At 43.6% G+C, this 233,890-nt stretch overlaps 1 protein-coding gene and 1 non-coding gene across 2 annotated transcripts; one reads left to right on the plus strand and one right to left on the minus strand.

Moving 5' to 3' along the window:
* Nucleotides 1-51,543: 51,543 nt before the first annotated feature.
* On the plus strand, nucleotides 51,544-211,547 carry Ror1 (receptor tyrosine kinase like orphan receptor 1). Its single transcript, XM_059255843.1, has 10 exons — nucleotides 51,544-51,582; nucleotides 61,449-61,500; nucleotides 63,982-64,053; nucleotides 99,233-99,520; nucleotides 100,091-100,121; nucleotides 178,181-178,308; nucleotides 180,175-180,492; nucleotides 182,264-182,509; nucleotides 194,944-195,155; nucleotides 207,540-211,547. The coding sequence occupies exons 1-10, from the start codon at nucleotides 51,544-51,546 to the stop codon at nucleotides 208,965-208,967; spliced, it is 2,814 nt and encodes a 937-aa protein (XP_059111826.1). The 3' UTR covers nucleotides 208,968-211,547.
* On the minus strand, nucleotides 187,728-187,834 carry LOC131905359 (U6 spliceosomal RNA). Its single transcript, XR_009377891.1, has one exon. It is a non-coding gene; the product is annotated as a U6 spliceosomal RNA (small nuclear RNA).
* Nucleotides 211,548-233,890: the final 22,343 nt, after the last annotated feature.

Below are 233,890 nucleotides of genomic sequence, written 5' to 3' on the forward strand. Positions count from 1 at the left end.
AGTAGATTTCTGTAACCGACAAACTTATAGAGTGAAAGAAAGAAAGAAAGAAAGAAAGAAAGAAAGAAAGAAAGAAAGAAAGAAAGGAAAAGAAAAAAGGAAGGCAGACAGACAGGGAGGGAGGGAGGGAGGAAGGGAGGAAGGAAGGAAGGGCAAGCAAGCCAGCTCAGAGATGGACCCAAACACCCAGCCTACTGAAGTGGCTGAAGGACACTTCTGATACACACATTTTCTAAGAGGCAAAATGATGGTTTTCTGGTTCTGCAGTGATTCACAAGCCCCATAGGAAAGCAGGAATTCATTCATTCAGTTATTTAAGTGACTGTGTGCCAGGCTAAGAATAGAAGTATCAGGTTATAACATTTTCTTCCATTAAAAAAAGAGAAGAAGAAAAAAAGAATGATTCTGTGGCTTGGGCAGGGATGGTACAAATTAAGCCCAGAACATTTTACTGTGCCAGAAAGTATGCAAACATAATCAGTAATGTCTAGAAGATATAGGAGCCAGCTTAAAAATAGCAAATCTTGAGCAATTTGTGTGATAAAGTATATAAGAACACACTGAATAAAATAGGGATCCATAAGTCTATTTTGTGGTGATAGATGAATAGATGGATGGATAGATGGATGGATGGATGGATGGTTAGATAGATAGATAAGATTAGTTTAGATTAAATCATGGATATATAGTAGATAGATGGTAGATAGATGATAGATACAAAGATGAATAGATAGATTAAATATGGTTAGATAGATAGATAGATAGATAGATAGATGATCATTACAAATAGGTAGTTAGATGGTGGATAGATGACAGTTACCAAGATGTTTTGATAGAAGATAGATGATTGAGTGGCAATAGATACTAGATAGGAAGATAGATAGTTAGATGGATAGTTAGAAAGATAATTGAGGGGGACTGCATCTTCATCATAATGTCATGGAAACATATTTATGAAGTAGTGGGCTTGGAAAGAGATTTTTTTGCAAGAATTATCAATGGCTATTAAATCTAGAGTAAGTGGGTTTAACAATGAGCAGGATAAATGGATTTATATTATCTCCCCTCATTGCTCATGGGTTGTGATGAAGAAAATGGTAACTAAGATAGTGGAGAAAATGTATAAGACCATGGCCAAGTGACCAGGTCAGTATCACCAAAAGGTAGATGGATGTCATGAGGCATCCAGATGTCCAGATGCAGGAATGTGGCAAGCCGAAGAGAGTGCAGCGTCACTTGTGTAGCATTCTGGCTGGAAATGAATAACCTGCATGTAATCACAGGAAATACCAGGTCAGTGCAAGCAAGGAACATTCTGTGTAATTACTGACCTACATTCATCACAGGCAACGCCGTGAAAATCAAAGGCCAGGGAACTGTTCCAAGTTAAAATAGACTAGAGCTACATGACCAATATATGCAGTCAGTGATTCCGGGCTGGGTTTTATGCTGGAGGGCGAAAAATGTAATGAAAGACATTACTGAAAAAATTGGAATATGGCCATGACAATAGATTTATACCAATATTAATTATACGTATATACTATAAAATATGGCATATATTAGTGCTGAAGCATTGAGGGGTGTGATGTATACAACTTAACTCTTCACTAGTTTAAGAAGTAAATGTCTGCACACATGAGGCAGCAGCTGTGGTGAAAATCGACACTGACAAATTTGGTTAACAAGGACTTCTCTGGACTGTTCTTGCAACTGTCCCATGCATTTGAAAGAATTTCAGTGTAAGTGGGTTTTTTGTTTGGTTCAGGTACCGGGGTAAGCACAGCTTAGCAATCTGCCTTCACTTAGCTCTCCTAACATTGGGCAAATCCTGAGAGGGTCTGGTCATTGGTTTTCTTGTCTTTCTAGTGGTGATAGCTGTAGCAGGAATCTTACAGAGTCTTATTAATAAAATCAAACCTGTGGCCAGTTATTGCGGTGAACACTGGAAGGTCAGAGAAACAGAACAAACCTCATCTGGTCAACTTCTCAGCTGATCCTGTTTCCTCAGACTGGAAGCTTCTGTGTCCTCATCCCAATGGCTCTCAGCTGAACTGCTGCTTGAAAGCCTGAAGCTTAACCAGCCAAAAGCTTCTAGTTCCTAGTCTTCACGCCTTACATACCTTTCTGCTCTCTGCCACCACTCCCTGGGATTAAAGGCTCGTTTTCTGGGATTAAAAGCGTGAGTCACCATGCCTGGCTGTATCCTTGAACAGATGGGTTTCTGCCTCTGGAATGCTAGGATTAAAGGCGTGTGCTACCACTGCCTACCCTAAGTATCTAATGGCTTTTCTGTTCTCTGACCCCAGATAGGTTCATTAGGGTACGCAATATTTTGGGGAACACAATAGCACCACAGATAGCCCCGGAGCTTTTTACAGGGATGCATGTGTGACAGGCTTCCTGCAGAGAACTGTAGACACAGTTAGTGACACTTCCCTCTAACCGTGTCCACACCTCGCAGACTTTGTATGGGTCTCCAGGCTCCAGCCCCTTCCCTAAGCAGCTGATCAAGCTTACAAAGGGTAAGATTCTGCTTCGGCCTCTGCTCACAGCTTTAGTAGTAACTGTCTGGTACACACCACGCTGTAGCCTTTCTAGCGTTTTCTAAAGATGTATTTTTATTTATGTGTGCACCTGTCTGTCTGTGCCACCCTTGTACAGGTGCCTATGGAGACCAGAAAGGGGCATCAGAGCCCCCGGAGCTAGAGTTATGGGTAATTGTGAGCCACCCACTTCAACATGGTGGTAGAAACTAAACAGCTAGCTATACTCTGAAGAGCAGTGAGTGCTCTTTTCTTTTTAATTTAAAATTGTTTTTTCATTTTACATACCAACCACAGTTCCCCCTACCTCCCCTTCTCCCTCTCCCCCCTCCACCTCCCCCCACCCACCCCCCATCCATTCCTCATAGGGGTAAGGCCTCCTTTGGAGAGTCAACACAGGCTGGCATAATAAGTTGGGGCAGGGCCAGATGAGTGGTGGGAACATGAAGGATCCAAATGGCCGAGTTGGGGGAGGGACAGAGAGGGAGAGCAATGAAAGAGACTTCTTGACAGAGGGAGCCATTATGGGGCCAGGCAGTGAGTGCTCTCAACTGCTGAGCCATCTCTCCAGCCCCTTCATAGTATTTTCTGTGACATGCATTGTGACAAAAACTTTACATCTATATGTACATTTAATCCTTACCCAAACCCTGTTAGGTAAGTATATCTGTCCTCAGTCTTGGTAAGGGTGGGGGCAACAGGGATGGCTGCTTCCAGAATTCCATGGATGCTACAATGGTGGACTATCATTGATATAAAATATTATAGTGTTTGCAAATAACCTATATTCCTATTCCCATGAACTTGAAATCATATCTAGGTGACTTATAATCTCTAACACAATGTAAGTGATATGAGAACAATTATTATGCAGGGAACAATGACAAGAAATAAGTCTATGCATATTTAGTGCAGACTTATTTTTTTCCATCAGCATTTCTAATCCTGAATTGTTTGATTCTGTGGCTACAGATCCCATGTAAATGGAGGGCGGACTATATGAATATGTTTACAGAGATGGAAACTGAGTGAGATGACTCAAGAGGGGATTCAGATACAGGCTGTCTACTCCTAGTTTGTGCTCTGAAACAAGAACCTTGGGTGCATCTGAAATCTACAGCCCCTGCACGCAGCATCCTCCTGGCCCAGCCTGGAACAGACCTGCTAAGTGTCTATACAGTGAATAACACAAGGGAGTGTTTCAGGATGTGATAGCGCTTTGGAACTGGATGGAGCTGGCTGAGCACTCACTTCAGCCCACCTTTTGTAGCTACACTCTGCTTTTCTGAGCCCCAGGTCTATGTTTGATACAATTAATCTTAGTAGAGATGAGAGAGGGGTCCTGATTCTCCTCCGTTGTCGTTCATTTTTGTCTATGCTTCTGAGCATTTTTCTGTAGGCAGTGTTCATTTTGCTTTTATTATGAGTGTTATGTGCCAGTATATTTTTAAAGATTGATCTACTTTAATTTTTTTGTGTATGAGTGTTTGCATATATGTATATGGACCATGTCTGTGCCTGGTCCTTATAGAAGGAGGAAGAGGCATCAGTCCTGGGAATTGGAGTTACAGATGATCATTGGCTACCATGTGGGAAATCCCAGGTCCTCTGCTAGGGTGTCACTACTGAGGATCTTCTCAGCCTCATGTGCATCATGATAGAGCTTATGAGCTTATTGCAGTTATTTGCTCTCTGATTCCATTTAGATTGGTTCCTTGAAGTCAATTGGCAACCTGTTTAAGAGTTTGTGTTTTTATTGACTGATGCGATCAATGGCCCTTAGAGAAGGACCATTGCTAACTCATATCACACTTTCGTGAGATTTAGAAAAAGACACCCTCTCTGGCCAGATGTAGAATTGCAGGAATGATGGCTGGTAAGTAGATATCTTTGGGTAAAGAAAAAGCCCTTTTCTTTGGAGGGCACAGTCTTCTGCTAGAGGCACAGCTTGGGACACAAGGCCACACTGCCCCAACTATTCCTTGCCACTGTGTACTTTGTGTAGTTCACTGAAGCAACTCTACCCATCAGCCATTTGGGACATGTTTGTAGAGTAGCAAAGTGACAGGTAATACTTCCTGTATTCCCATCTTGGACCCCTGTGGTGCCACCACTGAGCCAGGGAACTTTCCTTAGGCTGTTTGGGGGCTGTGGAATAGTCTCTGAGCAGCTTGATGGATGAGCCAGGGAGCAGGTGCTCAAACCTAGGACAGAGTAGGTGGGTTTAGCAGGCTCAAACCTAAGTGTGGACCCCTGGGCTCTGTAGCCTTCACTCTGAAAATAGCCATTGATATGGACACCTCTTTGACCTCCCCCTGTGGTCCCTAAGCATCCCCAGAGGCCACACTCTCTGGCCCAGGAAGCTTACCCGTTACATGCTGGCTTTAGCAACAGCACAGACACTGGGTGACAGCACTACTTCTACAGACTGGGTTTAGAGCCACGTGTCTAAGTGGCCCTCAGATGAGCTGGCCACAGAGAGAGAACCATGGCCGTGTCATCCGATCATAGGTAACCTCATTGCTACTTTTCTTTTACTTGTCATTTATAATAATCCTTTTCCAGTTAAAATAATTTTCCCTGAAGATTGCTAAGTGCTAAGTATTTGTTACAGAAGAGGTATTAAAGAATATAATAACCTTTCTCAGTCATAATTATTAGAGATACTTAAGTCTAATCTTTCAGTCTTTCTGTACACACACACACACACACACACACACACACACACACACACACACGGAAGCCTCACTTCCCTTTGCTCATTGTATTTTGGAACAGCTTGGAAGGTTCAAGATTATGTCAATTTGTGGAAATGATCAAGAGATCTGCAAACAGAAAGCATTATTCAACTGCTAGGGATAGAGGTGATATTATGCTCTGAGTTCCATAGGTATGTGCTTGTCACTCCTGAAATAAGCTTGCTGTAGTACGAGTCTTCCTCTGATGCCAAATGTGCAATCCACAAAGGACCCACATCCCAAGACATTGGCTGAACCCAGCGCATTATGTTCTATCTTTATGATGAAATACAGATTTCCTATTAAAAGGAAAATCTCTTCCTTTCAGAAGGTTGCAAAAGATGATACTTACAAAAAGGAGGGGGTGGGTGGGAGGCAGAATCCAGCTGGTTAAATTTAGGGCGCTGAAAGACGTCCAGTTGGCAGATAGTCCCTGGCCCCGGGCCCACAGCATTTTCATTTGATTGTGCACTGGATACATTTTCATTCATTTTAAGCCCATGCCTTTCAGGATTTTGTTCCTTGGAGTCAAGCAAACTAGTATCAATAGCTCTCTTGGCCCTCATCAAATGGCTTGATTTACTTAAGTGGTCTACTTTGCTATTCCTGTAAGGAGGGATGTATATTTGCTGATGCATTTCTGAGAATTTTCATGGAAAGGAATGCTGGGATTCTGACCATTTCTCTCCTTGGTAGCCTTTCTGAAGCTGGCAGATGTTGGATGAAGCAGTGAGCGCTGAGCCCGTAGTAGAAGCCACACAGGAGACCTGGCTCCACACCTACTTCTGACACTGACATAATGGGTACAGCTGTGGCCAAGTTTCCTAACTGCCTGGGCCCTTCCTTTCCTCACTTGAAAAACAGGGGTGATCATTTCTCCTCCACCTCGCTCCTGGAGATGCTGGATAAGGAATGACCTAATCGGCGGCTTCTAATGTCAGCTGCACATTGATATCATCTGGGGAGGTGGTGACAATACCTATGACTAGTCCCCAGTCTGACCAACACCACAGTCCATGGGCACAGAACCTGGACATGAATACACACAAGCACGCACACATGCACACACTTATGCACACACACCCTATGAGATTATGTTGTATGAGGAGGGCTAGAAATTGTTGAACGTCACAGGATATTTTGATGGGAGGCTTGAGAATTCAGTCATGAGAAAAGATTAAAACTGCCCATTTTGCGTGGTCCTTTCCATTATTTCCATTTCCATTATTATACAGTGTCACCGAGGAGCAGCAAGGCAATGAACTTCACATTTTTAGGTGGAAACCTAGAAACACCCTCATATTTCCAAGTACACTGAGTATCTGAGAATGCCCCACCCTGCATGTGTCCGTGGGCTAATGCTTTCCCTCTCTGTGATCCACTCACTTTAATTCCCTATTTTCTTTCTTGGTGCAGTTGTGTTTTAGATTAGTTTACATCACTGTTCTCCTTTCTATGCTGCTAGAGAGCCTTAGGATTGACCTCCTACTTTGCTAATGAGTTCTGACCTGTAGTTTGAAAGGATTGAACTAGAGGTGGTGTCTTTTTGAGAAGTACCCTCACCAGAACGTAATCAATTACTTATCCCTCACATCTCCAGGAGTCTGCTGACACATATGGTAGACACTGCCATCTCCAGAACATCTTCACTTTGTCACTCTCCTATGTCTTTACTTGCTGTGACAAACACAAGCAGCAAGGCTTCCTAGGTTCTAACCCATCTTTCCTCCCAATATGTTCTAACTGCCCCCAATCATAGATCTTATACACGGTCTCTTCTTTTCAGCATAGGATTTCTGCAACACACTTAATGCACACTATAATTGAATTATATACAGTGGATTAAAGACATTCCTTAGCAAAAGTACAGGAAGTTGTAGTTCCTACAGCACTATAGCAGTAACACCCTACCAGTGTTTACTCTACATCCTTGGCTTTGCAGAGATGGGAAAGAGATCTCTCCTATGTTCTGACCAGCTCCTCCTCTTCTAGGATGTCTGGACATCCCTGGGATATTGCGCTGTGAGAAGAAGGTTTTTATTGAGCTGTAAGCTAGTCCCAGCTTCTCTGTTTGTCCAGCATTGGCTGGCAGTTGCTTCCGTTCACTGGGATGTGGCTTTAGGCACGTGCTCAAGGCTCCTGGTTTGCTCTTCGGACACAATGTGTAACAGTCAAACTGATCCTTCTGTGCTGATTCCTTCTGCCCGAATCATTGCTATGAGGCTGAGAAGGTTTGGGGAAACTCGGCCAGGAAGAGAGTGTGTTCCTGGTGTCACTATGGAGAGTTCCTTCTGTGTTTCCTTCAATTTCTGTTTATCCTTTTTAGGGGGTCCTGCTTCATCTGTGGTATGTTCTCTTCAACTTTGACACTGTCACAAAACCAAATATGTATTCAGCTTTCTTGAAAAGGTTTTCCTTCATTGACCAATGAAAATTAAATGTATTTGTGATGTATAGCATAATGTTTTTATAGGTATACACATTGCAGAATAGCTAAATCAAATCTTCCATATAATATTTGATCATACCCTTGGGATTTTGTTATTTTTATTTAATTTCTAAGCAATCTTGTAAGAAAAATGATTATCATTTCCACTATTTAGATGATAGAGCAGAGGTTTGGATTAGCAAGGGTTTTCCCATGGCTACTGAACATCTGGGATTTGAACCTGGGTCTTCTGATTCTGAGTTAGGCTCCTCTCTTGGGCACTGACTGTGTATATCTATGACAGTCTTGATGATCCTTGCTTGGATAGCTTGGCAAAGAGGATGCCCTATGCCAGGCATGAGCCTTTCAAGGATTAACATGGGGCTACCATCACATACCCTCCCACCCAAGAAATTATCTGGGCTTTGCCAGACCAGTCAAATCCTAAAGCTGTACCCTTGGCACTTAGGCTTGCCTAAGACTAGCGTGACTGACCAACATACTAAATCTCCCCTAGTGGTGGAGACGGAGTCAGGCTGGGAAAAAGAGTCCTGTGGAAAAAATAGATCTACCTCTCCTGACTTATGCTCCTTGGGGATTGAGAGCATCCTCTCCCAGACGGCTGTCTCGGTTCCATGACGATAGGCATCCTGAGTAAATACTCTGATAGACTAAACACACGCTGCCCATGTTGGCTGGGGAGCAGCAGCCAGGGAATGGGCCCAATGTCGTCCCTGGTGCAGCAGCCTAGCTTGTTAGTCATCGCTGTCCCAGCAGGCTGGCCTGGACAGAGGTATTTCGCTTGGGGCTCATGCACTGCCCTCTATGCTAATGTGAACATTCTGAGAAATATGATTTCTATGCTGACCTCCATGCCCTGTTGTTACAGAGAATGCAGACAGAAAGCAATTCTTGAAATGGCAGAAAGAAATTGCATCTAATGGGGGGTACCTCTGCCAAGGAAAACACGCTTTAGCTTTAAAGCATTCCCACACAAACAGGGACATTTGAAAACTACTCCTGGATCTGCCTTGGAGTCTGAGCGCTTTTCCATGTCCTTTAGTGACCTATACCGCATGCACCAGCCAGCTCTGTGCAGACCCCCCACAGACTGTGGCAGAGGTAGGATGGCAGATGGGCGGTGACAGCTGAGACCTGTGTGAACTGGTCTCAGCTAGAGAAGCATCCAGGGGCCTGGGCAGGAAGATTTACAGTTGGGAGCAGATACCATATACTATAATGTCCCACTACCATCTGTCACACTGGAGAATGTGAGCCCCAGTTGGGTCTTGAACTCTTGGCCCTTCTGTTAGGTGATACCAGTGGCTAAGCAGCATGCCATCCACCCTTCAGAGGTTTGCATTAGGAGATACACAATCTGTCTTCTAAATGCTTGTGAACAGATTCTGCTTAGAGATAATAATACCATGCTGGTAACAATTGCAGTCATTATGTGTGTTTATAATGTGCCAGGAGTAAGTACTTTCCCTAAATTATCTCTGTCTGCCCCTCCCAGGAATACTGCAAGATGGGTTCTGTTATCTCCACTGGACAGGGAAAGTGGGAACACAGAATGTTAGATAATTTGTGAAAGCTCACACAAGCTACAATTAAGTCTCTCAGCCTGAACAAGATGACCCATTGAGATAACCACAAAAACAAAACAGGAAAGCATGATTTTATAATTATACTTACTTTAATCTCACCCTTTACATATTTTACTTATGTAAAATTTATATAATATGTGCTATAATGCTACAGACTATAGTCTGTGGTTTCTGAATAAGTAAATACACAACATAAAAGAAGCTTGTGGTCAAATATTTCTTATTGATAATACAAATTTGGGGAGTACTTTGAAGTTCAGTTTAAAGGAAAATCCCTTTTCCTAATGAGTAGCTAATATTAATAATACCATAGGAAATTTGATTACTTTAATATGTGTAAGACCCTTGAAGGTAGATAATTTTGTCTGCTTGTTCACCACCAGCTACCTGAACCAGGCTTCAATATAGAAGATGGTTAAGGTTTGGAACCTAGTTGGACACAGAGTCCTATAAGTAGAATGTGTTTTCCCCAAGTTCACAAGTGGAAACCCTAACAACCCAATCCTAATATGACAGTATTAGGTCATGGAGGAGTTTGGAGGTGACAGGGGACTGTGGAACCCGTACATGTCAGATTAGCCCATAAAGATGTCTCAGGAAGCCCCCTTGATCCTTTTCTCACCTTTCTGTGACTAAAAGTGTAGTTTCACCAGACCCTGACCCTGACCACACCTGAATAGTGTACTTCCTAGCCTCTAGATTGTGAGAAATGAGTTCCTGTTGTCCATAAGCCACAGAATCTGTCACAGTAGACAGTGAATAGCCATTTTGTTACTTGTGATGTATCCAATGACACAGCATGGTATGTTTAATGGTCATCCTTCATAAACAGTACAGTATTCAGTATGCTGGAAGGAATGGGCACGAATGCACACTGTCTTCCTCTTACCCGAGGAAGTGTCTCTAACTGACAGTAGGACCCAGTGCTTTCTTCAAGGAAAAACTGGGACTCAGGAGCCTGGAAGGGATAGAGAACTGTAAAAATAAATAAAATCAGGTCTAAATGTGGTATCACAAAGGAGTTTTTCCTGATTATCTGCTCATGGAAGGACGCTCTTCCATTTACGTACTCCACCTCTGTGTGGTTCTATCAAAAAGGCAGGTTTTGAGCCTGGCTGTGGGTAAATTAGGAGGAGAAACGTTACCAGAGCAGAAATGTTTGTTACCCAAACCCAGACTTGTTTTATTCTTCTGCTCATTTAAAAATACAGAAGCCGAGGCTTTGGGTGTCTGTACGGCTTGCCTGAACTCACACAATGGGTGTTTGGACAAGGCTGCTGTTCCTCCTTAGCCACATCCCTGCCCTGAGCTGGACATCACTCTCAAGATGTCTGTAATCTTAGCTGATGGTGGAATTCTTCCAGGTGCTAAGGGCATGGAGATTCACTCTCTCAGTGACCAGCCTGGTTCTCCTGAATTTGTACCAATTCCAGAAGTGCTTGAGTTTCTCAAAATGGCTAAGCTGGGGATTTATGGCCCATTGGGTTTTGTTGTTTATTTTGTTGTTGCTGTTTTCTTTTTTAACACACCTAGTTAGTTCAGCCAATGCCTAATGTGTGTAGAGTAAGGAAAAGAAAATTAGTTTCGTGGCTGGGCAGAACTAGGAAGAAGCATTTCACTTTTCATTAGACAGTGTATGTAAATTTGTACCTATTTCCCAAGTTGGTCCAGTTGTTTTCTCCCTTGTTCTATAAATGCCCTGAAGATCTCTCTCTTCCTTAGTAGTTGAGTTTCTTGGAGTCCCAGCCATTTCCAAACTTGACTGTATATCCGAATCCCGTGTTGGTTGAGACACTGAATGCCCTTGACAGCCTCTGATACGCAGATGAGCCTAACCCCAACTTCCACCTTCAGCAATCTCTGCATATGAATATGAGAGCAGTCAAGTTTCTGGAATCAGTGGGCTAGACTAGACGCCTTTGAAGGAGAGAGGGATATGTGTAAGTCAAACCTGCAAGGGTCAAACTATTTCAAAATAGTGAAGGAAGCAAAAATTGGCCTTAAAAGTTCATCACACTCTTGGGTCTACAGGGCATCACCAGTCATTATAGCAAAGCATGATGAAATGTATTGAAAAGCTTTCATGGGATGGTCTCCCTAAATTTACTAGAAAGTTCTAGTGTCTCCAAAATAACATGTCAAATAAATCCCTAAACCTCGCATCCTTTGTGAGAAGAGCTTTCTTCTAGGCATGTGGCTGAACTTTCTCTTCAGAAACCAGAGGAACTTAACGAAGGCCAGTATGATTCATTGTCTCTGGTCATTAGCCATAGAACCATCATGGCTTACTTTCCCAGAGGTTGTAGAGAAGCAAGCAAGAGGGGGCCAGTTAATTTACCAAGTTCCTTTGCCCCGATCCTATTTATCATCGGGGCTTTCACAGAGTGTAGGAGGTGGCTGCTGAGCCCTTTGTATTTCACTGCAAATCTTTTTTTAGCATGGCTATGTGACAAACATTGCTCCAGGCAGGCTGCACCATTAAACCAGACCAAGTCCTTATGAGCCGACATTCTTGTGGTAAAGACAGACAATAAACAAGTAAATGAAATACTAATAAAGAACATGTCAGTTCGTGATAAGTGATGTGAGGAACGTACCGAGTCATGGAGGGGACTTGTAGAGAATTCACCTCAGAGGTGAGAACAATTTGGACAGGCTCTTAGCTGGCAAGACAAGTGCCACCTGAAGAGGAGAGGGCGGAGTGGTTCTCAGAGGATTGAAAGGAAGAGAACATGAGCACAAGTGTTGGCCAGAGAACCAAGAGAATGATGATGTTCACTATGTTTTGGCACAGCCACCCCAGGGTCCTGGGAGCAGTCTAAGCTATTTTCTGTTGAGAAATTCTCTTTCTCAAAATCATACTTCACCCACCTACTGGCTCCTGGTTCTATGTGGGCAGGCCCTATAAAACCTCCATCTGCCCTGGGAATGATGTCCAAAGGCTCTGAGGAGAAACAAGCATGTTGTGTTTGAAGACGCTAAAGAAATAAAAGTGGACCGGTGGTCAACATGCTGTGTAGTCACTCATTTGCATTCATTTCTTGAGTATGATGTGCTCTTGTGAAGTGGATAATTCTCTGTCCTAATGGAACTTTTAGTCTGGAGGGGACAAAGAGAACAAATGCATGTAAAGTGCCAGGTGGCCATGGGGGACATGAGACAAGTGAGGGGGAGCGGTGTGGAGAGATACAGAGTCTGAGGGGGGAACCTGTATAGTTGCTCTTGTATAAAGAATAGACAGAGAAGTTCCTCTAGTTCTTGTGAGAACTGAGATCTGGAGGCTGATGCATAAGAAGAATATTCCAGACAGTAGAAATCAGAACTACTACTGGAGGGCTCAGGTTTCATTCTAAGAGTAATAAGCATACTCTTGAGAGCCAGTGCTTTAAAAGTCTAGGTGAACAAAATGCACTGGGTATCTAAGACCTCAGAGCTGACTTTGGTTTGGCCATGGAATGATCCACTAGAACCAGAACAATGCAGAAGAGAAAGAGCCACCGTAGGAGCAATAGATGGAATAGGGAAAGGCCACCTCTCTGTGAGTCATAGAAATGATGAGCTTTGCTTGGGCTGGAGTCCTCCTTGGAACACAGGACTAGGGATGAGGTTCCAAAGCCCAATTTGCCTAAGTCATGGAGAGCCTAGAAGGCAGGCCAGAGAAAGTTGATATTGATAAATATGAACTCTCAGGATCCATAAATCCAGTAGTAATCCAAAATTTCTCGAGATGGTCCAAAATGTCTCTCTGGTTGGAGAGAACAGTGATAAAGAGTGGCAGAGGATTTGTCATGGAACCAGACTGTGTATTTCCTCTGAAGTGCTTCATGGAGGGGTGATTGTAAAGATCTGAGCTCCTGTCCAAAGCTACATTGAATAGTGAAAAACTACACAGCATTTGCTTGAATGATGTTCTATTTAGATAAAGGATGAGAACAGTGAAATTTTGGGGGTTTAATCTTTAACTCTGAATTGGGAGAATGAAAATGACATAAGGAAACTGTGATTTAGAAATGTTGATAGAGTGAGTGTTGGGGAGACATTCACCCATCTATCCATCCATCCATTTGTCCATCTATCATTTCATCCAACTGTTTATTGAAGCTCCAAGGTGCTGCTTACATGCTATATGACCTTAGCAACATTTATTTGGTTACTTAGAATCTGTTAATAATGACAACACATGCCTTATTTGTGGTTGTGATAATATATGCTCATGCTCAAGCCAGTGTTTGGGACTTAGATGCTTAGTAAATGGGAACTCCTATTGAGTTTTGGTAAATAGGGGCACTATAAGCAGAAATCTGTTACCATGCACTACAGACGTGCCTCAATGAGTCCTTCTTCAGGGTGAAGGTAGGGTCTATATGAGAAAGAATAGGGTTTTTTTAAAGAGTGTTTACTAATATTCTTTCAAATTTTTTATTAGCATGCAAAGAATTAAATTTTGTTATTTTTTAAATAAAATTCATCTTTGTTGTTTTTCTTATCTCCCCTTTCCCCATACCCTTCCCTTCTTCGCATCCCTCCACTCCAACTAGCTTTCTGTGTACCTCCATGTCACATGTAACCTTTGGTCTCTTCTCCCTTCTCAACACCTCTTCTTCTCCTCTCATGGTCTCCTATCTACCACAGTCTAGAGGGGAAGGGATAGTTTGGGATCTTGATATTATGGGTAGGACTTGCAACCTGAAGAAGGTTGACTCAAAAGTAATAAGAAAGTTTTAAACACAGAGTGGGAGACTAGATTCTCTCCCTAAAATAGAGGGATATAGAAGGAAGAGTACTGGGGAATAAGTCTCGGTTTAAGTTGAAACCGTGGTAGTTGCCAAGTGGAAATAGCCCTCAGGTTTGTGGATGTAATGGACTTCAAGAGTGAGGTCTGGGCTAAGCACACAGCTTAATATAATCATGACCGCTATGGTATAGTAGAATATAAATTTTGTTGCCATAAAGATTCCAGACAGAAGTGACTTATATGAGGTGAGAACATAGGCTATAGAAAGGGCTTTTTAGACTCCTATTGTGTTACTCCACCTTACTAAATGTAAGTGAAGACAGGATGGTTTGTCACTATGTCTATATCTCACCCAGAAAAAAAGGAAATGGAGTAAAGAGAGATCACACTTGTCTCTTTCAAGATCAGACATGGGCATATGATCACACTTAGCTGCAAGAGAGGCTGGCCAGGGGTCTCCATTCTACGTTATGATTCTGTTATTTTGGAAGAAGAAGAGAGCTGGTATTCAGGCCTTCCAGTGGTCTTAGCCACCACAGAGTTGAGTAAAGGTCTGAGGCTGGGTGAAGCATGGGCAAAAATACTGTCACAGTGCTGGGATGGCTCAGTTGGTAAAGCAAATTTGAGAACATAAAAAGCCATGCAGGGTTGCAGGTCCTTGTAATCCCAGTTCTGGGGGAAGTGGAGATAGGTGGATCCCTGGGGCTTGCTGTCCAGAGGGAGACCTTATCTCAAAACAACAACAACACAATATAGAATAAAACCAAGGTTGACATCTGGCCTTTTCATACAGAACATGAACATGCATGTGATTATGAATACACACAGAATGGAACGGAAATGAGTGGAGTTAGGTAAGACTGTTAAGGCGGAGTAGGGGCCCAGGGAGTGAAGTCATACACAGAAGACACAGTTAAAGCAGGCTGATGATGGCTGTGCACCAGAGATATGGACAGATGGAGCAGAACCTCCAGAGTCCAAAAGACTCAACTCTGGTGACTAGAGACATGTGAGGGAGCAGGCACAGACTAGCTTGCAGAAGCCACGGGTGTGGGACAAGCAGAGGTGGTGAGCCTGGGTCACAATGGAAAGGGTTAGCAGACAGAAGGACCTCGGAAGAAGGCAGAACCCCGGGGCTGCCGGAATAAGTGAAATTTAGTTCACATGTCTGAAAGGATTTAATGACACTAATTTACTTTTTTTTTTTTTAATTGGAAAGAGGCTTTTAAAACAAAACAAAACAAAACCCTCTTAAGTAAAAGGAGTGGATCCTTCTTGGGAGTTAGCTAATGTGTGCATAAATTTTTTCTTTGGCAGTTTTTTTTTTTTAAATTCTCTCTTAGATAATCTTATCTCAATTTAGAATCAGAAATCTTATTTATAGCTTTTCTGGAGAGAATTATTTCAAGGGGGCAGATTCTTTGCCCTTTGGACTTACTTTCTTTTTAAAAGCAGATAAGTTATCCCTCCTTTTTTCTTAGGAAAGACAGTTGAAATATTAATTTAAAAACAATGATTGTATGCTGAAAGGGGACATAAATCAAAGCAGGCGGGATCCATTCAGCTGCCTCCTGTTTTATGGGCTTTTTCCCCTTTGTCTTGTGGAAGGACTCTGGAAACTCCAACTTCGTCTTCCCATGAGGATGAGATGGGAACTTATCCGCTTGCACCCCGCCTCTACCCCTGGTGCTGACCTAGGTGAGGGCTTGGCACTCAAGGCTTGGGGAAGCCTGCCAGCACACTTGGTTACAGGGGTCACTGCAGGAACCGTGGCACAGATGTTGTAATACACGTAGCCTCGTGCTGGACTTTGCCAACTTCCTCAGGGCAGCCTTAGATCTTGCAGTTGCCTTAGCTCATCCAAGATGAATGGGCACTGGGACGCTAAGCTAGTCAATGACTAAGCCTGGCTTTGAAGGGCATCTGACTCTGTAGCCCGTGTCTGTGTGCTTAGCCAATGATTATCCCTGCAAAGCTCTGGCCACGGAGCACTGTTTGGAGAGAAAGAGTAAGTGCTGTACCAGGGTACTATGGTGGTATTTTATTTGTACTGAAATGTGATTTTAATTGTATGTTAATAAATAAAGTTGCCCGGGGGTCAGAGCTATTAGAGCCATAGCAAGAGCATGGTGGTGGTGGCACACGCCTTTAATCCCAGCAGTTGGTAGACAGAGCCAGATAGATCTCTGTGTGTTCAAGGATACAGCCAACATTGGAGACACATGCCTTTAATCTCAATACCATAGAGGACCTGGAGGGCTGTACATACAGGCAGTGACGAAGCAGTCATGTGTTGGGTTTACAACCAATGAGAAGGCAGAAACAAACATTTAGGAAGACATAAATTTTTTTAGATAATATATACCCAATACACTGTTTCACTCTATTTCCTGGGGTAGATGATTTGTCCCTTTTCTTCAGTTGTCTCATTTGTCCAGTGTTCTTCAGATTCCTTAACCCATGATTTCCTTCTACTCTACAGCCTGACCCCATGGCTTGCACTGGCCACAGTGTCCTGCACTGGTACCTGGCCAGGGCACTGCAGCTTGGAGTTTGAAGGGAAAGGTGGGCCTCTTTAAGCCTCTTCTCACATCTGATCTGAGGAAAGGGCATCACCATTCTGTATCTGCCTGCAGACTGCCCAGGATGAGTTCCTGTATGGGCATGGAGTCCTTGCAGGGTATTTGGATCTTCTCAACGGATTTACAACCAGCATCCAAAAACACACATCTTATTCCTGAGGCACTCAGGGACTCACTGATAGAGACTCAGAGCTCCGCCCTCAGGAAACTGAAAAGTGAGCATCACCAGGGGCGGCCAAAACACAGTAGGCCCCGATTCCCCTTGGAGCTCCAGAATTGAATTTATACAGCAATAAGACTGAATGAGTTAACTTAAGTGAAGGGTTTGTTAGGATTCTCAATGTGGTAAGCTTCAGTAAGAGGGATTTGTTATTTACTATTTGATGAGCCTAAGGTGGCAGCCTGGCTTCAACCCTATCGTCTTCAGTCTTGCTCACATAGTGGACCTGAGGGGCCTGCCTAGTTTTCTTTTATTTATCTTGTGAATTGTTCATAATGACCCTGATGCGAGGTGTGTGTGTGTGTGTGTGTGTGTGTGTGTGTGTGTGTGTGTGTGTGTAAAAGGCTTGTGGAACCACCTCTTTTGAAAATCACATTGTTAAGACTTATTTTCAAATGTCGTAAAGCGATAGATGGCCGTGGTGAAAGAACTCGATGCTGATAGATGAGCATCAGGTAAGAAATAGATCTTCTTTCTCTTCACCCAATTCTCAGTTCCATTTTTTAAAATGGCGAAGTCATGCTTGGATACCCTCTCAAAACTTAAACATGATGCCTACACAGATGTAACGGACTTGCAAACATTGTCTCATGGGTGTTCTAAGAACATGGAATGTGGTTTTTATTAAGCCTCGCTCTTGTTGGGGTAAGCCAGTGGAGGCAGGAAGGAGTCCTGGACCTAGGCCCTGGCCTCTGAACCCCTGACAGGGTCTGGTGTCTATTAAAGGAGGCTGTGACTAGCAGGTCTGTAGGAAGCCTAGCGTTGGAAGCCTCACCCTGGTTATCTGCAGTGAAAAATGTGGCTAATGTCCACTGCCCCTCTCAGTTCCTTATTGTTTCCTGAAAAGGCTTGGTTGACCTGCTCATGGGACTGTCTTGTAGTTTTGTCAATGCCGGACTTTGTACATGGAATTCCCCTGTCCCTCACAAATTCTTCATGTTGCAAGCAGGTGTGGCTTCCTCCCTAACAGTTCTTACTTCAGTTTCTAGAATATCAGCCCAGTGTAGGGATGTAGATCCACGATGCCAGTGAGTTTCCCCTGCCCCACTCTCCCCCCCGCCCCGCCCCCCCCCCCCCCCCCCCCGCAACTCACATTTTCCCAAAGGCACAGAAGATGAGAATCTCTACCCATCCTTACATCCCATTCTGCTCTAGGCCCCCTGAGGGTCAAATGGCTGCTGGGCAAGAATTGGACAGCACACGGATTGCAGGTCTTCACTATACAAGTTTGTCTGTGAGTCCGACCATTCACCTGGTCATTCCTTCTCATTTGAGTGCAGTGTTTTGTGACTTACTTTCACGGGTGGTCAGTCCTTACTGGCCTTCCATCATAGGGCTTTGCAGAACACCTTAGACGTTCTCAGGGCTGTAATGAATTCTGTTGCAGCACTATTTCCAGTTTTCTTCGCTTGTTTTCTCACTGATGGACATAGATAGCTTATGGTTATGGTCATGGCTGGAAACCACCCCATATTCCCTGCGTGTATTTTCTTTCCTCTTCCATGCAAATTCCTTTGCTCATCAGCGAGCGTGCAAGCAAGTTAAGAACTTGGCCCTTCTAGTGGGTCTCCCCTTCGCTATTTAGTCCCCTCTTATACCTGTAAGTCTTCCTTGATGGTTTTTCCGGCAGAGACCTGGAGTTATAGTTTTAGGAGAAGGAACAGCAATAAGAGTAGGAAAATGTTCACATTGCCCAGGACATATTCTTTTTCTTTAAGTGCATACTCTGAGTCCCAAGGGAAAGACACACATTTTCGGAAAGAATTGGTATTTCTTCTAAACCCAAATCTAGTAGCTCCCACAATTTAATGTTTTACTCTCTTACACAGAAAAGGTTGGGATACAGGTAGCAGTGTGGGACTCTCCAGGGCATCTGTGAAATCTTTGGGCCGCTCTTGGCTTTCTGTTTTATCCGCATCCCGTGCACTTTCCACTCTCAGGATTACAAAAGTTGCATCTATCATGTGAGCATTTCAGGCACGGAAGAGTAGAGTGGTAAAGGACACATGAGGCATGTGGTACCTCCCCACCTGCCTTTGTACTGAGATCTATGGAACCCCAGATAGAATTTCCTTTATAGATTAATGGCCAGAGCGTGGGCACATGGCCACATTGGCTACACCTGGGCACAGTGTCACCCGGAATACGACTGAGGTGTGGCTAATAAATAATAAAATACAAGCCAATACAGAGTAGCCAGCTTCTCTGTCTCATGTGGTTTGACCTGTGGTTTGGATTCCTCGTTTCCCTGAGAGCTCACACATCTGGAACAGAACATGCTGCTCAGGACAGAATGTAAAATAGCTTGAGTGTATCTCTGTACCTCCCATCATCTGAGTTCCAGCCTCCTCCCTCCTAAGATTCTTGTAATTAATTCTTGATTCTGAGGGAACAGGAACCCCAGCATTGGGCCAGAATTTAGAAACACACTAAGTGCTCACAGTCTCTCATGCCCAGCCATTCCTTCAAAGCTTCCCTGTTTCAAGTGTCATCTTTGCTGGTCGTGATTCCCTAGGCAGGAAGTGGGAATTCCTAGCTGACCTCCTGCCCCAGTTTCTGTCGTCGTCGTCGTCATCGTCATTGTCTTTCCCTGTCCAGTCTGTCCCCTAGCTGGGATTAACCCCCTTCCTTGAATCCATCATGCCCTCAGGTCAGACGTCCTCATCTCTCTGCCTCGTTCACAGACCTGCCCCTGGCACAGAAAATCGCATTTGAGATGACACAGTCAACAAGAGCTTGCCCAGCAAGGCTTCTTCTGAGGCTGCAAAGTCCCATGATGCTCTGCTTGATGGTATTGATGCTAGCCTGTCTTCACCCACTAGACCTGGGTGGGCTGTTGGAGGGCAGGAAAGTGAGTTTCCCACTGGCCTCTTCCACCCAAAAGAAACCTTGCCACTCCTTGTTGGACGCATGAGGACAGAGGTCCCAGAAAACATTTCTCTGGTGGGGATAGTTTTAGGGGATGGAGGCTAGGCGCACTGTAATGAAGATATCCCCCGCCTTCCTCAGAGTGCAAAGCCTGCCTGCAGTCACTGTTATATTAAACTTCTCAATAGCAGCCGCTCCGTGGTCACAGCCATCAAGGGAGAAGGACCTAGTTTATGCAGCTGAAGGGTCTCTTGAGACACTGCCAGTCACTTGAATAAAACGCTGGGCTTTGTCTAATGGTTTATTTTCACATAGGAATAGGTCCTTGGCGCTAATCCTATTTGAGTCCTGCGCTCTGTGGAGCAGAAAGATGAGCCGGAGACCTCAGGTTTCATTTGTTGTTGAAGTTTGACCAGACATTTGGTGTAAGTGTGTGTCATGCATGACTTTGCTTAAGTAATTAACATTCCTGTCAAGGCTCGGTAAAGGGTCCTATGTTACAGGGTCCCTCCAAAGGCCGGGTTAAACCTTTGAACTCTCAGCCCGTCTCTTACTGCCAATTGCAATATGCTTAAGTTTCTTTAAAAAAAAAAAAATACAAAAAAAAAGAATTTGTTTTTCTGGGAGAAATATTTATTATTAAGAGAACTAACCTTAGAAAGTAAGGTGATTTAAAAATAAAAAGAGTAAGTACAGAATGATATGTAAGAATAATTGGGCAAGGAAATGTCTAAAAATACTTTTTAAGTTCAGAGAAGGGAAGAATGTGGGTAAATATGACAATAGTCTTCAAATATTTCGGCAACTGGCATGAGGGTAAACAAATCAACTTACCAAAGACTGAAGAGACATTTTCCTTCTCTTCTCTCTCCTTTTTCTTCCTCTCCTGTTGTTACTCATCTTCCATTTCCTGTGGCCTCCTTTCCTTCATTCCTCTTTTTTTAACTTTTCTGCTCAGCGCTGTTAAGAGCATAAGGTCGATGTATGTCAAAGATGAACCTCACTCACTAAGAGACATCCTCTTGAATGACTGAACGAAGGCGTGGATGTTATCACAAGGTGTTGTGCCAAGTGGTGGGAGTGTGGAGGCTGAGAAGCCGAGTCTAGAGGAGACGAGTCAGGAGTCTGTCCATCCGCTTGTGGAGGAGATTCAATTACAGCAGGTTGTACAGGAGCTTGAGAAAGTCGATATCTGCTGCTGGGAGGTGGTGGCCGTCAGAAAAGTATTCTAGGAGTTAGTGATGATTTAGCTGCATCTCAAGTAGTAATCAGGCATCAGTCAGATGAGGGAGTGGGGAAAGTGCCTTGAGTGGGACCAACTACGCAGAAAAGCCTGGAAGCTGGTGTCGAGGTACAGGCTGTGACCCCAAACTCTCTCTGTCCTGCCTGTGGGAAAGCTTGGAGCAGGAGGGATGGGAGATGATACTAGGGGACCTTGGAGGTAGAATGCACAACAATAGGTTTTACCTGGAGGGTTAGGACACTGGATGGGTTTTAAACAGGAGGGTGACTTTGGGAGGTATGTGGACAGTGGCTTTGAAGGGGAAGAGAAAACACTTTTCAGTAGATTAGATGAAGTGGCTGAGAGGATCAGACCGAAGCTGAAACTTGGGTATTTACGGTAGAGACTGGGTTTGAAGAGAGCTGGGATGTGGACTTAGTTGACTAGATAGAAGATGCTGCCATGTCCATTGGACTGTGGATTTTTTTAGTAACTGATACAATGTGCTGTCTTCTTATCTTACATCAGTATCTAGTACCTACCATGCTTTAATTTTTCAGTACCGATTGCTTAACGAGTGTTTATTTAATGAGTTATATAATTGTAGTAGCCTACACATCATAGTTTGTGGGAGCACTAGTTGTCATCCAATATCTGTTTCTCTTTTAGAAAAAGAACTCTGACTTGAAACTGATTACATTGCTTTCCAGATTTTAAAAAATGCATTTCCCAGTGTCCTCATAGAGATGTGGTGTCACTATGTGACTTAGTTGTTATCTGGAAGGTCAAGAAAGTCTTCTGCTGTCCCAGGCCCTCTTTCTGCTGTCTGGATTGCAAATGCTGGCATTTCTGTGGTGGGGGTGGGGGAGCAGATCCAGAGAAAGTCTTTCCCTTCTGACTGTGAAGCTGCCTATCAGTCCTAGATTGATTTGAGCAAGAAACACACTTCATTGAAGCTACTTCTTTAAAGTTTAATATTCTGGAGAAGTGCAGCTAAGGCTAATCCAAAAAGAAGTACCTAGAAATTGCCTTTATGTACACAATCTCCTTTGACATTAGTAACACTCCTGTGTACTGTTAAATCATCCATATCAGACAGGGAAAGAAGCTGAGACTCAGAAGAATTATTTAATTTCCTTACTCTAAGTGCTACTTGAGTTTCCTGACAGTTCAGCCCTCTTTTCTGCCAGGTGACAGCAAATGCCTGCTACACTGAGTCACCTGAACCAGGCTGTGTTCACATACTCGCTTTGAGTTGAGTTTCATGGTACCTGTTTAACATCTTATGGCTTCCTTGGTATAAGTAAACCAGTTTCATCTGTTGTCTCTATACATACACACACACACACACACACACACACACACACACACACACACACACAGCCGACCCTCTATGTCCATTAACTACCTGTGTCTAAAAAATGGAGTAGTCCTATGATTGCTGTGCTTGTACTTAAATACATAAATTATACTGTGACACCATTCTGCAATTTAATAATTATTTACATGGCATTTGTGTTGTCTTAGTAAGTATAGGTAACATAAAGATGATTTAAAGAGGAAGGATAGTCATAGGCCATTTGCAAAGATGTCACACTTTCTGCACATCTTTGGCTTATAGTATCCACAAAGGCTCCCTAGGATGCTGAAGACAAGTTGTACGTGTATAAATAGACAGTTGGGCATTGTGGTAATCCTGGCATTTGAAGGATAAGGCAGGAGGATTAAAAATTTGAGGCCAGTCTGGGCTACCCAGGAGTTCAAGGCAGACTCAAGCAACACAGCGAAACCCTTTCTTAGACAAAATAAACAACCTAACACAGCAGTCCTAACCTGGTTTGCTTCATCAGGTACTTGTGATAATCTTATGGAACTCTCTGGCTAAACCAAATTTAGGAGAAGTAAAGGCATCACACCCTGCCCCATAGGAGCTTGTATTGACTTTTCAGAGTTTCAGAAGAATTACCTTCTAATTACAATATGATGGTGTGCTAAAGCAAGCACAAATTCATTGGGCTATTCAGAGCAAGCCCATATGCCCTCAGCGATGGTGCCTTCTGATCATAAGCCTGTTTGTGTGGTGTCATTAACAGATGTGATATGATTTAGGTTTTTGTTCTATCTGTTAACTGGCACATCTGACCTGTTGTGTCTAAGCACCTCGCTATGGCCTTGTGGCATGACCTAAAGCTTCGGCAACTGTTGGAACCTTAAGGAGCTCATCCGTTGAAAACTGAAAGGGGCTTGTTAAAGGGTTCACTTAGACATTAACTTTCTCTGTGCCTTTTGCAATAGGTACAAGCAATAGACAATTCTAGCATTTACCACTTCTGCTTTTCAAACACTTTTAAATGTATAACATATAACAATGACTTTATTCTTTCAACTCTACAAAATAGGAGTTTATGTATTTTATAGACGAAGCTCCTGAAGTTTGAAGTTACAATCTTTACTTGAATTTAGCACTGTGTGTAGGAGTTTTGGGCTCAGATCCATCCAGCTCTATATGGCTCTAAAGCTCCCCATTGGGCTCTCCTGCTTCCTTGGGTAGTTTCTGATCTGTATACTCATAGCATGTTCCTACTGAGCCTTACAGTGGGATCAGACCACCTAGCTCTCTAGCACTCACTCATGGAAAGAATGGTGAGCACTGGTGGATTATTATGAATGGTGGATCCATGGCAAATGTTAGTAGTGATTGTAGCAAGATTTCTTGCCTTACTATTCATTATGAAAGCCTGACCTTAGCTTAAGCTTTTTTCCAACCAGCTCTTAAAACTTAATTAACCCGTGTTTTAAATCTATGTTCTGCCAGGTGGCTCGGTTACCTCTCCTCATATGGCAAGTATGACTTGCTTTGAGTCTGCTGGCAAAATTCATGCACCTAGATTCTTCCTCCTCTTCCTCTCTCCCCTGGAAATCCTACCTATCCTCTCCTGCCTAACTATTGGCTGTTAGGCTCTTTATTAAATCAATGATGGTAATACGTCTTCACACAGTGTACAAATATCCAACAAGTAATTTCTTACATTTAGTATTTTCTTGATATCACATTTGCTTGAGGAAATGGCCTATTTTGTTAACTTGAGAAAACCAACTGCAATTTGTATTATTTTCTTGGTAAAAAGAAAAAAACTCAATCTTCAATTTCCAAAATCAAACAATGGAAGTTGCTTTCAGAGCCTCTGAGAACCAGACATGCCCGGAGAGGCTTTTACTCCCCTTTGCGGTTTTTAGCTCATCCAGTCTAGTCCTTACCACTTTACTTCCTGGGTCTTGGGGCACAGGTTTGATGAGATCAGTATATATGAGGGACAGTCCCTTTTGCGAGACTATTGGGTTCCAGAGTAGTTGACCCAATAGCAAACTGATCTTGAGATCTTGAAGCAAGTTGAGTGATGGCAATTGAGGCAACCATGCTACAGAGGGTTTCGAGTCAGATTTAGAGTAGAACTTGTTATCTCCTACTGTGAGACTTGGGCAAGTCATCAAACTTTTCACAACCTCTTTAATACGGGATATGAGTGTCATTGACTGTTATGCTGGAGTGTGAATGCAGTACCCGCCACCAAATGCTAGACAACTGTCACTCACAATCCCTTGTATTTCTGTTCTTCGTACTCTACCATGCAGTGTCTCAGGTGTGATTAAAACTAGCGATCTCCTTCCTAAGTTGTCAGACAGGCAGACGGGCATGAAATAAACAGCAATCAGAGATGCTGCCCGACTGGTGCAGTTACCCAGAACTGTCAGAGCAACAGCTAGAATCCCCTTCGTTAAACGTAAATCGGTGCGTGTCGAGTCTGTACCACCAGGTCTATGTATGCTGCCCTCAGAAATGGTAGGGCATACCCAGCTCGGCATGTTGCCTTAGCCATCAGCATGGCTTTTAATGATAACAGCCTGTTGTATGCTGAAGCTTTAAATTTGCATAGGGATAAGAAGATGCCAAGGTCTATATAATTCTTACTGGGCAGTCTAGGAGAGGGAGTACAGGCTACGTCAGGTCTTCACCAAGCCAGCTAGGCTGAGGTGAAGTTTTAGACTCGAAGAAAATAAAAGCTGAATAAGTTTCTTAGGGTGTTATGTCTCCTGCAAAAGGTGACATTTGTCTCCAGGCTCAGCCAAGCAGGTCTAATCTAGAGCCTTCGGATTCTTTTTGACCTTGTTTGCCATTTCGGGATGACTTGGTTTTTGTTTTCTGTTTTCTTTTGGTCCTTGTTGCTGTTGTTCGGTTGCCCCTGAAAACATCTCAGTAGAGAAATTCAATGATGTTGTTTTGAGTTCCTCAAGTTTTCTCTTTCATTTCTTGCACTACCTATGGCAGGCTAATCTTAACTGGAAAGTGACCAAACATTGAACAGTGAGGCTGGAAGATTCTAACCACAGGTCAGTTTCACGGGCCAGATGCTGCTGCCTGCCAGAGAGCCCTTCACATCTGTTTTCTAATGACCTTTATTCTCAAATTATATGGTTGCTCTCTCCTTGGATTAGGTTACACCTCATCTGATTGGGTTCTCCAGATCTCTGTGAGATGTTACTTAGTTACATCAGGTTTTAGATTTTCTAAAATTAGATCTTAGAGGGACTTGCTGTTTAGGAGACGCTCAGCCTAAATGAATTGCTCTAATTAAAGGGCTTGGAATGGTGCTGGGTGCACAGTAAGCACCCAGCAAACGTAGCCATTCCAGTGGTGGTGATTATCCTGGCCTTTTGTGAAACTTGGTAGGTCAGCTCTATCCAACTGTGGAAATGAGTATTAGGTGTTCCCATTCCTTCTTGAGAAATGCTGTTATCAGAAGCCAGGCTGACAAAAGAGATGGTAGGTGACACATTGAAGACACTATCTTACAGGGGAAAATGGATAGGGTCCCTTGTACCTCCTGTCAGTCATCCATCCCTGGATCTCCATCTGCCTTATCGTACTCACTCACCATTTCCAGTGTTCCATTCAGTACCCGGCATGTGGGAGACTTTGTGTTAGCATTGAGCTGACCTAAAGTTATCTTCCCAACCTTCAATCTGCAGTTTATTACTTATGACACGTTACCACTAGAATCAGTGATAAAGTCAGCTTCATCGTGGCTCCTTCATTCATGATTGTAAAGGGTAGTGAGACTGTAGGATGTCCTGAGCCCTTGTGACATTTGGGTACCCGTAAACCTGCAGTGTGCTACAACATTTTATGTGCTGTCCTTGTTTTCTGTCTATTGTCCATTGAGGGAACCACAGCAGGAATGAGAGAGGGCAGAAACCTGGAAGCAGGAGCTGAAGCAGAGACCGCAGAGGAACGCTGTTTACTGGCTTGCTCTCCATAGCCAAAGATCACCTGCCAAGGGGTAGCAGTGGGATGGGCCCTTCCACGTCATCCATGAAACTACTCCACCCCAGATTTGCCTACAAATCAATCTGATGGAAGCACTTTCCCAGTTGGGATTCCGTCTTCCCAAATGACCCTGGCTTCTGTCAACTTGATTTTAGAAAAGTAACCAGCACCTGTGCAGGCATTCACATGAAAACAGAGTACAGAGCTCCACAAGGTATCCCGGAAAATACATTAGATGGAAGTAAGTTTAAGTAGCATCTCTTAGAAATGATACCTAAGTTCCTGATGGTTTCGTGTTGTACTTTATAGGCTTCAGAAATCAGTAGGGTTCTCAGGGGAGACTCCCTCTCCCCTCCTCTTCTCTCCCCATTGCTCTGTGTGTGTGTGTGTGTGTACACACACCCGAGTGCATGTGCACATGAGTACATGCATAGGTTAACATCTGTTTATAATTTACAGGTAAATGGCAAGAATATTTTCTATCATATCAAGGGAAGTAAAGTAGTTATTATATCTGACCTTGTGATTTGCTTTGAGATAGGGATATTTAAGACAGAGATTCACAATCTAACCCAAACTGTTCTTGAACTTGTGAACCTCCTGCCTCAGCTTCCTGAGTACTGAGATTGTAGGTATGCATGGCTATACATACCTGGCTCCCAGTAATTCACTTCGTGGAATCTGTTCTGGAGAAATGTTTGAGAATTTAGATAACAATTTGTGAATGATAAAGTTATTAGTAATGTGCTATTTATGGTGCCAGAAAATGAAATAAATGCAACATCAGCTATTTGAAAGTGCATATAGAAGTAGAGGAAATAACCCCAAATGATTGTGTATTTCTAGATGGTGAGATAATAAAATATTTTATTCTCTTGTTGACAGTTAAGGGATTTGGGAGTGGGCAACAAGTATTTTCATATGAGAAACTACATTTAAAATCTTAAACTTTACTTAAAGCAGATTTGTTCTACTGACTTATAGAAACATCAGCACTAATTTCTTTGTTGCACAGAAAATGTTATGCCAGAAGTGAGAGGAATCAGTGTATTCTCTCCCAGAGTTTGTTGACATACCTGCTTGTTCAGTGCTTGGCAGGAAGACCTGTTCTGAACAGTCCTAACTATGGACCCATTGAGATACGTGCTAGGATTCTTATCTGTGGCCCTGTGGTTTTTGTGGAAAAAGAGATAATTTCTTTGCAACTCATGTTTTCTTTTCCTTTCCTTTCCCATAGATTCCCTTGTCTCTCATGGTCGAATCTTCTCTTGAATTCTAGAATGTCACCTGGGATGTGCGGGATGTCATTAATGTCTCCTTAATGCCTGGGTATTACTAACAAGGTGATTTCTGATCTGTTCATCCTCAGGGTCTTCCTGAGCTACAAACTCATACAACCAGTTGTCAGCTAGATAGTTTTTTCCGGGGATCCTTATCAGCCATCTAAAACTCCCACCTAGTCCAAAATTGAGTTTTGTGTCACTCCTGCCCCCAAACCAACTGTCATTCCTATGCCGCTTGCCTCTGTAGACAGCTTGATGATTGCCCATTGTCTGAGCTAGGAATCACTGCTCCTACATTCCCTCTCCTGGAACATGCAACTGTATTGACTCCCCTCCTCCATGGACATGGTTTAGTTTGAACCCCGTCTATTCTCCATAACCTCTGTTTCTTTTTTTCCTAATCTTCCCTCCTAGGCTCTCTATTGCTACTACTAATTTCTCTCATTCCAATAAAAACCTGTTCCTGATTGAAATGGTGGGCCTGCCTGTCCTCTGTGTCGCAGCTCCTATCTGGATGCCCACTGTCCTCCAAGGACACCAAAGTCCCTTTCATCTCCTCCTACTGACTCCTGCAGTCTCAGTGTCTCCCCATTCCTTAAATCACGCTAAAGTACTCTCTTTATTTCCATGAGATATTCTGCTTCTTTTATGACCCTATAGTGACACATCTTCGTCTAAAATGTTCCTCTTTTCATCTTCCCTCCTCATCTCATTCATCATTTATCTGGACCATCTTTTTTCATACTTTAGATCGTGATTCATCTGTTACTTCCTCAGTGGATGTTTCTTGAACTCCCATGTCTAGGTTGAATAGTTTTTAACTATCAACTTGACATACTATAGAATCACTAAGTATCAACAGAGTACTTGCCTGGATCAGACTGGCCCATGGGCAGTCCGGGGACTGTCTTGGTGGCTGAGACTGGAAGACTCAGTTTGAATGGAGTGGTCCCTTTCCTAGGCTAAGCCTGAGGGTATCAGAGTAAAGGAAGCCAGCTGAGCACAGCAGCACTCAAGCAGGTATCATGGGTACAGTTGTTTCTTTCTGCCCTTGACTATGGATGTGGTCTGACAAACTGTCTCAAACCCCTGCCTCCGTGACCTCCCTGAAATGATGCCTGAACCTGGAATTATAAACCAAATAAACCCTCTGTCCCCTGTTGCCTTTGGTCAGTGCGTTTTAATCCCAGTGACAGAAATGAAATGGAAACAAACATCCCTCCTCTCTGCTTCCCTGACCTCCATCCTTCCCCGACCTCCATTCTACCTCATATTGCCTGGGCTGTTTTCCTGCACCTGAAGACCTTGTACTCAAGTAGGACAGAGCCCTTCACAGTTATGTTTCTAGAATTTAGAACAGTAAGAGATAGTTGTAGGTACTTAGTAAATAATGATGGAAAGGGATTTTTGTTTCTTTAGATTACATTAATTTGCCAGGAAGATAAGTTTGTAATAAGTAGTAATTGATGAATAATAATAATGAGTTATATTGTGGCTTTAGTCCTTCCTGGGACTGTAGTTGGACTTTTTCATCAGAACTGCCAGATCACAAATAATGACATGGAGACTTAATATTCTGAAAGCTCAGCTGATAGCTTAGGCTTGTTTCTAACTAGCTCTTATAACTTAACCCATTTCTATTAATTTATATTCTGTCTTGTAGCTTTATTACCTCATTTTCATAGTGGTCATCCTGCTCACCCTACACCTCATGGCATCTCTACCATTCTTTTCCCAGCCTCCTCTGTGTGTGAAAATCTTGCCTAGCTATTGGCCATTCTGCTCTTTGTTAAACCAATCAGAGAAACATATCTTCGCAGTATACAAAAAGATTATTCTACAACATGAGACCAAACACTGGATGTGACTCTTTCTTGGAAAGTTCTTCAACCTCACCTCCTGGTTGATCCCAGCTGGTCCCTCCTCTAATCTCTAGGCTCTGCCTGAATGTGCCAAAATTCTAAGGTCAGTCACATTTAAAAACCTAAAACCCTAATAAAAACAAGCAGGCCTGCCATGCAAGATTGTGGTCAGAAAAGGGGAGTGACCAAATAAGAATAATTTCACTGAGAAGTTTTTGCATGGAAACATCTTCTAACATCTTTACATGAATAAGTTTGTCCCAACAATGTTATAAGTTGAATATAATCATTCTTATCATCCACATGAGAAATCGGAGGTTCAGAGATGTGGCCAGCTTCTGGACTCAACAGACAATGGAAAACCAGCTTGGGGAGTCAGTCTAGTTTCACATACCCACTGCCTCACTTGATGGGCTGTAAAGAACATTTAACTCTAGCCTCATCTCCCCCCTCCTCCTCTTCCCCCTCCTCCTCTTCCTCCCACCTCCTCCTTTCCCCTCCTCTTCCCCCCTTCCTTAGACATTATCTTCCAGTTGCTCTAGGATCCATTCTAGTCTGATCTCGCCCTTATTTCTAGAGTAGATATTTATATTCTTCATGAAAGGCAGTCCAGTGATTTAAAAAGTGGCCTACAAATTCAGAACCTGCCCTTAAACCACAGCTCTGCCACTTACTTCGTATTTGACTCCAGGCAAGTTATTTCCCACACCTTCCCATCTACACAGTGTAGACAACGATACTGCTACATAACCACAGGCTGTTACATGGGGCTAACATGTGTGACACACTCAAAACAACGCTTGGCTGGAAACAAGCACCGTTGGCACCTGTATTTTTGCAATTCAAGATAATCCTATTAATATTTGCTCAATGCAATATTGCGGCGTTTTAAGTTCCAGGGTAACTAATAAAGGTGCTGTAGAAACCTACCAGTATTTTCAACTCATACAGACTTTAAATATGTATCCTATATAAAATATAACACAGGAAGATAGAAATAAATCACCCGCAAAACCTCACTTGAAAGCTGCTCATGAATCACGTAAAAGTGAGGCCAAGTTTAAAGATTGCTGCACAGATTGGGTTAAAGCCTTCCTTGTAAGCTCCTAATGAGGGGCTCTGGAAGGGCCGGTCTTGCAGTGTGTGTGGTCACTGGAATCAGGCACTTTATCTACCTGAAGCATGTGAGTAGGAGGAACTGATTCAGGCTCAGAGCAAGTCAGCAGATGATGAAGCCTTTGTTCTCAGATTCAGCCAGAGGCTGGGAGGAAACACACCCTGGCTTCTCCATCCCCAGCATCCATGGTTTTCTCTTCCACTTTTGCCGTTTGTTTTGCTTATAATTTTCTAGCCCATGTGTTAGTAGAACCTGACCATGTGTCTCAAGGACCCAGGTTACAAGGCATTTCCTTCTTGAAGTTGATTCTGAGTCCCTCAAGTGCCTACATCTTCCATCTTTGGGCTACGTTGACCTCTCATGTTTATCTTGGACCTTGTTAGTGTATTTACAGGGTGTTTGCCCTGACTCTGGCTCCCAAACACTACATATTTTCAGTCCATTCTTTCATTTGACCCTTAAGACAGTTTTGTGAGGCCAGTGTTCTCATATTCACTTCCCTGACAAGTAACCAAGGCTCAAGTGAAGTATGCCACAAGGCACAAAGCCACACCAGAGGGGCTGAGAGATGGCTTAGCAGGTAAGAGTACTGGGTTCATTTCCCAGTCCCCACATGGCGGCTCACAACCTTCTGTAATTCCAGTCCCAGGGGATCCAACGCCTCTTCTGATCTACTCAAGCACTGTATGAGAGGTGTACAGATAGACATTTAGGCAAAACACGTGTGTGTATGTGTGTGTGTGTGAACATATATTCTATTTTAAATAAATACTTACATACACACATATAAATGAAATCTCATAGGAAAATTAAAAAAACAAATCAAAGCCAAGGCAAATTCCAGTCCTGGAGCCTCCTGTCCTTCACCCCAGGCTTCCTCTCTGAAGTCAAGTGTCATATGCTGCTCTGTCTTGTATCTCTATATAGTGTCTAGGTACTTGGTTCTATATGTTTTTATATTCAGCTTCTTTAATGACCCAGCAAAATGGCCTGTCTCAGACACCAGCATTAAAATAACAGAGATGTCTAAAGGAGGAGTGCCTTCCTTAATAAGATAGGATGTGATAGAGCTCACAAACCCAGATGCCAGCAAGGGCAGGCAGCAACAGAAGAACAAGGAAGAAGATTGAGCCTGAGCCACTGAGGGGTGATGGAGCCTCTCTCTAATGGCTAAGCTCATGCTGTCCAGTGGGAGTGACCACCAGCTAACTACTTGTTGTTCGTTGCCGTGCTGGGATACAAGCTTGTATTATGGTTTTTTTCTTTCTTCAAGGAAAACAGAAAATTTGGGCTTACTTGTACTTGTACTGTTTCTTCATCATCAAGGTTGGCAGCTATTGGGGTTTAAAAAAAAAGACTGCAAAGTGAAAAAACATGTGGTCTGTGTGGTTACCGTGTGTCACCTTGAAAAGCTGCATGCCAAACTGAAAGGCAGCCCAAAGGTCCATACTTTCAAGGTAGGAAAGCCAGTACTATGGAGAGGTAAAGCCACTTTTCCTCCTCCTGCTTCTCATTAGCCAGGATATAGGTGTCACTGGCCAAGAGGCTGGCCTAACATGGCAGCTATCCCTGGGACACCTGCTGGCCCCATTGGCCCCATTTGCTTGCCCATCCTGCCAGAGATGACTAACCTGTGTCCTTCCCACAGTTCCCTGTTCTGGACTCTGCTCTCTAATTCAGATGGCCAGCTTCACCGCAGTGAGTTAGGATGTACAGAAGGCAGAAAGCCAATGTAGCCTTGGGGCTGTCCAGTATATTTATGTCTTTGCTGCCTTGGGAAGCTCTAGTCCTGACAAGGTGGTATCTGTGAGAGTGAAGTTCTGCCTTGGGGCCTCTTGCCAGGTCCTGGGGGAAGTTAGAGGTTAGGGAAGACTTTATCAAATTTTCTGTTTTCCTTGAAGAAAGAAAAAAGTCATAATACAAGCTTGTATCCCAGTATGGCAACAAACAACAAGTAGTTAGCTGGTGGTCACTCCCACTGGACAGCGTGAGCTTAGCCATTAGAGAGAGGCTCCATCACCCCTCAGTGGCTCAGAATTCTTCAGAAGCAGAATCCATGATGACCTCCTGGGAATTCTCTTCTTAGCTTCATGATTTAGTTACTACAAATAAATAGCAATAATGGCTGGTGAGTGTTGGGGGATATTTGATCCCACTGTGTGGAAAGGTGTCGATGTTTTACCTTGCCTGCCTAGGCACCTTCTGATTGGTTTAATAAAGAGTTGAATGGCCAATAGTTAGACAAAAGATGATAGGTGGGACTTCTGGAGAGAGATAGGAACTCAAGGAGAAATCTGAGAAAAAGGGAATTTGCCAGGGAGACACTGAAGGAGTTGGATATACAGTATGGAGGAGAGGTAATGAGCCATGTGGCAAAACATAGACTAATGTAAATGGGTTAATTTAAGTGATAAGAGCTAGTTGGGTACAAGCCTAAGCTAGGGCCAAACTTTCATAGTTATAGGAAGTCTTTGTGTCATTATTTAGGAGCTGGTGGTCCAAAGAAAGTCTGGCAACAGGTGACCACTATATGCTTGTATCAGAGTATCATATCTCTGGTATTGGGCCCTTGGTAGCTTGAGGTGTGATTTAAGAACTATCAGTACCAGGTTTGTTGGATGTTTTCAAGACTGTTAGTGCCTCTCCTTTCTTGGGCATGCCACCAAAGGTTCTGATGTCATTATGGATCACTGCCCCATCTTGGTACTCATTTAGATATATATGAACAAGCCATATCCAAAGTCTGGCTATCAAGTTCTTCCTGATGTCCAATTCCATATCTTTGACCTAGCACAGAAGTAGGTAAATTGTTACTCTGTGGCCTATGTGGTTAGATGAATATGAGCCACTCTCTCTCTGAGCCCTGGAGTAGCTCTGTATTTGTGCCAAGTGCATAGTAAACATTATGGCAGGTTTGTTTTCATATTCCAGTTCACTTCCACATTTTCCATGTCATCTGTGTCAATAAAGTTATTTTGTGCAGGGACTTACAGGCTCCAAATAGTCATTGCGGCTGCCTTTGGAAAGCTCCAGGGCCCAGTGGCCATGTTTCTATTAGTCATCTCACCATGTCCATCTTCATCAAGTTCAAAATAAGAATCACGTAGTGAATGCCCCTGCAGGACCAAGGTAAAGTTCCCTGATTACCAGAAGAAGATCTACATCTCAAAACCTGGGACTTCACCAAATTTAGTGCAGATGAGTTTAAAGACCTAGCTGCTAAGAAGTGGCTTATTCCCAATGGCTATGGGATCATCAGATATATCCCTAGTCATGATCCCCTGGACACACAGTAGAATTGTGAGGATCTTCACTGTGGCGAGTCAAACGTGTATGGCATCTGGAATGTTCTTTGTTTAAAAAATTACAGTGCAGTTTTACCGTTTCCCTCCATTCCTGTTCTTTCCTCTGACTACTCCCACCTTCCTACTGCCACACTCCCTCTCAAGTTCCAAGTCTCCTCTTGTTTAATTGTGTGTGTGTGTGTGTGTGTGTGTGTGTGTGTGTGTGTGTGTGTGCACATGTGCATAAATGTATAAATACAAGCCACTCTGTCTGTTCAGTGTTGCTTGAATGTATGTGATTTCAGAATTGACCACTTGATGTTAGATAATTATGAGGAAGATCTTCTTTGGGAGAAGACCCCTTCCTCTCTCAGAACGCCTTAGTTGCCTGGAGTTCTTTGCTTAGGGGTGGGGCCCAGTGAGAGTTTCCCCCTTCCATGTTAACATGTCTATTGGTAGAATCTCAGCAGATTCTGGTCATGTGATGAGGAAAGCGAAGTCCTTGATATTCTGGCTGCTATAATCCTCTTTTTGCAATGTGCCTGTGAGGTTCTGGCTGATTTCTCAAAGTGTGGGGTGACCATCAATCTTTCCAAAGGATATTTTGGGCACTACATGGATGAAAATTTTTTAAATTTCAAAGTTTTTTTGTTTGTTTAACTTTTATACAGCACTTGTGTGTTTCATTAACTCATAATTTTATGAGTTACATTGCTTAATAGCCAGATTCATTTAAATAAAAACAGTGAATCAACTTAGGAGAGAATAATAAAGAAATCTTAGTTCCAGAAATAAAAATTGTCAAGTGTCAGCAGCTGATATTTGGGGGAGCATTTAGATGGCTGAAGATTCTCTGAGCAGGGGCTGAAGATGAATTAACATGGAACTAAGTTCTCCCAGGCCCATCTGCCCTTGGGCACATATCTTTTTCTCTTAGTCTGAGTCTCACTCTCAGAAAAAAGTGAAAGTATTAAAAACCAGTTTTGTTGGGCTGTGGTAAAAGTCTTTTGAGAAACTATAAATGAAAAAGTGAGTTCTGAGTGGTCAGGAAATATTGTTGAATGTGAACATTATTGGAGTCTCCCTGAAACTTTAATTGAACATGCATGTTTCATGTGGACAATACATGATCTTCCCCTTGAATAGGTTAGAAATACGAGCTGCTATTTTCTCCTTCCTCTTTCTCCATTTACCAGATAATAGAGGGACAGCACACTGGATGGAGAGTGTGAATAGTTGGCTTCTAGTTTGAGTCTGTGCTACCTCCAAAGAGACAAACCATGCCTCAGTGTGCTCCAGTTTTTATAAGCTGGAAAGTGAGTTTGAACTAATAGATTTTCCATGGGTTTCCCAGCATTCTTTTTGCTCCAGGGCTATTTCCTCTTCCGTGTAACAAATGGAAGCTCCCAGGGCACATGTTTAATGTCACTTAGCTCTGTAGGTCAACTACTCTAGGGTCACCCAACTTACTGGTTCACTTTCAAGCCTTCATGTGGTGAGGCAAATGGATGCTGAAACTAAAGGACTAGCAGAAAAGAAAAAGAAAAATGGAAGATATTAGAACAGGAAATCTGGAGCCTCCTCAGCTAGAGACAGCTCCCACATGAATAAAGGTTGCTTCTATTTTTTAGCAGTGCCGAGCAGCTCACAGTGGAATCGCACCAACGTTAGACTGGAGATGGAGACATGACTAGTTGCATCTTTTTCTTCCTCTAATAGAAGTAGTGGTGACTCTGGATTCTTCAAGCCGATCTTCACTGTCTGCAAAATGAATTAATAGGTGAGATGGCATAGCTACCTGGTGGGTAGCTCTAGGGAGCCAGCTTTTTTCAGGTCCGCTCTTTCAGTCCAGCAGCTGTCCAGAAATGTTTTTCTCATGCTGGAAGTATAAAACAGAAAAATGGGATAGTGAAATTGCTGAACACACACGAAGTGGTGCCATAGTGTCCACACCCTGTGCCAAAGCAAATTTCTGAGCCTTATGTAATTTCTCCTTGGCTGTGAGGTCTCGTGATCTTGTCTGAGGTCGATGCAGTGGGCTCTGCCTTAGCCATACCCTGCCTAGCCCTCCCTTGGTGGGTGACATCTTGTAGGCATTAGGGACCCATGATTGTGATTGATGAGAGCAAATTGTATCACTTCAGCTCATATCCAGTGTCCGGTCATCTCCCCAAATTCATGCTGGGGGGATTGCTAAAACAGATAGTGTTTATTGGCAGCAGAATAAGTCACAAAGTTGCAAAGGCACATTCGTTCATTTGGAAAGTATTTGTGATCATTCCCTGGGCCAACAGCACTATGGGGAATTTTTTAAAAATGTATTTTATATGGTTTAAAAAATATATGGTAGGGCTTTTGCTCTTGAGGAATTTACAGCTCTTTGGTGCATCAGGGCGGGGAAGGGACATGTTTGCAAGTTGAAGAATCAGACAATGCAGCAGTAGTAGGAGTGTCAGGAGATAATGCCACGGAGGGTGACACATGGTAAGTGACAGTGCCTAATCTTTCCCCCTTCCTGATGGAGAAACTGAAAGGCAGACAGGAGGAGGAGACCAGCCAGGAGTGGGAAGATGGGAGGCTTGGATCTGAGGCCCTTTGTAAACTGTCTCTGTAATGCTTAGTTGTGACATTTGGGCTTTGAGGAAATTATAGATGTTAGAGGAGGAGAGGTGAGCCCTTAGAAATAAAGGAAGGAAGGAAGGAAGGAAGGAAGGAAGGAAGGAAGAGGGGGGAGAGAGAAAAAGGAAGGAAGGAAGGAAAAAAGAAAGAAAGAAAACGAAAAGAAGGAAGAGAAAGGAAGAAAGGAAAGGAAATGCCAGTATTACTTCAGGATAGAACCCCTGAGATGCAACAACTTGGCTTAGTAAATGAAATGCATGTATCTTGCCACTGAATGGCCATATTCTGAGATTAAATGGATGTATACGCTGTTAGGTTTGGATATGGACTATTCTTCATGGCCTCCTGTTTTGAGCACTCTGCCCCCTGCACATGGAACTAGTTTGAAGAAGTGATGAGTGATGATAACTTGTCCTGGTTCCTACCTGCTTACTTGGCTTCCTAGTCTGAGCCATGTGAGCAGGCACTTAACATACCACCACTGCCATGAACTGGGCCACTCCACCATACTGTCCTACTGTACTGGTTGATGTTCCTCTGAAATGATGAGCTAAAATAAAGTATTTCTCACTTAAACTGATTTTGTTGGATATTTTGGTCATAATGTCATAAAATGACTGTTATTAAGCTATGGTACTGTAAAATGGTCATTCGCTTCCACTATTTGAGAGAAATTTCTAGGATATGGAGAATATAGATCCTGTATCATCAGTGTCATCTTTTGTCATCTTTTTTCAACCATTTGGTTTATTGCCCATTATTACTAAAGGGAGCGGGGTACAAGGCACAAAGGGAGTAAGCTGCCACTCAGCAGCTTTGAAGAAGCTCTCTTTTCTGTCTTTCCTCATCATTAAACTGACCATATGAATTTTTCGTTACATGAAGCACTGTAATGGCATCCTCAGCTGTCTCCTGGGGTGCTTCATCTTGCTCTATCAGTCAGCTTTGTGTCACTATCACAAATTCTGAGGCAACTAGTGTCATACAGAGAAGTGAAATAAGCTCTCAGTTTTCATGGTCCAAGTCCAGTACCATGACTACCATTTGCTTGCGTCACAAGGTGTGGGCCCTGGGTGATAATTGCAGTATTGTACATAGAAGCAAGTGTTCACATCTTGAGCAGGAACCAGAGGAGACTGGGAAGCAGAAGTCTCATGGTCACCTTTTAGGGCGTACCCCACTGACCTAAGGACATTCCACTAGACTTTGCCTCTTAAAATTCCACAGCACCTTCCCCTTCCATCACCCTTGGGATCACACCATTATTTGGATTTTTAGAGTACACTCAAAAGTATGCCCCAAAGTGATCTCCATTATCAAAATTAATCACTGTGTGGTTCTGTTGCACCTTTCCCTGCTTCTGATGCTACTCTACTGTTTAGATCTGATTTTTTGCCCTCAGATCTTAAGAGTGCTAATGTTCAGACTTGCAAGATACTGCCATTGTCATTGATGATTGCTCTGTACAACTTTCATACATTCAGCACCTTAGGAATTGTCAATTGCTGCATTTTCATGTTACAGATGAGAGCACTGAAATCTGGAGGTGCTCCTTGTCCATTTATGGTGGGTGAATACAGATGTGGAGGTGCTCTTTGTCCATCTGTGGTGGGTGCATACAGATATGGAGATGCTCCTTCTCCATCTGTGGTGGGTACATACAGGTATGGAGGTGTTCTTTGTCCATCTGTGGTGGGTGCATACAGATATGAACATGTTCCTTGTTCATCTGTGGTAGGTGAATATAGATATGGAGGTGCTCTTTATCCATCTGTGGTGGGTGCATACAGATATGGAGGTGCTCCTTGTCCATCTGTGGTGGGTGCACACTAGAGCTCTTCTGGTTAGTAGCTCGCTAAAATTAGACACCTAGAATCTTGACTTAATCTTTTGATTTTGCATATAGAGAGAGGATACGGAAAACAAACAGTCAATCCATCATTTATAGAAAATTTTATTAGATATTTATTGAATGAGGTTTCAGAAAACTGTTTGTGAAGAGTTTCTCTTATTGGCCAAGTATTTCCTGTAATAAGTCATGTTGATGGAGGTAGTGACAGAATAAGGTGATGATATTAATGTAGACAGTGACTGTGTTGGATGGGTAGTTTTGGTTTCAAGAATAGTTGTGCTTTTATTGGGCACCAACTGTGTACCAGGTCATTTCTATACTTTTCTGCTGAAAGTTCAATATGACAAGGATAACATTAACTTCACAGATTATTGTGTCTGTAGTTTCCAAACCCAATGGCTGGTAAATAGTAGGTACTCTGTAGATAACTACAAAATGTTACAATGTTGATGGAACATTGGACTTCATCATTAAAAGTTGGTTTTTATTATATGATCTAGATATTTTTCTTGTTGTTATGTGAACCAGAAAAAAAAGTACATGGAGTACATTTGCATTAGTTCCTTTAGCATTGTGGGTGGTAGGTGGGAATCAAAAGATCTGGACAACCATGTGTATCAGTCAGGATTACACAGAAACCAATAGGATGTGTGTATGTAGTTGTGTTTGTGCATGGGTGTGTGTGTGTGTGTGTGTGTGTGTGTGTGTGTGTGTGTGTGTAGGTTATTGGTTCACATAGCTATGGGAGCTGGCAACTCTGAAATATTCAGAGTGGGCATCAGGCCAGAGACCAGGGAAGAGCAGTTTGAATTAAAATGAGTCTGCTGGCCGATGCCCCTCTTTCTTCTAGGGTGGCTAGTCCTTTGTTCTACTCAAGCCTTGAACTTATTGGATAAGGACCACCGACATGGTGGAATTGGTCTTCTCAACCTAAAATCCGTCCATTTCAATCTAATCCAAAAACATTCTCACAAAAACTTTTGAGCACTATGGGCCAGCCACATTGACATGGAAAATTAGCCACCACATGACACCTGAAAACTATATTGGTAAATTTTAGTGGATGATGATCCTGGGATTGTAGCATGAATTCTAATTGGTCTTAATAAAAACCTAGAGTCAGGGTGAAAGCAGAAAGATCAGAGAAGCAGAGCAGCCAGTCACTGGAAAGACTTCTTACCTCTACCAAATCCTCAGCCTGAAAGGGCCAAGCTCCTGTCTCCACCCCACCTTATTACTTCCTCTCTCTGCCCAGCCATATCACTTCTGTTTCCTCCTCCCAAGTGCTGGGATTAAAGGTGTGTGCCACCATTGCCTAGCCTCTAGTGGCTAGCTCCACATTCTGAGCTCCAGGCAAGTTTAATTTGTTGGAGCACAAACAAAATATTACCACATGGGATATTTAATCAAATAATTGTCCTAAGAGAAAAGGAAACGGTATGTTGAAAAGAATTCAGTGGGACATTTCAATGAAGGTGTTTCTTTCAATGGAGGACAATGTTGAGGAATGAGTAAGGGCAGAGAGAAGTACAAGGACTAGCAGCTGGCCTGAAGGATAAGGAGATAGAGTGAGGTGGTTGGAACCCAGTGGAACTAGAGCCACAGAAGAACATTCTAGTAGATGATAGAACCATAAAGAAATGAGCTTCCCACCAAATTCTTAGAGCAGGATGGAGGGAGAAGGAAGGGGAATAGAATATAGAATGTGATATATCCTTTTCAGCCTCTTGTTGGTGCTCACCATTGGGCAAACACAACCAATGCCAGTGCCCATGGAGTTGTGGGTGATTTGCTCCTAAAGATCAACCTTTTGGGCACAGAATGGGAAAAATAATGACCTAATGAGCTGGAAATGGTTAATTTAAAAAAATTAAGGCCAGTGTAAACAGAATGTGGCTGTTAGGGAGTAAAGTAGGTAGACCCAACACAATGTGAATGAAATTGAAGATAGAGTTCATCCTAACAAGAGGAAGTAGAAAAGGTTCTAAAACGCAAGCTCCCTCTACAAAGTAAACCATGCACACACACAGGGCAGCTGTGCCTATGTGTAGGAGAATCTAGGGACAAAAATCTGCATGTGGAACACTATAATGGCTGCTTGAAGCAGAGGACAGAGGACACGAATGGGGGGGTGCCATTTCATGGACCATAAAGTGGATGATAAATGTGCCATGAACAGAGGCCAGTGATTAGCTCAACTCTGCCACGAAAACCTAGCTTTTGAAACATAAGGATAAAACTTGGTCAGAGCTGAGTTTTCCATCATGTGAATGAGGGGGTCTTAAACCTGAAGGATTTGAGAACACTCCTCTGGCTTATGGAGAATATGAGAGATCCCATGAGGAAATGAGAAATCCAGGGATGGGGAATTCTTAATGTGAGCCTTCCTGGGGAGCCTGCGGCCAGCCCTGTACTTACTGAGATACTTGACTCATGGCAGTGTTTAAGACCTGTACCAGTTTCCTGCTCTTGCCTAATGGCAAGGGTAAAGCTCTAGATATTCATGTCCAGCCTTCAGAGATTGAGGACTTTGAGAGGAGTACCAATGACCTAATAATAACTAAGACTGGTCAAAGCCCCTAAGTGATATCATCTTGGGTCCTGGGAATGGTCAGAAAGGGACTCTGTCATCATCTCCTGGTCACTTCAGCTGGAATTAGAATTACAGGCTTATGCCATCAAGCCCAGCAGATAATGGGAATTAATTGGAGGAAAAAAATAGATACTTGTTTGAGTCATATAAATAATCCAGATTGGAAAAACCTTAACTGATGTAGTATAAATTATCATGATACTACCACTGCTTGAGCATGTGTATGCAAAACTAATAACTCCAAGATTCTAAACTTTCTGACCACTGACATGACTCCACATGTGTGAAGTCTTAACACTTAACCTCAAGTGGCATGTTATGGCTGAAATGCAGGTGCTCCAAAAATATTAGGTGAAATTGCCTCCAGGCTATGTGTGTAAGGTCTACGTGAAACAGACAGATTTCCTGTTTTCACCTGTATTCCATCCTCGCGATGATTCTGTGTATATTTGTTAGTAGTGCATTGTACAGTCTGAAGAAATCTGAGACACTTCTGGTCCCAAACTGGCCGCATCAGGAATTGTCATTCCACAATAGCAGAGGTGAAATCCACCCCTACCTTTTGTTCACTTGCTCTGATGGAGGCAGAGCCTGATGGTTCATGGCCATTGTGGCATTTCATCCTAGTGGTTTCCTTGTATTTTGCAGCCATAGAGACCCAAGTCATACATTTGAAGCAGCTCGCCCTAGAGTGGTGCTGAATGACGACCCAGGTCCACCAGCCTGTGTGTTAGCCAGCTCTCTGTCACCTTGACAAGATCCCCGAGATAAACAACTTCCCTGGAGGGAAGTTCATTTTGGTCACGGTTTCAGAGACTTTGCTCCACCGTCAGTCAGCTTCACTATATTTAGGTTTATAGCTCATGGTGCAGAATGTGGAGCAGAGCAGAGCTGCCCATCTTGTGGAGGCTGGGAAGCAGAAGGTCATAAGTGGGGTCCCGATATCCCCTTCAAAGGCCCACCCCTGATGGCGTCACTCCATTTCACTAGGTCCCACCTCCTAAAGGTTCCCATAATAGCATCACAGGCTAGTGAGGAAATGTTTGGCATGGGCCCTCTGGAACACTGAAGACCAGGCCTGATTGGCAGCCTGCCTCCGTCAGCTTCTCACAGATGATTTACTACAGTTCTGATGCCTTCAGTGTCCTGAGAGAAGCGGGGGTGGTGTGAAAGTTCAGAGAAGGTTGAGGTTCCCCAGGAAAGGCTAAGCGGCATCTCCCTATAGCCAAGTTGTTATATTTCCTTGCTTGGAGAGGGATCCTGGGCCATATTCTGAAAAGAACACTTGGTGAGAAGGGAGTTACAGCGTTCACATGCACCGGAAGTGGACTGTGCTAGAGAGTTGACGCCATTTCTTAAAGGCCAGTTGTCCTGCATCCCTTTGTCTAGACTCGGAGCCTCTTCTGGTCCACAGGAATTGAAAGACATGATGGCAGGCAAGGGCTGATTCCAGCCATCAGGGTTAGGCTTGTGTTGGAGAGCAAAGGTCCTCGGCATGGAAGGGGCGGGGGGGCTCCTTGGCCATGGGAGACTCATGCTGAGTTCCGTGCTCCAGTGCACCTAGCTGCCAGTTCGGTTTGGGTCACACACACCCGCCCTCCCTTCCTTTGAAAGCTGTGCCCTGAACAAAAGCAGACTTTGCCTGCTGCGGTCTAAGTATTTGGATCCCACTGCCACCTTTTGGATTTTCTCTTTGTAAAGAGATCTTGTCATAGTAGCAACTAAAACTAAACTATAAAATCAGCAATTAAAATGTGAGGCAAATAACAATACCAGTAACCAGTGGTAAACACCCTTTTAGTTGCTTGTCATGGATCATCCCCACTGATGCTCTGCAGAACCTAAATTATGGCCCTCCATTGGCCAATGAAGAAGACGAAGCTCGGAAAGGTTGAGAAAACTCAAGGTCACACAGCTAGAACAGTGGGGAGCAGGGAACAGAACCCTACTCTGTTTCCCTTCAAAGCTGCAGATTCCTTCTACTTGACCACATTGCCTATAAAACGGGGATGGTAACAGCAGTTGCGAGGCTGGCTTTGCAGGCCTGCGGCGAGGATCAAATGAGACAGTAATTGGGAAAGCACTTTAGAAATTGCAAAGCACTATATAAATATATGGTATTATTCTAATGTATCACTGGCCTACAAAAACACTGTGCAAGCATTGCATTTAAGAGAAGGCACACCAGCCCATTATTCAATAAGATAACACCACATGTGAGCCTTTTATCATTGAAAGAATGTTTATGAAGTCCACAAAACCCAAGCCATTAGGAAGGTTTTGTTTTCTGGGTAGGCTCAGCAAACTTGGAGCCAGCTCAAGAAGTCTTTAAACAGTCAGGAAGTTAAAATGAAGAGAAGCGTTTAGTGTCAGAGAATTAAATGCTCTTTCATGGACTCTGGGAGTTGAAAATATACAACTTTTGATAAGTTAGACGGTTCCTGGGAGAGTCTTTCAAGTGGTGAATGGGGATCCTGTTGGCACTAACAGGAGGTATAACAATGATGTCAAATGACGACAGTAGTTTTCAGCACAGGAAAGTGGGAGCATTGGCTGTCTGATCAGACTTCTGGATTTTTGGAACCTGAGTAAATGGCTAAATCCATCTTTCTGTGCCCTGGTTTTTTTATTGGCAAATAGAGATAAAAATAGCATCTACCCGATAAGGCATTTGTAGCGATCCACTGAGTCATTAGAACTGAGCCTGGCATATCACAAAGCTCTGGTCAAAGTTATTTTTCATGCTCTGGTTATGCTTTACACAGCATGCAAAATATCCCTGAGTGACACAAGAATTGAATGGTACTGCCCAACTCAGCTGAAATAATTCAGGGCCTTGCATGCGCAATGCAAGTGCTCCAAGCTCACGATGCATTTGTTGTGTGACTTTTCCTGTGGACATGTGAACAACTGTGGGCTCGCCTCAGATAGGGAACCAGCAGCAGACCAAAGCGAGGATTCCACCAAAGTCCAACTTCGTGAAGCCGTGAATTTACTGGGGTTGCTTCCAAGAGCACTGGCAAAGTGTTGGAGAGTCTCAGCCCACCCCCACCTCCTACCCTCACTCCCACACACCCTGTAGCTGTTTTCTGATTCTATTACCTTGAGTTACAGCTCTCTACAATGTGGGATACTGTTTGCTGCTGAACCTCATGAGCCTCCCTCCAGGAGGCAAAGCTTCCGTTCAGAGGCCATCTCTCCCTGACAGCTTTGTCTTCTCATCTTAGCAATAGAAGACTTGGTCACAGGTAGAGACACTGAAGTCCAGAGACTGTGTGATGATGTGAATTGTTCTCAAAATTTTCCTTTTCTTTACCTTTCCCCCAAACTCCTAAAACTCAGTGACTAATTACAGGTCCTCCATCCATGGATGTGCTACTGAAAATAGGGAGGATGTTCAGTGTCCAACACACTGCCACTCTACCAAGAGACAGGCTGCAAGGGGAGAGAGGCCCCTCGAAGCAATGCCTAGGACCACTGAGCCTGGCTTTCCACACCTTTCAGGGTTCTGGAACTCATCAATGATTACTCCACCTGATGGAAGTGCTTTGCATCAGCTTTTAAAGAAATAATCAGTGTGGCAGAGGAATGGCGCTGGCATTGCGCAATCCATCAGGGGTCCTGTCTGCAGCTGGGCTGATGTGGATGACATCACCTGCTCTGTGGTAGTAAAGCTTTCCTTAGCGCTCTGTTGCTCTGGAGAACAAATTCGAGTCCTTCAGGACCCATAGATTACAAGTGTGGCTTCCAAAGTCTCACAGATCCGGGTCCAAATCTGTCATTAAGTGACTGTGATTTTCAGTGGAAGTTAATTTCTCAGAACCACCGTTTCCATACTTACTAAATGATACTTCCTTGCTAGCCGCTGTAATGATCAAATAAGAAAGATGCAAATACGTGGCACCTGTAGCTCATAGAACCTAAGTACCAGAAAGTAATTATCTTCCTTTCGCTTAGCAAAGTGCATGTAACCCTTCCTAAACAGATTTCACCCTTCCTGTATACATGGGTATGCACATTTGCCTGTGTGTTCATGCCCTATAGTTCACAGAGACCACACTGGAGCATGTCATTTTCAGTTTGGGCACAGCAATGAGATCATTTATGCCATATTGCCTAACTTAATTAATGCTTGGGACAATATGAATGAAGGTGACAGAGTGGCAGATAAAGAGAGTGTTGGTAGTGTTTTCTTACAAGGCGCCACCAAATTTCCTTGGGAATCTCAGATTTGGAATTGGTCGTTCATTAACAGAGATATGGGCCTGCATCATGACTTCCCTAAATTAAATATTGGTCATCCGAACCCCAGCCAGACCCTGACCAGTCACATCTAGTGGCTAACCATTTGTGCATCCTTGGAGGTGTGCCACATGGAAGAGGATTAAATTGTATGCATAGTGATTGCTTTGGGGGCTCAGACAGAATTGTGCCCAGCTAATTCCATCAGGGTCCTAGTCCTGTAAATATGTGTGTGGAAGCCTCTGTTGGCTTCATGTTGACTTCTTTGTGTCAAACATAAGGTTCCTATAGGAGTTCCTGTGCAGAGAGCCCTTGGTGGGTCACACACCCTTGAAAAATTGGCTCAGGAATACACAAGAATGCACTATCTCCTGGAATGGCATTTAAGATCTTGCCTCAATATGCATTTTTCTTGTGATGTTTCTTTTGGTTCTTTTCCATGTGTTGGATAACTGAAAATGAATAGATACAAAGTAAGAAGTCTCTGGTTTGTATAGTAACACTATTTATCTGGCAGTGTTGGCTCTTTAAGTCTTTACTTAAGTGGATTTCCCAACAAACTAGAAATGCCAGACAGTCTGTTGTTGAACAGAAATCATTTTTGGTGGATTGCCCACAGGTCTCTGTCTTCCCTGACAGACCCTTTCTCACACTATTGCATGCTCACCACTGAGTTACTGAAGGTGTTGCCCGATAGGACCCACCAGGGTCTAGTGAACTCCGGAGCACCCTTCTGAGTAGGCCTGTCAAAACCTAAGGCATCCTGGCTTTGCCACTATTCTGTCAGAAACTTGTTAACCTAGCTGCCATATTTGAGCCCAGGAACTCATCCCAATGTCGAGAGCAACCTATCAGTCACTACTACTTGTGAGCTTTTTTTTTTTTAAAGGAGATTTTATAAGGCATTCAAAAGGATCCATTCAATAATTTTTTTCTTTCTGCCTGGCACTGAACTAAACGTGGACTTCTTTTCCTACACTACCCCTGCCCTTAGGATGCTGAATGTCTAGTTGGGGGAAATGTGTAGATAAAGTAAAGTTAGAAAGTAGTGTGAAGGGTACTACGGTGTTCTTCATATCTCATAGAAGAGAATGCTATCTGCTTAGAAGGCTAACAGAGAGAAAAAGAAGACTCCATTCTTTTTATCTCTTCCTGTAGGTCTTTCTGCAGTTCTCTTATTTCTACACAGAATAAACATGTATTCAGCACCAACTGTATTCTTTCACTCAGATGGCAGTAGAGGAGGAGTCAGGTCTGATGCTTCTTCTCATTTGAATATCAGAGAATGAAGTTGTGGAGGAGCTGAGGGAAGGAAATATGTATCCCAGTGAAGAGAATGAGAAAGGGCAGTGTGGCTAGAAGGTGAGCTATAACTCAACCTGGCTGGAAAGTGGGTCAGGCTGCAGAAATCCTTCAAGCTCTGCTGGTGAGTTAATGTTTCTCTCTTGTTAGAGATGCCATAGGATGTTCTCCCCAAGGGCAGCTTAGGGAAGTGCAGTCCTTACAGTGGGTGAATTGTGGCACCCAAAGCAGTCAGCCACAGAGGAACCCCAAAGTACACATGGAAAATGTAATGTAATTTCAGCTTCTCTCTCCACCCTTCCATTTTTGGGATCCTATCTCAGTTACCCAGAATCCATCAGCAGCCTTTCTAAGGTGTCTGCCTCTCTTCTTTCCCTTAAATTTATAGCAGTTTCAAGAAGTCAAAATGTGTAGTAAGTTCTAGAAGCTACCGGACTAGGGAATAACTGGTAGCTGCCACAGCCATATTTTCCCTGTGAAATGATGTCACTGATATTAACAGTTAAACTATGCCTCATGCCATAGTGGTTCTTTAGTCACACCCTGAGGGTTAAATGTGACCATGAATGTGGGTCAGGCCTATTCTCACGCCTGGTCCATGAGCACTGCATCTCACTGTTCCTAACTACGCTCATGCAAATCTGCTGGTGCCACCTGCAAACCAATCACACTGCTTCTTCGGGACTGTGTGCTCAGCTTCTCGCCTCTAGACTGCAGGCCCTCGACCTTGGCGACTCGGTGTCCTACTGTCTTTGAACTGAGGTTATTTCTACAGGTTGCTCTGAGTGCTAAGGCGGAGACACATGCGTTTTCAGAAAGCAGAAATCCAGCTTTTAATTTCTCACTGCATCTGAGCTGGGAAAAAACCCAAGGGTAGGGTTCACAGAGACCTTCAGTAGAATAGCATTCTCTTTGCGTTCTCAGTATTCCCTGGCCCCATTTGGCTACAGCCACTAGCACTGGATTCAGTTAGCTATTTACATTCCCCCATTTTTATATAAATTGTTCTATATTAGCATATATTTCACACTGTGACCCAGTGTTTTTCAGATCCTTTAAGCCGGGCTATTTGTGCATTAGTCAATGTCAACAGAAGTAAAATCTCAAATTGAGTGCAGACTGCAACCCTGCTCCATTGCCCACTCTGCCACGCTGAAATGGATCCCTTGTTCTAAGACCTGCTGTGAAATACACTCTATTTACATTAAGGAGACCTCTGTATATTTAAGGCATAATTGTTTCAGGGCCTTCATTAATTTTTGAACTGTGAGACCTAGACTGTCTTCTCTTGTATCTTTTCTGAAGCAGTGGAAGTTAGAAGCTTCAAAATAATAATAATAATATTAACAAATTGGTCCTCATTAAAGCAAGCTGGCGATGGTTTTCTGGTAGTGTGCTTTACAAACAATGAGAGAATCCTATTGTAAATCCCCTCCAGAACCCCCTTTTCTCAGTGGCCAGGCGGGGACAGTCCAGGATAAAAGGTAGTCTGTATTTGTATGGAAAAATAAAAAACTTGTTTTACTTCTGTAATTGATGAAGTGTTTATTCTGCCTTACAAACTTCGAGTTGGAAGTTCTCAGAGTTCATCTAATGGAGCCCCTATTCAGAATAATAGCCACCTCCTTGGGTCTCTGACAAACGGGCACTTCAAGCCATGTGAAGCTTACTCCCATGAGATTTGTGTGATCATACATGATATAAAATGACCATTTTAGCCATTCGGTGTACATAGTTTAATGGCATTCAATACATTTCACAGCTCTGTACAATCATTGTCACTGCCCATCCTACACACTTTTCATTGGCTAAAACTAAGTTCTGTATTGGTTTAAAAACTGCCAGCCCCACCCACACATCTCCTAGTGACCAGCACCCTCCCATATCCCCAGGTGACAAGTCCCAACCACTATATCTTCTGATAGCCAGTCCCCCACCACATCCCCTGATGACCAGTCCCCACCACCATATCCCCTGGTGACCAGTCCCTACTGCCACCTCTCCTGGTGACCAGTCCCTCCCACCACATATTCTGGTGACCAACCCCACATACACACATCCCCTAGTGGCCATTCCCCACATCACATCTCCTGGTGACAGCCTGGTGATCAGTCCCCCCACTACATGTCCTGGTGACCAGTAGTATGCCTTTAAAATATTAATTTTTATTTATACATATATTTATGTGTCTGTGTGTTTGCCTTGTTTTGGGGAAATCCTGCAGAGGCTAGAGGAGAGCATCAATCTCCTAGAGCTTGAGTGTGACTGGATGCTGGGAACCAAACTCCAGTCCTCTGGAAGAGCAGCAAGTGCTTTTAACCACTGAGCTATCTCCCGAGCCCCAAGTCTACTTGTTGATGTAATAAATTTGCCTGTTTGTGTACCTCAGATAATTGAGTCATACCATACTTGTCCTTCTGTGACTGACTGGCTTATTTCAGTTAGTGCACTGTCTATATGGTTCATTCTTGTTGGATCATGTTCTAGACTCCCATTTCTTTTTTAAGGCTGCATTACACCATACTATAGGAATATACCCATCTACTTTATTCATTTATCCATCAACATACGTTTAGGCTGCACCCACCCTTTGTCTATCATAAATGTCTCTGTGAGCATCGATATGCGTGTTTGAGTTCTTGTTTTCAATTTTCTAGAAGTATATCCCCCAAATTAATGATAGAAATAAAATTGTTGATTCATAGGGAAAGTATGGCTTTCAGTTTTGAATGGACCTGTTTTACTACTGTTTGTCAAGGTACTTCCACCGTTCTAATAACTGCTAGCTTTGTTCTTCACTTTCTACAGCCCTACCAAAGTGTGTCTCTGGGTTTTAAAAATGATTTTCTCGAAATAGTATCATATAGTTGTAAAAGTATACACTTCGGTTTTGAAACTTGGCTGTGCTTTATATTAGTTATTTGAATTTGAGTCAAATATTTTATCTTTCCAAGTCTCAGAGATGTTTTATCTGTTTATGTAAAGTGTGAGTAACAAAGAAGATGATACTAACTATATAATTAGAAAAATGGAATGAAAATTAGTATAAGATACTTTATTTAGTGTCTCAAAATAATAGGCTCTTGATGACTGTTTTGGGATTCTGGAGTCATTGGTTGGTCCATTGTTTTGGGACATTCTTGATTGTTGGGTTGTCTTCTTTTGGGTGAATTAAAATCGATGGGGCCAATGAGATGGCTCAGTGGGTGGAGGTGCTTGCCTCTCAGTGATGCAAGTCTGATGACCTGAACTTGATCCCCAGAACCCGCATAAAGATGGAAGGTGAGAACTGGCTCTGCAAAGCTGTCCTTTGACCTACACATGTACAGGATGGCAAATCCCTCACCCCACTGCATCATGCATAGTCACACATATTAGTAATAAATGTATATTAGTAATAATAATAATTTTTAAAAATGACTTTGGTGAAACTTCAATAATGGATAATGGTCTTCAATTCATCAGTCTTAATTTTGGACTTTTCTGAGTCACAAAATAAATAGCAGCTCCTTACACATGTCATCTGTCTGATATCAGCCCTCAGTCATTCATTAGTCTTCTTTTGCTTTGGTCAATGTTTCACTTATCCCAGGGTGGCCTAGAACTCTCTATGTAGCTGAGGATGACTTGCCCTCTTGATCCTTCTACCTCCTCTCCAAGTGCTAACAGTACATACAGGCATGTACCATCCTACCCAGCATATGCTGTTCCAGGGATCAAACATGGGGTTTTATGTGTGCTAGACAAGCACCATTGCCAGCTGAGTGATTAATGTGTCTGCCCAATACTTCATGAAATGATAGTATCTAGAGGTCGTCATGGTATCAGCCATTCTGGACCGTAGTGGGCCATGAGATTGAGTAACCAGAAATCCTACTGTCTCCATTCTGTTGGCCTTCTTCCCTATCAGAGGCACCAACAGGAAAGAATAGATGTGTGGATGTCAGTGAGACTTTTTAACAGACTCAGGGCCCATCGTGCCCTGTCTTTTATTCCTTTCCAATCTCTCTTTTTTCTTATGGCTAAGATTCTGCATGGCTCGCACACTCGCCTTTATTCAACTTGTAGCCTTTCATATTGTTCTCTCTTTTGTTTGCTATCTTTTGTTATCTCCTTAAGTGGGGCCAAGACTACCTGCTCCTGTGGACCTTCCTCGTGTCCACTGATGCCAAGTGGACACAAGGACTCTTCTTTGAAATAAAATTTGGTTGTAATTTTGGCACAGAACTGTCACGGGTCTCATAGAAGGTGCTGTCTGCAGTCTGAGCCTTTCCCATTGTTGAATGAACACCTAGAGACTTGCCCGGGAAGAGAGGTTGGGTGGGAGGGTATTTTGGCTGTAACTTTAAGGAGCAATTTGAACCTGAGTCTTCAAACATGAAAGTCCAGGGAGGGTCTTGTTCTACTCCACCTGGTCCTGTAATTCACTGACTCTCCAATGCCAAGTCAAATTGCAAGTTTCCACATTTGCCCTCAGGAGGGAAAATGGAGCACCTTGGAAATACCAGGGTTACCCCTAAAAGCTCCCAAGACTTCAGCTTGCTTTTAGTTACATGTCTAACTCACCTAAACTTTTTTTCTTTATGAGCTCTTTGACATCCGTGAAATGTTTCAATTTTACTATGAACCTTTTTACCCTTAAAATTAAAATCTCCAACCTGTTTTTTTTCCTGAGAAGGGAAGTTGTAACTTTGTCAAAGATGAAGTGTTCCAGCGGCCTTCTCTTCCCTCGCCTTAGCTGAGTGTTTGAAAATACACTTCCCTGACTGTTAGCCTCTCAGGCATATCACATGTTGACAGAGGGAAAGGAAAAAGCCAGATTCTCTTCCTGACTTTAAAAACAAAAGAGAAATGAAGGAGGGGCTCACTGTCTCGGCATTTTTTATATGAAGCGCTGTTAGCATTGAGAGACAGGTGAAAAGCGCGCACCTTTGGTTTTTTCTTAATTAATTAATTAATTAATTAATTTATTTATTTATTTATTTGTCCTGTAAAGGACTGTAGGACTCCCTTACAGTTGACATGGCCAAGCTTTGTGGCAAGGGCTTTTGTAACTTCTACTTTAACCACCAAGAATGATATTTATCTAGAGTTCATAGCCATTTGAGATATCGAACATGCAGAATGCTAACATTCAGGCCGTACTTGGCAAAGTGGTAACTAATTTACCAGTTTGCCACGTGTGTATATGGAATGAAGTCACACTCCCTTGGGATGAGGCCCCCAGCACAGACATTACAACAGTCTCCCCAAAGCATGGAGGTTATACTCTAAGACCCCTACCTAATGACCTGACATGAGTTGAACGGTGGCTGTCTTGTGACATCATGTTTCCATAATAGTAGCCTAGGGTTGCTTGAACACAGGTCCTGAAATATGGCAATAATCGGTCTGATAATCAAGATGGCTACTGAGAGTAAACAATTGGTAGTCTGTAGATAGCAGAGATATTCTTAATAACCAAGGTGGAAGGGGTGAGCTGGTGTGAATCTCTTCATACTAAATATGGTGTGCAGCTAAAAACTTACCAATTGGTCACTTTTAGAATTTTTCATTTAGTATTTTCAGATCATGGTTGACATAAGTAGTGTAGACCTCAAAAGACAAATTACTGTACCTGATGGTGTAGACAACCGGCCAATAACCAGGCAAAGCAAGAGGCAGGTCTTCTTCACCAGGGGACTCCCATGGTCGTCTATGGCTGAGGCTGGTATGCTTGTATGAACACGTGGCTTTTGGTCTGGCTCTTGGGGAAATTGGAAAACATTAGGACTAAATAATTTGAGTTTCTTTTAGTTGAAGAGTGATGTGTAGGAGTATGTTTGCAACAAAGAAGGCTGCTATTAAGTCTTCGAGGTGTTGCCAGTCAACACCTCCACAGGGTTGTTGAGAGGTGATGACCCATCTCCTTCCCTGCCCTTTTCACCTGGCTAACTGTGCCACTCGCGTTTTTAGACTTCAGTGTGGAAAACACGGTATGACAGTAGGAAGTGAGAACCAACTGGTAATGTCTGTTTGCTGTGTCCAAGTTTCCTGGCTTAGACTTTGACATTGTAACTTTCATAGAGAATCCTTTTGATAGTTTTGTCCTGTTTGTTTTGCAAACTTGAAAGAAAAAGCCCACATCCCACTTATACATAAAATGACGAGCATGAAGCAAACTTCAATGCAGTAGATTGATTATAACATGCACCTCTGTCAGGACATTTGTGCTGAAAGAGAGGAACCACATGAGCTCACCCTAATAGAATTTCTGGGACAATGTCACCAGAAACCTCACAGTGCAAGGAAAGAACCATGGGTTCAGGTCTCAGCGACATTTGTCAGAGCACTCTATAACTCTGGTTTTGTCATCCCTGATGGAGAAATTATAGTTTTGCTTTATGAGCTATAGTAGATGTAGGAACTGTATTACTCTGAGTGTTTTACTAATTTGTTTGATGACGTCCTTGCCTTCTCTTCTTCCTCATCCCCCTGTACATTATGCCAGGCCTGCTTTTTATATCTGTGAGCCATTGGGGTGGGGCCTGTATTTCTCTCCTGTACCATCTCAAGTTCACCAAATATTACATAGAAAGATTAAAATTCAGACACCAAGTGAACATCCAGTAGTTTCCCCAGTTCCCCCGGCTCCCTGGTGTGGGAGGCCGTATGTCAGTTTTGCATTCCTACTTATCCTTCAAAACTCAAGGCAAAAGCTAACATCCCTTGCCAACCTTGTTGGCCATGGCTGTTTCTTTCCTACATGCTCTGGTGAGGTATTCTCTAGTGTCCTATAACACATTGGCACAGAGACACCAACAACTCCTTTTATAGTCTCCCCATTTTACACATATAAAGTATATAACATTTTTATAAACTTTAAAAACGTACAATGAAAAGTAAATCTTCTTGCACCTGGCCTATTAACTGTCCCCCTTCTCAGATGTAGACATTGTTCTTAATTTTTGGATATCTCCCTTTATACCTATTTCATGAGGATGTAGATTTATATGTGTAAGAATGTAGACACATGTTACACATGAGTGTATATAACTCAAAAACCTAACCATACATAGCTTGGTTTTATAATTATTTTTTCTAGGCATGCTTTTTGTTTTTTTACCTAATGGTATATTTTGTGATTATTTCAACCAAGACATACAGACCTGCCCCTTGTTCTCTTGAGACCTTTGGATGGCTCTAATTATTCAGCAGGTCCTGCTGTTGGAGAAACAGGTGATTCCCACCCCTTTTCCCTTCCAGACAGCATCCTGCAGCCCTGTCAAGTGTCACTTCATCCGTGTTAGAGTGCACCTGCAGGCTGCATACCTGGAAGGGAAGCTGCTGCTCACACAGCAGGGCCTTTTATGTTTCCATAGAAACCACTAAGTTCAACTGATTCATACTCCTCCCATGCCCCAGTGTTTATTTCTTCATTGCCTTCTCAGGGCAGTGCATCATCAAACCAGTTTTATATTTCCAATCTGACTTGTGGGTGTTTGTGGGCCTATGTGCACACATATGTTCATGTGCCTGCAGAAGCACTGGATCCCAGGGGCTAGTTATAAGTGGTTGTGAGCCAAACATGTATGTGCTGGGACTTGAACTCCAGTCCTCAAGGAGATTAGCAAGTGTTCTTAACCATTGAGCCATCTCTCTGACTCTTCATATGGAAGTTCCAATATTTTGTATTTTTTTTATCAATGAGTGCAGCATGTCTGTGCATGTCTGAGGCCATTTCATCTTCTTTCCTACAGACTGTCAGCTCATTCCCATCGCCCACTTGTCTGTTGCTCCCTCTCATCTCTTCCAAAACCCTTGCCACTCCTTACCTACGATCTACCAGCTCATTCTCTTTGCCCACTTGTCTGCTGCGCTCTCTAATTTCCTTCTGCATGTTGCTGTGTAGAAAATCCTGTGCTCTGTGCTCTTGCAGTTAGTCCTCTGCCCTTTGAGCTTCCAGAATATTTTTCTCCTAGTTTACCGTATGTCGTGTTCAGGTTTTGTTTTGTCCTGTAGGATCCTTTTAATGTCCTCTCGTTTATCACCTTTCTTTCCGTGGTGTTTGGATACTGTGTCAAACTTAATTTCTCCCCACATCCTGAATGTACACCTGCTTGATGACAACAGGTTGGCAAAGGTGAGGACAGGCTATAGGTCTTGTGGGTAAAGTCTAAGCAAGTGGCTTGCTCCCAGTGGAACTCTGGTTGTGAAGTGAGGGACAGATAGAGACCCTCCTAAGGGGTTCTACCACCCACAGGAAATGCCCTCAACATTCTGGTCCTCTCTCACTGAAAATAGATGAGCATGTTCCAGAAGGGGAGGACATACTTCTGTCAGCATAGGAACTGTTGAAGTCACTCTCTTATCCACAGGAGATCAAGTTGCCCATCTTGTAGGTGATAGACATGAACAAACAGGCTTCCTCATCCATCATGTACATAGTAGCTCTGGCCATTCCCGTTCATGGCTGTTGACTAACAAGGTCCCTGAAATGCTGCTTGTGACAACTCTGTGGCAGGAAGAGCCTTCCCTTTTCAAAAACAAGTGACTCTTTGGCACATCTGAAGCATGGCCTTGCATGTTTGCTAAAAGTTCCCAAGCCTCCAGCTCCAGACCTAATGTGCATAACAGCCATGGTACAGCTGCCTTTCATTTCCAGTGCAAATAGCGATTTGCTTTTTGTTAGACCCCAAAATAGCCTGGGCAGATGCCTGGCCAATGGAAATGAAGAGTCAAACGTTGATTACATGGAGAGCCATCTTTCATCTCATGAGGATGTGATGTAAAGCCTGCTGACCAAGGAAATGGCCACGCCACCAAGTTTGACTAGATATTGCTGGTGGCTGAGTTCCATATTCGTACAAATAAGAAGATCCCTCTTCCCACATCATTGTTTGAGAGTCTGCCTTTGCCTCATATGTGACCACAGGAGTTCTCAACGCGTAGTCTTCCCGGACTGGGGTGACTTCCTGTCCCCAGATGTTCTCTCTAGCATTTGACATCATTGCCGGAGATGCTTCCCTTAGGCTTTTACTTTAGAACCTCAAACTTAGCTCGGAGCATGCGCAAGCACCTTAAGCCTGGTCTTTTTTGTTTGTTTGTCTTAAAGGGGAAAGACGAAGACTGAGAGTTTTTGAACTGTAACACCCAGTTCTATCCTGCCCTTTACAGTGTGCTCACCGATTCTCAGGGTTTCTAGCTTTAGACTACTTCCAGGCTTACTAAGCCTTATTGCCTTTATCTGTAAGTGATGGTTGCCCATAACTGTATCCACCCTTGATCCCGGCTTAGTTGCCCCTTGACAAAGTCTCTCCTCAAGTTCCTGTAGCCATTAATGAAACAACCTGCCCCAGCATGATTTCCTCACCATGCTAGATTCAAATCCCTCTGAAACCACCAGCCCAAATGTAAAAACAATACAACTGTGTCCCGGCTGGACATGAAGAAACCCAGACTCGGGCACAGACTTTGCCTAAGGTCAGTGTCACAGCCAACCACACTACCTTGGAGAAATAAATGCTTTGCCTGTCTGTGACATCTCCCAGAGGCTGGCCAGGCATGTGGAGTGCACAGGGATCATATCACTGTGCTTTTGGGACACATTTGCTGGCTGGTGACTTATTCCCAGCCTCAAGAAGCATATTATCTTAGTGACAAAACAGAACACTCAAAAACCTTCTGGTCACCTTACAAGTGCAAAGTGTCTCACTGGAGCAGGAGACAGAATGCTGTGCTGTTGCAAAGGATGTCCTGTGAGGGCTTCTGGCCTCACCTCGGGCTCTGCTTAACGTTTCCCTGTGTTTTATTCTCATTATTGATCTCCCTAGGCTTTCAATAAAGACTCAGTACAGGAAACCCAGTCCAGACTGATGAAACTTTGAAACTGGAACAATCTGAGGCAAATTAAGAATCTGAAAATTACCAGCTAGCCTGATATAACATGCCCAGGCTGATGCGGCTGGAGGAGAGCATTTACATCCTGCCTGGGGATGGCCACCCTCTTGAATTTACTTCTCAGATTAAAATGGATTTGCACTAATTCTAGGAACCCTCAATGCCATTCACTTAAATGTGATTTTCAGGGGCGGCCAGAAGGTACAAATTACCCTTTCAGTATATTTTTTCACCCCTGAAGTCTCCCCTGCTCCCACCACCACTTTTTTTTTCTCACACTTTGGAAAGTTCAGAGAATTAAATTGAGAATATAGAGTTTAAGGGAAGCAAACAACAAAGAAAGAAACACCCCTTAATTCTGAAGGGGCGTGAGAGCTCACGGCCAGTGCTGGAAGCAGCCGGGCTGAGGCAGAGCTGGGGAAGGGGAAGGCATGGCTATGTTCTGTGACAGCTGATGACATGTCAGGGGACCTCAGGCAAGCTTTCTGCCTAGCTCTGGGTTTCTTCAAATCTAATCAGATTGCGATAATCTTAGGCCTTGGGCCTTCCCACATGGAGCCATGAGTTAATAATGCCTGTTCTGTGAACTGACTTTCTTGAAAGGAAAAGTAAGACCTAAATACAAGGTACTTGTCTCACTCGAAGGTGCTTGGGATCTTAATAGCTGTCTCAATTGCATCCAAAGTGGACTTCTCTCTGGAAGTGCTCAAAGTGGCTGGGAGTCAAGGCTGAAAGGGGTTTTGTGTCTCTCGCCTTCTGGGCCTTAAGTAGGATTATGCTTGCTTTTAGGGTATGCCCAATTTGCCGTTCTAACAAAGGGCTCCACAAACAAATTGAGAGCCTGTGTAACTCAGAAAATGGTTAAGACAGTTCTGTTTTGCTCTTGACATGGTCACCCTAAAATCTATGTGTCAAAACTAATGGCCAAACAATTAGGGGGTCTTCAAATTGAGAATAGCATTTGGCTTTGAAAGACTCTCTAGAAGTACCAGTTTGTTTCTTGGTTAATAACCATGAATCTATCTCAATACTGAAGGAACTACCCAAATAATCTTCCAGTTCCCTTTCCCTCTGATTTTGAAATCACTTTGAAGTTCTCAATTCACTTGTTCATTTTCTTATTCACTTAGAATACAAATCAATATTTGAGCTTGTCACAAGAGTGGTTCATAAATGACCAGTGCTGGACTATGAAATATGTCAGACTCACCCAGTGAGATTCAAGGGTTGAGAAAGCACAGTCCAGTTATCTCTATTGGTTGACACACTCCCCACCTGGGTTTGGGAGTTGCTGAGTTGAACACCCTACGGCGGTGTCTGTGGTTAGTAAAAGTCTTTATCCACAGTCATCAGAGCTACTTTGCTCAAGGCTGACTCATCTGACCCATCTCCAGAGAGTCCCAAGAACAGTATGTGATCATTACAATTAGGCCCAGTTAACAAGTGAGGCACTAGGGACTGAAGCAACTCTTCCTCCGTCATGGCCAGGTTGTGGCAGAGCCAGAATGTGAACACGTTCAACTTAGAAACCAATCCCTTGTCTCCTGCTGCACTCACCTCGCAGTGACACTTCCTTGAGCTGTCTAAAGTCAGGGAGGGCCCAGAGGATGCCAGAGTCCTGATCCTTGCTCCCAAGATATTTATAGTCTAATCAGGATGAAGGGGAGAGCACTCATGGATGACCAGAGGGATGTAAAAGTGAGAGAAGAGTGTAAAGTAGAAAGGTTAGACACTTCCAGTGTTGGTTTTGTCTGTTCAGTAGTAAACTGAACATCACTGAGTCACCATGTTTATTTTGTTTTTCCTATTGAATTGCATGGTTGTTCCATTGTGAGTTAAGCTTCATGAAGTAGAACTATTCTGTTTGAGGCTCTAACATGAGAAAGATTTTATTGATGTCATGATGACATTTGTTCACAGAGGTGGAATTTTATGTTTTGAGATATACTCTTTGGAGTTAGGGAAATGGCTCAGTAGATAAAGCACTTGCCACGAAAGTATGAGGACTAGAGTCTCGGTCCCCAGAACCCATGTCAAAAAGCTGTGCAGGCATGGTGTCTCACTTGTAATCCTGGCTTTCAGGAGGAACCTGGGGACTCTTTGGGCAAGCCAGCTAGCTAGATGGTCTGAGTCAGCCAGCTTTGTGTTAGGCTGTGTTTACCCTGCTTCAGTAAGGAAAGCAGACAGTTATTTAGGGGGCCACCCAATGTCAAACTCTGACTTCCACATCCACATGCATACATTCCTACACATTTGCACCTCTACACACTTGCACCCACATACAAACCCACATATATGCATCCTTGCATGCCATGCATACAAACACGTGTGTTTATAATTTTACCATATGTAAGCTCAGTACCTGGGAGGCTGAGGTAGGAAGATAGTGACCTCAAGGTCATCCTCTACTACCTTGCAGTGCCCCATCTCCAAAATCAACACCAACAAAATGTTGTAGTGCTTGTGGCTCAGAATGCTAACCCACCAATTTAAGTCTTCCATGGTAAGACCCCCCAGCACCAATCCCTCAAAAAAAACCCACTTTTCTGTATTGTGTTTTATCACTGATCTCTACACAGGCAGATGAGAGCAGAAATCATCAGACTTTTCATAGTGTCATGCTGAATGAGCAATGGCTTTTCTGTCTCTTAGTGACTAAGTAGAAATGAAAAGGTAGAAGGGAGTGAAAGCTGAGAACTGACTGCACTGGTGTAAATGTGTTAGGTCAGCCTTCCAACCTCAGCAAGTGCTAACGTTGCTAGGGAGATGAAAGCACATAGGACTCCATGCTGGTTGAAAATCTACCAAGGGTAGATAACCTGGGACAGACTCTGTTTCTAACAGAAGGCTCTCTCAAGGGCCCAAGCTGTGCAGGTAAAGACAGATCTGTGCTAGGGACAGAGACGCCACTGATGACTGCCCTTCCTCTGGCAACAAGGGTCTCTGTAGGATGTGCTGGCTTCACTGGGTCTTTGCAGTTGTTTACTCCTAGCAAACCTTCAGAGAGGACATCCAGAAGATGGAGAGTGTACCATTCTAAAGACTGAAGTTGCCCTAAACCACAGGAGGCTAGGCAGCAGCATTTTGGGTCGGGACTCGCTCCTCTGAGATTCTGCTCACCCTTCCCTGCCACCGCCCCTCATGGCATTATTTCATTCTGTTTAAATTCATTATTTTCCTATGTCCACTTCAGACCATGAGCTCTGTGAAGCAAACACTGCCTTCAGTTTGTTCACTACTGCTGAGCTTGTCTGGGTCAGAGCTTAGTAAATATTTGTTGAATGGCTAGATGGATGGATAGGCATTGGATCAATGAACAAGTGAACTTAGAGGCATTAAACTCTGGGTGGGAAAAAAAAAAAGGCCTTTTCATTCCTTCTGATCATTCATCTTCCAAACAGCTACTATATGTACTGTGGGTTTAGGGAACAGTCAGTACAATTTAATTCCATCCCTTGTGTATAGGACTTAACCAAGGTCTCATTTATTTAGTAAAACTCAAGAATACATTGTCAGGCAGTGTTGGAACAGCAGTGCTAAAGACTGCCTTCCTGAATCTCTTACTCTTGTTTGAATGGCCAGTGGCCTGGCTATGTGTACTTCTACTATAAGATGGGCTGTAGCATATGAAATGGGGCTGTATGTGGGCCGGGCAAAGCAGAAAAAGAGATGGATAACACCATGGCTAAAGACAGAAGGATGGGGGAAAAGGAGGTGTGGCCAGGAGGCGCCTTCTAGGGGAAGAACATGGAATGGAAAGTCACATGATGACAGAAACCAAAGAGTGAGGTGTGTTGATGTTGTTAGACCTCGAGGTGTCTCCCGCAGCCAGGAGGAAGGGAAGTGGAGCCTCCGGAGAGAGAGAAGACCAGTTTCCGAGCAAGCGTTTTCCAGCATGCTTCTTTTCTTCCCACTCTGTCTTTGCCGGCTTGCTGTGACCAGAAACAAACTAATCTGTTGCTGTACCAAGCATCCATTCCTCACCTTGTGGCCTCAAGGGCTGGCGAGAGATGACTAACATTGCTTTACTCCCGTGAGCCTCTTCCTCGGGTGAGATCAACATTAGCCCATTTTGAAATTCCCTTGGAACTTTGCACTGTCCTCCAAGAGATCCTGCCTCCTCAGGAACAGGCTAGATGCTGTATTTTTGTCTTGAAGAAAATTGCTTTCCCCCTTTCCCGCTGCCCCCCAAAAATAGATAGGCTGATAACCAGGAAAAACCTAGAAGCCTCTCCCTGGAAAGCCTATTGGAGTTGTGGATAAGAAAGTTCACTGACTGCTTTCTGAGCACTAGCCTCAGGTACCATTGCCTTTCTAGTGCCCAGGCTCTCTCTTGGCTTTGAGTTGTCTTTCCAAGGCCCACCCCCTTGTTGTTTAGCATTCCCTTTCCCCCAGTGGGGTCTATATTCTTCCTTTGTGCTGTCTTATCGCCCTGTATCTATCTTACTACATGTTTAATCTTAGGACCAAATCCTATTTTTAAATGCCAGAACATATCCAATCGATTGACTTATTATCACTTCCTGCATCCAACTCTTTAAATCCCATTTCCCTTTGACTGAAATAACTAGCTAATGTAGCATAGAAACCTGCAAGTGTTTTTATAACCATTTTATTTGTATGAGATAGAAATGGAAAACCCCTGGATGCCAGAGGTGAATGGGTAAGCAATGTATATAACCTCATGCCATGGATTATTACTCATCAGTGAAAGAGAACAGACCATTGACACAGGCAACAGATTGGACGGATCTGAAGAGCATTGTGCTAAGTGAAACAAAAGCTGGTCACAAAGGGCCCCATGCTGCACAAATTTACTTCTATAATATTCTTGAAGCAACAGAGCCATAGAGATAGAGGAGATGAGTGTTTGCCGGAGGACAGGCATGGGGAGCAGGGAGTGGCTGTCACCCACTCTGGCTCCTTCTACCCTGACAGTTCCTTTGGCTATAGGACAGACTGCTATGGCTCACTGATAAAAAGCACTCCAACCCCCAGACCAGGGAGCCTGGGAACAGAAGCATGCCAGCCAGCTGGGGTGGCAATATGGACAAGGAGCAAAGGCTGAGAGAATGGCGGGACTAAGACAGACTTTGACGGCATTTACATGAACTATTTCCAAAGCTTTATCTTACTGCTTTAGCTTAAGCTGCCAGGAATCCAGGATTCCTTTTACAGCATCAGCTCCATAGAAAGTAAGTTCTATGTGACTGTGTTTCCAACCTGAGTTTGAATTGCTGATTGTTTTTAATTTGGGACACATAATAAAAGTATGGATTCCTGGTACTATTAACAATGAAACTGTTCCCCAGGTGTCCCTGGACACTAATTACTACTCACTTCTTGGGCAATGGCAAAGGTAATTTGAGTATTAAAGCTCATTACTTAATTAGGCTGATTCTGAGGAGTATTTCTCAGTCTCAAAAGTCAGATTTTTTCTTTCAGATGTTCAGCATCTTAGAGAAAGTAATAACTAAAACAGATATTTTAAAATATAAATCGTAGCCGGGCGGTGGTGGTGCACGCCTTTAATCCCAGCACTCGGGAGGCAGAGGCAGGCGGATCTTTGTGAGTTCGAGGCCAGCCTGGTCTACAGAGCGAGATCCAGGAAAGGCGCAAAGCTACACAGAGAAACCCTGTCTCGAAAAAGCAAAATATATATATATATATATATATATATATATATATATATATATATATATATATATAAAAATCGTAACTGCGCGAGACATATTGTCTGTAAGACTGGTTTTTACTATTTCTTTGAGTGTGTGTGTGTGTGTGTGTGTGTGTGTGTGTGTGTGTGAGCATGTGTACATGTGCCACTTGTGTGACGGTATCCATGGAGGCCAGAAGAGGGCACTGAACCCCCTGGAGCTCGAGTGACAGGCAATTGTGTACCACCCAGTGTGCATGTTGGGAACCAAACTCAGGTGAGCTGCAAGAGCTGTTAACCACTGGGTGGATCTTCCAGCCCTGAAAAGTGATACTTTAAAAAGGTAACTTTAGTCTCATTTTAAAAAAGACAGGCTGAATATTTTGCATGAAGTCAGTGATTCTCCCTCCACAGATAATAGTAGATATTCAAAACACACACACACACACACACACACACACACACACACACACACACACAAAGGAACGTTAGTCAGGGTGCAGTGGAGACTCAATGTGTATTAACTCTCTCTGGTATATGCCCCTGTACAAGATGCCCATCCTTGGGCAGAAGTTAGGAGAAGTACCACCTCCCTCTGGATTCATGATAAGCGATTTTCTACTTGGGTCCATCTTTCTTTGGGGTATCGTAGTTCATTGTATAACATGCTGTTAGATATACTGATCATCTGACTTCAGTTCCCCTTAAATAATCTAGACTCAGGGTGAAGGAGCAGACCAGGATCCTGGGCAGGGTGTGTGGCATGTGTCTCTTTTCCTTCCCATATGTTCTAGGACAGGGAAGCCAGTCTGCCGAGTAGCCCATGTGTTTCAGCAGTGTGTGGTAAGCATACAGACTGGAAGTGATCTTTGCAAGGTTTCCATGGGCACACATTAGGCCCTGGCAAAAAGGGCAAGGACATGTGTTATTTCTAGACATTTGGTGGATGCCCAACAGTAATAAGGAAATAGCGAAAGTGATTATTTCTGAAAAAGTAAAATCCAGAGATAAGATGGGTCTCATAGCCTTTGGTACTAGGCAGCCCAGGCCACTGGGAGGCTTGTGGAGTCAGGCACTGTGCTCCAGGTCTTCTACTTATTAAAGTTCAGCTTGCTTTCCAATTCAGACCTGTTTTTAGTGGCTACTTAAAATACCCTATCTTGAGAAGACTGTAGCGCAGATGCCAAGCTTAATATGCAAAAAGAGTCGTAATAGATCCATGATGTTTGCAAGCTATTGAAGATGGGGTGACATCATACGTGGAGTATCTGATGACCTTGGTCTCCCTCAGATCCTACCCAGCACTAAGGTTCTGTAATACTGTATGTGTGTTGTTTGTACATAGCCCAAGGGAAAGTTACAACAACCCTATTTAAAATATGTTAGTAAAATGACGCCATGGCTTGACTTTTCAGAAACAGCAAAACCATCCTATGTGTAGCAAGTCTATTACTGAAAAGTTTTTAAATCTTCGTAGCACATTATGTCCTTCAGATGGTTGATTTGCATATTTGCTTTAAATCACGGTGGCTTTGAAAATAACTGTGTAAATGTGGTCACCAGAAATGACTCTGAGCATTCAAATGCTGGGCTTTCGTTTGCCTTGACTTGAAGAGCCAGTGTTGAGAGTCATAGAGTCATTGAACTCAGTGGATGAAAGCAGCGAGCAGGACAACCTTGTCCATTTCCACCCCATAGGACTTTTGAATGCATTAGTCCAAGGCTGGTCTTCTGGCAAGAATACTTGGATAAAACGTGGTTGTCTCTGCCGGGGCTTTCTGTTCTTTCCCTTTTAACCCTCAGGGTTAATGTTAAAGGTCTAGCCTACAGCTTGGCTGGCTTGGGGGGATTCTGAGATGTGGGCTGCTGCTGGCCGCTGGAGCTGTCTCATGTACACTAAGCCACAGTACCTTGACAGTCTGTCCCTGAAGGAAAACCCTGAGGATGGAATACTTCTACCAGCCTGGAAGTGACGTTATTGACTAATGCCCTGCCCGCCCCCCCTTCTTTCTCGTTCCAGAAACAGAGTTATCAGTCACTGCTGAGCTGGTGCCTACCTCATCCTGGAACATTTCAAGTGAAATCGACAAAGGTACCTGGAGGGGAAACACTGGCGGGGGAGGAAGGAGGAGACAAAGCTCACCCATAAGCCTTGGCCTGCTCTTCCTTCAAATGAACCTCTGTCCACATCATTAAGAGGAGGAGGCTGAAAGAAAACCCCAGCTCACATTGTGATGACTTAACATTTAATTATTTGGAATTATTTCTGAAGAAGTCTTTTTTTTTTCCCTTTTCTTTTCTTTTTCTCTTCTTCCTCTAACATGTTCCACATGGTTAAAATGCTTCAAGATGTGAAGCGGGGCCATTCCTGACCTTCCTGCCTCTGCATCTAGTGCATCTCATTTCGGGGATTTGATCCAGCCTAAGCCAGGACTGATGAGAGCCGTTGGCTGGGTGACCTTTCTGGACAAGCATTTGATGTGCTTGCGGGGTTCAGGACCCAGCATTTTGGGATGCTTGTAATTGCCTGTGTGTGCAGACAGCAGCTTCCTATGTGCACGTGGGAAGCATGTTCCCACCATGGAGTTGTGGCTTTGCATTAATTAAGGCCTGCCATGTGCTTTGGTTAGTCTGAGGAGATCCTATGGCCTGGGCATGACAAGGCCCAGGTGTTTGGCTCTATCTGCCTTGAGCCTCATTTCTATTTAGTCCCCTTTGTCTTGTCTCTGTGTCTCTAAGTGGATTCCTGGTTCTTCTAGTAGTTCCGGTTTTTCAATCTGGCTTGTCCTTCTGTTTTTTGTCTTTTGTTTTTGTTTTTGTTTTTTTTCTTTGCTAATACCCACCCTCCACCTTCTGCAAGGAGCTAATTCTTTCCCTTCCAAGACTGAACACAAGCTCTATGGCATTCACAGGCTTCTTCAGTCCCTTGTAGGAAGCACCCTCTCTCTCCTTGAAACTTCTGTCTCCTCATTCATTCATTCATTCGTTCACCCAGTGATACATTGCTTAAATTCTTATTACTTTCTTCTCTGGGTACTATTTGTAGAATTAGGATCCAGGAAACTGATATCTTTTGTGTATAGTCTTCTCTTAACTAACTCAGTACATTAAACACCCATCTTCCCCTAAGGCTGGGAGAGATATTTCTACAAGTCTATCTTGTTATTTGGTGGTGGTATGGCATGGATTCTGGTCCATGTTAAATCCCCAAATAAATGTGAATAAAATGATGAATCCACCGTACAATGCAAGACAATATTTTGATACTTCAGGTGTACAAATACTCATCTCCAACAACTTACTGAGTTTCTTCTTTAGCTTAGGTGTGGTTCTGGGTTCTGAGACTGCAGTGGTAAAAAGAGTTTGCACCCTTTTCTTATCACCGTGATAAAATATCTGAAGGGAAGGAGGGGCTTTATCCAGGATCACGGTTTGTGAGGGTATAGTTGATCATGGCGGGGAAGGCATGGCAGAGTTCCTGGTGGCTCACAGCTGCGGCAGTGGGATTGTGAGGCTGCTTGCCGACCCGGGGACAGAGAAGTCAGGCTGGAACTTGGACATGGCAATAACCCATAAGGCCACTCCTCAGAGAGACCTCCTACTTCTAGCTACATCCTGCCTCCTAAAAGTTCTACAGCCTCCCCCAAACAGTGCCACCAGCTGGGAACCAAGCATTCAAACACGTGAACCTGTTCAAACCATTAACAGCTCAAAAGTCACTTCCAAAGTTTCCTTTTGTGATCAGCTCTCCTGTCACTGAAGTCCTCACTGGGAACGTGTTTCCTGTCCGAGGAGAGATTGCATCATAGAAGAGCACAGTAGATGTCACAGTTTGACTGGTGGGACTTCATTAGGCATTTCAGAATGCCAGCAGGAGAGAGAGAGAGAGAGAGAGAGAGAGAGAGAGAGAGAGAGAGAGAGAGAGAGAGCGCTCGTATTTTTTTCTAGCATTGAATTCGATCTAGATTTTTCAAAATGGTATTATCCATTATTTTTCTTCATATCAGGTACCAGCACAAGTCCTAGGAGGCAGTAGATTTCTAATGTATGTTTATGGGATATTTTTAATGGGAAGAGGAGATAAAGACCACCAGACATTTGCTTAGTGCCTGTCCTGTGACAGCTGCTGTGGTAGATGCTTTAAATGTGTGAACTCAACTGTGCAAGCTCCTTGTGGCACCAACAGACTTATCACATCATGATCTACTACATGTGGATCATAGCCTCTCGTTCTCCCTAACAAGAAGCCTGTGTGGGCGAGACAGGCCACGAGGCTGCTGGGCGAGAACTCGGCCTGCCCGGCTTGCAATCTCCTCACCAGCACTGTTTGCATTGACAGTTGCCTTTTGAGAAGTAAATGGTATGGTGGTGAGCCTGTGGGTAGTGGACAGGAGAAAAACCACCCAGGGTCTTTCATTTGTTCAGAAGAGCCTTCCAGAAAACATGGGAGCTTTCTAGAGATTCTTACGTCATGTTTTGCTATATGATTAATGGAGACTAGTCTATAGTTCCCATTTAGAATTAGAAAGAGAGCTGCTTAAGCCACTTATTTATTAGTTGCTTAAATCTTTATTGATTTCTTTCCTGGGTAGCATTTGAAAACTTAGAATCCATAGATGAGTCAGGAAAGGGATCCTGTTCCCTGTTCCATGAACTTGGAGCTTTCAATGCACATAGAGATACTCAAATATATAATTAAAGCCTTTGGGTTACTTTCAGAGATGGAGCTATGGCAGGTGGAGCATATTCCCTAAGCCTATAAGCAAGCTGGTGGAGATAAAAATAAAATCTACTGTCAGGATGGCCCACAAAAGGAGGAATGACTGGGTTTTAGAAGTTAAGACAGTACTAGGTGCTTTAGCGAAGATCAGTGATGAGGAGATAAGCTGAAGGTCCTGTGGGCATATGGGAAGTACATGTGATTCTTAGGGTGGTACCAGGACCCCAGCCATGGTCTCCAGGCCTTTCTGCCCAGCAAGGCAGCTGAGTACACTTTCTCCCTGCAGCCACAGGAAGGAGCAGTGAAAGAAAAGCCCCTGCTGGGTACACTACAATGCCTTCCTTCTCACCCATCCATTCCACCTGGCCTCCACAGCCTCACCTTGAAAGCTGCTTCTGACGGGTCGTGGGGATAGTTTCTGAAAATGACTGCTTCAGAAGGAAATACCGTCTAAAGTGAATTGGTGTTCAGGGGCTCGCCTCAGGACCAACACGGAGTGTTGTAGTAAACGTGTTGAGAGCCCCATGCCATTCACAGGCTCAATGACAGGAGGCCTCAGAGGGTCTTTACAGAAGCCAGATGTTTCTTTTGGAGAAAATGACTGGAAATGGCACCTGTAGGGAGCAGAAAGGAAGGGGGCCTAGGCTACAAGAAATTGTAAGGCCCACCTCCAACTCTAAATAGGTCTCTGTGGTCACAAGTGGGTTTGGGAATATTGTTTAATGGAGACCTGGCTTTCTTTCCCAGCTTGGAACTTTATGCGTTATAGAGACACTGGTTCTGACTAGTATGAGCTCTGGACTGTACCGTGAGTCCTGGCTTCCTTTGGTCTAAGGCTGTTTTCTTGGCCAAGAAGAACACCTGTGGCTTGTCTGTCTTTGCAGAGCTAGGATGGCTACGTGCACATGACAATGTACAGATCTTGACTTGGCACCTTAACCCAGAGCTTCATCATCAAGAGCCATGGCAAGTCCCTAGCTCAGGGGTAGTTGCCACCCTTTGTGGCTTGATTCATCCTCGACACACAAGTAGTCTGTGTTAATTGTATCAGGTGACCTATAGCTTGGAGAGCCATTATCGGCTAGACCAAATGAGGAGGCAGAGTCATTGTATTGTGCTCCTAATTATATAAATTTGGAACAATGGCAGGGGTTAAAGGTGACAAGGTACCTTGACACTTAGCGTGCTGACAGTCCTTCTGGAACTTGGGTCTTGGAGAGCTTACTCCATTTTGTGTTCTGTCTTCAAAACTGGCATCTAACTGAAGGACTTTCTCATCAAATCTCGGGGATTGCCACATTGTGACTAAGATTCCCAAGTTGAGCCTTTGAGCCTTAGCAACATCTACTCCTGTTTACACGGTGGCCAGCAGTGGAACCATAGAACAAACCAGAGAATCTTAACTTGCGGGTAATGGTTGGTCCATGCACAGTGGCTTAGTGATCCACCACTGTGTTTTTATTTTGAACTTCACCTTGCCCTGTGCCCTGTGCTAGCTCTGCACTGACCATACTGGCTTCCTTCATCACCTCTGGAAAGCCAAGCTCTTTGCTGATGGAGGGCAGCTTGCACTGCCCTTGCCTCTCCCCGGGGTCTGCTTGCACTTGCCCTTTTTCTGTCCGTCTGAATGGTTTTTAAGACAACCCTTCTTAAAGAAACATGCTACTGGCCTAGAAGCAGCTGCCCTCCAGTAGCAGCTTTCTCTGAGACTTGTGCTGGTCCTTTCTGTTGGTGAAATTATTTAGGCCACTCCACGTAGTTAAAAGGAGATTTATTTAATGGCGTAACTTACAAATTAAGGGATAGGTAGGTCGCGGGGTCTGGGGAAGGTGTATTGCAGTCCAGCGGTGTTCTCTGGAGCTCTCCTCTGTCTACCTCCACCATCCAGCGTCCTGGAACCAAGAGAGCGTTCGCCGATCCGGATCTCGGGTCCCCAGGCGCCTCCCTTGGCCCCGCCTTGTAGGCGTGACAGTTGCCGAAGTCTCAATGGGGGTTGGAACTTCCAGAACAAAGCTGGAATGGCTACCCACTACATCTCCCCCTTTTTGTCTAAATAAGAAGGTTCTAACCTAATACAAGACTATATACAAAGGAATGGTTATCAAATATTGTCCAGGAATAATGAGGGATAATGACCTAGATAAGATGGAACTACAACCAATGCAAACAATATCAAGCAAGAAACACATATTAAAATCCAGAGAAGTATAGAGCATAGATGACAGTTGCCGAAGTCTCAATGGAAGTTGGAACTTCCAAAACAAAGCTAAAATGGCTACCCACTACACCTTTCTATTCAACAAACTCATTCAGTTGGATGGTGTTAGTGGCTGGATTATGAAATACCCCATAGGCTCTTGGGTTGCCAGCTGTTGGCACTGTTTTGGAAGGTTGTGGAACCTTTAGAAGGTGGAGCCAAACTGGAGGACTAAATAGATCACCAGCAGCCTCGTCGGCATTACATCATTTCTTGCCCAGGTCTCTCTTTCCTGATTGACATGTGTCTCCACCCCTGCTGTGCCTTTTCCTCCCATCTCTCCAAGAGGGCTCCAACAACCATGAGCCTAGATAAATCCTTCCTCTCCTAAGGAAGCTCTTCATTCTGATACCCTAGAGATGAGGAAAGTAATTAACACAGACATCCTTCAGTTCAGTGGGAGAAACTTTAAACAATTACTTTTACCTTCATAGATGTACTCAAAATCATTGCAATCCAACAGTGATGGGTGTTACAAAGGAGGAGTATAAAATCACAAGATTTTATTCTAAAAACAAACAAACAAACAATTCTTGCATGCTCCTTGGTAGGCCCAACTAAAAGCCGGCGGAGGTAGGGTCTACTGTGTATCCTCTCTGGTCTATTCCCATGAGTTTGAATGCTTCAAACTGTGCCTCAGCCCTCTGGAGCTTGTGGACGTCAGTCCACTATGAAACGAATCTCTGAGGATAGAGACCCACAAAAGAAGGCAGTAATGCTTCCCCATATGCGAGCTCTGCAACCCATTACAGACATCATCAAGAGGCCGTGGGGTGTGGGAGGATTTCTTCAGACAAGGTTGAAAAATTTGGCATTCCTGCGCCAGGCCAGATTTCCTGGAGGGCTGTGAGGAACTCCCTAATTACCCTTCATTCTGGCCAGTGTTGTTTCAGAACAGCTCTCACCAAGAGCTCGTGCTTCAACATCACTCTGCCTGGTCATGTTGCATCGATGCTCACGTGCTCGGAGAAACTACCCATAGCCTGTTGCCTGAACAGAGTAGGATGTTCAGGCCCCCGCGTGTCTCAGGGGGTCTTGGCTCTGCTTCCAGTTGTCACAAGGAAGGCTGATTCACTCTTATGTAGCTAGAGTTTTCCTGCCTGGCCCACCTCAGGACAAATCTCTCTCACCTGCCAGACCCACAGCCGCTCAGACCCGACCAAGTAAACACAGAGACTTATATTGGATACAAACTGTATGGCCGTGGCAGGCTTCTTGCTAACTGTTCTTACAGCTTAAATTATTCCATTTCTATTAATCTATACCTTGCCACACGGCTCGTGGCTTACCGGCATCTTCACATGTGGCTTGTCATGGTGGCGGCTGGCAGTGTCTCCCTCACCCAGCTTCCTGTTCTCTCAATTCTCCTCTCTGTTAGTCCAGCCTATACTTCCTGCCTGGCCACTGGCCAATCAGTGATTTATTTATTGACCAATCAGCAACACATTTGACATACAGACCATGCCACAGCACTCTTACTTTTTTTTTTTTTTCAAATGAGTCCATTTTTATGGGCCCTAGGTTACACCTGACCATCTTCGGCCTCTGGAATATGCTAGTGTAGGGTTCAGACCAACTTGTAAGGATGTCTTGTCGGTGACCTTTGATTATCTTCTGGACTTGGAAGGAGGGGTTCTTCTAAAGTACCTTTTCCAGTTCTTTCACATCAACATTACTCCCCCAAATTATATCCACTCATTCACTAAGTAGTTACACGTACTAACTACATGTCAGGACCACACAGAGGTAAAACAGTTAGTGAAAACATCCAAGTCCCCACTTTGGGGGAGGGGGAAGGTTGGGCGGGTTAGTTAGTGAATCCTAGATGCTATGCTAACACTTTCTGAATGGTTCCTGCTCACTACCATCAAAACCCTAGGTAGACACTGCTGTGTCCATTTTTTTGTTTGTTTGTTTTTGTTTTTCAAGACATGGTTTCTCTCTGTAGTTTTTGTTCCTGTCCTGGGTCTTGCTTTGTAAACCAGGCTAGCCTTGAACTCACAGAGCTTCACCTAGCTCTTCTTCCTGAGTGCTGGGATTAAAGGCGTGCGCCACCACTGCCAGGCTTGCTGTGTCCATTTTATGGATAGGAAAACAAGTCAGAGCAAAGTAACTCAGCTAATAAAAAGCAAAGCCAGAATGTTGTGCCTCAGTACCCACTGTAAGCTATTTCTATTATATTCTGGTTCATTAGATTTATTATAGGAGTTATGTGATTTAGTATATTTATAACTTTGTATATTATGTTAGTCTGGTCCTAAGGAATTTGTGTGATTTTTATTTTAAAAGCAGGAAAAGGATGTAGACTGAACCCTGTTCAGAACAACAGCTTGTCCTTTTGTTAGTGTGGTCAACTACCTCTTTTACAGTTTTAAGTAGTTCAGATCTTGTTCTTAAAGACTCTACAGATCAAATTTGGCATCTTCTTGTTTTTCCTATTTCCCCTTATGTCATCTCACACGTGTCTGTTGTTTCCTTGCATGCTCCTTACTGTGTTAACACCACCAGAGATAGTGTCAGCCACTTATCCTCTCTGGTCCATTTCCCTGTGATGGTAAGCACTGGATAACAAAATTAATAACATGCATTCCTCTCTAAGATGCTAAAAGTCTAGTAAGAGAAAGAAAGAAAGTAAAGTGGGTACATGCCTTAGTTTGGGTTTCTATTGCTGTGAAAAGACACCATGACCATAGCAACTCTTTACAAAGAACACATTTAATTGTGGTGGCAGCTTACCGTTTCAGAGGTTCAGTCCATTATCATCATGACAGGGACCATGGTGACATGCAGGCAGACATGGTACTGGAGAGGAAGCTCTGAGTCCTACATCTTTCAGGCAACAAGAAGTTGACTGAGACACTGGGCTATATCTGCAGCATAGAAAACCACAAAGCCTGCCTCCCACAGTGAAACTCTTCCTCCAACAAGGCCATACCCATCCCAACAAAGCCACACCTCCTAATAATGTCACTTCCTATAAAATTATGGGAGGCAATTATATTCAAACTACCACATTCGACTCCATGGCACCTACAAGATTGCAACAATATTGTAATGCAAAACTCATTTAGTCCAACTTTGAAAGTCCTCATAGTCTATCACAGTCTCAACAATGTTTTAAAGTCCAAAGTTCAAAGTCTCTTCTGAGATTCATACAATCTCTTAACTGTAATCACCTGTAACAATCGAAATAAAAAAGCAGATCACATACTTCCAATATATGATAATGCATTACCATTATTGGATAATGCATATCCAATACAAGATATGCATTACCATTACAAAATGCAGGGAAAGGAGCATAATGAGAACATACTGGACCAAAGCATGATCAAAAACAAGCTGGGCAAAGTCCAAACTCTGCATCTTCATGTCTCATGTTAAAACACTCTTCAGATCTCCAACTCCTTTCAACTTTGTCGACTGGAAAACACTTCTTTCTCTTGGGCTGGTTCCACTCCCTGTTAGCAGCTCTCCTCTGCAGGTATCTCAGGACCCTGGCATACCTAACATATTGGGTTCTCCAAGGCAATTCAGGCTTCACTTCACAGCTTCATGCATTGGCCTGTCTATTAGGCCTCCATTCAGGGACACACTTCCTCAAACAAGGCCATACCCACCCCCAACAAAGCCACACCCCCTAATACTGCCACTCCCTATGAGATTATGGGTACCAATTATATTCAAACTACCACAGTACATGATAGGTGAGTGGGTAATGCGCTTCATACAACTCAATGGGGATGGCAACTCTGGAGCTGAGTATTATAGGATGGAGAAGAAATATGAGACAAAGGAACACATCTGGCCATGCCCCGCTTCTCTTCTCCTCTGCCCAAATGAAAGCCAAAATTGCATGTCCGTTTTCTCACACAATTCTTCCTGGATTTTTTTTTCAAACAATATTTTCTTATTCAGAATTAGGTTTCTGCTCTTGTCATTCTACAACACATAATTGCCATCCCAGAATATGAAAAGGATGAATGTGTACAATCTCTTAGTTAGAAGAAGCTTGTAAGAAGTATTTATATCATCAAACAGCGTGTATCCTCTTATGTTTTACCACAGAATCAGCTTTGTTATCGACATTGATTATAACAACATAGTAATAGAATATAGCAATAATTCCTAATAATTATAGGGTAGCTTCCACAACCTATATAGTGCCTTATGCAAATGATCTATTTCTACTTGTTACCAGGAAGCTAGAGCTTAGAGAGACCTAAACATCTCTGTTTCATTTCTGCTGCTATGATAAAATACCCTAACCAAAAGCAGCTTAGGGGAAAGGGGCTTTATTTTGGCTCACAATTCTAGGTTATAGTCCATTACTAGAGGGAAGTCACAACATCAGGAGCTTGAGACATCACATTCATAGTTAAGAACAGAGAATAAGAAAACATACACCCTCAGTAGCCTGCTTGCCGTCAGCTCAGTTTCTTGGCTCATACAGTTCAGATTCCTCTGCCTAGGGAACGGTGCTGCCCACAGGTGGATTTGGTCTTCTCACATCAGTTAACTTAAAACATTCTATAGACCTCTTCACAGACCAATCCAGTATAAACAATCCATCATTGGTACTCTTTTTCCCAGGTGATAGGTTGTGCCAAGTTGACTACAGAATAGGGACAGTGTATTTTGTTCCACTGCTTTTGGGTCTGTGGTTAGGCAGATCATAGATAAGGGAGGGCGTAGTGGAGCCAAGCATCTCCCTTCAGAGGGCTAGGGCCTGGGGTCCTGCTACCCACTCAAGGCCATGCCTCAGTGACCTAAGATCAACCCATTAGGCCATGCCCCTTAGAGATTTCATCATCTCTGAGGAACACCACAGGCTGAGACCAAGCCTTTAATGCATGACCTTCAGAGGACATTTAAAATCTAGACCAGAGCTGGGGACATTCTTTGACTAATTTTGCAGTTTTCTTCCACTTTTAAAAATTGTATACCTTGGGAATTCTTGGCATGTCCTTGACATGAGTTTAATGGAAACAGACTCATAAATCCTCCCTTTTCCATCATTTTATGAAAAAGATTTATTATAAAACTCTTACTGAGATTATTACAAATTATCATTAAATCATTTCATGCATTGTTTTCCTGTCATATGTATAAGACTGTCTGGAGGGCACTGCTTTGGGAATGTCTTTTCTAATAAAAATTGACTTGGTTTTGGACAATAGGAGCAGTGTTTTTCAAGCAAAGTCTGAGCTGTCTGGGAAGAGAAAGAAAATATACCAGAGTTGTCACCGGACTCTGAAAGTCAGAGTGATGGGGGTACTTAGCTCCACTATCCTGATGACATTCCATGCTGAAGGTGGGTCCCTGTAGACTGCTCCCTCAGCGTCAGCTCCTGGGGCAGGCAGCCAACATCCTGAAGCAGCTGCCATTTTCCTTGGGTGATTCATGTGTGAAAGTGTCTCCCCCATAAGAATGTGGGCCATCATGCTCTTCCCAGAGCACGGCTCTTATCATCCCAGAAGTGTTTGCTCATGTAAATGCATCCCAGTTGGAAAGTTTAAAGACGTGAAGGATGGTTGTCCCATCCTAATACGTAACCCTCTTAGTCTATAGTATCTCGTATTTGGCTACATTAGTTTTAGTTAACAGAACTGGGCCTTACATGTGAGCTTATGTAAGTTTTCATATTACATCACAGATAAATTTAGAATGGCCATGAATCTCTGTCTCACAATCCAAATGGTTTAGCTCAGTGTACCTATCATCCATTATGAAGCCTTGAATTTGAGCATAAGGCTCTATCCATGTATGTGGTGCTGGTGATATGGGTAACATTCAGATCATTGCTATCTAATTCTTCTCTGCTCTTGAGTTTTTTCCCCCTTGTTAGATAAGAGACGCCAGTACAGAATCAACCACCAGCAACATTCAAAAGGAGTCCTTTTTTTTCCTTTCCTCCTGTCTTCTTTTCCCAGAAAAAATAGACATGCTTCTTCACTCATATTTCTATTATGCAAAATATGTTGTTTCTGAGTAAGACTTGGGTAGGGAGTGATATTTTTACAGCAGGTAGAAATGTCATCAAAATGTGAATATGAGTTTGACATTTCTTGGGGATCATTTAGCCCAGTCTGACCTGTGTTTAACAGACATCACCCAGAAAGAATAATGAACCACACAACCAGGATTTTTGTGGCAGAAGTAGGAACATATCAGTCCTAACTGCACAGATTCTCAGGGCTAAGGACCAACCCATCAGGTTTCAGGGGAGACTATCAAGGCAGCATTAGCTTGGCCACAGTCTGTAAGATGAATCGCTAAATTGTCTTATTAATAAAAAACCCAGAGCCAAATATTGGGGCAAATTCTGAAAGATCAGAGAAGCAGAACAAGCCACAACCAACCTCACCTTGACAACTCCTCATCTGATCCTGTTCCCACAAATCCTCAGACTGAAGGCTTCTGAGTCCTCACTAGAATGGATCTCAGCTGAACTGCTGCTAAAAGTCTCTAGTTCCTGGTCCTCAGGCCTTATATACCTTTCTGCTTCCTGCCATTACTTCCTGGGATTAAGAAAAAAAAAAGTGTGTCCTTCCCAAGCAAAGACATGAGATCTCAAGTGCTAGGATTAAAGGTGTGTGCCACCATGCCTGGCTCTGTTCCCAGTGTGGCCTTGAACTCACAGAGATTCAGACTAACTCTGCCTCCTAACTGAGAGGATTAAAGGCGTGTGTGCCACCATTTTCTGGCCTCTGTGTTTAATCTAGTGGCTGTTCTGTTCTCTGACCCCCAGATAAATTTATTAGGGTACACAATATATCAACCACAACAGTCCTTTGGAAACCTCAAGGTGAAATTCTCAGTTAGCCGCCATTGTTCTTTGCTTTCAATTTTAAAAATAAGGATGAAAAAAAATCAAATGGGTTTTATTTGAAAACCTTACTCTGTATGGTGCTATCATTTATCCATACTAAAATTTTGCTATTTTTAGTTGGGGGGAGGGTATATGTGCTCATGAGTGTGGGTGCCCTTGGAGGCCAGAGGTGTTGGGTATGCCTAGAGCAGAAGTTATAAGCAGTTGTGAACTGCAAGAAATGGGTATGTGAAATAGAATCTGGGTCCTCTAGAAGAGCAGTAAGTGCTCTGAAATGCTCATCTATCTCTCCAGTCCTCATCTTTCCATAGTTTAAAATTTATGCTTTCAATGGAACCTAGAATGTTCAAAATCATAGAAAGGGAAAATAGAAAGGTGGTTTCCATGAGCTGAAAGGAAGGGAAAGAGGAAAATATTTTCTGAGTGAGGGGTTTAGTTTAAGAGTATGAAAAATGTCTAGATGTGGCTGGTGTAGAGTACTGTGATGACCATAGAGTACTGTGATGACTGTAGAGTACTGTGATGACTGTAGAGTACTATGATACTGCAGAGTACTGTGATGCTGGTAGAGTACTGTGATGCTGATAGAGTACTGTGATGACTGTAGAGTACTGTGATGACTGTAGAGTACTGTGATGACTGTAGAGTACTGTGATGACTCTAGAGTACTGTGATGACTCTAGAGTACTGTGATGCTGTAGAGTACTGTGATGACTGTAGAGTACTGTGATGACTCTAGAGTACTGTGATGACGACTGTTGAGTACTGTGATGACGACTGTTGAGTACTGTGATGACGACTGTTGAGTACTGTGATGACTGTAGAGTACTGTGATGACTCTAGAGTACTGTGATGACTCTAGAGTACTGTGATGACTGTAGAGTACTGTGATGACTGTAGAGTACTGTGATGTCTCTAGAGTACTGTGATGACTGTAGAGTACTGTGATGACTCTAGAGTACTGTGATGACTGTAGAGTACTGTGATGGCTGTAGAGTACTGTGATGACTGTAGAGTACTGTGATGCTGTAGAGTACTGTGATGCTGTAGAGTACTGTGATGACTCTAGAGTACTGTGATGACTCTAGAGTACTGTGATGACTCTAGAGTACTGTGATGACTCTAGAGTACTATGATGCTGTAGAGTATTGTGATGACTGTAGAGAGTACTGTGATGACTGTAGAGAGTACTGTGATGACTGTAGAGTACTGTGATGACTGTAGAGTACTGTGATGACTGTAGAGTACTGTGATGACTCTAGAGTGCTGTGATGACTCTAGAGTGCTGTGATGACTCTAGAGTACTGTGATGACTCTAGAGTACTGTGATGACTCTAGAGTACTGTGATGACTCTAGAGTACTGTGATGACTCTAGAGTACTGTGATGTTGACTGTAGAGTACTGTGATGTTGTAGAGTACTGTGATAACTGTAGAGTACTATGATGCTTGTAGAGTACTGTGATGCCACAGAGTGCTGTTGCCACAGAGTACCATGATGTTCCAGAGTGTTGTGATGCCACCGAGTGCAGTTGTGGCAGAGTACTGTTGCAGCAGAGTGCTGTGGCTGCACAGTGCTGTGATGACACATAGTTCTTTTGCCACAGAGTGCTGTTGCTGCAGCATGATGCTGTAGAGTGCTGTGATGTAACAGAGTGCTTTGATGCTGTAGAGTGCTGTGATACCTGAAGAGTACTGTGATGCCACAGTGTTGAGAACCACAGTTCTGTGATGGCCACAGAGTACCGTGATGCCACAGAGTGCTGTGAGTGTACTTGATGCCACAGAACTGTTCTCTTTCAATGGTTTTAAGTAAGATGCTGTTATGAGTTTTGATCATAGTAAGAAGAACGTACAGTTTCCTTCATGGAATTTGGAATCTCCAGTGCCCTTTCTACCTACCTCACCATTAAGGCCCCGGGTGCCCTGAAGTAGACTAATAACAAAGCTGATTTTTTTTAGTTGTCTTGTGTTTTTGTTTGTTTGTTTGTTTTCAAAATGATCTCACACTTGTCATTGCAAAATATGGAGAAAAGCATTGCTGGCCTCCTTAGCACCATTTTACAAATGAATAAACTCAGCCCCAAAGTTAAACAGCTGTAGTTAACAAGGTTGCTTCTAGAACCCAAGAATGGCGTTCTCAAAGTCAAACAAGACCCAATGCAAACATTTTAAATCAATGCCTAACATTTATACTTGTTAACTTGGACACAGACAGGGCATTTGGAAAGAAATTTTAGAATTTCCAACTCTGACTTGATTTGAATATTTTGAACACAAATTAATTTTATCACCTCATTATCTAAACACAGGTTAACTGGGGTTTTACTACATGGTCAGGACCATGGCAAGAACTTCCTAGACTTTATCATTTATGAGGAACTGTTCTAGGTGCCATCGCTCTGGTAACCCATTTATCAGAACAAATTACTTCCTTTTTACTTAGAAGACATATTTCCATTAATCGAGGGTAGGAGTGTCAGCATTGGGGGACACAGGAGGCACAGCTCTCCACTGTCACTTGCCTGGGGAGTTTCCCTCAATTTTTAAGGACCTTGACTCAGCTCAAATCAGGATTTGTGGCTTTAATACAGAAGAGAATTTCACGTCCATCCAGCTTACGAATCAGAGAAGGAGTTGAAGAAAAGTGGTTATTGATGTAAGCATGAAGGTCAAGAGAAAGATACTCAAAAGAAAAGACATGACATCCTACGAACACAAATACGTGTATCTAAAAGAAGAGAGGCATGAGACATACCCAAGTGTGGGCATGGGTTCCCAAAGGGACCTTCGCAGCTCATTGTTTGTATGTTTGTTTTGTTTTATAGTAGTTGTATAGGATTTGAAGTTATTATATTTAAGAGGTTCCTAGGAAACCTAGTGGAGGTCACTTGGTAGTTCCTGAGGGACACCTAATAGGATTTCAACTGATCAGTTAAAAGTCTAGCCCACAGGGATCCAGGGAGGTATCAGTTTAAATGAGATCCTCAGGTGATATCTAGGAAAGAATGAGGTTCTCCCCAGGGTCCTGTACATTCCAGCCTTAAGCCTGAGTTATGCTCCTTTAACATTAAGTATCTCTGTAAAAAGGGACAGTAACTCTGTGTAGGCAGCAAATGTGAATTCTGTTGGAATTCTTGCTTTTCAGCTGATGAGAGGCTCCAAGCATATTCTGGGGTGAAAGGCTCTCTTCCCTTCTCTCGTCTCCATGGTTTTCCCCATTCCTCTAGCCTGCCTCAGCATGTGCTAACCACCCTCCATGTGCTTAACATACTTCATGCCATATAACCCACACGTCAGTCTGAGGCAACAGAGCCTACAAGAGCTGAACATCCAAAAGAATTTGCCTGTCTGAGGAGACAAGTGAAATGAGCAGGATTTGAACCCAGGTCTCCCCACTGCTTTGCTGCTGCTTCAGTTGCACAGTGTGTGTCTTTTGATCCACTGTCAACTCTCAGTATTGATGATGTCATCTGCATGGCTGGGGTAGTGTCCAGGGATGGACACTGGTTGGCTCATAGTCCACTTCTTGAGGGACTTCTAAATTTCACCCAGAAATTCTGGCTAGAAATTTGACTCAGTTGCTGAAAGCGCTGAAATACAGCTTTCATGTTCATGCGCAATTTGCCTTTTCGTTTTCTTTTATTATCCTGAGACTTACTGTAAATCACCCTCTCCCATCAGTCCTGGGGGTTCTGATTATGTTCCTGGGGTCCTGCTAAGAGCAAGGGCAGTAAATTACTGCCACTTTGTTTGAAAATTTTTTTAGCCACAGTACATTAGCTGCTTTTGTTTGCTTTTCCACTGGTGGTGTGCACACTTCTGTTTCAGAATTTGTGTTTCTTGAATGTCTCATTTGTGAATAGTGTAGCTTGCAGGGTGGAAAGATTGGAGAAAAAAATATGAAAGTGGGTGTCCTGTTTGTCATCTGTAAGATCTTAAAGCTCTGTCATGAATAATGAATTATGGAGTCTTTCTCTCTCTTTCCCGTGGGTACACACACAAACACACACACACACACACACACACACACACACACACACACACACACACACACACACTTAGTCTCCTGTTTTCTCCCAAGCTTTCCATTTACTCCCTTTCTCCTCAAGCACTTGCTAAATGACCAATATGATGCTTGCTGTGGAACAAATAGGAAGAAATGCATTCTCTAGGCTTCCCTGGGTATTTTTGTTTATTTGGAAGATTCGTAGATCATAAAGTCAGAGGATGTCTTTTATTGTAAGCTTCTGTTCCAAATTTCCTGACATTTTTAACAAACAAACAAACAAATAAATCTCTTTAACAGACAAAAAGGAGACTGATAAAAACTATACCCTAAAAGATTGTCAAAATTTCAACAGTAGCTGCATTTTCTTGGATCAATAGGAATGACCTCGAGGCACCCGACTTTCTGTAAGATGACCTCAAAGCATCTTGGTTTGCTGACCTTACTGGGCCATTCCCAAATACAGTGACTTCCAACCTGACGCTCAAGGCCTCAGTGGCCTTTGGTGGTTGGCATCTAGTTCAGTGGAGGCATGTGTTTACATCTTTTGACTAAGGTGGAGAGAAAGGAGGCCCTAGCCAGTGTGAGTGCTGGGGACTTCGCTGCAGACCTTGCGTGAGCCTGTGTGACTCTGATTGCTCATAAATCCCACAGACACCAAGAAGCTGCAATGCTGTGCAGAGCCCTGAGGAGTTTGAAAATTGACTATTTTTCCTGAAATTGCCCCCGTTTCTAAAGTGGCTTTGGAAAATAACCCAGTGTGTTTGAGGAACAAGCTAGAGTTAGAGAGTTTTCAGTCTTCACCAACAGGCCACATTAAAAATCATGAGTATGTCTTACTGGACTCTATATTCAATATCGTTCAGGGAGGCTGCCCACCTATACCCTCTACCATCTGGTGGCTGCCCCTTTGAGTCACCGTGGGAAGCTCCCAGCAGCTGTAATTGTATTTCATAATCTTGTCCCACTGGTGAAAATTATTGGCCAGACTGAGGGCCCCTGACCCAGGAGAGACCAATCGGATGATCTTTCCTGGAAATGTGGACTTCATTCTCAGCTACAGCTTGTTAGTATTTGTGACTTGTATGTATTGAGTCGGGGGTGGTGGTGGTGGTGGTGGTGGTGGTGGTGGTGGTGATCATTTCCCATGTGTTCAGAGAAATAAAAAAGCTGGCCTACAAGAAGAGATGGAAGCAGATTCATGAAAAATCAGATGTCAGAGCTGGAGGGAGGGTCCTGCCAGAGAACCTTTCTAGTTCTGAGTTCCTCTTTCTCCTGAGGCCCAGACAGAGTCATTGCCAGGGTTCTACCAGAGCCCCTTGAGTCCTTGAGTCTCCATCACTTCATCTTGTCATCTTGCCTCTCACCTTCTTGTCAGCCTTGTTAGTTCCTGTTACATTCTATCACAGGTCTTAGGACAGGTTGTCTTCTGTCTCCAGTATATAACAGCACCTAAAGATGTTCATAGGAATTCTGTGGTACCCTAGAAGGCTGAAGTTGAGAACAAGCTTCAGATAGCTTAGTTTTATCCTCTCGTGATATAGCTGAGGAAACTAAAGACAGTGGGTGTAAAGAAAGTACTCTGGGTCAAGCAGGCTTCCTGGGAGCTACTGGAACATTCTGACTGTGTGGGCTCCTCACCTTCACTTCCTATCTAATATAATATAGATCTTGAATATGTCTATAGTTCTAGAAAATTAACTTCACTTTAAAATCTAAAATGGGCACTGTGCATCAGGGACCTATTGTTAAGTAACAACACACTATCTATTAATGTTGCCTCCCTTGGCTCTTCTGGGCATTGGCCAATGTCAGTTGAGTGCTTCTTGCTCAGAGTCTCTCCTGTGGCTGCTGCTCCAGTCACCCTGGAGGTTTCACTATTCAGTGTCTGGTGACTGGGCTAAGAGGACTGTCAGCTAGGACCTGGGGCAGCTGGGGCTCCCAAAGACTACCCTTTCTGAGGTGGATTACAGGTATCTGATAGCTGAAGGTTCCCCAAATGACTACCACAACCCTCTTCTAACCTGGCCCCTGAATTCACTTGCCCAGAGTCACTTTGGCTTCCGGGGTACAAGAAAAGGAGCAGGGATGTCTTGTTTGATGGAAAGAATGTCAGTGAATTTGCCTGCTTTCCACTTCCCACTTATGGGTGATAGGAAGGAAACAAACACCATCCACACTGCATGGAGCTCTTGTTTTGAGTTGGAAGCTCTCCCTCATTTCCAGACAACTGTTAGTTTCGGGCTTTAGTAACAGTGACATACACTATAATTGACTCACTTTGTGGTGGTTTGAATGAAAATGGTCCTCAGAGGGTCACAGGGAGTGGAACCATTAGTAGGGATGGCCTTGTTGGAATAGGTGTGGCCTTGTTGGAGAAAGTGTGTCACTAGAGATAGGCTTTGCAGTCTCAAGTGCTCAAGCCAGTCCCAGTGTCTGGTTCTCTCTTCCTGCTGCCCACTGATCCAGATGTAGAACTCTCAGCTACCTCTTTAGGACCATGTCTGCCTGCATGCTGCCATGCTTCCTACCATGATAATAATGGACTACACCTCTGAACTGTAAGCCAGCCCCAATTAAAGGTTTTCCTTGATAAGACTTGCCGTGGTCACGGTGTCTTCACAGCAGTAGTAACCCTAACTAAGACATGCTTCTTTTATCCACTCACTCACAGAGTTCTAACTGTGAAATCAGTGGCTAGGACTGAGTCTGGACAAGTGGATTGGGGCAAGGGTCTTTTATCGTACAGCTTTATGCCAAGAATTCCTTAGTCTGCAGAAGTAGACAGAAAATACACTTGGGTCCTGCTAAGAAAGAATGAAAGAAGCTTCCAGAAACATAACCTAAGGAAATATTGCAAAGGGAGAAAGAGGTTTAAGCATAAAGATGTACATTAAAATGTGTGTAAAGACTGGAGAGTTGGCTCAGTGGTTACGAACATTTACTGCTTTTCCAGAGAACCTGAGACCAGCTCTCAGCACCCATGTCTGGTGCCTCACAAGTGCCTGTGTGTATAACTCCACGATGATCGGATGCTTCTGGCCTCCGAGGGCACTTCAACTCCCATGCACAACTTACACACAGATACAGACACACACCCCAAAATTACAAATAAAGCTTTTTACATCTTTAAAACTTAACAGTAAGACAGGAATCTAACCACTCACTCAGCTACTGAGGACCTTTTGTTGCACCTTCTGAGGGTACTCCACTTCAGGGACCTGTGTTTACCTCTCCCTATATTTATGTGGTCATGTGTATGGAGGAAGAAGAAGTAAGATCAGGACACCTGCAAATGCCTCTTCATCCATCTGTCTAGCATAAGGAAACTGAGCAAGCTTCTGCTATATGTGACTCATGCTTGAAAGTACAAGTTTGTCCTTAAGTAGCTGAAAATGTTGAAGAAGAATGTTCCCAGTTTATGGTCACCCTGGTCAGCTGAGCTTCCTGGAGTCCTGCTCAGCCTTGTGTTTTGGTCAGAGGAGTGCATTTATCATCTCTTCCAGTCTTTCATTTGCCTTGGCCAGACCTATTTGTCCCTCTTTCCTGCCTTCCTACACCTTCATCAATAGCCTTCCCTCAAGGAAGAGTGGTTATTGATTCCCAGCTGCTCCCACCTGCCGTGGGATGTTCTGTATGGCAAATGTGTTGCTAATTAGTCAATAAATAAAACACTGATTGGCCATTGGCTAGGCAGGAAGTGTAGGCAGGACAAGGAGGAGAATAAAGCTGGGAAGTGGAAGGCTGAGTCAGAGAGACACTGCCAGCCGCCACGATGACAAACAGCATGTGAAGATGCCGGTAAGCCACGAGCCATGTGGCAAGGTATAGATTTATAGAAATGGATTAATTTAAGCTGTAAGAACAGTTAGCAAGAAGCCTGCCACGGCCATACAGTTTGTAACCAATATAAGTCTCTGTGTTTACTTGATCAGGTCTGAGCAGCTGTGGGACTGGCAGGTGAGAGAGATTTGCCCTGACTGTGGGCCAGGCAGGAAAACTCTAGCTACACCCACCCACTCCGGACTGTCACACCTCTGGGCCTTCATGTGGCTATTCTTTATCCCATGGACAACATCTCGCCTCCCACTCCAAGCAGAGTGAACAAATGGAAAGGTACCAGAGGGCCGGGCTGGGAGCTTCTGCAATCACATCTCCAAAGACAGGTTCCCTGTTTAAATGTGGTGTGTGAGCAAGGCGGTTATTGAGACCAGGTTGTAAACATGTCTCAGGGCTGGCGCCTCAGGTAGTTGGATGCAAGTTGTTAGTTGTCATAAAAACTTCACTATGGCACAGGTTTGATATTTATCAAGCAGGGGTTTGTCATGTGAAAGACCTGCCATGGTGGCGGTCCTCCATGAAGAAGAACTTCTCATCAAAAATGTCACTGGTATTCTTTCAGGGAAACAGTGGAGAGGGTGCTATAGGCTAGGGCAGAGGTTGCCAAGTCTGTCCTCCATCTTGTGTGCCTTGTTTTCCCTAACAACTGCGCGGTTCTTGACCCTACAGCCCCCAACTGGCTCCACCCTCTTCTCCTAGGCTGGACATGCCCACTCTCTGAGCACAAAATGGTCCTTTCCATTCCTCTTCCCTTATTCTCATCATTTTTATGTTTTTTTTTTTTTTTACTTAATTCAGTTCTCTCATCCTTTGCCTGATATTATAGTGGTTCTCAACCTTCCTAATGCTACAACCCATTAATACAGTTATTCATGTTGTGGTGACCCTCAACCATAAATTTTCACTGCTACTTTATAACTGTAATTTTGCTACTGTTATAAACCATAATGTAAATGGCTGTGTTTCCCAATGGTCTTAGGTGACTCCTGTGAAAGGGTCATTTGAGTCCCCAATGGGATCACAAACTACAGGCTGAGAACGTCTGTTTTATGATTACTCAGTAACCTCGCCTGTATCGATCTCCTTCTCTCCCAACTCCTTTAGCATCCAACTTCTTGACCTCCTACTGGTACCTCAGCTCACCCTGACTTGTTCTTTCCTATCAGTTCTCTGGAGTCCTTCTCCCCTCCTTCCGTCAGGAGCTGAAGGATATAGCCCATATCGCCTCCCTTATGGAAACTCCACAGTTGCTAAAAGTGGCTTTCTTTGAAGACCCTTTTGACATTCCTGACCTATAAAATGGGTTGTTTCTCCCATCAAGGGCTTTGGCCACCCTGCGTGACTCAGATCACACTCTGTCATTATGGAGAGTATACTGGTTTGGCTCTAGCCAGGGTAAGAACTATTGAACACAGACTCTTAACTCAACATGTTCATCTGCTTATGGGACATTTTTACCCAGCTGCCCATAGCAATCTTGTGTTAGTCTGACTAAGCTACTATAATGAGAAAGGCCTGATTAGACCTCTAAACTTCACAGTTTTCTGCATTCAATTGATTTTTCCCCTCTTGCCGCTGTGTAATTAGTGCTGTAGTTTGCTTGTTTGATGTGTGCATGAGTGTTCAAGTGTATGAATGCACTTGCCTTGTCAGGCTCCTGTGGAAGCCAAAGGCTGACATAGATGTCTTTCTCGGATGCTTTTCCACCTTACAGTCTGAGATGGTCTCTCACCGGGTGGCGCTTGCTATTTCAGCCACACTAGCTAGCCAGTAAATCCCAAGATCCTTGGATTCCTAACCCCAGCACTGGGGTTTCAGACACAGGTGACCATGCCCAGTCCTTTCTGTGGGTTCTGACGATCTTATGCAAATCCTCATGCTTACACAGCAATCATACTAGCCGCTGAGCCAGCTCCCCAGCCACTCTCCTAGTTTTTATCTCCAGATTGCCCAATGTTTGTTTTGGTTTTTTGGCAAAAGCTCTAGAGAAGATAATGTCAGATTGTTGAAGAAGTTACTTCAAAATTTTAAGGGAAAACCACCCCATTGATAAAAGAGACCATCCAGGTGACACACACTTAGCTAGAAACCTGAGCTGTGGCCAAGTCAGCAGATTCTTTCAGAATATGAAGCAAGTTGAGAAGGAGGGTGGGAGAGCTGGTCTGTGTGCTCTTCCATGGTCCCAGAAGTTTACATTCTGGGAAAACCTGAAGGTAGATTGTCAATCTCTGTGGAATCTGGTTGGAATATTGACTGACACCAGAGGGATTCAGGTTCTGTTCAATCAAGATAGGACTGGAAAACTGAGATGCTCTAACCACGTGGTCCCCATAGGAATAGAAATTCATTGGCCAGAATGACACAGTTTTGTTTTGAAAACCACCCAGGCTCCACTTGGAGCCGTGAGCGGCTTGAGAATGCATTATGATGGGGTAGGCTGCTGCCTCAGACTGACCAGGGCAACAAAACAACACACTGTCTTTGAGCAAGGCCCTGGATGTGTCCTGGTTGTGCCTTGCTCAGGGTTCCTGGCGAGAAAGCACAGCTGTGACCTTCGCATGGCATAGACCTAGCCACAGGCTCACACAGAGAGGACTACACACCAAGCCGATGCCGAAGCATGCCTCCTGTTCAAGGTACTCAAAGCACAGGCCTGACTTACGATGTGTTCTGTTTACATTGGCCTAGAGCCCAAACCAGAAATGTATTTCAGGCCTGGCCTTCTAGATGCTATCTCCAGGCATTTAGAGGTTCGTTACCCAGAGCCACTCATCCTGTCCTGCTCCAGTTAAGGTCTGTCAGCATTTTTCAAAGGTTTATAATTCAACCATAAGGGAGGAGATTGCCACTTTCAGAGCTCAGCTTGCCATGTAGGACCTATACCTAGGAATCTAAAACTTTGATTCCCCCTCCCATTTTTAAGTTGGATTCTTACTGGGGGATAGTGAACCATAAGACTAGCTCGTGGTTTTGTTATTTTTAGTTTGGTGTTCGAAAGACTAAGGAAAACGATCAGTCATAAAGTTCCTGGGATATGCGCATATTTGAAGGTCCATTTTAAAGTTAGATGGGTGGGAAAGGTCAGAGACAAGGCTGTCAACATCTCTCCAAAACAAGGGGAGCAATTCTCAAGCCCACAGCCTGTGTTCAAATTTGCAGTTGGAGAGTTTAATTATGTATCAAAATGAAGATACCAGGCTTGGGGTTAACTATGTTTCTGCTTGTGTGTTTTGATAAATATTCCTATTATTTTAATATTTAAATGAAATGCCACACCTCATAAACATGAAGTAACAAGACAGTACCCCTACTTACATATAAAAATGTTCAGTGGTGCTGAGCAGATGTCTCAGTGGTTAAAATGCTTGCCAAGCAAGGGTAAGGGCCAGAGATCCATCCCCAGAATCCACATAAATTGCAGAGGAGGTATGGTTGGTGGCTCGCTTGTAACTCTAGCCTCAGAAGGCAGAGACAGGTCATCCTGAAGCAAGCTGGCTAGTGACACTACCCATATTGATTGAGGAGCTCTGGTTTTGATCGAGAGACCCTGCATCAAGAAATAAGCTGGAAGAGCAACTGAGGAAGAGTCTCAAGATCAACCTCAGGCCTCCATGTGCACTCAAGCACACATGCATGTGCACCCATGCAAACATGCTTACACAAGCATGCATGGATACCACATACATATACACATGGAAAAATACTGGCCAGAGAGGGAGGGAGGGAGGGAGAGAGAGAGAGAGAGAGAGAGAGAGAAACTCAACTGGATATTATAGCACCAAGGTCTACTGTCTGTAAGTCTCCTTCACCACTGGGTAACTTATAAACGACAGACATTCATTTGTCACAGTTTTGTGATCTGGAAGGCTATGATCAAGACACAACCATCTCTAGTTCTAGTGAAGTTCCTCATCCTAGCATGTATGTATGTGACTTCTGTGTCCTCTTACAGTGGGTGAGGCAGGGGATCCCTTTTTTAGGATGAGGATACAAATCTCATTCATGAGGGCTGTACTCATGTGACCTGACCACCCCTCATGTGACCTGACCACCCCTAAGGCCTCACCCCCTGATGCCATCACACTGAGATAGGATTTCACCATGTGAATTTTAGTGGGTAGCGGGGAGGAAGTAAACACTGAAGGCGAAGGCCACAGTCCGGTGTGGGAAGGCTTCATCGGGAGACCCTTGGACTAGTTAACAGTAGATGGAGTTCCTGGCAGCAAGAGAGCATAAAGCAGAGGTTGGGTGGGGAAAGTTGACAACACAGACATGAGAATCCTGATAGAAGGGAGTTCCCATCACTGCCACCAGGAAAAACTTCTGAAACCTGGGAATCTTGTCTAAAGCAGGATAGGAACCCACATACATCACAGGGCCGGGCTGAACATAAAGCACAGTTGCATGGCTGAAGAGCCTGAGGAAATTAGCATGAGCCCCACGGCCCCTCCCCCTCACGCCTCTATGGATCCTAACTAGACACAAAACACTCTACTGCAATTCTGCACAGACCTTCACTACAATAAGCAAGAGGAAAAAGTAGTTTCCTGAGTGCTGGAGAGTCTGTTTCCATACAACTGTCCTACATGTGAAAATAACCCACTCCTTAAAGCAGTTCTCTAGGTAGCCATACTTTCTTAAGCCCCTTTGAGTTGTCTGAATTTGCTGGGCTCGGAAGGAGACATAAGCACCATCTCTCCCACCTGCCGAGGTATATAGGGTCTGGGCATATGTTTTAAAAACGTTGTGTGGTTTTTTTTTTTTCTGATGTGTGTTCCCTCCCTGCCTCCTTGACCATGTGTTGACTTTGGTCCAGTGGACAGACACACTTCCACTCCAAGAGACACTCCAAGATCCTCAGCCCCAGCAGCCTTTGATCCATCATACTTGTGGTCCCAAGCAAATGTGAGTGGCCAGGCAGAGCATCCCCGTCTGTCTTCAGTGGTCTGTCCTCCGGCCATCAGCAGCTCTGCTCAGCCAGAGATGCTCAGCTGCATCTTACCCACTCTGTACCTAGGCGGAGACAACTCACACACAGAATCCGGGCCAACCAAAGTCCTGCTGGGAACCTGCTTTCACTCTGTTGTGGGACCCGAGGCACCGTATTTGCCTTAGCCCTGGATTTTTTTGTTTTCCTCATTTGAACTATAGAGATCATAGTGGGAAATTCTTCTAGAGATTGTTGTGGAATCAAGTAATTTCAAGGCTTAGCAAAAAGCAAGGCTGGAATCTCAGGCCGGAAAATAGTGACTGTTTTTACTGTGTACTCCTTCCTATTAACCTGCTGAAGAGAATTGTATGGGGCCATTTTGCTCCTTTTGAGACTGTACCTTGGGTCAATTAAATTATAATCTCTGGGAGTAGAACACACCTGCCATTTTTTTAAAAAATTTTTTAATGTTTATTTCACTCAACCCTCACAGTTCTCTTGTGGATAGTCATTGGCCCATTTTACAGCTGAACAAATAGAGGCTGAGAGTGAGTGACAGAAAGGAAGAGGTGGTACTTAGGTATGGAACCAAGTTCTCCGCCTCCAAGGCCTTGTTTCAACAGTTGCTTATGAGTAGTGCCCACCCACCTCTACCCGCAGTGTGGCTCTCATCCCTCCTGCCTTCCTCTTTGGCACTTCCTGCTCAGCCTGCCCAGACCTGTGTTCCATTTCCCAGGTAACTGGTCATAGGTATTCGGAAGTTCCCAGCTATTGGGTCTGACATTTATTAAATCCAGCTTGTGGCTCCAACTCAAGAATGTGCAAGCTGATTTAGATTACGCTTTGCATTGAGTTTATTAAGATAAAAACTATTTTCTGAGATAGTGAGTCAGGAGTATTTATGGTGGAGTGTGGGGAGAGCGGCTGCGGGTTGAGAGTTTGAACAGAGCACAAGCTCAGCTGGTGCAGTGACCTAACCGTGTTTGGCAGCCGCCCTCTGTGTCTAGCTAAGCATTTTATTTCATGTTGGGAACCCCTCCCTCCTCCACAGAAGAGTCTTTGGCTGGGACCTCTTCTTATGCTGAGGCTGGTCCTGATGGTGACCTGCTTCCAAGCCATGGCTGGGTTGCCATGGCAAAGAGCTGGGAAACATTTCATATCTCAGTCTCTCTCACCTGTCAGAATGTGAGCGTAACTCTTGGCCTTGCCTCCCTGTGGAGAGGTGGGCGGGCACTTGAAAATGAAGCCATAAATGCTGGGAGGGATTTGTGGACCTGTGGATGTGACATCTTGTCAAGCAGTTGGTAATAAATGGAGTGTCTCCAGAGCTAGTTTGCCTGAAAGTCCCTGGAGCCTTCCATTTACTTAATCAACCCACGTTTATTAAATACCTGTGAAATTCTCAGGAACACGGGCAGGGCCAGGAGGAGGACAGAACGGGAAGGAAGGAAGTGGAGCCTCAACTCCCAGAGAGCCCATAAAGCCCCTCCTTTTTCTTGCACTTCACTTTTTAGGTTGATTAAGTCCCAGGGAAAGGGCCTTGGCTGCCCGCTCAAGTCCTCCATCTAGTCGCAGAGGAAGAAGCTAGTGTTGGCTCATTTGTTCGCAGGGCCAGTGGCGATTGCCTGGCCTGGATGGTCTCAAAAGGTACAAGGACACTGATTCCTGGTAATAGTCATGGACAGAATGGGGAAGGATTGTCTGAGTTGGCTGGAAATGGGGCCTCCAATGGTTTCCAGTGTCCAGAGTAGTTTTGCTACTATCTGGCCGTGTGACTTTGGGCAATTACTTAGCCTTTCTGTCCCTTAGCTTCCTTATGTCTAAACTAAGGGTAATTATCGTGTCTGGCTCTTAGAATTATTTCAAGTTTAAATAACTCCATGTGTATAATGCTCTAAACAGTGGGTGATGCCATATAGATGTTTAAAAAAACTAAAAGGTTGTCACTTTCTACAGGTAATGGGAACCAGTGGCACTAAAAAGACATTGGCACTTTCTTTCCTACATTATCAAAAAAACAAAAACAAAAAAAAAGAGTCATAAAAAAATCCCAACCCCAAACTTTTGCCTAGACACAGCAGTCATTTGGGATGGATTGTCCCATGACTTTTCAGCTGCTGGTGTCGAGCAGGGCATCTTGAACTTTCCCTACCCACAGTCCTTTTTACCCAAGAAAGTTTGGTATGACCCTTTGTATATTAGTAGGTAGAATATGTGTACAAGTTAGACATTGACTGATAATAAGCTGTAAAGAAATTTAAGACAATTTTGTGAATACATGTAATTTTACCATTTGCTAATTAGCAAGATGGGTGAGCTTATTTATTTGTAGAAAAAGAATTCAATCTTGGCTGGATATTTGATGCTGCAGGATGTAGAGTATCTTCAACAGTTCACAGTTGATTGAGATTTTGATGCAATGATTGTCAGTGCTAATGATGCTGCTTTAATTAAATATATAGTACAAAATGGCAGAATTCTGTTTAGTGCCAGTTTAGAAAGTGCTGGAAATTTTATCCTGGTCCCATGTCAAAATTCACTGAACAATTTTTTTTTAAAGATTTTTTTAAAACAAAACTCAAGTCAAGGACTTAAACAACAATTTTTATGAATAGTGTGGTGATTTGAATGACAATGGCCACCTTAGGCTCATATATTTGAATGCCTAATCACCAGGGAGTGGAACTATTTAAAAGGATTGGAAGGATTAGGGGGTATGGCTTTATTAGAGAAGGTGTGGCCTTGTTGAAGAAGTGTGTTCCTAGGGGTAGGCTTTGAGATTTCAAAAGCCAATGCCAGGATTCCCTCCAGTCTGTCTCTTTCTCTGACTCTCTCAGCAGATCAGGATATAGCTCTCAGTGACTACTTCAGTGTCCTGAGTGCCACCATATGCCTGCAATGATGACAATAGGCTAAACTTTTGAAACTGTAAGCAAGCCCACAATTAAATTCTTTCTTTTATGAGTTGCCTTGCTCATGGTGTCTCTTCACAGCAATAGAACAGTTACTAAGACAGATAATATTTATTTTAACATAATACTTTTATTCTTTGAGGATGTCATACATACACACAATGTATAGTCATCATATTCACCCCTCCCTGTTTCTCCCTCCACCTCTTCTGGAATCCCCACCCTGACACAGCCCTTCAAACTTCATGTCTCTTCCTTTCTTCTTTTCTTCCTTCCTCCCTTCCTTCCTTTCTTTCTTTCTTTGTTTCCTTCCTTCCTCCCTCCCTCTTACCTTCCTTCCATCCCATTTTAGGTAACCAGCTGAGTACTAGTCTTGCCTATATATGAGTGAGTATGAGGTCATCCACTGGTGCTTGGTCAACCTGTGAGAGACCACACTCATAAAGAAAACTGATTCTCCCTCCCCTAGCAGCCATCAGCTGTCAATAGCTCCTCAGCTAGCAGTAGGAACTCATAAGCCATTTCCTACTGCATGCTGGAATGTTGACTGGGTTGATCTTGTGCAGGTCTTACGGAGACAGCCATAGCAATTGTGAGTTCATAAGTACAATGGTCCTATCATGTCTAGAATATACTGTTTGGTTCCCTCCCTCTCTTTGTGGGAGGACGTTTGGTACAGAGAGATGAGAGGGTAGGAAAGAGAAGCAGGTTTGGAGAGAGTTAAACTTCATATATAAATATGGATATATACACACACAGTAGCTTTAGATTGGAATTTCTTTACACAGGGGATAATGCTCATCCCAGAAGCCACACGTTCCCAAGCACAAAGCCCAGTGCTGGGTGTGGGATACCTTCCCTTGAGTTGTTGGTTAGAGGTGATTTCAAAGACAACCCCCCTCAAAACAGCCCTGACTAATGCCATTGCTCTTCGGTACCCACCAGAACTTGAAGGTAAGATGCTATTAATTACTGAAGATGCCACACACTTCAGTGATAGGACTTGAGGAAATCAGACTGGGTATTGGCCTAGCTTCTTCCCTGCGGGCTAGCTCTCATATTACTGGAAGGTACTGTGTAGGATGCTGGGGAGATGAGTCTTCAATACTTTTACCTGACTGTGAACCTCGAAAAGGACAATAACATCCAAGATATATTCATGTGTGCAACAGCAGTAGCATGAGTAATATGGAGATAACCAATCACTTTCTGCTTGTATTTGAGACACATTCCACAGGAAAAAACACAAGCCTGTTACTTTAACTCTGGATCAGAACCTTTAGCTAGAGAACTCATGGGCACTAGGGCATTATTTTGCTAAATGAACATAATATCAAATGACCTTCTAAATATGTATCTCTATCCCTTCAGACTAGTGCAGCTCTTGGTCCTTACCAGTGTCTTTGTGCAGAGGACAACAGTAAAGACTCACAGCTGCTCACAGTGAAGAGAGCAGGTGACCGTAGGCAACTCAGTCATAAATGGGACACTGACATCACAGCAAGTTTTCAGAACAGCATTCGAACATAAAACAGTCCAAAGACATACTAAATTGGTCCTTGCATGCTGAGGAATGACACTAAGAAAACATTAATAGTCTTTGTTTTACATAATTAAACCGTATGTTTCAATAAGAGCAGACCACTTGGCACATAGACTGAAAGCTCTGCAGTCCACGTACTGACAGTTGTAATGAGCCACGGTTTTCAGGTGGCGCTCCCTGGAGTGATGTGGTGTGCTAGCATGCCCAGTGCAGAGTGCACATGCTGTGTGCTCAGAAACAAGGTGCAGAGAGGTTACACAATGCGGCCTGACAAGGGCTGCCAGAAATACCTCAGATTCGTTTTATGTTTGATTTTGAATTAACTTTTGGTCGTTACATGCTTGGAAACCTTTTACTGTCGCCAGCTTTTTTTATGACCTCTACATTCAGTTACCTGACGTCATAGGTCATGCATGTTCTTGCAGCCACTCCCTGCTCTCTGACTTAGGGAGCTCAAGGCTAAAGCTAAACCAGTGTCCTGAGAACCTGCCAAGAGACCTTCCCAGAGGACGAGGACGTGCAGGCAAGGAAGGGCAGCCAGGAAGTGTGATGAGACACTGGGCCTGAGTCCCAATCCTAGCTGTTATTAGTTATGACCTGTGTCTTTCTGTCCTCGAACCTCAGTTTACCATGGCTGAAAACGCAGAGCCGCGGCTTTAGCATGTGATAAGACAGTAGTAGCAGACAGTGCCACTGCCTTCTGCACAGTTAGGGAAAAGCCAATCGCACTCAAGAATGGCTTCCACAAGGCAGCAGGGATGCTTCAATAAATCTTGACTCTGGAGTCCAAACCTTTCATGTTCCATGTGACGAAATGGGATGTCTGCGTAAATCATGCCTCCTGAGAACCAGAGACCAAGGTTCTGGTCCTGGACAGCACGTCTCCCAAAAAACGCTTGCGCTCCAGGCTGAGCTCACCACTTCTGGAAGGAGCCAGAGAACTGGTTAGCCACTTGAGTGTTCTCAGGATTGGAGTAAATGAGCTTGCTACTTAAGGAAATGGGAGACCAGTTTTAGTTGCCAGTAGCAAAATGTGAATTTGCAAACAGAAAGTAGAAGTTTGAAAACATTGAGCCAACACCTTGCACTTGATCCTCTCTCATTGAAAGTGACAGAAATGTAGATGGTATTTAAAGTTTATCCAGTGACCAGATGTGGTTGTGCAGGCCTTTAATCCCAGCCCTTAGGAGGCAGTGACAAAGACAGGTAGATCTCTATGAGTTCAAGGCCAGCCTGGTATACATAGTGAGTTCTAGGCTAGCTAGGGTTACACAGGGAGAGTACGTAGCCTGTCTTTAAAAGGGAGATGTGGGGTGTGGCCATGTGTAGAAGATGTATCTTGCTCATCGAATCAGTGTTTTCTATGTGACACTCTTAAGAAACTGTGTGTGGGTTGAATGTAGGAGACCAATCAATCCTTTTTCATGTAACAGGTTAGGAAAGTTCATTGCCATGGTTTTGTTATTCACACTGGAACTAGAGAAAGTACCTGTTGCTTGATTTTGGAGTAATGTCAAAGAAGATGTTCAGACTCACATGAAGCCAGACTGTCCGTACCCCATATAGTGCACCTCAACAGAGTAAATGCTAAAACAAGAGGCAGCCCTGATCTTAAGTAATAATCTTAAATAATGCATTAGCAGCAAGATATAATGATGACACTCTTCACTATTTTGTGTATCTCTAGAATATACTTCTTTTTCATTAAAACATTTACATTGATTACTAGATTCTTTTAGTTTTCAACAAATTGCAAAAATAAAAAAACCTCCTTGAAGTCCTTAATATTCTGAACAGTATATAACAGAGAACAAGAGGTTTGAGATTTCTGTATTTATTATTTTTATTTTATACATAAATGCATTCTATGACCAAACCACCTGCTAACTCCTGTGTGTGAGAACTTCTGCCCTAGAGCTTCATTTGTTTTAAATATCAATTTCTGTTTATTGTCTTGTGGTCCTGAACAGCCCTCTTACCTCTCTGTGCCTTATGTGTCTCATGAGTAGGATGCTCATAACCACACCTGTCAGGACAGCAAGTACTAGGTAGGTGTTCGCCATTAGAGATGCATCATCATCATCATCATCATCATCATCATCATCATCGTCATCATCACCCAGGTTTGCTCACACAGAGAGGTGGAGTCAATGGAACTGGAATTTTCTTCTTTCTCAAGGCCAGTTATCCCCACCTTCTACTCCCCTGCCCATCTGAGCATTGGCAGTCTGGGGAAGAAGGGGAAAGAGTGAGACATGTCCCATTGTCCGTACATGCACTGTCAGGGACACAGACTCCAGCCACCAAAGTGCAACAAGCCAGGGAAAGTGTAGGAGACAAATGGTGGTGGTGTCTGCTATTCAAGTTCAGCAGTGGCTGTGTGTCTGTCTGTCCTACGGAAACATACACTGTCCCAAGCAGACGATACCCCAAGGGCCCAGATAAAAGAGAAGAAAATAAAATCCCTGAGAGTGGTATTCCAGTGACAACTTAATCCTCATGGCTCTTAGTGGAAGAACCAGCCCTTGATCCTATGAGCTGATCAACTTCTTTTCCAGCCACTTGCGGAGGAAGAGCCTGCAGTGATCCCTCAAGCTTTGCATGCATAGCCCAGACTTAGGTCCCCTAGCATGACACATGAAGCCACAGAGCATTCTGGGAAGAGAATAGACCCCAGGCAGGGGCTTGGTCAGAAAGAAGACGGAGGACTGGTGAGATGGCCCAGTGGGTAGAGGCACCTGCTGTCAAACCAGGTGACCCCGAGTTTGACGCATAGAACCCACATGCTGAGGCAGGCTCTATTTTCACACACACACACACACACACACACACACACACACACACACACACACACACTAAGTAAATGTAAGAAAGACAGAGGGGTGCAGACATGCCTTATCATTTTATGACTGTCAGAATGCTTTTGTGTCACTTAATTGAAATGCCATCCTGACACTTCTGTCCTTGGCTAAACTCAGCTGCTCAGTCTGCTTTGTGCCTCAGGTGAGTAGTTACCTAGTCACAAACCAATCTGTGTCTTATCCTTTGAGCAAGGCTCTGGTCAGTGAGCATTGAGATGCATTGGGGTCCTTTTTGTGTCTCTGGAGAAATACTGACCTCAAGATGTCCTGTGGCCCTCTGGTGCTTTCAGAGAGAGGTGATCTGTTGGAGATTGTATCTGTGACTAGATAGCATGCAGAGCAGTCAGGCATAGGCTTGGCCTCCCAGGAAAATTGAAACACCAGACTCAGCCTGAACCCTTTCCCAGACAGTTCTCCTGGAGCTGAGGAAGGGCTTGGCCAACCAGGAGTGTGTGTGTCCAGCCTCAGTGGGTTCTGCTCTCCAGGCAGGTGATGGAGTGGAGGGGCTAAGGGTGGGGGCTAGAGGACTATGACTTGGACCCAGTATGGCCACAGGCCTTAGGCAAGTCATTTGACCTCTGTGACCCTAGAGCTCTCCCTAGTAAGGGAGAGACCATGTTCCTTCCTTGAAGAGAAGGTGAGAGGGTGAACACAACTGAAAATTCTCGACTTACAGACTTCAATCTGTGACTGCTGCCATTGGACTTCAGGTAGTGCTTGCTGAGCCTGAGGCTTGAAGGCCATGACTGCTGATATGCTGGGAAGCCATCTGTGTGAGCAAGGGCTAGTGAGCTAACATCTGGTTCAGAATTCCCTCTTCTTCAATGGGGCGCTGTGATTAACGTGCCTTTCCCACCTACCCAGATGTTACAGTGCTGGAGGAGATAGAGGAAGGAAAGTTCTGTGTAACCTAGAAAGCCTCTCACAGAAGTCCCTATCGTAAAACCCGCAACGGCACTATTAAATAACATTTCAGTTCTTGGGTTTCAGCAAACCCTGACTTAAGTACTGCACATGCATCACTCAATTTCATTTTAATCTTCTTCTAACAGCTTTGCCAGGTGGCACCTATTTACTGTTAAGTTTTTTAGTTATAACAAGGTACAAAAAGCTTAAGTCGCTTGCCCTAGGTTATACAGATAAGCATGGGAGCAGGCAGAACACCTGAATATTCAAACCCAGCCAATCAGATTCCAGAACCTAATAGAGTATTAGTTGCTAGGCTTATAAGGGCATGGTATGATTGCTTTTCCAAGTTTCTGTCTATAAAGTGTATATAGTAATCCACTGAGGTTGTTAAGCTATGGTACTCCACAGAGCTCTTAATTAGTCCTTCCTACCTCCTGGGCATCTATCAAACATCTTAGGAACATATGTGTCTATACTCGGGCACAGGTATGGATGGATTGATAGATACATAGCTCATAAACAGGGTACAGAAACATACTCCAAGATAGAGATCAGAATATGCATGTTAAAACCAAAGCTTTAGCACAATCACTGATGGACTCCTGATCCTGTTGGACAGAGTACTGCCAGCTTGAGATGAAAAGTCTGATTAGAGTAACAGCGAATGGTGAACTTTGTCCTACTACAAGTGTGATGAATGTCATTCACTTGGACAGCATGGTCCTGTGAGGCTGCAGAGACTAGCAGCACACCCTACCCCAATCTCCCTGTGCAAACTGAAAAAGAAATAATCATTTCTTTTTATGAGTCTCTTTTATAGGCTTTTGGGTAATTAAATTATCCAGTTAAATATCTCAAGAAACAAAAAGTTATTTCCCAATAAAATTCCATTAAATTCAACAAATTTACTGTATTCTGTGGTGTCCAATATAGTAGCTACTGACCACATGTAGTAATTTAATTTTACAAATTCAGCTAGAGGCAGGCATCAAGGCACAGCCAAGGTATGGGGAGAGGCAGCTGGAATCTCAGGGGAGGGCCTAAGGATTCTCTCCATTCCCTTTTTCTTTGACCTGACCTTAGGATTTCTTGTGGGTAATCATAGTTGCTCTGATGAAGATGGTAGTGAGTGTTCTATTCAGAGCACAGAATTCTACAAGGACTAAGGAAGGACAGACAGCAGAGAGGATGTTGGCCAGGGGATAACCTACCTAGGGAAAAGTGAAACTGAAGAAAATTTCATATAGACAAATAGCTGTCTTCAGATATTGAACTTAATTTTTAAAAATAACTTACTTATTTAACTGAATTTCACAACTAATATTTATTGTTTTCTAAACACTATTAAAGAGCAAACTTAAAACTGATTTCATTAAAATTTTTAATGTAGCAAATCTCAAAAGAAGCCAGATGCAAATGAAATCACATGATAATTCTACTTATGTGAAAGTCTGGCATCAGCAAAATTGCTTCTATGATGATAGAAATCAGAACAGTGGTTGCCTGGGGGAGGGGTGGGAGGCAAGGTTTGGGAGCTGGGACCAACTACAAAGGATTCGGGAGCAGTTTCGGAGGCACTGATCTACCTGGATAGGACACTGGTTCCACAGGTGCATGCATTTGTCAGTACGTGTGGGACCTTTGAGTTCAGTACGTGACACAAAAGCAAATTACATCTCAGTTAAAATGACACGCTGAATCAATATGTGATAGGTTAGGTAGATAGGTAGGTGACAGATGAAGGATGGATGGATGGGTAGGTGGATGGATGGGTGGGTGGATGGATGGATGACACAACCCAACTTGTTCTGGCTCACATGAATGATATTATGAAAGTGTCCACTGTCCCTTTTTCTGGTAGTGATCTGTTGTTCTCCATGAACATCATGCTGCCAATAAGAAGCTTTGGGGTACACTTCCTGATCTTGTGTGGTGTGGAAATAATTGGGTTGCTCTTGCTTTTTCCTGTGTTTGATTCTTTCTTATCCAAAGTAGACAAACAGGAAGGCTGTCAGAAGTTGAGAATGGTGTCATTTAGAGGTGAAAGATTCTAGTAAACTGCAATTTTACTGCTCCTTTGTCTCCATCTCCTCCTCTTCTTTGCTGTATTATTATTTGCAATAATGAAAATGTATTAATTTCTAATCTCTTTGTAATCTGAAGTTCAAAAAGTTGTCCTTCCTTGGCTGAGAGAGCATGGCTACCCATGAGTGCAATTCATGTGAATACTTGGGTCTTATTCTGACCAGTCAACACTCTTCTGTCCCAGCATCAGGCTCTGTGGGGTGTATTAGTAGCCATGGGATCTTAGTAAAGTGCTGCTACCTCATTCCTTGTCTATTTCCATATACTGATCTATCTCACTGTGATGCTAGGGATACACTGTAACATCCTGGGTTTGCTTAAGGATCTTCTTCAGCTGTGTATTCCTCTCATTGCCTCTCTTCTCTTGTCCACAGATTCTTACTTAACCCTTGATGAACCAATGAATAACATCACCACGTCCCTGGGGCAGACTGCTGAACTGCACTGCAAAGTGTCTGGGAATCCACCTCCCACTATCCGCTGGTTCAAGAATGATGCACCTGTGGTCCAGGAACCTCGTAGAATTTCCTTCCGGGCAACTAACTATGGCTCTCGGCTGCGGATTAGAAACCTTGACACCACAGACACTGGTTACTTCCAGTGTGTGGCATCAAATGGCAAGAAAGTGGTTTCCACCACTGGAGTCCTGTTTGTCAAGTTTGGTAAGCAGCCTTCAAGGGGTTTGGCCAGAGGCCATCAGTCCATTGTGTCAGGACAACCAGAGTCCATAAGAGCACTTATTGAGCCCCACAGCCGGAGTATTTAATTTATAAAGAAGTAATCCACAGCCCAGTGGGGAATTCCCATGGTCGGGGTGACCCAGTTCCGAAAGAACAAAAGAGGAATAGGGGAGGCCGCTTCTCTCTGACCTCACTTCCCCGACTCCAAACCCTTGTGTCCTGTAGATCTCAGCACAGGGACTCCCACCCCCAGGTGTGGGGAATGTGAATGCCTGCCCACAGGCAGTCACTAAGCCTCCTAGAGGGGCAGGGGATACTCTGTTAATAGTGCTTTGCATTTGTCTGAGCGTTTTTTCAGCCCCTGTGCTGTGGGAGGTAGGCGCGTTCTCACTGATATGCTTTGATTCATAGAGGTGATTGGGGGACAACTAAAGGCAAAAGAGTGAATCCAAGGAAAATCAGTAAGGGTGGGAACTTGAGCTGTCATTGGTGGGCACTCTCCCCCACCCTCCAGTTACCCAGACTGTTCCCTTTGTTGTTCTCATTTTTCAGGGCCTGCTCCTACTGCAAGTCCAGGATCCTCGTAAGTACTCCACATCTGTATGCTCTGTCGTTCCTAGGCATTTCTCCGGTAGGTTTCTGGGCAGAGGCAATGTTGTCCTGTGCTGGGGCCAGAACACTGTGTTTCCAGATGCCTTTGCCTTTGCTTTCTCTCTGATGTGAAGCCCCACAGGAGCGCAGCCCTGGCAGTAATCTCTAGCCTGGCAATCAGGACTCCGACTGATCAAAGCAAACCTCTTCCTACATTTACTATTTTTAAATGAATCTAACAGTTAGCAGCAACAGTGGATTTGGTCAAATCAAACAGAAAAAATGATAGAGTGCTGGCTTAGGAACTTTTCCTCCTGCTAACAGGGTCTGTTTTACATTCTGCAAGCATTTTTGATGCTTTGAGTTATTGCACAGGGCAACATTAGCTGATCACTTTATTTTTTATTCCTCTCAAAGAACTCAGCAGCTGAAGTTGTAACTCACAAAGAGGAGGGTGAGCCCCATCTCGGAATGAGAGTCCCCTGGAAGTTAGATTCCTTCCAAGTCCCTTGATAATGGGGGTTTAAGGATTCCATTTCTTTAAATGATGCTATTGTTGATGCGTTTATTATTCTGGCCGAGGGATCCTCATCTTGCACTCTAGAAACATCTACTTGAGAAGGTATTTTTTTTCTCTCTTCATGTATATTTTTATTTGGAGAGAAAGACCCATTTATTCAAACATGGCTTTGCAGTCCCCCACACCACCCCTCCGCATTCTGTAGTCTTATGAGGTAGAATTCACCAGGTCTGCCATGAGGGCCTCCGCATGCCTGGCTTGGACCACACCAGGGTGAAAAGTAGCAGCCACTTAGCCTGCTCTAATCCCCTCTGGGCCACTTAATTACAGAGTGGGGTATTTTAGTGCATTGGTGTGTACCTGGAGGCCCAGTGGCCCGCAATCCCATTAATAAAATAGGTACTGGGTAAAAATAAACATTGGCCTTCAGCCACACTGCTCTGCTGTTTCATCAGCCAGTTAAAGGCAACTGTGAAAGGATCTTTAAAATCGCCGAGTGCTAATTGCATTCTACCTACTGAGATCTCAACTATTGCTTGATCTCAGGACACTCGGAAGTTTGCCCACCCAGCCGCGCATCTCTTGAAGCTAACTTTGTTTTTTTTTTTTTTTTTTTTTTTTTTTTTCAGTTGTCTCAACAATTCCATTGTTTATGGAATTCTTTTGAAGTCTTATTTAAACAAAGATTAAAACTTTTGTTACATGCCTTAAAACCACTTCCCACACAGGTCCCTTATTCGTTCATATTAATCTGTGTCTCTAATGTGGCTGGTAATCCGGTCACAGGCCGCTTTTGCGGTTCACTAACTTTCCTTTACGGTTCAGCCCAGGGCTATTGACTTTCTGTCTGCTGACTTTGCATGAGAAAGGTAGTTCTTTATAATCCCAATGGTTTTTAAATACTAACACGTCCTCCTTTCTGTATGTGTTGGCTTTTTCTTGATGGCCATCTTTCTGGTGATATAATTGTATCGAGATAATCTAGAAGCTTTGTGAGTTGATACACTTGAAGAGGAGACTGAAGTTCATTAATGATACCTAACCGCAGCTGAAGGGATCTGTTGACATTAGACATTTGTGTTTCACGTTTGCTGTCTCAGTTTAGGCAGCAACAGCACACTGTGTAGAGCTGCCGTGTTTGCTTAGGTCAACCGTGTTGATTCACCTAAAAACCATCAACCCCAGTTGGAAACTTCCCAGGGCCTTTTCCCGCTCAATTTCTACCATTTTGGCATTCCTCGTTGTCATTGTGATACTCTTGTTTTCTTAACTTAGTGTGTGCAAGTGCGTGTGCTGACGCCCGAAGAGTGTGTCCTCCTCTGTCAGCCTCTGCTTTCATCCCCTGAGATAGGATCTCTCACTGAACCCAAAGTTAGGCTGCTGACCAGCCAGTCCCAAGAGTTATCCTGTCTCCTTTACCCCTGCCCCCAGTACTGGGGTTCCAGCCACCCACAACCATACTCGGCATTTTGTGTGACTTCAGAAGACTTGAACTCCACCCCTCACGATTGTCCAGCAAGCTCTGTTGCCCACTGAGCCATCTACCAGCCCCAGTACTTCTTTCCCTTAAGAGCCCATGGCATTGCCTCCTTTCCTGACTGCCAGTGCTCACTCTGTCTCTAAGAGTTCCTAAGATAAACTTCCAGAGAGGGTGGCAGTTCCCATCTGTGGCTTCAGCGCCCCCAGGGAGCAGGCAAACCCAGAAGCAGGTCAGAAATGAGCAACACGAGAGCTGTAGGGACATCACAGCATTAAGAATAACACGAATGGCCTTCTTTGAGATCTGCTTTTTCCCAAAAATAGAAGTGGCATGAAGTTTACAAGTTTACTTGTAAGTAGCACAGTCAGAGTCACTAAAAATAAAATAAAATGAGCATCCAAGACACTGTCCTAGCATCCAGAACATCAGATGAGTGGGATGCAGGAGGCAGAAACCAGGCAAAGCCAGGCCCTGAGACTTCGGCCCAGGACGGCTCTCGTCCCTCCTTCTGAGGGACAAACCAATGCTAGTTTTCACAAAACAGCTTCGGGATGGTTGTTTGGCTGAGAATAAGAGTGAGTTTGAGGTTTTTAGATGGCTCTGTTTATAACATCAGGCTTTAGTGCTGCTGTGTTTGCTAGACCACCCCTGGCAGTTACAAGCCCTGGAGCATGAGCACAGTGGAGCCTCATCCTGTCTAAGGATGTAAAAGGTCTAAATCAAGCAAGCAAAACTGCCAAGTGACAATGCTCCACCTACCCACATTGACAAATTCACCTTCATACTCCAAATATAAAATATGTGTATAAAATTGGTGTTCTATAATTGAAAGTCCAGACTATAAAAATTTACAGTTTTAACATTATTTTGTACAACTGAGTATTCTGCTCACAGGCCAGACACACATATAATGTATATAATTTTATATGTTAAGGCTATAAAATTATTTTTCCTCCATTGTCCAAATGGACTTAACTTCAGAGAATTTTGTGTACCATGTTCAAGCACACATATGGGATCATATCCGATAATCATCATTATAGAATATGCTATTGATTTTATAATCCCATCATGCATGTTAGTCTTAAATGCACCCATTGCCTCAGCATGTATAAACTGAAGAGTGTGGTCACATGCCACTCATCAGTGGAGATGTATCTGGGCAAAAGTGTCATTAGACAACTTTGTCATTGTGCATCTAAGAGTGTATTTACTTAAATCTAGATAGTGTAAGTCAGTCGCTTGACGTGACTTCCGATGGAATCAAGACACACAGAAAATAAAAAATGCGTGGGCTGCTGACAGCCTCACATAGCATATTTGTAATAAACATTTTAGATGTGCACGCTAAATAACAATGAATGGCATATGTCATCTATCTCCAAGTGATATAAACTGCATAGCTAAGACATGTATCATACAGCTCTGGGAGCTAGAATTCTAATAGCAAGGCATCTGTACAGTTGGCTCATCCTAAGCATTGCAAAGGAGGATTTCTATATTCTCCTGGGGCTTACCAGAACTTGATGACATTCATTGGCTCATGGACGCATTACTTCAGTTTGGGCTTGATGCTCTGTGGTGTTCTCCCCGAAACGTTCTTTAAATGATCCTCTTTTGTAAAAAGCATTAGTAGTACTATGCTAGGGCTAAGATTGCATTCTGTGTTTCTGGGGGATAGAGCCTCCTTATTCTAATTTGTAGAGAGGACACAGTTCAACAGATAATTCTTAAGAGTGCAAAATCTTGCTCAGGATACACTGGCCAAGTATATTTCTCCAAAGTATGAGAATCTTCACAAGTAATTATTGGATAATGAGAAAAAAAGGTTATGGATCCTAGGTAATATTCAGAATGCTGTCTATTGTAATTGGAGTTTTCTCCAGTCCCGCCGGGGCCCGCAGCCACTCAGACCCAAGTAAACATACAGAGACTTATATTACTTATAAACTGTATGGTTGTGGCAAGCTTCTTGCTATCTAGTTTTTATATCTTAAATTAACCCATTTCTATTCATCTATAAGTTGCCACTTGGCTTGTGGCTTACCAGTACTTTACATTTTTGCTTCTCATGATGGCGGCAGCTGGCAGCATCTCCTGACTCAGCCTTCCACTTCCCAGAATTCTCCTCTCTGCTTATCCTGGCTACTGGCCAATCAGCATTTTATTTATCAATCCATCAGAGCAACACATTCACAGCATACAGAAAGACATCCCCATCAGTCTGTTGTGCAAAAAATCTTACAGCCACACTGAGAGGAAACTAGTGGCCAGGTGACTGATTTTTCTTTTCTCCTACTGAAATGCTTCTGTCACTGCTGTCCTTCCCATATATAAGGCAGCATCTCTGGCCCTGACAGAAGCCCAATACCCACAAACTGCCCATCACTGTCAACTTCTGGCCAGAACCACGCTGATCTCATGAGCAACATTTAAGGTTCTGTTCATACTGTGCCGGCCTGGAGTGCTGAGTCTCAAGACACAGAAGGGCCCATGTGGACTCTTTAACTTTTATTAAATTCATTTCTTATTTGTTTTTTAATGTGAGCATGGGGTGAGTTCTTGCTTTCTCTCCCCACTTCCTCTCTTTCTGCATAACCATTTTATTGATCATTTTCAAGTGTACAGCTCAGTGTTGGTATAGTCAGAGTTGTGCAATCCTTGTTACTACAGCACAATACCTGTGCTTTTGTGTTTGGCTTATTTGACTTTAGTATAATAGTTAGGGGTTCGACCACCTTATAGCATCCATTGCTTCGTTGTTTTTGTGGGTGAGTGGTATTCCACTATGTGATTAAGTCTCATTTTTTTTTTTATTTCTTATCTGTTGGACACTTGGGTTGCTTCTGCGTTTTGCCTATTTAGCATAATGCTATGTGCAAGGGGTTTTTTGGGGGGGCGAGGGGTGTGTTTTCAGCTTCTTGGGTATGTACATGAAGGAGTAATTCTTGGAACATATGAAGATTATGTGTTTAAACTTTTGCAGAATGGCAAAGCTGTTTTCTAAAGGAGCTGCACAATTTTATATTAACAAATAAACAACAACAACAACAAGGCAAAAGGATTTAAATTTCTCCACGTGTGCTCTGACACTTGATTCTATTCTAAAAGTTTTATTTGTCTATCCATGTATCATCTATCTGTCCATCTATCAATCGTCCATCTATCTATCTCCGATCTTCCTCAGCTATCCTGGTGTCTTTGGTCCTTTATAGTGCTTTAATTTTCATTTTTCTAGGGACTAATGATATTGAGTATCTTTTATGTACTTATTGGATATTTGTGTATCTCTGGGAAATATCATTTAAAATTCCCTGTAAATCATTTGAGAATTTTTTTCTCTTCATTCTTTGCTTACCAGGGTTCTCTATATAGTTTACAAATGTATCCTTCTCAGATATATGACTTCACATGTTCCTGTCATTCTCTGCATTATCCTTACATTTTCTTGGTAGTGTTCTTTAAAGCACATTTTTTTTTAATTGACAAAGTATAATCCATCCTCAGGTTTGGTTATTTATACTTTTGAGAAAGCATTGCCTAACACAAGCTCACACAATTTTTCTTCTATCTTTCCTTCTCATAGTGTTAGTTCATAGTTTTAGATCTTACGTTTAGATTTTATTTTGTTTTGAGTTGATTCTCATATATGGTATGCCATTAAGAGTATAGAGTCATTCTCCATATCCATTCCAACAGTTCCAGTACCATTTTCTTCTTGAAAAGACAATTCTTTACTCTTTGTGTTGTGCTCTTAAAACCTATTGACCGCCGGGCGGTGGTGGCACACGCCTTTAATCCCAGCACTTGGGAGGCAGAGGCAGGCAGATCTTTGTGAGTTCAAGGTCAGCCTGGTCTACAGAGCGAGATCCAGGAAAGGTGCAAAGCTACACAGAGAAACTCTGTCTCGAAAAACCAAAAAAAAAAAAAAATCCTATTGACCATAAATATATGTGCCTGTTTCTGGAATTCTACTCCATTGATCTGTGCTTCTTGCTGGTGTCAGTTTCATGGAATATGCTTTACTACAGTTTCATGGGATTTGTAGTGAGTTTTAAAGTCAGGAAGTGAGTTCTCTGTACTGATCGGTGTTTCATTAGATAACAGAAACAGTAGAATATACATAGGTAGATGATTGATTAGTAAATAGATAGGTAGGTAGGTAGATAGATAGATAGATAGAGAGAGAGAGAGAGAGAGAGAGAGAGAGAGAGAGAGAGAGATAGATAGATAGATAGATAGATAGATAGATATTGCAAGAAATTGGCTATGTGAGTATGTGGGCTGTCAAGTTCAGAATCTGTGGAGTAGGTTGCTAAGGTGAGCTCGAGCCATGGGGCTGTTTCTCTGGCTGTAATCTTCAGGTGGGAAGCCTCAATTTTGCTCTTACAGGCCCTAAAGCTAACTGGGTCAGGCCCATTCAAATACCAAGGACAACCTCCATAGTCAGTCAGTAAGTACTGTCAGAGCAACAGCTAGTCTAGGATATGACTGAGTAGTTAGGAACCATACCTTGACAACATGACAAATAACAATTGGCCATCATATCTTCAATGTTGTTCTTTGTTCAAGACTTTCCCTGTGTTCTGGGTCCCTTACATTTCCAAGTGTATCTTAAAATTAGTCTTCTTAATAGTGATGAAAAACATGTGGGGTTTTGAAAAATACATTGACTGTATCAGTCTTTTAATTGATTTGGGGAGTATTCCCATCTAAACAATATTAAATCTTCTGTTCTGTGAACGTGAGTATATCATTCCATTTATTTAATTTCCCTACATAGTTTTTTAGATTTTGTTCTACAATTCCAGCTCCCTTTTTAGAAATAATATATATATATATATATACTTTTATATATTTAGTTATTTTATATTAATTCTATGGCTTTGGTTTCATTTCAGATTATTCATTCTACTCTATAAAGATACAGTTCATTTCTATAAACAGATCCTATGTCCTGTGGACTTTGTGAGATACAGACATGAGCTTGTTCCATAGCCCTGTGTATGTGTCTCTGTGTGTATGTATATGTGTTTCTGTGTACATCCATATGTGTGCATATTCTGTATATGTGTATCTGTGTGTGTGTGTCTGTGTCTGTGTGTGTGTTTGTATATTCCCTATGACTCTCCATCCATAAGATGATGTTATCTGCAATGTCAGGTTCTTGAGCTTCTTCCTCCTCATCATGGATGCCTTTTATTTCTGTCTCCCACCCATTGGCCCTAGCTGGACTTGACCACACAATGTTGAGTAGACGTGGTGAAAGGGCAGGTCCTGTCCTTTTCCCTCATCTGAAGGGGAACACTTTCAGTGTTTCGCCATTGAATTTGATGGCAGCTATGGGTTTTTCATAGATGCCCTGTATGAGGTTGAGAAAAAGTCGTCTCTTTATTCCTCTCTTCACGTGTGGTTTTCATTATGTGAAGATATTGGGCTTTGCCAAATAATGTCTCTGCATCCATTGAGATGATCATGGGATTTTGTTAGTCCTTAGTGTAGGGTATTACACTGATTGATCAAACAGTTATTCATAGAATATATTCTACTTGGTTACAATATGAAGATCCTTTATGTATGTTACTTACATTCTTTTAAAATATTTGAATTCTTTAAATTATATATATTTGAGGGGACTGAGAGATGGCTCAGAGGTTAAGAAGTCCTGAGTTCAATTTCCAGCAACCACACGGTGGCTTACAACCATCTATAATAATAAATAAATAAATCTTAAAAATATATATTTTGAGACATGCACATATGGAAGTCAGAGGACAATTTGCAGGAGTCAGTCTCCTCCTTCCACCATGTGGGTCCTGGAAATCAAATACCTTTACCTGCTGAGCCGTCTCATCGACCGCTTTTGTTTGGTTTGCTGGCATTTAATTGAAAGCTTTGTTTTCTGTGTTTATAAAGGGCATTAATCTCTAGACTTCTTGTATTATCTTTTATAGTTCTAGTAGAACTATACAAAATACATCTGAATACAAAAGTCTTCAGATAGATTGGGAAGCATTTCCTTGTTTAGGAACCCTATGAGGGAATTCTGTTCATTCACGCAGATGTTGATATAATTCACCATGAAATCTACTTGAAAAGTTTTAAAATTACTAGTTCAACTTCTTTACTTGTTATGGATAGACTTAAATTTTTTTCTTCCTAGTCAGTTTGGATAGCCTGTGTCTTCCATGAAGTTTGTCCATTCTGTTTAGATTTCCCAGGTTGTTGGCATATAGTTGTCTGCAGTATTATTCCCATGTTGTTCTTTTCATTTCTGTGACATTAGTAATGGCATCTTTCATTTCATTCTTGATTTTAGTAGCTTGTATCATTTTCTCAGTCAGAGTAGCTAGCCAAGCATTTGTTGGTCTTTTTTTTTTTTAAAAAAAAAAACTTAAATAATTCAAATGATGTAATACGGCTGTTCTGGATATCAGCTTGCCTCCCTTGTGAAATTGCAGGGTGGCATCCTTCTGATTTGTCCAGAGAATTTCCTGGACTAAGTGTACAGAGCCTTCATTCTCTGACAATACAACCACAGAAGTCAGTGCACTGTGAGCATGCTCCCTCTGTGATTAGCCAGAGGGGTCCTTAGAGCAGGAATCTCTGCTACTGTTTGCCAAGGGCCTCCGTGAGTGTGTTGGGCTTCCTTCAGCACTCCAGCAGCTGACACTTGGGCCTCAGCTTCATGATCTGCTGGTGTTGTGCCTCATAGAGTAACAGAAGGAAGACACAGGGCCTTGCTTTCTTGGACATGTACACAGCTCCTCTCCTGCAAATACCCTTTATCCCTGTGTCAGAGGATTCAGAGGCCAGTGGACATCTTTTTGCTTAGATGCCTTTGAACTATGTGGCCGCCCTCTTGTTTCTCCCAGCTGGAATTTCTACAGGCAAATGTAGTCATTTTTTCTTAACCAGTATCATGGGAACAGAACTTTGCCACTGTTGAAACTACATGACTAGTCAAGTGAGGACAAGCTTATGAGTGGGACTTTTAAAGAGAGTTTCCAACAGGTCAAGTCATGCCAGTTGTCTGGAGATCAGGCTTTGGGGGCATTCAAGACCCATCCTGCCTTCCCCAGGGATGGCCATTTCACAGGGCTATAAAGAATGTTGGAAAAGAGGCCAGGGCAAGTTGAAAAACACCACAGGACTCTGTGTCTAACAAAGTTCAGCTTTTGTGTTTTCTATGTACCCTCTCACTTAACACATGAGCGACCATATGGCATTTACCATACACTCCATATGTATTTTTTTCTTTCATCCTCTGGGGTCTTCTTCAGTTCTTTCTGTTTAAAGGCTGTGTTATTTGAAAAGTATCCATCATAGTTAGGGTTTCTGTTGCTGTGATAAAACACCATGAGCAAAAGCAACTTGGGAAAGAAAGGGTTCATTTACCTTACAAATCTCAGGTCACACTTCATCACTGATGGGGATTGGGGCTGGAATTCAGGGCAGGAACCTGGGGGCAGGAACTGAAGCAGAGATCGTGGAGGAGTGTTGTTCACTGGCTTGCTTCTCATGGCTTGTTCAGCCTTCTTTCTTATACAGCTCAGGACCACCTACTCAGGAATGGCACTGCCCAGAGTGGGCTAGCCCTCCCACATAAATCATTAACAAGAAAATGCCCAAAAGATTTGCCTCTAGGCAAATCTCACAGAAGCATTTTTTCCCCCAAGGTTTCCTCTCCCCAAGTGCCTCAGTGTTGTGTCAAGTTGACATAAAACCAGTCAACACAGGATCTATGTCACCAGGATGTTGAAGATTAGTTGAACCAATAAAATGCTTCATATGTCAGAGGTAGGAGTTTGCCTGGCACATGTTAGGAGTTGAATAACGCTAGCTAACATTATCATTGTCATCACTACTGTCTGAACAAAGAGGTTAGAGCTTCTTTACAGGCAGAGTCCTCCTGTGGACTATCTTTCCTGCTGTGACCCTCAGCCAGAGACCTTGAGACCTTTATTTCCTTTTCTCTCATCAGCTTTTGGCTGATATCCCTTTCAACGACCAAAAAAAAAAAAAAAAGACAAGTAAAGACAAGTAGCTTTTACTGATTTTTTTTCCCCTCTCCTTTTATCTGTTTCCAAGTCTCAGGCATAGTGAAAAAGTAAAGCTGGGTGCTGGCCCACCCCAGGAAGTGATAATATAACTTTCAACTCAAGATAAACTCAAGGAGATCTTTCAACACAGCTACTCAGGCAGTTCGGAGATGTGATGTCCTGTAGAGAGGAGAGCAGAAAGTCACTCAGCAGCTGGGCCAGACCACAGAGGGACACCATTCCAGGGAAGCCGGCTAAGCACAGTGTCCTCATCAAAACCATCTTAGACTTTGCATTCCTCAGAGCAAGGACAGATGGCGGGAATGTGGGGAGATTAGACAAGAAGAATTTCCAACCCCAGGGGGACAGGCCCAAGAGTACAGAAGGTTGAGAAGCCAGCCTCCTGTGTCACAGCCACCCTTGTCACTCAGCAACCCCTATGAACAGGGTGTGGAAAGCTCCCATTCAGATGACACTTATGAAGATCGCCTTTGTGTGCTGGACACGTCCAAAAAGGGAAGAATCCTCGCCTTCTAGGCAGACATTTTCTGGAAGCTCGTCGGCTAAGCTGTGAGCTTCTTGTTCCTTGCATTACCTGAGCCTGTCTCCACACCTCCCACAGTACCTGGTGTGCAGAGTGTGGTAGCAAGTCAGCAAGTGTGTGTTAAGTTGGAAAGGAGGCGGCTCTGCGTTTCTAACGTGCTCTTAGGGCTCGGGGGTACTACTGGCTCACACACCTTGGGAAACAAACACGTGAAGAGAAGGGGCCTGGGTTCTAACCTTTCTCTGTCACTCACTAGCCAGTGACCTTAGGCAAAAAGCTTACCTTCCCTGGCCTCTAAGTTTCTCTTTTGTGCACTGAAGAACTTGGGCTCAAGGTCTCCTAAGTTTTCTTCCAACTGAATTTGATAACTAATTAAAACTCACTATATTATTTCCTCTATTATTATAAAACTTCATCGAGATTTTGAATTCTGTGCCATCAGCTCCTAGGTTCTTTTTCTCTACTCTGAGATGTCAGAAGTTCTCTTTTCTGTCGTGAACGTTCTGCCCATTCTAAACAAGACCCTGTCTGGGTATGTTGAATCAGTAAGAAAGATTTATAGAAAATGGCCCCTAAGAACACACTCTAAGATTCTGAAGAAACTGCTAGAAGAAGAGACTTAAAACAGGAAGCTCCTTTAAATTTGCTTCCTGGGACTCTATGACTATATTTGGAAGCTGGGGTAGACACCAGCCTCTACTCTATGCCAGGGATAGACATGAAGCTCTGCCCTATGCCGGCCATGGGAGAATGTTGCCTATTTTCAGGGTAAACCTTCCATCCTCAGTTAGTCAGTCCTAGAAAACACCCTCATGATCACACTCAGAGGAATGTTTCTGTGGTGGCTCTAAATTTAGTCAAGTTGACAGGATTAACTATCATACTTGGCCTCCTTGAAATCTGGGGACAGACATCAGCCGTTTTCACTGTATAGACACAAGAGTAGATTACAGAGCTTACACTGGTGTATCCCCTCCTCTTGTTGAAGGAGGTAATCAAGAATACTTACAGGAACTACATATTTGGTCATCTTAAACACTTCATAGCTAAAAGAACTCACAACATTCCAGTGATTTATATTCATGAAACAATTTTAGTACAGGCAAAGAAATATACTCTAGGAATAGCAGGAAATGAGTGTATAATGGTGGGTGCTCAGAGATCTTGAGTGAGAGCTTTTGTCCTACCAACACTGGATCACATAGTACCCCCTTTCTCTGCAGATCTCAAACTTCACTGGCATGGATGTGAAGAACTTGAATTCTAAGAAGGCCAAAGGTAGTTCACAGCTGAGGCCTCTTATAGAGACCAGTTCACAGAGGTTCATTTCCAGCTTTATAGCACACCTTAAATGAAACTCCAAGACTTCCCTAAAGCTACATGAAAGTCATAAATCTATTCCTTGTTATTAAATAATGTCAATCACCTAATACTTCTTACCCTAAACCACTCACTTTTACAGAGTGTCATTACTATGATAAATATACATACTAAAATAAAGTATGTCACTATTTTTTCTATGAATACTCCATAGTTACTGCCAGTGGTCACTGCTTCCAAAGTTTAATTAGCAATAGGTCAGGCCAACTGAGATTACCTGACACTGTTGGCCTTGCTCCTATATAAATTTAGGAACACACTCCTAGACCTTGAAAAGCAGTACAGTAACACAAATGCAGATTCTTGCCATTGGTGTTAGAAGTGCCCTAGAATTAATTTATTAGTTATCATGAGTCAGGCATCAATCACCTCAACAGCAGGCCTAATATATTTATTACCTCCAATGGCCCTACCCTCCACTCATTTTCTGAAACTGAACAAATATAAATTTGACTAATCAATTATTCCTTAATAAGTCACACACCTATACATACATTTATAGCACGTGATATTTGGTATAGCAATATATTAAAAGGTGATTGATGACTGACCCATGCTAGCTATTAATTATTCCTAGGGCATTTCTAACTCCAATAGCAAGAATTTACATTTGAGTTACTTTACTATTTTATAATGAAATGTCCTACATTCTTTTTTATAAGTCTTCAATGTCCAGTGTATATTTTATATTGATAACATACCTTTTGATGCTAAATTTTTATCAGAAATAATTGGTTTAATAAGATTAACTATTCAAAAAAACACAGATCTATATTGTCAAGTTACTGCAAATACAAAGTTTTCTGGTAACTAAGTTGACTACCAAATCACCATTTGTTTAATATTCCTACCAACACTGATAAACCTGGTTCATCATTTTTCAAGAGTTGATTTGACATTGAACAACAATTTATTAATTTCCCCTCTATGTCTATTCAAATTAAATAAATTTTCTAAATCTTGTAGCAACTTAGTGCCATTTATATCAAATTCAAAGTTATAGTACAAAAATTGAAAAGCAATACTCAATTTATCGATATCAATAAAGCATTCTTCAAAAATTTTCTTGTAGTTTTTGTAGCAAGTTCAAGAAGTACTGTCAGTTACAGTTAATATCTGCAGAATAATTCTCATTAAATATATAAATTCAGCAATTGTAGATGTGTAATGCAAAAAGCCACAGTTAAGCACACATTCTGTACCTGCCTTGCTGGGTAATGGTGAGTTTCTCCTTTCATTAAAGCTCTGAAGTCAGCTGGTTCATACAGTGTGATAGCCATGAGAAGGTGTAACAATGTGGTAACAGTGAGAACATGTGCCATTTTGGGCCCTTGACTATTGAGCTTTTGGTGGCATACGTCGGAATCAACAGTAGAGTTTACCTTTGTGAGACTCCTCAGTGACTAGTCAGCATGCCCCGGTGATGAACATTTCCATTGCCTGTGGTCTCTCTCCATGCCTCAAAACACTGGCAGTGATTGTTTTTGCTCATATATCTGAAATGGTTGGAGCAGCTCTATCCTATCATGTTTTCCAAAGTCAACTTCAGAAAACTTGAGCATAAATATTTTCTTTTGTTTTTCTATTTTTTCCTTTTATTGAAACTAGATTCTTTTCTTACACAGTATATCCTGATTATAGTTTTCCCTCCCTCTACTCCTCCCAGTTCTTCCCCATCTCTCTTCCCTTCTGGATTCACTCATTTTCTGTCTCTCATTAGGAAAAAAAAAACAAAAACAAAAAAAAAAGGCTTCTAAAAGATAACCACCAAACATGACAAAATATAATAAGATGAAGTAAAAACTATCATATCAGCATTGACAGCAACCTAATAAGAGGAAAAGAGTCCCAAGAGCAGGCACAAGAGTCAGAACTCAACTCGCTTTCACGGTCAGGCGTCCCATAAAAATACTAAGTTAGTAGCTATAATATATACACAGAGGGCTTGGGGGAAGACCCATGTAGGCCCTGTGCTTGCTGCTTTCTTCTCTGTGAGCCTTGTTCAGTTGTTTTAGAGAACTTGGTTCTCCTGATGTCCTTTATCCACTCTGGCTCTTACAATCTTTCCATCGTCTCTTCCCTGGGATTCCTTGAGCTCTGAAGGGATTTGATGGAGACCTCTTTTGACTCTCCACATAATATCTGGCTGTGGGCCTCAGCATCTGTTCCCATCTGCTGCCAGAGAGAGCCTCTCTGATGATGACTGGATAAGGCACTGATCTGTGAGTATAGCAGAATATCATTAGGAATCATTTTATTGATACTTTTTTCTTTCAAGACCATGAGTATTTAGTTTCACTCTAGGTCTCTGGGCTATCTTGTCTCTAGTTCTTGGTTACCCAAGCAGTGTTGGGCATGGGTTCCCTCTCATGGAGTAGGCCATATGTCAAATCAGACATTGGTTGGCTACTCTCGCGATTTCTGGAGCACAGATATTACCAATACATATCTAAAGTAGGTCAAAACAATAAGAAAACCATTGGTATTGGCTTATTAAATTTCACTAAGCCTAGATGTTGACCTAGTGGCTGGAGTACTATGCATTAGAGTATAAGCTTTTTGTCATACCAAACTGAAATCCTTTGATAGATATAAAAGATGAAACAATGCCCACTCTGAAGTTCAATTTCACAGGCTGTAAATTGATATTTCTTGTAAATTTGAAATTTCCTTGTGGTAAAACATAACCTGAAATACTAATATGCCAATTTTCCTGATATCTCATGTCTCATCTAAAAAATAATTACCCACAACTTTTCAAATTTCAAATCAGCTGTCCTTTGATTTTGTAAGAAAGACTTAATAGTCTATCTGTGCGTAAAATAGTATTCTTTTCTTAACATTTGTCTGCTTTAAAATGGCTGTATAGGGGCTCAAGTTGTAGGCTGTGGATGAAGCTCTGGCTTTAGCCCCAGCGTGACTTCAAGTATCTTCAGTCCTAGCACTCATGAGAGAGGGGCTGTGAGCTCATCTTCAGCTGTATAGCAAGTCCAAGGCCGATCTGGGCTGCATGAGACTCTATACCCTCCCCTTCATTGTTCTTAAAACTGTTGAAACTTACATGCCCAGGTCATATTAAAATCGCATACAAATGTTTTTCCTCTAGGGCATTTAATTCTGGTTTCATTCTTTTTGCACTACTGCTAAGGGAACATTTTAAAAGCAAAACCACTTATGTCACTGCTGGAAAAGCTTCTTCAATATTATTCACTTCATTATTTTTAGTTTAGTTTTTTTATTTAAATATAGCATACAAGATTTATATGTGTGGCCCCGCTCAGTTGACATTCATCATGAATTTTGTGGCATACTTTATTCCAAATTCTTTTTTCCAACACAGTCCTGCCCCTCAGAGACTTCCCTTAGTTCAAACACTGCAGACCTCATGGCTTCTCCAGAAGAGTGTGTGTTTCAATCAGCTTTCTGTCCAGAGCTAAAAATAGACATTCAGAAAGCAGGAGTGGTAGTCTGACAGGATCAAAGCCGTAGTCACCAGGCTCCATTTCCTCTGGAATTAAACACACATACGTGTGCGTGTGTGCGCACATGCACCGACACATATGATTGTTTGGGTGACCATCCAGATTAAAAAGAAGGGGCAAATTGCAAAGAGAAACACATGAAGTTGCAAAGTCAACTGTTATTCTTTTAGATTAAGGTTCATTTCAAAATAGTCTACTGATGCAGCCAGAGATCCTGGGGTCTCTGACAGGGGCCGATGCTAGGAGCCTAGTTCATACTTCCACAGCCAACACTGCAAAGGAGCCAGGCTCCAGGTCTAAGTAATTCTGTTGTCTGGCTGTTCAGAGAAATCCTCCGTATTTTATCATTATTATCACTATTATAGATAGTACACATAAAATTCGTCCTTTTGACCGTTTCCCAATGCACAGCTCATTGACAGGCAGGCTTTAACTATCTGCTTACTCCAGGAAGAAACCTGTCTCCACTTAGTAGATGCTCCCCTCTTCTCACCAAACACTAGCAGGCTTTCTCTCTCTCTGGGCTTGCCTATTTTTGACAGAGTAGAACTGGCCCTGGAGGGGGTGGAGATGGCAATGAGAGGGAGTTCTCTCCCGTTGTGTGCCAGGGCCCAGTCTGCAGGGAATGCCCTTCCCCCTCTCACCTGCCACACGGCCCTTCCCATTTCATACTGGGTTTCAGTCCAGCACTTAGTTCTTGACGCAGGACCCTTCATTTGTAATCTTTATGCTCCCTCCCTCCTCCTGCAAGGAGGGCAGTGGGTTAATACCCAAGCCCTGGGTAAGTAACTGGAGGACAAGGCCAGACCCCAGCTAAGAGTAAAGAACCTTGGAAGTGAGGTGCTTTTCTTAGACAGTAATAGCATCGACTCCAGGATTGTGCAGGCTGGATGACAGCTATCATCCACGGAGCAAGGTCCCTGGGCCACAGCAAGCCTTTCAAAGAGGTTTCTGTCTCACCTCCTCTTAGGGCTCTGCTTTCTGTGGCTTCTCTTTGCATTACTGTATGCAAATGGTTCCCAGAGGTTCTCTGGGGTCCTAGTTTGCTGAAGGAATATGACCAATTTCCAAGAGAAGAGGTTCTGGTGCAGAGTCTGGACCAACCCTGACAATTCTTATAATCATCAGGGACCCCAAGGTGATCTTAATCAAATACTCTAGGCTGACCTTGGTTTTTACAGCCTGTGTTCCTGCTCTGGTTTCCCCGAGGAGGCATAAGGGATTGTGTATGTGAATGCGAGGTAGGATGCTGTTAACAGGAGCCAATATCAGTATGTTTGTGGAGAGGGAAGGACAAAGGCCTCAAAGTCAGATGTTGACAGAAGCCATGTTAGTGTTTGAAATAAGATTTGATCCCAGTTTAAAAAAAAAATGGTGGGTCCCCCAGGCCTGCCAAAGAACGGGGACCCAGGGTAACCTGTACCTCTCATACCAAAAATCTTGGGGGTTGTGGCACCATGTTTGTGACCTAGCCCCTAAATAACCTCTTGGTATAGCTAGGGGATGGAGAGGTTTGGTGTATGGTGTCCACCTAGGAGTCAGGAATGAACCAAGTCCAGATCTCAGATGGCTACACTCCGGCTTCCACCGAGAGTCTAGGCTTTCCCAAATGTGAATTCAGAAGATGACCTCAGGGTATTTGTGCCCAGTAATCAGCATCAGCAACATTTAAAGGCACCACGGAGTTAAAGAGCCCGTGTTCTTTTGCACTAAGCTCTGTGTGCCCCCTGCCTTCTTACCAACTCAGGAGCGCTGCAGACCAAGGTGCCTTCTTACCCATTCCAGAAGCTGCAGACCAGATCCCCCTCCAGCCTTGCACCCACGTGGCTCAACTTACTTCCTTACTTCCTTGAACTCTGTGTGTTCAAGGTTTGTAAAGCTTTACAGGTTAAGGAGAGCAGCAGGACGGAAGAACACCAAGAAAATACTATTTGCTTGGAGTCTCAGCCAGCTTGGGCTTCCCAAACCTCTCCTCTGATGGTCCTTCCCTCTCCCACTGCCCTTGTGCCTTTCTTGTTCTCTTTATGGGAAGAGGACTTGTGATGTTTTCAAGGCCCGGGAGACCCTCCACAGCCCTGAATGGAAATTCTCAGCCATGAGTTGAGACAGAACTGTATGTTTATCAACATTGGGCTCGAAGAACTGGACTTGCTGAGTCTTTTCGCACTCACCTCCCAGTTTCCCCACCACGAACATTTCCACTGGAAGTTCCCCACGTCAGTGGGAATGCTTGGCTCGGTGGGAGTATTTGGCTTAGTACTCTTGAAGACATTCAGCACTCACCCCACATTTAAGACATTGCAACTCCACAAAGTGTTTCATAAGAGAAAGTTCAATGCAGTTAGATCATCCGAAGATGGATCAGCCTGTCATCTGTACAATATTAAGAAAGATCATATTGGCAAATGACAGGGCTTCTTTGAAGGATCTGAAGGAAAGTTTCCAATGAGCTGTCCCATGGGCTCCCCCATTCCCAGAGGGTTCATGGACATGCAGGAATGGAAGACATCCTTTGGGATGAAAATGCTGTGTCAGAGTAGAGAGCTCCCCTTTGTAGCCCTGCCCCCAGGTTGGGCTCCCTTCTAGAAGTCGGGATAATAGGAGTTCTAGTTCTGTTGGTGCCTGCTGCCTGACCAGTACAGGGCAGCTGTCTTCCAGTGCAAGGGACTTGATTCAGGAAGGTGAAGCGCACCAGCTGTCCTGGCTTGTTCAGTCTGTCTTTAGTTTGGGTCTTTTGTTATTGCTGAGGTGGTTGATTTCCTTTGCAGTTTGGGAGATGAGGCCCAGGCCTTGTACATACTAGACAGGCACTCTACCATTGAGCACATCTCCAGCATCCGTTGTTCTTTGGACAAGAACAGCTTGCCTTTTCTGAAGGTGGAAAGGAAGCTGTGACATGGTCACTCTTAGCCAAATAAGAGTGGCTGCGTGACCAAGCTGGCCCCTATGGTGTAGTTAAAGATCCAGCCTTTGCCCTTAAAGCCCCTGGACTGTTCAATCACAGGAACCCATAGACATCTGTTCTCTCCTCTCCCACATTTGACTATTTTAGGTACTGCTAGATAAACTAGGTATTAACCAGTTGAAGGATTAAATGTAATTCTGTGAGGTAGCGGTCAATGGGGCAGAGTGGATGTGTGTGGGTTTCCCGATAGAGGCTGGACTTGAACCGAGTTCCAAAGGTAGAAAGGATTAGATGAGCAAGGCAGTGCTCCTCACCATGGTGGTTCACTCTTCTAATCCTACACTCAGGAGGTGAGGCGAGAGAATCATGTGTTTGAGGCCAGTCTGGGCTACACAGATCATATCTCAAAAAAATAGTAATAATAATAATAAACAATGGTCAAAGCCTTAGGAGAACTGGTTGCTTCCTGTAAACAAGAAATGGAATGCTTTTGCAGGTGAGGTGGGGTAAGTCCTTGGAATGCCAGGATGAGGATGTTACCATTTCCCTGCTTAGTTCTTCTGGGTGGGCTCTTACACGGGGTTAGGGAGGACCACACCGGATCGTGCTACCTGTACACGCTGGAACACACGGCCATGCTTTGTCTGTGTTAAGAAGTTGGATGAGGCGAAGGCAGGGGAGAGTCCCCTGAAAGCAGCTGTGCCCGTGGTTGACAGCAGGGGAGTTGGCCTCTCAGGACTGTAGGTGGTTGTGGCAAGCACCGTGTTTGGCTTGTACGTGGGTTCTCAGGATAGTCCCTGGCATGTGGTAGAGTGGAGGTAATATCTGCCAAGCTTCTGTCAGTGTCCCAGGGCACTGAGCTGAGCAGCTAAGCACCGGCATGCCTAACCTCAGTTTATGCTCCCAGCTTTCTGAAATGCTTGCGGACTCTGACTTGGGGACATCCTGTGCCTGACCCAGCGATGGGCCTTGCAGTCCAGTTAGATCTGAGCACATTCTCTGAATATTTGAGTTCTTTTTGTGGAGCCCATCTCTTCTCTCTCCCCCTTCCTCTGTTCCTCTCCCTCCTCCCCAGTTAAAGTTTCCTCCTGGTTTCTCCTTCCACCTTTCATAGAGCCTGTGTCTTATGATCCCCCTCTCGAGAGCTGCTTCTCCCCTCATCCCCCGTGATCCTTTTCTACTTTCCTGGATTCTGTGGTTACTTCGGGTTATATACTCACATCTAAAGACTCAGAGCTAGGATTCCCAAATAGAGAGAGCATGCAGTATTTGTCTTTCTGACTGTGGGTTCCCTCACTCTATATTTTCTAGTTCTATCCATACCTGAAAATACCATGATTCCCTTTTTCTTTCCAATAGAATTCCATTGTTTATGTGTAGCACATTATCATTATCTATTTATCAGTTGATGGACAGCCAGGCTGCTTCCATTTCCTGGTTATGGTGGATAGAACAGCTATGAACATGTATGAACAAGTATCTCTGCAGGCTATCAGATCACTGGGCTAAATGTCAATGCATGGTATCATGGGATCCTATGGCAGCTTTCAGTTTTCTGCAGATTCGCCATCCTGATTTCCATAGTGGCCGTACCAGTTTGCAATCCCATCAACAGAGAATGAAGCACCCTGGCCAGCGTTTGTTTTCAGGTGCTTTCTTGATCTCAGACATTCTTGCTGGGGTAAGATGAAATCTCAAAATAGTTTTAATTTGAATTTTCTAATCACTGAATATTGAACACTTTTTAGGGTCTTTCTTGGCCAGTTTTACTTCTTCTTTTAAGAATTCTATCCAGATCTGTAGCCCATTTTTTAAATGGATTTGACATTTTTCTTGATTCTTTGTTTTGGAGTTCTTTACATATGCTGAATGTTAATCCTCTATCAGCTATGTAGCTGACAAGGATTCTCTCCCAACCTGTGGGCTTCCTGTTCACGCGATTGGCTGTTTCCTTTGCTCTACAGACGCTTTTTAGTTTGATGAGTCTCACTTGTCAGTTGTTGACCTTAATCCCTGAGCAAATGCAGTTCTCCCCAGAAAATCCTTTCCTGAACATGTGTCTAAGCAGTGCTGACTATGTTTCTTCCAGGAGTTTCAGCTTTCAAATTTCATGTTGTGGTCTTTGCTCACTTTGGAGCTGACTTTTGTGAAGGGTGATAGATGTGGGTCTAATTTTATTCCTTTACATATAAACATCCATTTTGCCATCACCGTTTGCTGAAGATGCTGTCTTTCCCAGGTGTGTGTTTTGGCCTCCTTGTCAAGTATCCGATGGCTATAATTAGGTGAACTCTTATTTATATCTTATATTTCATCCCTTGATATACATGACTGGTTTTCCTGCTGTAACTCTGTACTATAGCTTGGAATCTGATATGATCTCTCTGACAATTTCTTTTTTTGCTCAAGATTGTTTTGGGGTGGGTGTGCATGAGCTTGTGTTTGTGTGTGCATGCACACTTGCATACTTCCATATGAATTTTAGGGATTTTTCTTTCTGGTTATGTCATCAGAATTCTTATTGGGATTGTATTGAATCTACAAATTGCTTTTGATGGGATGTTCATTTTCACATAATTAGTTCTATCAGTCCATGTGAGGTCTTTAATCATTCACACTTGAAAACATTTAGAGACTCAATTATAAGATTGAAAAAAAAGTGCCTAAATTTCCCACCTCCAACACCAGCATGTTTTCCTAATGCAGAGGGAGTAGCTGTCCTTGCCACCAAGGCCATCAGCTAACCCCAAGAGAGATTCCTTTCCCTTCTCTCCGCCTTAGTCTTCCCAGCCGTTCCTGTGGAATGTTGGTAGATGCATCTTCCCTGACTTTAGTGAGATTATTCATGCTCTTTGAAGCACACAGATAGAATGTGCATTCAGCAGATGCTGGTATATGTTAATGTATTCCAGGACTACCCTCATGCCTTCCCACATGGCTACAGTAACTATCCGGGAGTAATCTCTCCCTTCCTTCATTCACATTGTGTGTTAGATGTTTTAGGTTTTTTTTTCCCTTTTTTTTTCTCTCTCTCTAAATTCACTACCTATCTCTCATTACAAATATTCATGTTCTCCTAAAATCACATTCCCAAATGGCCTTTGGTTGGGTTTGAGGAGCCAAGTGTAGCTAATACTGCATTTCTCGTCTCATGCTTGTGCTTCTGAGAGCTGGCTTCCATGCATCTGTCTGTTTGGATTTGTGTTATGGTTCTACCCACACCTTCCCAGAAAGTGGGGAGAATGCATGACAGGAATGTTAGCAAAAGCCTGTGACAGACTGTGGGTCTGCTAGTTTGATGGATCGCCAAAAGAAAGAACTGTTATTGTCCCTGCGTCCGTACCCTCCCATGCGTTAGTCCAGGCCTCATCTTTCTGGTGGCTTCATTTGGGGCCTTCCTGTCATCTGCATCTCCCTGCCCTTGGCCAAGTAGAATCCCTGCTCATTATGGCTGGAAATCATTTCCCTTGTCTTGCTGGATCTTATCTAGTGGGCTCTTCAGAACAGTCTGAGTTGTCTATCTGTTTCAAATCAAAGCCCAGCCTTTTGTTTGGGACTTAGAGTAAGAGTTCCCGGAGTTCTTTGAAATTGGACACTCTTGAACACACCTGGAGACAGCAGTGAGCTGGCCCACAGGTTCCCTGGTTGACAGATGCACAAAGCTAAGGGCAAAGGTGAGGTTTTCATTTCTTCTCTAGGTCCTACAATCCCTTTGAAATCCCTATGATTGGCCCCTTCACGGATCATTCCAACAGCCGCAGGAAATCCTCAAGCTGTGTTTTCTCCAGATAAGCAGCCAGGTCAAAGGAAAGACCTCAACAGGCCTCCTTGAGAAAGAAAAGACACTAAGCCAACGGGGCCACTCAGCCATGTGTGTGCTACCTGAAGAGTAGTTGCCAATACTAATGCCCTCTAAAGGGGTCCGACATTGTGAGCACTTGGGGGCAGTGGAGGAAGTCCGTTTGTCCTGTCTCAGAAATTCTATGGTTAGCTATGTAGTTACCTTTTCAAAAGTAGGGGCACAGTTCACAGGTAGAGTGCTTGCTGCAAGGCTCTGGGCTCAATCCTTGGCACCAAAACAGTGAAAAACAGCACAGAATGGCTGAGTAACATATTTCTTTGTCTTTGCCTCAAATCACATCATGAAACATCAACTTTTCTCATCCTCGCGACTCTTAGAAGCATTACTAGCAGTTATGATTTGATGTAGGTTAATATTTTTAATTTTTTAATTTATTATAATTTGTTTATATATGATTGAGGTGTGCAGGTGTGTCACTGTGCCAGAACACAACTTTGAGGCGTCAGTTCCTTCTTTCCCCCTTTACCTGGGTTCTGGGGATCACACTCAGGTCAGGCGTGAGAAGCAAGTGCTTTACCTGCCGGACAGTCTCATTGGCCCTATGTGCTATGCTTTGAAGGACTTTGGTTACCTTGTATTTTTGAAACACCAGGGGAAGGGTTACCTTTTCACTTAGCTTCCAGAGATCATCTTCAAAGCTCGAGCCAGCTGATAAACCACTGATGGGTTATTCAGACGGTATGTGGAAGAAAGTGAGTTAAAGTACCTGAGCCCCTGCCCCTTCTTTATAAAATAGGAATAATACGCCTGTCCTAGAGGATTGTTATAAGATGCCAAAGAGCTCATGGCATGGCAACATGGTACCTGAAACATAGTAAGATCTCAGCACAAGTATTTCCCCCCCCCCAATAAAACTGCAAATTTTAATATTGGACCAAAACAAAAAAAGTCGTCAGCATAAGATGTAAACTTAGTGAACAGGCTGGTGCGACAGATCCCGTCCCCTGAACCTGTGTGGCTGTGGCACCCCTGGACCCTGGGGGCAGTCGAGTAGATGAGACTGTCATGGAGTAAAGCTGCCTACGGGCCCCCTGACCCTTGCCCACGGGCCCGCTCTGTGAATGGCAGCATCCGTGTTTCCTTTGCTCCACCTCCTGTGTCTGGCCCACAGCTGAACCCACGTGACTGTATGGGGTGACCTTGACCTAAGAAGGCAGTCAGTGCCAGGCTGAGACCCCCCCCCCCCACCTGTCCCCACAAGCTCCAGCACAACGGCCCTCTCCCTGGGGAAATGTCTTGGGGGATACCCATGGCTCTCCCTTGGGCCTTCTAAAGTCATTTCCAGTTTGTTGAAGAGAGATGGTTTGAAATGCAATATTGTTGCCAAAAAGGCCCAAGCCACTGGTGTAGAATTCTAAGTTCCTTTTTAATTATAGGACACAAGTGTTACCTTCTATTTCTGAAGTCATGGGATCGTTCATAGGACACTGAATTCCCACTAGGCATACAGATGAGAAGAGGAAGTCCCATGTCCTTAACTACCATGGGCTGGAGAAGAAAGTGGCACCCACTATGACAAACAAAAAAGGTGCTGATAGCTGCAGTGTAGAAGGGTCACACAACGAGCTTAGCACGTTGTGCTCAGTGTGTGTGTCCATAGTATATAGACGTGTATGTTCATGTGAGTCTTTTTACATGTGTGCACATGCGTGCATGGATATGAGACCAGAGGTCAACATGGAGTGTCTGCCTTTGCCTTTCTCTACTTGTTTTGAGACAGGGTCTCTCACGGAGGTGGAAGCTCACTGACTAGGCATGACTAGCTGGGTACAACTAGGTGGTCACCAAGCCTCAGGCATTCTCCTTTCTGCCCTGTGCTGGGACTACAGACACGCACCACTGTGCTCTTCTGCTTTGTGGGTGTTAAGGAGTTGGAACTCAGGTCCTCACGCTCGCCTGGCAAACATTTTACTGCTAAGCCGTGTCACCAGCCCCACATACTGCATTCTATCTCCTTTCGTTCTTGAAGAACGGATATGGAATTGGCCCGATTCTCCCCGACCCCCTCTTTCCCAGGAAAGCCAGGCTAAGAAAATAGCCTCTGATATTATAAAAAGAAATAAAGGGATTTCCAACTGGATGAGGAAGGTAGACCCCAAAGAGCAAAAGGGACACATGAAAAGATGGATTCAAATGTGACACTTTCAAATGTCACCACATCTGCAGCAAAGCTAAGATACGGAAGGAAACTGGGCCATAGCAGTGGCTTGAAGGCAAGGTGGCTGTGTCTGTTAATTGGTTTTTAAGATCCAGTGAATAAGTGAAAAGAGGGGAGCAACTAAGAACACAAGACAGAGAGTGACTTGTGGAGACAGTTCCTCACCCCCAGCCTACTGGGGAAATTAAGAAAAGACCTGAGGAATGAGTTTGGTTCTTTTCTTTTCTTTCTTTCTTTCTTTTTTTTTTTTTTATCTTTTATTGATTCTTGGTAGATTTCATATCATGCATTCTGATCCCACTTATCTCCTTGTGTCTCCTTGAATCTTCCCTCTGCCCTTGCAACCGCCTTCCCCAAATCAAACCAAGTTTAAAAAACAAAACAAAACAAAGAAATGAAACAAAACAAAAAAAGAAGTATCTTGTGGTGGAAGCTGTAGTGTGGCCCATTGAGATGCACAGTTTACCCTTTAGTCCATTCATGTTTCATCAAAAGTGTTCATTATGAGTCATTGGTCCAGCTTGAGGCCTCTGGTTTCTGCTACACCACAAAAATGGGCTCTCACTGGGGTTCCTCATGGATATCCTGTTGTTGTCCTGTGTCATGGAGATCCTGCTGTTTTGGATCTGCAGGTTCTTCCCTTTCACATGCTCCAACAATTCCTACATTCAGTGGATGTTGGGAGAGGAAGGAGTTTGGAAGAGGAAGTATTAAGAACAGAGACATAGGGAAGGGATAAAGAGGGAAGAGTGGACTGTTGTGTTTCTGAGGATATGGACAAGTCTGTCAAAGAAGATGAAGGTAGAGAAATATCTTAGAGACCCTAATAGAAGCAGAAAAGTCTTGGGATCATTGTTGAGGACAGTAAGGTGCTGAGCGCACACACCATTGTGTCTCATCCTGAAGAAGGAATGTTCATGTGAACAGTGACTGTGGGTACAGTAAGTTGCTTAGCACACGATCGTGTCTCATTCTAAGGAAGGAGTGTTCATGTGAACAGTGACTTGGAGTACTGGAAATGCCTGGTTAGAGTGAGAACAGTGATGAACAGGTGGCTGAAAGAGACTTTAGACATTTCAGTGAAGAAGTAGACCTGTTCCACATTGTTTCAGAGGATAGAACTGGGTCCTAGTTCGGCTGGGAGATCTCCCCCTGCATGGAAACTTCTCAGTAACTAGCACTGTCCTGCAATAGGATCTCACCCTTGTTGGTTTCCACCACCTGCCAAGGATGTTCTGTGGGAAATGTGGAATGCTTCATGGGATGGCTTCTTCAGTCCCTCCTGACACTAAGGTTTTGTAAGCATGCAATGTATGAAGTGTCAACCCAGAAGAAAGCCAGTCTCAGCCTTCTCACAGGGTCTCGCACATGTGACATGAGAATCCTGATTGTAATTTTCAATGAGATCTATGAGGGTCAGCCACTGTGCAAACAATGTTTTTATGTTTGAAAGAATTCTCGTCAGGATTGGCAGAAGTCACACAATAGTTTGAGAGCAAGGCCCATGATGTACGTAGCAGACAGGATGTGAGTGTGTGTATGCTCACTCTAAAGAGGGCTTCTTTCTGCGTTCATGCCATGTTCCCTCAATATGGATTAGGAGCAGCCCCTGGCTGGGTGACTAGAGGATCCTCTGTTCTCAGAGGATGTAGAGGCCCCTTCTGTGTTCTGTATCCATGAGCATCCCTCATGTTCTGTGTCTTCTTGTCTTTTGCTTCCTGCATGGGAATTAGCTGCTTTCTCTCAGGGAACCTGAGATTCTATTTTGGTGGTTCTCATTTGGAGATGGTTTTGCCTCTCAGCATATTTGACAGTGTCCAGAGTCATCTTGATTGTCATGCCTGGAATGGGGGTGTTGCTGGCATCTGGTGGGTGGAGGACCAGGATACTGCTCAAAGTCTGACTTAGAGGACAGCCCTTCACAACAAAGAATTATCAGGCCCAAATTGTCACTATTTCTCAGACTGCAAGGCGGTCTATTTTTGTCTCCCTTAGCAATCAGCTGCCATCAATACATTCTATAAAACCTTGGATGCCTCCTTTTATTTCCTAATTTAAGAATTGTTGCCTGGCTGTTCTGCCTCTTTGAACTCCATATGCACCCACTCCTCTTTTCATGCTGTAGCAATAAGGGACATTTTAAACTCTCATTGGCCAGAAAAACCGCTTCTTGGTTGAGGTCCAAACAAGAACCAGACCTCTCCTTGGGTGAAGGCAGAGATGTCACAACTTGCTGAGAAACAGCACAGGGCATTTCCTCATGGCAACAGCCCTGGGCCAAGGAACTGGTGGAGGATAAGCTCCAGATGCATCTGTGTGTACCCTTTACTTGCTTTTGAGTAAGGTCTTTAAAGACTTGGACAACGGCACTCAACCATGAAGGGTTCGTGCTTCCTTTCCAAGCCACAATGAGACCAGGACTATAACTTGCATGCTACTTCAGCTCAAACTCTGGCTAGGTTTCTCCTGGACTTCTGAGAAGTCACACAAAACACATGCCACTTATTTTGCCTTTTTTTTTTTTTTTAAGATTTATTTATTATGTATACAGTGTTCTGCCTGCATGCCAGAAGAGGGCACCAGATATCATTACTGATGGTTGTGAGCCACCATGTGGTTGCTGGGAATTGAACTCAGGACCTCTGGAAGAACAGCCAGTGCTCTTAACCGCTGAGCCATCTCTCCATACCCTTGTTTTGCCTTTCTTTGTCCCCAACGAGGCCAAGGTCTTGTTGTTAGATCATTTGTTACCCTTTGGTGCTCACACTAAATCTTCCACCCATGAGGCAGCCTAGCAGAGCTCCCTGGTAGTGTGTCAGGGCTCAGCATCGAGAGGTGGTCTGTCGGGTACACACAGCCCGGGGTGAAGCTCCCCTTCTCGTGTCTTATATCTACAGGCTGGGCAGCCTTAGGGGATTCATTCAAATTCTTAGACCCTCAATTGTTGCCAGTTGATCTCAATGAAATGGCTAAGTGACAGACCTTAGATTTCCTCATCTCTGCAATGAAGACAGCTACCTTTGTCCTTTCTGGAAATCTATTGGTGAAAAACACCAAATGCAGGAAAATGTTTATGAACAAAGTCGTTTTTACTACTTAACTATTTTTTCCCAAAGATTTACTATTTTTAATTATGTGTCAAGGTGGTGTGTGTGTGTGTGTGTGTGTGTATGTGTATACATGTGAATATGTGCACATGGAATGCAGGTGCCTGCAGAAACCAAAAGATTCAGCTCCTTTGAAGCTGGAGTTACAGTCAGTCATGAGCCACTTGAGGTGGGTGCTGGTGACTGAATTCAGGTCTTCTGGAAGAGCAGCAAGTACTCTTAACCACTGAGCCATCTCTCCAACTCTGGCTTGACTATTTAATATCAAATATTATATTAGTCGTATTTCATTCTCCGTGATGAAGAACCTGAAAAATTCAACTTGAGAGAAGAAAGGGCTAGGAATAACACTTTGGAGTCATTTTGTTTCTAGTAGTGATTAATTTATGGGGAGGGTCTTGTACAATGAAACTGTAATATGGAAAGAGATGAAACCCAAGGACTGGGAAACCCAGCATTTGATGAATGGTAAGGAAGAGAAGCCAGAGAAGAGAATATGCTCATGGCAGCAATCCATATGAGACAATAATTATATGGATTTAGACAATGGCATTGGGAAGCAAGAAGACAGAATCAATAAGGAAGCATTTTAAAAGAAATTAAGAGTTAGGCATCATGGGGAAAGAGGGTCATGGAAAAGCCCAAGGCTACTTGGAGTTTTTAGAAAATGGAGAGATGCTGATTCCCACAAGACAGGAGGGATCAGTGAAAGGGAGGCTCATGTGGTGGGAGATGTTAGGCTGTTTCCTATGACTTGTCTGAGATCTCCCTTCTCAGCCAACATGCTGTAAGAAGTGTGGCTTTCAGGCAGTCTCCAGCCACAGCCCTTTGACATGTGCCTTGACCTACAAGCCGAGGGCACACTCTGCCCAGACAGCTCTATGCCAGTGGCTGAGCTTAGAAGAGGCATAATAACTGAGTCCTGGTCCCAAATAGGACTCTGTATCCTCTACAAGGCTCAGGGAGCATTATGGAAGAGGAGCAGAAATTGTGAGCCGGAGATTAGAGAAGAGTGCTGGGAAATGGTGTCCTCTAGAGAGGCCATAGCCATTGCCCATACAAACCCACTGTAGCTGTGGGGCCTACACCATTTCATCCCGTCCAGGCTGTGGGCTCATGATGCCTCACCTCTCACTGAGGGTCTCTGGTCAGTTGATGGGTGCTGGAGAAGGAGGTGTCATCTCAGTGATGTAGGTACTGAAAAGTTTCCCAAGTGCCAGTCAGTAACCCCCTAGTCATGCTCATGCAGGTAACCATGATGAAACTCAGGAGGTAAGGAAAAAAGATAGCAAAGTAGGAGAGTGCTTACTGGAAAGAATGATTTCGGCAGGAAAAGAGGACAAGGAGCCTGGATCTTGGAGAAGGGATGAAAACTCAATTTACATACGTATGAAAGTATCAGAGGATGCTCTTTTATAAAAAAAAAGAGTTGAGCCCTTCTGTCCCGTGTTGAAGCTGCTTTCATAGTCTTTGCCCGTGACTTTGAACTGAGGGTGGAGCCTGCTCTAGAGCTGAAGGATACCCTCACCTGTGCCTGCCCAATCATCCTCTCTTTGCACTCTCCCTTCTCAGATATCACAGTGTGTCAGGATCTGTGGGTTCTCTCCCTCCTCTGTTCTCTCTCTCTGCTTACTCTGCATCAGCATTGTCTCCAGTGTGCTTGAAATTCCCTTTCAGCATCTAGTTTCCACAGGACCAACACCAGCACACGTGATGGCTGTATGTGCATAGCCTAGTAGGATGACTTTGCAAGGAAATTGTCCAGTCTGGAAAGCATGAGAATTAAGGAATAATGGAATCTTTAGAGCTTTCCCAGTGGCATACAAGGATGCCTGAAGATTGAAGCGCAGGTAATGCTCAGAATTAGGAAGATAACTCCAGACAGAAGACAAGAGGGTTATTGATATGTAGAAGGAAAACTAAAACATTTCATCAGGATCATCAAAGCCATCAAGACAGAGTACATTGTTAGGGCTGGGTGATAATTGTGTCAGACACTCCAGAAGAAAATCTTATTGACTGGGATATTAAATACAGAAACTGTGCCTCTTATCCAGAGACTTGTGTCTGACCTTTTCAGGGAAAAAAGAGGAATAGTGCCCAAAAATGCAGGAATTGAGCTGAACTTTAGTGGGAAAGACCTGGAGGTGATAACAATAGGCCCATATTCTGTCTTCCAGATCTGATCATCTACTGTTACTCTCTTTTTTTTTTTTTTCGGTTTTTCGAGACAGGGTTTCTCTGTGTAGCTTTGCGCCTTTCCTGGAACTCACTTGGTAGCCCAGGCTGGCCTCAAACTCACAGAGATCCGCCTGGCTCTGCCTCCCGAGTGCTGGGATTAAAGGCGTGCGCCACCACCGCCCGGCTTTCATCTACTGTTACTCTTAAAGACTTAGTTTTGACTGGCTCAGAAGTAGACGTTCTCAGCAAGGACAGCCTATGTCTCTCGGCAATCTGTTCCTGGTGTGTTCCTTTGGCTTCCCTCATTCTCTTGGCCAAAAGTTTAGCATATTCTGCAGCCTTGTCCTTGTAGTTCTTCAGTATGTCAGCGTTTGTCTTGCAGGTCATGTGAGTAACAAGAAGTTGAATCTTGGGTGCTTTGGTCCTAGGCTTCTGACCTTCTTAAGAGCTTTTTAACAACTTATTGGCAGACGTCATCTTCTTTAGAGAGATTGAAAAGGTTTTGGATTCTGCTAGGTCTTTGGGACCCCAACCAACTAGGCACAGTAGTATCTGTTAGACCAGGAATATCCTTCTCTCCATTTTCACAATAAGCAAGTTGAAAACACACAGATTGGCATCCACAGTGCATCTAGAACAGACTTGAACTTCCTCTCTCCAGTTCTCCTCAGTCCATAACAATAATACCCCGTACTCAACAGCAGGCACATTCTGCCATGGGTCAAGACATCTTGCTTCATGGGAAAACATTGTTTGTCATGCCCATCACTGATCTGGACCACGTAACCCTTCCACTCTTCACCCAAATCATCAGTAGCTACGTCTATGGCCATGTGCTTCTCATAGAAAGTGTGAAACTTTCATTCATCATCTGCTTCAATGAGTTTTGACAGCCAAAGTGGCTTGGAGGGTGAAATTCAGCTTCATCTTGACATGGCCAATCACCTGGGAGGTACCAAGGAGAAGAGGATAGGCCTGAATTTACTACATTTGACTGTGCATGGGAGAAGGACATTGAGCTAAGCAGAAGTAGTCATGTACAAGATGCTTTGTGCAAACACGTGTATGTGTATCTGTCTGTCTGTCTACAAGACCTGAATACCTCTGGAAGAGACTATTAAGGGGGAGAGAGAGAGAGAGAGAGAGAGAGAGAGAGAGAGAGAGAGAGAGAGAGAGAGAGAGAAACAATCCTTATGGAGTTAAAATCATAGAGTCAGTGAGAAGATCAAAGCTCCTGGGCCCAAGAAGAGGGATTCAACTCCAAGAGGAAGAGAGAAACCTCTTTGGGGGTACTTGGAGAAGAATGGAGAGCCAGAGTGACAGATAAGAGGTTGAAATGAAGAATGACTCATTCAGCATTTCTTCCAACTACACGTCACACAAGCCCTTCTGAGAACAAGAATACGGCACAGGAAAATGTTCACAGGATGGAGATGATCCAGAGGAGCTGGGAAGCACAGTTGGGGTGCCTACTAAGTTGTCCCTTAATCAATGTGAGGTAAAAAGACAAACCTTGAATGTTTGCAGTGAGGTCACTGGCCCAAAGAACTAGGACCCTAATCACCAAGAAAGAAAAAGGCCTGTCTCCTCTAGCTTGAAATTTCCTTACTCAAAGAAAAGGGATGGCATTGTGACCTCTACTTTATGTCATTGTCACTCATGGTATGTGATCTTGTATGTGAACACCCGTCTCCCTTATTTGAGTGGCATTGTCCTCTTTTGTAACAGTGAGAGATAAAGATGATTAAGATGTTTGTTTGCACACTGCTCTGCAGGTCAACTTGGTGCCTGGAAAAGATGTGTGACTTCTCAGAGCCCAGGCTTGACATGCGCACAGGCTGACCTAGTACCAGACAGGCAATGGCACACTCACCCTGTACTCATCCCTCAGCACTTACAGTTTTGAAGGAAACCGTTATTACTGGCATTCCTACAAAAAAAAAATTTTTTTTAAGTCTGAAGGTGCCTAGCTCCCAAGTATTTTTTTTCCACTAAAATAATTGCTGTCAAAATACAATATGTGCAACCTTCCAGCATCTTAGGAAAGGGACCGCAGAATTAGAACAAGCAGAACAGAGGCCAGTGACTGAAATCACAAAAATGACAAAGGCCAAGTGCTCCCTAGCATTACAGAGGTGACTCTGGGAGCCAGTGCTCAGGGAGACACTGAAACTGGGTAAGGATGAGCCAAGCATGTCAGTTTCCAAAAGCTGTTAATTTATGTCTACAAGCATTGCTTATACTCACTAATCACCTCAACATCCTCCAACCAAACAAAGCTCTGTATGCCACTGACTTTGACGTATAACTTGGAGACGGGCCATCCAACACCCCTCCCCCTGCAGTGGGCTGTGCAGGTGTTGGCTTCCAAACTTGTTTTATTCCAGGGATGGCCAAGTTTGCAGGAATGTCGTGAGAAGAGATTTATAATACTTTCTGATCCCTCCCAGTTCCAAATCACTGTATGAATAATCTTTCTCATAGCGAGCTAGTCATTCTCTGAGAAGCCTTAGCCAAAATCAACCAAGTGAGCAAGCTTAAGGAAATAAGTTTTTCCCTTTTAAAGAAATCATTTTGCTGAAGTTTTATAAAGCTTGTAAAAAAATTACGCGTTGGCTTGAATTTGGGAGAAAGACTTGCTTTATCTGAACTCATTTGCCAAAAACATTTAAATGAGCACGTGCAAGATGTAAAAGCGGGCAGACAGCATCATTTGTGCGTTCCCAAACTCCACACTGTCCGCAGTGGTAAAGGCAGGGCTTTGCTACAGGTGTTAATGAATGCCGCAAGGAGGAAGGTGGCTTTCGGTAGGGTCATGACAGAGCTCTTGGGTTGGGTGCCATGGAACCCACTGAAGGGCTTCTGACCCCACAGTCACCGTTGGATCTGACAATGGCGCTCGTTGTTACAACTAAGTGTCGGTTACGAGAAAGTTCCCATTCCTGAGCAGGGCTCAGCTCTTCCTATTCCCAACATGGCTGGTGCCTTCATTCTTTGAGGATGTGTTTATTCAGCCTAGTAAAAACATTAAAAATGGGAATAAATCTGGGCTGGCCCCAGAATGCTTTTCACCACAGCTGTAAACCATAAAACATGCAGCACGGTGGACAGCAGCGCTCCACCAAGCAGACTGAGAACGGGCCCGGAGGTGGCCCTTGGGTAGATGGCTGCCATGCAGCGCTTCCCTGCAAAACCGCTAAGAACAGACAGCATCTAGAAGGTGCTAAATTATTAGTGCTGGTGTTTTTCAGGAGGGTAGGGTGGGTAATAATAAAAACCATGTGTTCAGCAGCCTTCTTGGCCATATAAAATAGAGGGGCCTGTGACTTTAAATGTTGTAAAAGGGGTTAATTGTCTATTTCTGAATGTGGCAAGTTTATTGATCTTGTTAACAGCAATGGAGCATGTGCCATGGGTTACTATGGCAGGAAATAAAAGTATCCATTCATCCTACTTTCATGGGCACTGTGATTGGGTTTGCAGCCCGAGTTAAGGGGCAGACAGATGGATGCCATACCGTTCATCCACCTGCCGCAGTCTGTACCCATCCTCAAGCTCCAGTTCTTGTGGCTCCATGTTTACTGTCATTTCTCACAGACCGTCTGTGGGTCAGTTCCTTTCAGATCGACTGTGTTGTTTATTCATATAACAACCAAAAGCCATAGGCAAGGACCAGCGCTGTTTGACAGAGAAAGGCACTGGCCATCAGAGAGGTTAAGGAAAGCTGCCGCCATTCCAGAACCGTTACGCAGAGGTCCAAATGCAGGTCTAGTTATTTGGATAGCCCACTTGTCTATTCACCCCACGGGCATTTACTGACATCCACTAAGAGCCAGACACTGGCCTGGATGTTGGAGATGGGACAGTGTGCTGACAATACTCCTGCCCATATGGAGCCTGTAGTTTGGAGCATCTTAAGCTAGCTTTCAGAAACATACGTAATACTTTCACATTCATGAACAGCATCTTTAATTTCACCCTTTTCCTTTGGGGTTAGTACTGTACACATGGGTTACCTCAGCTCTCCTAGTCAGATATCAGGCCCTATGAAGTCACAGCTGTCTGGTGCTTCTCTTTTTAATGCTCCACTTACAGCTTGAGACTTGAAGAGCCCCTAGCCTTTTCTCTGCTAGAAAAAAAATGTCATCATTCTTGGCATTAGCCAGCTCTCCATGGCTATGACATAGTACTCAAGTGTCTTAGTTAGGATTTTTATTGCTGTGAAGAGACACCATGACCACAACAACTCTTAGAAATGAAAACATCTCATTGGGGTGGCTCGCTTGCATCTATTATCATCATGGAGGACAGTATGGCAGCATGCAGACAGATGTGGTGCTGGAGTGGTAGCTGAGAGTCCTACATCTTGCAGGCACCAGGAAGTCAACTGAGACACTGGGCAATATCCTGAGCATAGGAAGCCTCAAAACCCACCCCACAGTGACACACTTCCTCCAACAAGGCCATACCCTCTAATAGTGGCACTCCCTATGAGATTCTGGGGGCCAGTTACATTCAAACTCCCACACGAAGATAAATAATTTAGGGAGGTCTATTTGGGCTCACAGTTTCAGAGTTTTCAGTACGTGGTTGTTTGCCCTGCTGCTTTACACAGACCAACATGGCCGAGCACGTGGTAGGGAATGCCCGTTTGCCTCACAGCAACCAAAACAGAGAGAAAGGAATGTACTGGGGGAGAGGTCCCAAAATCTCCTTCAAGGATGGCCAGCCTCCAGGATCTAACTTCCCTCCCTCTGCCCCATCTTGTAAAGACCTCTCCACCTTTCAAGAACACCACATGTCAGGGACCAAGCTTCACACACACACACACACACACACATACACACACACACACACACACACACCCCTGGAAGACATTCCACACTACCCTACAGCACTCTTATGACTCCAAGTTTTATTTAGAATTATCCCTGCTTTCATTACAGGAACACTGTGGTAGATGATATGCTTATATCGATTGTCTCATTAATGCTAAAACAACCACACCCATAAGCCTTACTTGGCATCTATGAAAGCGGTGTCCAGTGAGTCTTGCTCAAGTTCTTACAATGGGTGTGAAGCAGAGCTGGGAATCTGACAGCAGCCAGGAACTCAGAAATCCATTTCTGTAAATTGTATACCTGAAGCTAAGTTGTGAAGGAATCTTTGGCACCTGAAATACACAGAGACTATGGAGACTGTTCTGTAAACCAGGCTGGTCTTGAACTCATAGAGATCCTCCTGTCTCTGCCTCCCAAGTGCTAAGATTAAAGGCACACACCAGCATGCCTGGCTAGACTGTTCTATTCTGTGGCATACGTGGCAGATAAGGTGAAATGTGCCAGCTAGGGTCACTTTCAGTCCACCAGCGAGAGATGCAATCAGCTACTCTGACCTTTATGGCAAAGGTCATTTTGACTGCTCCGCCCTTCATTTTGTGGTCCTTTCAAAGGCCCCCTCCCCCAGTAATTTTCAAAGGAATCCCTGCACTCCTAGAAAGGTGACAAGTCACAGATTGTCTAGAGTCAGACAGTAGAAGATAGATCCACATCTGTTTGTGATAGTTGTTTCTTAAGAATCATGTGGACAGAACAGTACATGAGCAGTCAGCATTTCTGAGGCAGGGTGGGGCCACACCCAGGGCACGGGTCAACTGGTAGAAGACCCAGGCCAGCTGGAATCACCAGGGGTCTTGGGAACACAGAGCCAGCCCTTTCTATCAGTTCTGGTGGAATAGTTTCTCCTTTAGGTAATGTGGATGTAATCTCCGTTTACAGTCTTCAGTCTACGCCGAAATGTATTTATTTTTGGCTGTCTTAAGCAGTAACACTGTGAGATCGCGGCTCATCCAGCAGCTACAGGCAGATTCCAGAGCCTGGATGAAAAGATACAAAAATATAGTTAGAAGAGACCCGAAGCCCACAGTTTAGTCAAATGGGAACAAAATTCAAAGACTGAATCCTAACCTATTTGGAATTTTTATCACTTCATCTGCTAACAAGCACCTGAAAATGTGAGTGTGAAGACTGGGGGGACAAAGGAGTTTTGCGTGTAACTAGGTTCTGTTCAGTTTCTGCATGTGGAAATGACTTCTGGTACATGATAGCACAGCACAGGCCAGTAGACTGGGTCTCCTGGCCGTGCCTACTTAGTTGATGGAGGTCTCCTACTGTCACTGGGCATTGCTGGAGGGGTGACATCTTGCCAAGCAATCGTGCTTTTGAGACCATTTTCCTTAAAATGCATGTCAAGTTGAAATCCGTCGTCTTTTTCATGTAAGCACATTTCAGTTACATCTCTGATCCAAAGAATGGGACAATAGCTGCTACTACTCAGTGTTGTAGACTGGGACACTCTAAGGAACAGTCCAGAGAGGCAGGATGGAGAAGTACTACCCGTTCTCCTGAAGGGATCGTTGCCATGTGCTGTTTTGTGTGTGAAGAACAGCTCCCACCTTCCTCTCCCTAGAGTCCTGCTAGGATGCCAGCCACACTCTTGCACTCTTGCCTAAGAGAACAAAAAACAGGCTGGGTTGGAAGGTGACCCAAGCCAGGCCAATTCTAACCCTTCTACAAAACTTCTTCTAGTTGGAACCTGTCAAAAGACCTTGCCTTTCTCTCTTGAATGTGTAATTATAAGTCTGCAAATGGCCGTGGCCATAAAACCAAGATCCTGGAGTGAGAGAAAGACGGAATTATCAGGGTTCTTTGAATGTAAGTTCCCTGGGCCAGCTTCACACCCACTTTGCTCATGTATTGGCAAGTAAATCAGTTAAAAAAAAATTCCCTTCTTTCTTTAAACTAGATTTAGACTTCTATCATTTCCAGCCAAGAACCCTGAGTGATACAAATGATTGGAGCAGGCCCAGAGAAATATGGCCCTCAATGATCTGACAATTAGGAAAAGCATTTGGATAAGACTTAAATGACATTTTTAGAAATGCCTAGTACTCATAGGAAGCCTCCTGCCTCAGCCTCCTGAGTGTTGGGATTACAGGCAAGAGCCACTATGCCTGGCTCCATAGCAGGGTTGATATGCCTTCTAATACATTTTCAATGCCATTACTCACCAGTATAAGGATTTTATTGGTATTTTCAAATGCGCTTCTATGCGACATTCGGAAATGATTGTCCTCAAAATTGTTGACCATTTCGCCTTTGAAACACTGTATGTCCTGTGTTAATGCTTAGCTATACTCGATAGTGGTAGTTAACAAAACCAAACCAGGGTCAGAGAGATGGCTCAGCAGTTAGGCAGCTGCTGCTCCTCCAGAGAACCTGGGTTTGATTCCTAACACCCACAAACCAGCTCACAGCTATGTGTAACTCCAGATCCAGGAGACCCAGCTCCCTCTTCTGGCCTCTGTGGGACCAGGCATGCCTGTGGTTCACAGACATAATGGAAGCAAAACATACATACACATAAAAATAAACAATTTTAAAGAAGAAGAAGAAGAAGGAAAGAAAGAAAAGAAAGAAAGAAAGAAAGAAAGAAAGAAAGAAAGAAAGAAAGAAAGAAAGAAAGAAAGAAAGAAAGAAAGAAAACCAAACCGGTGGCTTGTGAAGTGTTGGTGTGGGCAAGCTTCCCTGAGGGACATTAACTGGAGGATGAAGTGGACTGAATGCCCTCACTGGACTCATGTCTGACCTCTGAGAATGTTAGTAGCAAAGTGGGATGTGCCTCTGCATTTCTATTGACACTTCTTGTAAGTAAGGGAAGTGTGTGAAAGTTTGGCCCAAATTTACAGGACAACATCTGCCACTCAGTCTCCTGCAGAGCGAAGAGCGGAAGCCTCTTGTGCTCCTACTATCCAGATCAAGCACATTCACCCCAAGTCCAGAGACCTCTTAGCTCATTAAAGGATCACCTGTAGACAAGGGACAGAGGGCATCTTTAGGGGAGAAATAACCATGTTCATAAATGTGTACCAAAACAGGGTCTCAAAAATAGGGCTTGATATACTTTAATTGATTCACCGAAACACTAATTACATCTAATATCCCTCTTGCCGTGCTGCTGAAGTGAGACCACTGAAGGCTCTGTTTAGTCAATACTTAAGCACCTGTGACCACTGTCAGGCGTGGAGAGAGCAACAGTCAAAGATGAGTGAATAAATAAGTTGGACTCTGCTGTCACCGAAGTGCAAGGCGATGACCCAGAAACTCAGTGTGCTGGAATTGTTTTATAAGAGGAAATCAATTCCCACCTGGTATGGTCATTGCTACAGACCACCGTCTGGATTTTGTTTGCACTTGATCATAGAGAGGAAGAAAGGGATGGGGGTCGGGGTCGGGGGGTGTTGTCCTGTTGAGATGCAAATGGTGGACTTCCTCCGTGAAGATCTATAAGAAGTCTTAACTGCAGGCCTGCAGAGCTGCTCTTTGGCTGCTGGTATCAGTAGTGTGCCCTGATCTCTCCCGGTGGAGATTTCTGTTTGATTCCACAGGAGAATTCTCAGTCTAGTTACGGCAATAATAGACATTATGCCTAATTCTGGTGAGCAGCCCTAATAGTTTGGCATGTTTAGTATCATCCCTGGAAAAGTTAAATACCTTTTCTGAAGATGACTAGAGGCAACTAAGACTCGAAGTCCAGTTGACCTGGGTCTGAAGCCTGGGGCAGCTGTGATATGCCACCTCCCCCAAATCCACCTCTCCTACCTCTCCCCATCCACCCCTCCCACCTCCCACCTCCCCCCATCTACCCTTCCCACCTCCTACCTCTTTCCCATCCAACCCTCCCACCTCCTACCCCTCCACCCTCCCACCTCCCACCTCCTTCCCATCCACCCCTCCTACCTCCTTCCCATCCACCCCTCCTACCTCCTACCCATCCACCCCTCCTACCTCCTACCCATCCACCCCTCCCACCTCCTACCCATCCACCCCTCCCACCTCCCACCTCCTTCCCATCCACCCCTCCCACCTTCCACCTTCTTCCCATCCACCCCTTCCACCTCCTACCCATCCACCCCTCCCACCTCCCACCTCCTTCCCATCCACCCCTTCCACCTCCCACCTTCTTCCCATCCACCCCTTCCACCTCCCACCTTCTTCCCATCCACCCTTCCCACCTTCCACCTTCTTCCCATCCAACCCTCCCACCTCCCATCCATTCACCCCTCCCACTCCCCACCCCTGTTCTGGTGCTGTTTCTACACCCACGTGCTGGTTGAGAGAAGATTGTCACAGGCAGAGCTGGAGTTGCTTCTTCCACACCCCATCCAATCGTGCTGCAGCACACCCAGGTCAGTAAGGAAGATCCTTCTGAAATATAAATCCTGGCGTGACAAACCACAGGACAGCAGTGTGCTTCTCTGACCGAACAACGGGCAGGGCAAAATGGAAGATGACCCTACTCTGTTCCCAACATAAAACTCATCATCAGGCTGCGACTTTGCTTCTCAAAACTGAGATTCCCAAAACCTGGGCTCATTGACCTCTGAATCGAGTTATGAGCAGTATCTACTTGGATGCCTGGGATCTTTGACCCTATAGCTCTTTCAAGAGTCATTGAAATTATTGATTATAATCACTATAGCAACGTTTTTTTTTTCTCCTTTTACAATTACTTATTACAAGTTAGGATGGGATTTCATGGAGGTTGGGGTGGTGGCCATGCTCTTGAGTCTGAGACTTCCTCCTACCTCCCTTCCTCCTCTCCTTTTACATAACCTAACTAAGACACCAAGAAAGACTTGTCCTTGAGACTAAGCAATTTGTAGCTGATGTGTCTCCAAAGAGAAGAATTGCTGCTGACTTCGAATATCTCGTCAGCATGGCTCTGTGTTACATTATAGCAAAGACGCTGGGCTGATTATTAGGAACCCTGATTTAGGCCCTGACCTTCCTTTCCAGAATGTTTGGGAAGTCACCTATATTGACATCTGCAAATGAGGAAGGCTGGAGAAGCCACTGTGCTACACACTGTTCTGCAAACCCTGGGGACTCACGGCATGATCTTAGCATCTGTCCTAAGGGGGATGGCATGGTAGAGGAGGACAAGCTTGTATAAACTATGTGGGCTTAATCCCCCATCCCTACTGTAACCAGAATAAATGGTCTGGCATGTTTTTAAAGACAGGCTTTCTCTGTATAAAGGCCCTGGCTATCCTGGAACTCCCTGTGTCAACCAGGCTGGCCTCAAACTCACAGAGATCCACCTGCCTCTGCCATCTGAGTACTGGGATTAAAGATATGCACCACCACAGTCTGGCAATGTATCCCATTTTTTAAGCCTCTACCAGAAAACCTACTCATAAAAAGGTTAAAAATCACTAAGTGCCTCAAACGTGCTTTCCAGCATATCTGATTTCAGTATTACCTGTTTATGGTCTTCACTGACAGAAGGAATGGGGACTTTATTTTGTCATGTTGCTCTAAGCATGAGTTTCTTGTCAAGAAATCAATCCTTACACCCTCCTCCCACCTGGTTCAATAGCATATAAAGCACACAGAGCAGGCCTGTTTCCCCTGTGAATACATTCTGTTGATCCTCTTCCTTCACTGCTGGAGCTCAGGAAAGATGCTCATATTTTCACAGCTTCTGCCTTGAGCAAGCTGTCTTGATAAGAGTAACTGCTCAGTACAGCTCGGAGTTCAAAAAGGCCTTGCCACAGCTGGGCAGCCAGAAACCATTAACCATGCAAAGCACAGGTTGTCCATCCACTTAGAGACATCTGTATGATCCTGGGTCATTCCCTAAGCTGCCCTAAGCATCCTTGTGAGAGTGCGTGTATACTTGGTTATCTTCTGGACAAGTTGGATTAATCTGTGTGTCAACTGGGGCTCTTTGTTGTGTTTGTTTGTTTGTTTGTTTGTTTGTTTGTTTGTTCTGCCCCAAGACAGACGACTTAATGGGCTGCTGAGAATGCCCAGGCTGCTACTGGCTTTGGGGGCAGTTCAGCTTCTTTAGGGTAGGGCCTTGTGGTTTAGAGCGAAAGACATCCGGGAGACGGGATCTCAACTGGCATTATGTTTAAGATGCTCTGTCATTTCTCAAGCATCAAACCTATTTCTCTCAAAACAAATTATGTTTCTATTTATAAAACAGATCAAAGGAGAGAAGAGATAGGGAGAATTCTGCCAAATTCCACTTCCTGGCACTTCCTGGAGCTTTGGGTTTCTGCCCTACTGGCTACACTACGAAATTCAGTTTCTGAGGCTCACACAGGTGGGCTCTAGTCACCTTTCTGAAGTCACCAGCCCCCACCTTTTTTTTTTTTTAGCATATGCATCTGTTTTTATGAGAGGCCTTAGCAACTTTCAGTCTTCTTTGCTCACACAGAAACAAATGACTAAAATCCTGTTGTGTGCACTGAAGGTGTAGTGTGTGGCCCTGTTGACTTTCTCCCTTCTGGACAGAAAATGTGAACTATGCATATTAACACCAACTTAGCTATTGAACCAAGTTCAATGAAACAGCATAAAATGCTTTACATTTTACAAAAAAAAATTTTTTTTGAAGCAAAGTCCCTGTTATTATAATCTCTAGTACCCAATAAGAGTAAAATAGAGAAATATGATGTTAAACATTCATAGTGTATGCGATAAAAACTTCTGAATTCTGACTACAGGAAGCCATTGAGAATGAATCCTACAACTGCCATGATGAGAGAAGCCACGTACAAGGAGCACAAATTACATAACTATGTAATTAAGATGTTAAAAACAAATCTTCAAAACTGACAAACTAACATAAAACCGCAGGACTCAGAATAATGGTTTTTTTGAAAGAGACCAGCAGAAGAACAGCGGAAGGTTTTTTAGGGCAATGACATTCTTTATTTAGGTCCCATAGGCACAACCATTTTGTAAAAGTCCATGGAGCTCTCTCATTGGCATAGTTATCATTTATGCATCTGTATTTTTCTTAAACTCTAAAAGCTTATGCGCAAATGTCTAACTTACTAGATAGTAGGCAAAAAACACTTACTTCTGGGTCATATAATGTATATCAAATAAGAAATTAAAGCCGGCAGTGGTGGCACATGCCTTTATTTCCAGTGCTTCGGAGGCAGAAGCAGGTGGATCTCTGAGTTCAGGCTAGCCTGGTCTACAGAGTGAGTTCCAGGACAGCCAGGGATACACAAAGAAACCCTATCTCAAAAAAAAACAAAAAACAAAACAAAGCAAAATTAAATTCAACATACTTAAGACTTGAACAAATCTAAGGCAATATCTAGCTCAGTACAAAATATTTTTTCTGAGACCAGAACCAAGTACAATGATAGGCTATAAATCATGCCACTTATAATTGGATGAGCCATGATTAGGTTTTATATATTTTAGCTGTGTTAACAAAGATATTTTAAATAAGCTTCTTATGCCAGCTGTCAGTTACCTCTGAAGTGTGCTTTTGTCCGAGGAACAAAGGGTTTGTAAAATAAACAAAGTGAACAATGCGGTCAGTGTTTGCATAGAAGCCATCTGATGATAGCACTCTGAAAGATAAAATCCCTCTGAGACGGTCCAGGAGATGGCCATCTGGTTTGTTTTCTGAGAATTCTGGCAAAATGACTCATGGGTAGGCATCTTCCCAGGGTGGATTTGAAAAAGTCTTTAAAGAGGACCATGAGTTTGCCAGTGATGTTACCACTGACGACAATAATGCCATCTTTTGAACAGAATGCTAGTTGCCTAATTGGCTAAATTAGTTTCCTAACTGCTAAAGTACCACAAATTGAGTATCTGAAACAGATTTACTACCTCAAGATGAAAAGTTAGAAGTCAGGATGAGCCTCATTGGGCTAGATTTTCTGTGCTTTTCCCACTGCATTCCTTGGCTGGTGACTCTCTTCCGCCTTCAGCCAAGGTATTGACTTTTTGCCTCTCTCTCCACTATTTAAAGGGTACTTGTGATTATGTTAGATCCACCCACGTAATCCCTGATCACTGATTGCCAGCCCTGATTCTACTGGTGACCATAAATTCCCCTTGCCGCCTAAATCTATCCAGAGGCTCCAGGGATTAGAGCCGTGCACATCTTTAGGGGTAGATTTCCTCTGTTTACTACAGATAGAGTTGCATTTAAGTATTTCTAAAGTATGTTTACCTAAATTTTCCTTGTTAAGCCTCAAGACAATGCTGAAGTTGTTACTTAGCATGAAGTTGCTTTTTTCTAGGTGCGGGGATAACCATTTAGCAAGGGTTGAGGATTAAGTGTAAGGAGAAGCGATTACCTCTATTTCCATAGCTGGTGAAGGAACAGCCTGGGAATAGTGGTCAGATTCTCAGTCCCCTGCCTGTGTTCCCATTCAGTGGAAAACTTTACTCTAAACCCAGACCCTCTTGTGGCTGAGCTATATGGGCAATGTGAGAATTCAAGTGGTTTTTATTTCAAAGGTTAAAGCATTCAAGATAGGAAAATTGGCAGGTGGTGGACGCTAATTGCTACTCTGTGAAGCCGTGTTTGCAAAGGCCTCCCGTTCGCCGTCGGTTGTCACAAGTGCTCTGCCTCTCTCCCCCGTGCTCACCCCTCGGCCTGGCTCCTGGTCTCATCACAAAGAAGTATTTCTCTCACTCTAGGATGCTTCAGGCCTTGAAGATTTATTCCAGAGCAGGCTTGGGTAGGGTGTGGGACTCCAGAGCAGTGATGAAATAAAATTAAGCCTTGAGTCACTGGCTGTGTGGGCGTGCTGTGGGAGAGCAGTCCTCAAGGCTGGGGCCTAGGCAGAAGGCCCTTACCGCCAACATCCAATGCCTTTGCCAGGAGTCAGCCTCTCTGCCTTCTCATTCCCTAATCCCCTTGAAACTGGGGAGAAGATTTTGGCTTTCATTTACTGCAGCTCAAGAAGCCCAAGACCTCTGCTTTGTCAGGACTAAGAAGAAAGACTTCCCCAAAGTCAGAGTCTGGTCACTGGCTGAGACACTTTTAGCAGGGCTCATTTCTACTACCATCACACACACGTGCATGCATGCACACACACAGACACAGACACACACACACACACACAGACACACACACACACACACACACACACACACGCACACACACACACACACACACACACACACACACGCACGCATGCACGCACACATGCATGCACGTGCACACACCACCCCTGTTATGATTCTCAAATCTAGGGAGCTCTAGTATAACGAGGAATTCCAGGCTATTTTTTAAAAGTGAGAGCAGGAAGTAAAGACATTTTGCTAGGTGCAGACCTGGTTCTATTTATTATGCCCCGATGAGTTGTCTAGGTTTCCACACAGTGACCATATACCTCCATGTTCATGAGAATAGCAGGTCTGGAGTTTGAGTTTCTTCTAGGCCAGTGGTTCTCAACTTTCCTGATACTGCAACCCTTCCATACAGTTCCTCGTGCTGTGCTGACCCCCCAACCATAAAATTACTTTTTTTTTTTTTTTTTTTTTTGGTTTTTTTTGAGACAGGGTTTCTCTGTGTAGCCTTGCGCCTTTCCTGGAACTCACTTGGTAGTCCAGGCTGGCCTCGAACTCACAGAGATCCGCCTGGCTCTGCCTCCCGAGTGCTGGGATTAAAGGCGTGCGCCACCACCGCCCGGCCATAAAATTACTTTTGTTGCTATTTCATAACTGTAATTTTGCTACTGTTATGAATCATGATTCATTTAATTGGAGACAGGTTTGACAAAGGGGTTGCAGCCCGCAGGTTGAGAACCACTGTTCTAGATCATTCCATTAGCAGAGAGTCTCTCTGTTCGTAAACCTACTGCATACCTTATGTTCCTGGGTCGCAGCTGTATGTGGAGCAGGTGGTTGTTGATGCAGAACTGAGGTCACCCTTATTTTACTTTAAGACTCTATGAGCCCCAAATAGTCTCCTCTCAGTAATCATTTCCCCAATAAAATGTAAGAAAGAATGATCCTGTGGCAGCATAGACTGCTGAGGAAACATTTGAGGAAATGATACGGAGGCCTGGTTTACCGTCCACAAAGCACACTCGTGTGTGTTAGGCGCTTCATGCAGAAGTCATCACTATGAACCCCAGGGTCCGAGGCTGGGTAAAGCAAAGCAAGGCTGCATTCCCACTGAGCCACCACACTTGCGCAACAACACAGTAGGCCGGCTGAGGGAGCAAATGGCAAGCTTGCCCGTGGAAGTGAACACCCTCTTGCCTGCTCCTGGGCTAGACTCTTTGCACGGTACATGAAGTCAGTCACACATAGCCCCTACAAGGCAGGCACAGGATGGGCACTGAGGCTTACCAAGCCCACAGCTTGGGTTTTGAGTTTGAGTTTCTTCTAGGCCAGTGGTTCTCAACTTTCCTGATACTGCAACCCTTCCATACAGTTCCATGTGTTTGAGGTTCATAGCCTGGCTTTGTTAGAAAGCACAGCGTGTGGCCCGGGGGGTGTCGTCTGTGAGAAGTGAGAGCTACTAAGTGTACAGTGAGTAACAGCTGCTGTCACCATGGTCGCGTCGGCCTGAAGAAATGAGGAACACCATAGGCGCATCTGGACCCATCTAAGGCCGCAGAAGGGACACTCTGCTCCAGCTACCTTCTAACTGAAAACATGACAGCAAATGCAAACTGTTTATACGTTCTAATTGGCTGTAAGCAGTGGAATAGTGATTAACATAAGTTAGTTGTCTCAGTGTTTTGAAGTTTGCATGTTGAGCAATATTTCTCCTGTAATAAATCTAGTTAATGCTTATTTACAAAATAACTAAATTTCAAGTAATACATGCTGATGTTGCTAAAGTAAGTTTGTGGGTTTGTTACTGAAAATAAAGACCAAATAATTGAATTTTGTTGTGTAGCTAATTGGCTGTTGGAAAGCATGAAGAGGGCTGGAATTAAACTCAATGGAGAAGCACTTTGCTAGCATGTTGGGGCCTTGGATTCAATCCCTAACACAAGAAGAGTAAAATAAACAAATACTATTAAATGTTGAAATTTTATCACAGTAGACAGAAATTGTTACTAATACATAATAGGCTTAAAATGTATTTAATTCTGTTGACTCTGGCTTTGTTCACTTAATGAAAGAGAGAAGTGTCAGTATCTCCAAATATTATTAATTGATGGCTTGATTTATAGATAGTTGGTATCCAGTTATTTCAGATTGGCATCATTTAATTTTGATAAACGTGAGCACTCTATCTCTTTCTGGTGTTTAATAAACTTGTAAGATTAGTATAGAAAAATAGCAAAATTCCTGCTGATGAATGTTCTCCCACGAGCCTGCCTGTACTGACAGTTCATTGGCCACAAGGATTCATCTGATTCTACAGAATCCAGAGGCATGCCTTGTTCCCAACCCAGACCCTGTCTGGTCTGAAACTCGACCTCAGCAGGCCTCCCTGAGGCCTGGGCCACAGCATAGATCTCCCGTCAGATTGTACATCTCAGGAGGCAGGCTTCTGGGGGCAGTCCACGGTTAGGCCAAGTTATTTGGGAAAAGCAGTCACTGTGTTTATTTTTACAAGCCAGATGACGGTGCATACTGCATTCTTTTCTTGAAATAAAAGGAGTTTAGTGGGAGAAAGGGAAGGTTCAGGGTCACAGAAGAAGCCATAAGGGTATTTTGTAGATAGAAAGTTCCATTTTTACCTTGTATGCTGGTTTGGGGGAACAAAATAGTTCAGCTTCTCTGTGTACAGAATGAAGTGGGAGCTTCCCTCCAGAGCACAGGAAAGCCCTTGATCCAGGACTTGGGACCCTGCCCCTGCTGATGTGAACAGAGTGATAGTGATGGTATGAGGACTGAGTAGCTGCCTACCATGACTTTACCCCATTCCTATTGAGCCCATAGTTAAGCTTCCTTGACAAATACTGGGTAATAGCTAGATATGAGAATGTGGGGTTGATTACAAGGACTATCTAATACTCTGAGTGATGCAGTGGAGAGGAAAGGAGCAAGTTTCTTATCAAGATAGGCCATGAAACTGTTTGTCACTCAGCCTGCACATATTTACTGAGCGCCTACTTTGAGCCAGCCACCTTTCTAAGGACTGAGGAGGCAAGAGTGCAAGAAACAGGCCAAGGTCTTAGTCTGTTGCTTGAAGGAGAAGCGCCCATAGTTCTGAAGAGAAACCATGACTGAGAAGAGACAGAAAAATGAAAGGGAATAGAATGGCATGCTGGATTGCAGCTGCTATGCAGACGTTGATAGAGAAGACACCATTGGGCAAAGCTTGAGTGAGGTAGGAGAGTGAGCAGTGGGGCTATCCAAGAGAGAAAGCATATTCCAGACAAGGGGGCAGCCAGCAGGAAAGAAGCTTGTTAGCAGAAGCATGCTTGGTACCGACCATGAGCCTGCTGCTGTCCTAGGAACTGAGGCTGCAGGACTGAGAAAAACAAGTCAAGGAATCTTAGGAATAGACTAGGAAAAACTTCAAGGTCAACTGCCACCTCCTAGTAATTTGTGGGAAGCCCTGCACTTAGGTGTTGACTACATAGTTTCCAAACAGTGATGAAGAGCTGGAACCTGAACATAACCATTTTACTTCTCTGGCAGCAAGGGAGACCCAGGATAGGACTGGGTTAGGTTTGTAGAGCACGGGAGACACACTTGAAGAGCTAATGCTTCTCCCGGTAGGTAGCAGAGCCCGACCTCCGTGTTTCTCCTGTTTGTTTTAATAGCTCTACTTAGCGGTATGGAAGGTCTGGAATTGGATCTGTTTGTTCCATTTTTACATTTCAGGCGGTTAAGTGAAACCAAATCTATATTCCTGTCAATGTGAGGCAAAGAAGGAAAATAAACTCCAAAACTTGGTGTAGACAGTGGAAGAGTGGAGCGAGAATCAGGCTCCTTCACACTGACTCCCCTTCTTTCTGCAGAGATGCCCTTTGGTGTCTCTCAGGCTTTCTTTGGCTCGATGTGTCCAGTGAGGGAGGTGAGGAAGCCCAGAGCACCATTGCTGGATCTCATAACTCTGCTTTTAGCTACCTGTCTTTATTATGCGTCCAGTGTATGCCAGCATTGTGCTGCTTGTGGAAGATCTGTGATGGGGGCATCCCTAGAGGTTTGTCATGGTCAGGTTAGAAAAGGCTTCCTAAGCAATGTAGTGTGGATCTCAAACCCAAGAAACTAGGTTTCATTTACTTACTAACAAAATAGCTTGCTCATTATTCTGCTAAATTTACCTCAGAACCATGAACCCAGCATGACTGTTTACTGTAGGGAACTGCGCTGTGCATTGTGGGATCTCTTGATGTGGCTGTTCTACACACTAGACACTGTTAAACTCTGTCCTCAGTTTCAACAAGCAAAAATATCTCCAAACCTTCCCGGGTGTCCCATGAGGTAGAGAATCACCCCTGCTGAGAATCATTTGTCCAGAAAAGGAAGTCCCCGTCACACCTGGTTCTCCTTACAAGCACCAAGTCTCCAAGAATGAAGCTCTCCTCGTGAGCAGCTGGTCTCATTTTCTGCTGAAGCTTGAACGATATAAAAACAGACTTACAGAACAGCAGGAGGATGTCACCTTAGCACTGGAGAAGAGTTTCCCACATTCAGAGTCAGAGAGAACCCAGGACACCTCAGTGCAACTGTTCTGAACATCCCCCACTGTAGACACATGGGTACTATTAAACCTCATTGACCTGCTTATCAAAAGAAAATGCACATCTCTCTCAGAAACCCACGTGGAAAATGTCACTGTTTGTGTTCTACAGACAAGGAAGCTGAACTTACCAGGCAACATGACTATCAAACCACACACCACTCCTCAATGCCAGAGCTGACCTGGGGAGCTGGGACCTAACAGGCGTCACAGAACTGCAGTGTGTACACCATGGCACTTTAGAAAAATGTGTTGATCTGGGTGTAGTAACCTATGTGTGTAATGTCAGCGCTTGGGAGAGCTTATCACTTGAGCCCTACGGGTCAGTGTAACTGAGCAGAGCTGTTTGGATAACACTTCCTTTGAAAATCCTCTTCCTTCAAGGTCACAAAACCTCCTCTGTATGATCTGGCTTTCTGGCTTTGTCCGTGACACATGGGACAGCCTATGCCATGAGACCAAATATGTTCATATGGGCAATAGGAACTTAAAAGCATTCGCGGAATGGATGGATGAGTGCGTGAGCAAGTGCATGGGAATCGGAGGATAAACATCCAAAGAAGCGAAGGCATGCCTTATTCCTGAGGAAAAGTCAAGCTAGGCTTGTTCATCTTCTCCGTGTTGTCTATCTAACTGACTTTATGTATAAAAACACTGTAACGTGGGAAGAGACACCGTTAGAGACAAGCACTTCCTTATCCGTGTGATGAGGAACCGGAAAGTTGAAGACAGCCAGCACCTTTCTGAAGGTCACACAGCCTGTTCAGAATAGAAGTGGGCTTAGAATCCAGGTCTAAATGTGAACCCTGTGGGCAGACAGCTAGGAACTATCTGAGCTGAGATTAGAGCCGGCTTCCTCTAGTCCCCATTCTCACCCTTACTGCTCTCTGTCTCAGAAAGGGAGAACGAGAGAGGGTTGCTTTTGTTTTCAGTTTAAGGTATCTTAATGGGAAAGAGTAGTCTGCTTCCGAGAGGAAGGCTTTGGTGGTGGCTCTCATGTTATGGAGAGAAACCACCAAGCAGGGAGTTTGCGAATTCTCACAAGTTCTTTGGCAGGCCCTGGGTCTTGGAAGCAGAGCATAGGGTAGAGGGAAGTGTTGGCAGAGCCGTTAGGAGATAGGAATTAAGGAACGTGTGAGGAGGAATCCGGAAAGACCTCAACTTAAAACCAGTTTAACAGAAACACTTTCACACCATATTTTTGTGAACTTAGATCATTTATTTTACTAAACCTTTCTTCCAAAGTGGCTGGTAAAATACTTAGAGAAAGGCTTGAGGGAACGATTCTGCCATTCAGAAACTTGGTCCTAATCCTGTGTCTTTCTGCGAGCCATGCTCTGGTGTTAGCTCCTGGTGTTCTCTGGAGGTCTCCCCAGCAGTCCTATTGGGTGTTTATTAAAGCACCTCCTACAAGGGAATGGTTGGGTTTTGTTTTGTTTTGTTTTGAACCAGGCTTGTGTACTTTACAAGTGGAAAAGTACATTCGGTTATGATCTTGTTAGTCCTGGCATCTGGCAGGACTTGAGGAAGCTTCCATTTCTGCAGGGATAATAGCTATTATATGCCAAGATGCATCCAAGCTGGACAGCACGGTCTGTAGCCCAGCCGCTCTTCTGAAGATAGCGTTTCCCAAACCGGAGTTTACCATGAGCAAAATAACTCATGGCCCACTCAGCTTCCCTCAGTTCCTGTTCCTGCATCTGAACTGACTCAAAGGCAAATCTGATCTTCCTACAACTCCCAAGAACAATTCAGGGCGTGGGTGCCCAAACATTTTACCAGGGCTTCTGGTCCATCACAAAGCCTGCATACAGTTCGTGGGCCAGAATGCTTGGCACGTAGTCCTTTACCCACAAAGATGCTGTGGTGAGGCCTGGAGTGGGCTTTGAGAAGGCAGGCCAGGGCAAGTCAGCCCACATTTCCTCATCTTTATCTGTGGAACCTGGAACAAACAAGGTACCACACCGAGGGGAACATGGAATTGAATTCTTTGAATCCATTAAGAGAAACCCCATGGAATAAAAACATATGATTAAAAGTAACACAATCATCCTGTGTTTTTCTCTCTTGTTGCCATGTGTTAGATCTGGGATCACTTTGGACAACTTACAAACCAGTCACATGTGTTGGGTTTTAAAACTTGTTTACAGGGTTTATCCAAAGCTCATCAATGAAACGTCTCTATAGTTCCCAAACCAGGTCAGATTCACAGCAACAGAACTGAAGAGTGTTGACTCTTAGGATGTGCCATTCTTGTCCCCACCCCCAGAGCTTGAGCTCCACTACCCCACAGAGAATGTCCTGTGTGAATGGAGCCTGGGAGCCCAGCGATGGGACAGGGGGCCTGGACTACTCTGTGGCTCCTCCGCTCAAGAGATCATAAGTTGTTTTAAAAAAATAAATTAAAAAAAAAAAGGTCCTTTCCAAGTGGACTGGCCTACATGGGGTAGCTAGCTCTGAGGGCCTTTTCTAAGGGTCATCATGCATGCTATGTGGTGAGTTTATCAAATCCTCAAAATAAGCTGTGAGGCAGGACAAGTGGCAGCCCCAAGTATGCCCAGAAAGAAAGGGTCAGTTACGCAAGTCGTAGGGCTCGTGAGTAGCATTGCTGGGATCCTTGCCTCAGTTTCTATCATGGTTACCAGAGACCAGGAAGCTTATGGTGCACGAGAGAAAGCTGTGTTGGGGCACTAAAAGTCCCCTGGTGGCTAAGTGCGGTGTTTTCTACTCGCTTGTGGGTGGACTCCATAAATGGCCGGCCCGGCTACCTCCCCTGCACTGCACCTCTCACATAGGCTTTCTCTGTGTGCATTTCTGACTGCCTTCCTGTTTTACCTCTGACTTCGTCTCGCTTGTGTATTTGGGCAAGCTCATCCACCCCATCGTGTCCAGCCACCCCAGATTCTTCCTGAACTTCAGGCCTGCCTTTTAGCTCCGCACTGGGAATTGTACCATGGCCAGCCTGCCAGCCTCACTCATCCTACCTGACCAGGTTGTCCTAGTAACATGTACAGTAGCCAGCACATAATAGGCCTGTAATGGACGGCTAAGACATTAAAAACTGCAAATCTCAGTGAAGCATCTGCCACATTGTGTGGGTCTCACCTTCCAGATCATCTTTCACTAAGCTGTCGTCTTCCATCTCCCCGAAATTCCCACACAAGCTTTTCCTTCAGGTCACATGGAGTCTTGCATCTGTCTTTGTTCTGGTACTCCTGATTTTCTTTTACTTTTAAAATGGTACTCATGTCAGTGTCTTCTCAATAATGTACACACTTTAGAAGTGGGATCGTGTTTTCTTCACCTATGTTCAACAAATAGCCTAACACTATGATTTTCACACATAGGCAGAAGGAGGGAGAGGGAGAGAGGGAGAGAGAGAGGGAGAGAGAGAGAGAGAGAGAGAGAGAGAGAGAGAGAGAGAGAGAGAGATCATAGCTATCAAAGTAAAAAAAGAATTGGCCGAAGCATCTGCGGTCTGCTTTCATACACACATTGCTGTTCCCCGCAGTATGGAAAAGAAGCAGGATGCAGCCTCCCATGTCCCATTTTACTGTGAGCAGTCACTTCTTGTAAGTGAGAGAGTCATTCCTAAGATTCTAAACTTGAAGACCAATCAACCCTCCGTCATGCAACCTGGTCAACATGGGTGAGAACGGGCCTTAAAGGGCACTTCCGTTTGATCAGTTACAAACCGTTCTGATTGGGTACCCGACATGTCACAATCACTCACCGAACGTCCATGTTACTTCAGGGGCCCTGCTTGCAGCTCCTGGGCGTGGCTCACTTGTGCTGGAAGAGACCAAGACACCACACTTTCAGGGATGCTACAGGCTGCCACTTCCAAAAGAAAAAAAAAAAAAAAAAAACAACTCAGAGCTTGTAAGATCCAAGGATCATTCCCTTGGGACCTGATAGAACTGGTACACACAAAGGCAGCCTCAGCATCCAACAGCCAGCCTCCTTTCATCTGTAAAATAAAGAGAGCACTCTTCCTCATGGGACATGTAGGTTCAAAGGGCAAGTTTAGCAGCGCATGGCATGGCTCCTGGTGTAGGTAGGCCAACCCATTTTCTTCTTGTGTCCCTAAACTATGCCTCTGCTTTTACTTGTCCCCAAGTGTGCCACCATGACAGTGAGCTGGGGCCTGGGATGAGACGCAGCTACCTGGAGGAAAGAGAAAAGACTAAACCATAGCCGAAGGTGTGAAGCACGAGCTGCTTGCTTTTTGCACACTGCCATGTGGGCGGCTCCAGGCCGTTCCCAGTGCGCGCTATGACTGACTGACAGTTGGGTCACCGAGATTAGGCCATCAGCATCCTGCAGTCGAATGCCAATTGTTAGACAGCCGACACCCATTTGATGCTATCTGTGTGAAATGTTGAGACACAGAAGCTTAAAGGCTTAGCTGGAGGGAGGGAGCCTTTGCCAAAGGAGTGACTAATGGAAAGGCATTCACTCTGAAGAGTGCAAAGGTGTTGTGGCAGGTGTGAAGAGACAGCTGCTTCCTTAGAGAGTCAGTCCTGACACAGTGCCTTGTAGCACCCCAAACAAAGGATGCAGGAGACCCACTTCAGTGGTCTTTACTGCTCTGTTATAGGGCCCGCGGTGTTGACAGAAATTGTTAAGGATGGCATTAGCAAAACTGTCATATTGTCTTTTCTGACTGACACAATTAAAATGGTCATCAACTGCCTTCCAGTACCACTGAGAAAATGGTGAATGATGGCATTACAGAGCCATCCAGGTGAACTGTTGGCAGGGACCATGAAACATCTTCCCCTTCCTCTCTTCACAAAAAAATAAAATAAAATAAAATAAAATTGAGGCTCAGGACATTATGGGATATGTGACAAGTTTCCCATCAGCTCCAGTATTTGGTTAACTAGAAATGCTTGCCTCTTCTCTTGGTATAGTAAGGGTAAATTAGGTTAAAATAAAATGGTTAGGATTCCTTAACTGTAAACAGCATGTATACATTCATAGCTGATACCTTGTTCTACCATTTAATGGAAAGACTCTGGACACATTCTTAAAATTCTTATATAGGTCTCAGTTTGCTCATCTGCATAAGGGGGGCAATGAGAACTTACTTCTGAGGTTTGTCGTGAAGATTAAATGTATGTCCAGCGGTCCTGCCATCCTCTCCTTTCTCTCTACCTCTGTTCTCACTTGAGCCATATTAAGGTTGGCAGCATGGCCGTTGGCTTTGTGAGGACCTGGGTGTGAACATAGCGAGATCGCCGCATTTCTTACAAAACAGAAGTTGTGCTAATTAACCCTGATTATCAATCTGATTGGTTTGAGAAGCACCTAGGAAATTAGTAAAGTGTATTTCTGGGTGAGTCTGTGTGGGCATTTCTAGAAAGGATTAGCCAAGGCAGAAGACAGATCTCCAATGTGGGTGGTACCAAGCCCTGGGATAGAGTCCCATGGAATAACAGGAGGAAAGGAGAGAGCCAGCCAGGGAAGACACTGCTCTCGGCTTCCTGGTCACTGTGATCTGAGTGACTCTCCTCCACCACACCCTGCCCACTGTGATGGACTGTTACCTCTAAGCCCAAGAGCCAAAATAAATCCTTCCTCCTTGTGACGACTTAAAAGAAAATGGCCCCCAGAGGGAGTGGCACAATTAGGTGTGGCCTTGTTGGAGGAAGTGTATCACTGCGGAGGTGGGCTTTGAGGTCTCCTAGGCAAAAGCCAACCCCAGTGTCACGGTTCACTTCCTGTTGCCTGAGGGTCAAGATGTAGAACTCTCAGCTACCTCTCTAGTACCATGTCTGCCTACATGCTACCATGTTTCCCGCCACGATGACCATGGAGTAAACCTCTGAAACTGTAAGCCACCCCAATTAAATGTTTTCCTTTATAAGAGTTGCTGCAGTCCTGGCGTCTCTTCACAGCAGCTGAAACCCTAGGACACTCTTTTAAGATGTTTTCTCAAGTACTTTGTCACCAGCAACAGAAAAAAAAAAAAACCACTAACATAAAAGTAGTAATGTCCACTTGTGTGACACTTATGTGGTATAAATATGATATACAGGGAATGTTTGTACGTACACATGTGCCAGTTAGTGGTCAGTATAATTATGGACTCCAGAACGATGATAAGGCCTCCGAAAGTACTAGAAGTGTAGCACTAGGAATCGTCAGCCTCCATTCACTCCACACTTATCTCATGAGGGCTGCTTCTGTTCCAGACACAGTTGGGCACAGTGGACACAGATTTACAGTGTGCTGGGACAAGTGACTGTTTCTCATGAGCTCTCAATCACTGAGGAAACAAGCCCATCCATTCCACTGCATTTTCAAGTAATCCACGCTCCCCTGCAGGACCCCCACTTCCAGCTGTGGGGGTGACTGTGTTTCATATCCCCTCAGATCAAAAGGTCTCTCTGGGAACAGTGATCCTGAGCAGTGAACTGGCTGTTTCCAGCTTGAAAGGATGGAGCAAGGGCCTTGTGTCACGACTTCTAAGTGTTGTGCCTGCTGGAGCTGCACGTGGGAGACATAAAGGAGGCTTCCAGACGGGCAGCTTTACTGCTTGAGCTCTTTAAATTGCCAGGCTACATTTTTAGGGAAGCCACATGAAAGAATGCCATTTTGAAAATGAGTATTACCTCAGAAAGAATACAAAAGCAGTATGGCATGTTGCAGGCTCGTCCTCCATGCTATTACTGACATTGTGGTGTCATTTCTCCAACATGTGACTGAACCCCTAACTGAAAAACATTCACAGATGTCCTCTCTTGCCAGGAATGCTATCCAGCAAGCGAGCACAGTAGTGTATGCACAGACACATAGACACACAGACACACACAGACACAGACACACACACACACACACACACACCCCATACATACATGCATTCATGTACATATGTGCTTACAGTTAAAGGACATTTTAAATATGTAAACTACCCTCCCTTTGGACTCAGTCTGTGTAATATAAAGAACCATTGGCTGGACTCGGGATCTGGCCTCTGATCTCCATTCTGCTGTAACTGAGAGAAATCTCCAGGTCCTCCTCACTCAGGAAAACCCCGGCCTGTGAGGGAGTTTCCTGTGCTATGTTTTAGATATCTAGATTCCAGGCTACAGGCTTTAACAGACACCCTCTCTGGTTATCCCAATATTTCATATCTTTTTCACTCTGAAAAGATGATATACTCCCTGAAGGTAGAGGTCAAGTCAAGCCATGTTTTGACTCTTTCTTTGAGTGAGGTACAGGACAGTGCTTGATGGTAAGTGTGTCCTTGTTGTTGGCCTTAATAACCAACACAGTCAGCCATGGCTCTGTTGGTAAGTGCACCTAAGTTATCATCTGCTAAATCATCTTGGGAGACATAAAATATAAAGGGCAAGAGCCTGGAGATTCAATTACGAGGAAACTGGGGGAAGAAGAATGTGTCTCGGCACCTCTGGCATGGAGCCCCCCCCCACCTTGCCAGCCAATAGCTGCTTATTAAGCAGAGGTTCCTTGATCTGTTCCCCTGCCTATTCCTAATCCTTAAAATGTTCACTGTTTAGCATGACCCTAAGACTCAATGAGATAATACTTGGCAAATGCTGTGTATACAAGAAGCTATTCTCAGTGTTATCCACTACTTCAACTTTCAATTTGGTTTGGGTCAGGGGGAAAAAAAGGATTATTTTCTTCTCTCAAACTAACAAGGGATGGGAGAAAGGTATAGAAATCACATTTTCCAAAACTGCTTAGGATTGTGGAAGAACTGAGATCTCTTGGTGTTTGCCCTTTTCTCAGAGCAGCTTGACCATGGTGGGCCACACAACCGATGGGTCTATTGTAATCATGTGGGTTTTGCTTGCCACACACAAACTATCCTGTGATACAAGCAATGTGGAGCCACACAAATCACTGAGGAGCAACTGAGACTTGGAGTGTGCAAATGCCCCAGAGTTGCCCTAGCAGGTCTGTAGTGGCTCCTCCCTTGTCTGTCCTCTGTCCACAGTACCACATTAACTGTCCCGGGCTCCTATTCCAGGCACTCCCTCCCAAGTTATTTCCACCATAAATACAGACTCAGCCTGCTTTCTAGTCAAGGACATAGCTTACCAGAATTTTGTCTCCATAAAAATCACTAAAGCGGTCAAGCTAAAATTCCATCACGCTTGTAAATCTCCAGTGTTCCCTAAGAAATGTGATTGATTTTTCATTGCACAACAGGGTGGTTAAGAATAGATGGAGCCGAGTCTCTCTCTCCCTTGGGTCCTCACCAGGTCAGGGGAAACTGGGAAGCCCTTTCGAGCACTGGTGGACCATACTTAGCGTAACTCACTGGCACAGGTCTGGGTCGGAATGAACAGTGTAAGGCACATGAAGCCCCGCTCCCCTCCCAACTCATTGGTGGGAACTGTGGGTGTGTTTACTGCTCCTGTTTGTGGAAATTAAAAGAAGATTTGTGCCTGGGTGAAGCCTGCAGGCCAGTGTGGTCCAGGTTTGACAATGTTAACGAAACACCTCTTCTAGCTCCAACCAGCATTGCCTTGATGGGCCATTGTATCCCAGGACCAGAAGAAAAGGGTAGCTCCCTGAGGTTGCCATGAGGCTACTTGTTTCTTTCCTTGCAAAGACATTTCAGGGGAGGTTTTTTTTTTTTCAGGCATGTCCCTGACCCCACTTAGCCTCCAGGTAGAACACTGCCCAAGCAGGATAGGAATGTTGGCATTTATTGCTTGCTCACTGAGAGAATGTAGCTTCCTTTACTGCTTCTCCCAGCACATTCCCCTTTGGCAGAATTTTTCTATGAGGCAGTGGAAGGAAAGGGGAGTCCTAGCCCTGTAGTCATTTTTTTTTCATTCTTACTGAATCTGAGAGCTACTCGGGAGTGATGGGGTGAGGCACTGAAGTCCACAGTCCCAGAGATAATTAGATCCACGGAGTATCAGAGAAGGCCTGCGTGCATCATAGCATCCTGGTTCTGGAAAGGGAGAGATGAACTCACAGGCCAGAGTGCAGGCTTGGTAGCTAGGGCTTGTTTGTCTGTCCTGGGCACTGTCGTTTCTCAAATTATTTAATAAGAGCCTGGGGGTGGGGAGAGCTCTTAAGATAAAAGCAGACTTTAAAGGTGGAAGGCTATGAGTTATGTCAAGCCAAGTGAACACTGATGTGTACTTTTGAGAGGCAAAGCCTTTTGTTACTTCTTGACTATTCTCCAAAGTTGATGATTCCGGCCATGGGTTGTGAAAGCATTCTGCTGAGCAATCACCATTATTCCCAGTAGAGCCTTACATCCAGACAGCTGGACCATGAGAGGACTGGGACCCGAGTAGAATGTGGAGACAGTAGCCCAGGGGAGGATGCAACTTGAGGCAGAGCATGGTGGGGATGTTATGCAGTTGCTAGGGGGACCCTAGTAGCACTGCCCCATGGAAATGACGTGCAAGCTATGAATGGTAGCTGCATTCATAACCTTAAGGTTCCTAAGAGCCAATCTTAAAAATAAAACCGGTGGTGTTTTAGTACAATAGACTCCAAATGTAATTACTTCTGTATGTAATCAATATTAAAAATAATACTGAAATATTTCACTTTTTAGGGAAAGGTATGCTAAGTCTGCCTTGAAATCGAGCATATTTTATACTCACTACCACCTTAGCTCAGCCCTTCAACGTTCGTATGCAGAAATGCACATGTGACTGGCAGATACTATCTGGGGTCCTCAGATCTAATATCCTGGTGATATTGTGGTATCCCCTGCCCACCAACACTCCCTCTCCCACTCCTTTGTGCTAGTCTTCTACTTATCAAACTTATCACCTGACAAGCTCTCTATTTTCTTGATTTAGAGTCTGCCTCTCAGAATTAACTAAATTATAGTCTAAGCTGGTACAATATATAGATGGTGATAGGTGATGATGATGAAGATAGATAGATAGACAGATAGATAGATAGATAGATAGATGGTGGATGGATAGATAGACAGATAGACAGATAGATAGAGCCTTAAGCAAGATAGAAATAGACTTCTCTTGAGTCCAGAGGAGGCTGTCCAGGACTGAAAGAACAGCTCTGTTCCCTGAGCTCACCCTGAGACTCAGACCTGGTCGATTTGACTAGCCTTCTATAGTTTTGAGTTTATCTTGTCTCACGTGACTTCTTCAACATCACTCTTAATGGTTATGCACCAGTCAGTGGAACACCCTTTATTTTCTTTTTTAAGCTAACAAATCCCGCCATCCTCTCTTTTACCTCTTTTCATCTTTCTTTTTGACACAAGGTCTTGTCTCATCAGTGATGTGCTTCACTTTGCTCTGATCTCTTTGACCAGAACATATGACCACATTTACCTGTGGTCTCTGGCTGCTAGAGACACTGGTCAGCCAATGTGAGCAGTTCTATTAAAGTTGGAAAGAAAAACCAGGCGTGGTGGCACAAGTTGTTAATCCCTAAACTAGGAGGCAGAGGCAGGCAGATCTTTGTGAGTTCAAAGCCAGCCTGTTCTACAAAGCAAGTTCCAGGACTGTTACACAAAGAAACCCTGTCTCAAAAAACCAAACAAACAAACAAAAAGTTGAAAGGAAAAAACAGACCCAGGTAGACAGTTAGATATCTCTACCATTGTCCTGCCTGGGACATCAAGTCTACAATCCAGGTATCTGGGATGTTTTCTTCACTGTCATAGAGCAGCAGTGGTATACAAAAGTCAGGGCAATAGAAACATGCACTCTAGGTTTGAATCATGTCTTCCCAAGTCTTTTCTGTTAATGGCTTGGTCCCTAGCTGATGGCACTGTTTGAGAACTGGTAGAACTTGGGAGGAAGGGAAATTACTAGGAACATGGCCTTGAAGAAAGCCTTGCACCTTTGGCGCTCTTCAACTCTCTTCAACTCCATTTCCTGACTGCCGGGAGGTGAGCAGCCTTGTTCCACCATGTGTTCATGCCACAGGCCCGGAAGCAATGTGCTGTCCAAACATGAGCTGAGACTTCTGAAACTGAGTCCAAATGAATCTATCCTCTTTTTAGGTTGTTTATCTTTAATATTTTATCACAGTAGTACAGAGCTAAGCAACAGGGACCTGTGTCTAATTGTTTTGTTCATGTTTCAGTTCTTCCAGACTCTGTCCCTGTCATTGCCTGAATGAGTCTCCCCTGCCCTATGCCTAGGCCTTGCTATACCACTGAGCCCTGTGTAAAAGTCCTCTGTGTAACACCTAGAATGATGGCTAGTTACAGTGACCACTCAGTACCTGTAGGATGAGCAGGCTGGTCTGTAACTGCCGCCCTTCCTGCTACTTCCTTGTAGGAGGGAATTCTGAGGAGGGAGACCTCATGAACAGCCATCTCTTGTGTTGACCATTCCTCTTTCCTTAAGCCTGGGGTCCTTGGAGGTCAGAACCTGTACCATCTGCCACCACCCGCCAGAGACCAGGTACTCCATTAAGGATGCTCGAATCAAGGAAAAAGTAAAGATCACCAAGGCCACCTTGCACAGCTGTCCCTTGTATGCACCAGCTGACTCCAAGCAGGAATTTTCCATCTGACTCTCTAGGTGTAGCTGGAAAAACTAGTCTCAATGGATAAACTTCCTAAGAGGTTAGGTTATATTGTGGAATTCATACCGTCTTAAAAGCAATAGGAATCATAGCATCATTTAACTTGGTGGAGCTTTAACTAACCACATGACTTAGTGATACAGGAACTGGTAAGAGGAAAGGGCTAGCTGGACTTTTCTCCTCAACCCTTCTGCCCTCAGCTGTGAGGCCACTGACGTCGCCTCATCTTCCTCCCAATTCCTGAGGAGCCATTGATGGACTCCTCTGGCTGTATATTCCTCCTGTTCCCCATTTTGATGGTTATTCTTTGACTCATTCATTTAGATGTCCAGCAGTTGGGTTGAATGTGAGTCCTAAGACAGTGGTTCTGTTTTGTCCATTTATGTGTCTCCCAGAATGTGAACAGCACATTAGTCTCCCGGTAAATCCCATGTGCCAGGACACCGAAGACAATGGGAGAAGAGCGAGCTTGAGGGGAGCATGGGGCTGTCCTTCGAGGCTTTGAGAGGAATGTTGTCATCCTGTCTGGAGTCATCCATTGTCCAGTCATACCTCTAGTTCCATCAGTCACTCTGCTCTGACATGACTTTAGTTCTCAGTGACCAGGTGTCTTTGATGACAGTGAATGACAGTTTATAAAGCCCTTGTAGCAGCTACTTTCCAGCTTATTGCCCGATGTTCAGGTGAACTCAGTCAAGTGGAGCTGAAGGCAGGTGGCTCCTGCCTCTTCAACAAAGACGTTTGGAGGCATGAATGTCCTTATCACTGAGCTTTTTTGATACTATCCATCCTCAATGATCCAATAGAGCAGTGGTTCTCAACCTGTGGGTCTCGACCCTTTACCAAACTTCTGTCTCCAAAAATATTTACATCACGATTCATAACAGTAGCAAAATTATGGTAATGAAGTAGCAACAAAATGATTTTATGGTTGGGGGTCACCACAACATGAGGAACTGTGTTAACAGGTCGCAGTATTAGGAAGGTTAAGAACCACTGCAGTAGAGAGGTCTGTGAACCATGATAACATTCCCACATGCAGGAAGAAGACCCCTTTCTCCTACTCCTCCATCATCTCTCCCTATAGATTTTATAGCTCTGCCGGTCACAGGGAGACACCGGAAACCATTCAGATAGGCACATTATAAACGGGGTTATTAGATTACTGTTGTATCCCTGAAATCCTCAAAGCATAGTGTGGTAAGCATAATCAAAGACCAAAACGGGAACTGGAATTCTCTATGCAGGGGCACCTGCCTTCTTGTTCCAGTGAAAATGTTAATTTTATTTTTGTGTTCAGTGAGCTTATTTCTAATATGTTGGATTTAAAGATATTATTACCACTGCGATTTAGAATCTTTGTGTCATGTGCCTGTCCCAATATGAAACTGACTTGCAAAACCCAAATTTGAATCTTATTTTGTCAGTTATCTGGTTGTGCACTCATGGGTAGATCCATTAGTCTCTTAAAATGTCTGCTAAAGAATAATGCTAACAGTAGAATGGACATAGAAAATGCATAAACCTACATACTGTGTACATGCAAATAATGCAAAAGTTTTACGGACATATGAAGAAAACATTTAACTCTACCTAGAATAAAAAGTGATACATGAACTTTAAAAGTGATCACATTGAGCAGGTACTTATCAACAGTGAATACTGAAAAATTTATATTATCATCTGTCAGTGATAGATGTAGATATAGTAGGATAATTTTCTTAGGTGTGCTGAGTGGATTTTGTCAACTTGACACAAACCTGGACATCTGGGGAAAAAGGAACTTCAACTGAGAAAATGCTTCATTAGGATTGGCCTGTTGGCAAATATATATGGCATTTCCTTGACTAATTATTGATAGGAGAAGGCCCAGCTCACTATGGGTGGTGTCACCCTTGGGCAGGTGGTCCTAGGTCGTATAGGAAAGCAGGCTGAGAAAACCATGAGGAGCAAACAAGTTAGCAGCATTTCTCCGTAGTCGCTGCTTCAGTTCTTATCTTGCGTTCCTACCCTGACTTCGTTCCATGATGGACTGTGATATGGAACTAACTGAAAAAAAAAAAGCCTTTTTGTTATGGGTCATAGTATTCATAACAGCAACAGAAACCCTAACTAAGACACTAGGTAGCTATCTGCAAGTATATTTTACTTATGTTTTATTTTACCTAAGGAAATAATTCCACTGACTTGTTTTCAACCTAGAGAATAATCATAGCTATATATAAAGATATGCAAGGACATTTATCTCAATGTTTTTTATAAACAATGTAAAGTTGGATCCAACCTAAATATTAAATATAACCACTAAAAACAAAACAGAAAAGAGAGAGGGAAAATGGGGGAAAGAAAGAGAGAAAGAGGGGAAAAGAAGGAAAGGAGAATAAAGGAGAGAGAGAGAGGGCGTGCCCAGCAGGTAAAAGCACTTACCACTAAACCTGATGACCTGAGTTTGATTCATTTGATCAAAGGAGAAAACTGAATCCCTGAAGGTTGTCCTTTGACCTAAACACAGACACAGACACATACACACATATGCTCGGGCACTCACACACATACAAATAAATAAATGTAAACAGTTTGCTGAACCTGCTCTGAAGCTCGGTTGAGCTGAAGTGAGCAAGAACTGCAGAGACTTCTAGCATCGCCTCCCAGACCTCTGCTCTCCTTGCCACACAGCCTGGACTAATCAAGCCCGCGAGTTGCACGTATATCAGTGCAGAGCTGGGCTCTTGTCATAGATGACTGAATTACCAGCTTCTCCAAACCTGCTGGCTGTGGGAGGGTTCTGTTCTTCTCCGTTGCAAGCACTGGATGCCTCTGCCTTCCAGCACCTACCCCAATCGCTTTGTCAAACAAAGCATGAACGCTAGAGTTTCCTGACATTCTCATAACTATGAGCATATGATTTGCAGTTCATATTGAATAACGATGTAAGAAATCTGCCAAGAACACTCCGCATACTGTTTCCAGCACTGGTTCCTAACCAGTCACAGCTGCCTCACCACAGAAGAAGAGTACAATAGCCCGCCACGGCCGAGGTTCGACGGCTCGCAGTTTGTGTTGAGTTACTAGGAGCCGTTCTTGTGGGGAAGTCACTCTCCTGGAAAGCATTTAAGATGACTAAAGCTAAGGATTTAATGTTCTAATGAAAAAATGTGTCGATATTTAAATCAAACGTGTGAACACTGAGTGTTTTTACATGTGCTTGCTGCGGAGGTTTTAAGGCAGCCGTTGGCTCTCCAGACAGGAAGCCAGTAGATAGATGCACTGCTAAACTTCTGAACAATGACAAAGGAAAACATGGGGTAATTGCTTCACTCAAAGCCTGCCAGGAGATTAATTGCCTATGAGATGGATTTTATGCACTGTCCAAAAACTGCAGAATCTACGGGAGTCCCTTGCTTTCACTAGGAGAAAACATATGTCACCTCTCACCATAGATGTTTATGTCTTTTCAAAAACCTGTCTCTTTCAGCCGAAAAACATTCCAACTGGAAATGACTCCAAAGGCAGGGGTTGATAGGTTAGGGGTGTTTAGTAATGCTTAACAAAATATCCACATGGAGTCAGCTATGACTCTGTGCTACAAGCCCCATACAACAGCAACCTGGACCCCAGGGACAGGGGAGTCCTTTCACTTCTAGTTAGAAAAATCAGTGGGAGGGGATGAGGAGCAGGGAGACTGTGTTTAACCTGCCAATTCTGAAATGAACCAACTTGGGGGTGCAGGACTCATGGGGGCCTAGCTGAGTGAACTCAAGGACTGGAGCTGGGTTCTGTTTAGTCCCCCATTTGGGACGGTATTCAAAGGAGGGCTGGCTGAAGGTTGATGATGTTGGAGTCTGGCAGGGGTAGAGGCCTTTGTAACTGTGACTGGAGAGGCACAGACTGCAATTCCATATGCATTTACTGGTGCCTTCTATAAAGTAGGCTGTGTGTACTAGGCTTTGTGGAGAGTGAGGCTGGGGTGGGGGTGGGTTAGGACTGCAGAGAAAGGTAAGAACAGCCACTGCTTTTCAGGAATGTTCTGCCTGGTTTGGGACCTCTCAACAGGTTACCATAGTAAAACAAAGTTTATTCGGGATGCTAGAGAGTGCATCCCTTCTCATGGACCACTGGTGGCCTCAGGAGAGCATCTTCAAGGAGGAAAAGCTGGATGGTAACTGAAAGGATGAGGGGAGTAAGCCAGGTGAAGGAAGGCAAGGGTGGACATCCTAACAGGAAGCAGCTGATGCAAAAGTCTAGGTGCTAGTCAGTGTATTTAGTAACTGCAAGCTACTCTTGCATTCCAGGGCCTAAAGGGTGCTGAAGATATGGCTTGGACCTTGTTATCACTATGATGTGGTGGTCTGTCACCAAGGGAGTTTGCAGAGGATAGCCATGGAACAGTTATGAGTGGTCTGATTATGCATACTAAGTGTCCCCTCTCCCACACCACGGAACATGGGTGGACTTCCAGGGCTGGAGGTAGAAAGGCCAGCTCAGAGGCAGCTGTGGCCATCTTGCTGGGATATGCTGAGCTTTTCAACTAGAGTAGCCATGAAATGTTGGACTTGGAAAGAACATTGGAATCAGAAAGGACATGTGTGGTTCAGATTACAGGGCACACACATGAAGTGGCTGAGGACAAAGGGGGCTAAGTGACCTCAGCAAGGTTGATGGCAGCCAAAGTGAGTGCAGGACCACGGTCTTCTGATTTCCAGCCCAGTGACTTTTCCACACAGCAATGCCAAGTTCAGTACAAGCATCCTGCTTCAGTTAGGTAATGCCCTGGAAAAGCTTGGGATTCATTTGGCCAGCATTTTTCCTGTCATTATCTGGGAGTGAGAACAGTCCTCCCTGAATGTAAGGATTTCGAATCAAGCCAGCCTGCACGGGGTAGATCTTTCCTTCCATATCTGCATGCTCTCGCTCTCTTCTCTCTCTCACTCTCCCTTTCTCTCCCCTCCAATCTCACCCCCACTGTCTGCCTTTACAACTCTCACCTACTTCTCCTCCAGAAAAACATCCATCATCTGTCTACCAAATCCTCTCCGCCTCCTGAGTCTGAGCTGCCCGCAGTAGGAAAGAGCACACACCACGTGGTTAGCAAAGGCTAGCCCATTCTTAATCTTGTTTTCTCAGCTCCCATGTCTACATGCTATATCATTGCTGTGCCCCTGGACAATTTTGAGGTTGAAGAATCTACTAAAATAAAGCTTTCCCATCTGAACTCTTTCCTTATCTAAACACACAGAGCCAGGGGTGAAAGTGTAATTTGTAAGTGTTGTCTTTTTCACTAAATCACATGTGAGCACATTTTCACATATATTTTTGTCAGCTTTATAATATTCCTTAAAATGGAAACATTAGGAAATTTGGAGCAAGACTTAAAGATTTCTGAACCCCAGTTCCTTTACATATGAAATGTAGATTATGTACTTACCTTGAGAAGGTCCTGGCATGAGGCATCCTTTAAACTTGAAATGTAGATTATATACTGTAGCTGGAAGTTTGTAGTTGAAAGTTTTCTCTGGTCCCACCTGGCCCCATGGTCCCTCAGCCTACTTATAAAATAATCACTCAGAGGCTATTAATTAACAGTTGCATGCCATATGGCAGGCTTTGTGGTAGCTAGCTCTTATAACTTAAATTAACCCATTTCTGTTCATCTATAAGTTGCCATGTGGCTGTGACTTACTGGTACTTTACATCTTGCTTTTCCTGGCGGCAACTGGCGTCTCTTCTCTTCCTGTGCCTCTCCTTTCCTGTCTCTGTCCTGGATTTCCTGCCTGCCTCTAAGCTGCCTAACCATAGGCCAAAACATCCTTATTTATCAACCAGTCAGAGAAACACATATTCACAGCTTACAGAAGGACATCCCACAGCACTTCCCCTTTTCTATCTAATCAAAAAGTAAGGTTTTAACTTTAACATAGTAAAATTAAATATAATAGAACAGTTATCAAGCAATAATTAGTTACAATATCTAGTCTATTTGTATTTTGCAAAATTCATCCCACCCAGTCTCGCAGTTGCTCAGATAAACACACAGAGGCTTATATTAATTACGAACTATATGGCCATTGCTTATGGCTCAAGCTTCTTGCTAGCTAGCTCTTACAACTAAACTCAGCCCATTTCTATTAATCTGTGTTGCCACATGTTCCGTGGCTTTACCTGTGTGCCATTATATGCTGCTCCCTGGACAGTGGGATGGCGTCTCCTCTGCCTCTCCTTTCTCCTTTCACTATCTCCCTTGGATTTCCCACCTGGCTCCATCCTGCCCTACCATAAGCCAAACAGCTTTATTATATCAACCAATCAGAGCAACACATATTCACAGTGTACAGAAAGACATCCCACAGCAATATTCTTACCTTGAGAAGGTCCTGGTAGCCTGCTTTCACTTGCTTTCACGCTTGTTTCTGGTTAAGAACAATAAATCATTTTCATAAATACCTAGGTCTGATTACAAAGGACATCTGAAATAAAAAGTGGAAGGTTTTTGACGTATAGAAAGGTGTAGTGTATTACTGAGCACCAAAGGATGTGTTGATAGCTTATGACATAGAAGAAATGAAGGGAAGAGTCTGTTTTAACTTGAAAACTAAATGAGCTAGGAAATTCATTCATGTCACCTAAGAACAAGAAGTGTGCTTTGTGGAGGCTTCCACGTCTGGGTGACACAGATTACTGCTATAGAGGACGCTTTGGTGGCCTTTAGAGGACAGAGTAGGAGAACAGTTCCCTTGCTGAGCAGTGATGCATAGACTGGAGGTGGTGGGGACTCGATCCAGAAGCAGACAAATCCCAAAAGTGCTTTGGATGCTAATATAATAGGTAAAATTCTGCTACTTTTCAGGGCCCCGGCCTCTGTTAAACAAAACTAGCTGGCAGGGGCAGGGGTCATAGAGAAACAGACTATGAATTGCAGGATTCTCAATGAGCTTTGCTTCAATCCCACAGACAGATGATTTAATTCACTTATTAAATAATCGTTTCCTATCAACAACTTGTAGGAAGATAGCAGTGGCCAACACTTCTGTCTGCATGGTGTGGGCATGAATGGTAAGCAATGTACCTTTTCAGAGTGGGGCTGATGGTGCTGGGCATTGGCTCATCGCTGAGTCCAGGCCTGTGAGAAGTGCTGGGGCTTCAGGACAGCAGTGGTGAGGCAGGAGACTCAGGACTGCAGTTTAGACAGCCTGGGAAGGGAACCCTTTGAGCAAAAACATGAACAATGCCCTGAAAGGACCCCTCCAACTGCTGTGTGAGAACAGACCAAGGAGGGACAGAGGTCTTGAAGAAGGTGCCAGGAAAGCAGGGAGGAGGTCAGATGGAAGGCCTCTGGAGAGATCTTTGCAGCAAGAATGGTGGCCTTCCTAACATTCCAATGGAGCCAGGTCAACCACGCGGTCAAGCAACTACCCCCTACCCTAGGAAGGTGTTAAAGGAGACCCCTGCACAGCTTCCAGATCCCAGATTAGGCACAAACTACACCAAACACCTATTTGTGAACATAGAGATTCTTTATTATGTGGGGGAGAGTGAGGGGGGTGTTAAAGTGGTAGCTTTCTGATTCAGTCAGAAAAACAGTAGCAAATGACCTTGCAGGTGTCATTCTGTGTTAGAATGAGTTAGGATGCACTGGTATATTCTGATTGGGCATGTTAATTAGGTGAGCCAAGGGGGGCTTTTGATTGCTGGGCTTTAATGCTTTGATAAATGGACCTAGATAGTCAGCCTCAGGAGGAGGAAGTGGCCAAATAAGGGAATAGACCTTGGTGACTAGCTTTAGGAATGGAATCTAATGGATTTTAGCAAGGCAGAGGGAATGGGGGAGAAGGGCAAGGCCTGCCAGAGCCATGTTTGCCATGCTCGGGCTGGCTAGAGTCCCTTCAGGTGAACTCACCATAAACCATGCAGGTGAAATAGATGGGATAATTCATTCTTTGTATAGGGGCCTAGCTCAGGATTACTCATCAATATTACTAAACAGGCACCCTCCCAACTGTAGTTTCTTACTCCAACATAAGACAAAATAATAGAGAATAGCATCTTAGTGAGTTTGAAGAAAAGTGTTTTTAAAGGAGGGGGTTTAAGAAATATCAAACAGGAGTCTTCTCTATCAAATAGTATAAAATATGTGTTTAAAACAAGGAATTCAAATCTTTTTATGTCTTCCCCACATATTGTAAGACTTCTACAAATGTTCCCCCCCCCACCCTCCACCACCACCAGTAAAACCTTCGTTTACACAAAGGACCATTGCTGTATTCTAAGAATTTGAGAGCCTGGAGTAGTGACCCCTTACTCCTTCACTTCCTCTGTGCCAATTCTTTTCAGACTAGCCAATTAAATGAAGACTCTGAGGTCAGCCAGTGGGGAAAAGACATAGTCACCACCTGAGTTAGAAGGAAAACCAAGTGCACTTCCTGCCTCAGTGCCTGGTGCCTTGGGGTATTCGCTCTCCTGAGCACACCCTCTTGATCAAGAGTGTAGCTTGCCTTGTCCAGACACATGCATATGCACGTGTACACACACACACACACACACACACACACACACACACACACACACACACAGTGGCTCTCTTCCTAAACCAGAAGAGAGCACTGAATGCAGATCTGGGTAGAGAGCGGAAGCAAAGGCTGATGGTGTGGGTACAGGCCTAGAGAAATGTGGAGCCAAGGGGAAGGAGAAAGTTTTGATAGGAACATTAGAAGGGATGAGGTATTCACCGGATGAGGAAGCATTCAATTCTAGTCTCCAAGTGCAATAGAGATTCCCATTCAAACATGTGAGTCCTTGAGTTGATTCAGGTATCCAAATGGAGGCTGAGGTTAAGAGGGGTGTTTGCGGGAGATGGGAATTTGAGTCCTCAACATAGGGTTATCAGCTAGAGCTGGTCATTGAAAGCTGGAAAAGGAGTGCAGCAGAGAGTGAGGACAGCAGAGCCTGAGCCTGGAGCCCAGCTTCCATGCCTGGGATCTTGACCCATTAAAGGAACTGAGTGAAGGAAAAGAGAGGAGTATCCTGGAAGCCAATGGGAAGAGAGTGTCTCCTAAAGGAAGGGTCAGCTGAGTTTAAGGCTGCTGCTGGTCTCTGGGGTCAAGGGCAAGCTCATTCAGCTAGACTGTCTAAGCTGAACGGGAGAACTAAAGAGACAAGGGGTGGGCATTTTCTTTAAGAGAAATTTTGCTATGGAAAGCTGTTAAAAAGTCAGAGATAGGCGAGCAGAGCAGGGACCAGGTGAGTTTGTTTTCAGACAAGGGGTGCTTCAGCTCACTGATGACAAGGACGATGGGGAATGGACAAGTCTGTGAGTAGGTAGAGGGGTGGGGTCCAAGAGCTCAAGGTTGGGGTGTGGGGTGGAGCACAGAGGGCATCCAGTGTGAGAGCAGACTAAAAATGGGACAGAAATGACCAACTTATCCACCCTTTCTTCTTAAATGCTGACCACTAAGACTTGGCCTTCCTATGGCCAAGGCCTTCAGACTTCGTAGGTCATGCCTGCTTCTGACCCTAACCCATGCCCAGAGTTCACGATCACGCATAGCTTCAAGCCTGGCAGTCTTTGACACAATGACAGGGAAGGGCGAAGTAACAAAGGACAAGAGTGACAGCGCCTCCAGATAACCATCTGCGTTGGTGACTTTTTTCCGTTGCTGTGACAAGATACTTGACAAAAGCCACTTCAAGGAGAAAGGGTGACAGGGGCTCTCAGTTTGAGAGCGAAGTCCATCGTTGGCATGGAAACCATGGCTGCAGAAGCATAAGGCGGCTCGTCCTCCTGAATTCAGTCAGAAAACAAAGAACAAGGAAGGCTGGTGCTCAGCTCACGTCCTTTGTTTTATTCAGTCAGGTTCCCAGCCCATGGAATGGTGCCACTCACATTTAAGGCAGATCGTCTCCCATGAGTTAGCCTAGTCTAGAAACTCCTTCACAGACACGCCAGGGGACTTGATGCCTACGTGGTTGGTTCTAGAGCTTGTTGACACTCAATATCCGCTAGTAAGTGAGCTGAATGGGAGCAGTCCAGGGGTGAAGGCCTGTGCCAGCTTCTTCCTAGTCTGGCACAGAGCAGGCAAGCCGGGGTGCAGCAAAAGAGTCATTGTACTTCACATGCACCTGCCACAGACAAATTCTTTGTACACATTATACCTTTCTGTAGCATACCAGTTTTAAGGCTGAAGAGACAAGGGCCAGAGAAACCCAAGGCCAAAAGAGCTACAAAGTGTCTTTCCAGTCTAACCACATGGGGGCTTGGTGAACCGCACGGCTACTTTTTCTCTGTTCTGCTAACTACAAAGTTTAAACCAGAGCCCTACATACTAGCTTTCCAACTGAGAGACTCCAGGAGATAATGACTGGGCATGTGCCTACCACAGGCCTCTGTCTCCTTCCACACCTTTACCATCCCCTGCCTCATGGTTTGGCTCTGCAGTGAGATAATGGGATCTTCCCATGCTCCAAACATCCCTCCAGCACCAGTGGGGAGCATGGCCTCTCCTCTCAAGGGGACCCCATCATCTTGGACACTGTTTCTCCCATGGTTGTCCCTTTATGGTCAGGACAAAATCTAGCCTCCTCATCCACTTGTTATCATTTGAAGTAGCAAGTTTAAAATAAGATTATGTAAAAGAAGTCTGCATAGGAATTTGAGAGGAATATTTAAATCCACAAAGAAAATATGGATTACTGAGTCTCACTATTCCTCAGACACCCCAAACTAACACACACACACACACACACACCCCTGGCATTTTGGCCCTGCCGTATTTCCCTTCCCCTTTCCCATTACTTCCATTAAACCAGCTGACTGGCCACTGCTTCCTCTGGGCTAGCATGCCATGTGGTGCCTATTCTGTTTGATACTGACACCTCTTCCCAAAGCTATCCTAGTGGATTCTCAGCAACAGGCTTCAGTAACCCTGAGAGTGGGAAAGGAAAAAGGACGGAGATGCTGTGGGGGCAGGGCAGATGGGAGAGGCTGTGTCTGTCACCCTGAGTGTCTTCCCTCTCTTCCAAGTTCAGAGCCCCTTGTTGGAACCTGGATGCGGAGAACCAAGAGGCCTCCTGCTCACACACCCCCACCCCAGCCAGTTAACAGACCTTTCATAACTAGCCCTCTTCATTTCTCCTAAGGAATAAGGAACTCCTCAGATTTCACAGCCCACCCCCAGAGACCCCTTGCCCAACAGACACTGTTTGTTCATGTAAAACACCCCCACTCAGTGCATCACAAACTAACCCCTATTTTAATTTCAACGTTTCCAATATTTTTACTTTAGTTGGGTTTATTTTGTGCTGAAATTGTTTCTGTGCTGGGAGTTTTTGCTTCTTCGGGGTCTGATGGAATAGCTTTTCTTCTGTGTGACCTCTTCTCTGGGTCTCTTTCTGGTGAGGATCATCTGAAGTGTGCCAGGTACCTCGGGTACAAACAGGGAACACAGCTTGGGGTCTTTGCTCAGTGACCAGAAAGGTCACATCTAACCCCCGAAGCTCACAGCCTGCACTGCCCTTAAGCAAATTTCCAGCACCGCTTTGAGGCCACCAACTCTACATCCAGGCCCATTGCTTGGCTTAGGTCCACCATCCAACTCTAACAGTGTAGTGACATCTTTCAGTCAGTTGCAACACTTTGAATACTCATACCCTGGGCAAGTTTTACATGTAGTCTTCAAGTGAGCACAAAGAGCTGAACCTCTTGGCTGCATGATTTTTGGGGGGTGTCCTGAGTCAAGAGGGCAGCAAACCATTTCCCAGGGTCGCCCCAGGCTGCCAGGAAGAGGCTTAAAGTTCCTAACATTCAAGTTTCATGTGGCCTCTCTATTGCCTTCTGGGGATCCAGGGACTGGATATGCATTCAGCTCTCTGTTGCTTTGTATGAAGCCTTTTGGATCTATGATCAGCAAGAGAGGGAAAAAGCTGAGACCAAAAAGAAAATAAAACTGGGGGGTGGGTTCTGCCCTACTTCTGAGCGGTAGGATGACATTAAAACTCTAAGAAGCCCCTGAGTTCCCTATGCCACTCTTTCCACAAACCAAATATTTCAGTCCATAGCCAAAGACACAGAGGAAAAAAGCAGGGGAAATCAAATCAATCCTAGTAATGTTTGCGGTAGGAAATCTGCCCAGACGGGCTTATGTGAGTTGCGTAATATTCCAAAATCCCGCTCTCCTCAGTGGGAGGTTTTACGGGATGATTTGGTTGTTTGTTGTTGGAGACACACCAAAGCTTGAATGAAGGATTTCTGATAGAACTCAGGGACCCTGTGCTTGATGGGGTTCCGGCTGTCACCTCTGGCTTCCTGGTATTGGCCTGACTTCAGAGGTGAAGGAGCCCCTCACAGCAGGAAAACGAGAAACATCCAAGATCATCTGAGAAGGCAAAGTGCGCCCGACCATGGAAACCTCAGTCAACTGAAGAAGCAGAGCCCGCTCGTTCCCATTAGCGTCTCCCTACCTTTTATTACTGCGCCAGGGCGGTCCTATGGTTTCAAGTGTGTCCTTAAATAGGAACTAAATACATTACATGCCTCATTTTCCTTCAGATTACATTTGTGAGCTACAAGCCCAGGGAATTCTGTTCTCTTTCCAAGCACGCCGAGGCCCTGTATTCCCAGCCCCGCCCTGCAGCACGGCCTGTACCTTCCCATCACTGGGTTGGACACCGTCGCTGTGACATGTTTTTCTGGGAACTATGCAGAACACTATTCTTCTGTTTGTTTTAATGGTTCCTAGCCAAGAGGAGGAAAAAAACCTTGAAATCTGATTTAATTTTTTTTAAAGCAAAAACCATGATGTGAGACGGAGCTCAGGCCAGCTTCACAAGGGGACAAATGTTCATTTGTCTGTGTCCAGTGGTGGGAGCCATTCCTAGCACTTGACACAGTCACCTCAGAACTTCTTGTGCTCACAGTGGCATTCCAGTGACCCGTGGGGAACATTAGGACTTGCAGAGCCCCAGCCTACCAGCCACAGGTCTCTCGTGTGAGTCATCCATTCTCTGAACTGACGTGCCTTGATTGGCTCACTTTGAACATTGACTTTAGGGGTCAGGGACGTTAGCACCTTCTTCTCTTTGATGCCCACATTCAGCCTGGTCTGTAGCAAGCAGGGTTTGTGAGGGAAACTGGAGACACACATTTCACCCATCACCTTCCTGCAGCCATTCCAAGGTAAAGCCCGCTTGAGACTTCCGACCCTCACCCTGTCCCACCTGCTCACTCTCCATCTACACCTGTCCAGATGCCCCGTCACCAAAAGCCGTGTGCCCTAGCATGTGCTATTAAAGATGAGAAGACTTACACTGTGCCACGTCCTCCTGGCTGCCCACTTGCCAAGCACATGCCACACTGCAAGACATTTCAGGGCAGGCAGTAACTCTGGAAACTACATTTGATCATAACTGGTCCTGCGACTGTCCATGTCTCTGGCAAGCTTCTGTTTACCCTGGAAGGGTTTGGCACCCTTCACTTGGACTCTTAGTAGGATCATGTTTCCCTCTTCCTAAAAAGATTTTAATTGACACATAATTATGCATATTTATGGGGTGTTCCATGTTGTTTTAATACATGTAGATGGTGTACAGTGATCAATCAGACCAGACCCTGGGTCTCATTTATCATTTTCAGTGTTGTATTGGGAATATTCAAAATGCTTTCTTCTAGCTATGCTGAACTGTAAAAGAAGTCACTTAGCTGGAGCCAACCCACTGTGAAAGAGGACACTAGATCTTATTCCTCCCATCTAGCTGTGTTCTGTACCCAGGGTCTCAGTCAGATGAACCTGGAAAAGGTCCACAGTCAAGCCTCCTCTGACTTGACCTTGGAAATCCCAGCCACCACCTTCTCCCAGGCAATGCTCTACCTTGATACATATGAGATTGTTTTCTAATTTCAGTGAACTTTACACAACATAAAACGAACCATTTGGAAGTGAGAAATTTCATTCAATGGTCTAGGACTTTGACATCTCTAGGTAAGGGATTCCCCAGTTCCCCAGCCCCTGGCAACTACTAATCTATTTTCTGTCCCTGTGAAATTACCTATTCCCAATGTTCCCTATAAATCATATACTATGGACTCTGTGACAGTATAGCAGGTTTCCTTTATACGGCTAAATACTATTCCACCCTAGGTATCCACGACATTTTGTCTATCCATTCACCTGCTCATTAACGCTGAGATGTCCCCCACCCTTTGGCTGCTGTGAACGGTATGGACAAGGCTTTATGAATTCTCAATCTCTTAGGTTATGCTCTAGAGTTAGCAAAGTACTTCTGTATTCATTTTCTTCTCACTAAGAAAAGTTGTGAGTTTTAACTGATCATGTTTCCCCCAAAAAGCAACTTTTAGAATGAAATTTATCAGCCAGAATCCATTCAGCAACTGCCTGTCAGATGCACCCCTGCCCCTGTAGTGTGATGAAGAAGAAATCAGTTGCAATTTGAAGAGTTTCCAGGGTGGGCAGTCAAGGTCAGTCTGCTGCAGTCCTGTTGCTGGGTCCCGGTCGGGTGAGCACTGTTGCTGATGACCGTGACATGCAGTCAGAACTCACAGGGATGGTTCGGTCAAGGCGCTAGTGGAAGGTGGGAGGTGCCCGACTTTCCCAGGAGAGTTCTGAGGATGCGCCTGGGTGGCGACAAGATGAAAGGGGACAGACATCTCAGGCCGTAGGGTCAAAACCACCTAAACAAACCAGCTTACTGTGGCTTGAGACTTGCAAGAGTAAAGTTTGCACCAAAGACCAGCTGGCAGAGCGGGACGGGGCAGGCAGTCCAGCCAGCACTGGTTGGTACCATCTGTATCTCAGAGCAGCTTACCTTCCTTTGCCTTGGAGCATCCAGGTGAGGAAGTCCACCCGCTGCCCTCTTCCTCTGTGTGCCTTCCATGTCCATCCGATCTCACACTGGAGAATGGTAGACCCTTGCTTTGCTGGATCCCACATAGGAATTGGGATGGTGGCCAGAGCTGGTGACCCAGCATCTGAAGGACCTTTGAAAGACACGGGGCACCTCTCACCCAGCATCCAGACAGCATTCCAGGTGGCAGCAGTGGGTTCCTGGTACCCTTTCCCAATGTCCTTTGCTTCCTGATGGATCGCAGCCTGTTTTTAAGTAGGGGACACAATCAAGAGAAGTGCATGTTGGGAGACAGCCTACTACTAAATGCAAAGGAAAAGGGTGGCTGGGATTTGAATTTTAGGAGACCTGCAGGCCCCACAGCTGCTATTCACACTGCAAAGTTCACAGTTCAGACAAGCATGGAACTGGCTGTACGTAGCTGCCCCTCATTAAGCTCTCCCACTTTTCCAAAATGGGAGCGTTCACATCTCTACACTCTTCATAAGCCTGTTGTCTACTAAATGGCTTGATATCGATTTTATAAGTGTATGAAATCGGCAGTGCCTCATACAAAACAAAAACTTGCCATAAAATCTTATCTGTGAGTAGACTGAATTCCCAGCAGTCCCGAGGCACAGAATTGTTACAGACCTGACAACATAGGAAAGCAGCCTGGGCTTGAAAGTACAGCCTCAAACCTGGCTGCACCACTTACTGCCTTTGCACATCGCAACAAAACACTTAACTTCTCTGAGGAAAGGAGCTGGGCAGGCACTGCTTGGATGGAGAAAAGCCATTTCCAGAAGTTCAGCCCCAGACAGTCTGACCTCACAGGTGGGAGGTAGGGCCTGAGCACTGGCAAGCACTGATCTTTTCCAAGTTCCCAGAAGAGATTTAAAAAAAAAAAATCCTGTTTTGTTGTTAGGGTGTATGTGATGTGCATGGCTAACCACATTCCTCTTGTTAGATGATGACTTTGTAAGATCAACTTTCTTCTTCTACCTTCATGGTGCGACAGGAAGGTCCCAAGGGTAGAGCTCAGATGACCCAGCTGTGGGTAGCAAGTGCCTTTTCCAGCTGAGCCACCTCCAGTGTGCCTGAAACATCAAGGCTGAAACGTTGTTCAGATGCATTACACACTCACTTGGCTCTTTTGGTTTAGGATTTTTAAAAATCCCTGTCCCCCAGAGAATCCCAGAAGTTCTGGGCATCATAATGATAATAATAATAATGATAATAATAGCCCAGTACACCTGCAACTGTGAGCAGTTGGTAAGACATGGGCAGCCAAGGAGCCGTGTCTCGCTTTAGTTTGAAGAAGAAGAGCTATTTGGTCTTTGTAGCAGTCTGGGACTGGAAAGGTGGTAAGAAGTTTAGCCTAAGCCTCACTCATAAACTGTGGGAACTCCCAGTGGGCTAAGGATTTATATCTGGAGGCATTTCCAAGGTTTTATCTTCCCAAGAGAATAGATGGAGGCCTTGAGAGTTTAACATAGGGAGGGAAACTGTTCTCACAACGACACCAGTGTGGAAGGATAGAAAAGCAAGGCCTGGGTTAGCAGGGGTGGTGGTAGGGGGTGCAGGGGTGGACTCTGGTCTCTGTACTTAGGTTTCCAGAAACCAACTTGAGGTCATCCAGAGCCGTTTTTCTCCCCATAGGTTTACGGTATTAGTTACCCAATAAAAGTGGGGTTAATTTTACAGCTCAGGTAAGATCTAAGCCAAAAAGGCTTCACCATTACTGTAGGATTTATGAAAGTAAACACGTGGGGTACGTGAGGGACTGTGCAGCCCTGGAGTCTCAAGGCCGTTCTCCCAGGTAGATGTGCGGGTTGATCGTGTATTTGAGGCTAGGTTTCAAAGGCTGTGCAGTACAAACTATTTCAGGATGAAGGCAGAGATGCTTTGCCCATCTTTACCTTCAAATCAAGTCATTTAGAGAATGAATGGAGGATGCTGCAGAAGACAAGTGTCCCATTCCATAGCTGTACACTTATTGGCAGCTATCCTGAGCCTTTTAGTCTCCTAGGGGTGTGAAACTTGTAGGTGGGGAAGTCCAGTTCTGCTCCCAACCATAGTTAAAAAAAAATTAGGCGCTTAGTCAATGTCTCCTTTTTGAATGAGTAGCCTCTGGACCCACTGTAAATACTTGAATGACAATAATGTACCATCTCTGAAGTCTCAAGGGACTTGTATAGCAGCCAGTCATGGTAGTACATACCTGTAGCTCCCAGTCCCTTGAGAGACTGAGGCAGGACTATTACAAGTTACAGTCAGGCTGGACAACATAATAAGACTGGTCTCAAAAACAAAATAAACCTGTCTGGGGACATAGCTCAATGGTAAGTGCTTACCTAGCACATGAGGACCTAGTTCCGTCACCGGCACTGCTAAATCAGCACACGAATAATAATCTTTTCTATTACTTGATGGGGTCCCATGGCTTATACCTATAGGACAGTGAGCATTACCTCTATTTTAAAGGCAAGGATCACATGATGCACAGGTCTGAGCCAGCCTGCTAAAAGAACACAGGAAGGGTGTTTTGGTACCGTGCCTTCTAACTTAGAAGAAGCCACACAAGGCAAATGGGTAGAGATGGTGTTGACCACAGCCAGAGGAGAAGAGTTGGTGTCAAAGTGAACTCAAGAATGTAGCAGGCAGTCTTCAGTGTGGCCAAATCTGTTGTTCCACCTCTGGTTCTTCCCTCTGTGTACACCCCCACTGAGGACTTCTACGGGAAGGAGTGGCCATCTTGAATCCCGGTCACTGTCTTGAATTCTTGTCACTGTGTGGTATCATTGATTATTATTTTTATTATTTTTATTTATCATTTATTATTATGATTTAAAAGCAGCCAAAATTTTTGTGGCTATTTCTTTTTTTAAAGTTTTACAGATTGTAGAGATACGATTTTCACTGATGTTCACTGTAGAGTTCCTTGAATTTAGTGGCTAATCTCAAGTCCTTTGGTCTACAACTTGGCTTGGCTTCTCTTCCAGGTAGACAGGACAGGTCTGACCCAGTGAGGAGCTGTGACACTCAAGGGTCCCCATTAACTCGCAGCTGCATCAGCTGCCTATCCTGAGCATCTCCTAATTGACATGTCAGTTGTCGTGAATCTTGTGGCTGATGCGTCCACGCCTTTGTAGCAAATGGAGCAGAAATAATCTGCACTTAGGAAAAAAAAAAAACTGTAGAGCATGTGCCCAGATTTCCAGCTCGCTTCCTCTTCCCTCTCAGGGCTACATCATCTTCCAGCCCACCACCAGCTGCAAAAATAAAAGTTCTTTCCCATATTTAAGAATGATTTTGCGCTTCAGGATGATTTTCTGGGGGTGTAGGAAACTTGACCAACGTGACCAACAGATGTTTTAAAGGATGTTTTGAGAGCTGAATTAAAAAAAAAAAAAAAAAAATCCCCAAGTGTGGTCTTCACTATAAGGTGCCCAACTGCGCCCCCTCGTGGCCATTTTGGGCATTGCGCAACCAGAATGGATGGTGTGCCTAGGTAGTTCTGTGCTAAGAATCCCTGTGTTTTGTTTTTAGAGATGAGTATGAAGAAGATGGATTCTGTCAACCATACAGAGGCATTGCATGTGCACGATTTATTGGCAACCGCACTGTGTATATGGAGTCTTTGCATATGCAGGGGGAAATAGAAAATCAGATCACAGGTAGGTAACATCAAAGAAATGATACTTACATAACTATTTTTCTCGCCAGAAGTTTTTCTGGGCTCCTTTCCTGACAGAGGATTAGGCTAAGCATGGGGGTTGGGAGTGGAACCATAAAGAGGCATGAGATGTGATGTCTGTGCTCTGGAATTTACATTAAAATAATTTATTAGAGGTTAGTCTTGGAGGAAAAGGAAGCTTCAAGAAGTCTCACATTCATGCAAACACTCAATAAATATTACTGAGTGCTTTCAGTGTGCTGGGACCAGACTGGACACTGGGGATAGGAGAATGTGAATGAGCCAGGTATGGCTCTGCCTCCGCAGAGCTTGCTTGCATTTGGAAGCCATGTGACGTAGACTAAGAAGGAGCGAGCTTGGACTAGAACATTCATCCCAGAGCTGTTGTTACAGAGACTTCAGGAAACTGCTGCTCTGCATGAACACCACAGTGAAGGACTTCCTAACACCTGAGGGAGGGAGGCTCAGCCCACCATCCACCATTTTGCACCTAGTTATGGTGGTCACAACCGTCTCATGCCCCTTTTGGGAGTGCAGTGGCTGTGCCCTTGACAATGTGTTAAAATGACCTCCATGAGATTCTCACAAAAGCTGCCAAATTTAGCAAATACAGACATGGGCACCCAGTTACGTCTGAATTCCAGATGAATGGCAAATTGATTTTAGTATAACTGTATCCTACAAGTTCCTCTGAAGGGCATGCATAATTGTTACCTTAAATGTGAGGATTTAAGAGAGACATGGAGAAATCCATGATGAGACAGAGAAAAGGCCAGAAACTGTTCTTCGAGCAGCTTGACAGAACTGAGAAGCAGCTCAGGGGAACTGTGGAACCAGAAACTAGGACAGGAAGGTGAAGTTGCCTCTGTGGAAGCCCTCGGGGTTTTGAGAACAAGAACAGACATAGACCTAACAGGGAGAAGACGCTGAACCCAGGGTTTCCACCCAGTACAAGAGCACGTGGACAAACTTTAAAATAAGAATACACATTAAATAAATGCTGTTCTCCTATAAATATTTGGTAATCGGTGTATAATAACCCTCTTTTGGATATGTTCAGTGAGTATTGGCTTGCTGGAAAGTATTATAGTTTTATTTTGTTTGACCCAACATTTCCCAGACTCATTTGGCCTCTGTGGCCCTTGCTTCTCAGAAGCTGTTAATACGCTATCAGCTTAATGTCCCTAGGAATGAACTCTGGGAAACAGTGTAAACAGCCTCATGGGCAGCCTTCAGAGCTGGTCCCCCTTTTGGCATAGATGCCCTGTATGTGAGGTTAGGCTGACAAACCCCTGAGATCCTATGATGCACTCTGGGACAATTGAATTGTGGTCTTCCGGTGCATTGCCTCATTTTCCGAAGATGGAATAGAAAGTATTCAAGCCACAATGAAATGAAGCAAGTGGTCCAAAGCCACCCAGCAGCTCCTGGCAACACAGTCCTATGCTCAGCTCAAGCCCATCCTAAAACAAGCTCTGAGCTGGGGCTCTCGGATGTCTTAGAACCTCACAAAACTAATAAAGAGGATGGGGTGAAACACAAAGTTCTATTGCTTTGTAGGGGGAAAAAGGAAAATATATTGTACTTTAACCCAATTAATTCTTTTTATTAGGAAATGGTACATATGTAATTCAATCCTGTTTTTCTAACTTTGTAGTCAAAATGATTTTTTCAAGCCAGTGAAAGTGAGCTGCTTAGACATCTGAAATGAATCTCCTCGCCTTGGCCTTGTGGGCTTGAGCCCAGCGGATTCCCCGCAGTGTGTTTCTCCCTGGTATCTGTTGACTGGATCAAGGCAGAGATAAACCCTGGCCCTTGGGAGTTAATAGCTCTGTTTGCTTTTCAGCTGCCTTCACCATGATTGGCACCTCCAGCCATTTATCTGATAAGTGTTCCCAGTTCGCCATCCCTTCCCTGTGCCACTACGCCTTCCCATACTGTGACGAAACCTCATCTGTCCCCAAGCCCCGTGACTTGTGTCGTGATGAATGTGAAGTCCTGGAAAATGTCCTGTGTCAGACAGAGTACATTTTTGCCAGATCAAATCCCATGATTTTGATGAGGCTGAAGTTGCCCAACTGTGAGGATCTTCCCCAGCCGGAGAGCCCAGAAGCTGCAAACTGCATACGGATCGGCATCCCCATGGCGGATCCTATAAACAAAAGTAAGTGGGGGCTCTGACACACAGTAACTGTTCATGTCGGGACTGTGCCCACTGATCACTGACCTTCCAGGGAGCTGAATACCATGCCTGAGTCTTCTGTGGTAGGTTAGACAGAATTGCCTTAGAGAAGCTTCATGAAGTCAATTGAAGAATGCAGGATCTGGTTCCCTCAATAACTTCAACACAGAATTACCAGATGACCCAGCAATTCCACTCCTGAGTACTCCATCAGAAGAATTAGGAACAGGTCTTCAAACGTAAACTCATAGACGTGTGTTCACAATACTGGAGAGATGATCAGCAGTTAAGAGCACTTGCTTGCTGCTCTTGCAGAGGACCCGGGTTCAGTTCCCAGCACCCACATGGCAGCTCATAACTATCTTTAACTCCAGTTCTGAGGGATCCAATGTTCTCTTCTGGCTCCATAAGTACCAGGCATGAATGTTGTACACACATACACATGCAGGCAAAACACACACACACATTAAATAAAAATAAATGCTTTTTAAAGGAATGTTCATGATAGACTTACTCACAAAAGAGGCTGAGGATGCAGGTCAGTTAGTAGAGTGACAGGTCAGCATGCACAAAGCCCTGGATTCATTCCCAGCATTATGTATACTGGGTGATGTATGTCAGTTATCCCAGCACTCGAGATGGGACCATGAGGATCAGAAGTTCGAAGTCATCCTTCCCTACACTGTGAGGTTGTGAGTTCAAATCCACCCTTGGATACTAGAGGCCCTGCCCCAAAATAACCTTTTATTATGAAAACACATGATGGTATATGCACACATTGAAATATCATCCCTAAAAGGAATGAGATACAGACATATTTCATAACTGGATGAAACTTGAAAGAATAATACTAAGCACATAACCACTGCATGATCCCAGTTATATGAAATGTCCAGAATGGACAGATTCGTTGAGACATGAAGCAGATTCAAGGCTGTGGTGGGGGGAGGGACTGCCTGATGGATATGGAGTTCGCTTTGGGGATGATAGGCATGTTGTAAAAAGTAGTAGGAAAGCTGTAAAGCTCTACAGTTGGGAATGTATCAAGTGTGCCTTGTTCTGTTTCATACTGTGTATACTGTACCACACTTGATAAATACCTGTGAAGGTGCGTTCCCTTCCCCTAGTCTCTGACCACTCCAGACAATAGGCTATCCCATTGCCCATGTCCTTTTCATCTAGAATTAATTTTCTTGTTGGTTAATGCCATTTTTGTGGTTATTTGATAGTGTCTATGGCCTGAAGGACCATATACCAAAGCCTGCTTTCCCACAGGCAGGCAGCCCATTCCATCAGCGCAAACAGCCCCGACTCTGCTTGAAACACAGACTGCACCCCTCTAGTCCTCCAAATGACACGTTCTGTGAGTTACCCCTAAATTCATTAATCACACAGTTTCTACGACCTCCAGTTGGAATGGGAGAAAATGGTTGCCTTGAATCTTCCTTGAGACACTCACTCATGAACCATAAGAAACTCCTCCTGTGCCCAGGTCCCTCCCCACGCCCATTTCTTTGGTATTCCCCATTAAAAACACTGCCAGGCTCATTTTCTTCCCAAGTGTAAGCTTTAAATCCTCCCAGGAATGTGAATACAAGGTAAGCCAAGTCCGAGCCCAGCAAACAGGGAGAAGGGCCCACCGCTCCCGGATGGCAGGGAGACCTGGGACAGCAGGGTCCCGAACTGCTGCCAAGGAGGAGAGGTCCCCTCTGTTTCTGACTAGCAGTCTGGGCTTTTCTTTCATGTTTTTCAGATCACAAGTGCTACAACAGCACAGGTGTGGACTACCGGGGAACGGTCAGCGTGACCAAGTCAGGACGCCAGTGCCAGCCGTGGAATTCTCAGTACCCCCACACACACAGCTTCACGGCCCTGCGCTTTCCAGAGCTCAACGGAGGCCACTCATACTGCCGTAACCCTGGCAACCAGAAGGAAGCTCCCTGGTGCTTTACCTTGGACGAAAACTTTAAGTCTGACCTGTGTGACATCCCAGCATGCGGTAATTAAAAGTCACTGGCTCTACTGTATTCTGCCACCTTTCAAATATAGACCTAGGAGAGTGAATTTGGTTGATCATACTCGTGATTACAGACCATCTCCATCATACAGAAGCCTGGCTGTCTCTACAGGCACCAGTGCCCCTCTCGAGGAGTACCTTTAGTCTTTGCCTTGTGGTGACTGCTTTCCGGAGGCACGTGTCAGATAGCCAATCACAGTCATTCCTGTAGCAAAGGGTGTTTTCCCAGGATGTCCACAGACACGGGAACCTTCTTGGCACGCAGGTGTCTCGGAAGCGGTGAGGAAACTCTTCCGTCTCACTGAAATCACCCATGAAGCAGGATGAATCTGCAGTCATTGCTCAGTCGCCCAGGGCAGTCTACTACACTGTGATCTTTGTCTTGACTACTAACCGTACAGAAGGGTAGAGATTTCTGGAAGAAAAACGGAGTTTCTGTCAGTTTGTTCACTTCTACTGAATGATTATAGAGTAAGAGAGGGGATGAAAATGTGAGAAAAACCTAGAGTTTGGAGCTATTTTGGAGCTGGTTCAACTTTGTGGTCCTAGTATTCGTGTCCAGATGGACTGGGCTTCCCAGTGAGTGGGTGAGCTGGGATGTCACTGCTTGAGTAAGCCAGAGCCACAGCTGCAGAGTAGGACCAAACAAAATGAGTGGTCCCAGAAAACAGATAACGGTCATAAGGAGCTGGGTGTCTGAATGGATGATAGTCCAAGCCATTAATTGTAAACCCACTTATCAGGGAAGGAGGAAAGGCAGGCCCTGAGAGTGGCCTAGCACATCCCCAAAGAACAAGGAGTGGGTCCCAGAGCAAGGAGGAGGAATAGACGAGGTCCCAGTGGTAACAGACCCAGCAGGCTGGTGAGCTGGAGGCGTCCTGGGATGGAAGCCTGATGCTGAGGGCATGGGCAAACATTAGTGTTCTGAGCAGAAGGCTGACATCTCAACATGTTGAAACAGAGCAACTTTATCAGGAAGAGAGGCGGAGGAGGCAGTGGCCTGTGGGCAGGTTCAGGGTGTATTTGGAAACTAGCAATAATAGGGTCACTGGTGGGTCAGATGTGGGATACAAGAGAAGACTCGAGGGTGAATCCAGAGCTTTGGGCTTTGGTGCCTTTTTGCACAGAGGAAGAAAATCACAGAAAAGGAATTTTGGTGGGACCTGGACCAAACACTGTTAATAAGAAATACATCGTTTGGTTTGTTCCATCTGGATGAATAATGCCTTCAGATGAATTCTTTTCTGTTTTTAGGACAGGGTCTTGCTATGCAGTCCATGCTGGCTTTGAAATCGTGAAATCCCCTACCTCATCTCTTGAGTGCTGGGAATTTTGCAGCACGCACAGCCAACCTGGACATTCTCTCGTGAATGTCTGGTCTTTAGCGTCCAGCTAATGCTGTTCAGAAGTAGGAAAGTCACTTTGCCCAAACTGCAAAATGTGTTTGTGATCTAATTCAAGGACTCAAGTGCTGTTATGATATTTCAGATGGCTCATATCTGTAGAGCAGCTACTGTGTGCCTTTAGGGTGCCTGCTGCTCAGTGACCTCATCCCCACTTAAAGCTCATAACAGGATATGGAGAAAGTGGTATTGGTGTGTGCCACTGAGGTTCAGAGGGGTCAGAGGACTTACCTGTATCCCACAGCCAGACCCTGACAGAGCTGGACTCGTCTCCGGCTTGCAGCTCTGACAACCCAAAGGTTGTGTTCTTCTGACAGACATCCTCCATCATAATCTAAAAGTATTATGACAAATATAATTTTTTAAAAATGCAAGAACCACAAGAGGCTCCATCTCTGGGCTCCACCATGCTATTTCTAGACTTTGCTGACTGTGGCATCTCATTATTTCGTGGCATTAGTTAGTGATACTGGAAGGGCACAGTGTATTTCTTTTTTTCTTTAGGTTTTTTTGAGATAGGGTTTCTCTGTGTAGCCCTGGCTGTCCTGGAACTCACTCTGTAGACCAGGCTGGCCTTGAACTCACAGAGACCCACCTGCTTCTGCCCCTGACCCCGAGTGGTGAGATTAAAGGCGTGCACCACTACCACCCAGAGTATTTCTTTTTTTTCTTTTTTTCTTTTTTTTTTTTTTTTTTGTTTTTTTTTTTTTTTGTTTTTCGAGACAGGGTTTCTCTGTGTAGCTTTGCGCCTCTCCTGGAACTCACTTGGTAGCCCAGGCTGGCCTCGAACTCACAGAGATTCCCCTGGCTCTGCCTCCCAAGTGCTGGGATTAAATACATGCACCATCACCGCCCAGCGTTTCTTTCTTGATATCAACTTGCAGATAGCTTAGTCACAATTTTTGGTACTGGTTAATTCTTGTCATATGAACAGTAAATTTACATGAACATTAAATCTAGAAGCAGACTGTTTTTGCTACTTAGGATTTTTTGTTTAAAGTTTTGTTGTTGTTTGTTTTTCATTTTGGAAGAACACAGTACCTCTTGAACTCTTCAAGCCAAACCACATATACATTGATTAAAAGAACAGGGAATCCTTGACGTGTAACCAATAAAAAGCTGCTGAGAGGCAGTGGCTCCCTAGTGTGGAAGTCAGAAGAAAGCCAGCAAATGCCAAAGCTTCTCAGAAGCCCTTGAGCAGCCCACCTCTAAGAGAGCGGTCACAAGGGGACCCTACTTTGTAACTGCTATAGTGCACCCAAAATGCTTTTGTTTCATCCTCACAAAACAGCATAAAAGACAAAGGAGGACTCTCCAGCACTGTTCCCTCCCACTCTGTCTCCTTTCCTTTCCTAGGGCCTCAGCATCGAACCCAGGGCCTCAGACAGGCTGGGCAAGCACTCTGTGCCTGACCTACCCCATAACACTCCAGTTCTATTTTACCCTCTGAGGAAGCAAGGCTCAGAACAGTGAAAGGACCCACCCACGTTCACCAATTGTTAACAGAAACCAAGTCTCCTTCATCTAGGACCATTGATCATTGTTCTACACCAGTGTTCCTCAACCAGGGGCAGTTTGCCACCCAAGAACACTTGGCAAAGGCTGCAGGTGTTTTGGTTATCATTGTGGTCATGGGTGAAGAATGTTACTGGTATATATTAGGTAGAGGCCAGGGGTGCTATTAGGTGCCCTAAGATACCAAAAATAGCCACGTAAAGAATGATATTAACAATGCCAGTGCCAGAATAAAGAACCTTTCTCTATACTGTATAATTGTAGACTAGAGAATAACAATATTAAATAGTAATACATTAGCCATTTATTGTCATTAGAATAAGCCAAAAAATATAGTAAGTAATTCTATAACCTCTGAGTAAGGAGGCTTTTCCCCCCATTCTTAAGAAAGCTGAGATTCAGAGATGTTTAATGCCTTGTCCAAGGTCACATAGCTAAAACGAAGTAGACCCACTTATCAACCTACAGTCAGACTTCTAAATTGTGTGGTTTGTACATGTGAGCATATGTGGAGATAGATAGATAGATAGATAGATAGATAGATAGATAGATAGATAGATAGACAGACAGACAAGCAGACAGCTTTTAAGAACTCTTGAGCTCACAAGGCATCTCACAGAGGGAAAGGCTCCTGCCACAAGTTTCCATTCCTGGTACCCACATGGTGGAAGAACTCCTGCAAGTTGTGTTCTGACCTCCACATACATGCCATGGTATGTGTGTGTATACACACACACACACACACACACACACACACACACACACACACACACAGAGAGTACAAGAAAAAATTGTAGTAACTTCATCCTGCAATGAGCTGTATGGTGTGGGGCAGATTGGAAATGAGTCACTTTCCTTCTCCATCTCAATAGGATAGAATTTCAAGGGAATGTTCTTGCATTCTCTAGTTTGGTCAAAGCTAAGGAAATTTCAAAATTATCATGGGATTTCTCATTTTCCAACCAACAATTTTTGTTTTAGTTTTGACTCAGTCCGTCTAAAAGAAATAGTGTAAGTTTTAAGCAGAAAATACTGGCATTGGTTATGCTTTCTAAAATACCCACACTCCAAGTTTGCTGACGATTGTTTTAGCTGTGAATTTTCACTCTAGAATAGAATATAAAATTAAGTTCAATCTAATACAGCTACTTAGAATTCTGGGAGTTGCCTGGGCAGGATCAGGTACGTGTGCCTAAAGGATTCTTAGAGGAAGCTTTTTTTTTTTTTTTTCTCTTTTTTCAGGACGTAAAGTAGTATGAGCAAGGCCTCACCTCTCATTCCTCCTGTTTATCGTTCATATCCCAGGCACTTCTGACCTGAGAAAGACTGTCACTCACTGAATGACCAGTGTGCCTTGAGCTTCTAGGCGTCAGACTCTGAATGAGCTAGACAACACCCTATGGACACATACTATCTAGTGAGGGGATCAAATGAGAAAGGCAGAACCACAGTGAGCCCTGGTAGCCAGTGCCCATCACTGTGCCACTAGCTTTGGGTGAGGTGGAAACTCGTCAGAAACTGAACTGAAAAGGACACGTTTTGTCAGTGTTCTCCCCCACTGACACCTGCTGTGTGTTTCCTATTTCTCCTTATGTAAAGGTCTCTCCTCTACCAAAGCCGCCCAGCTCCTAAGCAGCAGGATGGCTTTTGCTAGTGCCCACGTGGCTCCATTCGGAGTGGATATAGCTGGCCCGTGGCTTTGGTTTGTCCTCCGGCATCTCGGCTTGCAACAATTTGTCAAAGGGCACATTGTTGGGTCCTGTACCTGAATAGCCTTGACTTGTCCCATCACTTCCCAAACACCCTCTTGGGCTCTGCTTTGTCACAGACCATTTTCTGCAGGGTGGTAGTTTACCACTCTGGGCAGGGCAGATGTTTTCCAGATTGCGAACACTGCAGTTTCTAACTCACTGTCAGCAGCCTTCTCCCGTATTTCACAGAAGACCTGTTGCGAGGCAATTTGTCATTCAGCCATCTCTTTAAACCAAAATTGAACATTACAGCGAGCCGGATGGTGGCGAGGGATGGAGACGAACCTTTTGTAGTCTGCAGAGTCCTGGAAGAGCTATTTTTGTGCTGCAGATTTCCAAAATGTACTTTAGTTTCTAGTCTTTATTTGCAACAAAGAAATGAGCATTAGTGAACCAAAATATACTGCTCAGCCATGCTATATTTGTAGCCAAAAAATAATGTGCTTTCAAGGTGGTTTTTGCTGTTGGTAGTGGTGATGGTGGTTTAGTTTAAGATTAGTTTTTTGTTGCTTTTTTAAATTTTGTTTTGTTTTAAATATGGAATGCTTTATGAATGTGCATGTTATCCTTGTGCAGGGATCATGCTAATCTTCTCTGTATCAATCTAATTTTAGTATATGTGCAGCTGAAGAAGACACTAGTTTTATTTTTTAATTATAGGTAAATCTACACATGCATATGGATCTGCATATGTAATGTGTGAGTGCAAGTGTCCATGGAGTCTCAGAGATTCAGCATTAGATTCCCCGAAGCTGGAGTTATAGATGGTGGTGAGCCACTGCACACAGGTGCTAGGGACTGAACTAAGGTCTTCGGCACGAGCAGTCTATGTTAACCACTGAGCTATGTCTCCAGTCCCTGTTGAATTTCAACCTGCCAATGAAATGCCCAGTTGTTGACCCACTGTGTAGCTGCTCTTGAAATAAACTTGGGAAAACTCATCACTCTTCAGACCCATGCCAATATGAACTGCTCATCGCCTCTCTTTGATGACAGACTTCTGATAGTCCACAATGGTGGTTGCTGTTGACCTGATAGCAGCCATTCATGCTTCTGGCAGGAAACAAACAGCACAAGCAGAAGAAAGAGAGTTTGGATAATTGTTTAAAGGGGTGTGTTATCGAGGACAGGGAAGGAAGAAGCTGCTCTCCCACACGCTTTCCCTGCATCCACCCACTGCTGTTGGAAGACAGATCAGGGGCTCCCATTGGTAGTGCCCACAGAAGTCAGCTGTGAACAAAACAGAAAAAGACTAGGACATGGCTGTCTGAGGACACTCGGGATTCACTGACTTGGCATTGCTTTGTAGGCGTCAAGAGTTTTGTAGGGCCCTAACTTAGCTGTGTTCACTCAAGTTTATAAAATCAGAGAACCTTGGGAGGACCCATGAGACTCCCCAGGGATGGAGCACTTGCTCTCCTCTGAAGTGGAGTGGTTCCCAGCACTCCCAGGTCAGCTTCTGTAATACAGAAGCCAAAACTGACAAGCTGAGGGTACAGTGCAAAGTTGGGGTACTTGGCAAGCATACACAGGCCCTGGTCCCACCCCCAGCACTACAGATTCATCAAAATGTCTTATCCTAATTTGGCTTTCTCTTTGGCTCCTTTTCCTTACCTATTCTCTGCCTCTGGATGGTTCTTGCTTTTTCAAATTAGAAGACACCTCTTTGGAGAATACATCACTTCGTGTTTTGTAACCAGCCCAAGCTGAAGTAGTCCGTGTCATGCTTGGTTATTTCCCAGTATTGGCAATGGAAGCTGCTATGTGGCTGGCTGGGAGTCCATATATGATGTCCTTAGGGCATTTCCATCATACTGCCTGTGCTCCACTTGAACCCTGAACTTGCCTTCAAAGGGAAGGGAGTGGGTTACATCACTACCTGTTTGAACTTTGTAAATCCTGGATTTTATGAGCAAGGTCTTTCTTCAGCTAGAATGCAAATTCTAGTATTTGTCTACAAATTTCAGCTGCTGATTTGTCCTAGGGTTGGCCCTCTTCGAGAAGAATAAGGAAATCATCACTGACAAAGTGAATCAGGCAGTTTCGCTAAAGTGTAGCCCTCTATAATTTCATTTTGATTTGCTGTTTAACAATATTAGGCAAAGGTATATGGCAAATTATTAACCCCCCAATGCTGCTACCACCCCACCCTCCATATCACTCATAAGGATGACATGCATCAGACAAGATTCTTGGTCAAATATTTTGCTGAAGTTTGGATGTATTGGATTTACCACTCTCAAATAGGTCTACTAAAAGTAAAGAAGTAAAAGTAGAACCCACATATAATCCACCAGTCTCATTTTTGGGTACTTATCTAAAAGAATTGAAGGCAGGATCTTGAAGAGATATTTAAGCATTCATGTTCACTACAGCAACCCAAATACTTGTGAATGAATGGCTTTTGGCTAGTTTTATGTCAACTTAACACAAATTAGAGTCATTTGGGAGGAGGAACCCTCAACTGAGGAATTGATACAGATAGACCTGTAGAGTGTTTTCTTGATTGATGGTTTATGGTTGATGTGGGAGGGACCAGCTCACTGTGGGTGGTGCCATCCCTAGGCTAGTGGTCCTAGATGCTGTAAGAAAGCAGTCTGAGCAAGTCATGAGCAAGCCACTAAGCAGTGTTCTCCCATGGCCTCTGCATCAGTTCCTGCCCTGACCTCCCTGGATGGCAGTCTATAGGCTGTAAGTGAAATCAACTCTTTCCTCAAGTTGCTTTTGGTCCTGGTGTTTTATCATAGCAATAGAAACCCCAACTAAGACAAACTGAGGGAACATACATGCTGTAGAATATTGTTTAGTTTTAAAAAGAAGGAAATTCTGTCATATAGTACAATATGATAAACCCTGAGGACATTATTCAAAGATAAGATAGTCACAAAAATAAATGCTGTGATTCCATTTTCATGAGACTCAAAAATGGTCAAATTTGTCAAAATAGAAAGTAGAATGGTAATTGTTAGAGTGGGGTTAGAATGAGCAATAGAAATGGATAGAAGTTTTAATTTTGCAAGATGAAAAATTTCCCTATGCCATTTGCCTCATAGTACAAATATATTTAGCGTCATTAAGCTATATACTTAAAATTGGTCAGTTTCATTCTATGTATTTTTAAAATTAAAAATCTTTTCCTAATTAAGAAAGATCGCTCCTTTTTTTTTTTTTTTTCATTTCACAGAGGAAGAGAAGGAAGCTCTGAGTTTAGCTTTAGTAAATGTGTACAGATTCTAAGATTTTCCCCTGCTGCTCACAAATGTGCTGTGTGCCCTTAGTGTAACTAAGACACTCACTGCAGAGAAATCAACTTCATCATTCACAGGAGCTATTTCACTTTTAAGCATAGAATTCATCTGAGAATAGACAGTGTGTTCTGGGTGTTTCTAGACTCAAGCCAGGGGCTTAAATTCTGGGCACATCTGCCAACTGAAGACCTAATTATGGTTCTTCCTCCCTTGGCTTCTAGGCCTATATTAAAATATCAGTCTGCATACTACAGACTCACTTATTCTATGGTTTTCAGATAAGTGACAGGGATTCATTCCTCTTTTCTATGTTTTTTTTTTTACATCTTTTTCAGATGTCTTAAGATTTTTTTTTCATTTCCTTTGCATTCTAAAGTTCTGTCAAATGTCTTCCCTCTTCTGTTTAAAATCAGCACATTTTGTTTGAACTCAAGAACAACATCTCGGGTGATAATTTCACTTATTAAAGTCCCTCTTAAATGAATCATGCTTTCCTTGCTTTAAGCCCCAGGATAAGAAAGAATATTTTCTGAATTGTATTTAGTCACTAATCAAAGTATTGAATAGCCTTGTAAAAATAAAACAGGATGTAGGGTGTGTGATATCAAGCTGTTGATTTTTGAAAGGAAATTGATCATGTGATCTTTACTGCATTATTGGTTCCCAAAACCCCAAGTACTCTACGTGATATAACTAACAAGTGCATTTAACTTTCAAAGTTGTCCCAGTGTATTAAAAATCTCTAGCCAGTTTCTTGGCAGTGCATTTGATGTTCTGATACCTTTTCAAGAACAATGGCGCTTGATCCAGTGTGATGTGTCCGTGCCGAGTGTGATCCCCACAGATAGGAGTCCTCATTGAAAAGGAATCTTAGAATCCAAAATGATGAAAAGCATCCCATCCGGTACTGTGGGTAACTATCTGTGACCTAATTTAGGAAGCGTGGCAGTGTTGGTGTCGGAGGACACTGCTACTGCCTAGCTTTGGCAAATAGTTTATCCTTTCTCAGCTTCAAGGTCTCTGCATGTAAACTGAGATCATGCCCAAGTGCCAGGTTAAAATGAGGAGTGAAAATGTGTAAACCGTAACAGCCAGACAGGGGCAGGTGAGAGGGATCAGTGGGTAAAGGCGCTTGCAGTCAAGCCTGAGGACCTGAGTTTGATTCCCAGGATCCACATGGTGGAAGGAAAAAGAATCAGCTTCCTCACGTTTTCTGACTCCTCAGGCATGCTGTGGCATAAATACACCCCCCCACACACACACATATCATATCACATGCTTTTTCTTTTAATTTAATGCCCAGGCAGGAGTTAGTTTTATTTCTCATAAAGGCTGGTCATTGTTCTATGGAGCATCTTTTTTTAAGGCTTCTTGTTGTAGTTGTTGTTGTTGCTACTGCTGCTGCTGTGCCAGAAGATGCACCACCCCCCTTCTAGCCAAGAGCAGACAGTGGCATGGGAGAGGAATGGCCTCGATGACGTCTTGGGATACCCTGAGCTTTTCTTCTCCCAACATGACCACCTACTGTCCCTTGGGACTGTTTCACTTGGCAAGGGAATTCTGCCTGCTGTGCCCCCACCATCCTGTGTAAGCGGAGGAGCCAAGTCTGGGTGTGTTAAAAGGATTTAGCCTCTTGAAGTTTATTCTCCAACAGACCCACAGGAGCATTTTTCCCAGACCGCCCATTTACAATAAAAGGCCTTCCTTCCGTGCATAATTTGATAGGGAATGAATGTAGAATAGACTCCTTTGTTGGCAGACAGGTGAGACCCCACTTTCTCTTGTTGCTAAAACTCTGGGTTGGAAAAATAACGAGCGTTACATTAGTAGTAAATTAGCCTCATTCCTTTTGTAATCGTTACGCTCATAATGATTTCACTGAAAAATCCAAGAATAACAGCAAGGATAGCCTGCTCATACCGAGAAATTCTATAATGTTAATAATATAGCATCCAACAACTGAACAGCAATTTTCAATTATCCAGGGTTCTTTCATGAACCTGATCCCATTTGAGTCTCACGTGAACCAAATAAGATTGGGAGACTAGCTATTATTATTCCTGTTGAATACAGGAAAAGGTGGAGATCAGAGAGGGTGAGTCTTGCTTAAGGTTATTTGGACTTTCCAGCTCCAAATGTTTATCCCAGAATCCCCTTCTAAGGGAAAACTCTGAGTTGCAACAGATACTAGAAAAGGTACTTTCCATATTACTGTGTTTATAGCAACTCTGTGAAATCCAGAGGTTTTCATCTTGCATACAAGTTTGTTTGGCACGGCAAATACTGGCTCAACTTGACCTAGATGATAAAAGCAGAATTCACAAGTGTCTGACTTTCAAATGTATGCTTCCTTTACTGGGCCATATTGTCTCTAACCTGTGTGCACAGTGTGTGTGCACGAGTGCTCACATTAGAGCCTGTGGTGTGCATTCTTCCACTTGCCTGATTCTTTTCTGTCTACCCCCAGACATTGCAAACATAATCACTATTGGAGAGATTGTAGTGTTTGTGTGAGCCCCCTCAGTTCCTAGGTTTGCTGTTTACACATCACAGTGGAAAGTGGAGAGCTGGAAACTTTGGTGCTACTCACTACCTTGCAGGTTCCCTGCCCCCCATAGCTCCCACCATGAGAAGAGAGGTACCTAAGATCAAGCATTCAACCCTTGGTAGCACAGGGTCACAGCTAGAGCTGGGGGCATGGAGTAAAACCGATTGGGAGACACCCAGCCTCTGACCTGCCATCTGCCTGTCCTCGGGCTAGCAAGTGGCTTAGCTACCCTGGCCTTCAGATTCCTCATTATAAAAATAGGGATGTGCATTTTGCTTTTCCCCTGGAGTTGTTGGGGTTGTCACCACAAAGTGAGTTCATTTTGAAAAGTACCCAGTAGTAATAGTGATAGCAAGCATAATTTTGTGCCTAGAAAAATAAATAGTAAAAATGCTATTTTTTTTAATTGAGCTCAGTAAGCAAATGTAAACCCTTCCCCAAGCCCTTGGGAGCGTCAACACACAGAGTGTTCTCAACATCCAGTTTTGGGGGCTCCTCCTTAAGGTTACATACTGAATGTGTTTGAGAAGAAGGCAAAGTACGGCTGAGTACTGTGGCATCTCACCTAAAGGAAGTGTCTCAAAGAAGGTGGGAAAGTAAAGACTATTTTCACTTACACATGCCGAGGGACCTCCTTATTTAAAGGGACTCCCTCTGGGTTGCATTGTCATTCTATTGATAGTTGTGCATCAGCATTACAGCATATTGTAATAACAGCTTTTCCATTTCCTTATAAGACTGTGAGATTCCTAAAAACAAGGGCATGCAGCAATTCCTTCTACACTCCAGTTCCTAGAACAGATCTTGGCCCACAGTGGCTCACAATTGTTGACCCACTGAAGGAGTGGAAGGATAGCCGATGGAAGCGTGTTGATTCTTCTGTAGAGTAAATAAGCATCTCTGAATTTTCTGTCACTCAGAATGTTCACACTTTGGGCTTTGTTAAAGACAGACAGCTGATCTTGGTGGTCAGGGTATGCCATTTTCATAACCCCTCTAATTACCATCCCATAATTCATGTGTTTATTTTACCAGACAAATAATTCATTGATGATGACATATGCCCAAAGCTTTTGGCTTTACTGGTCAGGCTCAAATTAATAAAAAGAAAAGCATACCTCATATCCTTCTATACATATTATATTCCTTGCCAAGAGATGGTAAAATGGATGTATAAGATTTCAAAACTACACTTCAAAGTGTTAGCACTCACAATTACTGGGTTCATATGAAACCATTCAAGACAAATTCTGGGGTTTCAAAAAGTGTCAAGTTATACAGCGCTTCTGTGTTGGAAGGACTTGTAGACACCCTCCAGAACATTTACTTCCCTTCTAGATGAGAGAAAGTGAGGCCAGATTGCTGAATGGTTGGCTTGAGTTGCACAGCTTACCAGACACTGAACTCAGCCTGCCCGCAGGCCCCCGCATTCCAAAGGCAGTGCCTTCTGAAACCAGGACCAGGATTCTACCATCATGTTGATCCTGGAAGGGTTGGGCCTGGCCCTGCATGCCCCTAACACCCAAGGCTGAGGCCTCTTAGAACTCAGGAGCACCATGCTGTAGCAGTTGACCTGGGCTGACCGCTAGTGGAGAAGAGCCCTGTGGTCTGCATTAAGGCTTCAATGTACACAGCACATTCACATGTCACTTAACTTTTAAGGTGTGAGGGAAATGCAGGTCTGCTGCTGGAGAGGGGCAACGTCATAGGTTCCCTCACACATCCTAAACCTTCATAATGTCCCTCTGTGATTTTCAAACATTTGAACTTTCAACTTTTAAACTTCAATAAACTATGTCACGGTTTTGATAGAAACAAATCGTAATAAGTATTAGATTCTTTTTTTCTCTGTGAATTTGTGTGTATAGAATAAATCATTAAACTTTGCAAGGTAATATTAGACATCTTTGTTTTAACAAGTGTAACTCTTGCCCTTTTTTTCTGTACCCAGATTCCAAAGATTCCAAAGAGAAGAATAAAATGGAAATCCTGTACATTCTGGTGCCAAGTGTGGCCATTCCGCTGGCCATCGCCTTCCTCTTCTTCTTCATCTGTGTCTGCCGCAATAACCAGAAGTCGTCATCACCACCCGTCCAGAGGCAACCAAAACCCGTTAGAGGACAAAATGTAGAGATGTCCATGCTGAATGCATACAAGCCCAAGGTAGGATGAATGGTGCAATTCAGGGGAGCGCAAACCACTGCGACCCTCCCACTTGACACCGGAGGAGACACAGGCAGAGTTCAGCAAACACAGAGAAACAAACAAACAAAACTAACCCTGTAACTCCTCTGTCCTGGCCAGAAGCAGCTCAAGCTTCCTTTCAGCAGCTGTACCTGCCCCAACGTGGGGCAAGCCAGACCACAGCCTTGCACTGGAGCGGTCAGGCCAGAAGGGCTCTCTGCCAGGCTCACAGGGCTCAGAGTGTGAACTGGTTTTCAAATTCAAAGAAGGGAATTCCGTGCTCTTTTAACCAAAGTGAGAGAAAAGAGATCTAACATTGTTTACAAACTTGCCTGTTTTATGGCACATGATGTAAACATAGAAATCTGTTATACTATACTATATAATTTTGAATGACTAATGGTAAATTATATGTCATGTGCTTTTTGTTACTTTTTGTTGTTGTTGTTGTTCCTTTTAATAGAAAGGTTTTCTTCCTGGCACTCTTTGAAGCTATTCTATGGTAGTCCACCGAGCCTTCCCCCTCTCTGCCAATCAACCCTTTTTCTTGTTGCTTTTCCTACATGTCTTTCAACATGGCGGTTGCTTAAGGTCGTGGTGAGGATCCCAGGGTCACTGGCCTTGCTCTGAATGCAGCCACTATTCTAGATCCAGCACTGTGGTCCCCAAGCTCTCAGGATGGCCAGCATCTCAGTCCAAGGCCCTTCTGCAGAGACTCATTTCAACAGCTCAAAATTCTTGCTTCCAAGTGCTTACCATTTCATCTTGTTCCGATCTAGAAGACTATGCATGCAACAAATCTATTTGACTCCTTCCTGTGTATTATTCTCTTGATCTTCATAAGAAGATTTTTAGGAAAAACAATGTCTTCAGACTCAAACGAACTCGTCTCCTTGCTTATTAAGTAGAATGGAATTATGGAGACTATCACACCTCATATTATTTTATTTCACTTAATGTTTTAGACTTTTGTTTTAAAGTCTTCAAAACACATTTGCAGTTACAAAGTCATATTTGTGGGTGAAGTTTTCAGGTTCTTTAAATGCCAAAAATTTACTTTCAAATATTGTTTCTTAAGTCAAACCAGTGCTCACTAGATAAGTGTGAATTTCTACCACTTAAAATAATAATAATGCACATCCTAGAGGTGAGCTCATGTCAGATAGATTGGGGATGCTGAGAGGAGGGCTCCATGCTTTTGAAACCCCAGCTTCTGGCTAGCTTGTTTGAATGCATTACAGTATTTAATGTTATGCCACACTCAATTCTTCCTACTTCATACTACTGCAAGGGTGGAGGAGAGAAAAGGGGCTGGTATCAGTGCACATTCTGAGAGTCAGTGGGCTTTGGGGGACTTTTACATATACTATGCCTTCAAGATTGCTGTACAACAACCATTGTTCTGGGAGTTTCTTTCCCTGTCGTTTCTGTGTCATTGAGTTGGTAGCAATGGACACAGCATACAGTAGCCACTGTCCTAGGAAATCAGTCCTGACTACTGTGCTGGAATCCATGGAATAGTGACTTCCATTCAGGAAAAAAAATGATTTTATATATATATAAGCTTAGCCTTGCTCATTATCTTAATTCCATTCTTAGTGGAGGATTGCTTATAATACACGATCTCTAACAGGCAGGGATCTTTGAATTAACAGTTTTTCAAATAAAGAATTCAGAGACCTCTGTGGCATAAACAGAGAACGTTAGTACATACTGATTAATATAGAGTACCAAGACAGGAGCTTTTATTTCCATGATCACATTTGATCTTTTTTTTTTGGTTTTTTGAGACAGGGTTTCTCTGTGTAGTTTTGCACCTTTCCTGGAACTCACTTTGTAGACCAGGCTGGCCTCGAACTCACAGAGATCCGCCTGCCTCTGCCTCCCCAGTGCTGGGATTAAAGTCGTGCGCTACCACCGCCTGGCCATCTTTTATCTTAATAGGTATTACACAAAGTAGATGCTAGTATGCTGTTGTATAAGTAGGGCAACCTAGACTCCCCTGAAAAAAACCAGATGAACAGTCACAGTCAATATCAAAGGCTTAATAATCCATGGAATAAAATATGAGCAGAAGATTTTCTGGTTCTCAATAACACCTTTGGTCTCACCAACTCAAAGTTTTTACAACGTAATTCACACACGAAAGTGGGAAGAAGGATTAGTAAGCAGCTGGTGGATCCACTTGGACAATCTATGCTGGGGAGCCAGAGGCACCCCTGGCTTCTCAGAAAGCTTGACGTGGCCAGGATTACAGTCACAACCTGAGTGATGTACCCCAGCCCCGGGAGGAACATGTCAAATTTGGCCAAAGTAATAACCCTTCTCCACCCTCTGCGATCAAAGAGACGAATGTAAGAGGTATTGGCCGAGACTGGATGGGGCAGACATTGTTTTCATTGTTTCCAATTTTTGACATATTCCTCCCAAAAGTTCCCAGTGTGGAGATTTCTCCAATACAGGACTTGGAATTTAGCCACAAATGGCTCACAAGCTCTTCTGGATCAAGCCAGGAAGTCGGGCTGGCTCAAGTGCTGGGTTGGGGGAGGGGGAAGGAAACTACAAAACAAAGGCTCCCCCTCCCCCACTCTCCTAAGGGAGTCGGCTCTGAGTTACCAGTTGTTTGCTTTGGTTCTTACCAAGTGCCTTTCCTGAAAGAAGCGCAAAGGGCTTTGGAGACCTTCAAGAAAATTTCTAAATGTAAACAGTCAATCTCTAAGACTTCTTTGAAAGGTCACTGCCGCATAAATATTGCATGTGCCTATAAAATCTAAAAGGAAGAGACACAAATAAGAAAGAAAGAGGAAAGGCCCAAGATCAAACACACTATGAGATGCAAACCGGGCCTTTTGGAGCCGGGAATAAAAAGGGACTGAGGGGTTGACGCTGGCCTGCCCTGGCCTTCTTAAATTTTTCCTTGTCCTATTAAAAAACCAGAGACCCCCACGTTCCGTATTCATCCAACTGAATGTGCCTTTCAGGGTGGAATCTATCTGTTTCCGTCTTTCCTCAGTGGTCGAACTGCTAACATTCCCCCTTAGTGTTTGGATTAAAGAGAGGCTTCTCCGGGAGATTAGAAACTGACCCCTTTTTCCAGAAGACAGTAAGCAGCCTCAGCAGAGGCTGGCTGTAAGGTGGGCCTGGGCCCCGCAGCAGTAGGGTGAGATGCTGCAAAAAAAAACGGCTCCTGATGGGTCCCAGTTCACCAGAGAGGTGGCTTAGCAGAGGGGTGAGCAGACAGGAGGTGGACCTTTCTCACCGTGCCACCCTCTCATGGCTCAGAGCCACCTAAGAAGCCCTTCACCAGTTTCTCAGCCCTCCAGACAAAGAAGTAGACTGTCTGGGGGAAGGGCTATGTTGGATGTCTATTATCCATTTTGTTTTTTAATTTCAGCAAAATATTTTAAGCTACTTAATTTTTTAATGAGTTTTCCAGTGGTGCCCAAACTAAACAAGTCTTTTCTGTATTGCATTGTGAATTGTACAGTTTTTCGGTTGTTCTCTTTCTTTGGGTGCTTTGGTTTGGTGTAGGACTATAGAAAATGAGGGACCTGGAAACTCACTTCCCTTCCCTGCCTCTGATTCCCCAAACCCTCCCAGTCCTCAAAAACAGACCATTGCATCTTGTGTGTGGAGAGACAGTCTGTGAAATATGTCCCTCAGCAGGGACAGAGGACATTCAGCCTCCTATCTCCTCACCTACCTGACCGACGGTTAGCAGGCAGGGAAAGAGGCTAAGAGGTGGGGGAGTTTGAGAATTGGTACAAGAAGAGGAGGGTAGGGCCTAGGCAGGTCACAGTCCAGTAGCTACAGGGTCAGACTCCTGCATACAGCTCCTGGCTGACGGGAAGAGCTCCCTGGCATTCTGAAGACGGTAGCTTTGAATGAATGAGTCCACCCTCATGGCTTACCAGCTGGCTCTCTTTTTTAACGTCTAGGCTACACTTCCGTCTGTCTTTCAGCCAGGGTGGTACTGAAATTGTGTGTGTGTGTGTGTGTGTGTGTGTGTGTGTGTGTGTGTGTGTATCCATCCTTGTCTATGCATGCCTGTATGTGTACCATCCCTTTCCCAGGTCTGCCAAGCCCTGCTATGGTCTGACTGCCCTTTTTGAACACCTTGTCCTTCCCAGGTGTCACATCACTTTGTCCTCAATAACTTTCCCACTCAGAGGCTGGAGAGATGGTCCAGCCCTTAAGAGCACTGGCTGCTCTTCCGGTGGAGCTGGCTTCAATTCCCAGCACCCACATGGCAGCCCACAACCATTGGTAACTCCAGGTCCAGGCATCTGATGCCCTTTTCCGGCTTCCATGGGCACCGGGCATGCCTGTGGTGCACGGACATACATGCAGGCAAAATACCCATACACAATGTTTTGTTTATTTGTTTGTTTTTTAAGACAAGCCTCTCCCACTTAGTCTCCCACAGCTCCTGAGCTCACCATCCTATTGATGTGGGCTCCTGGGGCTCACGGACAGTGTGATTTAATGCACTGACCCTCTCCAGGTTCCCATCCTTTTTATGTCTCCAAAGCATCCGATCGTCCTAACCACCATCTCGAGATCCTTTTCCCATGGGCTTTCCTCCTGTCTCCTCCTTTCCTTTGCTACTGCTTCTTCACTTCCCTGGAGAGAAACATCTCTTCTCTATTCTGTCTCACTCCATTCTCCGGTGGGCCTGAGCTCCCCCCGGGGTAAAATGACTCACCAACTCGGAAGGACCAGTCTCAAGCTATAAAGTTCCTGCTGGTAGCCCAGAGTCCCCAAGATCTGAGCCTAACTGTTCTACCCACATTTTTTCTCCCAGTGTATTGCTAGGAGGTAGTCTTGATAGTCTTCAAAGAGCCAGGATTTAGAGGTAGAAAGATTGGATTACAGATCTTGGCTCCATTATCTACTGGCAGGAGATCTTAAACAAACCACTTACTTAACACTTCTCTGAACCTTTATTTTCTCACCTGGGAAAGAAAGATAAAAACAGTACTTAAGAAGGATGTGTTTGATGCTTTGAGGTAGTGTGTCTGGCACCTTGCAGGTAGAAAGAGCAAGAAATTCCTATTATTTTGGTTCCGCTGATAACTACAAACCTTTCTGAAGCCAGATGCTCTGAATGGGGCAGTGTGCATTTGTTTAGAGGAAAACAACAGGCCTCAGCAGCCCCCAGCACAACTTGGGGCAGACAAGCAAGGGAATCAGAGCTGAGACGTTGACCTAACTCTACATAGCCTGGTACTGCTGGTGCCCATCCTGATGGCGTAAATCCCTGCCTCAGTTCCAGGATAAAATGCATGAGGGTTTGAGAGGGTGTGATAGTGACAGCTTTGAGGTCACCCACTCCCTTATCTCAGCCGGAGAGCCCCTGTTCCAAAACTGCTTCTGGGGAATGAGCCTCGTTAACAGGGATCGTGAGTGGACTGACTGATACACTTCATTACTGGCGTGTGGCTGCAGTATCACCACAGACGTTGCAAAACTTCCTGGGGAAGGAAATTCTTGCTTGAGTCTAAGTTTGGTGTGAAAAAACTAAAGCTTGAGATGAATATTCTCCCAAAGTCCCACAGCCAGCAGGAAACAAAGCCAAGCCTCTGACCAGTTCTGCATGGGTGCAGGGTCCAAAGACTTGCTTTGAGTCCACTGCCTTAATTTTCATGTTTGCTGAAACACATGAGCCCACAGGACCACAGAGCAATCAATCTGTTGTCAAAATTAGTGACATTAGGGGCTGGAAAGATGGCTTGGTAGTTAGGAGCGTGTATTCTCCTGCAGAAGACAGAAGTTCAGTTCCTAGCACCTGCATTAGACAGCTCATAACTTCCTTTAACTCCAATTCCAGGGATACACCCTCTTCTGAACTACACAGGTACCTACACTCATATGTATACACACACACACACACACACACACACACACACACACACATCTGTTCTGTTGCATTTCTGAGCAGAAAAGAAACGTACCCATGGACATTATAAAGAAACTCCACAGAACCATTCTAACACTCACACTATCAAACAGTTACACTGTGGAGAAAATGAACACTTCTAAAGTTAAATTCCTTTCAGAGAGGTACAGCTGATCTCTGATCAAATGAGGAAGGTCTGGACCTCCCTCTAGAATTTGACTGCATGAGACAGAAGCCTCTTAGTTCAGGTGTGGTCTCTGAAACGATCCATAACCATCCAAAGGCTGGCTGCTAAGCCTTTAGAATGTAGCCATCTCTGTTTTATGAGTGGAGTCAATTGTTTCACAAACCTAACACTGTTTACCTAAGAACCAATGAAATATACAGAAAAGGAAAGTGGGCTCTGGAGGCAAGCACAGTCCACCCACCAAGGCACCCCATGTAAATACTTTCCCAGGCCCATGTTTGTTTCAGCCAAAAGTGCCACTCCCAGGTTCTGTTCACTTACCCAGTATCCAACAGAATGTCAATGTGTAAGGGCAAGCTCAGAGACCAGAACATTCTTCAGCTTTGGACATTCCATTCACCTGCCAATAGTCACTATGGTTTTAAGATGGAGAGCCCCCCAAGGATCAAGAGAAAACTCCACAGCCCTTTCCAGAGAAGTACTAAAACTTTGAGATCAGACTTACTTAGATTTAAATCTTGGCTCCACCATTTAAGGGTTGTGCTTCTCTAGTTGTTTAACTAGAGCAACTAGTTAACTGCTGAAAACCTTACTATCTTCATTCATGAAATGGAGAAATCACAGGATGAAACTCAGGATGATGATAAGGATTGAACTGAGTTTTGGAAAAAGTGCTTATCACAGAAGGACAAGGAAGCATGGTGGAGTTCCTGGTAAAGGGCTTCTGAAGTCTGAATTAAGCCTCTACTAGCCAATGAGGAACACATACACACACATACATACATACACACACACACACACACACACACACACACACACACACACACACACACACAAAGCCATTTTATGCTCTTAATGTTTAGCACATGATAAGGATTCAAATATGTGGCTGCTAAAGGCTTTATGACATTAATGCAGAAGCTGTGTTTCTTCTCATATGCAAGTCAGTATGTAAACTCTGGCTATTCCACAGTATTAGTATCTATGTTATCATGTGACTCAGTATATTAATATAGATTAGATTAGTTGTGTGGCAGATGAAACCAGCCATTAAGATATATCCTAAGTAAGTGGCTCTACATTGAAGGTGTAGCTGAGCTATCTCAACAACCTTGACTCTCACTAATACCTCAGGACATATTAGTACAGTACAGCACAGAACATAAGCTGGGAGCTGTTCACTGGTTGGTAACTTGTTCTTTTCTTCCCCCTGGCATTCCCGAAGCATCTTTTTAAGCACTTATGGATCAGAATTGTTCCACCAGCTTCTTCAGCTACCCTGTGATCACTCTTCACAAATGAAGCAGGGGACCCAGATGGCTGACCTGGAAATGCCCTCTTTCTACATCCCACTACCAAAACTACACCTCTCATTTTGGTAGGGCCAGGGTCTGTCTCAAGTGTCATGATGTGGAACCTTCTCTGCCGTTGTAAATGCTTGTGTTCAGGTACAATCTGCTTTTAAAACAAACACCACAGGGTCACAGTTGGCCTGGCCATCAAAACATGGGAAGTGACTTTGCTTTGAGTAACAGGGATGCCAGGGGCTGCAGGGGGAAGCTTCAAGGTGACCTTGTGGATATAAACCTCAGCAGTCTTCCATTAGTACCTGCTGTTGGAGCCTCCTTCCCGCTCTAGCTCTAGGCTCTCTTGCCCTCCCACACTACACTGTAGCACCCTCCCATGCAGAGAAGAGGAAAGTCTTAGAGGGGGCTTTGCACTGCAAATGGTCAGGGCCACACAGAATCTCACCTCACTTCCTAGGATGATCTAGTCACCTATGTAAAAGGAGCAAGAGTCATTGAGATGGCTCTTGTTACCCATCGGTGCTCATCTCTATACTGAACACTGTTCTAAAGCTCTGTCCATGGCTTATCATTTCCATATAGCACATTAAGAGATAGGAAAAGGAACATCCCTACTTACTGTTCATCCCTCAGTCAAAGGCCACCATCATCATCCTGGCCTCAGGATCTGTGTCTCGACCAGACCTAGAACAAATGCATATAGGTCTCGAACTTACATGTTCTTTCCCTTCTGCAAAGAGCTCATCTCCACTCTAGCCCAGTGGTTCTCCCAATGACTGGGGGAAGAAACCCTATCCGACCCTGGCCAATACATTCTGCATCAAATTTTCCCCTCCCCCACCAAAAATGATATAATTTTTAAAGCTGAACTGAGGCAGATGTGTGTTTACTTTGAGAAGGAAAAATGTTAACATTTAAACTGAAAGCCTGCTTCGGTTTTAAGGTACTTAATTGCCTTACAGCATATAATAAACGCAGACCATCTTGTCATTCAACTAATGGAGGGAGTGATGGAGAGATAGGGCCGGGACCCTGCTCTTCCCAGGCTGCCTTTGTACTTGGTTTACTTTGGCACTGTGCCTCATGTGTATTTTACACTTCTTTACATTTTGTACATCCCTGTATGACAAATACTTGTCAAACAAAAACTAAACAGATTTATAACCCCTTAACTTGAAATGAGCCAAAATTGAGCTGCCAGAACTTTCTGACTTCATTTTCTTTCGTAGTTTCCACTGCGTTGGTTCAAACAGACAAACCCCACTTGGGGTCAAGCAGAGGTCATTTCACTTTCATTACTAAAATATAATTTACAATATGCCAGACCTAAACAAGTTTAGCCTAAAGGGTTTGTGTAATGTAAACCATCTGTTCCTTAACAATACAGCTAATTTCCTGCCATCTCCGAGCAGTCTACTGACGGCTTCTTTTAAGGGGTTTTATGATTTTTTAACTAGTTAAGGATTTATGTAAAATTTGAAAATGAGTCTGTAGTTAAGACTCATTTGTACCAAGTAACTTGAGCATTTTTTAAATGCAAATCACTGTGTAAATAGCTCCCCTGAAACTAAGCTTGGAGTATGGGTTTCTGGGCATTTTTAGGCTGGCTTGCTGCACAGGTGTTCTAAAGGAAAGCGTTTCTGAACTCCACCATTTTAGGTGTTTCCCTACTCATTCCCATAGCAAACACTCAAATTTGGATTAGGGTGACTCTTGTAAACCTTTCCCTCCTTAGATAAGTCGGAGAAGACACACTTAGCTCCGTGCTGTCTAATTTACCGGTGCTGATGAGAAATGACAAGATGCAATTGGGTCAAAATGTAGCCTTTTGGGTGCATAAATAGAAAGAAAGAACTATTTATAACACCCTAGAGTACACCACCATCGTTCCCTACTTCCAATTCAGGCAAGTCTCAGAGCCCTGCTCAGCCTCCAGAGCCATTGCTGAGACTGGCCTGACTGGCCAGAGCCTCAGAATAGCTTTCCTGAACATTCTCTCTTCTTTCCCTTTCCTCCTCCTCCGCCTGTAAAATGTCGAAGGGAGTTCTCGCAAAGGTGGATGTGAGAGAAGGAACTTGTTAACTCAGTGGAGGGAGGGGCACTTCCAAAGACTGGGGCCATAGGCCAAGCCCTTGCCAAGGTCCTACTCACCTCTTCTCTTCCTGTACCCCGAAATCTGGCCTGTTCTTGTCTCTTTCCCACCTGATCTCTACCTCCACCCCTACATCCCCGAAAGAGCAGCAGTCTTCCAGCTGCTCAACTTCTGACCTGCCCTCGGATCTGAATGAATTCGGATTAAAAAGTGTTGGAAAAACACTTTTTAAAGAAACTGAACAACTCTACCAAACCAGAGGAAGTCTTAGAAAAGAAACTTAAAACACGTTTTTTTAAAAAATAAAGGGAATTGAAAGTACTCTGTAGGACTAATTGAGGCTGGATGCAGATCTAAGTCATTCACAAAATTTAATCCACTTCCAGATAGCTGCACAGAAGTGAAGAAACTCAAGGTTAACAGCTACCACACAGGACCTACCTCACAGGCCTGTGCTGTCAGTTAATATTTGTTACGTGTTGTTCAGGAATGAACTAGTATCAGTAGCAAACAGCAGATCCAAGATGTAAACTCAGATTTGCTTCAATTCAAAACTCAGTGATTTGAACTACACCTTTTTGCCAATGGTTAACTTGGTGTAGGAGAGCATCAGGTATAAGTCTTTATTCTCAGTCTGGTAGGCCATTGGTTTATTTCCTACTTCTCATTTTCCCAAGAGAGATTTTACTGCTCAGTCCCTTACCCTTCTCTATCATCAAAACCCAGAACTCCTGTTCAGATGAAAAAGCAACTAACACTTACCATACTGTTTAAAAGGCCAGGGTATCTGTTGGATTCCTTTAGATTTTTTAATTGCCATCAGCTATCATGGGAATCCTTATTTTAACGTCATGCAGGAGGGATTCATTTTGGGTTACTCTTATCAGAAAAAAGATCATTCCCATGATATGAAAAATAAAACAGCTTAATTCATTATGTTTCTCATTTTCACACCTTCTCTCCCAAAGGAAGTCCATCAAGATCCCACAAGAATCTTACCCTAAGGGTTGAGGATGGAGTCCAGTGGTAGAGTGTGTGTGGAGCATGCATGAGGCCCTGGATTCAATCACCTGAACCAAAAGGCAGAATCAATCTAGACCAATGGTTCTCAACCTGTTGAGACCATAGGAAAGCACATATTTCTGATGGTCTTAGGAACTGACACACAGCTCAGTAGCAAAATTACAATTACTTTCTACCTATTATATCAATGGTTCTCAACCTGTGGGCTATGACCCCCTTGGGGGTCAAATGGCCCTTTTATAAGGGTTTCCTAAAACCATTGGAAAAATACAGATATTTAGATTATGATTCATAACAGTAGCAAAATTGCAGTAATGAAATAGTGATGAAAATTATTTTATGGTTGGGGGTCACCACAACATGAGCGACTGTATTAAAGCAGCATTAGAACACTGGTTCTATTAGAACAGCAGATTGAGAACACTGGTCTAGATCATGTAAGCAGAACAGTAGGGAGACCTATAATGGCAGAAAAGAAATTCCTGATTAGTCAGATGGAAAGACTAACATATGCTTTTAAATGTGATGACTCTGTTAATGTTTTTTTAAACCTAATCCTAAAATGTTTAATGAATAAAAAAGCTGAGATGAAGCATCTCTACCTCCACCCCTCTCTTTCTAATTCCCACTTTTGTACTCCCTCCTAGCCACTGCTGTTCCGAGATTCCTTTTCTGGGCTTTCTAAATTTTCTTATGCATATACAAGGAAATATGGACAGGTTTATTTCTCTCTCTCTCTCTCTCTCTCTCTCTCTCTCTCTCTCTGGTTTTTCAAGACGGGGTTTCACTATGTAGGCTTTGGAGCCTGTCCTGGAACTCACTCTGTAGACCAGGCTTCCTCGGGAGCTCACAGAGATCCACCTGCCTCTGCCTCCCTGAGTGCTAGGACTAAAGGCATGTGCCACCACCGCCTGGCTATTGCTCCTCTTTATGTATGGCACTAGCTTCTCTGCTTTTTATGAACTAAAAGCAGTAGAAATTTAAAGTCCATCCCATGCCTGCACATAAAAAGCTTCCTTATCTTCCACAACTTTACAATATTCTATTTAGTAGACCCCCCCCCACACACACACACATACATTTTTTATGCCTAGGAGTTAAACTCAGGGGCTTGCACATGAAGGCACTTTTGGGGGGGGGGGTTGTTTTTTTTGAGACAGGGTTTCTCTGTGTAGCTTTGTGCCTTTCCTGGAACTCACTCTGTAGTCCAGGCTGGCCTCGAACTCACAGAGATCCGCCTGGCTCTGCCTCCCAAGTGCTGGGATTAAAGGCGTGCGCCACCACCGCCTGGCTATGAAGGCACTCTTAACCCTCAACCTACCTTCCCAGCTCTTGTTGAGACTGGGTTTTGGCTCAGGCTTGCCTCAAACTCCTGACATTTCCACCTCTGTTTCTGAGTGCTAGGATTGCAGACATATGCCACCATGCATGCTCTGCCTTGTTGTTGTTGTTATTTGTTTGTTTGTTTGTCTCCCTTTTCTGTTTACTTGTTTGTGTGATCTTGGGGGATTTTGTTTTCTAAGATAGGACCTCACTGGGTAGCCTAAGATAGCCTAAGATAGCCTCCATCTTCCTGTCTCTGACTCCACAATGCTAGGATTACATGCATCTGCCACCACACCCAGCTTCTTCAAAAGTTATTACAATCAGTCTCCTCTAGGGAGATCCTTGAGTCCTTTCAGCACTATAACGGGTAGAATATATAAATAACCGTGGTCTGCAGGGAATTGCAAGTCCCTTTACATTCAGCCCAAGTATCCCTCCTATTTACCTTAGATATATGCCCCACCTCTCCTTTCAATGCCAAGATGTCTGGCTTTAAGAAAGTTTAACCCATACTTTCCCTTTCTTACAGAGCAAGGCTAAGGAGCTGCCTCTTTCTGCTGTGCGTTTCATGGAAGAACTGGGTGAATGTACCTTTGGAAAAATCTACAAGGGCCATCTCTACCTCCCAGGCATGGACCATGCACAGTTGGTGGCTATCAAGACCTTGAAAGACTATAACAACCCCCAGCAGTGGACAGAATTTCAACAGGAAGCTTCTCTCATGGCGGAATTACACCACCCCAATATTGTATGCCTCCTCGGTGCCGTCACCCAGGAACAACCTGTGTGTATGCTCTTTGAGTATATGAACCAGGGAGATCTCCATGAGTTCCTCATCATGCGATCCCCGCATTCGGATGTCGGCTGTAGCAGCGATGAAGACGGGACAGTAAAATCTAGTCTGGACCATGGAGATTTCTTGCACATCGCAATTCAGATTGCAGCTGGCATGGAATACCTGTCTAGTCACTTCTTCGTGCACAAGGACCTTGCAGCTCGCAATATTTTAATTGGAGAGCAACTGCATGTAAAGATTTCGGACCTTGGGCTTTCCAGAGAAATTTACTCTGCCGATTACTACAGGGTGCAGAGTAAGTCTTCCCTGCCCATTCGCTGGATGCCTCCGGAGGCCATCATGTATGGCAAATTCTCCTCTGATTCTGATATCTGGTCTTTTGGGGTTGTGTTGTGGGAGATTTTCAGCTTCGGACTCCAGCCATATTATGGGTTTAGCAATCAGGAAGTGATCGAGATGGTGCGGAAGCGACAGCTGTTACCATGTTCTGAAGACTGCCCGCCGCGAATGTACAGTCTCATGACCGAGTGCTGGAATGAGATTCCTTCCAGGAGACCGCGCTTCAAAGACATCCATGTCCGGCTTCGATCCTGGGAGGGCCTCTCAAGTCACACCAGCTCTACCACTCCCTCAGGTGGAAATGCCACCACGCAGACCACCTCCCTCAGTGCCAGCCCTGTGAGTAACCTCAGCAACCCCCGGTTTCCCAATTACATGTTCCCGGGCCAGGGAATTACACCACAGGGCCAGATTGCTGGTTTCATTGGCCCAGCGATACCTCAGAACCAGCGCTTCATCCCCATCAACGGATACCCAATACCTCCGGGATATGCAGCCTTTCCGGCGGCCCACTACCAGCCTGCAGGGCCTCCGAGGGTGATTCAGCACTGCCCACCTCCCAAGAGTCGGTCCCCAAGCAGCGCCAGTGGGTCGACCAGCACTGGCCATGTGGCCAGCTTGCCCTCATCAGGATCCAATCAGGAAGCAAACGTTCCTTTGCTACCACACATGTCAATTCCAAATCACCCTGGTGGAATGGGTATCACTGTTTTTGGCAACAAATCTCAAAAACCCTACAAAATAGACTCAAAGCAACCATCTTTGCTTGGAGACTCCAATATTCATGGGCACACCGAATCTATGATTTCTGCAGAAGTATAAAATGGGTGACTTTTGTAAATACTCTCTACCAGACAAACTAAAAAGTGGCAGAAAAGATTTATATTCAAATGTTTTTATTGAAGGTTCTCATTTAGCAGACATTGCAACCAGTGTCTTCTGTGAAGTTTAACTGTGTCTTACTGGAAAGACACTAGCCAGGAAAAAATAATGCATTGTGGGATTTTCACTCCATCATGGTGTGTTGGGAACAGACCGTTTCAAGTACTGAAAACCAATGAAGAGAAACAGAACATTGTAATTACATAGTAAACCAAAAAAGAAAGTCAAATGGTGCTCTGTGTATTTGCCTTTGGTCACCATGGCTGATCTACCCCCAAAATGTATATACTGTAGTGTTTGTCTACCTGCTGTCTCTACTTCAGGACAGATGTTCAGGAACTATTTTGATTCAACTTAGACTCTAAGCATGTTTGAATGGAAGTGGTGTTTAGCACCACACAGGGATCTTGAGGCTACATTTTGAATCTCGGATGGAAATGAGCCATCCAGACTTGTCATGTCCACAGAAGTCCTCTCGGTAGTCAGGCTTCTCTGGGATGGTGTAGGGTGTTTATATGAACTTCCTCTTCTCATCATGAAGGCCTTTTCCAGGCCCTTTTTCCACAGTGTGTTTACACAGGCCCTAAAGAAGGTAGATGTGGATGCTGGAAATGGCTGTAGATTACAATTTGGGTTATTGCTTTAGGAATGGGGCCCCCAAGGAGGCAGAGTCAAGAAAATGGTCCCTCAGCCTGAATCAATATCCATGGGAGAGAGACAGGGTTATTGCACTGTTCCTTTGGTCAGCCTTTCTCTATAGGAGTGTCCCCAGACCACTGATGCTGCAAACAGGTGATGCTAGAGGTAGGCACACCCACATCCATGCCTTGCAGCCTGTGTACAAGTTGGCCAAGGTCTTGGGATAGACTGTTGATAGACTGTGAGCAAGAGGAAACCCTGTGATGATGCCAGTGGCCAGCAAATTTAAACTCTCACTTTTTCTTCTTGTTTTTCTTGGAGATGTTCACTGATTATATTCTAGCACCAAGAAGTTGAACAATTTATTCATAGAGCTAGCTGGAATCCAAAGACTACACATCCTATTTTGCAAAACATTATAGGTTGTCTTTAAAAAAAAAAAAAAAAAGCATACTGAGTTCTCTCAAAGATTGCAAAACTCCAGATTCCTTAACTTGGCAAACTAGCAATTTGATCCAACCCTCTTGCCTTCCTTAGGGGGTGACATCAAGTGTGCCCATCCTGGCATTTACTTGCCAACTACCTTTTACCAAGTTCAGAATTCTTGTGAGATTCAAGTTCTGCAAAAAAAGGAATTTTAAATTTGATTTTTCTCTTATTAAAAAAAAATAACTCCTTTATCCTAAGAAAAATATCAGCAAGTCTTGCTTTTATTTTAAAGCTATAGAATAGAGACTTACAGACTTATAAAATGCAAAATAAAACCTGGAACTACTTCATTGATAGAAATATTTTTTGAGGGGAATATAAGAAAATTAGGAAGACCTTGATGTTTCTGCCTTTTAAGGTAGAATTTGCATAAGAAATCTAGGAAATCTGTCTACCAAAATGTGCCTACGTTTTCCCGAATAAACATGAACTTATAGGTACTGTGAACTCAAAAGAGTTGGCTATATTCAGATTTACTGGACAATAAATTAAGAGCTATTTTGTGGCATGAATAAGCTGATTCTATGTAACATTTCTTGAAGTTGAGTAGAGGAGGAGATTTGTATCCTTTTGTTGCTATGCAACTATATAACGATGACGCTTCAAACCACAATTTTGTATATGATATGACAATCAATTGTTTTCCAAGGATATTTATTTTGAGTAAACACAGTCTCAGTGAATCTGAGTTTTCAAGGAGTCCCCTAAAGGGGGATTAGCATTCCATGAGCCAGTAAAAGACCTTCTCTGGAAAGTCATTATTATGGTTAAAAAAATAAATTCAACTTAGTTTTTTATAAAGAACTATAACATTTATTTTTAAGCCTTTTATAATAACTGAAGCCATTAAGGTGAGCAAATGAAATTTCAAAACCACTTGCTATAATTATTAAAACCGTGCTGTGATGCTGCAGCATGCAGCCTCTTTTGTATTAAATGGTACCTTTTTTCACAAGCTGAAAAATCTTTCACTCTGTTGACAATGTTTTGTAAGCTAATTTTATTTTCAGGTGTTTCTTTTTTTATTTCTCTGCACAAAACTGTTTATGGTTTGTATCACAGAAGTGAAAATATATCTGCATTTTTATATCTGGTCTGTTTCCTTATTTCCTTTGCTTGTTTTTAACTCAATGTAGATTGTCTTCAAATATATAATGGTGATGTTCAGATAGCTCACACTACCATATCTTTCCTTATTCTCACTGCATGCATTTAATCACTGTATCAATGTTTGATTTGTTCTTATGGGCATTCCAAATAGAAAAACATGGACTTGTAATGACCAAAAGACTATTTTATATTGAGGATATATGCATATGTATTTCACCATCAGAGATGATATTAAACACTGATTATTTTATGCTGCTGTTTATTAAAATGTTTACTATAAAATATGTCCTGAATATTGCTGTCATAGGAGCCTTTGGAAACCTTCATATTATTTCTAATGATTAACATTTCTTAGAAAGAGGAATCACAATTCTTATTTTTGCCTTACTTCAATTAAATGATATTTTTAAATTTTTTAAAATAGTCTCCACAGGGCTGGAAATATAGCTCAGAGATGCAGCACTTGCCTAACATGCATAACGCCCTAGGTTCAAGCCCCAGCCCTACAAAAGAAACCTGATTTGGGCATCATTTTGTTAGTGACCATAAGTGGAAGATGATTTCATAACCAAGTATAATCTGCCTGTAGATGACAAGCTTTGAACTTTTAAAATCAAAATGATGTGTTTATAATGGAACGTAAAAAATAGAAATAGGATTGAAGTTGATTATTTTCTACCTCGATGTTTCCATATGAACTTAGCAAAACTCACTCACGCTTTCAGACTCTAAAGATTAGTCCGTGAATATCTTCTCATGTCCAGCTTAGATTCCAACCATTTGGTAAAATCAAAGAATTGCAGCCATTTACTTGACACAATATCACTATAACCTTGATTTGCCCAACAGAAAGAGCTCCCATCCAGCAATTAATACACACTGCCAAGGAAAATGAGTATGGTTATGAAAGTTCAAAGGACTTGCTCATCTCTGCTGTTTAACATGAAGGAAACACAAGAAGCCTTCAGGGTCTTGTCACCACCTCAGCCATCAAACTTAACAAAGCAACCACACCCCACACAGTGAGGCCTGTGGGGGGCCTCACCTCACACTTGAATGCCTGGACCTTCATTCCAACTTACTCTTTCTGTCCCACCAGGCTCCTGTCCCCATCCCCTCAACCCCAAGTCCCTTGATTCCCCTGGCTCCCTAATCACCAACATCTGTGGGTTCTCGGCACCATGATCCCACATTGCCTGTTATGAGGCAGTAGATACTCACTGGACAAGAGTTCTGTCCTCTGCGCGCCTTCAAGGATGATTGCCTATTTTAGAGTTTCTTCCAGAGCCAGGTACCAAGAGCACCCAGGAACTTGTCAGCAATGTGGATTATCAAGTCCTTCCTTGACTCAAGTACTAAATCTACATTTCTAAGGGTAGAGCACAACATTTTGTGTTTTGAGAATCTTCCCCATGATTCTGACAGACACTGAAGATCAAGAGCTACAGAACTGAAAGGAATGGGGTAGGGAAGGGTGGCCTTTTCATCTTTAACAGTACACAGGCATTTTAGCCATTTATTCCTCTTAAAGAAAGCCTAGCCACCCCAAACCACAGCACTAAAGCCATTTGATAATCCATTGTATTTTTCTGAGGCTAGAGCTATAGTTCAGCTGGTGAAGTGCCTGTCTAGAATTTACAGTTAGGGGTGAGCTCACCAACAACCCCTCCCTAAAGTTATACTTTCCTGTACTTCTTCACTTGGATAGAAAGTGAATAATGGGTCGGGGAGATGACTCAGTAAGTCATGGCCCTTGTCCTGTAAGCCTGGCAACCTGAGTGGTCCCTGGAACTGACGCAAAGATGGAGGAAGAGACTCTACAGAGCTGTTTTCACCGTCACCATGCGTGTGCCATGGCATGTGCACCCCCACACAGTAACAGAAATCAATGTATTTGTAAAAGAAAGAAATACAGCACAGGCTACGAGTACAGGTCAGTGGCTAAGGGCATCCTGAAAACTCTAGGAGGCTTTGCATCTTCTGCATCTTTAGGAGGGAGGGAGGCAGGGGAACCCTCACCTTCTTGGATCCTGGCTAAATGGTTTTCCGTTTATATGGGCAAACTCAAAGAAGCTATTTTCTTAGTGCAATTTTTTTAATTTCTAAACTTGGTTGAAAAAAAATCAAAAAGAATTTCTTCCTCTATGCTTCACCTTAAATTAAAGAGAAAAAAAAGTCACCTAAACACCAGCAATCTGTAATGTAAGACTAGCCCCTAGTCCACATCATACTAGAAGCCACCCAGAGGCCCCTCCCTCCTCTATGTTTCCTGTGACAGTTGGTGGAAATAGTCACCTGCAGCCTGTTTCCTGCATGAGCAGTAGTTCATTGGGCCTGGCAGCCTAGGAGCTGTCCTCTGTGCAAGCCCGATTCTCCAGGGAGCTATGGGGCCTAAAGATAAGGGGGAGGGAACTGGATGCAGAGATCCACGGCCAGGCCCCAGGTGGAGCTCCGGGAGAAAGGAGGGTTTATATGAGCGAGAATTGTTGAGACCAAGGATGGATAAAGCACAGGGACAAATAGCCAAATGAATGGAAACACATGAACTATGAACCAATGGCTGAGGGGCCCCCAACTGGATCAGGCCCTCTGAATAGGTGAGACAGTTGATTGGCTTGATCTGTTTGGGAGGCATCCAGGCAGTGGGACCGGGTCCTGTGCTCAGTGCATGAGTTGGCTGTTTGAAACCTGGGACTTATGCCAGGGATGCTTGGTTCAGCCTGGGAGGAGGGGACTGGACCTGCCTGGACTGAGTCCACCAGGTTGATCTCAATCCTTGGGGGAGTCTTTGCCCTGGAGGAGATGGGAATGGGAGTGGGCCGGGAGGAAGGGGAGGGGGGCGGGAGGGGGGAGAACAAGGTAATCCGTGGTTGATATGTAGAATTAAATTATATTGTAAAATAAAATAAAATTTAAAAAAAAAAGATAATGGGGAGGACAGCAAAAGGGATCCAGAACGGTGGCAGGATGAAGTTCATACTCCTCTTAATTTATAGAGCAGCTTTTTCCATCTACAGCTCAAATGCTAAAGAGGAAATACCAGATCAGAGGAGGAAGAGGAGTGAGGAGGCACACATGGGGTTTTGCAGCCTGTCAGACTTGCACCGGAAGTTTGTTACCATAAACACCAAGAGTACTGGGTCACTGAAACCTCAGGAGAACGAGCCTTACAACCCATCAAAGCATTCAAAGTCAAGGCAGTCCCCTGGGAAGTTAGTGTGGGGAGGTTGAAAAACATAGAGATGTAAAGGAAGACTGCGACATATTTATGACTAGTTGAGTTCTAATCACTCAAGAGTTTGCTTGTTCACAAATAAGTATGGCAACATTGGCTGACCATGTGGGGGCGAGATCCACATCCTTCCCTAAGTGACTATGTGAACAAATGTTCTGGTCAGCTACAGAGGAAAACCCTGCCTGGAAATTAGATAGGACATTGCCTAGAACTTTGTAAAAGACGGTATCACGATGTGCAGAAATTAAAACTCAAGGAATGTTTAATGTGAAGACCCTGTGGGTCAGTTTTCATTACTGGCACTCCTGGCTGTAAGTTTAGACAGTACAAGGACTCGCTACACAAAGTCAGAAATCAGGGCTCAAATTCTTCTGGCTTTAGAAGCAAAGTGGAACTCTCATCAGGAACAGGTGTCACCCATGTCTGTCAGCAAAGATGGGTGTGCTTGGCTTCCCTGTGTGGGGTCTCTGAAGGACAACCTGTTTTACAGTATAGAGAAAACAGGAGTCCTAAGACACAGTCATTCTTCCAGTCATAGCTCAGTCATGCTGCTTATTAATACAAGTTCTGAGGCCAAACCTGACTGTAAGGCATGGATCAATTTCCACCTGTTTGCAGGCAATGAAGGTCACATGGTCATGAGAAGGGCTCTAGAACACAGTGTTCTTAAAACTCTTAAAACAGTGTACAAAATAATGGGTGTCATTATGACATTTTCAAAGGTAGGTCTTTGTACTTTGCTCACAACCATCCCCTATTAGTTTCCCTTGTTGGCCCTTCCACACTTCCCATCAGCCCCCTTCCTTCTTCAAAATGGCTCCCCTTCTGATTTTAGTCAGAAGACAGTTTGTTGTGGAATAATCTTTTTGTATACTGTGAAGATGTGTCACTCAGATTGGTTTACTAAAAAGCTGAACAGCCAATAGTTAGGCAGGATTTTCGGGGCAGAGAGGATGCTGGGAAGAAGAAGGCAGAGATGACAAGAGATGCCAAGCAAGCAGGATGGGCGCTATGGAAATGAGGTAATAAAGCCAAGAGGCAGAAAGTCAATTAATAGAAATAGGTTAATTTAAGTTCTAAGTGATAGAAATAAACCTTAGCTGTTGGCTGAGCTTTCATAATTAATAATACGTCTCCATGAATATGTACCACATTTTCTTTATCCATTGGAGTACTACTCATCTGTAAAAAACAATGACATCATGAAGCTTGCAGGCAAATGGATGGAACTAGAAAATATTGTCCTGAGTGAGGTAACCCAGACTCAGAAAGACAAACATGTTATTACTCACTATAAGTAGATACTAGATCTAAAGAGAAGGATAACCAGACTACAACCCACAGCTCCAGAGAAGCTAGGAAACAAGGAGAACCCTAAGAGGGACACATGGATCACCTTGGGAGGGGGGAGTAGATGAGATCTCTATGAGTAAACTGGGGATGGGGGGGCAATAGGGAGGAGGGGATGGGGGATGAGAACATGAGGAAATGAGAGAGATAGAGTGGGAGAGCAATGAAAGAGATATCTTGATAGAGGGAGACATTATGGAGTTAGGGAGAAACCTGGCACTAGAGAAATTCCCAGGAATCCACAAGGACAATGCTAGATTAGACTATTAGCAATAGTGGTGAGGGTGCCTGAATTGGCCTACCCCAGTAATCAGATTGGTGATTACACTGTCATCATAGAGCCTTCATCCAGTAACTAATGGAAGCAGATGCAGAAATCCACAGCCAAGCACCAGGCTGTGCCCCAGGAGTCCAGTTGAAGAGAGGGAAGAGGGATTCTATGAGCAAGGGGGGATCAAGACCATGATGGGGAAATTTACAGAGACAACTGAACCAAGCTCATAGGAACTCACGAACTTTACACTGATAGCTGTCGAATATACATGGACTGCACTAGGTCCTCTGTATATGGGAGACAGTTGTGTAGCTTGGTTTGTTTGATGGGCCCCTGGCAGTGGGATCAGGATCTATCCTTGGTGCATGAGCTGCCTTTGGGAGCCTTATATAGCCTTGATGGGGAGGGGCTTGGTCCTTCCTCAACTGAATGTACCAGGCTTTGCTGATTACCCATGGAGGCCTTACCCTTTTATAGGAGGGGATGGGGGATGGATCAGCGAGGGAAGGCTGATGGGGGGAGCTGGAGGAGGGATGAGAGGGGGATCTGTGGTTGGTATGTAAAATGAATTTTAAAAATTTTTAATTAAAAAAAAGTCTCCATGTGGTTATTTTGGAGCTGGTTGGTGGGCCAGAGACTCACTACAATAGTTGATAGATGATAAATGATAGATAGATAGATAGATAGATAGATAGATAGATAGATAGATAGATAGATGATAGATGATAGATGATAGAGTCCACATATGAGAGGGAGTATGTAATATTTATTATCCTTTCCTCACATTTCCCTTTCATGTCCCCCTTCTATGTCTTCTATTTTAATATCATTAATATGTCATATAATTATATAGTTAAATCTAAATTCTACATATAAAAGAAAGCTTGGAATTTATTTTTCTGGATCTCTGTTTCACTTAACATGATGTTAAATCCATTTCCCACACAGGACATAATTTCCCTTTTTAATGGATGAATAAAACCCCATGGTATCTATATACTACATTTTCTTTACACATTCCCTGTTGATCGGCATCTAGGCTGGTTCTATATTTAAGAAATTTTAAGCAGTTCAGCAGTCAGCATGACTATGCAAACATCTTTGTGGTGTGCTGATGGAGATTCTTTTGGAGATATAACCAGGAGTGTTATAGCTGGGGATACAATAGCTCCATTTTGTATTTCTATGATGAACCTCTGTATTAACTGCCATAGTCCAGGTACTAGTTTGTATGTGCACCAGCAGAGTCTAAATGTTCCTCTTTCCCCATATCCTCACCAGCATTTGTTTGCTGGATGATTGCCACTCTTATTGAAGTGAGATGGAATCTCAAAGTAGTTCAAGGAAGCTAAACATTTTTTCCATGTATTTACTGACCATTTTTATTTCTCCTATTTTCTTCTATTTCTTCTTTGAACCATCCAGTTTATTTTCATTTATTGATTGAGTTATTGGTCTTTGGATGTTTAATTTTTGGAGTTTTAATATAGTTAAGATATTAATCCCCTGTCAGATATACATAGTTAACAAATATTTTCTTCTATTATGTAGGCTCGTTCTTCCCTCTGGTGAATATTTCCTTTGTTATGTAAAAGCTTGTGAATGTCATGAAATTCCATTTGTCAATCTTGTAATTATTTCTTGAGCTGTTTGAATTCTTCCAGAAAGTTATTGCCTATGCTTGTATCTTTTTAAAATTACTTCTTTTAATTTTTGAGATCATAATATTATATAATTCTTCCCTTCACTTTCCTTCCTCCAAACCCTCCCACCTACCCCTCCTTGCTCTCTTTCTCATCTTCCACCTGCCTCTCCCTGCTGTTTAGTTCATGATCTCTTTTTTCAGTAATTGGTGTTACACACACACACACACTCCCCTAAATGCATAACTACAAGCTGCTCAATGTATAATGTTAATTCTTTGAATATTTTCAAGACTGACCATTTGGTGTTGGATAGTCCCTGGAGAACACTTTCTCCCACTTTCGGCATTCCTTAGTTGTCTGTAGTTCTTTGTGTACGCTGAGGTCTCATACACTTTCCTTCACCCACTTTGGCATGTCTGTTGTTATCCTGATCACCTCATGTGTAGGCAGTCATATTGGCAAGATTTTATGGGTATAGCATCTGACATTCCTAGGACACACAATCTTATAGAAAACTCCCTGGTCCTCTGCTCTGGCTCTTAAATCTTTCACCCCCTAAAGTTCTCTATGGGGTGAGATGACTCTTTATGTGTAGGAGTCGTCTTGTAGAAGTATCCGCTGGGGCTAGGCTCCACAACTCTGGATTCTGATCAGTTGTGGTTTTCAATAATAGTGTGTTTCAAAGAGATGTTTCCTTGATGAGAGGTGAAAGACTCCACTCATATGTGGGGATAAGGTGAACTATTTAAAAGGTAGTTAGGCACTGTGATGGTTTAGTATCGTGGCAGGTGTAGGTTCTCCTCCAAGGTCCACAACTTCATTGGTCCTGGGTATTTGGCTAGGTTTCCATTACCAGACATGATTTCCCACTTGTTGAGCAGGTCTTAAGTTTAATTAGAGAGCTATTGGTTACTGCCAGCGTATGCATGCCACTGCTGCATCCTTAGGGTTATGGTACCATGCTGGTTGTTGTTGTGGTTCATGGGCATCAAAGCAGGGTGGACTGTTGGTTGTTTTCCTCCTTTGGAAAGTGTGCATGATGTCTTCTGGTACCATGAAAGCTAGTCATCATGGAGGAAGCTTTTGGGTCTAGCTCAGTGGCCTGAGTCCTGAAGTGCATAGTATCTTCAGAAATAGAGACTTCTACCTCAGGGAGGGGCAACAACCAAGGAAAATAGCAATGGCCTGTAATGTTTTGTGAGTCTCCTGAACAACCCTGACCAACAATTCTAAAGAAGACTTCTCATGCTTGGTGTTGGGGGTGTGTGAGATGAATAATTTGAGGAGCAGGAGTGTTAATTCTTTCGTAAAAGTTGATAGAATTTATCTGTGAATTCATTTTGTCCTGGACTTTTATTTATCAGGAGACTTTTGTTACCACATCAATCTCATTGCTTGTTACAGACCTATTAAATTATATCCTCTTGATTTAATTTTGGTAAACCATGGTATCTGGGAGTTTATCCATTTCTTCTAGACTTTTCATATTTTTGGAGTTTTCAAAGTACTTCCTGTTAAATCTCTATATTTCATCAGAATCTGTAGGAACATCCCCCTTTTCATCTAATTTTATTAATTTAGACCTCTTTCTTTTGAGTAATTTGGCAAAGGGTAATTCAATTTTGTCTATTTTTTCAAAGCACTAACTATTTCCTGGATTCTTTGTATTGGTCTTTTAGTGAGCATTTGCTAATTTCTACTCTGATCCTTTTTTTCCTGTCTGCTTTTAGGCTTCACTTTTCTTATTTTCCTAAGACCTCAAGGCACATGATGATGATATTTGAAATGGCTCTGGTTTCTTAATGTAATAACTCATGCCTATAAACTTTTCCCCTAGAAGTGCCTTCACTGTATCCTAAAAGTTCTGGTAAGATGTGCTTTCACTTTCATTTGATTATAGGGTTTTCCTAATTTATTCCCTAATTGAAATAACTCCCTGCATCCTATCTGACCACCATGGGTTAAAGGTGGATATCAACAACAACAGAAACAGCAGAAGTATACAAACTCATGGAAAGCAAAGAACTCACTACTCAATGGGGGGGGGGGGAGATGTCTCAAAATAGAATGAAAAAACCTTTTCAAATTGAGTGAAAATGAAAACACAACACACCCAAATCAATGGAACACAATGAAAGCAGTTCTAAGAGGAAAGTTCTTAGCACCAAATGCCTATAGTTAAAAAAAAAAAGAAAGAAAGAAAAGATCGTATATATAATAGCACTATAACGGAACACCTGAAAGCGCTAAAACAGTGGTTCTCAACCTGTGGGTTGTGACTCCTTTAGGGGTTGAACAACCCTTTCACAGTGGTCATGTAAGACCATCACAAAACACAGATACTTACATTATGATTCATAACAATAGTAAAATTATAATCATGAAGTAGCAACAAAAATAATTTTATGGTTGGGGGTCACTACAACAGGTGGAACTACATTAAAGGGTCTCAGCATTGGGAAGGTTGAGAACATAGGATCTAGAACAGAAGAAACAATACACAAAAAGAATAGAAGGCAGGAAATAAACTCAGGGCTGAAATCAATAAATAGAAACAACAATAAAAAATCAATGAAGCCAAAAGTTGGTTCTTTGAGAAAATTAGTAATGTTAAATAATAAAATATTACACAAATTAATTAAAAGACACAGAGAGAAGATCCAAATTAATAAAACTAGAGATGAAAATGAGGGTATCAAACAATGAGGAACTCCAGAGAATCATAAGGAGATACTATAAAAATCTGTATTCCACCAAACTGGAAATCAATGAATTTCTTCATAACAACCTACCAAAGTTAAATCAATAAGATAAGCAATTTAAGCAGACCCATAACCCCTAGTGAAACAAGGAGTAATTAAAATATCCCAACCAGAAAAACCAGGGCCAAATAGTTTTAGTACAGAATTATACTAGACCTTCGAAGAAGAATTAACACCAATACTGCTCAAATTATTCTGCAAAATAAAAACTGAAGAAAAAATTTCCAATTCTTTTTATGAGACAAGAATAGACCTGATACTAAAATAACACAATGATCAAACAAAGAAAGAGAATTACAGATCAATTTCTCTTATGGACACAGATACAAAAATTCTCAATAAAATACTTGCAAAACTAATTCAAGAATAACACATCAAAAAGATCATCAAGTAGACTTCATTCCAGAGATGCATGATTGATTCAATGTACATAAACCAATAAATGTAATCCATCACATAAATAGACTAACAGACAAAAATGACATGATCTTCTTATTAGATGCAGAAATGGCCTTTGACAAAAATCCCCACATCCCTTTATGATGAAAGTTCTGGAGAGATTTGGAACACAAGTGCTGTGGGATGTTCTGTATGGCAAATGTGTTGCTAATTAGTCAATAAATAAAACACTGATTGCCCATTGGCTAGGCAGGAAGTGTAGGCGGGACAAGGAGGAGAATAAAGCTGGGAAGTGGAAGGCTGAGTCAGAGAGACACTGCCAGCCGCCACGATGAGAAACAGCATGTGAAGATGCCGGTAAGCCACGAGCCATGTGGCAAGGTATAGATTTATAGAGATGGATTAATTTAAGCTGTAAGAACAGTTAGCAAGAAGCCTGCCACGGCCATACAGTTTGTAACCAGTATAAGTCTCTGTGTTTACTTGGTCGGGTCTGAGCGGCTGTGGGACTGGCAGGTGAGAGAGATTTATCCTGACTGTGGGCCAGGCAGGAAAACTCCAGCTACACACAAGGGACATGCCTAAACATAATAAGGGTGGTTTGGAGCAAGCCTACAGCTAACGTCAACTTGAATGGAGAGAAACTCAAAGCATTTCCAGTAAAATGAGGAACAAAACACTCTCTCCACTCTCTCCATACCTATTGAATATTCTTAGCTAGAGCAGTGAGACAACTGAAGGTGATCAAGGGGATGCAAAAAGGAAAGGAAAAAGTCAAAGATCTTATTTGCTAATGATATGATTTTATACACAAAAGACCCTGAAAACTTCATCAGCAAACTTCTGCAGCTGCTAAACACTTTCAGCAAAGTTGCGGGATACAAAATTAACACACAAAAATTAGTAGCCTTTTGTAATGATTTGAAAGAAAATGGCCCCCAAAGGGAATAGCACTATTGGGAGGTGAGGCATTGTTCGGGTAGGTATGGCCTTGTTGGAGGAAGTGTGTCACTGTGGGGGCAGGCTTTGAGGTCTCATATATGCTCAAGCCACACCCAATGTCTCAGACCACTTCCTGTTGCCTGCACAAGATGTAGAACTCTCAGCTACCTTTCCAGCACTGCATTCACCATGTTCCATTATGATGATAATGGACTGAACTACTGAACTGTAAGCCACCCAAGTAAATGTTTTTCTTTATAAGAGTTGCTGTGGTCGTGGTGTCTCTTCACAGCAATAAAAACCCTAAGATATTTGGATATGGATCATATTAACTTTATTGATAAACTGGTTCTAAAACTAGGTTATGTCTCCCCCTTTTCCCAGACTTAGACATGCTTTTAAAGTCTATGTCCAGGGTCAAAGCTATGGCAAAGATAAAAGAGAGCAAAGCAAAACAATTAAAGGGATTATTGATTTGTAAGTTTATTGGGTATGGTTAAGAATCTGTAATATTTGTAACAAAAAAATAAAAATAAAATGAGATTGATAGTTAAAAGTCTGTGCCTAAGTAACCTTAAAGGAAGCATATGGCATGATTCCATTTTGGGATATAAGCAACACACAGCCTGCCATCATCCTTAGGCAGCCACATGGCTGGCAGTCATCTTTGCTAGCATTGTAGAGGAAAAATGTCCTATGGCTTCACCGCCAGCTTGATTAAAGGCAACTGCATGGTGTGACCCACCAAGGAGACAACAGGTCTCCAAAGATACTTTTGAATTAGGATAGATTTTTGTATGATAATTCCTGTCCTGTCTTGAAAACAATGTTTATGAAAGATGGGATTTAAAAGCAATGTGTGTTTAATGAGGTATTAAAGCTGCACCTCCATGCGTTTATATACAAGAACATACCTTGCTGGCAACCAAACTTTGTAACATAGGTGGTATTGGTTTTAGAGACACTGAATTGTTTGTACTATTGGAGCTTGGTTTTTCCTTGTGAAGATTACAGTTGTGCCCTGTGTCTTCACTCTTGAAATAAAAAAAAGTACTTTATTTTGATATTGCAGGAACATACTATTGAGAGATTTTAAACTTCTTTAAGAGAAAATCTAGGGGTTTTACAGAAAACTTAAATAAGAAAAAGAACTGAATATCTTTAAAGAACAGCTTTTAAAATATTTAAATATATAAGGCTATAAGAATTTTAAATTTATAAGATATTTTATTATAATGTCTTTATTAATATGTGATCTGGCTAAATGGATAAATAAAAGGCTAAAAATTAGGGCCATGGCTATGAGCCCCAACATTAAACACTAAAGACTTATTATTCCTATCTTATGATGCAGCAAGATAATGACCTAAGCAGTCTAGAAAAGGGTTTCTCCTTACCTAAGACCTATTCAGGCTAACAGAGACTGATTTGAGAATATATATCAAACCTCCTTGCTTTTGCTAACATTGTTAAGCTGTAGCTATTTCGGTAAACTGAGTCATACAAAAAACGGTTATAGTCTATAATGGTACACTATGTAAGGCCCAGGAAAACAAAGTTGCCAGTCTTCATATGGATCGAGTTCATGAAAAGAGCTTTAGTTTAGAAATTGTTATTTTTATTATAAACTGTTAAAAATGATTAAGCTTTAATATGTTGAGAACTATACTTGTGGCCATGCTAAGTACTAACATAATTAATTACAGAAAAAAGCTTTAGTTAAGCTCCTGTATATGTTTTCAAGGTATAGCCTAAAGCAAATAACTAAAAGCAAGCAAGGCTTGTTTAGGTCAGATATACTTAATAGATAATGGTCCTCAAACTTGTCAGAGATCTGCTGAATGTGGCATTTAAGATGTTTAAGCTTACTATGACAGAGACCCCAGCTCTTAGCAGTGACCCTCTAAGGTCTCCAAAAAGATAATGGGGCACAGTGACAATTCCACCTGGATTCTGGTAATGCTAACCACTAGGCAGGACTGCCCCAAGGCCTTGCCTGTCACCAGGACCCTACCCAAACTGTGAACAAGCAGGATAATAGAAAATAGATTGCCCCACTTTGCCTAGCAAAGTGAGCTCAGTGCCCCCATGTTCTTCCTCCATAGGAAAGCCTCTCATCTTCTTGGCCTGGAAGCTGAAGACTGGTGCTGTCCTGGTACACCTCTGCCCCCAACACCATGGAGACCACAGGAGCCTGGAATGGTTGTCTAGGCAATGGACTATGGACTAGTCTTTGTCATTTTTGTTGATACACAGGCCATTTGAATCATACTTCCTGCTATAATTTATCCTTCTCAGATCTCTGACAGCACTGACAGCTAAACTAACTAACTTTCTCAGCTTCGTAGCAGCAGGCAACCAGCAACTTCCCTCAAGGTTACAGCCACCTTGTTAGTTCATCTAGAGCTACTAAATCTCTTGTTAAGAAAAGACAGATAGGTCTGCCTTACCAACAGGCTTCATATTAAAGGGTAAATAAGTTTCAGGTTTTCACTAAAGGAATATACCTTGCAATTATTATTCTCAATAATAACTAATCATGTCTCTGATAAATGATTAGACAGAAATAAAGTGTTCTAAGATGTATAAAGGTCTGAAACTTAAGTTCTGATGGTATAAAAATCATTTAAGATATATAAAAATGGGAAAGGTTTTAGATTTCTCCCCCTTCTACACTATTGTTATACTAAGATTTCAAAGGTTCAGAGTTTTAATATTGATCAATGGAGTTCTGATAAGCTGATAGAGCACTGACTACTTACTACTTACTATTAAGTCAAAACCTCAAGATTTTAAATTTCCTTTTGTTGTCATCTAAATACAAACTTAAGGATGACCCAAAGCTGTAGTTTTGCTAGGATTCAATGGCATGAATTTACTCTAGCTGTTTTACAGACATCTGTTAGCTGCTTTTTCTACAATGCAGATTTCAGTACAGTGGTATCTTAGAGTTTCTATTGCTTTGAAGAGACATCATAACCACAGCAACTCTTATAAAGGAAAACATTCGATTGAGGTAGCTCGCTTAGAGTCCATTATTGTTATGGCAGGAAGCAAGGCAGCATACAGGCAGACATGGAGCTGGAGAAGGAGCTGAGAGTTCTTACATCTTGACCTACAGGCAATAGGAAGTGGTCTGAAATACTGGGCATGACTTCAACATATATGAGACCTCAAAGCCTGCCTCCACAGGTACACACTTCCTCCAAAAAGGCCACATCTATTCCAACAAAGCCACAACTCCCAATAGTGCCAATCCCTATGAGTTTATGGGGGCCAATTACATTCAAACTACCACATTCCACTCTCTAGCCCCCATAAGCTTATAAAAATACCAAAGTGCAAAATGCATTTAATCCAACTTCAAAAGTCTCCATAGTCTATCACATTCTCAACAGTGTTTAAAAGTCCAAAGTTCAAAATCTCTTCTGAGATTCATTTGATCTCTTAACTATAATCCCCTACAGAATCAAAAGCAAATTGCAATCACATACTCCCAACATATAATGGTACAGGATTTACATTACCATTCCAAAACATAGGGAAAGAAGCACAGAAAGGAAATACTGTACCAAAACAAGACTGAAAACCAGCTGGGCAAACTCCAAACTCTGAATCAAATGTCTGATACCAAAACACTATTCAGATCTCCAATTCCTTTCAGCTTTGTTGACTGCAACACACTTCCTTCTCTTGGGCTGGTTCCACTCCCTGTTAGTCCCTGGCCTCAGAGACTTTCCTTAGTCATAGAGGCAAATTCCATAGCCCCTTTCTTCTATCCTTAACTCTAAAGTCAGAACCACATGTCCAAAGCTGACAACATCTACTGTTTACTAGGGCAGGAACGTGGCCCCATTGTTCAATTACATCTTCACCAGTTTTCTGTTTTTGATGCTTACTACCTTTACTGCCTAAGTTTGGCTGTCCTTGAACTCACTCTGTAGACTAGGCTGGCCTCAAACTCAGAGATCTGCCAGCCTCTGCCTTCCAAGTGCTAGGATTAAAGGCATGCACCACCACATCAAGCTCTAAGCTTTTTTTTTCCTTTTCACAAGTTGGGAACTTAGCTGGGTGGGATCTTGTACTGAGGTCACCACTCCCTTTATTCCATTTCTTAATCTGCTTATCTCCTCGAACACAGGACTTAGCTCGATTCTACTTCCTGGTGCGCCTTTTCTCCTCAAATTGTTCTACATCTTTTTTTTTTTTTTTTGGTTTTTCGAGACAGGGTTTCTCTGTGTAACTTTGCACCTTTCCTGGAACTCACTTGGTAGCCCAGGCTGGCCTCGAACTCACAGAGATCTGCCTGGCTCTGCCTCCCGAGTGCTGGGATTAAAGGCGAGCGCCACCACCGCCCGGCCTGTTCTACATCTTTTATTTTTACTTGCTCAGGTTGCTCCTTATCATTATAAATCTTCATTAGAGTTACCACTAATAACCACATGACAGAGTCTATACTAGGCTGTTTTGAGATTTCTTCTGCCAATGAAATTAATCTAAAACTCTTCACTTTAGCCTTAGGCAGACTCTTCAGACAAGGGCAAAAAGCAGTCACATTCTTCACCAAAATGTCACAAGAATGATCTCTAGGCCACATATTAAAATTCTTCTCCTTTGAAACCTCTAGTCAGGCCCCCACAGCTCATCAAATGACACTCAGCACCACTGTCTTCTATGCTCCTACTACTCTGGCCCATTAAGCAGCACTTAAATTATTCAACTGCTTTTCTAATCCACAGTCCCAAGGTCCCTAGTCCTTCAAACAAAAGCATCATCAGGCCTATCACAGCAATACCCCACTGCTGGTACCAACTTCTGTCTTAGTTATGGTTTCTGTGGCTGTGAAGGGACATAATGACCATAGCAACTCTTATGAAGGAAAACGTTTAATGGGTTGGCTTGCTTACAGTTTAGAGATCTAGCCCATTATCATCATGGTAAGAAGCAAGGCAACATGCAGACAGACATGGTGCTGGAGAAGTAGCTGAAAGTCCTTACATCCTGACCCACAGGCAACAGGAAGTGGTCTGAAATACTGGGTGCGGTCTGAGCATATATGAGACCTCAAAGCCCACCTCCAGAGTGACATACTTCCTCCAACAAGACCATACCTATTCCAACAAGGCCACACCTCCCAATGTGTCATTCCCTATGAGCTTATGGGGGGCAATTACATTCAAATTACCACCAGTGATAATGCTAGTATATCTATAACTTGTATCTCCTTTTGTAAACTAAAAATTCATGTAAACTTCAAGTAGTTAAAGAAGTCGTAAGATTTGGATGCACCTATCACAAGCCAAACAGACTCTAGATAAGTACAGCCTTAAGTTTCTCTACCTGACTATTCCTGAGGGTAGGTTCTCTTCCCTGGTCTTGGGACTCCTTCCTTCCCCCAATTACTAGGACTACGGGCCTGAAAGTTCTAAATGTAATATTTTCCTTTAAGTTCCTAAATTTTAACTTCTGTCCCTAGTCTGTATTTGTCTCAGCAGATTTCCACTTGGCTGACAGACACCATCCACGGATCACCTGCAGACGGCAAGCTGCTGAGCTCTGGACTTGCTGAAAGCTGATGTAAGCCAGTCTACCCTATGTGACAGCTCCATGTCTCTTCGGCTGGGTCAGCTAACCAGATGCTTCTGATGAATACCCCATTGCCCAGCCTTTGACCAGCCTTTCAGCCTTTCTGGGCCCTAGTTTTAGCTGGAAGTAATTACAGAAGAGAGAATATCATCCCTTGCTCCCACAACAGGTTGAAATGCCAAGTCAAAAGGAAACTCTCTGGCATGGGGGAAAATGGCTACCTATAATGCCAACTGGCATACCAGGAAAATGGGCCCAGATTTATCAACAGGTAGATTCGTTAACTGAAATAGTTCTATAGTATGGTAGTACACTTGGCCTGCTTTATGCAGAACAAAGAGGTATTATATGGTTTTAAGAGAAAATTATTATTTCCATACAAACCATTCAGGATTATAATCTGGCTGTACTCAAAGAAATATTACAAAAAGGGGAACTGAGATGAAATAAATGCATGATGCCCCATCCATTTCCAAGTTCCTGCTAGATAGTAACTCTGATTACATCACATCTGCATCACAGGGCCTTTGGGCCTCCTGCTTCTGTTAATTACTGTTAGCTCTTATATTAGTAATACAATAACAAAATGATAATTCCTATCTAGGTACCATTAAATTGATGGTTTAGATCCCAATATAAACAATACCATTGCAGAGTTAAGGATTTAATTCAGGATAAAACTCAAAGGAGTAATTTAATAGCCAAAGTTAATCTGTAAGCCCCACCTGCCTAAAGAACAGATAACTTCCTGGAATGCTGGGAGTTGTAGTTCTTAGAAAATGACAAAGCCACATGGGAAATATGGCAGCCGTATGATTTTGTTCTTAAAAAACCCCTACAATACATGTCTTGTCACCACTCCCTGGGATTCCGGAGAGTAGACCTGACCAGTGTCTATCCTGGTCAGTATTTAATTAAAGCTTGCTTCAAATTTGGCTCAAAATTATGGAACTAGTTTTTCCTCTTGTGACTCTCAGGATTAACGGGAGGAAGTTGACACAAGCTCCCATCCCTAACCAAAAAGCTATCTCCAACTGACATCTACTTGCAAAGAAAAAATTAGTTTTCTCCAATGGAGTCTCACTGGGTATATTAATCACACTTAAGGGTAGGCCCCGGGCTCAGCAGTAGATGGCTAACACAAAAGGAATTTTTTGTTTCATATAGCTCTGTTTAGGCATTTTTTTTTTGTCTTACTGGTTTCTGTTTGTGTAATATGGTTTCTAATTTTGTGTTTTTAAGGATTTTGTTTTTGTGTGTTTCTTGTTATTTCTTTTTTTAAAAATTCTGATTTGTTTCATTGGTTTTCTGTTTGTTTTCTAAAGAGAGCAAGGGTGTGCCTGAAGTTTGGTGGATGGGGAGGTAGGGAGGGTCTGGTAGGAGCTGGGGGAGAAAAAACCATGATCAGAGTATACTGTATGCTAAAAAGAATTGTCAACAAAAATAAGTAAATAGCTGGGCAGTGGTAGCACACACCTTTAATCCCAGCACTTGGGAGGCAAAGGCACATGGATTTCTGTGAGTTCGAGGCCAGCCTGGTCTACAGAGTTAGTTCCAAAACAGCCAGGGCTACACAGAGAAACCCTGTTTCAAAAAACAAACAAACAAACAAAAAGTAAATAAATAATTTTAAAATAAAGAACTTAAATAAAGTTCTTTAAAATAAAGAACTTTAAAATAAAATACTAGACTGGACAACTTACCACTCAGTCAGGAAAGTCTAATGGTGAGTGACATGCACTAGGCATCCTTGTGTTACAGCGATCATTGTTCTGTTTGGTTATTGTCACGATCATCTAAAGATTGTAACCCATCAAGACTACTGCAGAATGTGTCAGAAAAGATGCCTGAGAGTAAGTTCTTAGACTGACATGTTACACCATATCCAGGCTTCCCTTTTCTTAATGAAAGACCAGAAGCCTATGTTTTCTACACCAGCATAGGGGCTAGCTGGCCTTAAGTGAGTAAGGTTCCCTATTCCCTTATCTAGGAAATGGGCTAAGTACAGCACCATGGGGAAAAGGATTCTGGGATGAGAGTACAGCTTAGTGGCAAGGTGAATACTTAGTTAATGTGGGGACCTGGCTCAATCGCCCATATCACCAAAGAAAAACAAGGGTTTGGGTATCTCCTCATCACTCCTTCACAGACATACGAACTTCAGTTACTGAATCACTGTTCCCTCACCTGAACCTATATCTGTTTCATGGGTTGTTTTTTTTTTTTTTAATGAATTAAATCATGGTAATTGTAGAGGGAAAAAAACTGAAAAACTCAGCAAATTCAGTCAATACGATTTTATAGCTTTTTTGTAATGCTAATCTTTCAGACAATTTAGTAAGAATATATCTACATATGTACATGTAGATATAGGCATAATTATATTAATGAACAAATAAGTGTCTAGCATGTGGTAGTTGTTCAAAGAAGAATAATATTATAATTCCTCATATTTTACACAATTTTTATGAAAGGATACATTATTTTCAAGTGAAGTTAATAGAGTGTAAAATACTTTATTTACTCATTCATGCTTATATTTTAATGTGGAACACCCGGCTCTGATGCTGAAGAGATGGGGGTGGGCTTTGCCCATCAAGAGTTTCCATCATCTCCCTTTTAACCAGCCCTCACAAGTACACAGTAAGTAAAAACAGCTTAAAGACACGTCCCTAAGCCATCCCTAAACCATATGCCATCCCTACCCTTGCAAGCTGACTGCCACCTCAAAGCCCGTCCTGTGGTGAATTTCTGGAACTACCCCTGGAGGGCGGCTGAAAACACCAGGAAAGGTATATTAAAGTGACATGCATGAAGGAAGCCTGGAATAATTGTGCCTTTTAGACGCCCATCCACAATTGCGCTCAGATATTATAAATGCCGTGTCTCTCGACAGATGGCATTTTCCGGTGGGGAAATGAAAGGAGACCCAGTTCTCCTCAAACACTTCAGCACGTGTAGCGTTCCAGGAGGACCCCGCATTCCTTCATCACAGACACCTCTGGCATCTTCCCCTAACATGGTTCTGAGCATGACTTTCAGAACTTTGATTATGAGGGCTTGAGTGCCAGCCTGTCACAGGAAACAAATTGGGTGCTTTTTAATGGCCAAGTTCCAAAACGAGTAAATGGTTTTTATCAAGTTATTACATAATTCTCACTAAAAAAGACAAAAAGTAAAAATTAAAAATTAAAAAAAAAAGTACCTTGGTACTGAAGCTACCGTGACAAACCTAGCTAGTTTGCAAGGGGCTCTTCCAGGTTAGCATTGCCAAGTCCACTATCCCAGGCACACCAGGGCTGCTGGTCACACTAGCCAAAGCCAAGATGGTAAAATAAAAGCCAGTGTATATCAGTGTGGTGATATATTGTGTACCCTAATAAAATTTGCCTGAAGATCAGAGAACAGAACAAGCCACTAGATTAAACACAGAGGCCAGGCAGTGGTGGCACACGCCTTTAATCCTAGTACTCAGGAGGCAGAGCTCTTTCTGGATCTCTGTGAGTTCAAAGCCACCTTGGACTACATGAGATTGACTCAATCTAGGAGAGAAAACAGAGCCAGGCAGTAATGGCCCACACCTTTAATCCCAGTACTGAGAAGCACACACTCCTTTAATCCCAGGAAGTGATGGCTGGGCAGATAAAGGTATATAAGGTGTGAGGAGACAGAAACTAAAGGCTTTTTGGCAAAAGCATCCCTTCCAGGTAGAGGGTTGTTCAGGCTGAGGAGTCCTAGAGGTAAGAGGTGGCTGTGGCTTGTTCCTTTGTCTCTCTGATCTTTCAGCATTTACCCCAATATCTGACTCTGGGTTTTTTATTAAGACCATTTAGAAATTCAAGCAACATATTGGTTCTGGGTTCTTCTGTTATTCATGCTTAGCTCTAAACAGAGATTAGGGGGCTTACATCTCAGGTGCCTCACAGGGAGAGATCACATTATTTTGGTAAATAATTCTGAAATTCAGGGGCTCCGACTTTGAAAAGAGGAACCAAGTGTGCCTTCAGCTGAGGCTTTTATTAGTGAAAATAAATGTTTTAAACGAGAAATTTCAAGAATTCAAGCCACTGAGCTCAGCTGCCCACCTCTTTCTTCCTGTTTGATCTTTGAAGATTAGCGTTCGGTACTTTTCGTGACATTTATATTGAGGAAGGAATATAAGATTATTAAAAGCAGAGGAACTCAATATTGGGAACGCACATCAAAAGGTCTTCATGACAAAGAAGAGATCATCTGATGTGAAACCCGTGACTAGAAGCATGTGTGCTATACTTACTTTCTGGTTAACAGCGTAACAGACGTCAAAATATGATTTAAAACACTTCTCGCAGCTGAGCTGACATTTGGCGGTCCTCCACCTTCTTTTGCTCTTGAGGATGGGGCTTCAAATCCAAACGAGGTTAACACTTTGTACTGGGACATATTCCTGGTGGATGAGGAAAACAGTCTTTTTGTTGAAGTAAAATGAAAACATCTGTTCAGGTCCCTAGGGAAAGACTTATTTTTACAAGGAAGGGGGGATGGGGATGGGGATGCCTGGTTTCAAAGCTGGAGACAGCTTCAGGAACATTGCATACGTCAAACAATTATACTGTCTGTTGCCTGGCTCACCAAGGATGATGAAAATTTGTATGTGAGCTGGAGCTGATCTTGAATTTTAAAGGTTGCTCCTCCATATTTATCCCCTTACCTTGTCCAAAGTCACGTGGGAAGAGCTATTCACTGGTTTCAAGTTCTTTTCACGGTAGAGCAGGATAAACACAGATCAGTAAGGGACCAGTAATCCATGATATGCTGTGTCTTAATCAGCAGCTGTGTCCTCTGGATAGATGTTATATTTGTTTGATATTGATGCGATCAATATGAAATAGAGTTGAGCATCCCTAATTGAAAAATCTAAAATGTGAAAGGCTTCAAAATCTGAAACTTCTGAGTTGCTAGCCTGAAGTTCAATTTCAGATCTTGGTGCATTTTGGACTTCAGATTGGGGGGCTAGAAGTGCTTGACCAGCAAAGAATATATTAATGTTCCAAAGTCAGAAAAACTTGGAAAACATTTCCAGTCCTAAGAATTTCAGATGAAGCATACGCAAACTGCATATAATTTAGCATCTCAACACAGCATCCATTGATCTATCAACCGGATCCAGGCACAGCTTTACGTCATTATCTGCTCAGGGTCTCATAGGGTGTTAGCTGCTATGATTTGGAACTCAAGTCTCCTTCCGAGCTCATGGAATTGTGACAGAACCCCATGTCTTGCAGATGGTGGGCAGATACTCTGATCCTCTTGTTGCTGCTGGTCAGTTGCTCCTTGCAACTCTTGGATGCTAGCCACACTATCACATGGCTTATTCCATTTTCAGTGCTAAAAACAGAATCAATCTGCCCTGTGTGGATTCCCTTGATTTTCTGAACCACTGATTTTTAGAATATCCCAGTCCCATTAGGGCTCACCTGAGTCAATTAGGTTCACACCACAAAATTTCCTCCTCTCAAAGGCAAATGTCCCACTTAACCATAGAACAAAACCCATCATGTTCACAACCCTGAAGATCCACAGGGATTGTGTATATGTGTGTCTGTCTGTCTGCCTATGTCTGTGTGTCTGCGCCTTTCATAAAAGTAAAATACAAATCTCACCTTTCAAACCTTTAGGCCCATTTTTACGAGGCAAAGATGAATGTGAAACTCTGAAAAGGCCTTAAGACTTACTTAAATCTCCTTTCTACCTGGTGGGATGAAAATTCTAAGATATAACATATAATTAACGATTTCCCAATGGCTAAGCATTTTGAGCAATATATGGGATAATGCATCTAATAATATATATGCGTTTATAAGTTACAGAAGTTAAAGGCAATTCTTAATTAATGGATAATGCACAATCAAAACACTCCTTTAATTCCAAACTGGAGGTGGGCATTATTTCACACAAGTCTGCCTTTCCTGGATGGACAATTTAGTGGGAGAGATGCCCAGAAAGCTGACAGGATAGTCCCACCTGCTCTTCCTGCTCCACAGTCAGCCTCTAGGCTTCTGCCAAGACCTAGCCCCCTACCTGCAACCTCCCACAGGCCCCATTCAATACCAAAACTTCTCACATCCTCCCCCCACCAAGGTCTAGCCTGGTGAGTACCCCTTACCATTCAAATACTCATTTTTCCACAAACCACAAGATTTAGCCCATATCCAGTGCCAGTATGTTAACGTGGCCTTTCTGCCTTCAGTGTAGGGGAGCTCAAGGCTTGGGTCAAGCACCTTCTTAACTATCTGCCAAACCACAGGACTCTCCCACATCATATCCAAACTTTCCCCTCAGACCTCTCTATCCTCACACTCCCAGCTTGGAATATCCTGTAAACCAGGCCAGCCCCTCTATCCACCTGACTTCATTCCACTGAGCCATTCCCAACCTCTAGACCCCAAAAA

Source organism: Peromyscus eremicus, chromosome 2 (genome assembly GCF_949786415.1).
Source record: "Peromyscus eremicus chromosome 2, PerEre_H2_v1, whole genome shotgun sequence".
Classification (NCBI taxonomy): domain Eukaryota; kingdom Metazoa; phylum Chordata; class Mammalia; order Rodentia; family Cricetidae; genus Peromyscus; species Peromyscus eremicus.

Excerpts from the sequence above, each read along its gene's own strand:
- Ror1 (XM_059255843.1), top strand. The coding sequence starts at position 51,544 with ATGCAGAATGCTAACATTCAGGCCGTACTTGGCAAAGTG. Across the intron at positions 100,122-178,180 it reads ACTGCAAGTCCAGGATCCTC|AGATGAGTATGAAGAAGATG; the intron begins GTAAGTACTCCA and ends TTTTGTTTTTAG. Across the intron at positions 180,493-182,263 it reads GGCGGATCCTATAAACAAAA|ATCACAAGTGCTACAACAGC; the intron begins GTAAGTGGGGGC and ends CATGTTTTTCAG.